The sequence below is a fragment of the Pan paniscus genome, chromosome 1 (genome assembly GCF_029289425.2).
Source record: "Pan paniscus chromosome 1, NHGRI_mPanPan1-v2.0_pri, whole genome shotgun sequence".
NCBI classification, from domain to species: Eukaryota; Metazoa; Chordata; class Mammalia; order Primates; family Hominidae; genus Pan; species Pan paniscus.
Genome location: NC_073249.2, coordinates 86,417,789 through 86,706,146, shown reverse-complemented (window position 1 = coordinate 86,706,146; position 288,358 = coordinate 86,417,789). Strand labels below are relative to the sequence as shown.

Genomic DNA, 288,358 nt, shown 5'->3' with positions numbered 1-288,358 from the left:
TGACGGGCATATAAAGGCTTCTCAGGTTTCTGAGGTAAACTGAAGGGTCAGAATTCCAGTTGTGGATGAAGGAAATGGTGTTATGACTGCCTCAAGGTTTTGTAGCAAGTCATAGGGAACCAAAAGAGGAATCTTGTTTTCCTCAGAGGTCATGCCAACTCCAACTCCCGTTCCCTAAACTGTCTCTGAGCCATAGACTAGTAATGGACTCTTCAAGCTCTACCATTAGGTATCTTTTAAAGAAAGCTGGTTATTACTATTTATTCATTTTTTTCTCTTCTGTGCAGTGCAAAAGATATGAAACATCGGCTAGGTTTCCTGCTGCAAAAATCTGATTCCTGTGAACACAATTCTTCCCACAACAAGAAGGACAAAGTGGTTATTTGCCAGAGGTAAGAGAAAAGGCCTTGGTGAAGATCTACTGAGTATTAACTATCTGATGATGGGGATGTTCTGTGAGAAGGAGCTTGTGCTCCTAGTTAAGCCAGATTTGGATCAAGATAGCCTCCATTTTCATGGAGATCATAACTACATTTGAAATTTCTATACATTTAGTGAAAAACTGCCCTCATCAATAACATATTTTGTAATAACGATGGAAAATAAAATCTTTGCCTTTATTCAGGATCTTAGATTTCTTGCCCCAATTTTTTTACCATGGCATTCCAATTATTCTGTTTCTCTCTATTTTTTCTAGGGTGAGCCAAGAGGAAGTCAAGAAATGGGCTGAATCACTGGAAAACCTGATTAGTCATGAATGTAAGTCTGACAGCAACCTGGGATGAGGTAGTCTGGATAAGACAAGTTATATTATGCTGGTCTAATAGAAACTGCAGCAAGGCCTGGCTTCTTTCTGATGTTCAGACTCAGGAGACTCTTTAGGTCTTAAATTCAGTCTGTTTAAAATTTTAATATGCCCTAGAGCTTTGTGATATACAATGAAAAGTTTATGCAGGAACCATGTGGAAAACCATCTCTCTCATCACAAAGAAAAACGGAAGAGAGAAAAAAAATGATAAATATCAATACCTTCTTGCAAAATCAATCTCAGTTTCTCTCCCAAATTGACCTTGGTAATTGATAGCTGCATAGGCATTTCAGAAGCAAAATACTTCCTTGAAAGAGGCTTCCAACTTGAGTAAGAATCATTAGGTAGAACTGGGAACCACTGGATATCAAACACAGATTAGGGTTACCTGACTCCAGGTGACTTGAAAAAAGCAGGGGAAAAAGGGATTGCTTGAATCCATGCTTTATCCCCCAAGTACCTCAGCTTTATGTGAAATAGCATATCCAAGAGGCCAACCAGTATGATGACAACTGTGGTCCTTTCTCCTGTATCATAGGTGGGCTGGCAGCTTTCAAAGCTTTCTTGAAGTCTGAATATAGTGAGGAGAATATTGACTTCTGGATCAGCTGTGAAGAGTACAAGAAAATCAAATCACCATCTAAACTAAGTCCCAAGGCCAAAAAGATCTATAATGAATTCATCTCAGTCCAAGCAACCAAAGAGGTAGGTTTTTTATGGATACATAAAAATTGTACATATTTACAGAGTATGTGTGATATTTTGATACATGCATACAATGTGTTAACAATCAAATCAGGGCAATTGCTATATACAGATCTCAAACATTTATTATTTCTATGTGTTGAGAACATTCCAAATCTCCTCTTCTAGCTATCTTAAAATATACAATAAACTATTGATAACTATATCACCCTAATGTGCTATCAAACACTAGAACCTATTCCCTCTACCCAACTTTCTATCTATTCCTTCTACCCATTAGCCAACCTGACCAAAAAGGTAAGCTTTTATGGCAGAGAACTCTCTGGATCTTAGTGAAGGTTCCTAGAATAGTGGAGCTGACTATCATAATCTTGACAACCCCAAATAAATCAGTTTTTTAAAAAATCTCTTTTATCCATGTGGCTTACCATAACCTCCCTGCATGAATTTTTCTGATGAATCTCCCCAATTTGTTAGACAGAACAGAAGATCTTGCCCTGCTCTCTCTAAGCAGAAAGGTTCATTCTGAACCTTTCATACTCTCTCACATGTGCCAAGGAGGAGCCTAATGTCACTTTTGTTTTTTGCTTCTGAAATACAGAGGGTGCACTGCCACTTACAAGTCACTACAAAGCATACAGGCTTGCATCCTCAACAGGGATATAGGTCTAATGAAGCCTTGGCCTTTGCCCCTCAGGTGAACCTGGATTCTTGCACCAGGGAAGAGACAAGCCGGAACATGCTAGAGCCTACAATAACCTGCTTTGATGAGGCCCAGAAGAAGATTTTCAACCTGATGGAGAAGGATTCCTACCGCCGCTTCCTCAAGTCTCGATTCTATCTTGATTTGGTCAACCCTTCCAGCTGTGGGGCAGAAAAGCAGAAAGGAGCCAAGAGTTCAGCAGACTGTGCTTCCCTGGTCCCTCAGTGTGCCTAATTCTCACCTGAAGGCAGAGGGATGAAATGCCAAGACTCTATGCTCTGGAAAACCTGAGGCCAAATATTGATCTGTATTAAGCTCCAGTGCTTTATCCACATTGTAGCCTAATATTCATGCTGCCTGCCATGTGTGAGTCACTTCTACGCATAAACTAGATATAGCTTTTGGTGTTTGAGTGTTCATCAGGGTGGGACCCCATTCCAGTCCAATTTTCCTAAGTTTCTTTGAGGGTTCCATGGGAGCAAATATCTAAATAATGGCCTGGTAGGTCTGGATTTTCAAAGATTGTTGGCAGTTTCCTCCTCCCAACAGTTTTACCTCGGGATGGTTGGTTAGTGCATGTCACATGACATCCACATGCACATGTATTCTGTTGGCCAGCACGTTCTCCAGACTCTAGATGTTTAGATGAGGTTGAGCTATGATATGTGCTTGTGTGTATGTCTATGTGTATATATTATATATACATTAGACACACATATACATTATTTCTGTATATAGATGTCTGTGTATACATATGTATGTGTGAGTGTATGTATACACACACACACACACACTTTTGCAAGAGTGATGGGAAAGACCCTAGGTGCTCATAACTAGAGTATGTGTATGTACTTACATGGGTGTTTTGATCTCTGTTCTTTCATACTACATTTGAACAGGGCAAAATGAACTAACTGCCATGTAGGCTAAGAAAGAAATGCTAACCTGTGGAAAGTTGGTTTTGTAAAATTCCATGGATCTTGCTGGAGAAGCATCCAAGGAACTTCACGCTTGATTTGACCACTGAGAGCCTCCACCTTGAGCACTATTCTAAGGAGCAAATACCTTAGCTCCCTTGAGCTGGTTTTCACTGATGGCACTTTTGAGCTCCTAAGCTGCCAGCCTTCCCTTCTTTTCCTGGGTGCTCAGGGCATGCTTATTAGCAACTGGGTTGGTATGGAGTTGGCAGACAGGATGTTCAACTGAATGAAGAAATACAGCTAAGGCCTTGCCAGCAACACCTGCCGTAAGTTACTGGCTGAGTGAGGGCACAGAAGTTAAAGGTTACTGTTTTTATCCTCTATCCTTTTTTCCTCTCCTGATCAAGGTGCTCTTCTCATTTTTCCTGAGAACCTTAGCCATCAGATGAGGCTCCTTAGTTTATTGTGGTTGGTTGTTTTTTCTTTATAATGGCTCTGGCTATATGCCTATATTTATAAACCAGCAGCAGGGGAAAGATTATATTTTATAAGAGGGAACAAATTTTCACAATTTGAAAAGCCCACATAAGTTTTCTCTTTTAAGGTAGAATCTTGTTAATTTCATTCCAAACATCGGGGCTAACAGAGAATGGAGGCACTTCTTTTTAGTCTCTGAGACTAAATGAGAGGAAAAGAAAAGAAAAAAAAAATGATTGTCTAACCAATTGTGAGAATTACTGTTTGAAACTTTTCAAGGCACATTGAAATACTTGAAAACTTCTCATTTATGTTATTTATGATGTTATTTTGTACGTGTTATTATTATTATATTGTTTTATAAATGGAGGTACAGGATATCACCTGAATTATTAATGAATGCCCAGGAAGTAATTTTCTTCTCATTCTTCTAAAACTACTGCCTTTCAAAGTGCACACACATGCGTCCACATACACTGCATTCGTTGCTCCAGTATAAATTACATGCATGAGCACCTTTCTGGCTTTTAAGCCAATATAATGGGCTGCAAAATGAAGACACCAGAGTGTATGCATACAAATCTCACTGTATTAAAGATATAGGTTTTCTAATTGTACCCTTCTTGTCTCTCCGGCAATCTTGCCCTTAATATCCCTGGAGTTCCTCATCAGTGTCATTTTCTGTTATACACAGTTCCACAATTTTGTCTCTAGTTGACTTCAAATGTGTAACTTTATTGGTCTTGCCCTATTATAATTGTCATGACTTTCAGATTGTATCTGAACTCACAGACTGCTGTCTTACTAATAGGTCTGGAAGGTCATTCTGAATGAGAAGTAAATTATTTTATGTAATACATTTTTGAGTGTGTTTTTCAGTTGTATTTCCCTGTTATTTCATCACCATTTCCAATGGTGAGCTTGCCTGCTCATGCTCCCTGGACAGAATACTCCTTCCTTTTGCATGCCTGTTTCTATCATGTGCTTGATAGGCCTCAAAGCTGATGCTTCCAGTGAAACACACGCATCTTAATAATAAGGGTAAATAAACGCTCCATATGAAACTATTTGCTTGGAAACACATTAATGATCCAGAGACATGCTATGAGAAACATCAAGGTGTAGGGTGACTTTAGAAAAATACTCATACTGAGTCTTTAATCCCTCCTGTGCCAGTGAACTCTGGGAAAGAAAGCACAAACTGAATATTGTTTATTCTTTAGTTCATGCCACTGCTCTGCTTGGCTCTACTCATAGAACCAAGGCAATCTTAGCTTCAGAGACTGCAAAACAGATTAAGTGATTTGCTTGCAGATTCTCAATCAATTTTCAAGGCATAGAGTTCACCTTCCAGAGCCATTCTTTTATTTCCAGTTACCTGCCTGTTTGAGAGATGATAGAGCAGTGGGAAATTGAGAGAGTTGAAAGGAGCTATAGATTCTTACCCAAACTTCAAAATCCTTCCTCCCCTTTTGTTAATTCTCTTTCCTGGAAAAGAGGTCATAGAATGTTCACATCCTCAGTAATAGGCCCTGTGCTCTGTCTATTATGTCATGAGACTCCCATTTCCTGACCCTTCTTTCCCATTGTAAGAGTAGTAGTTACAAGGTGTTAAGGATAGATGACCTTCAACACTTTTGAGAAATAGATCCATTTAAGGATCTGGTAAAAACTATGGACCGAACCATCTCTTAAGAAAAAAATTCAGAGAGGAATCTAAATTTTGTGTGTTTTGAGGGGAAACTCTCAGAATCTCCCCTCAAAACTATCATTCTTCTCTTATACTATAGATGTGTCAGACTCTCACTGGGACTGTATAGTTGCTGCTCCCTGTATTTGATAATATCTATCAAGAACTGCAGGGTAATTCAAAGTCACTGCTATTAGCAGCAAGTGTGAGCAGTGTTGGTTTCCCCAGTCTCTACGTCCCTCATTCTTTCTTTCTTCTTTATGGTTGTCTATTAAAGAAATAAAAAAAAATATTGGCAGACCCTTTTTCTGAATATAACGTATATCAAGGACCACCTTTTGAAAAACACTCATTATTCGAGAACAAAGACACAACATACCAGAATCTCTGGGACACATTCAAAGCAGTGTGTAGAGGGAAATTTATAGCACTAAATGCCCACAAGAGAAAGCAGGAAAGATCTAAAACTGATACCCTAACGTCACAATTAAAAGAACTAGAAAAGCAAGAGCAAACACATTCAAAAGCTAGCAGAAGACAAGAAATAACTAAGATCAGAGCAGAACTGAAGGAAATAGAGACACAAAAAACCCTTCAAAAAATTAATGAATCCAGGAGCTGGTTTTTTGAAAAGATCAACAAAATTGATAGACTGCTAGCAAGACTAATAAAGAAGAAAAGAGAGAAGAATCAAATAGACACAATAAAAAATGATAAAGGGGATATCACCACTGATCCCACAGAAATACAAACTACCATCAGAGAATACTATAAACACCTCTATGCAAATAAACTAGAAAATCTAGAAGAAATGGATAAATTCCTCGACACATACATCCTCCCAAGACCAAACCGGGAAGAAGTTGAATCTCTGAATAGACCAATAACAGGCTCTGAAATTGAGGCAATAATCAATAGTTTACCAACCAAAAAAAGTCCAGGACCAGATGGATTCACAGCCGAATTCTACCAGAGGTACAAAGAGGAGCTGGTACCATTCCTTCTGAAACTATTCCAATCAATAGAAAAAGAGGGAATCCTCCCTAACTCATTTTATGAGGCCAGCATCATCCTGATACCAAAGCCTGGCAGAGACACAACCATAAAAGAGAATTTTAGACCAATATCCTTGATGAACATTGATGCAAAAATCCTCAATAAAATACTGGCAACCCGAATCCAGCAGCACATCAAAAAGCTTATCCACCATGATCAAGTGGGTTTCATCCCTGGGATGCAAGGCTAGTTCAACATACGCAAATCAATAAATGTAATCCAGCATATAAACAGAAACAAAGACAAAAACCACATGATTATCTCAAAAGATGCAGAAAAGGCCTTTGACAAAATTCAACAACTCTTCATGCTAAAAACTCTCAATAAATTAGGTATTGATGGGATGTATCTCAAAATAATAAGAGCTATCTATGACAAACTCACAGCCAATATCATACTGAATGGGCAAAAACTGGAAGCATTCCCTTTGAAAACGGGCACAAGACAGGGATGCCCTCTCTCACCACTCCTATTCAACATAGTGTTGGAAGTTCTGGCCAGGGCAATTAGGCAGGAGAAGGAAATAAAGGGTATTCAATTAGGAAAAGAGGAAGTCAAATTGTCCGTGTTTGCAGATGACGTGATTGTATATCTAGAAAACCCCATCATCTCAGCCCAAAATCTCCTTAAGCTGACAAGCAACTTCAGCAAAGTCTCAGGATACAAAATCAATGTACAAAAATCACAGGCACTCTTATACATCAATAACAGACAAACAGAGAGCCAAATCATGAGTGAACTCCCATTCACAATTGCTTCAAAGAGAATAAAATATCTCGGAATCCAACTTATAAGGGATGTGAAGGACCTCTTCAAGGAGAACTACAAACCACAGCTCAATGAAATGAAAGAGGATACAAAGAAATGGAAGAACATTCCATGCTCCTGGGTAGGAAGAATCAATATCATGAAAATGGCTATACTGCCCAAGGTAATTTATAGATTCAATGCCATCCCCATCAAGCTACCAATGACTTTCTTCACAGAATTGGAAAAAACTACTTTCAAGTTCATATAGAACCAAAAAAGGGCCCGCATTGCCAAGACAATCCTAAGCCAAAAGAACAAAGCTGGAGGCATCACACTACGTGACTTCAAACTATACTACAAAGCTACAGTAACCAAAACAGCATGGTATTCGTACCAAAACAGAGATATAGACCAATGGAACAGAACAGAGCCCTCAGAAATAATGCCACATATCTACAACTATCTGATCTTTGACAAACCTGACAAAAACAAGAAATGGGGAAAGGATTCCCTATTTAATAAATGGTTTTAGGAAAACTGGCTAGCCATACGTAGAAAGTTGAAACTGGATCCCTTCCTTACATCTTATACAAAAATTAATCCAAGATGGATTAAAGACTTAAATGTTAGACCTAAAACCATAAAAACCCTAGAAGAAAACCTAGGCAATACCATTCAGGACATAGGCATGGACAAGGACTTCATGTCTAAAACACCAAAAGCAATGGCAACAAAAGCCAAAATTGACAAATGGGATCTAATTAAACTAAAGAGCTTCTGCACAGCAAAAGAAACTACCATCAGAGTGAACAGGCAACCTACAGAATGGGAGAAAATTTTTGCAACCTACTCAACTGACAAAGGGCTAATATCCAGAATCTACAATGAACTCAAACAAATTTACAAGAAAAAAACAAACAACCCCATCAAAAAGTGGGCAAAGGATATGAACAGACACTTCTCAAAAAAGACATTTATGCTGGCAAAAGACATGAAAAAATGCTCATCATCACTGGCCATCAGAGAAATGCAAATCAAAACCACAATGAGATACCATCTCACACCAGTTAGAATGGCGATCATCAAAAAGTCAGGAAACAACAGGTGCTGGAGAGGATGTGGAGAAATAGGAACACTTTTACACTGTTGGTGGGACTGTAAACTAGTTCAACCATTGTGGAAGTCAGTGTGGCAATTCCTCAGGGATCTAGAACTAGAAATACCATTTGACCCAGCCATCCCATTACTGGGTATATACCCAAAGGATTATAAATCATGCTGCTATAAAGACACATGCACATGTATGTTTATTGCGGCACTATTCACAATAGCAAAGACTTGGAACCAACCTAAATGTCCAACAATGATAGACTGGATTAAGAAAATGTGGCCCATACACACCATGGAATACTATGCAGCCATAAAAAATGATGAGTTCATGTCCTTTGTAGGGACATAGATGAAACTGGAAACCATCATTCTTAGCAAACCATCGCAAGGACAAAAAACTAAACACCGCATGTTCTCACTCATAGGTGGGAATTGAACAATGAGAACACATGGACACAGGAAGGGGAACATCACACACCGGGGACTGTTGTGGGGTGGGGGGAGGGGGGAAGGATAGCATTAGGAGATATACCTAATGCTAAATGACGAGTTAATGGGTGCAGCACACCAACATGGCACATGTATACATATGTAACAAACCTGCACGTTGTGCACATGTACCCTAAAACTTAAAGTATAATAATAATAAAATAAAAAAAGAAATACACTCGTTATTGCTTGTTCTCAACAACACACTTAATTCTCACAACAACCTTAAGATATAGATGCCAACCATGAGCATTTCCCCTGAAAATTTTTATAGATGGGGAAACTGAGGCACAGAGAAATAACTTGCCAAGGTGCCTCGGGCTGTGTTCTGGCACTTCATGTTAATAATGCTTAGATTTTTAAAGTTGGAAATATGACTGTAGAAGGATGAAAGAGGAAAGGGGAAGGAAAAGAAGTTTTAAAAAAAGTACCTTGATGGTAAAATCAACTACTTATCAGCCCATACCAAACATGTGGACAAAAAGAAAAGCATCAGAGCAAAGCCAGTCAGACAAAGTGGCTCATCTAATGAGCCAGACTCAAAAACACATCATAAAAACTAAACTGTGCCATTTATTTAATTCAGAGGCTGAGTTCAAAACATGAATCTGCTTAGGCCATTAAACCACAAGATGACCAATTAAATTATCTGATGTTTTAATATGCATTGCTTTGCTTATCTAGATGTTACATGGAAATATGACACAAGGAAGGAAAATACTGGATTTTCTTCTGTTTGTGATATAAATTGAAAAAAAATTCGTGAGATGACTTAGAATCCATTCAGAATTAGAATATAGCTTTTTAAAATTTTGCTGCCCAGCTAGCTCAGTCGGTAGAGCATGAGACTCTTAAAATTTTGCATGCAAATCGATTATTGGGAGATTTGAGATCAGGAATTATTCCATTTCTAAGGCACCCAAATGGAGGCAAACAATGCCTAGAGAGAGAACTAGGTTTCCAAAGGAGACTTAAAATTGAACAGTAGGGCTGGGTGCAGTGGCTCACACCTGTGATCCCACCACTGGGCACAGTAGCTCACACTTGTAATCCCATCCTACTTGGGAGGCCTAGGCAGGCAGATCACTTGAGGTCAGGAGTTTGAGATCAGCCTGGCCAACATGGTGAAACCCTGTCTCTACTAAAAATACAAAAATTAGCTGGGTGGTAGGGGGGCACGCCTGTAATCCCAACAACACGGGTGGCTGAGGCAGGAGAATTGCTTGAGCCTGGGAGGCAGAGGTTGCAGTGAGCCGAGATCATGCCACTGCACTCCAGCATAGGGGAGAGAGTGAGACTCCCTCTCAAATGTGTGTGTGTATATACATATATATGTGACACATATATATGTATATACACACACACTTACATACATACATATACATATATATATATAAAAAACAGTAGTATCTTACATTATGTCCTGCCTATGCTGAGTGCATTACAGCTTTACATTATCTTATTAAATCCTTATAACAAAACTCTAAAGCATATGGTATTAATATAATTTCATTGTAGATGGGGAAACTTTGATATAGGAGAATTTAAAAATTTACCCAAGATCATATACAAAAGAAGTGGTAGAGCCTAGGTCAAACCCAGAAGTTCGCCTCCAGAGCTCACACATTTGAGTACCTTAGTCAAAGATCGCAGAAAAAGGGGACAAATAGAAAGAAGGAACAAAAGCAAGCAAGGAAAGAATAACAGGAAGAAATGGAAACGGAGAGAAGAGGTAAACAGATGAAAAGACTGGAGAAAAGAAGCGAAGGAAAGAAGGAAAAGACAGGAAAGAAAATGGGGAAGAAAGGGACATGAAAGAGAAGAAGAAAAGAAAATGAAGATACATGTGATAGGGAAGGACAAATGCCAAATATGCCCAGGTCTTCATGTCATAAGTCAGTTGTGCCTCTCCTAGAGCACCATGCTACTACTGGCTGATCTGCATGTAGTCAGCTGTACCTATCCTAGAGCACCATGCTACTCCTGGCTGGTCTCCATGTCCCATCTGAGATGGGGCAGGTAAGAAGTTTCCCAAGGACTAGTAAAAAGTAAGTTTTGGAGGCAAGAAATAGATACCAAGGCCAGATTCCTCTCTAAGAATCACTTTTCTGTATCCTTTTCTTTCTCTAAGTTTGCTAGATATTGAACCATCCACAGAGTGACTCTTTGGTTATTGCTGTTGTTTAACACCTGAAGCAAAAAAGAAAAAAAGATAAAGGAATAACCCAACTGTCCTTGATTTTATTTTACCACTGTTTGGGGAGGCATTTTACAGGGAATCTGAGTTAGCCACTCCAGGAATCACACTCGGACAGCATGCCGGCAGGAAATAGGCACTTGGCACACGGTCCTGGTCACGTTGTTCCTGTTCCCCTTCTTGGAGGAGAGCCAGTGGTGACCAGAAGGTTTGGGTCAAAGGGAATTGCCTCCAAACACACGTGCACACACACACACACACACACACACACACGAGTCCAGTAAAGGTAGCATGCGCAAATCAGTGGTAAGTTAGACCGTGAGAATTAGTGAGTAGTGACCTCTTGAGAGTGACTTTGCAGGGTTAACTTTGAAGCCGTTGCTTCTGAAAAAAGTAAAATTTTTGTTGATTTTTTTCAAGTATTATTTGTAAAATTCCTAGATTATTCCACGAATCTATTTGGTCTTTGTGTAGCTATCTTCTTCCAGGACAGTATATCCCTGAGACATCTCCTCAATAAAAACAAATTATGGGAAACACATTCTAGTGAAGTCACATTCAAGACAAGATTTGCTTATCTTTTTCTCTCTCCACCATACCTTTGAGATCTGCCTGCCTTCTCTTCTTCTTGTTTCTCCTCTGTCAGGCCATGGTATTTTTACTACCCATTGCCTTCTAGGAAAGGGTATAACAAATAGGAAATATTAATATTTTTAATGCCTTTGAGGGTGTTAAAAAGCACAACTCTAAGGACTGTTTGTAAATTCCAGGTCAAATGTTGTTTCTCCTTCTCTATTTCCTACCTTGGTGATGGCCTGATCCTATATGGAGTCACTCCAACTAGAAACCACAGAATCATCCCTAGTTCCTACTTCTGACTCACTCCATACACTCAAAAGTCACCTGACTCTGCAGAATTTCTCTAGAAAAACTCTATGAAAACCTATTCCTGCCTCTCCACCTGCATAGATGTAGCTTCATCCAGGCTCTTATGGTGCATGGCCTCGGTTACTGCCTTATCCTTTCTACTGGCCTCTCAATCTCCCATCTGATACCCATTAATGTACTCCAAATAACTACTAGTCTGCTCTGAGATGCACATTTGGTCTATTACCTGCTTAAAATTTGCAAAACTCTCAACTTTAGCCTAATATTCAATGCTCTTTATGATTTTGAATCTCCCTTTTTGGCCTCATCTTCTACAACTCCTCCTTTGATTTAGCCATAAAGATTTGCTGCTCCTGAAATAGCACATTCTTAATTGCCACTGTCATTGTCCAACTCGGTCTTCTGATCTTTTCCTTTATCTAGCTAACCCCTACTCTTGATTTTAAACTCAGCTCAAGACTACTCACATTGAGAAGCCTTCCCCCACTTTCTGGCATGATTTAAATGTTCCTTTGTGGGATTCCCTTAATACTCTGGCATGCTTTTATTATTACTAGCACATTGTTCTGTGACCATTAATTTATAATTGTATCTCAAGTGACACTGCCAGTTCCTCAAGGTTATGAAACATGTCTCATTTGATTTGCATCAAGACATGAGCCTAGCACATAGAAAATGACCATTTGCTGACAGAGTGACTGACATCAGTTTACGTACTCCTAGATGCAAACAGGAAGTTTGCATCCTCCCACTCCCTGAGTACTTACTGTGTACTGAAGTTTATGTGACATAATCCTGTTAGAGTCTACTATATTCCTGCCATTTCCCTCTTGAAGAATAATACAAGGGTGTTTTTCCTAGCCTTGTGCTGGGGGCTAGGGTAAAATAATCAGAATAAGGAAGATCTGGTTGAAGCCACTTTACAGAGAAAAGATTTTAAAGACATTACCGGAGTACAAAGTGTCTTCATATAGCTATTTTATACATATTACAAAAGTGTACATATATTTTATATAATTATATGTAATTCAAAATAGTATGATCCTTTATATGTACAACCTTCTCATTTATACCCACAGCATAAAATCACTACAATTTATTATTTAGTCTCTACTAATACCACTTGATTTATTTTAACTGATTTAATACATGGAACAACTCTTTGATGACAAGACACAAAAATTTATTATCTTCTTTTTACAAATGAGAAACTGAGGCACAGAGGGGCAAGTTTACTCCAAGACCTCATGGCTCATAAGCAAAAGAGCCAGGACTTTGCCCCAAGGCCATGTGGCCCCAGAACTCACACTCTTTGCTAGACTGCATCTCACACAAGCCTGGAATTTTGTCCACATGGTGATTACTCAAAGAGTGTGGATTAATTGACCACTCTTTCCTAAAAAAACATTTCTCTGAAAGTTTCTTCTGTTAATCTTGTACCACACTCATTTCTGGGTATACTCCTATTTCTGTTTTTATTCTCTATTTCTTGTAAATTTTTAAATAGCTTGCTTAAGATTATCATCGAATACTCCACTCCATGCTGCCTTCAAACCCTCCTCTTGTGACCTACACAGTATATTCTTATCACTGGAGTGATAGTTAGGACTTCTAAAACCAAACTAAATCTAGAGCGGTGATATACTGGCATCCCCATGACGCCGGCTCACTAAGCTGTCTCCTTAATTTCTACATCCCATTGACATCTGGATTCGGCCCATGGAATAATTATAGATGTCAGGTGGGGCAGGCTCCACACCGGCCTCCAATTCTGTTCACTGATTTATGACTCTTTAGCACATGGATAATTGAGAAAATAAGTTGGGTATTCTGTGACCTCAGCACTAAAAATGAGTGCTGAAAATAGGCTCCTGGCACTGTTTACTTTTCAGGATGAAATATTTTGGGAAGTTTGAGTCAGATGAATAACTTAATGTATAAATAGAAAGCTCCATGCAAAGCAAAAGGAAATGAGGGAATAATTAAAGGTAAATGTTTAAGTCTATATTTTAAGGTAATAATAGTAGTTTTTGTTTATTGGGGGCTGCCATTAAGTTTATCTCTGGAATTGTGCTTTACATATGTTATTCCACTCAATTCCTCCAATATTTTTACTTTGCATATTAATAAAGCTATTCAGAGTTGAGTGAGGTTGGGTCATTACCTCAAGATCTCATAATCAATGAGCAACAGATTCCAGATTAAAGGTCAGTTTGAATCCAGAGCTTGTTGGATAAATTATACTTCTTTCAATAATCAACACCAAATGGCTCTCTCAAAGAAGAGTTACCAGCATTTGAGGGTAACTCATCTAGTTACCCATCTAGTTCTAGAAAACTAATCTGGGGCCAGAAAAAATGTTTGTCTGAAGTAGAAACTGGGGAAGCTTTATATAAATGATAGATTCCCAGGCCCCAACTCCAGAGATTTGGAATTTTAGGGACAGGTACCTAAAACAAAACAAAACAATGTAACAATATCTCTGTTGAGTTTGGAAACCATTGATCTAGAGGACAAAGCCAAGAACCAGGAGACAGAGGTTCTATTTTCATTCATATTAGGTAAGTTTCTATCACTCTTTGTATGTTAGTTTCCCCACTGGCAAAATAAACTTAAAAATTTCCCACCACATGACCTACAGGAGCTCTGCAGAGGAGAGCAGTTTGCATGAAGCACTTGAGGGATCATGGTAAAGGGCATCTGTCCAGTAATTTACATTCATAATTACTCTCAAGCATAACATATTAGAATTCACAAAGCACATTGGCTCATTCAACATTCACAACAACCTCTGTAGTAAATATTATTTTATGATGTCCATTTTTCAGACGAAAAACAAATTTACTTAGCTAATAAGTGGTAAAGTCTTCAGTCACCTAATTGTGTGTTCTTCCTATGACACCACACTGCTTTCTAAATTATAATTGTTTTTTCCTGGGTAAAGTAATAATAATGATAATAACATAAAGGAAAACTTGACATGGCAAATATGTGACAGTAAATTGAGATGATAAGGTTGTTGAAGAACTTCAAAAGTCATTAATCTTTAGGAGTAAACAAATCCAAAAATTGCTGGCTTATATCATGTACCTTCAAGAGACAAGTTTTGAAAATCAAGGATGTAATGTGGACAAGATACTCAGAATGCCTATTCCTTCCAATAAGGTCACTCTAGAACCACTAATGAATAATAATAAAGTCTCTTACTGAATGTTGAACAAAAGTGAAAGGAAGTTAGTTGAAGACAGTATTTCCCTGAGTTGGCTAACCATTCTCATAGAAATATATCTGCCTGGAGGTCATTACGAGACTTTAGGATAACACCTGTTACATATAATAATTGTTTAATAAATGTTGTCTATTATTATTATTATTATTATTATTATTTTACCTGGAGACCACTTCCTTTGTGAAGTGTAAACTTTAGAGAGCAAACGACAAATTATTACCCTTCAGTTCTTTTTGCTATTCCATAATGGCCATTCTTTATGTCTCCTAATTAATGCATTTTCTCTCACCTATTTCCACAGCATAATCCACCCTGTCATTAAAGTTGCTTTCGTGTGTGTTTTCCAAAATTTGGAATAAAAATTATTAGTGATGACAATGTGTGGCCAGGATCCACCTGTTCTATAGAAGTGCTAGAAAAATGGCCCAGAGGATGGCAACAAGCATGTTCTAAGAGGCTGGAGTTTGTCTCTGAGTTGTATTCCCAACAGCAGTGTGCAAGAGTCTCCTTTGATTCACATTTTTGCCATCATTTAATATGATTAGACATTTCAATGTTTGCCAGTCTGCAAAATAGAGATTGATGGCTCATGATTTTAAGTTGCACCTCCCTGATAACAAACGTTGCACATCTTTTTGTTTCCTTGCTTTGTGATTTTTCTTCTGCAAAGTAGCTGTTTCAGTTTTTGTCCATTTTTTTTCTATTTGGTTTTATTAAATAATGATTTTTTAAAATTTCTATATATCGTAGATGCTAATTCATTGTCAGTTGTACATATTACACACATTTTCTTCCAGTTTTTGTTTCTTGTTTTTTCCAAATATTTATGATATCTTTTAATGAACAGAAATTTTCATTTTAAGGTAGCTGAATACATCAGTTTTCCCTTTATGGTTTATCTATAATGCTGAGATCATATATATTTTTTCCTATATGTTTTCAAAATTATATACCTATGCCTTTCATATATAATAACATCTTTAATCCACAGGAAATTGATTTTTTTTCATGAAGTAGTTGATTAATATTTTCTTTTGCATGTATCCAGGTAACATTTACTGAAAAATCCATTCACTCGACACTAGGTGTGAGTGCTAGGTGTGTCATAAATTAAATTGCCATAAGAATAAGGATTTATATCTGGAATATTCTATTCCATTGGATTGTTTATTTATCCACCTTTCCTAACCTCATTCCCTCAAGCTTTTTTTTGTTTGTTTTAAGGAGTGTCTTGGTTATTTTTGAGTCCTTATTCTTCCATCACCCCTGGAATTAGCTTGGCAGATTCTCCAAGAAATTTTGATGAACAATTCTTAATACCTTGGCTAAAATTTTAACTGGAATTGAATTATACTTACGAATTCATTTGAAGCTAATTGACATATTTAATATCAATATTCCTGTTTATGAACATGGTATTCCTTCTCTTTGCATCTTCTTAAAATCTTTCTAAAGGTTTATAACTTGTCTGTAAAACAAATCCATACTTTCTAAAGATGTATTTCTTGATGTTTCATATCTTTACTGCTAGTTTGAAAGCACTTTTAAACTACAGTTTGTTTGTTGTCGATGAGAAGTGTATTTGAATTGTAAATATTAATTTTATATTCAGTGTTCTTTCTAAATTGCCTTATTAATTCTAATAATTTATTTGGAAATTAATTTGGATTTTCTCCAAAGATAATCACATAATTTGCAAATACTTGTAATTAAATGTTGTCTTTAACCATTTTGATGTACTGTATTTTTCTCATTTTACTCCAGGTTGAATGAAAGTAGTAATCGTGGTCATCCTCACCATGTTCCTAATCTTTTTTTTAAATTTTTTTTATTATACTTTAAGTTCTAGGGTACATATGCACAACCTGCAGGTTTATTACATATGTATACATGTGCCATGTCGGTGTGATGCTCCCATTAACTCGTCATTTACATTAGGTATATCTCCTAATGCTATCTCTCCCCAGTCCCCACACCCCATGGCAGGCCCCGCTGTGTGATGTTCCCCACCCTGTGTCCAAGTGTTCTCATTGTTCAATTCCCACCTATGAGTGAGAACACGCGGTGTTTGGTTTTCTCTCCTTGTGATAGTTTGCTCAGAATGATGGTTTCCAGCTTCATCCATGTCCCTACAAAGGACATGAACTCATCCTTTTTTATGGCTGCATAGTATTCCATGATGTATATGTGCCACATTTTCTTAATCCAGTCTATCACTGTTGGACATTTGGGTTGGTTCCAAGTCTTTGCTATTGTGAATAGTGCCACAATAAACATACGTGTACATGTGTCTTTATAGCAGCATGATTTATAATCTTTTGGGTATATACCCAGTAATGGGATGGCTGGGGTGATCTTTGACAAACCTGACAAAAACAAGAAATGAGGAAAGGATTCCCTATTTAATAAATGGTGCTGGGAAAACTGGCTAGCCATATGAAGAAAGCTAAAACTGAATCCCTTCCTTATACCTTATACAAAAATTAATTCAAGATGGATTAAAGACTTAAATGTTAGACCTAAAACCACGCTCCTAATCTTAAAGGGAATGCAACTTAATGCCAGCTTTAGGCTTTTTGGAGGTACTCTTTATCAAGTTGATGCAGTTCCCTTCTATTTCAAGATTTCCAATAGAACCACAAATGAATGTTGAATTTCAGTGGATAATTTTCTGAATTTATTGAAATGATTTAGTTCCACCTATTTTTGCTTTATATACTTGAGCCTATATTATTTGGTACTAACAACTTTAGAATAATTTATATCTTCTTGAGATCTAAATATGTTATCTATTAATAACTCATGGATATTTGTTTTTTTCCTGTAAAGCCTATTTATCTGATATTAATATAGTTACATGAGCTCTGTATTGGTTATTACTTGCCTAGTATATATATATATATATATATATATATAAAATTTTAATTTTATCTATTTTATATCCATATATTGCCAATGTGCTTTTAAATATAATGTAAATAGGGTATTACATCTAGTTTGATAATATTTTCTCCTTTCAAGTATTTTAGTAGAATATACATTAACTCTTATTGCTGATATATTTCGATTCATTTTTACCACTTTTTTGGGGGTGGGGTGGGGTCTGTTTTTCCCTTGCTTGTTGTTTCTCATTTTAATTGTTTCCCTCATTATTATCTTGCAACTTAAAATTTCTATTCCAATTATTTTCAAATTTACTCTGTATACTTTAACACATACATTTAACCAAGCAATGTATTAACTAGTATTTACCCTTTAACTGGATACAGTCATGTGTCATTTAACAGGAATACATTCTGAAAAATGCATCGTTAGGTGATTTCATTGTTGTGTGAACACCGGAGTGTATTTACACAAACCTAGATAGTATAAGCCTGCAATACACCTAGGCTATACTCTATAGCCTGTTGTGGCTAGGATACAAACCTGTGCAGTATGTTACTGTACCACACTGTAGGCTGTTGTAACATAATGGAAATCATTTGTGTATCTAAAAATAGAAAAGGTACAGTAAAAATGCAGTATAAAACATAAAACATAGTACAGCTTTATAGGGCACTTACTGTGAATGGAGCTTGGAGGACTGGAAGTTGCTCTGGATGAGTCAGTCAGTGAGTAGTGAGTGAATGTGAAAGCCTAGGACATTACCGTACATTACTCTAGAGTTTGGAAACACTGTACACTTAAGTTACACTACATTTATGAAGAAAACATTTTTGTTTGATTATAAATTAGCCATAGCTTACTAACATTTTTATTTTATATGCTTTTTAATTTTTTTAACTCTTTGACTTGTTGTAACACTCAGCTTAAAACACACACATTGTACAGCTGTACAAAAATATTTTCTTTATATCCTTATTCTATAAGCTTTTTTCTATTTTTAATTTTTTATTTTACTTTTCAACCTTTTTTTTTGTTAAGAAACTAAGACACAAACACACACGTTAGCCTAGGCCTCTACAGGATCAGAATCATCAACATCACTGTCTTCTACCTCCACATCTTGTCCCACTGGATGGTCCTCAGTGGCAATAACATGCATGAAGCTGTCATCCCCTGTGATAAAAATGCCTTCTTCTGAAATACCTCCTGAAGAACCTGCCTGAGGCTTCTTTATGTTTGCCTTTTTTTTCCCTCTAGATCACAGTTTCACAGTAGTGCTGAGGGGGCTACATTTTTCATATATGTAAGTAGACGGAGTACACTCTAAAATAAAGATGAAAAGTATAATATAGTAGATACACGAGCCAGCAACACAGTTTATTATCCTTATCCAGTATTATGTACTGCACATAATTGCTTGTGATATACTTTTATATGATTAGCAGCACAGTAGGTTTGTTTATACCAGTATCACCACAAACACATGAATAATGGTGTTGCACTGTGACATTATGACAGCTACAATGTCACTAAGCAACAGAAATGTTTCAGCTCCATTATAATATTATGGAGCCACTATCATATATGTAGTCTTGTTGACCAAAATGTTGTTATGCAGCAAATAACTGTATTTCAAAGACCTTAGACTATTTTAAAGTCTGATTATCTTTACCCCAACTTACATGGCATTGCTGTTCATTACTTTAATTTTATTTTTTTCAAATACTCCAACCTGAATATTGTTGTATACTTATACAATCAATACTGTGTGCTGAGTTTTTTTTTTCACCATTCCTTCCTGCTGAAATAATTTTCCTTCTGCTAGATATAAAGCCCTTAGATTTTGTTTAGGGGAAATCTGTGAGTGGTAAAGTCTCAAAAAACAAAATTTGTGATCTAAAAGTCTTTTTAATTTATTTTCATTCTTTAAGGAGAAATTCACTGGATATAAAAATTTTAGTTGGAATTTTATTTCTCCTTAACACATGAAATATAGTCTTCCATGATCTTCTGATGTCCATTGTTGCTAATGGAAAGTCAGCTATAAGTGTAATAGTTTTCCTTTGTTTGATAATCTGCCTTTTTGCTATCTGCTTTTACAATTCTCTTGTCTCCAATTTTTTTTACTTGTAGATTTATTCATTCTGTAAGAAGTTAGTAGGACTCATTAAACTGTAGATTGTCTTTAATTAATTCTGGAAAATAATCATTATGTGCTTGATAATTAATTCTCCTCCCACTATCTCCCTTATTTTCTTCTGGAACTCCTTACACATGTTGATCTTTACATCCAATATTTTATGCCTAAACTCTCTGGCATTCTGAATAATTTCTTCAGGTCTGCCTTCCAGTGTACTAGTTTTTTCCTTCCACAAGTGTCTAGTGATTTGTTTAAGCTAATCTGTTCAGAGTTTTTCTTATAAAATTATTTTATTATTTTATTACTTTTGCATTTACATTTAACATACATAATTTGTTTTTATATATGGTGTACTGAGAAAAATATCAGAAAATAAGATTAAAAAATCTTTTTATGTAATGATCAACCTGGATACCCAGAATCCCAAAGTTGCAGTAAAATCTATTAGAACTAATAAGATTTGGTCAAGTATCTTGATTAATATATCCAATATGAATAACTTTTCCTTTCTGTACCAAAATGTGTCTGTAGGTGAAAATGAAAGTATTTTATTTAGTATATTACCTTTAAGAACAAATTTAATAATAAGTTATCTAATAAAAATGTTATCAGGAACATATAAAGAAAACTGTAAAATATTATCAAACATATAAAGTAAGAACTAACTAGAAAGATTCATAGTAGTGGATAAGAACTCTTAACAACATCCAAAAATCAATTTTCCCCAAATTAATAAATGTAATGCAACTGCAATTACATTCTCAATAAGATACTTTTGAAACTGCATAAAATGTTCCTGTCAAATGGGAGAAATGCTCAAAAAATAGCAAAGAAAAAAGTATGAAAAACGAGAACAGTGAAGACAGAACTTGTCCTACCAATATCAAATATGAGGTGCTATATTCATATCAGTAACAAATAATATGATGTATATTTTGTTTCAATAGGAAAATATTACATTCTCTTTCATCTTCCTTTTTCACATTTCTATCCGTATTTTCTAATCCAAGTGATGATTCACTCTTCTAGGAAAATATTAATGACCCTATTGGTTTTAATGACTCTCTTCTGTATTTCCAAAATACGTATCTTTAATCAAACTCAGTTCCACCTACTTTATGTCATTCTGATACGGAAGGGAAGTGCTGGGAAAGGAAGGGCATGGTCCCTTTAAGTGATATGGACGTGGGAACGGAAGTGCTGGGTAGAGGAGGGCGTGGTCCCTGGCTAGGGTTCCACCCCAGGGCCTGTGCCCATGGACCTAGGTGAAGACAGCATTTTTGCTTTCCTGCCCAAATGTTGGATTTCCCAAGGCCACCCTGGTCTGCCATGCCCCCATCCTGTGCCTATAAAACCCCTCCCAGACCCTAGCAGGCAGACACACAGGCAGCTGGACATCAAGAAGAGCACATCAGTGAAGGAACACACAAACGTCTGGACGTTGAAAGGAGCTCACCGACATGCCTTCACACCAGCAGGCCACTGACCAGCAGCCGCAGAACCATGTGGAGTTTGGCTGGGGCAGTTGGAGGAGAGCCCGGGCCACTGAGCGGCCCAACTCCAAGAGAAAATCATCTCCCTTCTGGCTCCCCCATCTGCTGAGAGCTACTTCCGCTCAATAAAACCTTGCGCTCATTCTCCAAGCCCACATGTGATCTGAGTCTTCCGGTACACCAGGGCAAGAACCCCGGGTTGCAGACAGCCTTCTGTTCTTGTGATAAGGCAGGGGTCTAATTGAGCAGATGGCTAAACTAAAAGAGCATCCTGTAATGCACGCCCACTGGGGCTTCATCTGTAAACATTCACCCCTAGACACTGTCGTGGGGTCAGAGCCCCACAACCTGCCCATCTGCATGCTCCCCTAGAGGTTTGAGCAGTGGACACTGAAGAAGTGAGCCATTCGCCCTGTCGCATGCCCTGTGGGGGGCACAAGGGAACTTTTCCCTTTTCAATTCTGTGATATTTTCCTAAATTCCTGTTTATTTTATTTTTTAAGTTAGGTCTTTGAAGGCAAACCACATGTGGAAGATTTCTTCTGTATATGCTATAGCTCTAGAACGTTGGTAGGCAGAGAAACTAGTGTTCAGCAAGTATTTACAGATGTAGTGACATTGATTTGCAAACAGTTAAACTTAAGATGTGATGTTATTTAAGGTGTTTCCCATGCAAGCACCAGAACTCATCGGAGACATATCTCCCTCTTCACATCACTGCAGGACTCTAAGCTCTTGGAAGTGAGTCATATTATTTTCTGGAAAACCGAAAGGGGGATAGGAGTAGGTATTCAACAAATGTTTGCTTACTGAATAGAAGAAAACTGAATACAAAAAAATTTTTTTAATGAGACAGAGAAAGATAAATATAGGAAGGAAGAAAGGAAGGACGGATGGGAGGAAGGGAGAGAGGAAGGGAGAGAGAGAGAAGGGAAAGAAAAGTTGATTAATTTAATCCCTGATAGATTTGTAACAATAGAGTTTCAGGGGGAAAGAAAGGCAAAATTTTTAAAAGCCAATACAGGAAAACTAAAATACATTAGAAAGCATATTTAAGTCAGAAACATGTTGTGCTTGGCAACCATTTGGTGCACAAATGAAAGCTCTATTGCCCAGTCAGCTAAATGCACATTAGACACAGTTCAATTAAGAGGTGTTGTCAGATAGCCTGTTTTACTGGAAAAGGTGTTTTGGTCAGCTGAATTTTCCCTTCACAGATCACTGGGAGAAAAGAAGTTCCAATGGTTCCAGTCAAGCAGATGTACTTGGATTAGCTTCTTCCAGGAACTGGACTATTCCAGATATTTTTTAGGCACATTGGGCAGTTACATTGTTTCTTGCAAGTGACAGGTTGTCCTTTAATTAGTTCTTTCTCTCAAAAAGAGACTGCTGACTCCAAACTGGGAAGAAACCCACTCACCAGCAAAATGCTGCTGAATTCACTCTGATAGTTTTCTAATCTCTCATCAGTAGATGACAATAATGAAGCCAGTATTGTTACCACAAGACTCAGATATGCCTATCACCCAAGATGATTTCTCTTTAAGACGCAATAAAAGGGAACTTTTCTCCCCATTTATTAGCAACTAAGATGAAATGAGAGCCAGAGAAATAAAGTGAGGAAGGAAAGAGAATTTACTACCTTTACAAGCTGAAATCGGAACTATATTTTAATAAATCTCTTTTATTGCTTATAGTTCATCAGTTTTAATTCAGAATGGGATGAGGCCAGTGATGGAATAAAGATAAGCAGACCTTGTTAATCTTCAATGAGTCATGCTTATAAAAAAAATACCTGCTATCAGGGTCATTTAGCCATGACCAAATGATCATCCTTTCTTGTTAGCAATATTTCTCAATTTTATCTTCAGTTCTTTAGGAGCAGAAACTTCTTGAAATTTATATCTACAGAGTAATAATTAAAGTGAAAGCAATGTTGCAAAGGCTGAAGTGTAATGTGTTCATCTGTGCCTGCCCCACCCCCCCCTCAAATATGAAGAAGCCTTTATCTGCAGCCTGAAAAAACAATAAGAAAAAAAAATAGACAATGCAATCTATGTTTTCCAGAGACTGGTAACAATGTATTAAGAAAAATATTCAGAAATGAGCAGGAGACAAGTTTTGAGGATTTAAAAAAAATTTTTTTTTTCTAGAGTAGAATCAAAGAAGACAAGCTGACACTTAATAGGCTATCCTGAGAATTAAATTATCTATTGGCTGTGAAGCCCTTAAAAAGCATTGTGTGATTTACTTATGTAAGGTGCTATAGTTAAGCCTGCGAGGAAACGGAGAGTGTTGGATGGCCCCAAGTAAAGGTACTCTAAAGTCTGATTATGAAATTCAAAAATTTTATTTATAGAGTAGGTGTTCACAACATTCAATAATCAATGAATTAATGTAGTTACAGGTCATCTTTCATTATGGTTTAGAAATAGTTTCTTAAAAAGAAAATCAGGCACCTTCTGATTTGATAAAACTTTGATGCAAGTTGGAACATGATGTAATCTTTTAATATTGGGATCCTTAGGTAACTTGCTAATAGAAAATATTGGGAGTAAGAGGATAAAAAATTATCTAGGCCACTCAAGGGGTGAGAAAACTGGGAACTGTTTTTTTTTTTTCTGTGTGTGTGTGTGTGTGTCTCCTGAGTGGCTGGTACTACAGGTGCGTGCCACCATGCCCAGCTAATTTTTGTATTTTCTTTTGGTAGAGATGGGGTTTCACTATGTTGGCCAGGCTGGTCTCGAACTCTTAACCTTAAGCAATCAGCCCACCTCGGCCTCCCAAAGCGCTGAGATTTCAGGTGTGATCCTGCACCTGGCCCAGAGAATGGTTAATGATCAATTGTCTTTCCTTCACTTCATGTGTTCCTGGTGATGCCATCAGTCATAATAGCCTGCCCCCACCCTTCTCTCCATGAGACTGATCTCATGAAATAAGCAAGGCTATCAGACTCTGGTCACTTGAATGTTAAGAATAAAACTGTCTCTGAGTTTCTGCTGCTAAATCAGTTCGCTGGTTTTGAACTTCTCAGAGTCTGATAACTCAGCTATTCCTTTAATTTTGTCAACTATATAATACAGTATATACTATACAACTACAGTATCAGACTCTGGTTATTTGAATGTTAAGAATAAAACTATCTCTGAGTTTCTGCTGCTAAATCAGTTCCCTAGTTTTGAACTTCTTAGAGTCTGGTAACTCAGTTATTCTTTTAATTTTGCCAACTATATAATACAGTACATACTATACAACTACAGTGCATTCTTTTTGAGTCTCCTTGAGTTTGCCAAAGTTGATTTCTGATATTTAAAATCAGAGGTCACTACTGCTAATAACATTGCCACTTGCAGAAATGTGTTCTGATGGGTAGGTATTCCATAAGAGTCTTAAACTCTCTTTATTTAGATTTCTTGTATGTACTCCAAGCAACCTTCTGATTACTATTTTAGTTTCCTTATTTCTTGACCATTGGAGGCAGCTCTTCAGAACACCATCATTTTTTATTCATTTTTATATCAATTAGTTCTTGCTGCACAACAAACTGCTCCAAAACTTGAAACTTAATGGCTTAAAACAATTACTCTCACTTGCATGCTTAGGGAACTGCTGAGGGTCCTCTGATCCAAGCCAGGCAAAGTTGGACTTATCCTCAGGCTACAGTGTTGTGCCTAGTTCTTCTCCATACACCTTCTATCCTTGGCCAGCAGGCTATCCATGCTATGTTCTTCTCAGGGAGAAGGGCAAGATAGCAACACCCACTGTGCAAACATACTTCAAGTCTTTCCTATAATAATACCCTTCTACTGACATCACATTAGCCAAAAGGTCACATGATCAAAGCCATGCCGGGAAGCTATCTTAGGAAGTTCTTTTTACCTATGGTAGAAGGAAGAAGAGAGTGAATATTTGCTGTAAGGTATTCTAAATTATCACATTCCACCTTTCATGCATATTTTACTATCTTTTCCACACATAAATGTGGGTCCCCCACGAGCATCCCCAAGAGTCTCATTCAATCCCAGCCTCAAGATCAAAGTCCAGAATCACGTTCTGGTCTACATCACGTTCAGATGAGGCTCATATTCTATAGACCTAAAAACTTTCAAGACAATCTGCCCTCCACACACTGATTATACAATGGGATGGGGGCAGAATAACTGCGATATATACTCCTATTTTGAAAGGGAAAGCGTGGAAGGCCCCTCATAGTCACTGGTCCAGAGCAATTCTGAAATCATGCATTCCTACTTAAATTATACAAACAGAAAAGTTCTAGGTCAAATGGACAAAAGACAAATTTGATTTATAAAAACAGAGAATCATGGTCCCCCAATCAACTTCTAGACTTAAGCCAGTTTAAAGACCCAGAATCCCTTGAATGAAGGGGGGGCTGGGTCCCACTGAGGAAGGACTCCACTTCATTACCGACAATTTATGCAGTGAATCTCTCTCGCACCCTTCCCCAAGGAGACCTCCAGGTTTTTAACAGGGTAACTGTGCAGTGGGGAAAGGGAAATGATCAGACATTTCAGGGAATACTGGACACTGATTCTGAGCTGATGTTGATTCCAGGGGACCTAAAATGTCATTGTGGTTCTCCAGTTAAAGTAGGGACTTATGGAGGTCAGGTAATTAATGGAGTTTTAGCTCAGATCTGACTCACAGTGGATCCAGTGGGTCCCTGGACTCATCCTGTCATCATTTTCTCAGTGCCAGAATGCATAATTGGCATAGACACACTTAGCAGCTGGTAGAACCCCCACATTGGCTCCCTGACTGGTAGGGTGAGGGCTTTTATGGTGGGAAAGGACAAATGGAAGCCATTAGAGCTGCCTCTACCCCAATTTACTATTTCTAGAAAATTTTCCAGAAAAATGTTCTACTGTTTTCTAGAAAAAGAGTAAATCAGAAACAATATTGCATCCCTGCAGAGATTGTGGATATTAGTGCCACCAACAAGGACTTGAAAGATGCAGGGATGGTGAAACCCACCACATCCCCATTCAACTCTCCCATTTGGCCTGTACAGAATATGGATCTTGGAGAATGACAGTGGATTATCATGAGCTTAACCAAGTGGAGACTCCAATTGCAGCTGCTATACAAGATGTGGTTTCATTGTTTGAGCAAATTAACACAACTCCTGGTACCTGGTATGCAGCCATTGACTTGGCAAATGCCTTTTTCTCCATTCCTGTCCATAAGGCCCACCAGAAGAAATTTGCCTTCAGCTGGCAAGGCCAGCAATATGCCTTTGCTCTCCTACCTCAGGGTGTATCAACTCTGGCTTTGTGTCATCTTATTCGGAGAGACCTTGATCACTTTTTGCTTCCACAAGATATCACACTGGTCCACTACATTGATGATATTATGCTAATTGGATCCAGTGAGCAAGAAGTAGCAAATACACTGGATTTATCAGTGGGACATTTGCATGCCAGAGGATGGGAAATTCAGGGACCTTCTACCTCAGTAAAATTTCTTGGGGTCCAGTGGTGTAGGGCTTGTCCTTCTAAGGTGAAGGAAAAGTTGCTGCATTTGGCCACTCCTACAACCAAGAAGGTGGTACAATGCCTAGTGGGCCTATTTGGATTTTGGAGACAACACAGTCCTCACTTGGGTGTGTTACTCTGGCCCATTTATCAAGTGACCCAAAAGGCTGCCAGTTTTGAGTGGGGTCCAGAACAAGAGAAGGCTCTGCAACAGGTCCAGGCTGCTGTGCAAGCTGCTCTGATACCTGGGCCATATGACTCAGCAGATCCAGTGATCTTTGAGGTGTCAGTGGCAGATAGGGATGCTGTTTGGAGCCTTTGGCAGGCCTCCATAGGTGAATCACAGCAGAGGGCTCTAGAATTTTGGAGCAAGGCCCTCCCATCTTCTGCAAATAACTACTCTCCTTTTGAGAGACATCTCTTGGCCTGTTACTGGGCTTTGGTGGAAACCGAACATTTGACTATGGGTCATCAAGTCACCATGTGACCTGAACTGCCTATCATGAACTGGGTGCTTTCTGGCCCATCTAGCCATAAAGTGGGTTGTGCATATCAGTATTCCATCATCAAATGGAAGTGGTATATGTGATCAGGCTCGAGCAGGTCCTGAAGGAACAAGTAACTTACGTGAGGAAGTGGCTCAAATGCCCATGGTCTCCACTCCTTCCTTCTCTCTCCCAGCCTGCACCGATGGCCTCATGGAGAGTTCCCCATGATCAGTTGACAGAGGAAGAGAAGACTAGGGCCTGGCTCACAGATGGTTCTGCATGATATGCAGGCACCACCCAAAAGTAGACAGCTGTAGTGCTACAGCCCCTTTCTAGGACATCCCTGAAGGACAGTAGTGAAGAGAAATCTCCCCAGTGGGCAGAACTTTGAGTAATGCACCTGGTTGTGTTCTTTGCATGGAAGGAGAAATGGCCAGGTATGCGATTATATATGGATTCATGGGCTCTGGCCAATGGTTTGGCTGGATGGTCAGGGACTTGGAAGAAGCATGATTGGAAAATTGGTGACAAAGAAATATGGGGAAAAGGTGTGTGGATGGACCTCTCTGAGTGGTCAAAAACTGTAAAAATATTTGTATCCCATGTGAGTGCTCACCAATGGGTGACCTCAGCAGAGCAGGATTTTAATAATCAAGTGTATACGATGACCTGTTCTGTGGACACCACTCAGCCACCTTCCCCAGCCACCCCTGTCATCTCCCAGTAGGCCCATGAACAAAGTGGCCATGGTGGCAGGAATAGAGGTTATGCAGGGGCTCAGCACATGGACTTCTACTCACAAAGGCTGACCTGGCTACAGTCACTGCTGAGCGCCCAATTTGCCAGCAGCAAAGACCAACACTGAGCCCTTGATATGGCACCATTCCTCGGGGTGATCAGCCAGCTACCTGGTGGCAGGTTGATTATATTGGACCTCTTCCATCATGGAAAGGGCAGAAAGTTGTCCTCACTGGAATAGACACTTACTCCAGATATGGGTTTGCCCATCCTGCATGCAACGCTTCTGTCAAGACTACCATCTGCAGACTCATAGAATGCTTTATCCACCACCATGGTATTCCACACAGCATTGCCTCTGACCAAGGCACTCACTTTATGGCTAAAGGAGTGGAAAAGTCAGCTCAGGCTCATTGAATTCACTGGTCTTACCATGTTCCCCATTATCCTGAAGCAGCTGAATTGATGGAATGATCTTTTGAAGTCATAATTACAATGCCAACTAGGTGACAGTACTTTGCAGGGCTGGAGCAAAGTTCTCCACAAGGCTGTGTATTCTCTGAATCAGCATCCAATACATGGTATTGTTTCTCCCATAGCCAGGATTCACGGGTCCGGGAATCAAGGGGCGGAATTGGAAGTGGCACCACTCACCATCACCCCTCGTGATCCACTAGCAAAATTTTTGCTTCCTGTTCCTGCGACATTGTGTTCTGCTGGCCTAGAGGTCTTAGTTCCAGAGCAAGGAACACTGCTATCAGGAGACACAAGAATGATTCCATTAAACTGGAAGTTAAGATTGCCACCTGGACACTTTGGGCTCCTCCTACCTTTAAATCAGCAGGCTAAGAAGGGAGTTAGAGTGTTAGCTGGGGTGACTGACCTGGGCTATCAAAATGAAATCAGTCTACTACTCCACAATGGAGGTAAGGAAGAGTATGCATGGAATACAGGAGATCCATTAGGACATCTCTTAATATTACCATGCCCTGTGATTAAGATCAATAATGGGAAACTCCAACAGCCCAATCCAGGCAGGATTACAAATGGTCCAGACCCTTCAGGAACTAAGGTTTGAGCCAGGACAAAAATCACGACCTGCTGAGGTGCTTGCTGAAGACAAAGGGAATACAGAATGGGTAGTAGAAGAAGGTAGTCATCAATACTAGCTACGACCACATGACCAGCTGCAGAAATGAGGACCGTAACTGTCACGCATATTTCCTCCTTCTTTTGTTAAAAGCATGTTTGTGCATGTATGCACTTGTACTAAGAAAATATCTTCATTTTATTTCCTTTCCCTTTAGCATGTGACATAAGATCTATTGACTTCATATCAGCATTTAAGTATTGTTAACTTTATGTAGTAGGATCTGGGTTGGGGATCGGTGCATTTCCAGTTGTACGAAGGATAGTTGTATTATGTTAGGCATAATTATGATCTCATTGTTGTCTTTATTTGAAGATTATGTATGATCTCAGAAGATGTGTATGGGTTCAGGTTCACACGGGGTTAACTCGTGATGGTTAACACTGAGTGTCAACCTGATTGGATTGAAGGATATGAAGTATTAATTCTGTGTTGCCAAAGGAGATTAACATTTGAGTTAGTGGGCTGGGGAAGGCAGATCTACCCTTAATTTGGTGGGCACAATCGAATCAGCTTACAGGTACAAAGCAGGCAGAAAAAATGTGAAAAGGAGAGACTGACCTAGGCTCCCAGCCTACATCTTTCTCCCGTGCTGGATGCTTCCTGCCCTCAAACACCGGACTGTAAGTTTTTCAGTTTTGGGACTTGGACTGGCTCTCCTTGCTCCTCAGCTTGCAGACAGCCTATTGTGGGACCTTTGTGATCATGGAAGCTAATACTTAATAAACTCCCATGTATATATTATATATATATAAAATAGGACGTATATATAATATATATCCTATTAGTTCTGTCCCTCTAAGAGAACCCTAATACAGAGCCTCCATCTCTTCTTCAATTCAGTAAGCAAAATGGTACATACTTTACAGTGTTTCTGTGAAGATTGAATAAAATTATGCACTAACAAGTGCCTAACATAGGACAGTGGATTTGCTCTGCCAACAAGGTTCTGAGCCCCTTATAAGATGCCTTCCAGTCCTGCTAGCCTGGGAAACCAAAGAATTATATTCTTCATAACCCACTGCAGTAAACTTTCTGAATGTGAGTTGAACTTCACCAATTAGATATGATTGTATGAATCTTTAATATAGAAGGGAGATAAATAGAAAGAGAGCCAGGATATGACATAGTTATTTTGCTGGTGAGGATCATGGCAATTGTGGTAAAATTCTGGATCTGGCACCTGTAGTGGTGACTTCTCTGATTCAGCAGGTTTGTGTTCATGACCGAGGTGTTGACAGGATCCATGGCAACTACTTTCTTGATTCTGCTATTCCTTGAAAGTGGAAGGAGCAGCAGCTCCTTGGCAGGCCAGTTCTTTGGTGGGCTGTTAAAGTCATTTCTGGAAGCTCAATACAAGTCTGTTTCTTCAGCCTTGCCAATAATTCTGTGAATGGTCTGTAACTGTTAATAGATCAATTTTTGCTTAAACTAGCTATAGAAGATTTGGTTTTTACAATTAGGAACCATGATGAATATTGTAAGCAATAAGCTTATGAGTTATGTCTGAAGATATATCTCATGGAAGGCATCCTTTTAGGGAATAAATTTTGGTATAGTGGGAAAATCATGGCTTTGGGGGACATCATATGTTCAGATCCAGATGCCTTATGAGTCATGGAACCCCAGGCAAATTATTACACTTGTCTGAAATTCGGGCTCCTCGTCTGTAAAATGTTGTTAATAATATAAATATAAATGATTTATTATTAAAATATCTATTAACTGTTTACTAAATATCAACTCTTTTTTAACTTTTAGGTTCAGGGGTACATATGCAGGTTTGTTATATAGGTAAATTGCATATCCTGGGGTTTGGTGTATGGATTATTTCATTACCCAGGTAATAAGCATAGTATGTGATAGGTAGTTTTGCAATCCTCACCCTTCTCCCACCCTCCACCCTCAAGTAGGTCCTCATGTCTGTTGTTCCCTTCTTTGTTTCCTTATGTACTCAATGTTCAGCTTCTACTTATAAGTGAGAATATGCAGTTTTTGGTTTTCTGTTTCTATGTTAGTTTGCTTAGGATAATGGCCTCCAGCTCCGTCCAGGTCACTGCAAAGGATGTGATCTCACTATCTTTTATAGCTGCAAAATATTCCATGGTATATATGCACCACATTTTTTTTAATCCAGTTTACCGTTGATGGGAACTAAATGTCAACTCTTTAAAAAACTTTATTTGAACCAAATAGACTAATGCCTGACCTCATAGAGCTCAAACTCCAGTGGGAAGATAAAGACAATTAAATATAGAAATAAGGATCCATACTATGTCAATGAGTACTTTGAGAAGAAAAATAAACTAGAGGAAGAGATTGGAGTACAATGTGGGGCAGGTGGATCCTGTTTTATGCAGTGTGGGAAGACTACTTTGAGTTGAGACCTGAAGGATGTCAGAGCAAAAGAGACGTGGATATCTGAAGTAAAAGAGTACTAGGCAGATGGCAAGCATGCTTTGCACATTTAAGGACCAGCTGGAAGGCCAGTAAGTGATGGAAAGAATGGTTGGCAATGAGGCCAGAGTGTTAGCAGGTTAGAATCATGAACCAGATCATAGTTCTCAAAACACTGAAAGGCCTTTGTATTTCATGGGGATTGAGAATAAGATATAGGGTTGGGCACAATGGCTCATGCCTGTAATCTCAGCTTTTTGGGAGGCCAAGGTGAGAGGATCACTTGAGGCCAGGAGTTCAAAAGTAAGATATAAAATGTCCACCTCCTAGCCTAGCACAGCAGAGTTCCTTTTCTCTCCTCCACAAAGTTAGTTTAATACGATGATATAAATGGGACTCCTAGGCACCATTGCAGTCTTTTTTTTTTTCTATGCATTCTTCTCCTCTCTCCAGAAAATTTTAAAAATCTTACTCATCTTCAGAGGCTACCAATTTATTTTTCTTAGAACAGACCAGTTTTTAATAACCCAGTGAATATGAGGTATGTAAAGGGAAAGAAAAGTAGATAAGGTAAAAAATGTAAGAAATTAAAGAAAAATATTGATGTCATCCTCTGGACCGAAATCCTGACACTTCACAAGAGAACAGCTTTGACAAATATCTGTAGCATGTGAGAAAAGTAATTTATCAGCTGTTCTGCTAAAGTCAACAGACTTCTCTGCATTGCATCTTTGACACAGAGCAGAACCAGCGGTCTCCTGGTCTTGCCTCTCCTGTCAGACCTTTACGTGAAGCCCTTCTTTTGTCTGTGATGTTTCTTCTCTCTGGATTGACCTTGTTTCTTTTTGCCTGACAAAATCTTTTTGATTTTTTTTTAACAATAATTAAGACCTACCTTCAGTGCCTCCTTCTCTGTAAAGCCTTCTTTGATTCCCCAGGGTAGAGTTGGTCAACTCTGCTCTCTGTTCTCAGAGCATTTTCTTATCTTTATTGTTATACTTAGTCTTTCCTGTCTCTCCCACTAGACTGTCAGCTCCTCAAGACATGATTATGTCTCATTTATATTGTTTCTTCATCATCTTTTCATTATTATCATTCATATTTATTTTAAGTGCTGGCAAAAATGTTTGTTGACAGATGATGGAAAAGAAGAAAAGGAAGGGAGGAAGGAAGAAATGAAGGAAGGAAGGGAGGGAGGAAGGAAAGAAGGAAGGAAGGAAGGGAGGAAGGAAGGAAGGTTGGTTATTTATATTCTTTGTTGCATGACTTTCAAACACTTTTTGAAAGATACAGAATATTTTAAACATTCAAGGAAACATAAGACCCTTAGAAAACTATAAACATATGTGGGCATTTGGTGATGATGACAACCAAGGATTTTTGCTGGAGATAGACAATTTTAGAGAGAACACATTTTCTATAAGAAATACTTGTTTTGAAAAACTTTAACATTCCTAATTCACTCTGCCTGAAGTTATGCTAAATTTCTTCCTGTTCCCTAAAAAGAAAAAAAAGATTTGCATATTTTCTTTAAGATGAACAAAAATTTCTTAATTATCTTTATTCAAACAGAACATTGATCTGAGGAATCTGACTTGCCTAATAAAACATTGAGTCCTGATTTATGTCATCACTTGGTATTCTGGCAGACGTAATAAAGACAATTTCCACTGAAGGACAGTTTTCTTTTTTCAAGTTGTTTTGTCTGTTCTGAGCTTTATTTCAACAAAACTGAACCAAAGATCTGAAAAGAGCCAGAACATTGTTGATAATAATAAAGCTCATATTTATATAAGTCTTATTATCCAACTATTTTTTAAAAAAAGGAAACAGAGATTCAGAAATTACATTATTAGTCTGACTTGTATAATTCTATACTGGAACAGTGAATTTAAGCATTTATGAAGTGTTACTTTGCGCCTAACATTTTCACTTACTTTTAATTGTTAGTTTTGTAGTTACACTCTCTTTATTTTAAAACTACATTATTCTTAACAACACATTTTATTGATTTATGGATATTAGGCAGGGTTTAAGCTGGCAAGAGGAGAGTCCTGGTAATAATCAGATTTGCGGTCTATACTTAAGAGAAAAGATGGTATAAGAGTGAAAAAAAAAGGTAGGTATGGTCAGATCGCTCAAATTTTTGAAAATGTAAATGATTAAAAAAAGATGAGAAGTTCTAAAATACGAGTGCCAACAAGGTGAAAGTTCAGTAGTATAAGACACATGACAAAGTTTTCTAGGAAATAATAACTAAGTTCTAAAAGAGTGCATACAGTGGCATTTATTTTAGGGAATGCAACATAATTTTAGCAAGCTTAACCGCTGCCTAACACCTAGAAATCAATAAGATACTGTTACAAAAACAATGGCTATATTTTCTATCTCCACATGTGGCTTGCTGCCATTCATAGCCTAGTGTGAATGTTGATCAACCATTTTTCATAGCTTCAGCCTCTACAAAGTGAGAAACAGAGAGGATTAAATTTTTCTCTCCAAAATAGTTATAATCCCCACTAACGTAATTAATGGATTATGAAATTTTTGTGGAGAACCAACCTGCCATTTGAGCCAAGAATTACAAAAGCAGAGATGAAATCGGCAGAGAAGTGTCATTTAGCCAGAAGCAACAGAGTTAGTAATTTCTCACTTTGGCTTGATAGCAATCCCACTGCAGAGAAAAAAATGCTACCCTTGAGTTAAGAAAGAACTTGGTGATTAAAGTCATCAGAATCTTTAAATAATAAGATGAACTGGAGTTAATTTAAGCCCTTATTATGTAGCTAGAAAAGAAATAAGCACTTTGGCAAGTATGTATCTTGTTTAATTATTGCTGCTTTAATGATGTCATTATTATCTCCACTTTAGAAAAGTTAAAATTGAGGCTCAGAAAGACTGAATAACTTGACTGAGGTCACAGGCAAGAGTGCAAGCATGGACATAGTCAGATTTATGACCTACACTTGAGCAGAGAAGATTATATGGACTCCAAAAGAAAATTTGGTGTGATTTTCTGTCCCACATTTTTTTTAAATAGAAAAATGACTCAAAAGAGAAGGGATACGGCTGGGTGCAGTGGCTTATGTCTGTAATCCAAGCACTTTGGGAGGCCAAGGAGAGTAGATCAGCTGAGGTCCCGAGTTTGAGACCGGCCTGGCCAACATGGTGAAACCCCCTTTCTACTAAAAATACAAAAATTAGCCAGGCATGATGATGGGCGCCTGTAATCCCAGCTACTCAGGAGGCTGAGGCAGGAGAATCATTTGAACCCGGGAGGCGGAGGTTGCAGTGAGCAGAGATTGTGCAATTGCACTCCAGCCTGGGTGACAAGAGTGAAACTCCATAACAATGACAACAACAACAACAATAGCAACAACAAACAGAGAAGGGAAGCAAATGAAAGCTATCAGTATAGGAGTTGAATAACATAAGCATGTTACAGGGTTCTCTAGGAAAGAATAGCTGAATGCTAAAAGGTCCCATGGTAAATTTAACATGAATTAGGAGATGAACCTCAGCTTCACAGGTTCAAAGAAGGCTGGTCAATAATCTGAGTCAGTTCTTTTTCTTAAAAAATTTCAACTTTTATTTAGACTTGGAGATCCATGTGCAGGTTTGTTATATGGGTATACTGTGTGACCCTCGTTCCTTTCTCCCACAACTAGTAGTCCTCAGCGTCTATTGTTCTCAACTTTATGCCCACGTATACTCAACGTTTAGCTCCCACTTACGAGTGAGAACATGCGATATTTGGTTTTCTGTTTCTATGTTAGTTCGCTTAGGGTAATAGCCTCCACCTGTGTGTTGCTACAAAGAACATAATTTTATACTTTTTATGGTTGTATAGTATTCCATGGTGTATATGTACCACATTTTTTTCATTCAATTCACCATTGACAGGCACCTAGGTTGATTCCATCTGAGTCAGTTCAATTCAGAAAAGGTGACTCATAATGATAGAATTCACCTGAAGCTTACACTCTTCATAAATAGAATGCCAACTAATATAGGAAAATGCTCATTGGAACAAGGTATTTATGTTCACTGGATTGGAGCATTATCCTCCCATAGACAAGGAAAAAATCAAAATATCATGAAACTCAGCAGCTCAAATCATCTGTTATCTCCATCTCCACCTTTTTATGTGTGCTAATGGGCTTACAGTTTACAGTCAGTTCTGCCTCATGGTTCATTCTTTCACTGGTTACCTACTTAAAATTCCTGTAGCTCTTTCTTTTTCCATGATCAAGCTAGGCAGAATAGGACACAATCTCTTGTTCTTGGATTCCCCTCTACCATCATACACACACATAACAAGGCTAAAAGGCAAAGATATGTGTATAAGACTTTACAGAAGGCATTGGGAGGCAGATAGGGTTTTCAGTACAAGAAAACATAAAACTTGTAATTCTAAATTAGCTATCCCTGTTCTTAAAAGTACTTTGGCCACTCTGCTAAGATACCCGATAACATTTTGTCCTCTACTCCCCTCTCTTCCCTGATTTACCCAGTATTCAGATTTTAGTTCTTTATTTGTTTTGTTGATGCTACTTTTTTATGAATTTTAAATTATACACAAGTGACACTTGGTATTAGTCTGTATTCATGCTGCTGACAAAGGCATAGCTGAGACTAGAAAGAAAAAGAGGTTTAATTGGACTTACAGTTCCACATGGCTGGGGAGGTCTCAGAATCATAGTGGGAGGTGAAAGGCACTTCTTACATGGTGGCAGCAAGAGAAAATGAGGAAGAAGGAAAAGTGGAAACTCCTGATAAACCCATAGGATCTCATGAGACTTATTCATCATGAGAATAGTATGGGAAAGAACAGCCCCCATGATTCAATTACCTCCCCCCAGGTCCCTCTCACAACACGTGGGAATTCTGGGAGATATAATTCAAGTTGAGATTTGGGTGGGGACAGAGCCAAACCATATAATTCCACCCCTGGCCCCTCCAAATCTCATGTCCTCACATTTTAAAACCAATCATGCCTTCCCAACAGTCTCCCAAAGCCTTAACTCATTTCAGCATTAATCTAAAAGCCCACACTCCAAAGTCTCATCTGAGACAAGGCCAGTCCCTTCCACCTATGAGCTTGTAATATCAAAAGCAAGCTAGCTACTTCCTAGATACAATGGAATACAGGTATTGGGTAACTACAGCCATTCCAAATGGGAGAAATTGGCCAAAACAAAGGGGATATAGGGCCCATGCAAGTCCAAAATCCAGCAGGGCAGTCAAATTTTAAAGCTACAAAAGGATCTCCTTTGAGTCCAGGTCTCACATCCAGGTCACACTGATGCAAGAGGTGGATGCCCATGGTCTTGGGCAGCACTGCCGCTGTGTCTTTGCAGGATACAGCCCCCCTCCTGGCTGCTTTCACAGGCTGGTGTTGAGTGTCTGTGCCTTTTTCAGGTGCATAGTGCAAGCTGTCAGTGGATCTATTATCCTGGGGTCTGGAGGACGGTGGCCTCTTCTCACAGCTCCACTAGGCAGTGCCCCAGTAGGCACTCCATGTGGGGGTTCTGACTCCACATTTCCCTTCCACACTGGGCTAGCAGAGGTTCTCCATGAGGGCCCTGCCCCTGCAGCAAACTTCTGCCTAGGTATCCAGGCGTTTCTATACATCTTCTGAAATCTAGGTGGAGGTTCCCAAACCTCAATTCTTGACTCAATAACACATGGAAGATGCCAAGGCTTGGGGCTTCCACCCTCTGAGGCCACAGCTTGAGCTCTATGTTGGCCCCTTTCAGCCATGGCTGGAGCAGCTGGGACACAGGACACCAAGTCCCTAGGTTGCACACAGCATGGGCACCCTGGGCCTGGTCCATGAAACCACTTTTTCCTCCTGGGCCTCCAGGCCTATAGTGGGCGGGGCTGCTGTGAAGGTCACTGACATGGCCTGGAGACATTTTCCCCTTGGTCTTGGGGATTAACATTAGGCTCCTTCCTACTTACGCAAATTTCTGCAGCCAGCTTGAATTTCTCATCAAAAAATGGGTTTTTCTTTTCTACTACATCATCAGGATGCAAATTTTCTGAACTTTTATGCTCTGTTTCTCTTTCAAAATGGAATGCTTTTAACAGCATCCAAGTCACTTTTGAATACTTTGCTCCTTAGAAATTTCTTCTGGCAGAAGAATCATCTCTGAAGTTCAAAGTTCCACAAATCTCAAGGGCAGGAGCAAAATGCCACCAGTCTTTTCTAAAACATAACAAGAGTCACCTTTGCTTCACTTCCCAAAAGTTCCTCATCTCCATCTGAGACCACCTCAGCCTGGACCTTATTGTCCATATTGCTATCAGGCTTTCGGTCAAAGCCATTCAACAAGTCTCTAGGAAGTTTCAAACTTTCCCACATTTTCCTGTCCTCTTCTGAGCCCTCCAAACTGTTCCAACCTTTGACCGTTCCAAAATTGCTTCAACATTTTTGAGTATCTTTTCAGCAATGCCCCACTCTCCTATTACCAATTTACTATATTAGTCCATTTTCATGATGCAGACAAAGGCATACACAAGACTGTGTAGAAAAAGAGCCTTCGCATGGCTGGGGAGGCCTCAGAATCATGGCAGGAAGCAAAAGGCACTTCTTACATGGCAGCAGCAAGAGAAAATGAGGAAGAAGCAAAAGCGGAAACTCCAATAATCCCACCAGATCTTGTGAGACTTACTCACTATCATGAGAATAGCATGGGAAAGACCAGCCCCCATGATTCATTTACCTCCCCTGGGTCCCTCCCACAACACGTGGGAATTCTGGGAGATATGATTCAAGGTGAGATTTGAATAGGGAAACAGCCAAACTATATCACACATTAATACATCCACCTTCAAGAACAACACAGAACATTGACAATAAAGACACCTCCCAACCTCAAATAATTTGCTCTTTATTTCTGGAGCAGAGAAATTTATCTTGATTTCTTTGGTTTTCTTGTTTGTTTTTTTTTGTTTTGTTTTTTGTTTTTTGTTTTTTTGACAACCGATACTCATAAGATCTCACCTACCAATTCAACTTTATCAACTTATTTTCCAAACAATAATAGTTTCTTCCTGAAGAAATGCTCTAGTTCCAGCTCTAGGGATAGTTTTTAAAGCTGTGTGATAATCAGATTTCATAGTAAGCATGGAATCAAAACATGAAAAGGTTATTTATATTTTCAAGGGTTTATTGGATTTTGTCTCTGATACACACAAATAGACACTGACATGACAGAGCTCTTCTCACTTGGCCATTGATTAGGGTGCTGCTTACATCTGCCTCTGTGATTCTTCTTATTCTATGCTTCTGTTGCATGAATTTTATGCTTCCAAATGAGTTCAAGTCTTCATGTTCAAGGGAATTCTGTTTCAGAGTACTAAAAACACCAGAACCATAGTCAATAATTTTGGAAAATTTGATGGAATGAAAATGGTACTCAAGTGGAATATTCTTAAAGGATCTAATGAAGAAAAAAGAGTTTTTATCTGTACTAGAGACTAATCTGCTCAATACAACTCCTAAAAAATTTTAAGAAGTTGATTATGCAGATGCAGATGGCTTGGTAAAATATTGTAGTGAAAGAAGTAGTTATTACTGGAAAAAAGCATTGATTCATAGGAAACAAGTAATTGCAAATGGGCCTCATTATTCTTTTTTGAGTAGATTTACTGGCATATCAGAGAATGTCAAAACAATATATTTAGATTCCAGCAGAATTTTTAATATATATTTTAAAATACCATTGGATACCAGATGGAAAAATATGGAAAAAGCCAACAATTTAGTTAAGTGAATGTGTAGTTAATCAAATAGGAAATATACATACATATGTGTGTGTGTATGTGTGCACATGTGTGTATATAATATTGTGTAAAGAAACATAAAACAGAGTAAGAAAATAGAAAGTGGCAATGTAATATTTTAGACAGGTATTGGTAAAAGGTCAGAGAAAAGAACATTTGAATGAAAGCTTAAATTGACCTAAGAATGTGAGCCATGTGAATATCTGGCAGAAAAAAATCCAAATACTTTATTATTTTATTATTATTATTATTATTATTATTATATTTTTTAGATGTAGTCCTGCTCTGTCACCCAGACTGGAATGCAGTGGCACGGGCTTGGCTCACTGCAGCCTCTGCCTTTTGGGTTCAAGTGATTCTCTCGCCTCAGCCTCCTGAGTAGCTGGGATTACAGGCGCCCACCACCACTCCCGGCTAATTTTTTTGTATTTTTAGTAGAGACAGGGGTTCACCATGTTGGCCAGGCTGGTCTTGAACTCCTGACCTCAAATGATCCACCTGCCTCGGCCCCCCCAAAGTGATGGTATTACAGGTGTGAGCCACTAAGCCTAATCCAAAAAATCCAAACACTTTAAATAAAATAATAGCAAGCACAAAGTCCTAGAGAAAAGAATGTGTTGAATGTTTGAAGAACATTGAGATGGATAATAAAGAATGACTAGGGGAAGAGTGGTAAAGAAGGAGTTTGGAAGGTGAGCATTAGATCATATAAGATCATGGTAAACATTTTAGATTTTATCCTAAGTCTTATGGGAAACCATCATATGGCTCTTAACTGATTTAGGTTTTTAAAAAAATCACTTTGGCTGCAGTGTGAAGAATCGAATATAGTGAATTAAGAAAGCGAAGGCAAGAATGGAAGCAAAGAGACAGTTAAGAGGCTATTTCAGGAGCCCAGAAGAACATATTGATAGCTTGGACACAAGATGGTAACTGTGGAGGTGGTGAAAAGTGGTCAGATCCTGTATATATTTTTGAAGGTGACACAATAAAATTTGTAGAAGGAATGGGCAATGGGTTTAAAGAAAAGAGGAGTAAAGGATGAGTTTAAGGTTTTGGTCTAACAACTGGGTGACTAGTGGTATCATTCATTGAAATAGGAAACACTGGAGAAGGGACAGAGGAGGGTGAGTTTGAGAGCAAAATGTCTGACTCTAATTTTGGTTATATTTATTTTAAGACGCCAATTTTCTCTGTGATGAAGATAACATCTCAAATCAGAATATAAAGGTTGATTATTAAATAAGTGGTTCAAAGACAAATGGATAGCCATATGGCAAAAAATAAAGTCTATCTTGGACTTTATGCTGGAATAAGTTCCAAATGAATCAGTTTTAATGGCAAACGAAGCTATAAGATTGTGAGGGAAAAAAATTGGAAAATTAGATAATCTTAATTTAGACAAAGTCTTCCTATGACGCAATGTTATTTTTAAACCCTCAACACTGTCAAAATCTCTGCTTTAGCAAATGCAAGATGCATTCTGCTTGGTTTCATAGCCTCCATACCATGCATGTGCAGCATAGGAATCTATCACTGACATAGGGGGAACTGAATTCAGAATTTTGGCTAATTTCTCTACCATTTCTTCCCTCTCAATGATATTGGCTCCTCAGTCCTGGCTGCTCCCAATGTTTGTCCCTCAGCCCACCGATGACACTGAAAACTGTAGGGTTCTACTACTCTCTTTTCAGAATTTACACTCCATGCCAAGAGTCAACAAATTCTCTGGGAGAAAAAAGCAATGGATAAATGTAGGATTTATCTCAATATATTTTTCTTCACTCTAGCATCTTACCATTCAATTACTGACTGTTTTGGGTGCATTTTGATGACCTCATATGGCTATTTTTTATTTCTCCCACATATTGTAGTTGTTCTCAGTAGGAGGGTTTGCATGATACAAGTTACTCCTCTGTCATGGATGAATGTTCCTTCTCTTAGTAATTAACTGATCACACAAACAAGAAATCAGTAAGAATTTCGAAGATTTAAAAAGTGCAATCTATAAATTTGAGCATTTATAAACTTAACATGAAAACCAACAACTAGAGAATGCACATTGTTTTGAAGTTTTCTTGGAAAATTCTTCAAAAATTTACCATGTGCTGAGATATAAAGTGAACCCCAACAAATTTCAATGAATTATTTTTGTAAAGACTATCTATAATTAAACAATATAGTCAGGTTATGAATCAAAACCAAGAATGACTGGAAAAAATACATTTGAAGATTTAGAAACATACTTGTAAATAATTAAAGGTAAAATTATAATAGAAAACAAAATTTTCTTAGAATTAAATAATTATGAAAACACTATGTATCAAAACTTGTATAACGGAGTTAAAGCAGTACTTCGGAGATTTATTCTATAGCATGCAGTAAAAACCAAGAAAGTCTAAAAAATAATGAGCTAAACATCCAACTTCAGACATTAAAATAAGGACAGCCAGATAGACCACAAAAACAAAGAAGGGAATCATAAAGACATGAGCAGAAACTAACCAAATAAAGCAAAATTATATAATAAAAATGATTTGTAAAGCCAAAAGTTTTTTTTAAAAAGAGGCCAATGAAATGAACCAAACTTTCAGATAATTATCAGAAGAATTCACAATCAAATAATATTTAGAAAAAGTTGTGTGTATGTGTGTGTGATAACTATGGATCCCAGAGATTAAAAACAATGAAGGATATTTTAAATTAGCATGTAATATGTAACAACATATACGAATAAGTTTTTTTAAAAATGTTGAACACAGAGAGACTAATTTGTGAAAAATTAAGAACCCAAGGAATCCAATAACCAATAACAAAACTGAATCAGTCTCAAATGACTTTTACTGATAAATTCTACCAAATAGTCAAGGAACAGATAACCCCTACTACATATAATTTCTTCTGGCAAACAGAAAAAGAAAGAATGTTTCTCAACATATTTAACAAGGCTATCATAATTTTGATACCAATATCAAAATTAAAGGCAGATCTCACTCATGCAAATGGAAACAAAAATTTAAAAAATATATATTTACACAACACACCGCAAGAAAATAGAGGAATACATTATGACTTAAATTTATTCTAGAAATTTGAAGTGATTTAACACTAAAATCAGCATGTTTTTACCACATTAAGCAATTAAAGGGGGAAAACTATATAAGTGTCTGTTATACATAGAAATATATTTGATTAATAATTCTCTTCCATAAAAAGGAAAAAGATCATGTCCTTTGCAGGGACATTGGGTGGAGCTGGAAGCCATTATCCTCAGCAAACTAACGCGGGGACAGAAAACCAAACACTGCATGTTCTCACATATAAGTGGGAGCTGAACAATGAGAACACATGGACACAGGGAGGGGAACAACACGCACTGGGGCCTGTTGGAGGGTGGGGTTGAGGGAGGGAGAGCATTAGGGAAAACAGTTAATGCATGTTGGTCTCAATACCTACCTGATGGGTTGATAGGGGCAACAAAGCACCATGGCACACGTTTACCTATGTAACAAACCTGCACATGCTGCATATGTACCCCAGAAGTTAAAATTAAAATTAAAATTAAACCAGCATCTTAATCACACTAAAAAAGAATAATTCTCTTCATTTATAGTGAAATCTGGCAAATTAAAAACTGAAAAGCATTTTCTTTATCTGATAAGTGACATTTACATAAAAACTACGGTGAATGTCGTATCTAAATATGGGCTGTTAAAAATTATTGTCTTATGTCAGAAAAGGGCAAGGATACCTTCTATCATTTCTTAAATTCAACATTGTACTAAAAATCCTAACCATCACAATAAAATTAGAAAAATAAGATATTTCCTAATTTTGGAATTGGAAAGAACAAAAGCTACAATGTTTTTTTGTTGGTATATTTATCTATACCGAGGAATTCAAAAGAATCTACAAATTGTTAAACTAATGAAAATATATCAATACCAAAACTCAATGGATTTTCTGTGTGCTATACACAAATAGTTAAAATACAACAAAATATTAGTTTTCTAGAACTGCCATAGCAAATTATCACAAACTGTGTGGCTTAAAACAATAGAAATTCATTTTCTCACAGTTCTGGAAGCTAGATGTCTGAAACCAAGGTGTTGGCAGAGCCATGCTTCTTCCTAAACTTTAGGAAAGGATCCCTCTTGATTTTTTTAGCTTCTGGTAGCCCTATGCATTTCTTGTCTTGTGGCAGCTTAACTCTAATTTCTGTGCTTCACATGGCTGTTTTCTCTTTGTATGTCTCTCTCCCCTCCTTATAAGGACACCATTTACATTGGATTAGGTTGTACTCTAATTGAGTATAACTTCATTTTAATGTGATTATATGTGCAAATAATCTACTTCCTAGTAAGATCACATTCACTGATACTGAGGTTTAAGACTTTAACACATGTTTTAGAGGGATGCAATTCAACCCATAACAAACGTGCATGGACTTTATGAAGACAATTATAATGATCTGTTGAAATATAATAAGGAAGATATTCCAAAGTGGAGAGATATGTCATATTCATGGATAAAAACTTGCATTATCAGAATAATGGAATTCAATCTCAATTAAATCATTGATTCAATACAATTTCAATCAATCAATGGTTTTGTTTGCTGTTTTCTTAGTGAAACTTGATAAACTGTTCCCAAAGTCTGTATGAAAAAATGAAACAAAAAAATAATCTATGCACTTCTTAGGAGAAAACTGAGAATCAGAACTTGCTCTGCTAGTATTGATTTTAATTATCTTACTTCCTCAAATCTAAGGTGGCATAATTTGTAATATGCATTACTATTTATGTACTGTTAAGAAAGAAAAAACACTATCACTCTATCTATGCGATGAAGCATGATAGACTTAATGATAAGCTGCATAATGCATGAATGAGTCACACTAGCCTTTCAATGCTTTGAAATTTCTTTTATGTATTTGACCATTTTTATCTATTAGACCATTTCTCCTGTCTCTTGATTAATTACTTTGATTGTGATAGAAAATTTTTTGCATGTATCTTAATAAACAAATGTAAAATAGTGTCATCTACTTATGATTATCTTAATTTATTAGGTTCTATTAAGCATGTGATGTTGTCTTTAAAAATATAAAATTATGGTTATTTCTCCAACAATAATTTGTTTTGCAACTTTATGCCCAACTGCTATGTTTTGGGGATGTTATGAATATACAATGAATCTTCCTTTCAATGAGAAACCATAGTGCATATTTTTTAAAGCAATTCAAGTAGTAATTGCACACATCACATGTATAAATCATAATGCATATAACAATGTAAGTGACTACAATATGACCATCTATAATTAAATTTGCAGTTGCTTAGGAAAAAAATCTGCATTATGACTGCCCTCTGGCCAAGTGATATTCCATCATCAGATGGGCTAAACATAAAATAAACATGCATCTTATAATTTATTAAATATAGTATAAAACTCAAACAATTAAGATAGTATGGTACTAGCATAAGAGAGAAAGATAGACAAAAGGAGTACAGAAACAGACCTACTCACATACCAAAAGCATGATAAATAACAGATTAGGTAATTAATATCAGTGGAAAAAAGACTAATCAACAAATTGTGCTGGGGTAATCAAGTGTCAAAATGAGGATGGGAGTAGGAACCAGTCATAACATTTACAAAATCAATTCTCGACATATCTCAACGATTTAAATGTGAAAGCAATACTTAAACATAATTAGGAGAAAACAATAGAACATATGAGTTTAAGATAGGGAAGATATTAAAAACAAAAAGTACAGGGCTATTAAGGAATAGATGGGCATATTAAATAATATCAATTAAAAAAAAAACTCTATTCATCAAAAGGCAAACTCTACACCAGGCATGGTAGCTCATGCCTGTAATCCCAGCCCTTTGAAGGCTGAGGCAGGCAGATTGCTTGAGCTCAGGAGTTTGAGACCCACCTAGGCAAAATGGCAAAACCTTGTCTCTTCAAAAAATAAAAAAATTAGCTGAGTGTGGTGGCATGTACTTATGGTCCCAGCTACTGGAGAGGCTGAGGTAGGATTGCTTGAGCTTGGGATGTTGCAGTGAGCCAAGACTGCACCAATGCACACCAGCACGGGTGACAGAGTGAGACACTCTCTCAAAAAAAAGAGGCAAACTCCAAACTGGAAGAATTTTGTAACACAAAATTATATGTATGTATATTTCAAAATTATATGTATGTATGTATATATGTATGTATATGTATGTATATCACACTTGTATGTGTGTATATATATATATACACACACACACATATATACACATAATGCATACAAAATTTGTAACTCCTATAAATCTACGTAACTAAATATGTATTAAAAGTAACGGCAAAACTCGCAATTACTTTTGCAGCAATCTAATATTTATATGTATATACATGTATATACAGTATTTGCAACTTCTATGAGTCTACTTGAATAGACATCTCTTCAAAGATAACACACAAATTGCCAACAAACATATGAAAAGATGTTCAACATCACTATTCATTAGGGAAATGCAAATCAAAACCATAATAATGTATCATCTTGTGGGGAAACTGGAACTCTTGTGCACTGTTGATGGAAAGGTAAAGTGGTTCTGCCACTATAGAAACCACTATGGTAGTTCTTCAAAAAATTAAAAATAGAATAACCATATGATCCAGCAAGTCTACTTCTAGATATACATACAAAAGGATTCAAAGCAGGGTCTTGAAAAGATATTTGTATACCATGCTCATAGTAGCATTATTAACAAGTGCCAAAAGGTAGAAGCAACCCAAATGTCTACTAATGGATGAAGGGATAATCAAAGTGTGGTATATATAAATACAATGTAATATTATTTAACCTTAAAGGAAAGAAATTCTGAAAAATGAAACAACGTGAATGAACCTTGAGGACATTATGGTAAGTGGAATAAGCCAATCACAAAAAGGCAAATATTGTATAATTTCATACATACAAGGCATCTAGAGTATGCAAACTCATTGAAATAACTCATAGAAATATAAAAGTAGAATGGTGTCTGCCAGGGCCTGGGGTAGGGGGAAATGGGAGCTGTTGTTTTATTGGTATAGAGTTTTGATTTTGCAAGATTACAAAATTCTGGAGATTAGTTACATAACAATGTAAATATACTTAACACTGCTGAACTGTACATTTAAAAATAATTAAAACTATCACAATAATGAAAACATAGGAACAATCAAAGTGCCCATCAGTAGATAAATGGATTTCTTTAAAAAGCAATATATATACACAATGGAATACTATTCAGCCCCAGAAAAGAAGGAAATTCTTTTATTTATGACAACATGAATGAATCTAGAGGACATGCTCAGTGAAAGAAGCCAGGCACAAAAAGAAAAATAGTACATGATCTCACTTGTATGTAGCATGTAAAGAAGTCAAACTTATAGAATTAGAGAGTAGAAGGGTGGCTACCAGAGGCTGAAGAGGGTGGGGGCGAATAAGGTGGTTGGAGAAAGGGAAGATGTTGGTCAAAGCGTAAAAAGTGTCAGTTAGACGGAGGAATAAATTCTGGTGATTTATTACACAGCATGTTGATTGTAGTTAATAATAATGTATTATATATATCAAATTGCTAAATGAGTAGATTTTAAATGTTCTCACCACAAAGAAATGATAAGTATGTAAGGTGATGGATACATTAATTAGCCTGATTCGATCATTCCACAATACATACATGTATCAAAACATCATATTGTAGCCACACATAAAAAATAAAATGCCCAGAAATACATGTAACTGAAGAGATGAAAGATCTCTACAAGCAGAACTGCAAAATATTGCTAAAATAAATTACAGATGACACAAACAAATGGGAAAACATTCCACACTCATGGACTGGAAGAATCAATATCATTAAAATGGTTATATTACCCAAAGCAATTTAGAGGTTGAACACTATTCCTATCAAACTGCCAATGCCATTTTTTTTCACACAACTAGGAAAGCTATTTTAAAATTCATATGGAAATAAAAGAGACCTTGAATTGCCAAGGCAATTCTAAGCAAAAAGAACAAACCCAGAAACATCATATTATCTGTCTTCAATCTATACTAAAAGGCTACTGTAACCAAATCAGCATGGTACTGGTACAAAAACAGACACATAGACTAATGGAACAGAATAGAGAACCCAGAAATAAAGCTGCACACCTACAGCTATCTGATCTTGGACAAAGTTGACAAAAATAAGAATGGGGAAAGGACTCCCTATTCAATAAATGGTGCTGGGATAGTTGGCTAGCCATATGCAAAAGAATGAAACTGAACTCCTACTTTTCACCATAGGCAAAAACTAACTCAAAATGGAATTAAAGATTTAAATGTTAACACCTCGAGGTATAAGAATCCTAGAAGATATTTAGAAACCACCACTGTGGACATTAGCCTTGGGAAATAATTTATAATTAAGTCCTCAAAAGCAATTGCAACAAAAACAAAAATTCACAAGTGGGAATTAATTAACCTAAAGAGCTTCTGCATAGCAAAAGAAATGATCAGTGGAGTACATAGACAGCCTACAGAATGGGAGAAAATATTTGCAAACTACACAAATACTAGACACAATTCTAATATCCAGAATCTAAGAAACTTACCCAACTGAACAAGGGAAAAACAATTAACCCCATTAAAAATGGGCAAAAGACATGAACAGATACTTCTCAAAAGAAGCCACACAAGCAGCCAACAAACATATGGAAAAATACTCTACATCACTAATCGTCAGAGAAATGCAAATCAAAACCACAGTGAGATACCATCTCACACCAGTCAGAATGGCTCTCATTAAAAGTCAAAAAACAACAGATGCTGGCAAGGCTGTGGAAGAAAGGGAAGGCTGTTGATGGAAATATAAATTATTTTAGCCACTGTGGAAAGCAGTTTGGAGGTTTCTTAAAGAACTTGAAACTACTGTTTGACCCAGGAATCCCATTATTGGGTACATATCCAAAGGAAAACAAATCAGTCTACCAAAAAAGCACATGCAGTCACATGTCATTGAAGCACTATTCACAATAGCAAAGACATGGAATCAACTTAAGTGCTAATCACCATGGACCGGATAAAGAAAATGTTGTACATATACACCACAGAATACTATGCAATAGTAAAAAGGAACATGTTCTTTGCAGCAACAGGATGCAGCTAAAGGCCATTATCCTAAGCAAATTAACACAGGAACAGAAAACCAAATACCACATGCTCTAATGTATAAGTTGGAGCTAAACATCAGGTATTCATGGACATAAAGATGGCAACAATAGAAACTACTAAAAGGGACTACTAGCAGTGGGAGGGACTACTGGGGTAGGAGGGAAGAAGGAGGGAAAGGGTTGAAAAACTACCTTTCAGGTACTCTGCTCAGTACCTGAGTGACAGGTTCAATCATACCCCAGACCTCAGCATCACACAATATGCCCGGGTAACACACTCTGAATCTAAAATGAAAGATGAACAAAAAATAAAAAAAATTTAAAAAACATATTTCAAAAATTTAAAAATATATTTCAAAATGACAAAAAAGAAAATTTATTCTCTACCCTGAAGACATAATCTTTTCTATTATATTCTAAAAGTTGCATTGCTTTGCCAATTACTGAATGTTTTTGAATGCCAGAAATGATATCCATCTATGGATGGATTAAATTGTAAAAAAGAAATATTCCCATTTATTTGTCTTCAACATAAGGCATTTGGTATTTATGAAAAAGATCTACTGTTTTGTTTAGTGTTTGAAAACAAATTTTATTTATTTATTTATCTATTTGAGATGGAGTCTTGCTCTGTCACCCAGGCTGGAGTGCAGTGGCATGATCTCAGCTCACTGCAACCTCCGCCTCCCAGGTTCAAGCGATTCTTCTGCCTCAGCCTCTCGAGTAGCTGGGATTACAGGCACGTGCCACAACGCCAGCTAATTTTTGTTTTTTGTCTTTTAGTAGAGACAAAGTTTCACCATATTGGCCAGGCTGATCTCAAACTCCTGACCTCGTGATCCGCCCACCTCAGCCTCCCGAAGTGTTGGGATTACAGGCGTGAGCCACCATGCCTGGCCTTTCTCTGTATATTTTAACTGCTTAGAAACAAAACATTTGAATCTCTTAAAAAATAAACATTATATTGTACCCCATAAATTGTTTGTCAATTAAAATTGAAGTTGAAAAAAGTTTACAATAATAAACACTATTTCATGTATATTTTATGACAAAGTTTTTAAAAAATAAAAAAGCATTATATAAATTATAAGAAAGTGACAAAAAAGAAAGGCGTAAAAGACATGACTAGGCATCCCACAGGAGAAACAAGAATAGTGTATAGATAAATGAAAGCGTATTTTTAAAATGCTCATACTCAATAATAATCAGGGAATGTAAATTAAAACCATAATAAAATAGCATTTTTCACCATAAAGGTTGGCAAGAATTAATAACTCACCTACATGCCCAACCAGGCTGTAGGCAGCTCACCCATGCACTGTCTCCCACTCTATGCACTGTCTTCACGTGCCTCAGGTCTGAAGGCTGGCACCAAGCTGTGGAGGAGGCCTTAGTCTGATAGAGAGTGGTCCCTCTCTCCCTGAACAGCTCCTTGAACCCTATTTCCACTCTCAGACACTAATTGGCCTCACTGGGACATGGGTAGTTAAAAAGTGGCCCTCTTCAACCCTGCTGTTCAGACTTGCTAAGCACTCAGAAATGACAGGAAAGAAGTCTCCTTTTAATAAAAACACCCATGATAGTAAAAAATAAATTAATAAAAGAATAAGTCACCTAATACCAAGCACTGGGAAAGACATAGAGAAAAAGGACACAAGTATTGCTTGTAGGAGTATAACTGGGAAAAACACTTTGAAACACATTTTGGTATAACCTATTCAATTTTAATATTAACGAAATCTAAAACTCAGTTATTCTGTTTCTAGGTACAATCTTAGGCAAATGATTGCACATGTGCATCAAGAGATGTAAAAGATGCTCACTGAAGCATTATTCATAATAGCAAAATGAATAAATGTACAGATAGATTAGAAAAGCAAGTCAAATATCTGTCAATATCCATATTAATAAATTATGATATTTTCTATGTAATGTAATACTATACAGCAATAAAAATTAATAAACTAAAGGGACATACATCAGCATGACCTCAAAAACATCATATGAGCAACAGAAACCATGAATGCAAAATATATATAATTCCATTTATGTAAATTTCAGCAACAGACAAAATTAAACAATATTTTATTTAAGGATATATGAACATAAGCTTAAAAAGAAAACCAAAATGTAATTAATAAAATTTAGGATAATAGTTGGAGAGGGTAATACATCATTTAAGATTAGCATATAGGGGACTATGCAGAGATACATTATTTGTGTATTATTCTTTAAATGGTGCCTATAGTTTGTATATTCTATTTCTAAATATGTTTCTAAAAGCCACAAGCAAATTCAAAGACAAAAGACACATGAAATAAATGTTTGGATCATATTACAATGGATGAATTTTCCTTATCTATAAAGAGTTTATATGAATCAATAAGAAAATTACCAACAATCTAATGAAATGAATATGAAAAGTTCACAGAAAAGAATATACTGTACATATGTTAATTAAACATAGGAAAAGATGTCCAGTTTCACTTAAAATAAGAGAAGTGCTAATTACAATTTCTGAGAGATATAATATTTTTACTTATCAGATTGACAAAATAAAACAGTTTAATACAACATTATAGGCAATGTTAGCAAGGGTGTGGGAAAACAAGATATTTCATACACTGATAATGGGAATGTAAATTTTTGAAATCCATATGAAGAACAGTTTGTCAGAAATTGATCACAATTAGAGTTGCTTCTCTCCTTTGACTTAAAAATTCCACTTTTGGAATCTATCCTAGAGATACACCTGCATAGGTGAGAAATAGCATGTGCATAAAGTTTTTCATTGCAGTATTGTTTGTAATAGCAAAAGATGGAGACAATCTACTACTGATTAGCAGTAAAGAACTGATTAAGCAAATTAAGATACAGCTATATAATAAAATATGCAGTAAAAAAGAGATAGATGAGAAAGATCTATGTTCACATGTTGTGATGTCCAAGATGATATATAGTTATGGATACAAATGTACAAACTAGCAAGCTAACATTTGTATAATGAGGAGGGGAAGATGTATACATTTGCTTATACATGTATATCTATCTCTGAAAGACTATTTTTAAATGATAGCATTTATTAACCCCAGAGAGGGGGATTGAGAGGCTGGTGGATAGAAAGAAGACAAAATTTTTCAATTTAAAGCAATGTAAACTAGTTATCTGTTCAATAAGTGCATGATACAAGGTAAAATGTTCAGGTCCATAGATAATTACGTTTTTAAAGTATTTTAAAGTTTGAGATCCCTATTCTATTACATAAACAGAGGCTGGAGATAACATATTTTGGTGTTATCTGTGTATGGGTTATATTTAAAGCTATATGACTGTATGTCATTCAGTAAGGAAGAAGAGGAAGAAGTCCAAAAACTGAGCCCTCGAGGGCTTCTTCATTTGAAAGTCAGAAAGATCAAACTAAGGACACTAAGAAGTGGCAGTAGAAAACAAAGAAGGTAATACAGCTTAAATCAAGTTAACAAAGTGATTGACTCTGTCAGATGCTGCTGACTTTGAATAAGGCAATATCTATGAGTTCACTGTTAGATTTGGCAATGTGGGAGTTAGGGGGTGATGTTGACAAGAATGATTTCAGTGGAATTATTAAGATAAAAGCTTGACCAGAACAGTTTCAAGAGAGAATAAAAATAAGTTTGTGGAGACTGAAAACCCTTTCAATATAGTAGGTCATACCTAAAGGATGATAATTGTTTTAATTTTTTGAGTTGCTGTTTTGAAAAAAGGGAGATATGGCATCATGTTTGAATGCTGGTGGAAATGATCCAGACAGAAGGTAAAAATTGATAGTGCAGGAGAGTTGGGGTACAATTTGTAGAAGCAAAGTGACATTTGACTGCCCCCCACTCCCCAGCCTAATGTTTTTCTTAAGGCAAACTAGGCAAAATTAAGAGAAATAGGATTCAAATTGGGGAACTATCAATACTTCCACACTTAGCCCTATAATTTCCATCTGGAGGATTAGGCCATGGATATCACCTATTCCTATTCTCTGTGGATGACAAGAGCACAAAAACGTGTGGCCAAAAAATGAGGTTTAAAGCTGGATGGAAAATGATCTAAAAATAAAATTGTATGGAGAACAGTTGAGCCTGGAGGAATGAGAACTTGGGAGAAAACGAAAAAGTAACCTTCAAATAGACGTCATGTAAAAGAAGGAGTGCATTGATTTTCTAAACATGTTTTTAAAAGGAAAAGTAGGATTAAAAAAATCACAGAATCACAGTAGGTAGATTTTGGCTAGTTATGTTTAAAAAGTGTATCCATGTGTTTTGTACATGTATGAATGTTTAACAATTAAAGCTTTCAGCATTTACAGAATTATAAATATGCTATAACTAGATATGTAAAAATAAAGTTTAAATATTTTTCCCATTTGTATTTGGTCATTTGTTCTCTTACTGCTGTTTTTTGGTGTTCTTTATGTATTCTGGATGCACTCCTCTGTCAGATATATAATTTGCAAATATTTTCTCCCAGTCTGTGAATTGTCATTTTATTCTCTTTTGTACTTTTTTATGATCTTGTTCATTCCTGTTTATCTCTTTCCAATTTTGGTTTTCTCTCCGTTTGTCTTGTTCAGTTTCATTAGCCTTTATGAATAACAAAATATTATTATTTTATATTTTAATAAATATATAATATTTATTATGTAATAGAATAGGGATCTCAAACTTCAAAATACTTTAAAAATGTAATTATCTATGGACCTGAACATTTTACCTTGTATCATGCACTTATTGAACAGATAACTAGATTTACATTGCTTTAAATTAAATTATCATTAGCCTTTATGAATAACAATAGCATCCTTGATTCATTTGATTTCACTTTTAAATTTTATTTAGTTATTTTTTATTCTAATTTTCACCTTACTTACTCCAACCTACTATCATTAGGTTTATATTTTTCTATTGTTTTCCTTTTCAGATATCTGTTTAGACCATTGTTATATTTAGATACTATTTTGCTCTAGTATAAGCATCTTAAGCTGCAAATTATTCTCTAAACATAGACTTGGCTACATCTCACAAATTTTATGTTATAGTTTTGTAATTATTCAGCTAAAATATTCTCTGATCTTCTCTAGTCTTATTTGACTCATGGAGTATTTAGAGGTATATTGCTCAGTTTCCTAAAATCTAAGAATTTTTTAGTTATCATTACTTAATTCTGATAACTGCATGATTTTAATATCTTGAAAAGTTTTGAGGCTTGATGCATCTGCCAGTTTATGGTCACTTGTGCTAAATGATCCATGCCCACTTGAAAACAAATACACTTCATTGTCGTGGCATATTGTCTATATAGGTTATCTAAGTCGACTTTATTCAATACATATTCATGGCAAATAAGCATATGTAAAGATGTGGAAACTGCAAATAAAGACAACAACGAAGTACTATTACATTCTTATTAGAATGGCTTAAATTAAAAGGTAAGAAACCAAAATTACAATATCATATGCTCCTAAGGATGTGGAGAACAGGAACTCATATTTATTGCTGGTGAGAAATACAAAATGGCACAGTAATTTTGGAAAACAGTTTGTTTCTTGTAAAGTTAAACATCCACTTACATATGACCCAACAATCCATTAACTGTGTATTTACCCAAGTGAATTGAAAACTTATATTCATACAAAAATCTATACATGAGTATTATAGCAATTTTATTCATAATTGTCAAAAATTGGAAACAATTAAGATGATTTTAATAGGTAAATAGATAAAGAATCTGTAGCAATTCATACAGTGAGATACTATAAGCTATAAAAAGAAATGAACTATAGATTCATGTAACATGGATAAATTGTAAATTCATTTTGCAGAGAGAAAGGAGCAAGATCCAAAAGACTACATATTGGATGATTCTATGTACTTGATATTCAGGAAAAGGCAAAATTATACAGATGGAAAACACATCAATGGTCGTCAGATGCTGGAAGAGGGTGGACAGAGTTTATTACAAAGAAGTCCCATAAAAGAAATATTAGGGTGATAGAACTGTTCTGTATAGTACTGTGATGATAGTCACACAAGTCTATGCATTTGTCAAAGACTCATGGAATAATGCAACTCAAAAAATGAACTTTATTGCATGCAAGTTTAAGAAAAATTCAACCAGAATTTTTAAAATAATAATAATAACATGGGGCTTCCCATTTACACCATTCTGGAATAGCAGGTGTCAGATTTACCTCCCTGTCTTAAACAAGTATTAAATTGGAGAAAATGTATAAAGCAACTAGTTTCAGACATTGGACATAGACAGTGGTCCTGTGATCCTGGAGAGAATGGAAACACACAAACTGAGCTCTACTTTCACCCCAGCTTTCTGCTTAAGAACATTTTCTAAACTGCAGTTGAGGAAAGTGAAATCAAAATAGAATGCAATGATTTTTCCAAGTGGAAGAAAAAAATAGAGTTTGAGACTTCTACACAGGCTGGAAATTACAGGTCATAGTACTCAAGAGATAAGAACTGCACAAAAAAGGAGCTCCAGAAATCTGAAAATTAGTCTCACTGAGTCTCTAGTCAAATTTAAAATTGAGCATGCACAAAGGGATACTGCACAAGACTGAGAGGAAAGCCACTGGGGGGCTGTGAGCCAAACAGATATTGTGGAGTTCACACAGTTCTAGGGTTATTAGAGTTTTGAACACTTAAACAATCCTGGTATAACATGTGGGATATATAGCTGAAACCGCAGAAGGGCCACAATGCTGAATACAGCTCAGAAGTAAGGGGTATTATTTGTCTGATCCTAGCAAAGCCTAAAACAAGCCTACACACACACATAAAAGAAGCCAATTGGCGAACAAAAAAAGCTGATTTGCCAACAAATTATCTGCTTACCAGTAAAATCTCAACACTGTCTAAAAGAAGACAACATCACTCAGAGTCTCAAAAATGGGGCACTCATAATGCCAGGCAAATATTATAGGAAAATAGCTATAAATTAATGACAAAAAAGAAAAAAAAGACAATTGATGCACAAAGTTAAGATTGACTACTGGCTTCTTATAAGAAGTAATTCAAATTAGAAGACAATCCAAAACAACAACAACAAACAATAAGTAAAAACAAAACAAAACAAAAAAAGCATTTTTTAATGTATAATTCTCTTTCCAGAGAAATATACATCAAAAAAGAAGACAAAACATTTTAAGACGAAGGTGGCAGACGTATTACTAGTAAATATGCACTACAAGAAATGCTAATGTCAGTTCTTTAGGCAACTCGTACCTAAATAAAGGAATAAAGAATACTGAAAACGATAAATATGTGAGCAACTATAAAAGTGAAAGCAGGAAAAAGTATAAAATGCAAATCTTATTAAACAGTAGAGAAATCAATGAAACCAAGAGCTGGTTTTCAAGATGTTTTATTAAGTAATAAACATCTCACTAGACAAATCAAGAAAAAGAGAAAGAAAACACAAATTATTAATCAGAAATAAAAGAGGAAATATCTTATACATTCTATAATACCTATGCCAGCAAAATCAATAGCTTAGATGAAGGAGGAAAAGCCCTTAAAAATTGAAACTTAATAAAACTGGCATAAGATAAAATACAAAATTCAAATAGCCCATATCTGTCAAGAAATCTTCAGGCCCAGGTGACTTCAATATTATGTTCTATCAAACATTGAAGGAAGAAATAATACTAATTTTGTAAAAACATTTTCAGAAAATAAAAAACAAGTGTATCAGCAAGATGGAAGAATAGGAGGCCCCCTTGCTCAAACTCCACCACAGCAATAATTTAGCAGGCCATGAACAAAGTGCCAATGTTGGAACATTGAGATCAGGTAGAAAGTTGCAAAACCCTGGTGGACCCCAAGACCAAAGACAGTAATTTTGAGAAAGCAGATCTACTCCCAAGTAACAGATTGTGATCTCAGGTACAGACCCAGAAATAGCACTGTCCCTCTGTGGACTCAGCTATAATTCTGTTTGGTTTTGCTCCTGTCACCAGCAGCATCTGACTAGGTACCCAGGGGAAGTCATGCCCACCTATACCATGGATAGCAGGCCTGCCAACCTCAGTCTTAGTGACAGACCCTGAAGCAGCCTGTGACTAGGCTCTGGCCCCTCTCAGCTGCAGTTTTGGGGCATTTCTACCTTCCCAGGAACTTGACAGAAGGCACACCCATTCGTACCCCCAGAGGCTGACCTGTAGACCTTTGTTCCAGCTGTGGACTCTGAGGAAGCCCTGTGACTTGGTTCAAGCTCCTTTTAGCCACAATCCTACTTCCCAAGAACCTGCACAGTGACCTGCAAGGAGGCACCAAGGATAGACAATAAAGAAAGGGTAGTATTTTCAATAAATGATGTCAGAAAAACTGGATATCCATACGTAATAGAATAAAATTGGCCCTCGACCTTATACCATAAACAAAACTTTACTTGAAGTGAATTAAAGACTTAAATATAAGACACTAACTTGTAAAACTCCTAAAAGAAAACTAAGAACAAAGCTCCTGGACGTTGGTCTGGACAGTGACTTCTTAGACATGACACCAAAAGCACAGGCAACAAAAAGCAAAAATAAACAAATGGGACCACATCAAACTAAAAAGTTTCTACACAGCAAAGGAAGCAATCAACAAAATTAAAAGGCAACCATTGAAATGGTAAAAATATATGTCATTATTTTAGAGATAATGTACTAGGCAAAAGGAGTCAATCTTAATTTGGAAGGGTATTGTCAGAATATCTCCATTAATTAGTGACCCTTCAGTTGAGCCTTTAAAGAATGGCTCACCTGGGAGAAGATGGAGAAAGTTCATGCAAGTAAGGAGAATGCATTGCATGAGCAGTGAGGCGAGTAAGAGTGATTGTGTGCAGTGCAGCACCTGTTTAACTCATTCAAGTAGGAGGTAAATGGTAGTGACAATGTAGTATGGATATACCATGAAATTCATCTACTGTGCTGCACTATACAGGGAGGGCCATTTGGGGCCCCCTCCTTGAGGATTTCACAGTCATGAGCTCTAGCATGTCACTTATCACATTATGTTGGAACTGTTTATACATATATCTTTCCAAATAAATGCCAAGCTCCTTGGAAATCAGGGATTGGATTTACTTCATATCTGTATTCCTAACTTGCATAGGACTTGGCACATGGTTGGCATTCAATAAAGGCATGTATATTAAACAACTGTGATGAATGCTACACTTGAGTTCAGAATAAAGTGTTAAAGTGCAGAAAAGCATAAAGCCACTGGCTTTGCTGAGTGTTGGCAAAGGTTTCCTAAGCAGTAATATCCATAATGATCAGATCAAAATCTTTTTGTTTATCCTACTAGACTGCAACTTTCTAAAATAAAATTTTTTAGGCATAATGTGACTTATTCCATTGATGCCTCAGGATCTAGAAAATTCAGCTGCTTGTCTCTTGAAGCTTAGGAATGCATGTTTCTACAGCTGCTGACTTGTTAACATTACTAGGGTTATATGAGCTTGGCCTGTCTGGGTTGAGTTACAGCTGGGCTGGAAGAAATATATTTTCTAAACTCAAAATCAGAACACATAGTCTGACAAGTGTATTTCTGGAAAAAACAGAGTAAGATATTTAAAATGGCAACTGTCTTGGAAAATCTCTGTAACCTCCAGTTGCTATTAGCATAGCCTATTACTTACTTGTGCCTAAGAATGTGTGAATCCCTTCGGTTCCTGTGGGATATAGTCTGTGGTTGATAAGAGTGAAATTGGAGCTGGATGGGATTCCGTGGAATGGTGGATAAATGAGGAATATCAACAAAAAGTGGATAGGAAGGGAAAAAAGAACAGGCACTCTGCACATAAAAATTACACGTTTTCTAAAATAAGTAAAAGAGAAAATATAGGGCTTCTTCAGTGTAAAATAACCTTGTTTGAAGATCAAAAAAAAAAAGGAGTAATAAAATTAAGAGAGGAAAGAATGGAAAACAATAAACTCAGTGTTGATAGCTCCCAAGGATCCAACTTGGCTCCTTTCTAGCTGCATGAACATGGAATTATCACTGACTCTCTCTGAGGTTTAGTTCCTGATATGGGTCTTGATGTTTGTCTCCTCCAACTCTCATGTTGAAATTTAACCCTTGATATTGGGGATAGGACTTGGTAGGAGGTGTTTGGGTCAGGGGGAAGACATCTCATGAATGGCATGTTGCCCTCCTTATGGTAGTAAGTGAGTTCTCATTCTATTAGTTCATGTGAGAGCAGGTTGTTTAAAGAGCCTGGCATCTCCTCCCTTCTCTCTCTCTTTCTCCTGATTTTGCCATGTTATGTGCCTGCTCCTGCTTCATCTTCTGCCATGATTGAAAGCTTCCTGAGGCTCTCACCAGAAGCTGAGCAGATGTTGGTGCCATGCTTGTGTAGCCTGCAGAACTGTGAGCCAATTAAACCTCTTTTCTTTATAAATTACTCAATCTCAGGTATTTACAGTAATGCAAAAAGCAGACTAATACAGAAAATTGGTACTGAGAAGTGGGGCATTACTATAAAGATACCTAAAAATGTGGAAGCAGCTGTGGAACTGGGTAACAGGCAGAAATTGGAAGAGTTTGGAGGGCTCAGAAGAAGATGGGAAAACCAGGTAAAGTTTGGGATTTCTTAGAGACTTTTTCAATGATTGTGACCCAAATGCTGATAGAAGTATGGACAGTGAAGGTCAGGCTGAGGAGGTCTCAGATAGAAATGAAGAAGTTATTGGGAACCGGAGCAAAGGTCTCCCTTGTTATGCCCTAGCAAAGAGCTTAACTGAATTCTGTCCACATCTTAGGGATTTGTGGAAGCTTAAACTTAAGATTGATGACCCAGGGTATCTGGCAAAAGAAATTTATAAGTAGTAAATCATTCAAGAAGTGACCTGGCCGCTTCTAACAGCCTATAGTCATATATGGGAGTGAAGAAGTTACTTAAAGATTTATATTTAAAGGGGAAGCAGACCATAAAACTTTGGAAAATTTGAAGCCTGATCACATGGAAGAGAAAGAAAAAGCATTTTCAGGAGGAAAATACAAGTAGGCTTCAGAGCACTCACTTGCTAGAGAGATTAGCATGACTAAAAGAGAGCCATTTCTAATATCCAAGACAATGGGAAAAAGGCCTTGAAGCCAATTTAGAAGTCTTCAGGAAAGCCCCTCCCATCACAGGCCTAGAAGCCTTGGAGAAAAGAATGGTTTTGGCTGCCAGGCCTAGGGGGCCACTTCACTGCTCAGCTGCAGGACACTTCCCTCATCCTGGCTGCTCTAGCTCCTGCTGTGGGTCAAAGGGGCCTAGATACAGCTTGGGCTGCAGCTTTGGAGATTGAAAGCCACCATAAGCCTCGGCATCTTTTACATGGTGTTACATCTGATGGCTTGCAGAATGCAACAGTGAAGGAGGCTTGGCAGCTTCCATCTAAATTTCAGAGTATGTATCAGAAACCCTGCCACAGAAGCAGAGTCCCCATGGAGAGACTCTACTAGGACAGCACCAAGAGGATCTGTGGGGTAGCCCCTAAATAGAGTCCCCACTAGAACACTCCCTATTTGAGCTGTGGGAAGGGGGCAACCACCCTCCAAATGGTAGAGCCATTGGCGGCTTGCATTTGGAACCTACAAAAGCCTTAGGCATTCAATTCCAACCTGAGACAGCAGCCATGGGGCCTGCACCCTGCAAAACTGAAGGAGCAGAGCTACCCAAGGTTTTGGGTGCCCACCTCTTGCACCAATGTGCCCTGGATGTGGACATTGAGTCAAAGGAGATGATTTTGGAGCTTAAAGATTTAATGACTACCCTGCAGAGTTCCAGATTTGTGTGGGGCCTATTGCACCTTCTTTTGTGAATTTCTGTCTTTTGGAATGAGAATGTATATCCAATGCCTGTACCACCATTTTATCTTGGAAGTAAATAACTTGATTTTGATTTTACAGGTTCATAGGCGGAAGGAGCTTGCCTTGAGTTTCAAATGAGACTTTGGACTTGATGTTGGCATGAATTAAGACTTTAGGGGACTGTTGGGAAGATATTACTGTATTTTGCAATGGGAGGAGGATGTGAGATTTGGAGGGCCAAGGGCAGGATGATATGGTTTGGATGTTTGTCTTCTCCAAACCTCATGTTGAAATGTAATCCCTAGTGTGGAAGGTGAGATCTGGTGAGTGGTGTTTGGGTCAGGGGAATACCTCATGAATGGTGTGCTGCCCTCCTCATGGTAATGAGTGAGTTCTGATTCCATTAGTTCACACGAGAGCTGGTTGTTTAAAGAGCCTAGCACTTCCTCCCTTCTCTCCCTCTTGCTTCTGATCTTGCCATGTTATGTGTCTGCTCATACATCATCTTCAGCCATGATTGGAAGCTTCCTGAGGCTCTCACTGGAAACTGAGCAGATGTTGGTGCCATGCTTGTACAGCCTGCAGAACCATGAGCCAATTAAAGCTCTTTTCTTTATAAATTACTCAGTATCAGGTATTAATTTATAGTAATGCAAAAATGGACTAATACAGTTTCTCATAAGAAAAATGGAGTAAAAATTCTTGTCTCATAAAATCACATGTGCAAGATATCTGGCATAGTATCCAACAAGAATATAAGCAAATTAAATTTGAAGTAAGAGGAATTTCTACCATAGAAATTAGAAAGAAGTAGTAGAAAGGACTCAAGTAGTAAAAAGAGGAAGTTCAGAAAAAGATAGCAAAGATTAAGCCCAAGAATAAATGATATAAACATATCAAAAAAATAAAATTATGGAACATCAGAGACAGAGTAGCTACAAAGACTCTGAAGGAAGAGAAACTGGACTTTGAAAGCTAATGTAATTACAAATGTAGAAATGATTTGGAAATGTAAAGGAAACATCCAGATGTATGAAGTCATTAAATACTAAAGTGAGACAACCATGAACAAAATGAGCCAATATTAGGCTTCCATAAGTGGACATTAAAGCATAACCTCAAATGTTAGTAAAGAGTTCCAGACTTTGAGGAAACAAGAGTGGCAGATGGTCCAGCTGGCTGTAATCTGAGATCAAACACCTTTTTTAAACAAAGAAAGCTAGGCAAAGTCTTTGTATGCAAGCCTGAATGGCAGACTAAAGAACAGTCCTTCACATATGTGCTACTCTTTCTCTTTTTTCTTAACCACTTAGATAAACTTTGAACCTGTTAGTGTTAATCTCTAATGAGAAGGATTTATTATTATTATTACTATTATCATTATTTTTAGAGCTGGGGCTTTGCTCTGTCACCCACACTGGAATGCAGTGGTACAATCATAGGTTACCACAGCCTTGAACATCTGGGCTCAAGCAGTCCTCCTGCCTCAGCCTCCTGAACAGCTAGGACTACAGGCACCCACCACCACACCCAGCTAATTTTTATTTTTTATAGAGATAGGGTCTTGCTATGTTTCCCAGGCTGGTTTCAAACTCCTGGCCTCAAGCATTCCTCCCACCTCAGCCTCCCAAAATGCTGGGATTACAGGAATGAGAAACTGTGCCCAGCAAGAATAACTCTAAAAGATTTTATATATATACATATATATGTGTGTGTATATATTTATTTCATATATAAAATATATATTATCTAATATATATGTATTAGAGAAATGCAAATCAAAACCACAATGAGATACCATATGTATAGTATACATACACATTTATACCACAGATCTCCAATACAGAGCACACAGATGTCACCCAAGATTTTTTTCTGTCTCTATTACCAGCCCTGAAAAGGTTCTATAATGCTGAGTTTGTTAGCAGTACGCTGCAGAATCTGGTATAAGGAAGGAACTCCAGAGCTGGAGGTGGAGACCCATGCTCTAGGCTCAGCTCTGCCAGTACTATCCACGTGACTTTGCCAAGTCCCTTAAATTTTCTGAGTTTCAGACTTCTTATGTATAAAATGAGCACTTGAATCCTATCTACTTTAACCAAGTCACAGAGTTGTGAAGATGATCAAGTGAAATACCATAGGGAAAAGTTACACAAACAGTAGTTATTATTAGGTCATCGAGAAGACTGTGGTACTGAGGAGGCCAAAGCATCTGCAGTAGATGTCCAGTAGACCAGCTAACTGGCGATAATTCTGTGTCAACTGGCTAAGTTATGTTCTAGGCTTTCAGAGCACAAGAACACCAGGAATAAGGCATGGTTCTATGTCTTTTTCTAGCTCACACTTAGGAAATGGCAGAAGGAAGGAGGTAGTGGGACAGAAATAAGGACATATTACTGCTGTCTCTCCTGGTGATACCTATTGCTTACTCTCTCTGATCATGTCCTAATGATTTACACCAGGAATATAAAAAAAGGAAGCAAATTGGCCTGGATGAGGATTTGAGAAAATAGCCTTATTTTATAGGTTAGAAAACCTTTTTCTCTATTTCATTTACTCCTCATCACCTCACTGTGTTATAGAAATCTAGGTAGTTCCATTTTTGCAGATGAACAAAAAGAGGTTCAGGGAGTTAAGTTACTTGTGCTGCCCAAGATCACATAGAGAAAGAATCTACCCTACAACTAAAATTTTGTGACTCTGAGCCACATAATACTAATCCAACTAGAGGGAGACGATGGTGGTAATTAGAAAAGCCATTCTTCCAGCCCTAAAGCCTCATATTACCTATACGCCATTTTTTTTTTTTTTAGTTTTATTTTAAGTTCTGGGGTACATGTGCAGGATGTGCAGGTTTGTTACATAGGTAAATGTGTGCCATGATGGTTTGCTGAACCTATTAACCCATCACCTAGGTATTAAGCTCAGCATGCGTTAGTTATTTTTCCTAATGCCCTCCCTTCCTCCAACCCCACCCCCTGACAGGCCCCCAGTGTGTTGTTCCCCTCCCTGTGTCCATGTGTTCTCACTGTTCAGCTCCCAATTATAAGTGAGAACATCCAGCGTCTGGTTTTCTGTTCCTCCCTTAGTTTGCTGAGGATAATGGCTTCCAGCTCTATCCATGTCCCTGCAAAGGATATGATCTCATTCCTTTTTATGGCTCCATAGTATTCCATGGTGTATATGTACCTCATTTTCTTTATCCAGTCTATTATTGGTGGGCATTTGGGTTGATTCCATGTCTTTGCTATTGTAAATAGTGCTGCAATGAACATATATGTGCATGTATCTTTGTAATAGAATGATTTATATTCCTTTGGGTGTATACCCAGTAATGGGATTGCTGGGTCAAAAGGTATTTCTGGTTCTAGATCTTTAAGGAATCGCCACACCATCTTCCACAATGGTTGAACTAATTTACATTCCCACCAACAGTGTAAAAGCCTTCCTATTTCTCCACAACCTCACCAGCATCTGGTTTTTTTTCTTGATTTTTTAATAATCGTCATTCTGACTAGCCTGAGATGGTATTTCACTGTGGTTTTGATTTGCATTTCTCTAATGATCGGTGATGTTGAGCTTTTTTTCATATGTTTTCATATGCTGCACAAATGTCTTCTTTTGAGAAGTATCTGTTCATTTCCTTTGCCTACTTTTAATGGGGTTAATTGTTTTTTTCTCGTAAATTTGTTTAAGTTCCTTATAGAATCTGGATATCAGACCTCTGTCAGATGGATAGATTGCAAAGTTCTTCTTCCACTCTGTAGGTTGCCTGTTGGCTCTGATGAGAGTTTATTTTGCTGTGCAGAAGCTCTTTAGTTTAATTAGATCCCATTTGTCAATTTTTGCTTTTGTTACAATTGCTTTTGGTGATTTTGTTATGCAATCTTTGCCCATGCCTATGTCTTAAATGATATTGCCTAGATTTTCTTCTAGGGTTTTTACAGTTTGGGGTTTTACAATTAAGACTTTAATTCATCTTGAATTAATTTTTGTAAATGGCATAAGGAAGGGGTCCAGTTTCAATTTTCTGCATATGGCTAGCCAGTTCTCTCAGCACCATTTATTAAATAGGGAATCCTTTCTCCATTCTTGTTCTTGTCAGGGTTGAAGATCAGATGGCTGTAAATGTGCAGTCTTATTTCTGAGTTCTCTATTCTGTTCCATTGGTCTGTGTATCTGTTTTTGTACCAGTACCATGCTGTTTTGGTTACTGTAGCCTTGTAGTATAATTTGAGGTTGCATGGCATATACACCATTTTCTGATGTCTGTACTTACAGTTCAAAGAGCCACTGATTAAGTTTTTACTAAAATATGCCATCTATACCTTTGGGATCTCTTTTAAGTCTGTTGCCTATCTTGAGGAATTAGGTTCTGAGTAAATTCATTCATTTAGATTTCAATTGCCTTTATCTTCACAAGCAAACACTTTATAGGCTGTTAATTAATAAAACACAAGGCCCTTCACACAAGCTAAAAATATGTTATTTTGTTTCCTCTACCTATACTTAGTCATTCTACAAAGACTGGACTGAGAAAATTTGGCAAAATGAGAGACATAATTCTTAAATGTCATTAAACCTTTTTAGAGAAATAAGGTGCAGTTTCAAAGGAGTAAGATAATCCCCCATAACTGCTCACTGCCTTAAGTGAAACAGAATGATATTAAAATGGAAAGTCACAATAGCCACCTGCCATAAAGTAATAAAAAATAACTCATTTATTTTCTCTATTTTTTTTAATGGTTAGCAAATTGGCTGGGGATGGATAAAGAACCCGATAGGTATCTAGTCTACTTATCCAGGAAAGGAGCAAAGCCACAGAGTCAAGGAAATTTGATACGCAGCAACTTTGAAGGAGACAGAGTAGGTAAGTATCTGCCTGGAGTGGTTTGGGGTTATCAGTGGTCCCAACAGCTTCCTGTCTGTCTTGGTACCAGCCTTCCCGCCTCTCTGACTTGGTATTCATCACATTGGATAACACTGGGACATGGGAGGGATATTGTTTCCTGAGGGCATAGTTAAAAGACATAGTAATTTTAATTTCCTTTCTTGGCCTATCTTCCTAGGAACTTGGGAGGAGATGGGTATCTGGAAGTTTACATGTCCAGATTTTTTTTTTAGAAGTTAAAATACCAGACATTGGCTCTTTCAACACACTTCAAAGAGAATTCTCTAACCATCCCAAACATTTATCTTATCTAACTGGTAGAGACATATCTTTAGTGAAAGTATGCCAAACTGGAGGAATATCACCCATTTTGGCCAGTTGGGGTCTGATGGGTTTGAAGGAAGTCTTCTTGGTGAAAATGACATCTGTGTGCTAAGTCTTAAAAAATGTGTAGGTGTTGACTAGGTGAAATAGAGGGAATATAGTGAATAGTACTGGCCTGTGTATAGCCTACAGCATGAGAAAGCTTGGTGCATTTGGAGAGCTGCAAGAAGCTGCTGATGACTGGCTGGTTTAGAGAACTTTATCTATGAGGCTAAGGATTCAAGACACTATTCTCCACAGCAATGGTAATCAAACTCTTAGAATTAAAACAACATTTTAAGACTAAGAGTGGTTTTTGAGGGCATCCACATATGATTGGCTATAATATCATTATCTGTTCACTTAAAATATTCAAAATGCAAGCTAACAGAAATTCAGAAATTTCTAAAAGTGAATTTGTATTTTACTGTTAACAACTGCACCTGAGTGAGTTTAAAATAATACATGGGCTGGGCATGGTGGCTCACGCCTGTAATCCCAGCACTTTGGGAGGCCAAGGTGGGAGGATCAGCTGAGATCAGGAGTTCAAGACCAGCCTAGCCAACATGGTGAAACCCATCTCTACTAAAAATACAAAAATTAGCCAGGTGTGGTGGTGCATGCCTATAGTTCCAGCTACTCAGGAGACTTTGGCAGGAGAATCGCTTGAACCTGGGAGGCGGAGGTTGCAGTGAGCCGAGATTACACCACTGCACTACAGCCTGGGTGACACAGTGAGACCCTATCTTAATAATAATAATAATATATGGATATGTGAGGTGTTATTCAATCAATGGATAGTGAAGAGTACCCACAGGGATTTATAGACTAGACAAGTCTTTCTCTGTCCTCTGTGTCTGAAGACTACAGGAGGCTGCAAAGCATGGAAAACTATTGAAAGGTTTGAAACAGAAGAATAACATAATCAGATAAATGCTCTAAATTATTTCCTCCCTTGTCACAAAAAGCAGTTAAAGATTGTATGTGTTACTTTTTTTATGAGAATTTTTATTTAAGGGAGAATTCTTAAGTGATGGACAATGCTTAACAAAATGGAATAAATTGCAAATGTCAGTTTGCAATGGGTAGTTGGGAAATTTAGTATGAGAACTCTACCAGTTCTTCGAAACTCAGTAAAGAATAAAGCAAATACATGATCGTTGCTAGAGTAATATTTAGGATAAAAGACTTATGTGTGCATAAATCTTTATTTATTACCTGGTGTTGTCAGAGAATGTATGTAATGGGGATGTATATAATGCATATGAATTACCAATTTTCAAAAAGTACACTACAATAGACAGACCTCTCTCTTCCTCAATCAAACCAGTCTTCTCAATCAGAACACCCTTTGTCTCTGGGCTGTCTTCAGAAAGATTTAAAGAAACAAGCAATGTGTATCATCCCATTGGAGTTATATATATTAAAGAATCAATGGCTGCTAACTTCCTAATAGGACATTTTACACTTAAAGGAGTAGTTTGCTAAGCCAAAAGGATAGTTAGTTGGGAAAATTGTTACAGAGATACAGGAGAGGAGTCTATTTTGAGAAGCAGGTTGTTTTGGGGTCAACTCTATCCTATCATTTCTCTAGTGTCTTATAGTTCTCTGATATCAACTTTAAGAATATCCATTATTATGTTATTATAGATATGTAAATGTGACATAAAATGAATTTTATTCCAGAAGAAAAAAGAAAAAACACCCACACTAGGAATCAGATCATATTGTAAAGATTATGGCATTATACAGATGTGTAACTCTGGACAAGCGTTTCACTTCTATGGGCCTCAATTTCCTCATATATAAAATGGAGATTGGGCTGGGTGTGGTGCCATTGTAGGAGGGCAGAGTGGTTTTTTGTGTGTGATGACCATTACCCGACTAATCGCTATTAGTTATTTGGCTGATATGACTGGCCAGGCGAGTAGGTTCCTCCTTTGTTCTCTGGACTCTCAGTGTCTGTGTCCCCCAAGCTGCTGGCATCTAAGCTGAAAAGAATCTGCACAGAGAGGAGGAGTGAACTTTCATCCTGGGCATATGAGAGCATTTGTAATGTCTATTCCAACTCTGACATTTTCTGTATCTGGACTTTTTCTTTTATTTATTTATTTATTTATTTTGAGATGGAGTCTCGCTCTGTTGCCCAGGCTGGAGTGCAGTGGCACGATGTCGGCTCACTGCAACCTCTGACTCCCTGGTTCAAGCAATTCTCCTGCCTCAGCCTCCCAAGTAGCTGGGATTACAGGCATGCATCACCACGCCCAGCTAATTTCTGTATTATTAGTAGAGACGGGGTTTCACTATGTTGGCCAGGAACCGTCTCAATCTCCTGATCTCGTGATCAGCCCCCGTCAGCCTCAAGTGCTGGGATTACAGGCGTGAACCACCGCTCCCGGCCTAGACTTTTTCTTTATCGCCTTCCTTGCTCATTGTTAGTTGAATTGCTTGAGAAACTCAAATAGTATAGAAGTTAAGGCTTTCGTTTAATGAAATTAAAATAGTCAAAATAAATGTTCAGTTAAAAGAAATAAGGGAACATCAATCTTCATTCACGTTTATTCATGAAAGTGTCTAGGCTCCAATTTTTGCTTAAGTGTCTCTTCTGTTTTCCAAGAATTCTGCTTGGAAGCAAAGAGGCTTAGGGCATTTAGCAGCAAAATCTGAGGCAGGCATCTATTTCTCAGTTGTCACAGACAGTTCCTTCTAGTGGCAGTCACAAGGCATCACTTTTTCAAAGCATAACTGACCTTCAAAATTGTCTATGGGCATACCCACCCCTGTAACCCCGTCATCAACAGCATTTTTCTACGGTGAAAGTGACTTGAAAATGTGACCTCATTAACAGAGACCAGGCTAACCTGGCCAAGAAGACTGGCTGCCAAAGATCGAGCAAAAAGGTTTACTTTTAAATAAAATTTTCATTGATATCTTTTATTGCTTTAACAAGTTAAGCTGTTAAAAGAGGGCAAGATTTGACCAAAAAGTGGAAAGGTGTGGAAAGTGGACTAGGAACTTGCTGGATGAGACTAATTCAAATGCAGAATGCAGTGGAGGCATTGGGAAGCCATCTGGAAAGTTAATGAACTTGGAAAGTGGTTTATGGGCAAAATAATTTTCAAGGTACTGCTGATTTAGAAAGTGTAAAACTGGTACAATGTGCTTTAGAAAGCTGATAACTTGGAGAGCTTGGCCTACCTGACTTTTACAGATGGTACAATGGGTTCCCACTTGGACAGTGGTTAATTTAGTCTCTTTTGCTCAAGTTAGCGCCAATAACCCTAATGTCGTGAGGGATTATATGGGGTTACTTTTGTTTATCGGACCAAACGGGCATCTGAGAGACAGTCAAACTGATCTCTAGTCTCTGTTCTGCTACCGATTTGCAGAGTGACCTCGAGAATATCACTTCTTTGTAGGGGAAACAAAGAGGTGTTGATGATCTTTGCTCTAATAATAGTTCTTGGTGAAAACTCTTGGAAACTCATTCAAGATAATTAAAATAAAGAGGAGAGTAGGTGATACTGAAATGATTCAGGGGCATTATATCTATATTAAATATAGCTAGGCCTCATGGGGCCTGGGAATGAAAATTAAGAAACTTATCAGAGACCAAGACAGACACCCGCTTTAATCTCTCTTTATGTCTCTCTGTCTGTCTGTCTCTCTCTCTCTTTCCATTGTTTCTCCTTGTAAATCTTCTCCTAATGCTTCTATCTGAATATAAATTTTCCCCTTTTACCCAGTCCCAATCCCACTAGTTGTATGATCCCCTTTTACCCATTCTCAATCCCACATTATCTTAACTATGTGAGCACCAAATGTATGGTCACAGAATTAAGCTGCTTACAGTGGCATCTGGATTTCAAATCTTTCAGATCTTTCACCAGGGGAGGAAGAGAAAGGATTTACTATACTCACTGAATATTGCAGGATCCAAATGATATATGTTCAGTCAGTTTCTAACAGTGATGGCAGCTGAGTCAATAAATTATTGTCACCTGAATCCAAGGGAAAGTAGTCAACAGAGTTTATGAAAATGGGGCACTTTGTATTTCCCTGAGTTTTGCATGTCAGGCTGTATTAGAGTTGTCCTTTATTAGTAAGCATCCTCCCAATTGATCAAGAGCGCACCTGGTGTAAGAAGCACGGTGGAAGAACAAGCCTATCTTAAGGAGGAATATTTCATATAGAAAATACTTGGGAGTCAAGGAGGACTCATATGAAGCTGTTATATAGATATATATTTAATATAATATGTGTGATTGTGGTTACAGATACATATTTGGTGCTTTATTTATCCAGAAGCATGAGTCACATAGTACATAAAGTATTGAATACAAAATTCTAAAGATAAACACAATTTTTCTTGAATTTAAAATATATGGGATAAATGCTTACAAATGGATTTATAAACCTTTCACTTCTACTTCATTCTCCTGGCTGTGTCTTCTGAAGATGAGTTGCTAGTTGCAACATCAAGAAAAATAGCTCATTCAAATCCTGACACTATATGACATAAAAAGAACTTTTGGCAAATATTTATTCAGATTGCTTGTCTCCAGTGGCAAATTTCTCAGCATTTCTCTTTGTTTTGTCTATGCCTTAGCCTGTGCGTTTTTCTAGAAGGGAAGTTAAATGCTTTTAATGTATTAATTATTACATTATTGAAGTTGGACCCAAATATGTTAAATATTTCCTCTTGCAAAAGGAGAAGAGGAAGGGAGGAACAGGGGCAAGGTGGGGAGGAAAAAATACCTCAGGTGAGAGAACAAGTTACTTGCAAGAGGCTTATTAAACTGTATATAAATGTTGAAGAGGCTGATTTGTAGTTTCTCTACTAAAAAAATAATAAGATGCATTATTAAAACGTGAGTTGAGAATAATATTCCAAATGTTTGTTGTTGTCGTTGTTGTTGTTGCCGTGGCCTGTGACTCTCTGCTGTAAGTTTCCATTCAAAGCCAGGAGTCTTTTCTCAGTTGGAAGAGTTGATCTTTTTAGTTTTGGGATGTGTAAGTGATGCTGGGAAAGCCTTTCTTTAAATATTCATTGCTCTCGTTTGCCTCAGAACCTATTTGGTGAAAAGTGTGTTTAACACAAACAGTAGCTGCTAAATTGTTAACTAAAGAGCCTTGTGCGAAGCAAGTGTTCAATACATGCTTGTCTAATAGAATGAAGAGACTATAAGCCAGAGAGGTTTAATAGCAGTTGAGCCAGCATAAACCAAGATGCACTAAACTTTATGTCCAAAACCTACATAGAATTGCCTACCCCTTGGGTTTCGATGCTTGGATGTTGGAGATTGCATTTTCTATTCTCTGCTTTCTGGCACATGCAAGCCAGATATGGACAGGAAACCCTCAATATTTATTCATTTTTCTAGTCAAGGCTTTCTAGGATGATAAAATAAAATTTTACATCTAGCTGCATTGCAAGTCAGAAAATACCTTCCTGCAAATATGGAAGATGACAAAACTCAGTTTCAACCAAGCTGAGCTGCTCTTAAATATTTCTAGCAAAGGGATTACGTTCATAGGTCTGAGCACTTACTTTTTAACCACTTCCCTTCTCCCCTTTCTTCCCTTTCTTTTCATGACTATTCTCTCCTAAACTTGCTAAACTCCCAGGAAAAAGGGAAAATGGCCTGCTAGGGAGAACAGTTTCAATAATGAAAATCATTTCTCTGAAATATATCTAGCTTTTTCAATGATTCTCAAATTTGTTATTGGATAGGCAGTTTGGCAAAAACATAGAAGGGAATGCTTATTAGTTTATTAATTTATTTGTTAATGGCCCAGTTTTTATTGAAACTTTTCATGTCTATTACTCTTTGGAAAATAATTAACAGCTCCATCCTATTGAAATGGCTTGTGTACAGAGCACACATCAACCAAATAAAATACATGGCTTTGTAAAGGATAAAAAAAAATTAAAATAATTTATTTCACCAAGTTATCCTTGGCACTGAATTCTACTTAAAGCATAATTCATACAGTAGAGAATTTGAGTACATGGGGTATGGAGAGTAGGGCACAAAATGTTTCCATACATTTGACTTTATTGATTTGAAAGCAAAGTTACTGAAATGCCTCAGTTAGTTCTGCATTTTGAAAGGTGTCTACCTGAAAGAAACAAAAAGTGTGTGTGTGTGTGTGTGTATGTGTGGCGGGGAAGATGGAAGATTATTCACATGCTTGAAGGCTATTCACACTGCTTTAACAAATAAACATGGAACATACGTCCTTAATTAACTGTGGAGTTAATAGTCTGTCTCTTTGTCCTGATGTAATTTAGATCTTAATCTAACCCCAACCCTAAACTATATCAAACCCAGGCAGAAAAACTGAAGTTACAGGCAACTACCTGGGCTAATCTTAGGTTTTTTTCTCAAGAGTGAGAACCATATTCTCCTATTTCCATTGACCACAATTTGGTTCCACCACCTTTCTACATCCTCAATTCACTCCCAACAGTAGTTACGTTTTCACAGGGGAGGAAAACTCCAGTACAACAGGGTTCTTGCATCAAGCTTCATGCTTTCCCAGACATTTACTCAAAGGAACGTGAAGAGGAGGAGGAGGAGGGAGCTGGAGTGATAAGCAGATGTTACACATGTTTTTCCTGGAAAGATCACCCCACTTTTTCTAATTTCCCAGAATTAAAAGAATGTATTTTATCTGTATTACCATGGAAATTACTAGTAACACTGGATTTTTTCCCTCTTTTCTAAGTTTCCAAAAACTTTCAAAAGTGTTCAAAGAAATTTTCTAGAACAATTTTAATATGTTTGATTTCTCATTTGGGGCTGGAATATTTGTATTTTTTTTAATTTTTTTACTTCATATATTAGAGAGTTTCTAATATGTGTAGGAATACAATTTTAAATGTAAGATTATATAGATGTAGATATAGATAGATAGATATATGTAGATATATAGATATAATGTCACAATATCACTATAAGGCATTCCTTCTTCCATTCTTTTTATATCTCCACAGAACTGCTCTCATGGGACCCTGTCCTGCCCTGTAGGTAAAAGCCCTTCTTATTTTCTGCTGAGAAGTCTACCCACTTTCATAGGGTGTCCAGTCAACTTGTGAGTACAGTCCACTGGAGTCTTCATAACATCAACCCTCTAGGTGAGATCTGTAATAGCTAGTTAATTATCTGGGAATTTTTAAACATTTGGATATTGCAAATAATGTGAATAAAATACTTGAATTTTAAATAATTAAATTGTTTCTTCAAATGTTTTAGCGTTTATGAAAAAATAATGCACCAAGATTTTGGATTTCTAACATTTCTGGCTGTATGAGAGAGTAAAGGGTTGGCACTTTATTAACTTGGGGGCAATGTAGACATATGTTGAAGCTGGTTCTGGAAGTGCACCGTGGAAATTTGTATCTGAGTTCCTTGTCAATCCTACACAATTGCATGCGATGAGAACTTCATGATTGTAGCGTTGATTTGGCCTAGCTCTGGACTGCTTGATGAAGAAGTTTCTTTGAAGTGAGCAATACTGGCAAATATGAATGAATTCACACCACTAGCAATTGTTGGCAGAACACCCAGCCACTCTACCCAGTTTCAGAATGTGAAATGGCATGTATTCAGCAGGGCATATTATTCTTGAAGTCACAAAAATAGGGAAAATCCAACAAGCACAGTCAGTGTTTACCTGAAGAATACAGTCACATAGTTGCTTCACTTTCAATATTCTTAGGAAATAACCAAATAAATGAGCTACAAATATGGGAAACTGAGAGTGTGTGAATGAAAGAGAGCAACAGAAGGAGGAAATACAAGACTAGACAATGTAATCTTCTACTTAACATTTCAGAATTTTATTAATCCTTTAAAAATCACCCTCTTTCTTTTGAGTTAATATCCTCATCTCGATTAACCTCATACATGGCTTAGTTTGATTCTGTTACTAAATTCTGTGAATCACTATTTAATCAAATCTACTAAAGATTAGAAAAAATTCTAGCAAGACTTATAATCATGAAATACAGAATTAAAAGTTTAAACCTACCAAAAGTCCTATGGCCTATTATTTAGCTGTGAATGAGGCACGTCAGGAGTATAAATCTGCACTTCTGACTGTAAGTAAAATTTGCTAATGCAGGAAGCGAAATAGTGAAGGAATACTGGGGTTGCTAAATTTTTTTTTTTTTTTTTTTTTTGCAAAATGCAGTGTACCTTAAAAGTATCTCACCTAGAAGGCCTCTACCTGTAGTCACATTAATTTTTCTAAAGACAATTTGGTGTTTTGAAGATAAATGTCATTAGTCTATGACAATAGCATCATAGGACAATTAGCCATTTTAGACTTGACCATATTTTCTCTTTTTAGCATATAGCCATCTTGGTATTTAGGTGGGAGACTACTCCAATGGAGTAACAGTTTCATTTTACATGACTGGATTTAGAAATTTACGAATTTTAAACTCACAAGAATTTTAAATAATTTGAAAATGGAAACATTTGGCCCACAGTCTAGCAGCATAAATACATTTATAAAATACTTCATTGTTGATCTTAGGTCATTGATTTAAAACAGAATTTGGTAACTATGGGCAGGTGGAGGGGGCCAGTGAGGAAGGTATAAAAGAGAAATCTTTATGAATTGTGTTCAGATTGATTTTGTATAAACATAATATATTCATGGTTGTATCTCTTATTTATAATACCCAACTAACATGAAGGTGGTCCAAGGGAAGGATCAATATTTTAAATAACATATTTGCTTAAAATATCATACAGTGGCTGCTTCATAAAAATCTTATAAACTTTTATTAACCAAGTTCAGAAATAATTAGAGGGGTGATCTCCCTGGATCAGAACTGAAACAAGTGAGATCAATTAAGCTCCTTTGAAATAGGTCTGTCCACACTTAATATTCTTTTTTAGACCAATTTAGTTGGAAATCTATTACTTAACCCACATTCATTGATATCATAGTCTTGTCTTATATTTCTTTGCCTTAGGCAGGATTTTTCTGTGATTCTGATTGGGTCTGACTACAAACTGAAGATATCTTAATTAATAACAGGGCAGGAAGAATTGAGTGGGGAAAGAAGGCCTTCGGACAGTAGATAAGTATCCAAAGCAGTGTGGGCAAAAAGAGTAAGCAACATCCCCTGGGATTTTTCCCATGTGGGTATCACTGAGCAAAGCTGCTATGGGAAGATATGTAGATTAATGGGAAATGCAGGGTTATTATGGAGGAAATAACTCACAGGATGATTTCATAGCCTGGCTAAATTACTACTTGATTAACTCCTGATAAAATTCAGAGCGCACAAAGCGAGGCAGAGAATCCTTTTCCATCAGGGCATGGATTCTTTTCTGGGCCATGTCAAAGCTGCTCAGGGAAGGTTCCACCAGGTTCTTCATTGTGATGTCCTTAGTGAAGTGGTCAATATTCACCTGTGGGCCAGGAAACAGGGTCACTACATAAGCCTAAGTTATAGAATTTGATGAGGGGTGAAGAGGGAGGTGGAATTTCTCATCAATAAAACATAAGAGGGGAGGAAAGTCATTAAAAACTGAGACATGTCACTTCTCACTTTATAGGCGATGGGATAAGGCAGCTGATGTTCCAACAGATGCATCCAACCGGTATTAGACACCCACCAGGTGTCAGACCTCTCACAGAAGCTAACACACACATTACTTATTTAATCCTTGACAACAATCCTAAGAATGATTCTTTCCTTTTATAGAAAAAAATATGTATATGCAGAAGGTTAAGTGGCTTCCCCAAGATCACAGAACTGATAAGTGTATTTGAATCTAGAGAATCAGAATTTGAATCCAGGTGTCCTGGTGCTTTTTTCTTTTTCTTTTTTTTCTTTTCTTTTTTTTTTTTTTTTTGTTGGATAGAGTCTAGTTCTGTCGCTCAGGCAGGCTGGAGTGCAGTGGCGCCATTTGGCTCACTGCAACCTCTGCCTTCCGGGTTCAAGTGATTCTTCTGCCCGAGCCTCCCAACTAGCTGGGTTACAGGCATGTGCCACCACGCCGGGCTAATTTTTGTATTTTTGATAGAGACGGGGTTTTGCCACATTGGTGAGGCTGGTCTCGAACTCCTGACCTCAGGTGATCTGCCTGCCTCGGCCTCCCAAAGTGCTGGGATTACAGATGTGAGCCACCGCGTCCAGCCCTGGTGCCTAATTTTAAAATTCTAACACAACATTTGGTTTCACGTCTATTGGAGGAATTGAACAGAGAGAAGTAAATTCTGTCTGGGGATCCAGGACCTTTTGCATGGCTCCAGAAGAACAAGAAAACTTGTTCTTTCCAAAAACAAACCAGGAAACAGTCATTCTGACAGAATAATAATGAAAACAGCTAACAGCAATTAACATTTATTGAGTGCTCGGTCGGTGCCAGGCACTTTGCAAGGATGAACTCATTTAATCTTATAACTCTATGAGGTATAATAGATGCTGTTGTCTACATTTTACAGTTGAGGAAACAGATGCACAGAAATGTTACATGATTTACTCAAGGTTCATTAATGGTAGAGAGAAGATTCAGAAATCCAGCGATGTGGCTCCAGAGCCCAGCCTTTTAATCAGTAGACTCCAGCACTGGGATGCACTGTGGCTTACATGTCCTGAGTGCAGGGCCACTACATTGCAACCATACTAGGGTCTACGTGAATGGTTCCTCTGGAGTTGTACAAGGTACAGCCTGTTTGAACTTGGCTGACTATGAGTTTAAAGGAATCTTTATACTCCATGTTGTACGATTTAATGGTTTTTAAGGATTTTGAGTGTAAACAAGACAGAAATAGAATCCAAATCAGCCTATGGTTGTGAATTGAAACACTGATAAAGGTTTTGGATCTCTCCTGGGCTGTTAGAGGTTTTTGGTACTGAATAGAGTTCTTTGGGCTCAGAGAATTATGAAGCAGCTATTAGTTAGAGTTGGAGACAAAATGCATGATTCCCTGGGGAGCCAGGTCAGAACAGACAGCAGGACTGAGCTGTGCTTCAAAGTCTAGGATGAAGGGCGTTGAGCTACATTAAGATTTTCCAGAGGTGAAAGGGGTCAATGTACTTTATGCAGGCCTGTTGGAAGACCAGATTGTCAGAATTGGGAACAGCGTCAGAGTTGATGAAGTCCAATGTCTGCCTTTAAATGTGAAGACCTCAAAGAGGTCAGGTTACATGCCCACAAACAGCTAGTGTGGATTAGAGGTGAGACTATAACATAGATTTCTCCATTCTCAGTCTATTCTTCTTCCCGCCACACTGAAAGCAATGCTTCTTCCTTCTCTTATATTAAATATATATCTGTACTGAGCTTGGTAGACAGGCTTATTCCAAATGATTGAGTTTCTAAAAATTATAAAAGTAGCTCCTAATCTTATTTTTTAAAGGAGTGATGTATTTAAAACCCTCTAGGACATAGTATCCACCAGCAAATAGCAGCTATTTCTCTTAGTATTTTTATGTGCTTAAGCCTTCTTTAATGAGTCATTCTGATACATATTTATCTGTTTAGTTATCCAGAAACAATATCATTTCATTAATTTCAAATATGGTCAAATGATAATTTGCAATGTATAAATTATCTACTTATTGACCTCCACATGGCCATTTCTCTTGTTTAAATTTAGTTCCAATTTTTACCATTGTATCTCTCAGTCAGTTTCTTGTATTAAAGAGTTGAGGTGAGTATTCAGAGCAACAAAATTCAGATTACTATTTGCCTGGGTAATCTAGGTCTTATATAGGTCAATTTCATCAAAATTAAATAGTAAATATTTACATCAAAATACAAAAGTTGGAGAATTTTTTAAGTAATAAAAGCTATGACTTAACATACTTCAGGTGCACATCCATATATACAAGACGGTTACAGTTAAAAGAACTGAGGATTAGAGAGCTTTAGCTAGAGACTTGCCCAAAGTCCCACATCTAAGAATGTCTGAAGTTGGATATTTTCATGCTTTCATCTCAAAAATATTTCTTGAAAGCTTTTTATGTGCTAGGAGTAGGATTCACATTCTCTCTAATACCCAGCTCAGGATCATTATTCTACATAATCCTGGGATGCCTGTATTTGGGCCTAATGTATACTATTGTACTCTTGCATAAGCATAGATCATTTAGAATGAAGGGCAAGGCTATTTTAATTACAGTCTTTCAACTAGTGACCACAATTTATTTGTCCCTATAACTCAGCTAGCCATGGTATTGTTTATTTTAAAATTATATTTTAGGTTAATGTCTCATATTTTCATAATAACCAATATGCTTTCCCAGAGCTCAGAGTAACTAACAATTATCTGAGTGGGTTTCTACTATTTGTAGGTATTTCAGCAAATCTTAGAATTCTGTGGAGAGGAAGTCAAGTTGATAGGAAGGTAAGTCGGAGAATCCTTTGAAATGGGGAAATACATGTCCAATTTAATGTTAAATTAACCTTCTTGTCAATATATACAGAGAAATAACATGCTGACAGAAGAAAGGATGGCCCAGCACAAATGGTAACAGAAGTAGGGTAGAGCTAACATATGTGCTTAGGGTGGAGGTTGAGGAGAAGAAGGGGTGATCTGGAGAGAATTTCAAGATTAATATTCACATCAAACTTAAATCTAGTTTCTTTCTAGCACCTTTTCATTTTCGTGGCTTTGACCCACAGTACTGTACATTCTCATACTCCTAACCTCCAACCCTGTGTCATGGAGGAAGCACATCTACTAGTATCAAGGTACATAATTTGTCCATCCACTCAAACACATTTAGGGTAACTCATAACTAAAGAAATACATATCTAATGGTGGAACTCCAGGAGTCTAGAGCATCTGTGGTAGAGAAGGGATATTTGGGAGTTTTTCTCTCTCAAACATCTTAAGTAGATTGCTGCCTACTCAACAAGGCTTGCCCAGATCACCTCCGTGCTTGACTCCAAACCTTGATGAAACATTTACTTTCCAGACTGGATTAAAAGAAATAAGTGAAATTAGAGTAACCTGACCAAACCATGATGAACAGGGCTTGCTGTGGCCATCCTGAATTCCACAATAGGCTTTCAATGTGGTTTTATAAATAACAAAGAAAAAAGCAGATCAACTTCCCCAAAGTTTCTTTGAAATCAACAAAAACCTGGGCTTTAGTAGTCAATCAGTGGTATATTGGCTTTCAACATCTCTAGCACCGTTTTCTTGTAATATTTTGATTTTCATGAGTAAATATACCATTGTCCCAAGTACAGTGTAAATGGAAAAGTCCAAGTGGGGAAATAAAGGATAAAGAAGAGTAGAAAGGACAAAAAAAGAGAGGTGTTTAAAGGAAAGACTAGAAATGGGAATGGAAAGAAAAACAAAGAAAAGTTGTAGAAATACTCATTAGGCATTAATCAGTTCGGACACTGAGATACTGGTTGATATAGTTTGGCTCTGTGTCCCCACCCAAATCTCACCTTAAATCATAATAATTCCCACATGTCAAGGGCAGGACCAGGTGGCAATAATTGAATCATGGGGGCAGTTTCCCTTATACTGTTCTTGTGATAGTGAGTGAGTTCTCACGAGATCTGATGGTTTTATAAGGGGCTTCCCCCTTCACTCCACTTTTATTCTCTCTCCTGCCACCCTGTGAAGAGGTGCCTTCTGTCTGGATTGTAAGTTTCCTGAGGCCTCCCCATCCATGCGGAACTGTGAGTCAATTAAACCTCTTTCCTTTATAAATTACCAAGTCTTTGGTATTTCTTCATAGCAGTGAGAGAAAGGAATAATACACTGGTTGAACATCACTTATCTGGAATGCTTGGGACCAGAAATGTTTCAGATCTTGAATTTTTTGAGATTTTGAAATATTTACATATACATAATGAGATAAGATATCTTAATATGAGACCCAAGTCTAAACACAAAGTTCATTTATGTGTCATATATACCTATACATATAACATGAAGGTAATTTTATGTAATATTTTTAATAATTTTGGGCATGAAAAAAGTTTTGGCTGTATTTTGACTGAGACCTATCACAAGAGGTCAGTGGAATTTTCCACTTGTGGCATCATGGTGCTGAAAAAGTTTCAGACTTTGAGGCATTCTGAATTTTGAATTTTCAGATCAGAGATGTTCAACCTGTATAAGTTTTTACACCCACTATTTAATTTAATCCTCACAACATCTCCATAAAGTATGCTCCATTATTCTTATTTTCACAAAGGAAGAAATGAGGTTCACAGAGACTCAACAATTCATGCAAGATTTCACATTGGTATGATCTCCACTGGAGGTTAGTGGAGGTGAGACCCATAAAACTAGAAAGCGGTCTGAACAGGATTGTTCATATATACTTGACCATGTTGCTCTGCCTTTTTACTCAGTAGGTGCTTAATAAGGTGGTCGACTCACAAATAGGAATAGCCTTTGGCTCCCAACGGGAGGTCTGTGTCTCAGATGTAAATCCTTCCTGAGAGCTAATGAGCTGCCCTTAACTGACCCACCTACCCAGAGACCAACCTCTTTAGGAGCCTCCGTTTGAATGAATTCTTCATAAATTTGCTTTGCCTTCTCAGCCATCTTGGCAGGGGACTTGATCTTCTTGTAATCCTCACAGGCAATCCAGAACTCAAGGTTTTCCTCACTGAATTCAGACTTCAGGAAACTTTTGAAACTGGCAAGTCCATCTGGAAAGAAAAAAACAGTCAGCTGGAGAAATTTATTAATTTACTTAACAAATATTGTATCCATGAGAGAAAGGGAAAGGGCTTAGCAATACTCTTCTATGCACAAAGTTTTAGCTCATTCATGTCTAGCTTCCTTTACTCCTTCATTCAAATGCAGAAGGAATGAGACAGAGATGGAAGATAGACAGCAGAGAACACAGAGCTCAAGCCCTGCTCATCATGCAGAGCCGTATGGAACTCTAGAACTAGACAGAGAGATTTACCACATTGTCTTTCCAAACAATCAAATGCAATGTCTATTTAAGTGACAAACGTTTACCTATTTACGTATCAAGGAACACTATTAACACTAATGCCATTCTGGACACTTAAACTACCAAGGAGAAAATAATACATTTAAAACTTGGCTTGTCTATACAAGTAATGTTAATGTTAAGTATCACTATGAACTACTCACAATTCTTTATTTTCTCTTTGTACAGATGATTTTTGTTTAACTATTATGTCCCAAGCACTATGATTTAAGTCACCACGATAAGTAAAATAGACATGGTTCCTGTCCTAATGGAGCTTATAGATTCTGGAAAAAGTAGAAAGAAAATGAAGAAACAGAAGAAACATTTACACGATGAAAGGAAAACTGTATGAAAGGTAGTAATAGAGTCATAGGAGAGTCCTGACTTCATTTTAGGCTAAGGGAAGGCAAGGAAGTAACATTCAATTTGAAACCCAAAGGATGAGTGGGAAAGGGCCAGATGAAGTTACCCCATGTAGCGTACTTACCATGTCCATCAATTATACATCAGGTTTCTTTAACATGTTAAATGCAATATGATTATAGCTATTATGATTCTGTTTCCAGTGTACAATTGCTCACGTAGGATAAACTTTAGTTTATAATTTAAAAATTATATCTATATATAACATATAGATATTTTAGTCTATGTAGATATAGATATAGCCTATTATATATAGATATAGTTTTTAATTGTAAACGAAAACTATAAGACTAAAATTATAAAACTATGTATATGTAAGGATTCTTGGGCCTGATCCAATATTTTCCTTCTCCTTAATGCTGAATATATATATGTATTATTCAACATATATTACACATATATATATATATATATATATATATATAAACCAAAATTCTAAACAATGTATGGCTATAGGGAGAGAATTCATGTTCATTTATTATCTAAGAAAAATAAAGATTTCAAACAGGAGGAGAGAGAAAAACTCTAATTTTCCAGAAGCTGTGTCAAAATCACAGACCTACCCTCAGTAACATGTTTCGAATGTCACTTTGCCCCCCAGGGCAGAAGGAAGGATTATTGTCACCAGTACTTTAGGGTCCAGTTTTCTCTAATTTGCCCCCACCTGGAAACACTTCTGCAATACATTAGTTCTGCTTAGGGATCATATTTACGTTCTGAATTCATTTCGTTTGGCCTAATTTTCATTTATTCTTTTTACCTATTCTTTTTATAGGCTCTAAAGTTTTATTTATTAGTCATTGCCAATACGTTGATTTCACACAAGCATAAAACGTATGCAATGATAAAAACAAAGACGCTATATATAGTTATCCATTTTCAATTTACCTCCTGTATATTTTTACTCTTCTCATACCCTTCACAGTACCCTGAAACTATACCCAATTTTAAAGAAAAAGAATGGCTAGGATGATCGTTAACTTGTATTAGGGTCACCATCAATTTCAGGATCCAAGAAAGACACTTTGTAATTTGATCCCTTCTTCCTGTACTTACCCTAAATACATTTTTAATTGATTAACAATAAAAATATATCTAGGAGCAATGGTAGGTATAATAAACAATTTTCAACACTTGTGAAAAGAAGGGAAAAGGAAAACAAGGAAAAAAAACCCAATTTTTTCTAGAAACTTGGCCAGAAGAATTACTTTAAAACCATTTGATAACCTGTAACTGGATAAAATCAGGTGTATTTTCTCTCTCTTCTAATATTTCCTACTATATTTCCAGCACTATTTGTCTTAACTTAGTGACACGAGAGTTAGCATAAGTGCTAAAAGAAAAATATAAAACTTATTTCTCTCTCTGTCATGGTTAAAACGTCCATTTTAACCAATTTAGTTTATAATTTAAAAATTATATCTATATATAATATATAGATATTTTAGTCTATATAGATATAGATATAGCCTATTATATATAGATATAGTTTTTAATTGTAAGCTAAAACTATAAGACTAAAATTATAAAACTATGTATATGTATATATGTATATGTATATAAAACTATGTATATGTCCATTGTTTCTTAAACAAAAGGTGTCAGATAGTCTCTGTCAAAATGAAAACATTCTCAGGCATGTTTTAGCTTCCAGGAAATGAAGTCTTATGAGCTCCCACACAATAAAGTCTAAGACTGCTGGAGGCAAAAATAATTCCACAGAATAAGTCTGTGACAAATTTATTCTAATTAGCCCCATATCCCCACAACCTATCTCTGAATCACCCATTCTGCATCTTTGGAAAGCATAGGGACAAAATCTCAGTCCTCCCAAACATTCTTATTTATGACACGGGGATGTATGCCGGGATTCCACAGAAATATTCACATTTACTGACTTTCCAGGGAATAAGCTTGCAAAATAACTTTTCTGTGCAGCAAGTCTATTTCCTGGATACTAATTTTGTAATTTTCATTGAATTCCACAATATTCTTTTAACCTTTTTGTTCATGTATAACTCATAAAATAGCTTTATATTGTATTCGTCTGCGAGATGTGTAAAGCTATTCCTTCTCTAAATCTGTGCACCTGGCTTCTGGGCACTCTCTAGAGGGTCCCTCTAAAGCGACCCCTGAGACCGCTTCTCCTCTTTAGCCTCTGGTTGTCTGTCAGTTCCTTCCTCAGCCACTATCTCTGTTTAGTTCCTATCACCCCTGCGGACAACCTATTGGGTCAGAGTCAAACACAATCCAGGCCAAATGTCTCTATTCTGCAAAGAACACACATTTCTTCTTTGCCCTACAACCATTCCTGTACCCACTCCAGTAGAGCCTCAGCACACCTCCCTGACAAATCACCACATTCTTCCCTGCTGAGCCTGCACAGAGCGTCAGAGTACCTCTCAACCCACCTCGCCAGGCATCCACTCTCTAGAAAGCCAATGAAACCCACCTGATTATCTGGTCTTATGGAAACACTCCAGGTTGTAATCTACATTACAATTCCAGAGTTCGCCCTAATGAATGGTGTCACTTTTGACATCCATGTAAACTAGCAGCCAGCCCTACCTAAGAACAAGATGAAAACACCTATAAAATCACTTTGAAAATTAAAGGAGCATTAGACAAATCCAAGTCAGTTTGCTACAAAGGAAAAAATTATTAAAAACTACATTAGTGCAAATCTCTTCAACCAGGGGGGATAAAAATGAAGTCATTGATAGTTGATAAGCACCATTTCTAGCTTACTGGTTAAAAATTATATTACTGCAATAACTTGAGCAAGTCATCAAATCTCTCTGAGACTGTTGCGTCATCTGTTCAATGGAGATACTAATGGAACCTATCTGATGGGGTTGTGCTAAGAAATAAATAATTCATATAAAATTCTTACATGGTACCTGACATAATTATCATTATGTAGCTCAATACATGTTGGTGTTCATTATTGTTATTCATTACAAATTTAAAATTAATCTTTTAATTAATTCAAAGACCAACTCCAATGTTGCCTCATCTGTGAGGTAGCCTTTACTTACTACCATCGACTTGCTCTTGAAGATTTTTATCATTATGAGAGAAGCAGTCACTTTCTGTTCTTTTGTTGGGATTGTTTGCTTCTATATCTTTTCCATTAGGCTGTTAATTCTTTGAGTATGTTTCACCTGTTTGCCTCTCTTTTGCATCCCACCTCCCAGTCTAAATCTGTGCACCTAACATTTAATAGAGGTTCCCACAGAAATAAGACACATTCAGGGAAGCATTTCCTTCCAAGTGACAGAATCAAAGAACATTAACTTTAAAAAAATTAATTATGGATTTTGCTGCTGTTATAGCATTTTATTTCATGGGCAAGTTACCTAATTCCCCTTAATCTCAATTTCATTTTCTGAAAACTAGGGATTGTGATGGCACTCAAGTCCTAAAATTATTGCAATCATTAAATTAACATATGCAAAGTGCTTAGAACAGTGCTTGGCACATGATGAATAATAAGTGTTAGCTATTGCTTTTATGATTATAATAATTATTTTCAAGGAAATTATGGTTGCCTGTGAGGAAGATGATGACAAAAATGAGCCAGAAAAGAGAAGGAAGAAAACCAAAGAGAAAGAAGCAAAAGGGGAGTGCAAAGATAGAAACAAAAAGGTGTGTCTGGATTCAGGCTCCTTCATTTCCCATGGACAAATCTAAATCACAAGGGTGTCTCAAGGAGATGCTCTGGCCTTCTGAAACTCCTAGGGAAGGGAGATCCACATAAAAACTTTGCTGCTTCTGGCTTGTTTCATTCTTCTCTGCTCTTAAAAATGGTTGTGGGGAACTATTAAATGTCACTCTTATTTAAACTCCCATGTGAATTCTATTTTTGTGTTTGAAGAACAACACACTGTTTATACGCCCAACGTGCCTATGAAATGAAAACAGATGGTGCCACCTAAAGAATTGAAGGCAAAACATGTAGGAAGTTGATATACTTTCAGAACACAGTCACATATACTGGATGATTAAAAATTACTTTAAAAATGAAGGAAAGTGAGAAGAACCTTGTTAGAAGAGATTGAGTAGCAACTTAACTGTCTTATATTTTTTAGAAGCTTGGTACCAATTAACTTCATTGCCACTCAATAAAAATTAAAGATATGAATGTAAGGAATTCTTGGGGAACTATTTAACATATCAACTGTGAAAGTCAATATCCTACATTAACATAACAATGCCAAATTTCCCTTATAAATTGACAAAGATGCTACTCCTCAAGGTTAAATGGTTTAAATTTATCAAATCAAACATGCAAAAAGAGATTGTGAAGTGGTTTGTTTTGATTTGTTTTTATAGCAACAGAGTCTCTCTCTGTGGCCCAGGCTAGAGAGCAGTGGTACTATGCTGGGCTCAAGCCATCCTCCTGCCTCACACCTGGCTAATTTTCTTTCTTTCTTTTTTCTGTTTTTTAGAGATGGGGTCTTTTTATGTTGCCCAGACTGGTCTTGAACTCCTGGCCTCAAGCGATCCTCCTATTGCAGCCTTCCAAAGTGCTGGGATTACAGATATGAGCCACCGCACTTGGCCCCAGTTGTGAAGTTTTAGATACATATATGTCCCAAATGTATCTTTCTTCATTACCTGTTTTGCATCAGCCACAGCTAATGTTGGGTAATTTCTGATTATAGACTATTAGTTTTTGTGGATTCAAATAAGAACTTCTCATAAGAACTGATTTGTCAGTTTGGCTTACAGTTATTCATGGTATTCTATAGCTGATGTCTGGGAAAATAGGTCAAATATTGTCTCTTCAGGTCAGTGATGTTGGAGTAGAATTATCTGGGCAAGCCTGGCATTCCACTGGTTCTTCTCTAGGAACAGCCAGACAGAGAGAAGCAAAGGGCAAAGACAGAGTGGCAAGAGAGACACAGAGAAAGACAAGTCATGGGGAGAAGCAGAGACAGATAAAGAAGAAGAGAGCAATAGAGTGACTGTAAGAGTAGAGAATTAGAGAGGGGTATCGGGCAAAATTCACCCCCGATATTTCACATAGGTTCTTTTCTATTTTCCCTAAGTGTCAGCCGGTCTGAGAAATAAAGGGACAGAGTACAAAAGAGAGAAATCTTAAAGCTGGGTGTCCAGGGGAGACATCACTTGTCGGCAGGTTCCATAATGCTCCTGAGCCGTAAAACCAGCAAGTTTTTATTAGTGATTTTCAAAAGGGGAAGGAGTGTATGAATAGGGTGTGGGTCACAGAGATCACATGCTTCACAAAGCAATAAAATATCACGAGGCAAATGGAGGCAGGGCAAGATCACAGGACCACAGGACTGGGGTGAAATTAAAATTGCTAATGAAGTTTCAGGCACGCATTGTCATTGATAACATCTTATCAGGAGACAGGGTTTGAGAGCAGACAACTGGTCTGACCAAAATTTATTAGGCAGAAATTTCCTCATCCTAATAAGCCTGGGAGTGCTAAGGGAGACTGGGGCTTATTTCATCCCTCAACTACGCTCATAGAAGACAGCCGTCCCCAAAGCGGCCGTTTCAGAGGCCTCCCCTCAGGGACACATTCTCTTTCTCAGGGATGTTCCTAGCTGAGAAAAAGAATTCAGCGATATTTCTCCCATTTGCTTTTGAAAGAAGAGAAATATGGCTCTGTTCCACCCGGCTCACCGGCAGTCAGAGTTTAAGGTTGTCTCCCTTGTTCCCTGAACATTGCTGTTATTCTGTTCTTTTTTCAAGGTGCCCAGATTTCATAGTGTTCAAACACACATGCTCTACAAACAATTTGTGCAGTTAATGCAATCATCACAGGGTCCCGAGGTGACATACATCCTCCTCAGTTTATGAAGATTACGGGATTAAGAGATTAAAGTAAAGACAGGCATAGGAAGAAAGGGTATTGATTGGGGAAGTGATAAGTGTCCATGAAATCTTCACAATTTATGTTCAAAGATTGCAGTAAAGACAGGCATAAGAAATTATAAAAGTATTAATTTGGGGAACTAATAAATGTCCATGAAATCATCACAATTTATATTCTTCTGCCATGGCTTCAGCCGATCCCTCCATTCGGGGTCCCTGACTTCCCACAACAGAGGGGAGAGACTGTCTCACTTACTGATGGCTTCGCCTCCCAGAGGGCATGGCTTGCCTTTGTTTCTGTGAGGTCTCCATACCATAACCCTTCTTTTTTAGTTGGGCTACTTCGAATGGATTAGTGTCCCTTTCAAGGAAAGCACTGACTAGAATAGTTATAAATGCTTTCTCATTTGTTGCTTTAGGGAAATTAATTGCCCAGGTCTTAAAAATATTAATTACTTAAGAAGATAATTATGTGGAACTTATATATAAACACACAGGCAAACACACACAGGAATACATACACATACATACTACATACACATATATACACATATATAATTTCAAAATGCAAATATAAATTAAATGAAATATTGTGAATATTATATATATACACATACGTACATGTGTATACACACACATACATGAACACACACAAGTGCATGTATATTTTCCCCTCTGAGAAGTAGAAAATATTACTGTGAGGCTCTTGGGCCTCAATCTCAACACGATGGTAATCATCTGTTTGCAAGCTGAAAATCTTCAGTCCTTCAAACACTAACTGCCTCTAGCTTAACTCTCTTTAATTCTATCTAACCCTAGCTTTCTTATTCTAGTAGCTCTCTGTCTCCTAAAAGCCTGAAATATATAGACATGTAGCCCTAAGGATTTAGTGTGACTGAAAAGGATTGTATATGGGCACATAAATATTTATTCTTCTCCTTAAAGGTTTTGAAAACATGAAAATAGTTCTGCTAACTCTCAGGTTTTTTGACAATAGCAATAAATACCTGTGCTCAGAGTACTAGTATTCATAATTTATCAATAGGTCATCTGTCAATCTGCTATTGGCCCAGAAACCACTAAGGCAAGACAATAAGTCCATTAATAAACATAAATATTATTCTACTAGTTGACCTTGTGGAATTTCTAGGTCCAAGAAGGAAAATGAATTTAGTTCATTCACTCATTCACTACATAACTATTCACCAAACATCTTACATGTGTCAGGGCAGGGTACTTTGTTTAGCACAAGAAAAAAAGAGAGAGAATCAGAAACGAATAAGCTAGAGAAAGTTCCAAATTAAAAACTGTGGGGTTCTGTCTCCAAAAATAAAAGATTAATTCTATTGCAGGTAAGCAGAAGCTTATGACACCAAAAGCAAGACATAAGGAATGTTCATATACAATTCAACATATATTCTTTGTCATCTACTCTGTGCCCATTAATCATAATGGTCTTGTGAGAAATATTTTGTAAATCCTTATCTTTGCAAAGCATGTGACAAAGTTTCATATTCCATTCTTGTTATAAAGATGGAGAAATATACGTAGGGTATTTTAAATTGACTCATACTTTTAGAGTGAATTATTCAACAAATATTTGTTTTCCCGATACTATATACTTCCTGTTTTGAAATTATCTACATGAAAAAGCCTAACTCTTGCCCGTTTGTGAGTTTATAACCTATCATAGAAGTGAGCCAACTATGAACAGAACATAAGGCAGCAAGTATTAAGTAGAATAAAAGATGTGCAGACAAATGACTTTGGAAGTTCAGAGGGTGGATAAATTGTTCTGGATGGTCAAGGAACACTAGGCATTTCTTATTTGAATTATCTATTATAGGAGAGGGAGAATTTCAAGAGAGAGAGATATGAGTAAAAGATATTCCAGCCAAGGGGATTATATGTAGAAATCCTATATGGAACAGAGAACTGTTCAATTTGCCTGCAGACCGGCCATATAGTTATGGTGATCTTGAACATCAGAAATTTGAACTTGGTACTGTAAGCCATGGGAAATCAGTAAGGATTTTGGTTTGGGGAAATGCACCTAGTGCTTATTGATGCACTGGTATTAGCTTGGAAAAGAGTGCACTGATCAGCACCTTTGTCATTTCTTGAATGAAGATGTAAAAGGCATGGTGCCAGAAGAGGAAACGGAGGCTGGGGGAGATAACAACCCATGTCAGGTCACAAGAGCAGTTGACAGTATAATAGTTTGAACCAGGATGTACTACTCATGACTTGTTAGCGATCTTTATGCTGCTATATCTGATCTTTATCAATTTATTATGAGGCTAAGTCAGGAAATGTAATTTCTCTATTTTACTGATGAGAATGTTGAGGAGGTCAAGCCACTTGTTCTGGCTCATGCAAGTAAGCAGGACAGATGGGAACACAACTGCAATCATGAGTCTTCAGAACACCTTATGTTCACATTCCCTCATAGTGCCACAGACCCTCCTTTTCTTGTGAACTGGATAATCACATACCTGCAGCCCCCTTCCCTTATTGATATCACCTTCAAAAATTGAAGAAATGTCAACATTGGGGAAGAAGAACACAGGTAATACAAAGATGTTTTTTGTTTCTGTCTCTAACCTGACCTTTATTTAAAAAAACAAACAATGGAAACTTACAGTTGTTCTGCAGGAGTTTGTCCAGGGAATCACGCCACTGCAGGGCCTCGTCCAGCGAGGGTCTACATCAATGATAAGGAGAGAAAAGGGGTATGGCGTAAGTAGGCATTGAACCACATGTACCAGCAATAACTACTTCCTGTTTCTCTTAGATGGAAATGATATGACTGCTGGTCTATCCTCAGGACAAGGAAGTTTAAGTTATTTTCTCTCTAACAATTGGGTTTGATGAGCTGGGTTTGCTTTCATACATCTTTATTGCATATCTTCATCTTTTTTGAACATTTTGGTTAGGTCTTTCCCTTTTTAGAAGTAGAGTTCGTTTGACATTAAGCTGTGTCTTGATAGTCTTATGTATCCCATGAAAGTTGTTCCAACTGTGGTCTTTTTTCCAAATATAACTTCATGAAATCCAGTTGTCCCATTACAGAGATTGAACTCCTGTTCTCTGCCTCACCAATACTGCATGTTAACCACCTAACTGAATCAGCAGAGGGCATTGGGGTTCCACATCCACATCCCAAAGCTGTCTAATTAAGGATAGTGGAAGATGTGAGTGTATAACGCTTTCCTCATGTTGGGATTGTGATCATAGCAAATTTACATGTTAAAAACGTAGGTGCATTTTTCCTACCCACTTATAACAGGATCAGACTTTTTTTTAAAGATTTACTCTTTCTAATTTAAAAGAAAAAAAGAGTGGTTAATATATCCTGAATAGGAATGTTATACACAAATGCTCGAGATGCTGACTCAAAAGGAGAAGGTTATAGCCAACATATAATTTCTCCTTAGGCTGTTTCTATTTTAACATTTATATATGCAGAAACCCTGAAGCTATTTCATCTCAACCACCAATTTTTCTCTCACAGCAGGATGTGTCAAGTGGAGCTGATATTGTCTGGGAAAAATGGCTGACTGCACACTCTTCGGCTCACCCAGCTCGAACTCTTGCATTATGATGTGAGTTCTTCGTTGCCAAATCAAAACAGACTGACAAAGCATTTACTAGAATATTAAGGCCAGTTTTTCCTAAACTGGAATTTCCTTAGCTCTTAATTTGTTTATCAACTGTCCAGGCAATCAAAAAAAATTCCTGCTTCTAGTTTTTATACAATGATATTTCGGGGGGCGGGGGGTGGTTAATTATTCAGATTTGCAGCTTTGGTTGATATGACAGCTGCTTGTTCTACTTTTCATTTTGCTGTCCCAGGCGCAGAATCAGCCTCACTTTATTTATGTAAGGAGTCCAAGACGGCAGTAGGTTTTGGGCTAAAGTACTGTGAATAATCCCTTTACTTCTCTATTCCTCATTGCAGAACATGCATTGGTTGTGAGTCCTGATTATATGATTTTTCATAAACTTTCATGTGTTCACTCTTTGCAAGTTAAACTTGCCAAATTGAGGGTAACAAACCTTGTGAAATAATCTTGGGTGATTTCTGTTTTGCTGGCTAGAAACACAGGCATCATAGATGGAAAACATACTGATGCCTCAGAAATTTATTTCTAACACGTGAGCTACCCATCCCTCTTCCCATTTCCTCTGGCTAGTATAAAGGAGCACATGAAGAAAAAAAAATGCCATGAACGGGGTGATTATAATTATGTCTCTATAGCATTCTTGTTCATTTTATTTCTAACCAGAAAAGGACCTATCTACTAGAGGTCAATAACTCCTCTTGGCTCTTTTATATTACTGCAAGTGGAGAACTGTTTTATGTACATATTATTTCATGCCTACATGTTTAGCACAAGGTCTTACACATCTTACCTTCTTCACTATAGTAGGTTCAATGTTTTGCACACAATAGACACCCACCAAGTCCCTATTCATTGTTGACAGAAGCAGCAGGACATTAAATTATTAGACAAAAGAAAGTAGCTCAGAGCAAGAGGAAGGCTGATTTACTCACAGGATCTCCTGATTTTATAAATATTCTCATTAAATGAAATCACTTTCCTGCCCCACTTTTCCTCTGGTTAGTATAGAGGAGCAAAGGAAGAAGAAATGACATGAGCAGGTATACCAAACTTAAGCATGTTATCCAATCTGATTTGTCCCAAATGGCCTTGTTGGAACCAGGCTAATGGTCAATAACAGCAGCACATCACAGCCAAGATTAAATTCCTGAAAAGGAAATGTGCAGAGCCCGCTTGGGGGTGAAATTGGTCCAAATTGATTTAAGGGCACAGTCAAGTAGGACACATCCCCCACAGCATGAAGCCCAGCATTTTGATTACCAGCCTAGGAGTTAACAGAGGTTCATCCTGTCCTTATTCTCAGAATTTGCCAGTCCTCATTAGGTCTGACTTCATTGGAAACAAGATAGATGCAGATCTAAATGACCAATAAATGTTCTGGTTTGCAAGGTCATAGCTGACCACAGAGGATGGGTATGGAGTTTCTGTGCGTGGGAGTGTGGGGGAGAGAGAGAAAGCTATTTCAAATGAAACTCAAAATAAACATTTATAGAGATGATTAACCACATGTTTTATAATGCCTAGTATAAATGCCACCTGGCCCAGGAAGTGGCCATCTCTGCTGGAAGCGCTGTCTCTCTTTTTACTCTACTCTTACCACTTTTACTCACTGAATCTCTCACATGGCAATGAGGCACTCACTGCCGAAGGGTATAGGTTGTCATGCACAGAGAACTTTTCCCATTTCACCCTATCCTGTGGTGTACCCTTACAGCATCAATCCACCTTGCAATAAATGTGTGTCAGATTAATAAGTAAATGAATGATGGTTTTGCCTTGAGTTAGCCTGGCTGATGAAAGCCACAAACAACCCCAAACTCAGATTTTAATGACCAGTCCCATGAACCATTATTACTGCTATTGGCAATGCTGGCACTTACTAGCTATAACTTCAAGTGCCTGTGGTTGGGTTTTTTGTTTGTTTTTGTTTTTTGTATTGTTTTGGTTTGATTTGGTTTTTAATCTGCGCAGTGCCTGGCACATACTTAAATGTCTTAAAAATGTTCTTACACATTGGTGCTCTTAACAAGGAAAAGAAAATTCAAGTTATTTACTGTCAATTAGATGTGCCTAGTCCCCTCTCCCTTCCTGCCCAACAGTACAGTCTGCTCATGACCAGGCTCAAGTTTATGAGCATTTATTGAGCCCTTACCTGATAACCAGTGGTGACCTGGGCATCACGGTTGGGCATACAGACTTAAGAACAAGCAAAACATGTCATTTTTTGACATCCATATGCGGGCCTGAAATTGTACATAGATCTTTAGTACTCACAACCAGGCTCATCCTAACCAGGTGAGCGTATGCAGGACAACTTTCTGTAACTGTTTTCCACTAGCACAGGCTAGGTACTGTTTATGTGTGGAGGTCATTCTTTAGTATAAAATGATCACTACAACAACAAACCAGAAAAAGGGGTTAAAAATTGCTGATATAGGCAGGGGAAAGGGAGACATTTATAATATAAAATAAGCTATATGAATATCTATATCAGCTCCTAACATTTTACAATTGATGATTTTGTAAGCCATGATAACAGTTATCACAAACTAAACCTATGTGGTTGGCTAATGTTGTCTATTGTTTCTCAGGAGGACCTACAGCAGAGCCTTAAGGAATGCTCACATCCAGAGGGTGAGCAACAGTGGGAGCACTTAGAGAAAGAGAAGGCAGGTGGGGAATGCGGGACTAGAAGTTAAGGAAGAGAGTTTTAAGAGTAGGTCAACTGGGCTGGGCGTGGTGGCTCACGCCTGTAATCCCAGCACTTTGGGAGGCCGAGGTGGGCAGATCACCTGAGGTCAGGTGTTCGAGACCAGCCTGACCAACATGGAGAAACCCTGTCTCTACTAAAAAATACAAAATTAGCTGGGCGTGGTGGCACATGCCTGTAATCCCAGCTATTCAGGAGGCTGAGGCAGGAGAATCGCTTGAACCCGGGAGGTGGAGGTTGCGGTGAGCTGAGATCATGCCATTGCACTCCAGCCTGGGCAAAAGAGCGAAATTCCCTCTCAAAAAAAAAAAAACAAAAAAAACAGTAGGTCAACTGGTGAACCGTCAAACGCTGCAGACAAGTCACAGATGGGGCCTTAGAAACAACAGTTCGGGTGAGGTAGTAAGGTTGAAGCTGGTTAAGAAGGAGATACAGAAAAGACTGAAAGCCATTAGTACAGACTTCTCTTTCTACAGTTAGTCAGTAAAAGTAAGAGAAAGGCATAGAAGCAGAAAGAGAGAAAGGCGGGGAGAGAATTTTTCAGCATGGAACATGGGTACCTGTTTGCTCCTGGGGAAGAGGGTCCACAGGGAAAAAGGGCTACTAAAAGTGCAAAAAGGGGAACAGAGCTGTCTTTAGGGGGTAGGAATATAAGCACTTATTTCTGTTTTTCTCAATGGTCCATTTTTGTTTTTAAAAGTGAGAACTCAAAAATACATGTTAAAAAATAGAAAATGCTTTTAAAAAAACGGATTCTACTGATGTCAGTAACCCAAAGAATATGAGAAGGGTTAAAAATACCTCCAATCAAGAGAAGAATTATTTTCCCCTCTGAAAGAAGAACATGAGTTAAAAATACAGAGAAATTTTAAAGTGAGAGAAGAGAGAGAGAGATGGAGCTTATGCAGAACACAGTATTTCCTGTCAGATAAATGGCATAGAAAGTTGCCAAACATGAGGAGGTGGGATGGGGTCTGTGGATTCAGAAGAGAGTGGGAAACTTTTTTATTGGTCACTGTTGAAAATGCAATAGATACAGAATTATTCTCTAGGGATATGAAGGAATTTTCCAAAACAATTTAGGCTTCTGGAGGAAGAAAGGGGATGGAAGACAAGAGAAGTAAATAATCCAATAAATGGTCAGCCCCAGGGTTTCTTCCAGAACAGCTTCTCTCTGAACCCCTTTTAATCTCAACAGTTTAAGGGTCTATGTGAATGTTAAAGCAGAGATTTAAAGCAGGAAATGTAGAACTCTATTTTTTTAAAGTTAATTCCAACGGATCAATAAATTGTCACATTGTTTACTTCAAAATAGATGTTTTGATCTGTTGCTGCTATGAAATGTGGTTCTTATTCTCCACTACCGCTTGGTGCCTGCTGCTCCACACTGAATTAGCTTCTCCTTTTCAAATGCAGAAAACGCAATTATGCCTCACTTCCTGTTTAGAATCACTTTGAAGTAATAAAAAAAGGAGGAATGGAAATATTCACTTAGGCTAATGGAAAAAGATTAAAAAAAGAAAAAGAATAACTCATCTCTTTATCTCCTAATCAATCCAGCTATGTTAAGTTGAGGTCATTTGGACAAAGGACAGGCTGGCCAATTTACACAAATGTTCCATTTAAAAAGACAAATGGAGGTTAAAGGGACTCCTATATTTTTACCACACTTCTGTGATATCCTCAAAGCTCTAAGATAGCAGAGCGAAGGAATTTGAATGCCTTGGCCTTTTCTTCTTCCCATTTTCCTTTCTTGATTTTCATAGATATCTCTGTTTTAATGGGAAGATGGAGTGTATCTGTCTAGGTAGTGACAGTCTCTGCAGCTAGCAGGGATGATGATGAACGATGGGAATGCTGGGAGTCGTGTTCCTGAGTTAAAGCAGGGCCAATGCACACTGTGAGACCTGGATTCACTGCCATAACATCATGACTCTTTAGAAGTAATAGTTCCCTAGGATGCCTGAATTGACAGGAGGAATGTGTAGGGAGAGGAGAATGGGGATGAGGGAGGATTGCAGAAATCCAATCAAGAATATTAATTTATGAATTGGGAAAAATACATGGTGTACATTAAATAGAAATAGCTAGTCCAGTGTTCGTTCTTCACTTAAGTAACAGACTTTGTTCCTCTGTTGGAACTTGAGGGGCACTATCTTGGAGAAGGAACGATTAGGCTGAAATTGTCTGCCTTGTCCTTAGTATCTTTCTGAGGGAAATGTTCTCACATCACCCTGCTGAGGAAGCAGCTTTAGATAGTTCATCAGCAGGTAAGCATCCAGGGCTCATAATTAACTGGATCAGGAGTGGTTACCAAGGCAGTAAATGAGCAGGTATTTTTACCACACTGCTGTAGTGGCTAGTATCATTTTATAAGTATGGTCTGTCTATTTTATAAGTATGTCTGTCTCTCAAAAATAAGGCAGAGTCTTATCTTTTATTTTTTATGTATTCTGCCTGTATTCAATAAGATGCTCCAGACATGAGATAGTTAAGAAAAAAAAAAAAAGAGCTTCTTTGCAAACCAACTCTCTGAGGGGTCTTATGATCCTTAATGAGTAATTGAAGGGGGTAGTTCTACAGATGAGGAATGGTGCTAAACACTTGAAAAATAGCCATCCTCTGGAGGAAATGAGTGGAATCCATATTCATGACTCACTTCTGGGTCTTGGCTGGTTTCTCTGGCTTCTCATTGTACGGAATGACAAGGTCACCAACTGAGTCTGGCTTCTGGAGGAGAATTCCCAACTTGATCTTAATCTCCTTGGCCCTGAAAGAAGAGACACAGGGGGAAATGAGGACACCACATGTGCATACAGATTTTAAGAAGAGATTTCTTCCTGTGTCAGAGAAACAAAAATGAACAAAATCCCATTTCACTTTTATTTTTCTTGTGGCAGAAAGAATACTAATGCAGAAATTAGGATATGTAAGTTCTAATAAATAGCATTTATCAAGCTCTTAGTATGTCCTTCATTAATTTGCACTACATTTTAATCCTCATTATTGTTTTATATGTGTTCTCTCATTTTATATCTGCAGACACTATAGTACTATTTCCATTTTGCAGATGAGGTCACTGAATGACAGCAGTTTAAATAACTTAAGATAACCCAGCCAGTATTTGGTGGAGACAGATGTGAGCCCAAGCTGTCTGATGCTAGAGTTCCCAGGTAGAACTCTGCATGCATTGCCTACTAGTCTCCTGAGGGCTCTGGTCTTCACTATTGTTAGATATATGACATTTGGAAAAAATGATCACTTTTTAAAATTATTATTATTATACTTTAAATTTTAGGGTACCTGTGCACAACATGCAGGTTCGTTACATATGTATACATGTACCATGTTGGTGTGCTGCACCCATCAACTCGTCATTTAGCATTAGGTATATCTCCCAATGCTATCCCTCCCCCCTCCCCCTACCCCACAACAGTCCCTGGTGTGTGATGTTCCTCTTCCTGTGTCCATGTGTTCTCATTGTTCAATTCCCACCTATGAGTGAGAACATGTGCTGTTTGGTTTTTTGTCCTTGCAATAGTTTGCTGAGAATGATGGTTTCCAGCTTCATCCATGTCCCTACAAAGGACATGAACTCATCATTTTTTATGGCTGCATAGTATTCCATGGTGTATATGTGCCACATTTTCTTAATCCAGTCTATCATTTTTGGACATTTGGGTTGGTTCCAAGTCTTTGCTATTGTGAATAGTGCCACCATAAACATACATGTGCATGTGTCTTTATAGCAGCATGATTTACAATCCTTTGGGTATATACCCAGTAATGGGACGGCTGGGTCAAATGGTATTTCTAGTTCTAGATCCCTGAGGAATCGCCACACTGACTTCCACAATGGTTGAACTAGTTTACAGTCTCACCAACAGTGTAAAAGTGTTCCTATTTCTCCATATCCTCTCCAGCACCTGTTGTTTCTTGACTTTTTGATGATCGCCATTCTAACTGGTGTGAGATGGTATCTCACTGTGGTTTTGATTTGCATTTCTCTGATGGCCAGTGATGATGAGCATTTTTTCATGTGTTTTTTGGCTGCATAAATATCTTCTTTTGAGAAGTAAAATGATCGCTTTTTACTGCCAGACCTCAGTTCCCTCATCTGTAAAATGATGAAGTTATCCATCATTTTAGATGTTTTTTTGAGCTATTTCCAGCTACAAAATTAAATCATTCTACTTGATTATTTATTTCTCTATAAAATTTTTGTTTCCAACTCCTTATCCATTGTTCTCTATGGCTGTCAGACTATCTTATGTGCAGTAAGCCTTGATAAATGAGTACTAATTGCCAAACAACAAACTACAGCAGAATTTACTGCTTCTTTGTATCTTCAGTATTTTAGTGAGTAGATATGGTCAGAATTCTGGGTACTCCTCCATCACAGGATGCAACTATTTTCACGCTCAGTTTTAAAACTAACCTTCTAATCTATCCATCACTTTATCACAATTCTATACTAGAAAAGCACCAGGCAAATCTTAAATATTAATCCATAGGACAAGTTGTTGAATATTGGGAGACCCAAAAAGCTACCTTTTCCCAGTCACCTTAGCACTTTACCCATGCTTTTAAGACAGGGTTCATCATATTGCATTATGGTCATTGACTTATGTTTCTGTTTTTCTACTTGGATATGAGAACTTTTTGATGGTAGGAATTTAGTCTTAAATACCTTTTAACCCCTGTGCCTAGCACAATGCTTGGCAATATAGTAAACATTTAAAAATATTTGCCAAAGTGAACTAAAAATATCTTGATTTTGTTCTTTACAAATCTGCTAACATTTACCTCCCAGTCAATGCTAATCATAACCAAAGTCTTAAAGAGATGTGGTGAAGTTCACATGGCAGCCAAATAGGATTTTACTATTGTACACATACTTTCCTCATTTGTTCACGGGGAGGCTGTGATGAAGCAATTTAAGTAAATGCCTAAGATTTGCAGTTACGGATATTAGGGGAAAAAAATGTAAGGAAACCTGTGGTAACTTATAAAAACTCCATAAATGCCTAATTATAACATATTTTCCTTTAGGCTAGTAAATATGGTTTTGAAAACTATGTTTTAGGAACAGGCATCTCTACAGTGTCATTTCCTTTTCATTTTGTTCTGCTTTCACTCTTTCCCTAAGACCCTCTCATTGACTAAAGCCAACTCAGGTCCCAGAGTACCTCAGATCAAGCTCAGCACGGCATTAGGGTAAAAACTGGGACTGTTCTGCTGAGGGAGCTTATATAACATTGTGAATTAGAATAAGTGTCGCTTTAATTCCAAGTGTTGCAAGTTACTTAAATTATCTAATGTTTAGTTCTTTTGCCTAGAAATTTGGACTGATAAAATAGTATATCCTAAGACTTTTTGAGATGATTAAATATACTAATGCATGTGAGTCACTTAGCACAGCATTTGGCATAGAACACGGCTTCTTTAAAGTTAGTTCTAACTACACAATCATTTTTCCAACCCACCACCCATGTTCCCTAGCTTCGAACATTACATTGAAACATACAAAAAATTCCCCGCAAGTTACTAAGGAATTACTACACCCACAACCTTCTATATTCTACCTCTGGGGACAAGAATTGCCAATTTTATATTTATCTGAAAAATGAAGAAAACATTAAGTGGGGAGGAGAAATGCATGCAATATTTGTGGCTACCCTCTGCTGACTAATGTGCAGTATTACAGTCAGAGATGCAAGGTGCACTAGGACACAGTATCCCACCCAGTCCATGAAAACCTTCATCCATAATCCATATCCTCCTGGCTCCATAGGTCCCTCCCTTCCTGTGCACCCATCTGTGGAATCCATGCTGCAACTGTTTTCAGTTTCAACCTTGACCCAATAGTCCACTCACCAATATTTAGATAACAATGATGTAATGAAAGTCTCTCATGTTTAGGTTTCTGTTTGGTTGGTTGTTTTGGTTTTAACTTTATCCCCCCTCTCAAATTTAGTTCCTTTTTTTTTCTATTTCTTGCTCCATTTGAACCTTTTGCTTTTGTAAAAGGCAGAAAAATATTTGTGTTTGATTTCCTGATGCAAGAATAATAGTTGGAGATTAAGGGATAATTAGAACAAAGAAATCGAATGTATGTAAACGAATTATTAGTGACTTAATTCATTTATTCCTTACTGATTTACTCATTGGTCATGTTTACTGTGTCAGGCAGTATGCAGTAAATATACAAACACCATTAGGTTTGCTCCTTGCTTTCAAGGTGCTTTTAGCCCGGAGAGGTCTTAGATGTGGAAACAATCACAAACAGGTGCTTAAAGACAGACTGTCCAGAAAGCAGCAGAACTCTCGCAGAAGAGCACCAGTGTCCACAACGGTAGATCAGGGGGAACTTCTCAGAGGAGGCAAATGTGGAACTAGAGAATGAGCAGCAGTCAGTCAGTTGGGCTAGAAAAGAATGAGCGTTCCAGAGGGAAGGGTGGGTGCGTGTTATTTTAAGGGATGTAAAAGTAGTTTGTACTGCAAGAGGGTGAAATGTGAGACAGCAGAAAGCCGATTCAAAGAAGTTACTCTGCTTCCCTTCCAGATAGAGGGATGGATGTTGGAGGGACCTCTATACAGTACCTAGCTTGCAGCAAAGTTGGTATGAAAACAAACAAGAGATAAAACTATTGAAAAGCACCTTTCAAAGACTGTCTGTATTTAAAGACGTGGCATCCTATCATATGAACACAATGTATCTCACATTTTCTTTCACTATTTCAGAATGCATTTTCTGTGAAAACACCATTTATAAATGGTAGTTAAATGCTCAAGACATACCACAAAATCCTTTTAAAACCAGGATGAATCAGTACCCTACTACTATTTTATCTATATCACTGCTTAAATAGAGTTTTTTGTGGAATGATCTAGAAATCAACTATCATTTACAACATTGCCAAGAGAAAATCGTATTCCATTTCCTCAGAGCAGACTAACATACCAGAACATCAGGTTACTCTTTTCCTCATATTTGCCCTGGAAATGTAAGGGAGAAAAGATATTCAGTGCTTTGGAAAACACTTCTTTCTATGGCTTCAATTTCTGGCTTGGTATAGGCTCAAGTATAGAGCATTATAAAGTTAAGAGTATTTAAGTTGTGAAGTCTATTAAATTTAATTAGGAGTTCATTATTCAGGGAATGAATAGTATTATTGCATTTCTGCTCATACAACAGTAAAGTTTAAAGGCCGAGGAGCTGACAAATGCTGAAGTTCAAATCACTTTAAACATTGCACTCTTTTTACAAGACTAAATAATGTTAGATTTGTTTTACTCCTCAAGAATCCCTGGAATATTATTTCATCCCCCCTTTCCCTTTCCTCCCTACCATAGCCTCACAGACATATGAAAATAAAACAAACCAAATGAAAAATTCAAACAAAACAATAGCTCCAGCTTACCAAACTATTTTCCCTTTATAGATAAACTTGAATGTATCTGACATTAATTTGGCATCAAAAACAACACCATCCAGAGAAGATAATTTTCTAATTTGTTTACAATTTCCTGCTTGGTCTCGGGCTCTATTTGACTGCACACTAGACATTTTTTCCTGGCCACATTACATTAATGCTCGTTAACAAGAAACTATTTTTATCTCCTGTCATCTCTCTTCCTCCTCTTGTTATTCTTTTGTTTTACAAAGAAAAACTTGTTTTGAAATAAAATCAATTGAAAATGCTTGAGTTAAAGTTTAATTAAAGGCTCAGAGGAAGATAATTCTTTGTCTAGATGACTCACATTAGTGATTCCAAACTGAAAACGGTTTGAATAATTCTGGGGCTTTGCAGTTTTAAATCTGCTCCCTGTGTGGGTATGCTGGCTGGCTGGGAAGTCAAAACTCAAAAGGCCACGGACCACCTCAGTCCTTCCTGCTAGTGCGTGAATTTAATGGGTTATCACCTTAAGATGCATAAGTGTGGAAAACCAGCACAAGCAATCACTAAAAACAGAAACATAGTTAAATTTTGAGAAATACAATTATATTCCACCAGAATGTGTGAAGAACCAATTATATATAAAATCTTATACTAGGTGTTTTAAGGGTTACAGAGTTGTTTCTCGCTTCAGAGACACTTGGAACAATTGAATATAAAACACATATATGTAAACTGTATAGCAGATATTTTTCCAATCACTGATGAATGTAGGTGGAGTATAAAAACAAAAGAACGTAGGCCTGGCACAGTGGCTCATGCCTGTAATCCCAGCACTTTAGGAGGCCGAGGTGGGTGGATCATGAGGTCACGCATTCAAGACCAGCCTGGCCAAGATGGTGAAACCCCATCTCTACTGAAAATACAAAAAAAATTAGCCAAGCGTGGTGGCAGGCACCTGTAATCCCAACTACTCGGGAGGCTGAGGCAGAGAACTGCTTGAACCCAGGAGGTGGAGGTTGCAGTAAGCCAAGATCATGCCGCTGCACTCCAGCCTGGACAACAGAGCAAGACTCCATCTCTAAATAAATAAATAAACAAACAAACAAACATAGACTCTAACCTCAAGGAGCCCTAACTTCCCAATGTGCAATGGGAGATATTATATACCTAAAAACTGCTCCTAATATATCCTCAGAGCCCTCTGAATTTTCCATTCATGGCATTTTTCAATTGGCATTTATATCTCCGTATGTATATGTATATGCGAATATTGTGTATCTCTCCCATTAAAGTGTCAGGTCCCCAAGAGCAGAGTGAACATTTGTTTAGTTCACAATTACAGCTTCAGCACTTAGCACAGGGCCTGGCATTTAATAGCATTCAATAAAGATTTGCCATGTAAATTGATGAATGAGCAAATGAATGAATGAACTGAATTGCTAAGTTATAGTAAAGCTGCATTTTGGGGTGGAGTAGGTGAAATATTGGAGTGCAGCTTAGAATGAGTCACGGAGGACTAAGATGTCTCTAATTTGCTAACTGGACAGAGGTAACACCATTAAATGACTATAAGCACTATAAAGTAAGTGAATTCAATTTCTGTCCTTGAAAGAGATTGAGAATGGTCAAGTGGGGCATTTAGTTCCTCATATTATATAGGACATATGCTGATGAGAAGAGGCAGGGAGGATAATTGCAATCACTAGCAATCTGAAAAGAATCAATTATAAGACCATAATTTTTCAGGATTTAAAAGAAACAGAAGTAGCCCTGGGGCATAGGCTATTCCTGTGGTTGAAAGGCTTTCGGCAATCACAAACAGGTTTCGCTGTAGACGCCAGACATATGTCAGGAACAACGAGAAGGAAGAAGAGAGGGAGGAGAGTTGAGAAGCATAAGGCAAGATTTTTACAACACATTTCCAAAAGAGGTGTCCTAACATCGGATAATCCAATTTAAATTCAATGCAATTTAAATCCGTGTCGCAGATGCCCCCTGCTGGCTGTGGGAAGGCGTGGGCATTAGCAAAGAACTGAGCAAAGAGCAGATTGGTTCCAGGCTGCTTCCTTCTGAAGAAACACTACGAGGCTTCTTTCCACGGACTAAAAAGAACATGTCTGGAATAGATACCCAGGAAAGAGAAACACAAGCTTCTAAAACACTCGCTAGCCGTCAATGTCCACAGCCGAGAGTAAGACATTTGCCAGATTAGAGACCAGAGGAGAGAGGAGCTCCTCTGAGTTCCGTGCAGCTGAGAACTAATCTGAGAGGTAGAACCCAGCAGAGACTGACAGAGGGAAGGGGGCCCAGAGGGTCCCTGCGCAGGCCTATCAAGAGGGAGAATGCATTTTGCTGAAAGCTGGAACAGCCTTCTTCCTGGCTGCTCATTTAAAACTTCATATCAGTGGAGTTTGCTCCTTGTAGGTGGCTCCGAGACAGGGTAATGGATGATCTTGAAAACCCTTAGCGGGAGTATAAGAATATGCTAGTGGAAAGTCGGCTCAGTTCTGGGGCTGAAATCCTCAACTTGCCAGGATCCTCAGCATGGCCCCTAAAATCAAGATGGACTCTTAACTGCAGAGAAAGGCAGTGCCGGGTGATTGTGGTGGAAAGAATCTATCATTTTGGCATCTACCATCTACCCTATTTCTGAATTTACCTACTTCAATTTGACCTACAGAAAATTCACTCATTGCTTGTGCTTTAACAGCATATGAAAGAGAAGTTTAGTAATACAGTGTGATATCATGTTAAAACATGTATTTATTTTCTTACTTGATTTATATAATTAATATATGATACATGATGGAAAATGACTCTATGGTTAGTTAATATGAAATACCCCTTGGGTGCTCCAAATGATAAAAAGGTGAAGAAAATGCTAAGGAATATATAGTAGTAGTAGTATTAATGTGTTATGATATGACTTCAGAAATGAAAGCTCTGTTTCTAAACACAAGTGAATCATTCCCTAGCAGTGTTTTAGGCTTTCACTCATATTAGTGATTAATTACATAATAAGCCCCTTCAAACTATAAGATGGCTGAAAAGATGGAACTGACAATGTCATTTGTGTCAAATATATTCACAGAAAGCACGTTTATCTATTATACCCTTTCAACTCTTGATATGTTCTAACGTTTCCCTTCAGCAGATTGTCTTAATAACAACTCTTTTCATTTTTATGTTCAAGCTGTTACCTCAACTACCCCAGGTTAGCTCATTTTCAGTAAGGGACCATCACAAGTAACCTGCAGTAACAGACTAGGAAGTCTCCCAGGGTTCTTGTTTAAATAAGCTGACTTAATTTCTTAGGACCATGGTGGACAGAGAAAAGCCTGTGCAGGCCGGGTGCAGTGGCCCACGCCTGTAATCCCATCACTTTGGGAGGGCAAGGCGGGCAGATCACCTGAGGTTGGGAGTTCGACACCAGCCTGACCAACATGGTGAAACCCCGTCTCTACTAAAAATACAAAATTAGCCATGAGTGGTGGTGCATGCCTGCAATCCCAGCTACTCCGGAGGCTGAGGCAGGAGAATCCCTTGAACCCAGGAGGTGGAGGTTGTGGTGAGCTCAGATCACGCCATTGCACTCCAGTCTGGGCAACAAGAGTGAAACTCAGTCTCAAAAAAAAAAAAAGAAAAGAAAAAAAGAAAAAGAAAACCCTGTGCAGCCTCTCCTTTTGTTCACTTATTTATTCAACAAATTAAAAGTATGTTTACTGAATGCCTACCACATGATGTACGCTATAATATGTTTTGATATTTTCAACGAAATAAAAAAGATAAGGTCCTCTCATTGAGTTTATGTTTAAATTGGGCAAGACAGATACAAAACAAGAAATGAAAAACAATGAAATAAAAAATTTTAGCTGGTTGTAATCACTACAGTATGACATGATGTATGTCATAGTTAATTCAGCTACTTGACCTAATCAAGCATTCACATCTCAACAGTGGTCAGCAAGCTCTTTAGAAAGACCATGCTCCAAAGGTGGCTGCTGTAGCTGCCTCAGCTATCCCTATCGAGATCGAAATCAGATGCTTTGCCAACTAGCAGGACGCGTGCTGGAAGTGAGTGTTTACACGTAGGCTTGTTCATTAGATAATGGGCTCTCCAGTCACAATAATATTCAAGTTATTTGGACTTGTGACACTATTGTGGAAACCCCCACGCATTCCATAGAAAGGTTTTGAAAATGTAATTCACTCTTAACCCTTAGAGATGGCACCTGTGGCTTGATTCCCACAAAGTCCTCTATCCAGACATTGATGCTAAGATTTCTTGTTGCCTGATATCAACTAAAAGGTATTAGAATCCCAGCTTAGAATATTATTGTATCTGAGCAAACCCTTCATACAAGGTGTAGTCAGGGCAGAAAGAACTAGGACTTTATTGAGATTATAGAATAAGTCATACAAACATTTTACATGAGCTTGTTAATAAGTATTTGTTCAAAAAGTATGGCACAGTTGGATTTCATTATGCATAGGGTGGTCTTGCTTTCATAAACCTGGCCCTACTTGTTGGGCATCCTCTTCTTCAGTCAACTGGGGGAGAAACACACTTTATCTCCCAGATCCCTGATATATCCAAGTGTGGAGGACCACATGAGGTCACCAGACTTTCATTTAATCATACAATTCCTTAATCTAGGTGCAAGGACTTCACCCATGATCACGCAGTCACCCCTCTCCACGGCAAACACGCAGAAAAAAGTGATCTGTAGCAACTCTTAAAGATAATAATAATAGCTTAAATAGATATTAATGTATCGGGTGTTAATGCATATATTCCTCCACATGTAATTTTGCCTCTTTAAAGACTGTTGCCAGGCATTTCGTGCTTTCTTGCCTCTGAGGGAGTTGTGTTGTGACGTCAAAAGCAAATGATAATTGACAAGAGTATCCCATTTTGGTATTTGTTTTCCAAAACCCCAAAATCACTGAGATATGCCAGCTTGTTCCCAGAGAGAAGGAGTGAAAGACTACTGTGTTTGACGAGTGGTAAAGAAAGAAACAGAAAGCCTGAGCATGGTGGCTCATGCCTGTGATCCCAGCACTTTAGGAAGCCGAGGCGGGTGGATCACCTGAGGTCAGGAATTCAAGACCAGCCTAGACAACATGGTGAACACTCCCCTCCATCTCTTCTAAAAATACAAAAAAATTAGCCAGGCGTGGTGGTACGTGCCTGTAGTCCCAGCTACTAGGGAAGCTGAGGCACAAGAATAGCTTGAACTTGGGAGGTGGAGGTTGCAGTGAACTGAGATGGTGCCACTGCACTTGGGCCTAGAAAACAAAAGGGAGACTCTGTCTCAAAAGAATTTTAAAAAAATTAAAAATTTAAAAATAAATAAATAAAAGAAGCAGAAAAATAGGGAAAAGAGAGAATCCCTGAGAAAATGTCAGAGGACAGGGATTTAGGGTTCTATAACTAATCAAATCCTCATCTTCTCTAGCCACATATGCATTTTCAGGATTCCAGGGAGGTGGTAGGAGCACAGAAGGGTACAACAATGTAGTACGCCTAATGAGACTTGATCCTAAAAGCACCAGGGTTCCTACCCTTAACCAAGACGATACCTAAACCCACACAAGGGGCTCTAGCTTCAAGAGATTATGAAGCTTCGAACAAGAAACTGATAAATAATGACGCATTTATAAATTTTCAAAACCCAGCCATCTATAAGCGTGAAAGGCCCCTACCCCAGCACACACACATACACACACACAAAGATTGCTTAAACTTAAACAGGAAGTGTTCAGGAGAACTTACCATAAAATGGTGATGAAACCATGGAAATCGTGAACAATAAATGTGGTGAAGTTTCCATTACAGAAGAAAAGTCATCAAGAAAAGACTAGCAACAAGCTGTTTTGGATAACTAAGTCATATGACCACCTGGATCTGTCCAAGCAATATCATAAGATACTTTCCAGATCCCTATTCTATTACTACAGTCAAAAGTAACATGTTGAATTGTGTTAAATCTTCCCCACACTTGAGAGAGACAATGTCCAACTCCCAACTGTGGCAAAAATCCTGTCTCAGATTATGTAACTGGAAGCTTGTAAAGCAAATACGATACACGTTAAAAAGACTGTTCCTAGAGAGAAAGTCAAGTGGAACATTGAACTCTTAGAAAATCCAATTAATACCAAAACTAAACTCTTGTTTTCTTAAAGCAAGAGACAGAATAACATAGTGGTAAAGGGCATGGATATTGCAGCCAAACTGCCCAGATTCATCTTACTACATGTGTGACTTTTGGCAAGTTTTTAAACCTTACCTTGCCTTAGTTTTCTCATCTGTAAAATGAAGATAATAATGGTATCTATTTCATAAGCCTCTTGTGATTAAGTGAGTTACTATATGTGAAACACCAATATTAGTGCCCAGCACATGTACTATGGTACTCCATAAGTGGCAAGGTTTATTATTATTATTACTTACAGAAAGTCCTGTGCCAATGAAGGAAAATGTCCAGATTATTAACAGAAAAAAATGACAGCTGTCAACATAGAACGTAACATAGAGCATAACAATTGGAAATAGAGTAAAACAGTACAAAACAGTACAACAGCAAAAGATTTTCCCTTGACTAAATCCTATTATCAACTCAGTCAGTACTTTTATGGGTGATCTTGAATATGTTATTTGAGCTCTCTTGTTTCCTGCCAAAAAAGAAAAGGTAGAAAAAGAGAAAGGGAGAAAGGAAATAAGTTTAGTGAGAAAACCTCTAATAGCTCCTCCAAGTATAAAAAATTAAGATTTCAAGAGGATCACATTCAATATATTTGCTATATAAATGAGAACATTCAAGGACCTGAGGTGTTCAATGCCTTGTGAATGGCACCATGTATTCCTTTTTACTCAACCCTTCTTCCCAATATCCCATTTTTATGTAACTATAATATTCTCCTTACTCTCATAATTTATAAATGCTCCAATCTACATTATTTAGACTTTCTTCTTCATTGCCAATAGCTAATCTGTCACAAGTGTTTTTCTGTCTTCCCAGAAAATCCTTTTATTTTTATTTTTTGAGACAGGGTTTCACTCTGTCACCCAGACTGGAGTGCAGTGGCATGATCTTGGCTCACTGCAGCCTCCACCTCCTGGGCTCAACCAATTCTTCTAACTTTTGTATTAATATTTTTTGTAGAGATGGCATTTTGCCATGTTGCCCAGTCTGGTCTCAAATGCCTGAGCTCAGATGATCCACCTGCCTCGGCCTCCTCAAGTGCTGGAATTACAGGTGTGAACCGCTGCGCCCAGCCAAGGAAATCCTGTTAAATGTGTCCTTGCTTCTTCATACCTATATTTACCACCCTTCTCCAGGTCTGAATTACTGTAATATCCCACCTGCCCATTTTCCTCTTCCTACTGCAGTGCCTTCAGCACCCCCTATCAGACCAGCCTTGCAGAGACAATTTCCTCCTCAAATATAATGGTTCTCTATGTTAACCACAGTAGTTCTCAAACTTCAGTGTACACCCAAATCACTTGGAGGCCTGGTTAAAACACAGAGAGCTGGTCTCCACCCCAAAGTTTCTTTATTCCCACGTTTTTTGGGTGTACAATTGTGCGAGTTTTAACACACAGATTATTGCTACAGTTAGGATACAGAACAGTTCTGTCACCCCAGAAATTCCCTCATGCTGCCCCTTTGTAATAAAGCCCTTACCCTGTTCTTTTTTTTTGAGACGGAGTCTCACTCTGTTGCCCAGGCTGGAGTGCAGTGGTGTTATCTCGTCTCACTGCAAGCTGCGCCTCCCGGGTTCACGCCATTCTCCTGCCTCAGCCTCCCGAGTAGCTGGGACTACGGGCGCCCGTCACTACGCCCGGCTAATTTTTTGTATTTTTAGTAGAGACGGGGTTACACCGCATTAGCGAGGATGGTCTCGATATCCCGACCTCGTGATCCGCCCGCCTCGGCCTCCCAAAGTGTTGGGATTACAGGCGTGAGCCACCGCGCCCGGCCCCCTGTTCTTATCCCTAGCAACCGCTGATCTGTTCTCCATCCTTATAGTTTTGTTTTTTCTCATATACATAAGATCATATGGTATGCAACCTTTGCCTCTGGCTTTTCTTCATTCAGGAGGTCTGAGGTGGGGTTTGAAGATTCACATCTCTGGTTCAGGACCACACTTTGAGAACCACTGATCTACCATATCTACTTCAAACATCACTTTCTGCCTTCTAACATCCTCAGCTGCTAACCTTATTTCCCATTATTCTCCACAACCACATGTACACCTACTCCTGTTGGCCTGCTCAGTATCTCCCAAGCACACCATCTTTTTCTCCCTCCACCTCTATGCCAGTTTAATACTCCAGGATCAGAACAAGTCTCACTCTTTTCTTGAAACCTCTGTAACTACTCCATCCCAGACTGCTTTCTCTCTTATCTACTATAAAATTACAAAACAGAGGCATATTTAAGGGGCCTCAGGGAGCTTTTAATTTGCACCCCCCCCATTTTAAAAATGGAAAAACTGAGATTTACAGAAATTAAAAGATGTTTCCAAGTTCTCATGGCCAGTAAGTTACAGAGCAAAGAACAGAACACATTTCTTCTTCTCAAGTTATGGATAGCACGTTTTCACGGAATGACTCTAGCTTTTTGTAAATGTATACCTAAGAGTCCCATATGTATGTACTCCCAGTGAGATAGCAAGCTCCTTGAGGATGGGTGCCTTGTCTTACTTCCTTGGTCTCCCCAAGGAAGACCAAGGAAGGTTATTTTAAATAACCTTAAAAATAACTAAGTACCGTAAAGTTGCTTTAACTCTTAGGATGACATAGATGATAAGACCACAGGTCTGCACTGCTTGGGTTTATATTCCAACTCTTACCAGCAGATTGACATTGGACAAATTAAATTCCAATCCTTAATTTAAATTCTGACCCTTCATTTTTCTATGTAAAAATGGTGATAATAGAATTTATAACTCATAGATATGTTGCGATGCTAAATAAGTTAATGCATTAATAGGTTTAGCATGGAACTTGGTGTATAGTATTGTAAATACTCAATAAATGTTACCTATTATTATTATTGTCACTATCATATTTGTCCTATCCCTATCACCGTATCTTGCAAGTATGTGTTGATTAATAATATGTTAATTGAATGGATAAATGGATAGGATAGGATAGGATAGGCTCAAGAAAGATCTATTTGACTAGCATTCAAGGTAAACTCCTTTCAGAAGATTTCCACCTCATAATAATGCAACCAATTCTGATAGCAAAGAGAAGATACACTGCTGGCCTATTCATTGGGAACTCCTATGGAGTGACAAAGAAAGCAAGTATGGAGACCTCCACTGCTGCCTAGTTCAGCTCAATTACATTGTATTATCACCCCCCTGGTGCTGTAATTTTACTTTAGTTTTTAAAAGAGTATTGTTTTTCCCAAGTACTGGCCACTCCCTACTCAAGGATTCCCGTGGAAATTGAGATATTTCCCATGCTTTTCTGGGCTGTCTCTGACATGCTATCCCTCAGAGTAGGTTACTGGGGGTAAGGAAGGAGACAGTGGAAGGACAAGACCAACAAGACAGAAACAGTTTATTTCTCTTTGACCTTAAATTATCCCATCTTATTCCAAATGTTGTTGGCAGGATGGCTGGACTTTTGGCAATTCATTTTGGAAGCCAGATAATGAATAGTGGGAAAATTATCCTCAGGTCAAGGAAGACAGGCATTTATGGTTTATTTTGAGTTCCAAAGGTGGAGGGGTCAGAAGGGATTCCCACGAGAGCTCCTCTGAACACTGCAGTCATTCAAAGTCTTTGAGTGTCTCCATGTCCTCCTGCTTTGAATTATATTGAGGGACTTTATAGACTGAAAGTTTCTTATTGTACATGGCACTAGTAACTCATTTTATATACCACAAAAATATAAATGAAAGGGGTAGTAAAAGGTATTGGAGAAGGAGGGAGGGAAAGAGGAGAAATGTAAAATTAATTGAGATCTTAATAAACATTAACATGTATTACATCACTTAATAAAACTACAGTTCCCAGAACTTTAATGTGTCCTCTCACAATACATTTACATAAAAGATACAAATTCATTACTACAAACAACAATACTTAGTCAACATTTAACTTTGCCAGCTTTTTAAAAGAGTTTGCTGAGGAAAATAACATAACAATGAGGAATAAGAGGGCTGTTTCTGAAGCATAGAATTAGATCTCAAACCATTTCTTCTTTCTCCCCCCAAAATTTAATAGCCACTTATTATTCTCAAGATTTCTATTTTCAGGAACAATCTACTGATTCATGCATTCAATTCATTTATGTATTCATTTACTTGTCAGATTTTAATAGAGCAACCACCATTTGTCAGGCACTGTACTGGATGCTATGGGGTTGTTTTACAAAATTAATAAGCAATTATTCCTGACCTGAAATTGCTTTCATTTTACAAAGGAGACATGTATAGATGCTTTTATTGAGATGCAGCTGTGATATGGCAGAAAGAGCCCTTGGTTTTGAATTAGCACACCTGAAGGTAAACTCAGGGTTATGGAGTGCATTTTCTGTCCTTGGGCCAGATGTTTAACTTATTCGCTGGTAAAATAATAATGTTGATAATATCTACCTTGGAAGATTATGCTAAGAATTAAATTAGATAATATCAAATACACAGACAAGTTGAGGAAAATTGAGTAAAAGTGATATAAACTACAAGAATAATTGAAAAGTTCTGTGAGAGTTTATAGAACGAAGGGATAGCTTCTCCCTGAGGGAGATCTTGCTGGGACCTTGCATGCCAGAGAAGGAAATGGTATTGGCTTGGATCTCAAAGCAGGCACCCTCTTTCTGTCTTTCTCCCATCTCTCCAGTGATTCCTTCCAATGTTTAATATGGAAGTTCACATTTCCCTAATAAGTTTTCTAAAAATTTCACATAAGTTTTCGAGGTACATGCAAATCACATTCCTGAAAACTTCTCCTCAGCATTCTTAGACGATTCCTTCCTTTTCCTCCCAATGAGCAATGCAGTCTGCCCTGTGGTTCTTGCACGTTGAGGACTAAAGAACAGAAACTCCCTTAAATTCTGTGGTTACTGGAATAGGAGTCTCTAAGTTAGAGATCTGGGCTTAATGGAGCAACAAAGTCTAGGAACCAAGCAAAAGGTCACCCTGTTGCCACAAGACAACAGGGTGTCTTTAGGCTGAGTACACTTTTCTAGACTGTAGACATGAACCATTTTAAACAAATAGAAATGTAATTTTATGTACTTCAAATGCAAGTCACAGGTGACAGGAGACCATCAGTTATAAAACACACCACCAAGGGAAACAAAAAAACCTGACAACTTGGAGAAGCCACAGAGAGTGTTAGGAAGCTTTCCTGACCACCCCATCCCTCCAAAAAAAAAAAAAAAAAGGGAAGAACAATGTCTGTTAAATGAAAAAGTATCTAGGTGACAGAAGAAGAGTTAGCAAGGCATAGACACAGAAATAAAAGGAGAAAGGGGAACAAGTCAGATGGCCAAAGTTATATCCCCAAATCGCCCTCCATGGTGGCAGAAGGGACTTTGCAGAAGTGATAAGTTAAGGATCTTGAAGTGGGAATTTATCCTGGATTATCTAAGTTGGCCCAATATAATTACAAGAATCCTTGTAAGAAGAAGGCAGGAGGGTCAAGTCTGAAGGCAATATGACAATGAAATCAGAAAGAAAGATTAAAAAATGCTATACTGCTGGCTGCAACATGAGTCAAGGAATGCAGGTGGCCTCTAGATGTTAGAAAAGGCAAATAAATCAATTTCCCCCAGAACCTCCAGGAGGAATGCAGCCCTAGGGATCCATTTTTGATTTCTGACTTCCAGAACTGTATGAGAATGGATTCATGTTGCTTTAAGTGACTAAGCTTGTGGCAACTGTTATAGCAGCAAATATGAAACTAACACACTTCACTTAGCTTTTGTTTTTTAAACTTAGTTAACTATAGAAAATAGACTTAAAACCAGTCAGACTGTTCTGTGATCCTCATTCTACCATTCTATTTTCAGTTAATAGATAATCCTAATTCTTTTAACCTCTTTTGAATTATCTGTTTCTCAGCCTTATCTAATCTTCCTCTCCTGAACCAGCTATTTGTTCCAATATTGCTCCTTCTCTCCTAAACCCAAAAGCTCAAACCAGGCAAGACAGTGTTCTATAGTCTTTATTTACACACACACACACACACACACACACACACACACACACACACACACACACACACAGAGGGGTATGAGTGGGCTTCATTTTTATGGCTATGTTACCTATGAATTATTCCCTGGAGTCTTGCATATGGGAGTCATGGCTGTTTTTTTAAATCAAATTAATAACTAACAACTATAAAATTGTCCAGGAAGATCAGGGCTTTTGACTTGAAATCATCTAAAAATTCCTAAAAGACAAGGTGAGAGTTCAGAAGAATGAACTCATCACCTGCTACAAATAGCTTCCCTTTCACGTAATCATATTCCATCAAGAGTCCAATTATCCTCTCAACCCCCCAGGCTCAACTTGGTTATCTGTGATCCTCCCTTCTCTCTTTCCTCCTGTCATCCAGCTGTCTCATTTACTTTCTAATGTTCCTTGCAAGGGGCCCTTTCATGGAAGTCCCATTCTTACACCTCTGTAGGGAGATGAAGATAATTCCTGATGCTTTCCAGTTCCCTGTTCTAGATCCTTTCTGAGGTTTGGCTGCAAGGTTGTTGCAACCTGAAGATAACTAAGAAAAAGCAAACATTAAGAGAAACCACACATTTCTCAGTTAACTGCATGGTTCACTCAACACATGCAATGCATAAACTTATTGAGTGCTCACAATAATCCTATGAGACAGGTATTACTGTGACCCCGTGACCTCATAGAGAACTTAGATAATTTGCTCAAATTCACCAAGTAATAAAGCAAACATTGATGGGGTTAAAACAAGGTAATGATAAAGGTATAATTCAACCTGGTCTCATGTCAGCATATGGGCTTTTAATTATTATCATGCAATATCACCTCTCTCAGTTGCTCAGTTATTCTAACTGGCAGTTATATGCATCTGGCAAATAGAAATAGAGAAAAAAAAGGTCTTTTTTTTTTTGATATAGAGTCTTGCTCTGTCACCCAGGCTGGAGTGCAGCGGTGCAATCTTGGCTCATTGCAACCTCTACCTCCAGGTTCAAGCAATTCCCCTGCCTCAGCCTCCTGAGTAGCTGGGATTACAGGTGCCCACCACCACGCCTGGCTAATTTTTGTATTTTTAGTAGAGACGGGGTTTCACCATGTTGGTCAGGCTGGTCTCGAACTCCTTACCTCGTGATCTGCCCACCTCGGCCTCCCAAAGTGCTGGTATTACAGGCATGAGCCACTGCGCCCAGCCCCATTTCTTTTTAAAGATTGCAGTGTAGTAACCAAAACTGTGTGAAAGATGTGCTAATGGAAGAATAAATATCTTAAAAGCAAAGACAGGTCCTAGCTACGCGGGAGGCTGAGGCAGGAGAATGGCGTGAACCTGGGAGGCAGAGCTTGCAGTGAGCCGAGATCACACCACTGCACTCCAGCCTGGGCGACAGAGCGAGACTCTGTCTCAAAAAAAAAAAAAAAAGAAAAGAAAAAAAGCAAAGACAGACAAAATTATGAATATATGACCAAAATTCTTAAGTAAAAGTTCATCCGATAAAATAAAATGAAGATGAAATGTAAATCCAGAGGCCTTGCATAAGCTCAAACTCACAACTATGTGACCTTAGACAAGTCCCCAAAACAATTTGGACCTCTTTTCTCATCTATACAAGAAGGAATTGGTCCGTTACCCTGAATCAATTCTCAGTCTGTGATTCTAAGCTGGTCATATTAGAGAAAGGGGAAAAAAATCACATCCCATATGTGGAGCAGAATCTATCAATTGAATTCAATAGACTTTTATTACATGCCTCTGAGTGATCAAAATTGTGCTAGGCACTCATTCCTAGTCTGTCATAATTGTCAACTGGCTTTGTTATTCTTTTCTTTTTCATGTTCTCGAGCCAGTATCCATTTAATAAAATGTTTTCCATAAGTAGCTAATGGCAGTTACGTATCCCTTTCCCTCAGCTGCACTCCAGCCATCTGCACTCACATTTCAGCATAATTACAAACATCAGGGCCCAATCTGGACCAGGAAGGGAGATAAAAGCTGAGCTATACTTAGTGGATCCAGAAGATAACAGATTAGAGGGAAATTTTAAAAAATAAAATAAAAGTTATTTTAACCCTCAGATTAGAATTTGAGAAAACCTTATTTGCATTTTTCTCAATCTTGCCAGCTAAATGAGAATGGCTATGGCCCCCTAGTCACCTATAGTATGTGTGGTGTTATGATATACATTGGTTTTCGTCCACAGTTCCTGGTTCATAACTCCCTTAGCCTTTGTTACAGTCTTTTGTGATAATGGGTGTGTTAGGCCTCAGGAAACAGAATCTCTTTCCAGCCTTCCTTTCACCTATCACAGGCAGGACTCTAATCTTCTCCCACCTTTGTGATTGTGGGTCTTAAGACACTCCCCTGACAGGTCCCGCCTCATACCCTGGCAGAAGAAACGCTTCCATAAAAACCCAAGAGAAGTGGGTTCAGGGAGCTTCCGGATAGCCGGACACCTGGAGGTTCCCAGAGGATGGTGTACCAGGTAGGGCATAGGAACTCCGCACCCCCTCCCCCGTGCCTCACCCTAGTGTCTCTTCCTCTGTATCCTTTCCAATATCCTTTATAATAAACCAGTAAATGTTAAGTGTTTCCCTGAGTTCTGTGAGCCACTCCCGCAAATTAACTGAACCCAAAGAGGGGTCCTGGGAACCTTAACTTGAAGCCAGTTTGTCAGAAGTTCCGGAGGTGCAAACTTACCACTGGTAGGGGGGGTGGTCTTGTGGGACTGAGCCCTCAACCTGTGGGATTTAATGCTATCTCTGCATAGATAGTGCCGGAATTGAACTGGAGGACTCTCAGCTGGTGTCCACTGCTTGGTGTGTGGGAGTTTTTCCAGAAGTTGCAGAAGTCTTCTTGATGATTGTTGTGGTGGTGTGAGAGCAGACGGAAAATACGGCTTGAGGAGAGTTTTTCCGACATAGTATGAAACTGCAGCTGCACTGCACTCAGTTACTAAAAGCCAGAGTTATCAATGGAGTTTAGAAATGATGGTAGATCTGACTCCTGAGGAGCTAGTTCATTGGATATGTAAGGAAATACAAACTAAGATGAGGCACTTACAAACTAAGATGAGGCATGCTAAGCATACAATCCCATGGTCATTGTTATCTTTAATAGCTAAATTCAAAGTGCTGGGTTAGACCTCAGTGTTGGACCAAGTTCAGGCATAAGTTTGTCTGAGCTTTAGCCACTATCCTGAAAGGCACCCACAAAAGGAAAAATTACGCAGAACAACAGAACTACCTGTGAGTCCTCTGGTCACCCAAAAGATAGTCAACAGGGAGAGGGCACAACCCAGGAACTACTGAAACCAGGGCATATAGTGTGAAGGAGTTCCTTCATTTTATAGATTGGTATCATCAGCTTCCTGAAGAACCTTTACTAAAATGGATTTGGGGTGGATTCTGGACCCACAGCTCAAAATGAGATAATCACAGATGGTAAAACAGGATCCAGAGACACAGGAGGTTATTCCTGAGAGAAGAGGCAACCTGGCGAACTAGAAAAAAGTTACTGTGGCTGGGCGTAGTGGCTCACGCCTGTAATCCCAGCACTTTGGGAGGCCGAGCCAGGCAGATCATGAGGTCAAGAGATCAAGACCATCCTGGCCAACATGGTGAAACCCCGTCTCTACTAAAAATACAAAAATTAGCTGGGCATGGTGACACAAGCCTGTAGTCCCAGTTAGTTGGGAGGCTGTGGCAGGAGAATCGCTTAAACCCAGGAGACAGAGGTTGCAGTGAGCCAAGATTGCACTACTGCATACCAGCCTGGCAACAGAGCGAGACTCCATCTCAAAAAAAAAAAAAAAAAAAAAAAAAAAAGCTACTGTAAGGTTGTAAGGTCTGTCTATCCCAAGAAATGAACTGTTCCTTTCCCCATATAAATGCCATGTAGAACAGCCCAGATGAAGCAGCTGTTCTGCTTAGAGTGCAGGCCACGTGGGACTGTCTTGTGATAATCAGGTTATTCACTCACTGAATATGCCTGTGTTCCCAGGACATGGTAAATGCTGTGGGTAAGAAAGCACCATTCGCATGGGCACTCCATATAATCTTACCGTGGCAAAATTAAATGACAATCTGGGAAGTTTTATTGAATTTGCTATCTTGGCTTCCCCTCATGGGTTGTACATATGCTAATAAAAACGATAAGAGTAGTTAACAAGAGGATGGCAAAGGGCAGAAGGAAGAGTCAAGGAACTCTTCCCAACAAGGTAAAAATGTTCAAAAACTTATTAAGGCATTAGGTGATTCAATGGAGCAAAACAAACAGAAGAATAAAGAGACGTAAAATGGTACTCATGCAAGCACGATAAAATCTTTAGAGGGTTATTAAGAAGAAGTGCGATGAATAAAGCAAACATTGATGGGGTTAAAACAAGGGTCTTAATACAACACTGTCAAAGTTGGTGTGGGTCAAAGTGATCTCTGGTGATTAAAGGGCCCTAACCAAGTCCTTCCATCTACCCCAGTTTGGAGAAGGTTAAAAAGCCAGAAGACTAAGATTACAAGGAGAAATATGACCTGCAATTGCTTGGAGCAAAAGTTAGACCACTCAATTGAGATAAAGATTAATAAAGGGGTCAGGGTCTCTGGGCTTGACCCCCTTGTGGGAACCCAAAGCCTTTTGCTATGAGTGGGTAAATGGTCAGAGAGTAGAGAAGAAAAGTTTCCAGAGCTCCTAGAAACAGGAGTCTCATGCACCATGGTACCAAAACCCACTGGTAAAGTCCTCACTTAGGCTACAATGAAATTGAGAGAACAGAAAAATTTGAGATTTGATAGAATTTGAAATTTGATAGAATTATGAAAATATTTGAATTTGATAGAATTATGAAAGTTGGAATGTTTAAGCAGGCTCTGTGTGAAGTGGTTATATTATGGGGATCAACATTGTATCTGACTGGGGAGTATTTCCCCTACCTAGTATTGTAACACAGAAGACATGTAAATCTGCTCTCCAAATAATGCTAATTGAACACACTAAATTAGAACCAATAAGATTGCTCAAGCCCAAGCAATATAGAGTAGAGGCTGAATGCACATATTCTTTGTTTGAAAGCCCTATACAGAGCTTAGACTGAGGCTTATAGCAAAAGTCTGTGAGTGCCTCCCTGTGACAACTATGAGGATTTTGGACTAGAGAATTTCCATTTGAGGGTCAATTATTAGCTTGCTATTGGACATTAATTTAAATACCTCTATAACTGAAGAACATAAAATAATCTTGAAACCTGAAATACCCATGGTGTCTTGGTGATATCAGAGAAACACTCTAATGGGGATGGCAGTGCCTGGAAAAGTTCCACAGTAAAATGAACAGGATCTTACACAGGATCATACTACCTGGAGAATGCAAGGAGAAGATACCAGCAGGGAGCCCCTTTTCCCTTAGGACTGACTGTGGAACTGTGTGAGGAGCTGCCAAACTAATAATTTAGACAATACCCTATAAACAGTGCTCGACTGACTAACAGAGTTACTTGGTTTGTGGACAGTAGTTCCAAGGTGTATGGACAGCACCCTGTTGGAAGGCTGTCACTCCTATCAAAGAAGATAAAAACAGGTGAGCCCAGTGGGCTGAATTGCATGTTGTTTTCCTAGCAATGATGAAGAATTTAACCGTGATGAAAGCCCCTGTGTTTCAGTTTTTACTGACTCATGGGCAGTGGCCAATTGCCTGGCTATATGGTCAGTGGAAGCCTAGCCCATTAAAGGGATACCCACATGGGGCACAGCTCTATGGAAATGACTATGGGAATTCAAGGGGTTCGTTAAAGTAGGACATGCTGATGGCCATCAGAAGTCCCTTCCAGGTTTGAAAGGTGATTGGATCAATACATATATATATATCCCTGTGTGCTCTCCTGTGGCGGCCACCTGGGTCCATGAAATGAGTGGATATGGGAGTACTACAGCAAGGCAGAGATGGACTAAATCTGGACATACTCTTCTTGCACACTCTGAAAAACAAAATGCCAGTAAGAACTGTCCTGTTTGTCAGCAAAAGAGACAGAGACTGCCGATGGCTATGTGGCAGATTCTTGGGTGGGAAGGGCAGGAGCATAGCTGGCAAGTAAGACTGACGCCAGTAGCCTTGGAGGGCTACAAATGGGTCTTGACAGGAATAGCCACTGACCCTAGAGTGCGTTTTGCTTATGAAGTGTCAGATGCAAATGCTCAAAATGCTATAAAAAAAAGATAGTGCAGCAATTTGGGTAGCCAACCATCATTTATTCAGACCAAGGAACACACAGTATAGCCTGTAATGTCCAACAATGAGCAGATAGATATCCTCTTCAGAGTAACAGTTTAATGGAGAAGTGAAACAAGTAACTGAAACATTGGTTGTCTAAAATGGGAGCAGTGAAGGTGTGAAGGGCTGGCTTACTGCCTTCATGAGTGCATTTCTTATTATGCCATAGTCTAACCCCCTGTCTCTGGCCATAAACTCTTGGCACAAAGTTGCTAAAACTCTTCTAATTTCCTGAGTGATAACAGTGCTAGGAGCACCTTTTGTTCTAATACTTGGTTTCTGACCCTGGTTCTTTACACAGAGCTCCTAAATCCCTTGGAAATTCCTGGGTAAGAGGACCATGTTTTGCTCTAATGGGGCAACTCTTGGTGGCTTCCTGGATAAGGGTTGGTCACTAGAAAAACCAAACTATGATTAGAAGCTTGGAGCTTTCAACAAAGCTTCCTCTGGGGAGAAAAGAGGGGCTGAAGATTGAGTTAATAATCAAATATACTAAGTAATGAAGCCCCCATAAAAATCTCTAAAATGCAGGGTTCAGAGAGCTTCTGGGTTGGTGAACAAGAATGCATCAAGGGGCTAGGAGGGTGGTGTGCCCGAAGAAGTCACAGAGGCTCTGTGCCCCTTCCCATATACCTTGCTCTATGTACTTCCTCATTTGGTTGTTCAACTGTATCCTTTGCAACTGTATCTTTTGCAATAGCCTTTACGATAAATCAGTAAAAGTAAAAATGTTTTCCCGTGTCTTATGAGACATTATATAAATTATTGAAGCTAAAGAAGGGATTACAGGAAACCCAATTTATAGCTGAACTTACAACTGGCATCTGAAGTGGGGGGCAGTCTTGTGGGGCTGAGCCCTTAACCTGTGGGATATGACGTTAACTCCAAGTAGATAGTGTCAGAGTTGAATTGAATTGTAGAACACACCCTTGGTGCCTACAAAATGTTGGAGAATTTCTTGGTGGGGAAATCCCACACATTGGGTGTCAGAAGTGAAGTGTTGTGTGAGGAGAGAGAAAAAGTTTGTTTTTCCCACTTAGTATAAAATCCAAACTATGGAGATAGAAAATACCTATTTGCCTAAGGTGGAAAAAATTCCCATCAATCTACATTCATCTTTGTGAAAGAAAAATGTTTCTTCCTACCAGGCCCAGCTACACTTTCAGTTTGTGTGCACAAATCTCTGATTTCAACAAACAATCCATCTTTTATCCAAGTCATAAACAATATTGAGGGTACATGTGTGTAAGTGTGTGTGCCTGCACATGCATGTGTGTGTTCAAATGACATCTTGTTTTGCACTTTGGTGATTCAGAAGCAAGATTTAAAACTCTGAAACTTTGTCATCCAGAAAGCATCAGACCACCAGATCCTCTGGGAAAGTCTTCAGTGTGACCTGCACTGTTGACCTTGTCCCAAATACACAGGTTATGTGGTCTCACACTCCCATTCACTGGATATCTCCCATAGACTATCACTTAAAATAACTTGCCAAAATACAGGAAGCTATTTTTTAATGGAACATCTTGATTCTTTCTAAACTTCCTGAATCCCATAGACAAGTGCCTCATCAAGAAACAGATGTTCGGCACAAGAAAATATCAAAAAGTGGAAGCTTGACCAAAACAGCTCCACATACTTCTCTAATAATAACAAACACTTGCAAAGGAGAGCACTTCACATTTTTACAAGTACTTTGTTTCGTGTTGCTTTTCTTCTTCTGACTCTAATATGATAGTTCCAATGTCTTTCTAGAATGTAGAGTTTTAAGTCTCTAAATGATCTGTCCAGATGGGCTAGGTGCTGTTTTGAGCAGTGCCTGGGGAAACAGTTAGGAAGGAAAACATGGAGAATATAGAATAAAGGTCTTAGCCTCATTTACTATTCATGAAACCAACATGGTCATCAAGTATCTACTGTCCAAAGTATTCAAAAACTGCTTGGCCAATTCCTTTAAACACTGAAATATTTTCTTTTTGAAGGAGAAAAAAAAATCAGGTTAAGTTATTCTACCTAGGCATGGCAACTGAATGGAATACCTTGCAAATAAATACTCTGTTTGGACTTTTCAGGAGCTCTATGGTCAGGGTAAATAAGCCTAAAAACGCACATGGATTAGCTGTGTTGATAATGCATGCATCCTATAATTAGGTTGATCACACCTACAGATTTTCCAGGAAAGACCCAATTTATAATGCCTAGTCTGGAGGCAAACTATATGTTCCTAATCTGGTTGGAATTTGCAGTTGCTGAGCATATACACGCCTGACATGGATTTATGCAGTCAGCAGTCTTCATAGCACTTCCAAGAATTGTCAGTACTCCATGATCTACCCAGATGGCAGATGAAAATTGGTTAATTATGTAAAGACCTGGAAACCCTGACATACCCTTCTCATCCCATCCTCAAGGATGAAAACTTTTCCACTGTTAAGGCAAACGACAAGTTTACCTCTAAGCAGCATTCAGAAGGGCAGGAGTGGGCCACCCTTTCCCACTGGAGAAAATGTAGTGTAGTATAAATGTAGTCAGTGGTGCCACACCCCCAAAGTCACATGCGTCTGTGTTTACTTTTTTATCTTGCCCTCAGTGACATTATACACTTGAAGAGGAAAAAATGAAGTTAACTGTAAATAAAGTGTAAGCATCATACACTGTTAGATTCAGATTCTAATTCATCCTCAAATTGTACAAGAAACCGAGACCACCTGTTTTCTTCATAGAATTCACCAAAATAAAACAGAATCACTTTCCACTGCATATTAATATATACTTTTCACAAATTGGGAGTATATTCTGAACTTATCACAAGTCTTTTAAAGAAATATGGGGTTCTTAATTGAGTCCACTGAGATTTTTAAACATTATGGGAAGAAAATTGCACATATGTAATTGATTGCTTCTTTTAAGCTACATTCAGAAGTTTGTTTCCCAGGCCTTCCTATATGACTTAGATGAGAAAAGAAATTATAATAAAAATGGAATATTTTCTCAAAATACATGGTGTCCCAATTCAGAATGAGAAGGTGTTGGAGCCAGAAGGAGTACAACAGACCATATAATTGATCACGTCCTATTACAAATGTAATAGTGATACTTGGAGAGGGGAACTGGCACATGACTTATCCTCCACTAGGTAGTAGAAGCCAGTGTTACAGCTCAGGTGCCTGTATTCCCTATCTAGTACCTTTCCCACATGTTACATAGCCTCTTATACTTGTGTCTAAAAAGACTGTGTTTTACAAATAAATTGCAAAGAAAGAATAAACAGGAAGCCTATTGACTGAGAGAGATATAAGATTAAGAAATCTCAGTGTGTGAACATTTTTGGATCCTAATACAAACAATCCAATTGAGAAAAGAGCATTGAAAATATTTCGATTCTTACCGGATATTCAATGAATTATAGAATTATTGTTAATTTTTAAGTATGATCATGGTTTTTAATGAGCTTTATCATTTTGTAAAGACTTGATATGTTTTGTAAGAAGAAATATATGTTGATAATTAAAAAGTCAAAAAACAATAGCTGTTGGCATGGATGTGGTAAAAAGGGAACACTTTTATACTGCTGGTGGGAATATAAATTAGTACAACCTCTATGGAAAACAGTATAGGGATTCCTTAAAGAACTAAAAGTAGAACTACCATTTGATCCAGCAATCCCAATCCAGTATCTACCCAAAGGAAAAGAAGTCATTATATGAAGACATATGCACACTCATGTTTATAGCAGCACAATTTGCAGTTGCAAAGATATAGAACTAATCTACGTGCCCATCGACCAGTGAGTGAGTGGATAAAGACAATGTGGTATACATATACCATGTTGTATATAAGAATGGAATAATGTCTTTTGCAGCAACTTGGATGGAGCTGGAGGCTATCATTCTAAGTGAAGTAACTCAGGAATGGAAAACCACATATTGCATGTTCTCACTTATAAGTGGGAGCTAAGCTATGAGGATGCAAAGGAATAAGAGTGATATAATGGACTGTGGGGAATCAGGGGGCAAGGGTGAAAGGGGGATGAGGTATAAAAGACTGCCTATAGGCTACAGTGTGCAGTGCTTGGGTGAAGGGTGCCCTGAAATTTCAGAAATCACCACTAAAGAACTTATTCATGTAACCAAACATCAACTGTACCCCAAAAACTACTGAAACAAAAATAACAATAATAATTAAAAATATATACATGTTGAAAAAATTATGGATAAAGTATTTTTTAAACACTGTACCATTTTAAAAATGTATCTTTATTATTTTTTTAAAAGATGAGGTTATGATGAGGAAGGATAAAAAGGAGTAAGTTTTACCAAAGGCCTTAGCACATAATTGACTGACTTAAATTATGTTTCCTTCACTGCCTACAAAGGGGAAAAGAGAGATAAAAGGAAAATAATTGTTTAATAGGGGTGCTTCTACTAAAAACTAGTCACCTTAAATATAATATTTCATTTATTTCTTTTAGCACTTCTGAGAAAATGAAGTTCAGAGAGGTTTGGTGACTTCCCAAAGTTCACACAGTAAGGAAGAAATAGAGGAAGTTATGAACACTGTTCTTTCTACCCCGCCACACTGCAGTTCAAGCGCTGGTCTTGAGGCAGGGGAGAGACTGTGAGCTCACATCCTTCCTTACTGTGAACATTTTCTTTCCTATTCCTGAATCCTGTAATCTTAAGAGTAACTTCCTCCGATCGTTAGAAACAATCAGGCTTTCACTGTCTTTATCCTCTGGGTGACTCAGCCTTCAAAGTAGTGCAGATGCAATGTTATCTGAGAACTGATTAGAACTTTAAGGGAGGAAAGAGATAGGAAACTGTTATCTTCTGGCCTCCAGACATATTCTGGTTCCTGTTACTAATGACTGATCCTGACTGAATTAATTAAAATTTAGCCCCTTTGCTCTCTGGCCAGCAGTACAGACAAAAACCATTAACAATGGCTCCAGAGACATAAATAAACTCTCTCCCTAGATATCATCTATCCCATAATATTGTGTAGTCCTTGCTAGAGAAGGAGAAACAAATTAGACAACCTTTCAGGGATGTTTCAAAATGTAAGATTCTGGGATCTAAAAGTGTTATGAATTGATATCTGGTGATTGAGCATAACCCAGAATAAATGAAAGAAAGAATAGAAAGGGGCAACTAGCTGGAATACAGAATGCAATTCACTAAAGAAGCTTCAACAGTAACTGCATGAGGAACAGCCCAGGCAGTACAACTTCCTAGAGCTCACCTAAGGGATACCATCATTGCAGCCAAAAGAAGACTCACCTCTTTAACAAGGCTTTCCTCATTATAGAAATGCAGACAGTCTCCTTCACTTTTCTTTTTCTCCTAATCCCCACTCCCCTTCTCCCATAGCAGGCACCTCTCTTTATTTAGCAACACACACTCTTTTTCCGATTGTGGCCTAAAATGTCAACACTGATACTGTTCTTGGTCTCCCCAATACCCAAGGAAAGCAGAGAAAACACCAAGCTGTCCTAGAAGTGCTCTTGTCTCTATTTGCTGTAAATTCATTCATGTATTCCTTCAACAAAATGTTTATTTGGTGTCTACTATACCAAATACAGTCTATCCTTTTAGTAATAAAATCATTTAGGTGAAGGGGAGGACTATCTTTCCCCTGAATAAATCTCTTCCATCCTCAGAGTTGGGAACAGATGAGCACTGGAGAAGTTCCCAGAGAACCATATGCAGGACTTGCTGCCCAGGAGGTTAACTGTGGTTAGAAACTCAGTGGTTTCCCTCCTTGCTGGCCTCTGAGAGATAATACAGGTTGTACATAGATGTCACAACATCAGCCAAATTGGCTGTGCTCTCCCATCTCTGGGTCTCTGCACACACAGGCCTGTCCCCTTCACCTAGATGGCCTTCCTTCTCTCTCCTCTTCCTGTCTAGACCTGGCTAACTCCTCTGTCCTCTTAGACTTTGTTCAAGCATCATCCGTATAACCTTGTAAATTCTTCCCTGCCCACTAAAAGCTCTAGGGGCCCCGCCTACCACCCCAACTTCTGTGCTTCTTGGCACTTTATGGATATATTCCTTCGTAGTGGATTGCAACACTGAGCATTAATTTTTTCTTATTTATCTCCCTAACTGGGCTTAAATTTCCATGGGAGCAGGGCATGGGTCTTTCATCCATATGCCTAAGGCAAGTACACAGGTTTGAAAGGCAATCTAGAGAAATCACTGATATTGTTTCATCAGTAGGAATCAAAATAAATGTTTTTCTTAGTGATCCCCCTCCAAATTTTATTAAATAGTTCATTCACTTTCTTAACATTCTAAAGTTTCACTACAATGCTTTCAATGACATCTCTAGAATATCAGGTATAGTAAGCTTGAAATTCATACTTATTCTCAGCAAGCATGATCCTAAACCCAACCAGAAGCTCTGCTAGGACCTCTCTCAGGTTTCTTTGATGGTCCTCAATTCATTCCAATTGAGCTATCAGTTGTTCAAGCTAATTGCCAGTCTTTAATTCACTTGGTGCTTGCCTTTTCTCTACAATTAGCCCAAGGATGTGCTTATGCCTTTGAATTTATTAATCCTGAAAACCCAGGAACCTTGACTCACTCTAGTGCTTTTAAAGGTTTAACAACCTCAGAAGATTAGTTCATTAGTATTCCTGCTTATTAGCTGCCTTTCTATTCTAAATTGTCCACACTTGACCCACATAAATCAGAGAACATGGGAAAAAAAATGATTGTTTTGTAAAATAATAATACATTTTAAAAACAAAATTTTTAAAAACAAAAATTTAAAATAAATTTAAAAATAATAAATGTTTGAAAATTACCTTTCCCATTTACTTCCTATGGCTTCTGAAATTCCTAGCATTGACACACCCTTGAGATGGCCAAAAGCCCCTGTGTGAACTGTGGATTAAACACATTATACCCTTAGCCCTTTTCAGTCTGAAACAGAAATCAGATCTATGCCAGTCACCCAGAGTAGCAAATGGCTTGTAGCTCTTTAAAATACTAATAGCTGCACTGGTTCCTTTATATTATGATGATATTTAGATTTTTGAGACTATTGCTCATTAAAATTTTAAGGAGGCCTCATATACTTTTATATATTTAAAGAGACAAATAATCCAAACTTTTGGGCAATGAATAACCATAAGCACACAGTTTTAAGCCTAAAAATCAAAGTTGTCATCATAACATAAAGCAACCAGTCCAATTATTAGTATTATCAGTTTTTTAAAATAATCCTCTTTTTTCAGAGCTGGGGTCTCACTCTGTCACCCAGGCTGGAGTGCAATAGTAGCAATCATAGCTCACTATAGCCTCAGACTTCCGGGCTCAAGCAGTCCTCTCACCTCAGCTCCTGAATAGCTGGCACTACAGGTGCTATCCACTGTGCCTGGCTAATATTTGTGGTGTTTTTATTTATTTATTTTTGTTGTTGTTGTTTGTTTGTTTGTTTTTAGAGACAGGGTCTCCCTGTGTTGCCCGGGCTGCCCTTAAACTCCTGGCCTCAAGTGATCCTCCCACCTTGGCCTCCCAAAGTGCTGGGATTACAGGCAGCAGTAATGTGCCTGGCCAATAGTAACACTTTTTGTTTCATAATACATTCATCTTTTCCCAAAGAGCAATATTTACTTTAAAATTTAAACTTGTTTAGAGAAATTCAACAGACTCTGAAAATAAAATAAATTTTCAAAAGAAGCCTAAAATTCAAACTTGAAAATCATGGGTAAAAATAAGGTATTAAATTGACACGACTCTTTTCTTTTTCATTGACAGTATAAGATTCTCACCCATATAGTACAGGTTTCAATATGCCAGAGGGTAGAAACTGTGTGCATATGGTTATTCATTGCCCAAATGTTTGAATTATTTGCCTCTTTAAACATATAAAAGTATGCGAGGCCTACTTAAAATTTCAATAAGCAATAGTCTTAAAAATCTAAATAAATAAAGAATAGTTTATACAAATATATCAAAGTTGACTTTGGCTGAAAGCTTCCCTGGACATTCAGAAAGGAATATTTTCTAGGATTAGATTTCTCCTTACATGTCATGGAAAAGTTAATCTTTGTTAATTGTTGAAATTTTCTTACTTTATGCGGCAGGTTTTTGGATATCCTTACCCATTATATATATTCCACCCTTTAATCTTATGGAAAAAAACTTCTCTTTTTGTTGTTAAAAAAAAGTTTATTTTATATTCTTTGCTAATAAAGAGTTGCTGTCAAAAACAATTCCCCTTACAGGAAGCAAATTATTCTTATAATTGCTTTCTTATAAATCAGCATTAGAATCACTGAGCAGGTTGCTTCTGCCATGGCCCAGTGGTTTTAGCACAGGGCTGGGTCCTTGATTATTTTTCATTATTTGATTCTTCATTCCTCCCAAACTTTATTTTTATTTTAAATTAATTAATTAATTGATTTTTAGAGACAGGCTCTTGCTCTGTTACCCAGGTTGGGGTACAGTGGTGCAATATGACTCACTGCAGCCTCAAACTCCTGTCCTCAAGGGATCTTCCTGCCTTAGCCTCCCAAAGTGTAAGGATTATAGGCATGAACGACCATGCCCCACCTGCTGTCAAACTTTTATAGAAAAATAGGAAAATTTTCCTTTAATCACATCTCTTAGTAGTCATTGAGACTAAGTGTACCTCACTTTGTTTACATTAGGTTAGAACTCGAAAACATGTTAGAGAACAATGAATCCAACTTTTACCTATTAAATTAGCAAATAGAGTCCTGGGGAAGTGAAATAATTTGCTCAGGGACACAAATTCAGATAATGACAAAATTGAGTCTGCACCTTACTCCTTAACTAGTACTCTTTCCACTCTGATAAATAATGATATGCTATTCAGATTTTTGTAAAGTGAATTATATTTCTAATGCCATATGGAAGTCAGAACTGAACTCTTCAGCAGAGCTTTTCATTTAAAGCAGATTTTTCATAATGTGTATTTGTTGCCCTAATTTATTTTATATGAATTTTTAAATATTTTTATCTAAGCATTGAAGCATATCCATGTTCCTTTTGTGGTTTGGAGAGAAGAAATGCAAAGACAGGAGCCTGTGTGGGGGAGGAAGGTGGGAGTCAGATAATAGAGCCATGGAAGGCAGGTTTGGAAGCATTTATTCAAGTGTCATTTTCCCCTTAGAATAGACAGTGTTAGACCCTTTCCATGGGTAAGTACTAACAGCTTCACAGCTCCACAATTCCATTTCTCCAAAACATTCTTCTCAGGCAGCATGGTAATTAGAAATTACAATGACCCTATTTACGATGAGAACAGATTATGAAACAATATGTAATAGCTCACAATAATTGCATATTCTACCACATCCCAATAAATAAAAGACTCAGTCAACCTATGGGGAAAATAAGCTCACTCTTTTACCACTCACCACTCTTCAATATTCTACATGAACATTAGTTATATCCTGGTGCATAAGAATTTACTGTGCATCAAAAAATAAAGTGATCCAATATTAATGTTGCTAGTGAATCAGATATAATACAGTAATAGGAATCATTGAAAGAAATGTTCCATCCATATATCTCAGTGAATATTATGCATACTTATGAGAAAACATAGAGCAAAATAATTAACATGGCAAATTTTCAACAGAAATTTTATTGATTTCTCACCAAATGCCAAGCAATGTGTCATAGAATCACAAAATGCTTGGCAAACTGATGTTACAATCATTCTAAAGTCAATTGTTTGCCAATTAATAAGATAAGATTTATTCACTACATAAGAGTACACAATTTCAAACAATAAGTAGGCTAAAAGCATCCATTAAAGTCAAGTTGCAATTCTCATAGTTGCAAAAATGGCAAAGGAAATAATTATACATTGTCCCATATTCAAGGAGTTTTCTGTGCGTTTCTGGAAAGGCACAGAAAACTCTCCCTATTTCTTAGGCTTTCTATATACTAGGTAAGAGGAAAGAACAGGCTAATAGCAATAAATAGTATCCACCTTTAAAACCTATCCTCTTCCCCAGGGTTGGTACAATAGACAATATTGATCCCTTATTTACAATCTAACTTCTACAACTTAACAGCTACAAGTTTCTTTTATGTAAATTTAAAAAACAATAATAATATTCTATGCTTTTATTTAATTATCAATATGTAAGTATGCACAAGGTCATTAGGTAAACTATATTTCTTACTATGGATCATAATAAAAAAAAGTTTGAAAGCCATAATTCAGAGAGTAAGTCTCCCTGGAGGTTTCATATTCAGTTACTAGATAGTATTGTTGGGAGAAAAAATTATATGCTACAATGTTATGTCCTTAAAAATTATTTTTAGGTTATTTCTAGAGTGGAAGGCATCAAAAAGAAGACCTGAACTTGTAAGAGACAGAAGTCATAGATGGCCCTTTAAACAATAAAATCTTCCGAGACAAACACTGCTAATGCTTTTAGGGCTGAACATCTGTGCAAGGATCTTCTTTATTTACTTTAAATAACGAGGGATCAAACCCAATTTAATCAAATCCAATCTCAATAAAAGGAGAAACATCCCTACTTCTCTCCATCAGAGAGGATGGTTGGGTTAAGTTTTCTAACAAGTAAGATATTTGTTCTTCTATTTGCTTAGCCTAGATACCTAGGATTCTCTCCAGAATATTGTCCAGCCTACGGACAACCAGGGAGCCTCAAAGATTTTGATGCATTTATCTGAAAAAGAATGCTAGCTAATAAATAACCCCTGTGTCCCAAGGGCTTTTTCTCTGTCTAGCCATCCAGTTACTTCTATCTAATGAGGTCAGAGAACAAAGAACAATGGGAAATTTCCTCTTCCTCACTGCAAACTTGCCTCCCTCTCCCAGTCCCTGTACATTAATAAAAATTAACATTTATACAGTCTACTAGGTGCCAGACATGGTTCTGAGTGCTTCATATATATTAATTCATTCAGTCCTCATAACCAGCCTGTGAGGTAGAGAACTCTCGGTATCTCCATTTTACAGATAAGGAAACTGAGCTACATAGAGGTTAAATAAATTGCCCAAATAGTACTTACACAAATAGTAAGTAGTAGAGCCAGGGTTCTAATCTAGACAGTTTAATGTTGGAATCTATGTCCTTAACCATACAGTTTTAACTCTAAATAAGGACTTATAGAATAGGCATCTCCTTGAAGGAAATGATGTTCTGGATATTAAATGATGTATGAAATACTCTATATTGTATTAATCTCCTAGCTTGGATCTTTCAAAATCTCTATATTGTTTACAGAGAAGAGATAATACCCAATCTACAGTCAAGCACCTGTTTCACCTCAGCTTAGCCATAAACTACAATACCTCTGTTACCCCTGGGCAGCCTCCCTTGAGTAAAGATTCTCCATATCTGCATCTCTTAAACAAAAATAACTTGGTTCTCACCTTTCCAGGCATGAGTGGGGCAAAGCTGCAAGTCCTTTGCACATTTTGGCAGGTGGCTTAGCTCCTCCACTTTAAGTACAACTTCTTAACAGCAGAGCCAGTCTTTGAAAACTTCAAAACTGTCTGGGATGCCTTTCCTCCTGAGGTATATATAGAAGCTCTTTCCCAGCCCTCTGTTGCTCTTCCAGCCAATCCAGAGCCTTAGAGGAAACTGCAGGCTGGAGAGCAGCAGCAGTGGGCCCTGAGGTGGAGGAGGGAATCCTTTCTCTGCTACAGGCACTACTGTGGCATAAGGCTTTCATCTGCTCTTATCACAACACTCTCTTGCTAACCGGCCAGGGCAGGGTTAGGCCCTAAACTGTGCACAGGTTATTGGTTGTTTGAACTCCTAATCTCAGGCCAATCACAAGGAAGATGTGAGCTTCCTGTGAAGCAAAGTGTCTTGGACCACTTCAGATCGGTCAAAGTCATAGATTCTTAGGACTGTAAGGGCTCCTGGAGATTGTTTAGCCCACTTTGTTTCACAGTGAAGGAAACTGAAATCTAGGGAATTCAAGGAATGTGTTATGTGAATACTTACCAAGTGCCAGGCACTCAGCTGGATGCTAGGAATTCAGAGAAGAAAGAGAAAGCTCCCTGCCCTCAAGACCCCAAAACACATTATAAGTAAGTGATGGAGGCCGGGCTGGGATGTTGTGAGCCTTCAGGAAGCACCAGGCAAGGTTTTCTGGAGCTGAGAGACAAGATTACTGTTTACATAAATCAAAACAAATATGAACAATTACTATATATTCTTTATGAATCCATATGTCTGTGAAGGTACTAAAAAAGTGATCTAGGAGACCAAACACCAAAATCTTAGTAGGGATTGAGTATAATGATATTATCTCTGAACTCTGTTAATTCTGTCAGTGGTCTTCTGATTATTCTTTGCTTGGATGACTAATGCTTTGTAATTCTTTGTACCTCCCCACCATAGCCATCCTTGCCTAGGCTTGTCTTTCCTTCTCCTTCAAACTTTTCCTGCTTCCTATCACTCAAGGAATATTTACCAAAATTTACCTGAATTGTGTCTTATCTTGTCGGGGCCCAAGGTGCTGATAAGTTAATCTGTAAATGTAAATGCCTAAAAGGTAGGCATGAGTCCAAGCTTTAAAAAAAGTGGCACTGAATAATCCGTAAGAAAAGCTCTGAATTTGGAATTGAACAGTACTCTCATGATTTTCTCTGTTATCTGAAATTAGTTGTTTTAAATGACTCCCTCTTTATATACCCTTTTTAGGCAATGGTTGACCAACCCCTGTTACTGGCTTATAAAGTCAATGCAATGCGGGCTCTCTTTTGGTTCCATATGAACTTTGAAGTAGTTTTTTCCAATTCTGTGAAGAAAGTCATTGGTAGCTTGATGGGGATGGCATTGAATCTGTAAATTACCTTGGGCAGTATGGCCATTTTCACGATATTGATTCTTCCTACCCATGAGCAAGGAATGTTCTTCCATTTGTTTGTATCCTCTTTTATTTCCTCGAGCAGTGGTTTGTAGTTCTCCTTGAAGAGGTGCTTCACATCCCTTGTAAGTTGGATTCCTAGGTATTTTATTCTCTTTGAAGCAATTGTGAATGGGAGTTCACTCATGATTTGGCTCTCTGTTTGTCTGTTGTTGGTGTATAAGAATGCTTGTGATTTTTGTACATTGATTTTGTATCCTGAGACTTTGCTGAAGTTGCTTATCAGCTTAAGGAGATTTTGGGCTGAGACGATGGGGTTTTCTAGATAAACAATCATGTCGTCTGCAAACAGGGACAATTTGACTTCCTCTTTTCCTAATTGAATACCCTTTATTTCCTTCTCCTGCCTGATTGCCCTGGCCAGAACTTCCAACACTATGTTGAATAGGAGCGGTGAGAGAGGGCATCCCTGTCTTGTGCCAGTTTTCAAAGGGAATGCTTCCAGTTTTTGCCCATTCAGTATGATATTGGCTGTGGGTTTGTCATAGATAGCTCTTATTATTTTGAAATATGTCCCATCAATACCTAATTTATTGAGAGTTTTTAGCATGAAGGGTTGTTGAATTTTGTCAAAGGCTTTTTCTGCATCTATTGAGATAATCATGTGGTTTTTGTCTTTGGCTCTGTTTATATAGTCAATCCTAAGCCAAAAGAACAAAGCTGGAGGCATCACACTACCTGACTTCAAACTATACTACAAGGCTACAGTAACCAAAACAGCATGGTACTGGTACCAAAACAGAAATATAGATCAATGGAACAGAACAGAGCCCTCAGAAATAACGCCGCTTACCTACAACTATCTGATCTTTGACAAACCTGAGAAAAACAAGCAATGGGGAAAGGATTCCCTATTTAATAAATGGTGCTGGCAAAACTGGCTAGCCATATGTAGAAAGCTGAAACTGGATCCCTTCCTTACACCTTATACAAAAATCAATTCAAGATGGATTAAAGATTTAAACGTTAGACCTAAAACCATAAAAACCCTAGAAGAAAACCTAGGCATTACCATTCAGGACATAGGCGTGGGCAAGGACTTCATGTCCAAAACACCAAAAGCAATGGCAACAAAAGCCAAAATTGACAAATGGGATCTAATTAAACTAAAGAGCTTCTGCACAGCAAAAGAAACTACCATCAGAGTGAATAGGCAACCTACAACATGGGAGAAAATTTTCGCAACCTACTCATCTGACAAAGGGCTAATATCCAGAATCTACAGTGAACTCAAACAAATTTACAAGAAAAAAACGAACAACCCCATCAAAAAGTGGGCGAAGGACATGAACAGGCACTTCTCAAAAGAAGACATTTATGCAGCCAAAAAACACATGAAAAAATGCTCATCATCACTGGCCATCAGAGAAATGCAAATCAAAACCACTATGAGATATCATCTCACACCAGTTAGAATGGCAATCATTCAAAAGTCAGGAAACAACAGGTGCTGGAGAGGATGTGGAGAAATAGGAACACTTTTACACTGTTGGTGGGACTGTAAACTAGTTCAACCATTGAGGAAGTCAGTGTGGCGATTCCTCAGGGATCTAGAACTAGAAATACCATTTGACCCAGCCATCCCATTACTGGGTATATACCCAAAGGACTATAAATCATGCTGCTATAAAGACACATGCACACGTATGTTTATTGCGGCATTATTCACAATAGCAAAGACTTGGAACCAACCCAAATGTCCAACAATGATAGACTGGATTAAGAAAATGTGGCACATATACACCATGGAATACTATGCAGCCATAAAAAATGATGAGTTCATATCCTTTGTAGGGACATGGATGAAATTGGAAACCATCATTCTCAGTAAACTATCGCAAGAACAAAAAACCAAACACCGCATATTCTCACTCATAGGTGGAAATTGAACAATGAGATCACATGGACACAGGAAGGGGAATATCATACTCTGGGGACTGTGGTGGGGAGGGGGGAGGGGGGAGGGATAGCATTGGGAGATATACCTAATGCTAGATGACGAGTTAGTGGGTGCAGCGCACCAGCATGGCACATGTATACATATGTAACTAACCTGCACAATGTGCACATGTACCCTAAAACTTAAAGTATAATAAAAAATAAAAAAAAGAAAAAAAAAAAAGAAAGTCAATGCAGTGCATTATGACCTGATGTTTTTAATGAAATAAATAGAATAGACAAATATCCAAGTGCATTGGATGTAAAAAGTATTGTTTTCTGAAATTTTGACTTTAATTATCAATATGTAAGTGTGCACAGGGTCATCAGGTAAACTATATTTCTTACTATGGATCATAATCAAAAAAGTTTGAAAGCTGTGGCTCTAAACCACACACACACACACATACACACACACACACACACACACACATGTTTTTGAGACAGAGTCTAGCTCTGTTACCCAGACCAGAGACTGGAGTGAAGTGGCATGATTATAGCTCACTGCATCATCAAACTCCTGGGCACAAGCGAACCTCCCACCTTAGCCTCCTAAGTAACTGGGACTAAAGACTCTTGCTACCATGCCTAGCTAGTTTTTAAATTTTTTGAATAGACAGGGTCTAGTTTTGTTGTCCAGGCTGGTCTTGAACTCTTTGCTTCAAGCAATCCTCCTGCCTCAGCCTTCCAAACACTAAGCACAATGTCAGGCACATAGACATCTGTAAATACTGAATGAGTTAAACAAACTGTCCAAGTTCCGCCATCTACTGACTGAGTAAACATCAGCAAATCAATTAATTATCATTTTTGAGACATGTGGACACTGTTGTTGACTATTAAATCTAATAAAGGGAATATAAAACAAGTAGAAGAGACTCCTTGGGACAAGAGTCTAAATCATTATTTGATACCAAGAGGCCTTGAGGAGATAATAATATGAAAAGAAAAACCCCAAGTTTAACATAGAGCAATGGAGGGTGATGTCTTGGCGAGGGCTAAAAATCAAAGCATGTTTCTGACTGTCCCAAAGGAGTTCATGTGATGGACTATTCAAGAATAAAAATTATCTCAATTTACTAAAAGATGGACTAGAACCCAAAATGTAAAATTCAATAGAAATAATGTTAAATCCAACACTTATTTGTTTTTAAAACTTTGTAAGGATGGGATAGCCAGAAAGTATGTAAAAGAGTGTGCTCTAGAGGCAGAAAGTAAAATAGTGATTGCTAGAGGTTAGAAATGGGAGAAATGGAGGAGTTCCTATTCAATAAAGTTTCAATAGGTATAAAGTTTCAGTTATGCAAAATGAAAAATTTCTAGGGATCTGCTGTACAACATTGTGCCCATAGTTAGCTATACTGTACTGTACACTTAAAAATCTGTGAAGAGAATAGTTTGTGTTATGTGTTTTTTAACCACAGTAAAAAAAAAAAAAAAAAGGAGAGAGCCTACTATGTAAAATAAATTTGAAGTCTGAAAAATAAATTGAACTATTTTAAAATCTCCTTTCCCTCCTGAGAATCCCTCAGAAATGACAGTAAATATATGAAAAAGGTATAAATCTGTAATAGCAAAGAAAAAGAGAAACAAGCCATCATATTCTGAGTGATTTCAACCACATCTTCATGGAATGTGAAGAGAGGTGAGTAGGAGTGGTACCTAATGAAACAGGGGAGGGAATTCAGAGGGGTGCTTCAAAGAGATATCCATCTGCCCTGGAGGATGCCACAGCGGTTTGGGCTCCAAAGCACTAGATATTACAGTTCTACAGAAGGAAGGAGTTAGCTGTGCAAGTGGAAGCAGTGAGAGACATTGAACATTTTCATCAGATGAAAAGGATCTCCTGCCCACACAACTGCTCTGATTCATCTCTAATTCATTTCCTTAAATCATGTGTAAGTGTCTTTATTTTAACTATTATTAGCAATATATTTATTGAGATGCATTTTATCACTTCCAATTTGGGGGCCTCTTGGACTATGTGATCCACGGTGAACAGACGTCTATTCACTAATCTCCCTACTCACAGGAAGAGTCTCACCCTAAAGCCAGCTAGGAGCACATGGAGTAAACAGAGGCAAGGTCTTCACCTTCATGTTGCTTGATTTCTGTCTTTCTGCTAAATGTTTTAAACCATAAGCAAGCTCAATTTATAATTCTACCACTCAGAAATATATACTGTCAATAGGTTGTGATATTGCTCCCATGCCTTTTTTTATTTAAAGAAATAAAGAGGCAATGGATAAAACTAAAGTCCCTGGACTTTATATTAAATATAGTCCTGCTGAACCTGCTGGCACCTTGATCTTGAACTTCCCAGCTTCCAGGGCTGTGAGAAATCAATTTCCATTGCTTATAAAGTACCCAGTCTCAGGTGTTTTGTTATAACAGCACAAACTAAGACAATATGGATTCATTAAAAGTATATAGTTTATGTTGCTTTTTGATTCTTTTAATGAAAAAAAGAGGACTCTCATGTCCATTATTTTTCCCCTTTCATCACACTTAGTACCTGTTAAGATTTTCGTGTATGGTCTTCCAGGTCATTTTTTTAATGTCCTCATATACATATCTACTATGATCTGAACGTTTCCCTCAAAATTCATGTGTTAAAACTTAATAATCACCAATGTGTTAATATTAAGAGGTGGGGCCTTTAGGAGGTGATTAAGCCATGAGGTCAAAGCTCTCATGGATGAGATTAGAGCCCTTATAAAAGGGCTTGAGGGAGGGGGTTCATTTTCTTCTGCTTTTCTGCCATGTTAGGAGACAGCAACAAGGCACCATCTTGGAGAAGCAGAGAGCAGCTCTCATCAGACACCGAACCTGCTGGCACCTTGATCTTGAACTTCCCAGCTTGCAAAACTGCAAGAAATAAATTTCTTTTGTTTATAAAGCACCCAGTCTCAGGTATTTTGTTATAGCAGCACAAACTAAGACAATATGAATTCATAAAAAGTATATAGTAATTATTGGTATGTGTTTTGATTTATATAAATATAATCTGCATCTTTTGTTATTTAAGATTATGATTTTTTGTTTTTGTTTTTAGATTATAATGATAACTAACACTACTGAATAATTTCTATGTATTAATCACTTTTTAAAACACGTCATATATTTACACATTTAATTCTCACAACAAAAGCATGAGATAAGTGGTATAATTTTTGCTATTTCAAAGAGAAAACCCTCTGATCATATAAATGGAAATGAAATTGTTCAGGATTAAAAAGCATCGGTACTAACATAGGAAGTGTAAAGTCTATACCTCCAGTTTATGCTTTTTAATTGCTGGAAAGAATTATATCATATGCAAATATAATTGAATTTCTTTATAGACCCATTGTTAAATATTTAGGTCATTTCTAATTGTTTGCTTCTGGCAAAAGTACTTAAATTAATATTCCTATATATGCCCCCGGAGCAGTTTATCTATAATGTAGTTCATAAAGTGGGACAGCTGAGAGGTGTAACAGTACAAAATTATCACACAGTCAGACCAATTTAGACTCCTAACAGAAATAAATGAGAGCCTCATTTTCCCAAATATGAAACACTTGCCAGGCTTTAATTTTTTCCAGTGACAGGCAAAAAATACCAAGTCATTTTCATTTGTGCCTTTCTAATTACTAGGGAATTTGAGCTTCTATTCATATACACATTGGCCACTGTAATTTTTCTTCCATTAGTTGTATATTCCCATTTTTTAAACAACTTTACTATCTGGCTTTTTAATATTGGTGTGCAAGAATTCTTTATAAAAATAATGAAACTAAAAATGGGAGAAAGAAGAAAAGTAGAATTAGATCATTGATTGTTGCAGAAGCAGTTAAAGGATACCAATAAAATTGGATAAACCAGATAACAGGTTAAATAAGAAAACAGGAGATGAAAGACACTAAGAAAACTATATGTACAAAGGTAACAATTAGAACAGAAATATAAATCTTCCTACATACCAAAAAAAAAGAAAGATTAAAAAACAAAGAAAAAACAGTTCATAGAGAGTGACATATAGAAAAATCATAAAAGACACATAATTATTCAATATTGTGTGACAGAATTTTGAGACCAAACATATAAGTTATATCAATAAATGTAAATGTGCATAAATTTTCCATTAAAAGAGAAGTTTTAGTTAGGCTTACAAATAAAACCCAGCCTGGTTAACAAAGTGAGACCCCATCTCTACAAAAACAGTTTTTAAGAAAGATAGCCAGGCAACACGGTGAAACCCCGTCTCTACTAAAAATACAAAAAATTAGCCGGGCATGGTGGCGGGCGCCTGTAGTTCCAGCTACTCCGGAGGCTGAGGAAGGAGAATGACGTGGACCCCGGGGAGGCGGAGCTTGCAGTGAGCCGGAGCTTGCAGTGAGCCGGAGCTTGCAGTGAGCCGGAGCTTGCAGTGAGCCGAGATCGCGCCACTGCACTCCAGCCTGAGCGACAGAGCGAGACTCCGTCTCAAAAAAAAAAAAAAAAAAAAAAAAGGAAAAGAAAAAAAAAAGAAAAGAAAGTTAGCCAGGCATGCAGTAGGCTGAGGCAGGAGGATTACTTGAGCCCAGGAGTTCAAGGCTGTAGTGAGCTATGATAGTGTGCACTCCAACCCTGGGCAACAGAACAAGACTCCATCTCCATTAAAAAAAAAAAAAAAAAAAAAAAAAAAAGTCAGAAGTAAGACCTAACTATATTCTGTATACAAAGGACATACCTAAAACAAAGTTATTTAGAAAGATTAAAAATAAATAAATGGACAAGGGTATAATTGACATAAACAACAAGAAAGCAAGAGAAGTAAACCTGACAGACAATAAATCCAAGTCAAAATGTATTGAATATAACAAAGGTAAATACTTTTTAAGGCTTAAAAGCCACAACTTAAAATGGAAATATTAAATATAAATATTTTTGCACAAAGTAACACAGCAACTACCTTTCTAGTACATAGAAACATGCTAATAATCAGAGACTGGCATGCCTCATTCTTAGTACAAGAAAGAAGACAAAAAATAAGTATTATGGTCAAACACACACACATACACACACACTCACACGTACTTCTTATGGATATATATCAAACTCTACACCCTGCTAATAGAGAATCTAACTTCTTCTCAAATACCTATGAAATATTCACAGAAAATTAGGATATAACAATTCAAAAAGAAAATTAGTTAAGTCCAATTAAGTAGAAATATTACAAAAAATGTTCTATGATTGCAGTGAATTAAAACTAGATGTGATTAACAAAACCAAAAAGGCCCTTCCTCCTGGAAATTCAAAAACTTTCTATTAAATAACTGAGCGAAAAGAAGAAATACAAATTGAAATTACAGAGTATCTTACACTGAATTTCCACGTGTACTTAAGTCTATTTCTGAACTATTCTTTTCCACCAGTATATTTGTCCTTTCGATTACCAGTAGAATACTGTTTTAATTATGCGAGATTGGTAGTGTTTAATGTCTAGATATTCATGTATGTCCATTCTTTTCAAGTTGAACCTTAGTATCAAGTCTTTTATTCCCTACAAAAGCTTGTTGAAATTTTTATTAGGATTGTGTTAAATTTATAAATGAATTTAGGGAGAACTGACATCTTTATAGCATGAAGTCATCCTATCCCAAGACAGGAATATCTTACCATTTGTTTGAGTCTACTTGTGTATCTGCCAAGAGTGTTTTATGATTTTCCTTTTGTTGGTTTTATACGTTTTTTGCTAAGTTTATCCCTAAGTATTTAATCTTCTTTGCTTCTATTATAAATGGGATTTTCTCTACCATTATGTCCTCTAATTAATTTCTTATTAAGTGTATATTTTGATACCTCACTGAATTATATTATTGTTCAAGTTAGTTTTATTGTCAATTTTCTAGGGTATTTGAGGCTTGCTGTCATAGCTTCTGCAAAAAAGAGATAGTTTTCTTTTTCTTTACCAAATTTTATGCCTCTAAGTGATTTTCTTTATGTTACCTAATATCTATAGTACAATATTGAGAAGGGCATATTTTTGCATTATTCCTGATATTAGTGGACATTTTCTAGAGTTTCCTTAATAAGTATGATATTGGTTTTAAGATTACAACTGTAATTTTCTTTTTCTGTATGTCTTTATTCTTTTTTTTTTTCTGGGACAGGGTCTGGCTCTATCAGCCAGGCTGGAGTGTAGTGGTGCAATCTCAGCTCACTGTAACCTCTGCTTGTTAGGCTCAAGTCATCCTCTCACCTCAACTTCCCAAGTTCCTAGGACTACAGATATGCACCACCACGCCCAACTAATTTTCTTTTTTTTTCGTATTTTTTGGGGTACAGACAGGGTTTCTCCATGTTGCCCATGCTGGTCTCGAGCTCCTGGGCTCAAGCAATCTGCTTGCCTTGTCCTCCCAAAATGCTGGGCTTACAGGCACAAGCCACCCACCATGCCAGGCTGTATGTCTTTATTCTTATTAAAGAATTATCAATTATTTCTGAATTAAACATTTTAATGACTATACATTTTACTTCTAAGATTTCTATTTGATTCTTTTCAATAACTGTTCTTGTTCTAGTTTTATGGATATAATGGCCTGGCTTAATTGCCCTGAAATTTTTTTAAACACTTTTAAAGGATTCCAGTGACTTTTTAGGAGGCAGTAGAATATAGGGGTTAAGAGTACAGACTGAAGAAAGAGAGAAAGTATCTCAATTCAAACTATAGTTCTATCACTTTCTAACTGTGACACTGGGCAAATTACTTAAAATTTGAGCACCTCTGTATTTTCTATAAAGTGAAATTAAAGGAGACAATGCCTAAAAGTGTTTATAACAGTGCCTTACACACAATGAGCACTCAACAAAGATTTGCTATTGAAATTACCTTTTTTTAAAAAATTTTTTTCCATGACACTGAATTTACTCATGGCTTTTAATTTCTGTCTAGGATTTCATCTTCTGTGGAATTACCTCCTGTAAGAGTTTTCTCCCAAGGCAAACTGCATGAAAGTCAGGTCTCTACGTTGGCTATGCCTGGCTCTACTGTATACACTGGCTTTTGAACCTGGTCATATGTTGGTGTCTTGGTTGGAATCTGGAGAATGGAGTGGGGGAATGAATAGTTTAAATCTGGATTATGCATATGGAAGACTCAAGCTAAGAGCATTTAGGAATCCGGAATTAAGCCAAGAGTAAAGAGGAGTGAAATGGGTAAGGTTTGATTCAGGTTTATCTAAGTTAATTGACTGAAAAAATACCTTGACGATCATGATGTCAGAGAAGTTGTGGGTGCAGAACTCCATTTGTAAGAAATTTGCTAGTGAATGGGAGTTGAGGTAGTTAAAGCAATGAGCAAAGATTTCTTTTTTCAGGAGGTTAAGGGTGATTGGAAGGAGAGAAATGGTACGTTAACTTAAGGAGCCATAAGGTTAATTATTTTTAATAGGAGAATGAAATGTGAGCAGAGTGAATGGAGTGGGAAGGCTGAGGTTTGGAAATGTGTAGGTCCATTGTGAGACAAAGTGAAAAGAAAATGAATAAAATGATGATTCTAAGAAAACGTATTAAGGGAACAAAATGTGAGGAGTCTGGGGGCTTTTTTGGTAAGTCCTTCTTAGTTGAGGAGGTGGTGAAGGCATAGAAGTTTAGAAAGATTCTCACTAGCTCTTTTTGCTTGGTTCATGAAAGAATCATGACTGGAAAACTATATTCTGTTACATTATTAAATGTTTTGATAGAATTTTCTCTGGGGGATGGCCTCACTGTATCTAAACTCCACTCAACTATAGAATAAGATGATTCTAATGGAAATTCCAGGAATTTCTCACCACATGCAATATATGAGAAGTAGGATGGAGCTGGGTTCAGGCTCCATGCTTTTTGCCTCTGGATAATATTTATAAACAAGGAGTCCTACTCTGTCTCTAAAAACAACAGTCAACATAGTTTTATGAGAGCTGCTTTTCTGGTATAATTACTCTAATGCTGTATTTATCCTCAAGGTCAGTAGTGGCCATTAAAAAAAGCTGTCCCTTTCCCTGGAGAACAGCATCCTCCCCCGACAAATAATTTCTGTTGGAAGAACATTCTGTAAGTCCATGTTCTCACTACAAATATTATCCAATGTAGTACTGAAGGACATTTTAAAAACAAAGTCCTTTTTGATCTTTCTGAGCCAAAATGTCTTCGACTTAATTCCTTTTCCACAAAATAAGAAACATCTTTTGGATTGAGGATTAGTCTTGCAATTCCTACTCTCCTTCTTCACAAATGTTTTTATTTAGTTTTGGTTCCCATGTCTGAATGAGTGATTTGAATAGATGGCCTCTAAGTTCCCTTCCATTTCTAACATGCTGGGGCTCTTTGAGTCTGGGTGATTACAGCTATTGTGTCTTATTTCCTTGGTATACACTAAGCTTCTTGAGGATAAATAGGGAACATGTTTTATTTGTCTTTGGGTCCCCCAAAACATGTAGGCTGGAGAACCTGTATAAGTAAATCTCTGTTACTGAAAAAAATACGTAAGTTAATTAAATAAATAGGAATACCCACAAATATCATAGCATTGCCTGGAAATATTGTCTTAATGAGAACTAGAAAAGAAAGGCTCTTCAAGGTGGACAAAACACCTAAGTACATGGCTTGATTCTCAAAGCACCAAGGCACAGGCACTGGCTCATCAGATAACCAACCTCTTTTGGCTGTGTGCTATTGTGCAGAACACAACCTCCATAACTGTGCTGGGCATGCCTGCCACTGACACACAGCATCTTAGCTCCAGTGAAGCCTGAGGAGCAGGCTTCCTTATAGCTCCCTCACTGTTCTGCATGTAAGTCAAGGGGATAGCTGTCCTGGGAGCCAATACACCACTAACCTAAGTATCTAGACCACAGCCACAAAATGATATACACTCTCCTCCAATATACTATTAGGGATCAACACCATCCTATATTATGTCTCTTTTTACCTCAGGCACCTGCAGAGGTAAAGCCTCACTATTCATCAACTATTAATCTCACACTATTTTGTTCCAATTCCTTTTTCTCTTATATCCATATCACTGGCCCTCCTATATCTGTGTCTTTATGAATTAGCTTACTCTCCCTATCTTTTTCTTCTTCTCTTTTCACTTCTACCACTTCCTGGACTTCAATGAAATTGAACTGTAGCTCACACAAGAAAAAATAAACATAATTTTAATTTTCTTTACTTGTATCCTGTGGATCGCAGGATCAAAAGGTAATTTAGTCTTCCCTTTTGCTGTACATAGTTATTTTCAGATTAACAAGCCTCCTCGGTTTCACAAAATTAATTTATCCATTAAAACTCATGTCCTGGATATAACACATGGCAGATGCTATTAGTTGCATCGCATTACTTGCTTTTTTCCAAAAAAAAAGAAAACTGATTTTGAATGGAGCAAAAATATGCCCAGGTTTAAAGGAAAAATTAAAACTTAAGTTTCCCTTGAAGCTAAGATTAGCCACGTCACATGGTTTTAGTTAATGCGGTGTAAACATAAAATACTGGACAGAATTCGCAAGAAGTCACTTGAAATGGGGGAAGAGTCAGCTGGCTCTCTCATTTTGTCCCCCTCCTCTCCATTCTTGCTGAGTGTAATGCTAACTTGATGATGGATCTTCATAACCATGAGGCAGCAAGCATGGAGGCAAAAGCCACAAGCTAAAGATGGTTTAGAGGAAGGATAAAAGGAGGCTATTGGCATTATGTGGCTACTGTTTACAGCCTGGAGAGCCTACATCCAGGCTTGTGGATATGCAAGGAAAACAAAACTCTTTGTTTATTTAATCCATGTTTGAAGCTAAATAAAACAAAACTAACTTCTCCCTCCTGGTTTTTCCTCCTACGCTCCAAGAACTTCAACTGCAGGATCACAATCTTCCACTCACTGTGTCATCTGTATTCAGGGGAAAGCCCCCCTGAATCTCCCTTCAGTTGACATTTCCACCATGGATTTAAAAACACTCATTTCTAATTATCTTTGCATCACTCCACCAATGATTCACCCAGAATTTCATCATTACCAGAAACTTCTCCACCTGCAAGATCTCAAATCCAAACCTTCCGTTTTCTGACACCATCTCCTATTCTTTGAGATTAACTGATCAAGTAACCCCATTAAAATAATCTTTTGACCTCATCAGATAATTAATCGATTGAACTCTACTTTCTCACCAGTCTTCAAATCCCTCTTCTATTTATTTCCCTACTTTAGTCCCATGGTTGGGCTCCATGGGACTAAAGTATGATTACTGTTGCAAACACTCCCTTGACTCCTGATTTCTCCAATGTATTCTTATAGCAAAACCTAAGTCTAATTTCACCAAGAAACTAAATGTTCTTGAAGAGAATCACATAGGTTCTCACACAGGAGAGACAGATTTCATGTTAAATCTGTGATCAGTAACTTCAAATGGGTACTTGGCTCTCCCCAGAAATTCTACTAGGTTGCTCTACTAAGTTCAGTTTCCCACTTGCTGAAATGACTATCTCATACCTTCTCCTCAAGGCCTTGCACCACATCCATACTTCACTTCAGGGTGAATCCTTCAGAAACGAACACCTTCACATTTCTATTACTAAATATATATACCCTTGCTCACAGATACAGGGCCTTGCTCCTTTCTATATAATCTCCCTCTATCTCCTTCATCATCAGTTTCTCCCTTCCTTCGGGCTCATTCTCCATGATCACACAACCATGCTCCAGTCTCTCTTCAAGAACCTAGCCTTAATCTCACCCCTACCACCAACCACAGCTCCTCTATCTCTCTCCTCCCCATTATGGCCAAAGTTCTTTAAAGAATTTTTTCCATATCTAATCTCCATGCCTTCACCTTCTATTTACTATTCACATTTCTTTTTCTTTAATTTTTGTGTTATTGTTGCTATTTGCTTTTTGGAATTGAGCTTTAAAAAGTGTTTGCTTTAGTGCAATGGGTAATATAGCAAACATTCATGTACTCATGACCTAGAATCAAAAATTGCCAAATTTTGTTTTTTCCAAGATTCTTCATTACTTTGTGGTTTTAAACAAAGAAATCATTACAGGTGAAGTTGAAATCTCCTTTGTTCTCTTCCCTAGACACACTTTCTTCCATTATCAAGAAAACCATTATGATGCATTTAGTTTGCTTTCAAATAACCTTTTATCATTTACTACAAACACACACACATATATATCCATAAACAATCTAAAGCTAGTTATGTGTATTTATTTTAAAATATACATAAAATGGAATGATTCTGAAGCTTTCTTTTTGCCTCAACCTTAGATTCTTGAGATCTACCCATGTTGGTTTATATTTATCTATGTCATTCATTGTAAATGCTGCATGTATTTCATCATATATAGTCAAAATCATTTATTTGAGAGGCTGCATAGTATAATGGTAGAAAGCAAGTGTTCTGGAGCCATGCTGCTTGGGTTTACTACAAACTCATGTTGCTAACTAGCTATGTGACCTTAGGCAAGTTATCCAAACTCTCTGATGTCAGTCACTTCATCTATAAGATATAGTTAATAGATGTAGCTACATTTGGGATTAAATGATTTAACTTATCTAAAGTACCTAGAATCTTTCTGTCTCATAGTAAACATGCAATACTAGTGTGTCAGTGGGAAAACAGATGGCACACTCAAATTAGGATAATTGGAAGAAAGTTTACTTATAAAGGAGCAAATTACAAAAGTGTAGTTAGACAATAGGAGGACCACAAAGAATAGTACCTTTACCCAAGATGGCAGCTGCGAGAGGGAGCTGTTAACTCTTCTACACCAGAATGAAAGCAAACATTAGAAAACAAATTAATCTTATAAATAAATTGAAATCTCTTCTCCAGTCTTCTTTCCCCCAGTTTCCTAAGGGAATTATTAGGCATTTGGGTTATATCCAAACTACATTGAAAAGTTTTTAGGCTAGGCACAGTGGCTCACACCCGTAATCCCAGCACCGTGGAAGGTCAAGGTGGGAGGATCACTAGAGGCCAGAAGTTTGAGAACAGCCTGGGAAACATAGTGAAACACCGCCTCTATTCATTTAAATAATAATAATAAAAATAAAATAAAATAAAAATTTTATACACATTCCTATATGCAGACACCTAAACCTTTTTAGAGAAAAAGTTTGCCAGAGTCAGGCAGAAGTCATGTAATGAAGGCCTCCCAAAGGCATGTTCAGTGGAGCACTGATTCTGTAGGATGTTAGTGGGTTTCTTGCCAAATAAGCTTAGAAACAGTGTTTAAAACAAAATTAAACAGTTTTTTTCACCAGGATTTCTTAGAGCTTTACCTGTGCTAATGTGGGAGTCAGGAAGAAACCCATGAAGAGCACTTCTTACCCCATCTCATCCCCTTATCGAAGGCTGCCAAGTGCACAGGGGCCAGGGAGGATTTGCTATCCTGAAGACTTGCAAAGGCAAGAGAGGGGGACATGAGGCACCATTTGAGCTTCAATTCCCTTGCAGCCTAGTGGGCCTAGTGAAACCTCTTGGCCTGGGAAATTTTAACCATATGAAAAGTGACAGTGCAAAGACTCACAAACCAGATGGGCTCCAGCCTTCACAGATTTCCCCCACTGTCTTGTGGAGGAAATAAATCAATAAGATCCATAAATAAACACTTTTTATTTTGTCTCATCAGAGATCAACTCTATGGTGTATAATAACTAGGCAGATTGACTTCAGCTATAGATAGCACGGTGGAGATTTATAACCTGTCAGCAAACTACTTTTAGGAGATTTTTCGTAGGTCGTCATTTGCAATCACAAAAACTGTGCTGAGTATAAGAACAGTTACTCTAATACTGGATTCACTGAAGATATTATCATGTAAGACTCAAATAAGTGTCAAGTATTTTGCAGATAACTTTGTAGAACCATTGTGAGCATGCTATGGGCTTCAGGGTTCTCAGCTTGTGATGGCCCTGAGAAAGGGTGGATAAAGTTACTTTAAAGTCATTCTAAATGAAACCCAATTTGAAATAAATTTTGATTCACAGCGACCTCGCCAACTAAACTTCACAATCCCCAAGTACTCACATTACAGTTGGCTTCATAAACTTCACTGGGTTTTTAATGTCAGCTCAAAGTGTGGTCCTTAGCTAACTAATGCAGAAACAGAAAACCAAATACCGCGTGGTCTCACATATGAGTGGAGGATAAATGATGAGAATGCATGAACACAAAGAGGGGAACAACAGACACAGGGGCCTACTTGAAGGAGGAGGGTGGAAGAAGAGAGAGAATAAAAAAAATAACTATTGAGTACTAGGTTTAGTAGCTGGGTGGTGAAATTATTTGTACAACAAACCTCCATGACACAAGTTTACCTGTATCACAAACCTGCACATGTATCCTTGAATCTAAAATAACAGTTAAAAAAATAAAAAGACTCAGCTGTTCAGTTCACCTTCCCTTTGAAATAGAACCAAAACAATCTGGCCTTTACTCTGGGTTTTTTGCATGAAGGAACACTGATTGTTGAAGAATGGTCCCTGAAAGACATCAGCATTGGCACTTTTCCTCCCATCAAAGAGAAGAAATTTGGGCCCGAAAATAGAGCACTATTGGCATCCTTCCACAAAATAACTATGCACATTCTTTCCTATAAATTATAACATTAAAGAAAACCATTATTTGAGACTAATATTTGTACATACATTGATATGCCAATGAGCACTGTGCATCTGTAAGATGAGAATATCCTGTGAAATGTTTCCTGAGCACATTTTTCACTGAGGTTTTGTTTCTTTGTTTTGTCAGACACTTCTTTCCTGGGCTAGTGTTCCTTAGAATTTGTTTTGGGAAACAATGCTGAGAGAAGAGCACAGAATTTGGAACCTTGATGACATTGTTTAGCTACTGACTAAAAGTATCCTGAACCTGAATTCTACCATTGTGCGAAACTTCTGATATGTGGTTTATTAAATCTTCTTATTGGTTAACACTGTTTGAATTGGGATTTATATTATTTGGAATGTGAACTAACAGAGAGAAAATTGGTACGCAGATTACGGTACTGTGAGTAACAGATTTTAAATTGCAGAACTGATTGGACGCAAGAGGTAGGACATGGAGCCATGAGGAACCCACTATTTATAATGTGGATTTGTGTTGACCATTTATCATGCCTGGAATAGAGACAAGCTTGGGCTAAAAGTGACCTGTCTGAAAAAAAAAAAAAAGTGTAATATGGCTTTGCCACATATCCTGTCCACATATCCTGCAGCCCAAGTGAACTAAGCGTCTGGTAATTTGGAGCTATGCAGGTTTGAAAAGCTGAGTATGACCCATGAGTTCTTCATCAGGGCTCCATGTGTCTCAGGTGATTTGAGAGACGGTTGATAAAATTGAAAGCATATGTGAACTTGAATGAGGGAAAAATGATATCTTTCTTTTCATTAACCTCTAACTGAAATTTAGCATTTCCTATAATTATAAATATAGAACCAACAAACCCACAGATGGATATTTGTAATTTGTCACCAATAGAATTCACAGATATTTTTGTATCACATTATAGTTGTTACAAATATCTTAAAATATCATTTACATTCAAAACTAATTTTTAAATTTTAGTAGATCCACTGCTAGATATTAATTTTGTATATCTTAAATATTAATTTACATGAATTACAGACACCTATATTACATCATGTGTTTTTAATAGTTTCACAACTATATTTCAATTTATTTTTTTCTGTGCATTACGCATTTTATTTTATGCAAAATAAAATACGTAAAAATAAAAATAAAAAATATAGAAAATAGTAAAAAAAAATTTATATAAAAATATTCTGAGAAAGAGTCTACAGGCTTCACCTACGTTCCCCAGGTGTCTGTGGCATAAAAAAGGTTAGGAAACTTTACCCAAGGTAAAATTAGTGAGAGAAACTATGAGAAAATAGGAGATTAAGGAATGGGATTATGGTAAAAGACAAACAGATTGCCTCAGGATATTCTCCAGCATTTCCTAAGAAGTGTTCTCTACCTGACAAAAGGAAGAAATGTATGTATTTTGAAGATATAACTGGGAAACAGCTGGGGATCAAGAAGCAGATTATGGTAGTGCTTCTACACCCAAACTATTGTCTATAATTGCGTGAGGGCCAGAGGGATGGGCTGGAGTCAAAGCTTGTTGCTGGGAGACTGGAATTCTCAAACTCAATGACTCTTACCTGGATAGAATTTACGGCTCTCAGTAAAGTAAATAGATCAGCATCTCACTACATTTTTATTATATTTTATTTATTTGTGTTACTCTTTATCGAGGTGTAATATGCGTACAAAAAAGTATTACAAGTGGAGAGCTCTACGGATTTTCACAAATTTAACACACTCGTACAACCAGCACCCAGATTAAGAAACAGCACTAAGAGCACCCCAGAAGCCATGCCTGTTCTCCCTCTTTGTCCTATTCCCGTAGTATGTTGACTGTAAAAAAGCATAGTTTAGTTTTGCTGGTCCTGGTTATTTTCATATAAATGGTATCATATAGGATGTACTCTTTTGTGTCAGGCCTCTTCATGAAGCTTGGGAAACTAATCCATACTTTTGCATCTTGTAGTTCTTTCACTTTCATTGTTGTATAAGCAGAGATTATAAAAAATGTGATCTGGGGACTCCTGAGGTTCCTGCAACCTTTTCCAGTGTGTTCACAAGATCTAAACCATTTTTATAAAATGGTAATATATAATATGTCTCTTAATTCTAATTCTCTCATGAGTGTACAGTGGAGTTGTCCAGAGGCTACATGATATGTAGATGATGTTCATGCATTCCTGTTTTCAAAATTTTCTCAGTTTTAATTTCCAATATAATACATGCTATAGATATAACAAAATATAAAATATAAAAACAAAAGTTCCTTGGATTCTGCAATAATTTTTTAAAAAGTAAAGACGTCCTGAGGCCAAAAAGCTTGAAAATCATTACTGTAATTTTGTAACTATACCACAATTTATTTTTCATTACATTGTTGATAAGCATTGAGTTTTTCTAATTTTTGGCTATCATGAATACTGCTTCTATGAATGTGTCTTTTGGTGAACATATGGACTCATTTCTGTTGGCTACATATACCTAGGATTGGTATTGCTGGGACATGGAGTATATATTTGGTTTCTAGTAGATACCGCCAGTTTTTCAGAATGCCTGAACCAATTTACATTCCCATCAGCAATCTATAAAACTTTCACTTGTTCTACATTCTAATCAACACTAGATACTGTTTATAATTTTAGCTATTCTTTTGCTTGTTTAGTGGTATTATATCAGAGTTTTAATTTGCATTTCTCTGAAACAAGTGAAGTTGAGCTCCTTTATATGTACATATTGACCATTTAAATATTCTTTTGTAAATTGTTCAATTATTCTCTATGTTTTTCTACTGGGTTGTGTACCTTTTTCTTATTGAGTTGTAGGAGTTCTTTTCCTTTTTAAATTTTTCTGCATCCATTAAAATAATCATATGTTTTTCTCTCAATATCGATATAACACTCATCCAATCCACAGACTCCATTCAAATTTTACTAAGTATGCAAACTTTCTATTTCAGAATCACGTGTGTGTTGCACTTAGTCACCATATTTTATGAATCTCCTTCAATCTGCAATAGCTCCTCTTTTCCTCTCTTTTACATCTTTGACAGTTTCAAAAAGTCTAGCTCTTTGATTCTTTACAGTGACTTTCAAACTTAGTCCATCCGATATTTCCACAGGACCAATTCTATAACAAGCCACAGAATTGATGCTGTGCTCTTGTGGTAGTCTGAATAATGCCCCCCTCCCTCAAAGATGTCCATGTCCTAGTTCAAAGAACCTGTAAACATGTCACCTTTTATGGTAAAAGGGATTTTGCAAAGGTGATTAAGTTAAGAATAAGAATCTTGAGATGGGGAAATTAACCTGGATTATCTCAGTGGGCCCAATGTCATCACAAGGTCCTTACAAGAGGAAGGCAGGAGGATCAGAATTAGGAGAAGGAGATCTGATGATGGAAGTAAAAGTTTGGAGTGGTGCAAGGAAGGGGTCACGGAAAGCAAGGAGCCTTTAGAAGCTGAAAAAGTCCAGTAATCACTCTTCTCAATGCCTCTGAAAGGAACACAGCCCTGTTGTGACATTCACTTTAGACTTCTGAGAATAAATCTGTGTTGTTTCAGGCACTAAGTTTGTGGTAATTTGTTATAGCAATAGTAGGACGCTAATAGGTTCTTTTTGGTGAATTATATCAGGAGACACTCTGGTCAGCCCTTCCCACCATTTGTACATATGTATGCAAAATGATTCCTTTTATGGCTATCAGCCAACTTCTTTCCTCAGTGTAATGTTGTATGGAACAAGAAGACAATTAAGATCTCTGTAGAGACCGGGCGCGGTGGCTCATGCCTGTAATCCCAACAGTTTGAGAGGCCAAGGTGAGCAGATCACTTGATATCAGGAGTTCGCGACCAGCTTGGCCAACGTGGTGAAACTCCATCTCTACTACAATATAAAAATTAGCTGGGCTTGGTGGTGTGTACCTGTAGTCCTAGCTACTTGGGAGGCCAAGGTAGAAGAATTGCTTGAACCAGTAGGCAGAGGCTGCAGTGAGCCAAGATCACACCAGCCTGGGCAACAGAGCAAGACTACATCTCAAAAATCAATCAATCAATCAATCAATCAATCAATCAATAAAATCTCCATAGAGTGTATTATGGCAGAAGGCAGTCAAATTGATGTAGTCTTAAGGCAAGATTATGAAGCTTTAGTCATACCAGACAAAAAGAATTTGCTTCTGATGTTTGTTGCAAATTAGTATAAAGAAAAAAATATTTGCCAGCTCAATAGCTGCATGCCACTTATCGGGGAGTTGTGCTGATTTATTTTAGTAAAGTTACTATATCTAGAACAGCAGCTGCAGTTGGAGTTGCTTCCTGATGAAGTTTATAATCTACAGTCATTCTCTAAGATCATTTTGCATAGGCCAACCATGTGACTTAAATTAGAATAAAAGAGCTGTCAACATCTCTACATCTTTTAAGACTTTTATGATGAGGCTAACCTCTACAGTTCTCCCAGAAATCCAGTATTTTTATGATTTACTAACATAGTAGAAAATAGAGATTCCATAGGTTTTCACTTGGCCCTTCCTATAATAATGATCTTTACTCAATTGGTCAGATATCCAATGTCAGTATCTGCCAGTTGCCAATACAGCTTTTTTCAATTTTTTATTCAGGAACCAGAGAAATAATGACGGACTTACTTGGCCAAAATTCAATATATTACCTCAGGGGTCCCCAACCCCCAGACCGCCTGATCAGTACCAGTTCGTGACCTGTCAGGAACCGGGCCACAGACCAGCAGGTGAGTGGCAGGTGAGTGAGTATTATTGCCTAAATTCCGCCTCCTGTTGGATCAACAGCAGCATTAGATTCTCATAGGAGCATGAACTCTATTGTGAACTGTGCATGCGAGGAATCTAGGTTGCACACTCCTTATGATAATCTAATGCCTGATGATCTGAGGAGGAACAGTTTCATCCCCAAACCACCAACCCCCCACCCCATTTACATGGAAAAATTGTTTTCCATGAAACCGGTCCCTAGTGCCAAAAAGTTGGGGACCATCATATCACCTGACCTCCATAAGCCACCACTGTGACTGGTGGACCAAAGTGGTGATTGGATTTTCAACAGTCAGTATTTAGTAATTCCTAAAAGGATCTGGGTTCTCCTTTTCTCTATGTATAGATATCTTATTAAATAGCGACAGGTCCCTTTATGGAAAGCTTAGAAGAATCTTTACAGTGTATACTTGTGACAGAGCAACAGAGAAGATTCTCAAGGAGACCTGACCTCTCAGCACTCAAAGGACTTGGACTGTGAACTGGCTTAGGTGTGGAAACTAGGTTAAAGACAGGGGTTCTTTGTTGAGATGACCGAAGTCAGGTTTCCGACCAACAGAACTGTAGTTTTTCCTGTTATGTAAAGCAAAATTTTAGTGAGCTGCTTTTCTATTTATTTTTTTATTTTTATTTATTTATATATTTTTTAAGACGGCCTCACTGTGTCACCCAGGCTGGAGTGCAGTGGCATGATCTTGACTCACTGCAACCTCCACCTCCCAGGTGCCTCAGCCTCCCAAGTAGCTGTGATTGCAGACATGCACCACCACATTTGGCTAATTTTTGTATTTTTAATAGAGACAGGGTTTTACCATGTTGGTCAGGCTGGTCTCAAACTCCTGACCTCAGGTGATCCTCCCACCTCGGTCTCTCAAAGTGCTGGGAATACAGACATGAGCCACTGCGCCCAGCCTCTATTGATTGCTTCAAGATTAACTAGCCACTACAAAGTCTTCTGAGTCAGAAGAATTCTGATTACCACTGTGTCCCTGTTGCCCATTACAATAAAAGCACCCACCTTGTCATACGTGATAAAGCATTGCCAACTGACCACTTCTATCCTAGGATTCTAACAATCTCAATGAAATCAGAGAGCCCCTCTTAATGGTGGCATCTCCCACTGCAATCACAGGATGATAGGGTACAGATATAGTTCAAGCTGTTAAGGATGCTGCTGCTCCTCCCACTAATGTATTTCTTAATGCCTTGGGGAAGAAGTAATTGCTGTCTGGACCCCATTAAGGGATGAAGTGTAGGGCTTGGTAGGTGTGTAGGGCACAAATGATAAATATTTTTCAGCATTCCTATATCTCCAAACCTTTGGCTTCCTTTCTCTTTAAGCTAGGAAAGATCTAACATCTCACCCTCATTAGACATAGCCCAAGTTTTAATCAATCCACCAAATACCTTTTTAGCACTACTTCCAGCTATACTCTAGAGTATCTGGCAGAAGAACTCATCAATAAATTAGACACAAGCCAAGTTATATTCCATACTCCTTGATGTACACATTCCACCAATTTGAATTACCTAAATTAGCAAAACCTTGCAATTATCTTAGCGTATAAACTATTTCCTCCCAGGTCAGACTTCATACTTGCCCCCATCCAAATTTGCTGAGATTGAAGTCTATTTATAGGTCTGGGAGCAACATAAGGTCACGGTGGTAAGGCTTTTTGAGTTTTATTTTGTTTTTAATGAATACATAATAATCATACATATTTATATGGTATAGTGTAATGTTTTGGTACATGTGTATGTTGTGTAATGATCAAATCATGGTAATTAGCATGTCCATCACTTCAAACATTTGTCATTTCCTTGTGGTGAGAACATTCAAAATCCTTTCTTCTAGCTATTTTGAAATATGCAATATATTATTGTTAACTATAGTCACCCTACTGTGCAATAGAACACCAGAACTTGTCCCTCCTATCTAACTGTTAACCATCCTCTTTCCATGACCTCCTCCTCCCTCCCCTCCCCTCCCCAGCCTCCAGTAACCACTGTTCTACTATCTACTTCTATGAGATCAACTTTTTAGATTCCACATGTGTGAGATCATGTGGTATTTGTTTTTCTGTGTTTGGCTTATTTCACTTAACATAATGTCCTCTATGTTCATCCATGTTGTTGCAAATGAAAGGAGTTTCTCTTTTTAATTGCTGAATAGTATTCCATTGTGCATATATGCCACATTTTTTGTATCCATTCATCTGTTGATGGACACTTACATAGGTTCCATATCTTGGCTGTTACAAATAGTGCTGTAATAAAGATGGGAGTGCAGATATCTCTTCGACATGCTGATTTCATTTCCTTTGGATATATACCCAATAGTGGGATTGCTGAGTCACATGGTAGTTCTACAAAAAGGAACCTCCATACTGTTGTTTGTAATGGCTGTACTAATTTACATTTCACCAACAGTGTATAAGAGTTCTCCTTTCTCCGTACCCTCACCAGCATTTGTTATTTTTAATTTTTGACAACAGTCATTCTAACTGAAGTGAGGCGTTATCTCATTCTGCTTTGATTTGCATTTCCCTGATGATTAGTGATGTAGGACACTTTTTCATATATTCTTTAGCCATTTATATGTCTTCTTTTGAGAAATGTATATTCAGATATTTTGGCCATCAGACTTTTTTTTTGTTATTGAGTTTTTTGAGTTTCTTATATATTCTGGATACTAACCCCTTATCAGATACATAGTTTGTAAATATTTTCTCCCATTCTATAGGTTGTCTCTTCACTCTGTTGATTGCTTTCTTTGCTGTGCAGAAGCTTTTTAGTTTGATGAAATCCTATTTGTCTATTCTTACTTTTGTTGCCTATGCTTTTGAGGTCTTGTTCAAAAAATCCTTGCTTTGATCAAATAATGAAGTGTTTCCCCTATGTTTTTTTCCTCTATGTTTCATAGTTTCCATTGGGGTGGGTTTTGAGTATAATGAGCATCTAATTAAGGTTATTAAAAGTTCTTCAAGCAAGAGAAGACTAGCTTCCTCAGATACAAAAGGGAAGACTGTTCCCACTGTCAAGGAAGAGTCACAGTGAGTCAGGTTTCAATATGCTGAGATAGCTGAGTCCATCCAGATTTACCCATCCTCATGAATCCGTTACTTCCCAATGGATCTATGGGGGCTCAAAGTTTCACATGAGAAACTTGGGGAGGCTATGACACTTCTGCAACATATAGAATTAAGTCTTGTGTTTGGTTTTGAAAATATTGACCTTCTGGCTGCAAAATTAGAGGCTTTTTTAGGGCTCTCTAACCATGATTCAAGCTTAGTGTTTCAACATCTGAGTTTGTCATTCTCTTGAAGTGCCAGAATACACCCACCCACACCCCCTACCCACCCCACACACACTCACATATCACAGTCCTTGCAGGACTTATTATTATGTAACTGCCATAGAGTTAAGTGTATGAGACACTTGATACCCTGAGGCACTTGCTGCACTAGACACACCAGTCCAATCAATCACAAATAATAATTTGACTATGAAACCACTGCATTTCATAAATTACCAGCATCTCATTTCCCAAGGCCAGAATCTCAGCACTGAATTCAAGACCAAGGAATTACCAAACCAATGCCAAAATTCCATCTTCAAAGGACTATTTCCTGAGACAATATTGATTCCAATTTCTGATTCAATTCAGTTAGGAGGTCAAAATCACAAGTAATTTTTTTTTTTTTTTTTTTGAGACAGAGTTTGGCTCTTGTTGCCCAGGGTGGAGTGCAATGGCGCAATCTCGGCTCACTGCAACCTCCACCTCCCGGGTTCAAAGTATTCTCCTGCCTCAGCCTCCCGAGTAGCTGGAATTACAGGCGTGAGCCACTATGCCCGGCTAATTTTGTGTTTTTAGTAGAGATGGGGTTTCTCCATGTTGGTCAGGCTGGTCTCAAACTCCCAACCTCAGGTGATCCGCCCACCTTGGCCTCCCAAAGTGCTGGGATTATAGGCATGAGCCACCGCACCCAGCCAGAGGTCAAAATCACAAGTAATTTTAAGAGAAAGGATTTAATATGAAAAACTGTTAATTAGGTATAAAAATTGTTCACTGGGTACATTTAAATGCTTAAAAGTAAACATAAAATTATCACTAGGGTAGAAACTGCAGGAAGCAGCTACCACCTCTACAGTTGGGGGAATGAAGGGATCCAGTTGGAGTTAAACTTAAAAGTTTGAATGACTGGCCCCATGGACCTGTAGCCCATACCTTTGAGGAGGAAGCACTGCTCAACTGATGCTAGAGTCTCCGGTCTCCAAAAGAGGGCACGTTGGGACTGGGACCAAGACCTCTGAAAAACAAACCTGTTCCATAAATCTATTGTGGTTTTTGAGATGCACCGCCACCCTAATAAGTATGCTTAATATATTAGACAAAGAATATGCCAGAACTTGACTTTGTTCAAAAAGCAAACTATGGGTACAAAGAATTAACTAGAGAATTATCTTTTCTAATCAAAAATAGAAGCATGATTACAAATAGGGCTAAGTTTTATGTGATGTGTGAGTCTTTGGAGATGATTGCAATTATATCCAGTGGGAAAAAAGGGTTTCAAGTAATTAGCATTTTATTTTTACCTGTGCTTAACTTCTTTACTCCATAAGTATGCTTAAAGACCAAAAGTTGTTTTGCATTTCTCATCCACTTCAGTTTTTAAGGATTATCATTCTAAACATTGGACATTTTTAAAAATGATATAACAAAATAAGAGGAGTGATAGTCCTAAGTGACAATTAGAAAAAAATACTCTCACAACTTCCAATGCTTGATAGCATGGCCCAAGATATCACCATTTTTCACTTGAGTTAATGATTTAGCCTCTTAAATGTTTGCCATTCCTACACACTTGTCTTTATTAGTCTATTCTTAATACACTCATCAGAGTGATCATGTTAAGGGAAGAGCTAAGTCACAGCATGGTTACATCTTTGCTCAAAACATACTGATGGCTTTCCATCTTGCTGAATATAAGCTGTATTTGCTGTTCTCATGCTTCTGTGAAGAAATACACAAGAGTGAGTAATTTATTAAGAAAACAGGTTTAATTGACTCACAGTTCCACAAGGTTGGGAAGGCATCAGGAAACTTATAATCATGGCATAAGGCACCTCTTCACAGGGTGGCAGGAGAGAGAATGAGTGCAAGGCAGGGATTGCCAGATGCTTATACAACCATCAGATCTTGTGAGACTTACTCATTATCGCGAGAACAGCATGGGGGAAACCACCCCCATGATTCAATTACCTCTACCTGGTCCCATCCTTAAAACATGGGGATTATTACAATTCAAGGTGAAAATTGGGTGGGGACACACAGCCAAACCATATCATTCCACCCCCACCCCTCCCAAATCTCATGTCCTCACATTTCAAAACACAATCATGCCCTTCCAACAGTCCCCCAAAGTCTTAACTCATTCTAGCATTCACTCAAAAGTCCAAGTCCAAAGTCTCATCTGAGACAAGGCAAGTCCCTTCCACTTATGAGCCTGTAAGATCAAAAGCAAGTTATTTAATTCTAAGATACAGTGGGGGTACAGGCATTGGGTAAATGTTCCCACTCCAAATGGGAGAAATAGGCCAAAACAAAGAGGCTACAGTCCCCATGTAAGTCCGAAATCCAATAGGGCAGTCATTAAAACTTAAAGTTCTAAAATGATCTCCTTTAACTGTATGTCTCACATCCAGGTCACACTTATGCAAGAGGTGAGCTCCCACAACCTTGGGCAGCTCCGTCCCTGTGGCCATGCAAGGTACAGCCCTGCCCCAGGATGCTTTCACAGGGGGACACTGAATGCCTGCAGCTTTTCTAGGTGCACAGTGCAAGCTGTTGGTGGATCTACCATTCTAGGGTCTGGGATCTGGAGGATGGTGGCCCTCTTCTCACAGCTCTACTAGGCAGTCCCCCTGTGGGACTCTGTGTGGGGTCTGCAACCCCGCATTTCCCATCCTCACTGCCATAGCAGAGGTTCTCCATGATGGCTCTGCCCCTGCAGCAGACTTCTGCCTGTACATCCAGGCATTTCCACACATGCTCTGAAATCTAGGTGGAGGTTCCCAAACCTCAATTCTTGACTTCTATGCATCCACAGGCCCAACGCCACATGGAAGCTGCCAAGGCTTGGGGCTTTCACCCTCTGAAGCAATGGACTGAGCTGTACTCTGACCCCTTTTAGTTATGGTTGGAGTGGCTGGGATACAGGGCACCAAGTCCCAAGGCTGCACACAGCAAGGGGGCCCTGGACCCGGCCCAGGACACCATTTTTCCCTCCTAGGCCTCCGGGCCTGTGATGGAAGGGGCTGCTGTGAAAGTCTCTGACACACCCTGGACACCTTTTCCCCATTGTCTTGGTGATTAACATTTGGCTCCTGATTACTTATGTAAATTTCTGCAGCAGGCTTGAATTTCTCCCCAGAAAATGGGTTTTTCTTTTCTATTGCATCATCAGGCTGCAAATTTTCCAAACTTTCATCATCTACTTCCCCTTCAATGCTTTGCCACTTAGAAATTTCTTCCACCAGATCTAAATCATCTGTTTCAAGTTCAAAGTTCCACAGATCTCTAAGGCAAGGACAAAATGCCACCAGTCTCTTTGCTAAAGCATATCAAGAGCCACCTTTGCCCCCGTTCCCAAGAAGTTCCTCATTTCCATGTGAGTCCACCTCAGCCTGGACCTTATTGTCCACATCACTATCAGCATTTTGGCCAAAACCATTCAACAAGTTTCTAGGAAGTTCCAAATTTTCCCATATCTTCCTGTCTTCTTCTGAGTCCTCCAAACTGTTCCAACCTCTTCCTGTTACCCGTTCCAAAGTCATTTCCAAATTTTTTAGTATCTTTACAGCAGTGCCCCATTCTACGGGTACCAATTTACTGTATTAGTCCATTCTCATGCCACTATAAAAAACTGCCCAAGACTGCGTAATATATAAAGGAAACAGGTTTAATTGACACACAGTTCCATATCGCTGGGGAGGCCTCAGGAAACTTACAATCATGGTGGAAGGCATCTCTTCACAGGGCGGCAGGGGAGAGAATGAGTGCAAGCAGGGGAAATGCCAAACTCTTATTGAACCATCAGATCTCTTGAGACTTACCCATTATCATGAGAACAGCATGGGGGAAGCCTCCCCTGTGATCCAATTACCTCCACCTGGTCCTGCCCTTGACATGTGGGGATTATTACAATTCAAGATGATATGTGGGTGGGGACACAGAGCCAAACCATATCATCAGGCAAAGTTGGAGTAGTAACATTCAAAGTCTCAAGACTGACATATGTTCCCTCCATCCCTAGGTCCAATGACTGCTACCTCTCTGACTCTGTCTTCTACTCCCCTTCCTCTCACTCTGTCCTCACCACATTGGTTTCTTTGCTGTAACTCAGGGCATTTGCCCTTGCAGTTCCATTTCCCTGGAATGCTCTCCTCAGATAGCTACATGGCTGTCTCTCTCACCTCCTTCAGACTTTTACTCAAATATTGGCTTTTCAGTGAGACTTTTCCTATGGTTCTAATTAAAATTTCAACACATACACAATACTCTCCTTACGTTCTTCCTGCTTTATTGTCTGATTACTCCCACTAACATTTGGGTTCCCTAAGGGCAGAGATTTCCATTCCTTTTATTCATTTCTAGATTCCCAGCATCCTCCAGATACCTGGCTCATAGTAGGTCATTAACAAATATTCACCAAATTAATAACTACATGAGTGAATGATATAAATAAAATAAACCCGGGCTTTACATCTAATTGTTGGCTGATTAGAAACAAGCCTCTCTTCATCTCTTTTTACTTGAATTTATTCCTCTGTAAATTAAGGTCATAATACTCCATCAAACTCATGGCTTTCACCATTGATTGTGAATTCGTGACATTTCTTAATCAAAAGCATTGAGAGAGGAGATGTTTATAATTAGAGACAAAATTCAAAATTTTGATCTGGGAGTCAAAAGACCTGGGTTGAAGACATGGAAAAGAGATCTTTGTACTTCATATTAACATAACCATAATTTCCCTCTCTACCTCATAAGATTTTTGTGAACATTGAAAGGAGAGCAGGGAACATAGTAGGTATACAGTCAATATTTTTTTCAATCCTATTTTCTCCCCTATTAGCCAGGCCAAAAAAAGAAAAAAATGTTATAGTGATAATGCTAACAACATCAATAGGAGCTATTATTACTTTGTCTCTGGGTGGTTACCTTAGTTGTAAGATACTAAGCTTTTGGTGGATTTAGTCCACATAGGCTGATTTGTTTAACTCAGTTTCATCTTTATTGACTCTACCCACACCTTGGCCATACCTGACTATTAATGAAGGCTGTGTCAACTCATTCCTTTCTTGTAGTACTTTTAAAAGCAGTCTAAAGTTCAGTATCTGATGACAATTCATTCAGTGATACTATTCTGCCACTAAATTACTTTTGCCATTAATTAACTCTGTAAAGGATAAAAGATTTATAACACCTGATGATTAACCTTCAGGAACTCAGAGCATATTGGATTTATATAAAAAGAAGTGCATACTACATTGACTAGTTAGAATAGGGTCCTCTTAAGACAGTTGTCTGGTTATTTGTAACAAGTTTCTATATGCCACATAAGAGGCGTAACAGGATATGTTAATCAGATGTCCTTTTAAAAAAATCCACAAAGACACATTACAAAAAATTCAATCCCATTTGTAGTCACTTTTCCAATTATTGATTATAAGATGGCAACACTAGACTTTAAATGGACTTTGCACAAGTGATTGACATTTGTCTGACTGGCAAAGTCAAGTCAGGCACCATTCTCTGGCCAATACAGCAGAATGGAGGTGGAGTGAGAGAAACTGCATGCATGTCAGAAGCTGTGGGAGACCAGAGGGACAGGCTAAAAGTACAAAGATAACATTCAGAGAAACTTTTCCCACATTTTTCTCTTTTTTAAATATTAAATTACAATAAAAAAATGAAAAACATTACCTCTTGGCGGACTCTGACAACTGTAATAATCCTGTGCATTTGCACACATTTATGTACTTAGAGCTGCACAAAACCCATGGAATAACCAGAACAGTTATTATTCCCATTTTACAGGCAAGAAAACAGAGGCATGGAAATGACAGCTGGCTTGTTAAATTTGCGTATTGGAAAAAGACAAGAGTTTGTGATCATGTTAGGGACTAGGAGAGCAGTATGTTTTGCAGGAGTAACCCAGGAGAACCTTAGCTTTTGCGATCCCCAGAAGTAATCTCCTAGGAAAAACACTTTGCCTGGAGAATTTAACAATAGTAAACTAAACAATGTTCCAGGAATAAACATTGGGTCTATTTTTAGTCCAGTGGTATGCACAAGGCTAGAGTAAGCCTGAAGGAATGTTTTGTGTGATGGAGAATAAACTGAACTTATTTGGTACTGTTGCCTTTTGTCCAAGCCCTTGTCCTAGAGTCCCCAGGACCATTTATGCTTATTAGTCCTTCTTTATCTGGTGTCCTGGGAAGAAACAAGTGGTAAAATTAAAAAAAAAAAAAAAAAAGGCTAAATAGAACATTTTCTTATCTTCAGGGTTAAAATTGTTACTTCATTCAAAGCAATTGGGAAACAGCAGGCCTTCCACCTTTCCTTGTTATCATTATATGTGCAGAAGTAAAGTACTCCTACTACTACAGTAGTTGCTATAACCCAAATAATGTAGTTTCTGTATTTAAGAGTAAAATCAGAGAGGCTGATATGCAAAGAAAATAAAAAAAAAAACCCAGAAGTTATGAGACCTGGACTCTAGAGCCATTTTTTCCCTGTAATTGTATACCCTTGGGTGATTAATTTACTTTTATTAGGACTCCATTGCTTCGTTTTGTTTTCTTGTGAAATGCAAAGATGGCGGGGGTGGGGAAGGATGGGCACTGAACTAAGTGGTTGCTTATACTTAAGATATAGCACTCTAATTCTTTGATAGTTTTTGCTAGAAGGCTATGGGATGAAGATTTGTCAATTGTCCATTTAAAGTAGAAGCAATTTTCTGAATTGCTTATTTGTGATGAGCAGAGACACATAACCTTATTGTCTCTTCATTCACTGTTCATACTCAATGAAAGTTTCCTGTGCCTTCTGAAGCAAATAATGTATATCTGATATATTTCTGGTATACTGTTCACCACACTCTTAAAGGTAAGTATACACTTTTTGTAGGAGATGTAGTTATATACACAATAAGTCTGGGTGAAATATTTGCTGTGGTTTGAAGTTTGCATATATATTACTGTAGATTGCTTCTTCAGAGATTAGGAAATCTCTCAAGGAGGAAAGGGAGTCAAGTAACAGGTAGAAATGAATGTCATTAAATAGAAGACATGCCCAGGTACAGAACCCTGTCTCTTCAATCTGTTAATATGCTGTGCCTTCTATTTCATTAACTTACCAGTCAATGTAATAGTGTGTTACATACATTAAATACTATAGGAATCCTGTGGAGGCAGACATGCCTGTCGGCTAGGGTCATCAGAACAGGTTTCAGAAAAGAGAGAATTCTACAAGGAATTTGAAGATCAGCAGAAAATGCATAGATGGAGAAAATAAGAATAATTTTCCAGTATGAAGTATAGCATAGACCCAAATGAAAAAAACAGAGTGTCTCTTTTAAAACCACTGTATATTGATCACATTTAGAAAATGTAACATCAATAAAATAATACTATTTATTATTCAGCCTATGTTCACATTTTATGTCTTCTACGTCATTTTTTCCCTCTTATTCAAGATCCAATCCAAGATCAATTTCATTATTGTCATGACTCTAATTCTTCAACCTTTATGATGTTGACATTTTTGGAGAATAAAGGTCAATTTTTAGAATTTCCTTTAATTTGGATTTTTAAAAAATATTTCTCCATGGTTAGATTTAATTATGAATCATGAACAGGAGCAGTACTTGAGTGATATTTTTTCTTCTCTGTGCATCATATCAGGAGGTACATGATTAATGACATTAACTTTGTGTCACTGTGTGTCTGGTCATTGATGACATTACTTTGACCACCTGATTAAAATGAGATCTATGGGGTTTTCCCATTTTTCTCTTTGTAATTAATGTGATCTGTAATAAAAGATGTTTTAAAATGATGTAAGCATCCTGTTCCTCATTAAACTTTCCCCAAATAGCTTTCCCATTCATTGAGGAGGCTATTCCTTTGCTTTAAAAATTTCCAGTGGGAGTTTGGAAATTTCAATGTAAACAGCCACATTATTTTAAAATAAATACTTAAATCAATAATCAGTGTCATGCGTGTCCATGTGAAGAGACCATCAAACAGGCTTTGTGTGAGCAATAAAGCTTTTTAATCACCTGGGTGCAGATGGTCTGAGTCCAAAAAGAGAGTCAGCAAAGGGTAGTGGGATTATCATTAGTTCTTATAGGTTTGGGATAGGTGGTGGAGTTAGGAGCAATTTTTGCAGGCAGGGGGTGGATCTTAAAAAGTGCATTCTCAAGGGAGGGAAGAATATTACAAAGTACCTTCTTAAGGGTGGGGAGGGTGTATCGTACAAAGTACATTCACAAGGGCAGGGGACTATCACAAAGTACATTATCGCAAGGGCAGGGAGGGTGTATTTTCACAAAGTCAATTGATCAGTTAGGTGGGGCAGGAACAGATCACAATGGTGGAATCACAGTTAAGGCAGGAACTGGCTATTTTCACTTCTTTTGTGGATCTTCAGATGCTTCAGGCCATCTGGATGTATACGTGCAGGTCACAGGGGATATGATGGCTTAGCTTGGGCTCAGGGGCCTGACAATCAGTACTTACTCATTTCCACTCCCTGATCCTTTGTTTCTGATTCTTGACCTACTGCTGGCTAGGACTTCAAACACAATGCTGAATAGAAGGGATAAGATCACATATGCTTGCCTTGTTTTTGATTTTAGAGAGAATGCATTCTATTAGCTGTAGAATTTTTATAGATGTTCTTTACCAGATAAAATTCCTATTTCTATTTTTCTTAGTACTTCTTAATCATCAGTGGGCATTGGATTTTCAAATTTTTACACATCTATTGAGATGATAATATTTTTCCCCTAGAACAACTGTGCATTCTTATAATGCACAGTACCACTTGGTACTGAAATATTTTCCATTTTATATATTGCCTGATTCAATTTTTCAGTATTTTCTTAGGAATATTTGTACCTATAATTATGAGGAATAGTAAACTAATGCTTTTTTTCTTATAAGAAATGTACTTGTTCATTATTTACATCACAGTTTTGCTGATATCATAAAACTAGACTTTAAGTGTTCCTTCCTCTTTTATTTTAGGGAGTGTTCATATGGAATGGTTTTATTCCTCCATAAAGATCATAGAATGTGTTTGTAAAGCCATCTGAGCCAGTTTTCTCTGATGAAAGATTTTTTATAACAAAATCAATCTCTGCTTTTGTTATCTATTATTGTGTAATAAAACACACAAAAACTTAGTGGCCTAAAACAATAACAATCTATTATCTTTTCTCACTTCTATGAATTGGCTGGTTTTGTCTGGGCTGCATTCACCTGGAGGGTTGGCTGAGCTGTGAACCCCAAGATGGTTCCACTCCCAAGTCTGTCAGTTGGCTCTGGCTAATGGCTCAGCCTTTTTCTCCATGTTTTCTTTCATCCTAGGCAGCCTCAGGAAACTGTTTCAAAAGATTGGAGGTAGAAACTACAAGATATCACTGTGCCAGGCTTCAGAGATTGTACACCATCACTTCTGCCACATTTTGTTGATCAAAGCAATTCACAGGGACATCCCAGCTTCAGGACAGGGGATAAAAATTCTTTCTCCAAATAGGAGGAGGGGCATGCAGAATATGCGGAGTTGTTGCAGCCATCTTTGAAAACAATCTACCACAGCCAATTCAGGCCAGAGTAATTCATATCCCTTCTACATTCTCATTCAATCAGAGCATCAGGCTTAAAATTCTTGATCTCATCATATAAATCCGGTCCAGATACTGATGAGGCACTTTGGATGTAGTTTCTCAAGCACATCTTCTCTGATACCACTCCTCTTAAGCCAGACACCTCTGAACAAAAATGACATCATCTCCTCCAATACATACAATATATAATGTTGAAAAAGTAGTAGGATATTGGCTACAAACACTCCTATTCAAAAGGGGAAGGACAAGAAAATCATGGAATAACTGGTCTATAGAAATTCTTACCTCCAGCCACGGACATGTTGCTAATTTCACCTTCCACAGTAGAGACTATTTCTTGATTAGGGCCCAGTTCTAATCCCTGAAAGTATTAATAGTTCCCTAACCCATGGTTCTTCTCATCTCTTATTTTTCCCCATCTGGGTCTTTCTCGCTCTGGGTCTTGGTTCTATCCTCTGGAACATCTTTTTTCATAAGCAATGGCTGTGTTGGCAGCTGAGTAGCTCTCTCAGCAAACTTTCAGCCTGTAGAAAGTTAGAAGCCAAGAAGTCTCTTTCATTTTGTAGTATCTCTGATGTTTTTAGTCTAATATAATACAACTCTCTTACTTCTTAAAACTTTGTGAGCTTTCTATTATCTATCAGTTTATAGTTCATTTTACAAGACAAAATCCATTCCAACAATTCATTTTTTGGGCAGGTTTCTCTCTACTTTAGACATCATGTCAGGACAATGCCTTTAAAATTCTCAGGAGCTTTTTTGCCAAGCTAAGAGAGTCTAGCAAGCATAGCCATGAATCTTTTCAAGGATTTTAACAAAAGGTTTATAGTCTTGCCCTTGATTTGATCTAGATTCTGAGGCTATCTCTTACTTTGAGAATATTACATCAGTTAGAGAGACAGGAGATGTGAAAAAGTTTCATCTTCCAATCTAGCATAATTGGGGCCCTTCATATTTCTTCTAAATTTTGTTTAGAAACTGAATAGCTACTAATTTAAATTGCCTCTTTCTTCTCATATGTTATACAGCTAAAAGCAAAAAGTACAACAAAATTTCCCAAAACACCTCATTGACACTCTCAACCTTCTGCTTGGATGACCTCTTCTCCTTGCCTCCTCATAGTTAATTATCCACACAAAAGACAAAATAATCCTTATAAAGATCTATGGCAGTGGTCCACCATTATCTCAAGTGGTGTTTCTGAGTGAATTAGAAAAAAAAATTGTTTCTTCCTTAATATATACTGTTATATCAAGGAAAATTGTAACAAATATACATACCTATGATGACTATAAATGTGAATGGCAGCCCCTAAAATTGCACAGTGCAAATTCTGCATAACTAAACTACTGGCTTTGCCTTGTTCCAAACCTTCTGATGGCTTTCCCTCACAGTTAGAAAATTGTATAACCTATATGAATCTATATAGAATATATAAATACCTCCTACAAACCAGCAATATAATAGGAAAAACCCTTGAACAGACTCTCTACAAAGAATGATATAAAAATGGCCAATGGGCCAGGTGCAGTGGCTCATGCCTGTAATCCCAGCACTTTGGGAGGTCAAGAGGGTGGCTCACGAGGTCAAGAGATCGAGACCATCCTGGCCAACATGGTGAAACCCCGTCTCTACTAAAAATACAAAAATTAGCTGGGCATGGTGGCACATGCCTGTAATCCCAGCTACTTGGGAGGCTGAGGCAGGGGAATCACTTGAACCCGGGAGGTGGAGGTGGCAGTGAGCTGAGATGGCACCACTGCACTTCAGCCTGGGCAGCAGAGTGAGACTGTGTCTCAAAAAAAAAAAAAAAAGATGGCCAATGAACATATGAAAAAGGTTTCAACATCATTAGGTGTCAAAAAAAGGCACATTGAAACCACAATGAGATGGTTCTATGCACTTACAAAAAAAGGTTAAAATTTAAAACAACTGATGACACTAAATGTTGGAGAGGATGTGGAAGAACCAGAACTCTGGAACATTGTTGAAGGGAATGAAACATGGATGCAGCATCGGCGGGGTCCCTGTGAGGCTGCTGACGTACTCTCCAGATGCTGAGACCCATGTATCCTGGGCACAGGCCAGCATTGAGCTGTAGTTGGAGTAGGCTGCCTTCCGAAGCAACATCTATTTACAATGAAGTGGCAGTCTCCAGAATTCCAGTCACTTTTCTCAGAAGGATTGACCAGTTTGACAATTTACTTGTGAAAGAGAATCATGAATTAAAAATAGCAGAGGGGGCAGGTGTGGCGGCTCACCCTGTAATCCTGGCACTTTGGGAGGCTGACAAGATGGACAAATTGCTTGAGCTAAGGAGTTCAAGACCAGTCTGGGCAACATGGTGAGACTCTGTCTCTACAAAAAATCCAATAATTAACCAGGCACGGTGGCGTGCACCTGTAGTCCCAGCTACTTGGGAGGCTGAGGCAAGAGAATCACTTGAGCCCAGGAGGCGGAGGTTGCAATGAGCTGAGACAGCACCACTGCCCTCCAGCCTGGGTGACAGAGACCCTGTCTCAAAGAAGAAGAAAAAAAACAGAAAAAAGCAGGAAGGTAGGAACAGTGGGGGGTTTATTCAATGGAGTGAAGCCTGGAAATGTAGATTTTGCCAACACTGCCACTCCTACTCAGATGAAGACGATGTCTCAGTCAACCAGGATTTGGATGAGAAACAACAAAGGAGAAGAGCACAGAACAATTACTGGCAGGCTTCACAAAGAAAATGTTAAGATTACTACACTACAGATTGATGTTGCCACTGACGGATGATATGCTGAAGTCGAATTCACAACTGACCGGCAGAAAGATGCTGAACACAGGGCTGTCCCTGTAAATTCTGTGTTTTTAGATTTTAATGATACCTTATTTGATGACTTTAATGGTTATGGTTTAAAAAATAAGAAAGTTAGATTTGTTGGACATGCCAAACAGAAATAAAAGAGGATTATCTTATAATTTTAAGATATTTCAGGTTTTATAGGAGTACTGGCTTTTTAAAAATACTTGTTACAGATCACGACTGGCTGATAAAATATTCTTACTAATTAAATCTTATAATTATTTACATATATCCTTGCAAATAATAACAGGAACTGCAAATAACATTATTTGGAAAGGTCCAAACACCTTAGAGAATTCAGTGTCAAAATCATATTAATTGCCACAATCTGAACAGGATAAATTAGAACAAAATCCAAATGTTTTCTTTTAACTAAAAATGAAAATTGCTGCAATATTCAAGTTCAAATTTCCAAAATGCTCCAGGAGTTGCAGAAACTCTCAGAGTGTTGATTGCTAAATTAAAATAAGAAACTCATGAGCTTCCACTTAGCACAGTTTGAACTTTCCTCTTAATATTCTTCCCAACTTAGCTAGACCTTCCTACACTTTTATGGGACAACTGTAGAGCAACCTGGTGACCATGGTCCTGAAACTTTGTAAAAACTGCAGAAAATGCAAAACGCTTGGGTGGAATATCAGGAATGAGGATTTGGGTGGAACTGAAAAAATTTTTGTTGGTAACCATGTAAATCATTTGATTCCCCTTATCTTGATGTGGCTCCTTACATAGGTTTATCTGCTAATTAAAGTTTAGAAGAGTTTAATAAGGTTAGTAAAAATGTTGAAGTTTTTCACCAAAGTCAATGACTCTTTTTGCCTCATTATTCAGTGATAGGATGATGTTGCAAAAGTGGATTTGAGGTCGAAGACTGCACAAAAAAGAAAAGTCTTGGATTATTTATGTTTAAAAATAGGAAAGATTTAATTAAAGCAACAGATAGTTCAGAACCATTGAAACTCTATCAAGACTTCATTATAGGTTCCAGGGAACATGATGCAACTACTCATGTATGTGAGCTACTGAGGTACCAAGGAGAGCACTGTCTCTGAAAGGAAATGCAGCAACGGTGAATCCCATTTCCTGTAACTGTCATGACATCAGGAAAGTGGGGATCTCTTCAGGGAAAGAAATTGGGGCTGTATTACAACAGCTGGGAGAACAGTGGGAAAAAAGTGGTTTCCGGCTGGGTGCGGTGGCTCACGCCTGTAATCCTAGCACTTTGGGAGCCCAAGGTGGGTGGATCGCCTGAGCTCAGGAGTTCGAGACCAGCCTGGGCAACACAGTGAAACCCTATCCCTACTAAAATCCAAAAAAAAAAAAAAAACATTAGCCAGGCGTGGTGGCCTGTGCCTGTGCCTGTAGTCCTAGCTGCTCAGGAGGCTGAGGCAGGAGAATTTCTAGAATCTGGGAGGCGGAGGTTGCAGTGAGCCAAGATTGCACCACTGCACTCCAGCCTGGGTGACAGAGCAAGAATCCGTCTCTTAAAAAAAAAAAAAAAGCGTTACCAAATGGAAAAAGATTCACTTCTAAATGGCATAAAGAAGACCTAAAACTGGTGGCCATTAAAAGGCAGAACATTTTAAATAAGGCTAGTTTTTTCTTCTCCCTGTTAGTGAGATTTTGGAAATCACAGCAGAATAAAAGCCAGCTTAAAGGACCTCTTAAAGATAAAGGTCTTATTTTGTGAATTATATTTCAGGAAGTAAACTGAAATTCACCTCCTCTTGATCTGATTTATATTACTGAAACAGTTATTTTGAAATAGTTCCAACTGAGAAAAGCATAATTGGCTTCTACAATCTTAATCTATTTAGACGTTTTTTAAAATTTAGTTTTTGCATAACATGGCACTAAGATTGATCTGAAAAAAGTGTTAACTATCTGGAAACAAAAACATTTATTAATTTCAATTGAGATAACTGGATTACTTTGTACAATGACTGTCTATGATGTGTTCATTCTTATCTGAATTCCAAAATAAATAAATGAGTGCCTCAAAAGAACTTGAAAAAAGGTACAACTACTTTAGAAAACTGTTTAGCAGGGTTTTTTTTTCATTAAAAGGAAAAAATACACCTGCCCTATGCCTCAGCAATTCCACTCTAAGTATTTACCAAAAGAAATGAAAAGATATATCAACACAGTGAGTTATATAAAATAATATCTTTATTCATTATAGTCAGAAATTAGAATCCATTCAAATGAATTCCAACAGAAAAATAGATAAATAATTACGGAATGGTCATACATTGGAATATTAACTAATCAGCAGTTAAAAAAGAATAATAGTGTATGCAAAAACATAAATAAGTCTCAAAAACATAGTAAACAAACAAAGCCTTACCAAAAGAATGTATACTCTACGGTTTCATTTATATGAAGTTCTAGAATGGGTGGAACTAATTCATGGTGGGGAAAAAAAAAAACTAGACCATATGCATCAGGAGGCAGGGTGGAGATTGACTGGAAGTGGAAACGAAGGAACTCTTAGGGATAATTGGAAAAAAAATTTTTTAAGAGAGAGATGGAGGGTTTCACTCTCTCACCCAGGCTGCAGTGTTGTGATCACAGCTCACTGCAGCCTCAAACTCTAGGGCTCAAGTGATCCTCCCACCTTAGTCTCTCAAGTAGCTGGGACCACAGGTGCATGCCACTGCACCTGGCTAATTTTTAAACGTTTTGTTGAGACAGAGTCTTGCTATGCTGCCCAGGATGATCTTGAACTTCTGGACTCAAGTGATCCTCCAGCCTCTGCCTTTCAAAGTGCTGAGGTTACAGGTGTGAGCCACTGCACCAGGCCAAAATAGAAATACTCTGTATCTTGTTTGAGGTCATGGTTACCTGGGTGAATATACTTGTCAAAATGTATCTAAGGCGTGTGATGGCACACGCCTATAGCCCCAGGCACCATGACTTTGTTGGTTGTTCCTCAAACCCGCCAACTACTCTCACCCAGTCTTTGTACTTGTTCTCTTTGCCTGAAACACTCTTGCCAAGATCTCTTCATGGCTTGCTTCCTTGCCTCCTTTGGGTTTCTGCTAACTTGTCCTCAGGTAAGAGACCCCTGACCACTCTATCTGAAATTCTGTTATCTGACTTATCCCCAAAGGCTAGATGTATTTACCCTACTTTACTTTTCTTCTATAATAACTGATATTGTATTATGTGTTCATTTGATTATTTATTTTCTTCTTGGATTAGAATGTAAGTTTAATAATGGCAGATTTTTGTTGTTGTTGTTCTTAACTGTATCCCCAGTTCTTAAAATGGTGCTTGGCACAGAGCAGGTCTTATTAAATGAATGAATGAAGACCTCTGTGGCTTATTTGAAATATATTATCTTCTGGTCTGAACATAGCTGGGAGATTCTCTTCCATTGCTCTAAACTCTTGTTATGTATAGTTGCATTTTGTCTCTCTCTAGAAGGGCCTCCCCTACCTGAAGAAACTTGGAGTAAAATATTTTCTTGTGATAAAATTGTTTTTCCACCCCATGTTTCAGACTATGGTTATTCTGGTTTACGGTTTCCTTCCAGATAGGTATGGATCACACTTATGCAACCCACGGTCGTTTATTCTCACATTATATGATTTCCAAACCAGCTTAATTCAGATCATTAAGTTGCTGATCCAATTCATTCTTTAAATTAAAATGACTGAAATGATCAGGCTGACCAGACTTTGGTATGGCCATTCCATTCTTAAATGTTTAGTTTAAGATAGAGAACAGTGACATACACAGATATTCGTGTATAAAAATAAGATAAAAATATTTAAAATAGAAAAAGACACAATATTTTCACTGGAGACGAAGTGTTGGCCAGTGGCTGTAAGTGATGGAGAGCTGTGGTTGACTTCCTGGGGATATAATCAGTCTTTGTTAGGAAAATGAATGGCTACATAAGTATAGTACTTGTATTAAGTATTCTATGCTCAAGATTGAACTAGATTAATTGTCCGTAGAGTATTAATCTCAAGCACCTCAGGCTACTTCTTCACATTTCACAGCTAGCACTGGAATAAAGGAAGTGAGACCTTGAATTAAACCTCTTCATTTTATAGAAAGATCTTTCTTGAAAATAATAACTTGTTTTTAAAATTTTTCATTCATGTCTTATAGATGAGATCTATAAAAGTTTTGACGTAAACATCTGAGTTAGTGGCTCCTTGAGGATACAGAGATAATGGATCAAACATGGCATATTTTTAAAATATGTCAGAAAAATATTTACATTTTGGCCATTTCATAGCATAGGTACATTCTTTGCACTGGTGGAATGAAGTAGTTATAAAAATAAATAACATTGGCGAATATTTGCTTCAAGTTAACCAACATTTTCTGAGCATCTGTTAAGCATTATGCAAGAAACTGTAAATACCAAATAAACCAGGTGTTCTCATGCTTGAAAGGAGCACAGGTGGAAGAGAGTTGTGAGATAAGATAGAAGCATACACAAATGAGTATTATGCTCTAAGGCAAACTTTGAAACACACCATAATCAAATGTAATATTCAATGAGAAAATGAGGCAGATTCTGTTCTTAAGTGTTTTCATCTGGGGCTTAAAAGATATTTAAGACTTAGGACAAGTATTGAATGTCAGGCAGAAGGGACAGCATAAAAAAGGTGCACAGTCAGGAAATTGTGTGTATATTGGTGGGAATGATGGTAGCCTACTATGAGAAGAGCTTAGAATTGGAGGGAAGATGTGATGAAATATAGGATTGGAAAGTTCAGCAGGGGAAATGTTGACAGAGGGCTGAGGAATTTAGGCTTCATTACATTTTCTATAGGGAACCTCTAACGTTTTCTGAGGGCAGTAGTGACGTGATCAGATCTGTTTAAAATAAAGTTACTTCTGCAAAGCAGTATTCGTTAGACTGTGGGGAAGAGAGAATAAAAGGAGTTTCTATAACTGCAACTCACCGTGAGTGGTAATAGTTTTACTATGTGTTTGCAAACATTCTACACTCAGAAGTGCAAAGATACATTTGTATAGGTGTCTTTATACATAGAAGGAGGCATTTACTGCCCATCAATGATAGACTGGATAAAGAAAATGTGGTGCATATACACTATGGAATACTATGCAGCCATAAAAATGAATGAGTTCATGTCCTTTGCAGGGACATGGATGAAGCTGGAAATCATCATCCTCAGCAAACTAACACAGGAACAGAAAACCAAACACCACATGTTCTCACTCATAAGTGGGAGATGAACAGTGAGAACACACGGACACAGGGAGGGGAACATCACACACTGGGACCTGTCAGGGGTTGGGAGTAAAGGGGAGGGAGAGCATTAGAACAAATACTTACTGCATGCAGGGCTTAAAACCTAGATGACAGGCCGGGCGCGGTGGCTCACATCTGTAATCCCAGCACTTTGGGAGGCCGAGGGGGGCGGAACACGAGATCAGGAGATCGAGACCATCCTGGCTAACACAGTGAAACCCTGTCTCTACTAAAAATACAAAAAATTAGCCGGGCTTGGTGGCGGGTGCCTGTAGTCCCAGCTACTCGGGAGGCTGAGGCAGGAGAATGGCGTGAACCCGGGAAGTGGAGCTTGCAGCCCGAGATCGCGCCACTGCACCCCAGCCTGGGCGACAGAACAAGACTCCGTCTCAAAAAAAAAAAACAAAAAAAACAAAACCTAGATGACAGGTTGATAGGTGCAGCAAACCACCATGGCACAGGTATACCTTTGTAACAAACCTGCACATTCAGCATATGTATCCCAGAAATTAACATTAAAAAAAAAAGAAGGAGGAGGCATTTACACGCATTCACACAACACACACACACACACACACACATACACACATTTGTTTGGCAAAGACTCAGTGAATCTGAGAGATAGAATATTGTATTGGTTAAGGACACGAGTCTTAGAATCAAACAAAAGACTGGCTCCTTCACTGTGTAACTTTGCTTAAGATACTTAAACTCTAATATAAAATGGAATTAAAATGTTTACTTTTAAGTTTTGTTAAACATTAAATGTAATAACCTATGAGAAGGATTTAGTATAGTTCTCACCTATTGTATGCACACAATAGCTGAGAGCTAACATTTCTACTATTGCCTTTTTCACTATTGTTGTCAATTTGAGATGTACTTCAAGTCAATGAGTAATTTGGTAATAGCATTAACTGGAAACAGCTTGAGGTCTACAGAGAGAAGAAGATAAAGCCTATCATCTCCAAAGCTATAATTTTGCCATTTTAACAAAGGAAGACCCAGAAACAGAACACAGAATCCTCTAAAGTCTGTTCCAAGTTGCTTTCCCAGAAATTACTTCAATGAGTAAACACTTTCCATCTCTCCTGAAGTTTCACTATATACTTATTAATGCATTATGCTACTCCTGCTCAGGAATGATCTCCAAAGCATTTAACCCAGCAAAGTTTATCAAACATATTGTTCCCAACTGCTTGAAGTTTATCTTACAATAGCTTCTATGACTCGTGAAGAAAACAAGCTACAAGGATTACAAGTGATTTTTTTATTTTTTATCTTGGCAGATGTTAAAAAACAACATTAGCAGAAACAATGACATTTGCAACAAATGAAAAATAAAGTAAATTAAGGGACTCGGAAAAGACAATGAGGGTAATTTGTTCGCAACTCTGGTTGTTGATTCACTGGGTGATTGGTGCCAAAAAGAGTAAACAACCAAATATAGTCACTGAAAACAGTAATACTCCATGAAAGAAGGAAGACTTGTTCTGTGATGAATCACAGAAGTCAGTGTTACACAGAATCATTCAGAGGGTTTAATTAACCAGAAAGCCATCATTATAGAAGCTCATCCATAACAAGTCTAATGGTATGGACATTGAAGACAGCATTGTCCTGGGCTCCATTGTTGGGAAAGGCCTGGTTTCATCTAGAGTTCTACTTTTCAGATAACACCCACTTTTCATATGCCATAAGGGCTCATAGATCTTGGGTTCCCATTCTTCTCCCTGGCTTCCATATTATCTAGATAGATAGGAGGTACTGGAAAGAGAAGGTCTGAGAAATAAAACCTTAGGTCACATTATTGAATATAGTCTGCTGAGTAAATTTCATCAAACAACAATGAAAAAGATTTTTTCCCACTAAGAAATCCTGAAATACACCAGAGTATTCACAGCTTTAAAATTCTTTCTTTTGTGTGTGTTGCAGGATGGGTAGTCTATCATCTTGCTCTTTTCACTCACTTCTACTTTTCCAGCTTAATCCTCTCCTATATCCCTCATGTACTGCACCATGAACTCTATTCAGCCACCTACCCATGGACATCTGAGCAAAGCTCACATACTTGTACAAGAACACTTGCCCAGAATTATCTTTTCCCCACGATAACTTGTTGAAAACATTTTCTTTTGAAGTTTCACAGAACTCCAAGAAACCTATCTATATTTTTTCTTTGTAAATATTGCTATAAGATTTTGCTTCTAAAACTTTAGCATTGACATCATTTTGCTTTCATAAATATCTGATTCTCCAAGCATATCATAAGATCTTAAAAATCAGGAACCAAGGTTTTTGTATTGCCTCATCATCTGAAATGCCTGGCATAGTGATTACTGTATCACAGTTGAGAATGCAAAAGCAAATCCTAGTTTTACCACTTAGTACCTGTGTAAATTTAGATGTATTATTTTACCTCTTTAAATTTCTGATTACGCATCTGTAAAATGGGTATAATACCAATTTCAAAGGTTTATGAGGATTACCTATGACAATATACAAAAAGCATCTAAAATGGCACTTGATCCATTGTGTGTGCTCAATAAATAGTAGCTTAAAAATAAACTCGTTTCTGTAACATTGAGGTATAATAATCTTCTTCAGATACATCACTCAGATTATGCCTTCAAGTTGGCCATCAGTTAAAAACAAGCAGCCATTTGTGAGAAGGAATACCAGGCTGGGGGCTGTGGCTCACGCCTGTAATCCCAGCACTTTGGGAGGCCAAGGAGGGCGGATCACGAGGTCAGGGGATCGAGACCATCCTGGCTAACACAGTGAAACCCCGTCTCTACTAAAAAAATACAAAAAATCAGCCAGGCGTGGTGGCGGGCACTTGCAGTCCCAGCTACTCAGGAGGCTGAGGCAGGAAAATGGCGTAAGTAAACCCAGGAGGCGGAGCTTGCAGTGAGCCAAGATCGCGCCAATGCACTCCAGCCTGGGCGACAGAGCGAGACTCCATCTCAAAAAAAAAAAAAAATTAATTAAATAAAAAAAAAATAATAATAATAAAGAATACCCAAGCACAGGGCCAGGCGTGGTGCCTCACGACTGCAATCCCAGCACTTTGGGATGCTGAGGCGGGCGGATCATGAGGTCAGGAGTTTGAGATCGGCCTGGCCAATATGGTGAAACCCCATCTCTACTAAAAAATACAAAAAATTAGCCAGGCACGGTGGCGCGCACCTGTAGTCCCAGCTACTCAGGACTCTGAGGCAGGAGAATTGCTTGAACCCAGGAGGTGGAGGTTGCAGTGAGCCTAGATTGTGCCACTGCACTCCAGCCTGGGCGACAAAGTGAAACTCTGTCTGAAAAACAAAACAAAACAAAACAAAAACAAAACAAAACAAAAAACAAAACAATACCCAAGCACTTTACTACAACTCTAATCATTGGGAAGAACAGTTCTTATAGTGATATATTGTTACAAAACCCACTTGTGTCTGCGAGCAATCTATGATGAGTCTAGATTTACCTGCTGATTCCTCTGGAATTTACTGCAATGATAAACTTTCCAAAAATTAGAAAGTCATTCCAATATCATAAAATAGTCATCTGCATGGAATCAATCTAGATTCTCATCAACAGTGGACCAGATAAAGAAATGTGGTACATATACACTATGGAGTACTATATAGCCATAAAAAGAATGAAATCATGTCGTTTGCAGCAACGTGGATGCAGCTGGGGGCCATTACCCTAAGTCAATTAATGCAGGAACAGAAAGCCAAATACTGCATGTTCTCACTTATAAGTGAGAGCTAAACATTAAGTACACATGGACACAAAGAAGGGAATAATAGACACCAGGGCCTACTAGAGGGTGAAAGGTGGGAGAAGGGTGAGGATTGAAAGCCAACCTATTGGATAGTACTATGCTCACTACCTAGGTGACAAAATAATCTGTATACCAACTCCAGCAACACACAATTTATCCATGTAACAAATCTGCACATGTCTCCCCTAAACCTAAAATAAAAGCTGGAAAGAAAATAATCACCTGAATAATTATAAGAAAATAACTGATAAGAAAATGTGAGTTTTGTTCTAGTCGAATGAATTGTTGAGCTTTCAAGGTTTTCTCAGCACGGAGATATGGTGCCATTCTTAAGCTGTATGTTACTAACCGTATTATCTGTGACAGGGGTAACCCGCTAATTTAGATCAACTTAATATGTAATCAGTAACTATTAAGATTCACTATCAGGCAAACAAATCCAGCTAAATTGCATTTAACTCTACTAAAAACATTTTTAAATCACCTATATGTACCACTTTAGTTATGGAAATTACATTGCAATTGAACTGGATAGAAGTTGATTTTTATATATATATATATACGTATGACATATATAGGATAGGTATAGGTTTTATATATAACCTTTTTGATATATAATTTATATTACATATAACTTTTTGATAGTGATATTCTGAACCTTTTCTTATAGAAAAATGGGCACTTCCCCCTCAGTGATTTTGTTGTATCTTTTACAATGTTCTCTCATAAAGCCACCAATATTTTATTGCTCCTAAGGGATGAGAAAGGACTCATATTTATTCATATTTTTAATCCTACTCTTACAGCCTAGCATAACGTTGGCCCACGGCGGATGATCAATGAATGTTCTTTCAATCAATTAACACATTTTCTTAGTTTTTCCTACTCCAACTTGCTCTGTAACTTTGAGCATATAAACAATCTTTATGGGCCTTGACTCTGTTTCTCCCATGGAAAAGAGACATTAGACACAAAAGGTATCTCATAAATATGTAGTTACAACAGCTGGTGCTCAGCTTTCCAGATCCCACTCTCTTCTCACCCTTAATACCACCCTTAGTACAGAGAGTGACAGTGTTAGTAAGAGCAAAGATAAAACCACTTTCTTTATTAGATCTGGTAAGGCCAGCAGGCCCAGGAAACATGCAGAGTCAGATCTGCCTAGGTTTTAATAGGGTTAGAGAGCATAACTGGATCTCATTCTCTATTTTTTTAATGGACTGATTACCAGGCCCTGGGATCAAAGACTCCTGTTGTTTATCTTTGCTCTTTTACTTTAATAACTGCTGACACTCCATCAGGGTGTCATGGAGGCCCAGAAGGAGTTTTGATTGCCATTCAAGATGAGATGATATAAAACTCACCAGGCTCTGTACATATCCTCTTATAAGCCTAAGGGGTAGAAAATAGCATTACCCTTGTTTAAAATGAACTATCCTTAATCCTTATTTTACAGATCAGAAATCTAAGGCTCAGAGAGACTAACCTGTTTCCTTGTTCTGGGCACTGATCAAACAGAGAAGAAGAGTTTGCTCAAAATATCAAGAATAACCATTTCCCTGGAAAAAAACCACAGCTCAGCGAATGTCAACCTTGTATTTCCATCCCCACTGGTGCTTCTTTTGGGTGCTAATAACTTGTCTTCTCCTTAGCACTCTAACAGGTCTAGAAAGATAGAAGGAAGAAAGAGTCAGCTTTATTGATGGCTGTTCAGTAAAACAAAATACAAAGCTTCTTGGTGAAGCTGGATTTGAGATTGTGATTGGAGTTGACCTGTGACCATCTTTATACCTCACCCTAAATGTGGACATTGGCACCAATGGGTGGGAACATTTGAGCCCAATTTACTCACCCAAATGTCGAGGAGGAAGCTGAAGAATAGCCCACCTCAACCAAGTGGGAGAACAACTGCCCCTCTGCCTGCTTCATAACGGGAAGAAGAGGTGAAAAAGCCCTGTTCCCTCTTATAAAACCCAGGGCAGAAAACACAAAAAGCTACAAGAGAAATGTGCTCATATTGCCATTCAACTGAATAAACACTCTTTAAGTGAAGTTACCCTATAGGGCATGAGGTGCTCAAATTTCAAGTCATCTACCTCTGCTCCCTGAGCTGGAATAAATAAGGTGTAGATGGAGAAACTGGAAGTATTCACTTCAATATTATCTTCTCTATGAGGAGTACAGTACATTTCCTTTATGGAAATGTAAAGAAGAAAGAATAAGTTCTTCCATATAGCAGCTTTTAGTTTAAGTCTCCATCATCTTCCCACCTGCACTATGGCAATAGTCTCTTAATTAGTATGTTGGTTATCATTCTTTTCATTTATGTTTTTCACAACATGAAAGATGACCTGTCTTTTAGAAGATTAAACTGTGACTCCAACCTTTTGCCAAACCCTTAATATTTCTTTGAGAAAATCACCCACTCTTTCCATGCTGCTATTTCCTTCTTAATAAAATGAGGAAGGTCGGGCGCTGTGGCTCACGCCTATAATCCCAGCACTTTGGGAGGCCAAGGCAAGCGGATCACCTGAGGTCAGGAGTTGGAGACCAGCGTGGCCAGCATGGTGAAACCCTGTCTCTACTAAAAATACAAAAATTAGCCGGGCATTGTGGCAGGCGCCTGTAGTCCCAGCTACTTGGGGGGCTGAGGCAGGAGAATCGCTTGAAGCCGGGAGGCAGAGGTTGCAGTGAGCTGAGATCACGCCACCGCACTCCAACCTGAGCAACAGAGCAAGACTCCATCTCAAAATAAATCAATAAAATAAAATAAAGTAAAATAAAATAAGATAAAATGGGGAAGATGGTAATTGCCATGCAAGCTTTTGGTGATAGATGAGTTCACATCATAAAGCACTAAAATTATTGCTAGTTATGATTCTCATCTATTTATCTTTCTCTGCCTTCTCTCAGCTGCCCTAGCTCAGTACGTGGTATTCCTGTTGTTAGGTACATCACTGCCACAGTTCTTAGACTAATATGGGCTTGAGGCTGGAAGTACTCAGCTAATTCATTTAACTTAATACCACCTAATGAATCTGGGCTGACTGAGGACACAAGGCCCCGAAGATGACCATTGGGTTCTCCAGTTGGGCCCTAAGCTTTTCTTAAAACGTGGCCTAGGCTATGTTGGTACAGAGCTACTTACTGATTATCCAGAACTGAGCATTAGAGAGAGAGGAAGACTGGGGATACAAGTAGCAGATTTAATCTTTTGGAAGCAATCACTGCAATTATCATAAATGAGTGCAAAGAAAAAAAGAGCCAAAGACAAATATGTAAAGAACATCTGTATTTAGGGCAGTTGCCTTTAACCATCAATATATCTTGAACCCAATTATGAATATTGTCTCAAATGTTCCCACAGCAAAATTATGAGACGTGAAGGTGATGTGGTGATTATGGCATTATAATTGAGTCATTACAGCTTTGAGATTAAATGATTTGTCTGCAAACAGAACCCACATTCCCTAAACCTCTGCTAAAGAAAAGCTACTAAAGTCAGGTATGGTGGGAATGGAGAAAGTCTTATATTGGCTGATGCAAATCTTGATGTGAACTTTCAAGATTTGGCCTTCAGAGAGGAAATGCCTTTTACTGCTTACCTCACTACTTTTTTAAGCTCTTGGCAGAAAGACCCCGAAAAAATAGAAAATATTATTAGTGTTAGAAAAGTGCCAGTTTCAGCTAAGCTCTGTTGAGTCAGTAATTCAACATAAGAGGATTGGTAGAGAGGGTAAGAATAAATAACTTCTAGGGTTGTCTGAGCAGTTGAATTTATGATCTATAAAACTCCATCCATAAAAGGGAAAAAAATTGAACATATAAAAATTATAAGCGAGTTCTGCACAGAGCTCAGTTATTGGAAAAATAGTTTTTCCTAAATGTAGCATTTGGGTTTTGGGGGATTTTAGCAGACATACATGCTTCAAATTTTATGGAACCTTACTAAATGGAAAGCACTGTGCAAAGAACTGGATAGATACTGTTCCTGACCTTATGAAGCTTAGAATCTGGAAGAGGGAAAATTCAACCCCGAAGGTTATCTAGTAATACATTTTATAATTTTTCTTTTTTCCTCAAGTTACATTTATGTAAGACAATGCAAACCTATACGAGATGAACTCAATCCTCTATCATGCCTACTGAATGCCTTAGCTAATGTATTCCTTAAATTAACAATCTTTTTCTCTGTGAATAATATTGGTTTCTCAGTGGAGCGGAAGTATATAAACAATCCCAAATCAAGACATAGATTTGCTCTGTCTTCAAGGAGTTTACAAACACATCAAAGAAGAGAAGATATATTTAGACCTTTTAAAAATTTTTTAAAGTAATAAAGCCACAGTGAAGAAAATGTAAAGAAAAGAGAAAAATCAACCCCAATCCCACCACTCTAACAGTCTCTGGCCATGTCTTTTAATAACTTATGCTGATCCCTCCTTTTCTTGTGGATTCTTAATGTATCAGAACCCAGGGTTTGGTCCTTGGACTTCTCATCTTTTCTATCATTTCTATCTTCACTTATCCCAAAGTGATCTCATTCAATCTTATGGCTTTAAATGCTATCTGTATGCTGATGATTCCCAGATTTATAACTCCAACCTACATATTGTGCTACTCCTGTGGTTATACGGAGCTGTGTCCTTGGTCTTCAGCAACCACTATCTCTAGCTCTATAATTTTGTCGCTTTGAGAATGTTATATAAATGGAATCATACATACAATCATATATAGTCTTTTGAGATTGACTTACTTTCACTCAGCATAATTCCTTTGAGATCCATCCATGTTGCTACATGTATCGATTGTTGACTCATTTTCTGTGCTATGTATATACCACCATTTATTTAAACATTCATTCATTGAAAGGCATTTGAGTTGTTTCCAATTCTTGGCTATTACAAATGAAGCTTCTATGAATATTCATATACATGTATTTTTGTGGATGTATGTTTTCATTTTTCTGAGATTAACACCCAGGAACATGATTGCTGGGTTGTATCTTAAATATATATTTAGTTTACTAAGTAACTGCCAAATTATTTTCCAGAGTAGCTGTACCATTTTGCAGTCCCATGAGCAACGTATGAAAGATCTAGTTTCTCCACATCCTTCCCAACACTTGGTATTGCATGTCTCTCTGATTATAGCCATTCTAGTGGGCATGTTGAACATCATTAATAATTTTGCATTCATATATTCTTGATGTAATGCCTTTCTTGTCTTTTGCCCATTTTCCAAATTTTACTGTTGAATTTTGAGAGTTCTTTATATATTCTACATAAAAGTCTTTTGTTAGGTATTTGGTTTGCAAAGATTTTCTCCATCTGATCTTGTTCTTTCATCCTCTTTACAGGGTCTTTTGTGGAGCAAAAGTCTTTAAAAAATTAATTTAACTACATTTCGACATTTCTCAGTTGATTTGACCAAGATTATCTCTTTTTTTTGGTCCATAATTCACATGTTATAGACCACAAGTGTTCTGAAAAACACATACTTGAAAATGTTCTAGAAAGTTCTTGACTTTTACTCCCAACATCCAAGTGTTCTCAATTCTCTCAGAGTTCTACTTTCTACTAAGGATCAGAAACTACTCTAAGAACAAAATTTATGGCAATGAATGCTATAAGAATGCACCATTCTCCTGACTTGCATATTGGTACTTTGCTTGGGGATTTCTGGGGACAAATGTAAAACAAATAAGAAGTGATTTTAAGGGTGGGAATTTTCGTCTTTATGGGAGTTGTTTGGAAAATGCCATTATATTGCTAACAGATGGCCACTAGACATGGATTCTAGCCTTGGATTTACCATTAATTGTTTGTGTAACTTTGGATAGGCCACTCTATTCTGAGCCCGAATTTCATCATCTGTAAAAATGAAGAATCTGGAGCACATTTAACATCCTGTAATTCTAACTCATATCAGTATTCTATCCAGTTGCAGATGGGAATCTCATCTGTGATGAAAGTGTTGCAGGATACTGATTGGGAACACTAAACAATAGGTATGATTTGAGCACTGGGTGTGTTTAAGTGATCCCTAAAATTTCACTAGGATGAACAAATTTTTTGCAACATCTTCCTAATAAAAACACAAGGTGTTTTCTGCTTTTTCTAGAATCAAAGTGTTGAAGCAGTCCTCCACTGCTCCACGTTTCCTGTGTCAGAGTACTCTGAAATCTACATACCAGTTCTCTCATCATTTTCTTTCTGATCTCAATCAAAACTGAAAATCAGTGATCATGATCCAAAATAAACTAAGACAGATAAGGCCATTTTTCTTGAGACAGAGTCTCACTCTGTTGCCCAGGCTGAAGAGAAGTGGCACGATCTCAGCTCACTGCACCCTCCGCCTCCCAGCTTCAACCAATTTTCCTGCCTCAGCCTCCCATGTAGTTGGGATTACAGGTACATGCCACCATGCCCAACTTTTTTTTTTTTTTTTTTTTTTTTTTTAGTAGAGATAAGTTTTTGCCATGTTGGGCAGCCTGGTCTTGAACCCCTGACCTCTGGCAATCCACCCACCTCGGCCTGCCAAAGTTCTGGGATTACAGGCGTGAGCCACCGCACCTGGCCAAGACCATTTTTCTTTTTATTTATTTATTTTTTAATTTTATTATTATTATACTTTAAGTTTTAGGGTACATGTGCACAATGTGCAGGTTAGTTACATATGTATACATGTGCCATGCTGGTGTGCTGCACCCATTAACTCGTCATTTAGCATTAGGTATATCTCCTAAAGCTATCCCTCCCCCCTCCCCCCACCCCACAACTGTCCCCAGAGTGTGATGTTCCCCTTCCTGCGTCCATGTGTTCTCATTGTTCAGTTCCTACCTATGAGTGAGAATATGCAGTGTTTAGTTTTTTGTTCTTGTGATAGTTTACTGAGAATGATGATTTCCAATTTCATCCATGTCCCTTCAAAGCACATGAACTCATCATTTTTTATGGCTGCATAGTATTCCATGGTGTATATGTGCCACATTTTCTTAATCCAGTCTATCACTGTTGGACATTTGGGTTGGTTCCAAGTCTTTGCTATTGTGAATAGTGCCGCAATAAACATATGTGTGCATGTGTCTTTATAGCAGCATGATTTATAGTCCTTTGGGTATATACCCAGTAATGGGATGGCTGGGTCAAATGGTATTTCTAGTTCTAGATCCCTGAGGAATCGCCACACTGACTTCCACAATGGTTGAACTAGTTTACAGTCCCACCAACAGTGTAAAAGTGTTCCTATTTCTCCACATCCTCTCCAGCACCTGTTGTTTCCTGACTTTTTAATGATTGCCATTCTAACTGGTGTGAGATGGTATCTCATTGTGGTTTTGATTTTCATTTCTCTGATGGCCAGAGATGGTGAGCATTTTTTCATGTGTTTTTTGGCTGCATAAATGTCTTCTTTTGAGAAGTGTCTGTTTATGTCCTTCGCCCACTTTTTGATGGGGTTGTTTGTTTTTTTCTTGTAAATTTGTTTGAGTTCATTGTAGATTCTGGATATTAGCCGTTTGTCAGTTGAGTAGGTTGTGAAAATTTTCTCCCATTTTGTAGGTTGCCTGTTCACTCTGATGCTAGTTTCTTTTGCTGTGCAGAAGCTCTTTAATTAGATCCCATTTGTCAATTTTGGCTTTTGTTACCATTGCTTTTGGTGTTTTAGACATGAAGTCCTTGCCCATGCCTATGTCCTGAATGGTAATGCCTAGGTTTTCTTCTAGGGTTTTTATGGTTTTAGGTCTAACGTTTAAGTCTTTAATCCATCTTGAATTAATTTTTGTATAAGGTGTAAGGAAGGGATCCAGTTTCAGCTTTCTACATATGACTAGCCAGTTTTCCCAGCACCATATATTAAATAGGGAATCCTTTCCCCATTGCTTGTTTTTCTCAGGTTTGTCAAAGATCAGATAGTTGTAGATATGCGGCGTTATTTCTGTGGGCTCTGTTCTGTTCCATTGATCTATATCTCTGTTTTGGTACCAGTACCATGCTGTTTTGGTTACTGTAGCTTTGTAGTATAGTTTGAAGTCAGGTAGCATGATGCCTCCAGCTTTGTTCTTTTAGCTTAGGATTGACTTGGCGATGCGGGCTCTTTTTTGGTTCCATATGAACTTTAAAGTAGTTTTTTCCAATTCTGTGAAGAAAGTCATTGGTAGCTTGATGGGGATGGCATTGAATCTATAAATTACCTTGGGCAGTATGGCCATTTTCATGATATTGATTCTTCCTACTCATGAGCATGGAATGTTCTTCCATTTGTTTGTATCCTCTTTTATTTCGTTGATCAGTGGTTTGTAGTCCTCCTTGAGAAAATCTAGAAGAAATGGGTAAACTCCTCGACACATACATCCTCCCAAGACTAAACCAGGAAGAAGTTGACTCTCTGAATAGACCAATAACAGGCTCTGAAATAGTGGCAATAATCAATAGCTTACCAACCAAAAACAGTCCAGGACCAGATGGATTCACAGCTGAATTCTACCAGAGGTACAAGGAGGAACTGGTACCATTCCTTCTGAAACTATTCCAATCAATAGAAAAAGAGGGAATCCTCCCTAACTCATTTTATGAGGCCAGCATCATCCTGATACCAAAGCCGGGCAGAGACACAACCAAAAAAGAGAATTTTAGACCAATATCCTTGATGAACATTGATGCAAAAATCCTCAATAAAATACTGGCAAACCGAATCCAGCAGCACATCAAAAAGCTTATCCACCATGATCAAGTGGGCTTCATCCCTGGGATGCAAGGCTGGTTCAATATATGCAAATCAATAAATGTAATCCAGCATATAAACAGAACCAAAGACAAAAACCACATGATTATCTCAATAGATGCAGAAAAGGCCTTTGACAAAATTCAACAACACTTCATGCTAAAAACTCTCAATAAATTAGGTATTGATGGGATGTATCTCAAAATAATAAGAGCTATCTATGACAAACCCACAGTCAATATCATACTCAATGGGCAAAAACTGGAAGCATTCCCTTGGAAAACGGGCACAAGACAGGGATGCCCTCTCTCACCACTCCTATTCAACATAGTGTTGGAAGTTCTGGTCAGGGCAATTAGGCAGGAGAAGGAAATAAAGGGTATTCAATTAGGAAAAGAGGAAGTCAAATTGTCCCTGTTTGCAGATGACATGATTGTATTTCTAGAAAACCCCATCGTCTCAGCCCAAAATCTCCTTAAGCTGATAAGCAACTTCAGCAAAGTCTCAGGATACAAAATCAATGTATAAAAATCACAAGCATTCTTATACACCAATAACAGACAAACAGAGAGCCAAATCATGAGTGAACTCCCATTCACAGTTGCTTCAAAGAGAATAAAATACCTAGGAATCCAACTTACAAGGGACCATTTTTCTTAAAGTTCAGTGGTGTTTGGAGGTAGAGGGGAGCAGGAATGAGAAAGAAGGAGGAAGAAGCTAATGAATACGCCTGTGATGATTTATTAATCATTTGGCAGATACGCATTCATCCAGTAAGAAGAGTATCATTAAAACTGGGTTATAATTAATTGCAACAGCACCGTTGCTTAAAAGGAACTTCACAAAGTACATCTCCTAGGCAATTTGGAAATCAGTTTAAAAGATGCTTTTCTCCTAACCTGTCATCCTAAGACTAGGGAACAAGGAATAATCTATAGATACAGCGAGAAGAGAAGGATAAATGTAGTAGTCAGCCAAAGAATGCTGATATCCTGGTGTTGGAGGAGAGAGAGGCAGAAAGGTAAGTGCAAGAAAGAGGTAAGTGTGTCTAAGAACACAGTGATGAGGGTGGGTAAGGAAGAGCATAGTCACAAAATCACACCGATATTTAGAAAACAACTTGTTTAAGTGAATCAACAAAAGTTTAACAATATCAAGTTTGGAAAGGATTTGAAAGGTAATCTATTGCCAACCACCTTTCCCTTTTATCTGTGCTCAAATTTCTTTTTCATCATAATAATTCACTTTCCCATTTACTCAGCACATATATTTTTTGAGGTTTTATTATGGGCCTAGTACTTTCATGGGTCTGGAGAACACCAAGATGATTCAGACAGCATCCTTTTCATCAAGGAGCTGACATTCTTGTCTAGGCTAGTCTAATTAGGACAACTAAAGAAGTAGTTATTAAAGAATAAGATGTGGTTTTTTGGAGATATGTACTAGGGGTGATTTAAAGCAAAAAGGAGGAATGCTTATTTCTATCTGGGCAAGTGAAAAACCCACAGGAGGGGGACCTGGGGTTGGGGAGGGCGAGATCAGAAAAGACATCACAGCCAAAGAGGATTCTTTAGGGTCCTCTTTGGGTTCTTCATAGTCAAAGACGATTTTTAAGGGTCTCATTTGGGGATCTAACATAACCAGTTTTGTTCTTTCTGAGATACAAAGCTCAGATGTAGGGTGGGAAGTAAGGTGGATAGAGATCCCCAGACTCCCAGCCTGCCATCAAACGCCCAAATTTTTCCCTCTATTTCCATATTACTACTTTTTTCACACATTTAAAATTAATCTTGTTTTATGTTCTCTTTTGTATCTATTTTGCTTTTAATCCAGGGGACTTTAGTTGAAAACAGCACCACAGAATTTCAACACTAGAAAGTATCTCACAGAATGTAACTAGAAGTGACATTTCCTGGAAGGAAACTGAGGCCTAGACAAAGATACCAACATACACTGGAATATTGTAACACAGCTGGGTCTAAACTTCTAATCCAGTTCTTTTTTCTTTTTTCCATTCTGTCTCCCGCCTACTTCTTTTTCAGGCTATACTTACAATCTCCCTAGGGTGCTAGATAATACTTGTATATTCCAGCTATTTTAATTTTTGCATAATTTTCCCATGAAGATTTTGTCGTTTCCTCTTTCAGACATGACCCAAGAACCTCAGTCTGGCCTAATTAGCTGATCCCTATGGCACCTTAAAAGACTGTGCTCCCTCAGGAGATGAAGGGCTCAGGATTGCTGGGCCCCAGCTGCTGTGTTCCCACCAGCACGGCTAGGATGCAAGCAAGTTTGATCCTACATTGAAAAAAATATGAATGTCTGTAGCTGGTCTGGTTTCTTCCAATGCCATTTACAACCTTTGTGGTTTGAATCTGTTCATAGAAGAATTAGTTGATGGTTTTGAATGTTATTAGTGAAGAACCCCAACTAGTTTCTCAGGGCATTCTTCTGGGAAAACCACAGCTTAATGAAGATAGTATTCCAGATCATCTCAAGGAAACAACTTGTCAAAACAATGCCCTTTTCAGAATTTACTTGTGGGTGGATGGAATATGGATATAAATCTGGAGTAAATAGAAATGCTTAAATGTGGCAAAGCCCTTTCCCCTTCTGTGTCTTTGTACAATGACTCATTCAGGATCCCAAAGCCAAAACTGGTATTGTACACAGAGGCGGAAACATTTATATGTGATTTGGGAAAGCTAAAAGCTAAAAAAAAATCTGCTAAAAAGTTTCTCTCCACTGAAGCTTCCTGTGGTTTGGCCTGATAAGTTTTTCTATTAGCTGTTCACCTTAAGTTATTTAACCAAAACATCCACACCCTTATCTTCAAGAGGAAAATGCTAAAGTAAGTGTGTCTGTGTGTGTGTGTGTGTGTGTGTGTGCACAATTTTTTTTTGAGCCAGTGTCTCTCTGTTGCCTAGGGTGGAGTGCAGTGGTGCAATGATAGCTCACTGCAGCCTTGATCTACCAAATTCAAGCAATCCTCAATCCTCTTGCTTCAGCCTCCCTAGTAGCTGTGACAACAGGTGTGCCACCATGCTTGGCTAGTTTTTTTTTTAACTTTTAGTAAAGACAAGGTCTCATTATGTTGCGCAGGCTGGTCTTGAATTCCTAAGCTCTTGTGATCCTCCCATGTCGGCTTCCCAAAGTGCTGGGATTACAGGCATGAGCCACCATGCCCTGCCAAAATGAATATTTTAATACATGTAAAATTACTAACATAATGCTAGGCAAAGAGCCAAGGTGTTCCATGTATATAACATGACGATGATGCTAGTTTATTTCTTCATTTTGTCAAACAAGTTACCTGGCCTCCCAGTTTACATCAAGCTTGTAGTTAAAAGATAAAATAAGACACAGTCTTAGTATTTTTTTTTTGAAGACGGAGTCTCACTCTGTTGGCCAGGCTGAAGTGCAGTGGCGTGATCTCGGCTCACTGCAAGCTCCAACTTCCGGGTTCATGCCATTCTCCTGCCTCAGCCTCCCAAGTAGCTGGGACTACAGGCATCTGCCACCATGCCCGGCTAATTTTTTTTTTTTTTATCTTTTTTTTTTTTAGTAGAGACGGGGTTTCACCGTGTTAGCCGGGATGGTCTCGATCTCCTGACCTCGTGATCCGCCCGCCTCTGCTTCCCAAAGTGTTGGGATTACAGGCGTGAGCCACCGCGCCCAGCTACACAGTGTTAGTCTCTAAAGATCTCACAGTCCCTGAGGAAAGACAGATCCATAAACAACTCACAATACAGTATGGTACACAATTTTAATGGAAGGAACCACAGGTATGTTGAAAGAACATCAGTACAGCTGGAGACAGGGAGGGACCATATGATATATAACTCCTAAAAGCCGGAAGGAGTTATTATCACATAATTTCTGGGTGCTACAGAAGTTTTTCATCACTCACTAGTATTACATAATTTGCTAGGAATCTATTAAGAAACTTCGAGTAGCCTGATTAGAAGAAAAGACATTAGGAAAAGCAAGTCTCAAGAGTTGGAAAGAGGAAAGAACATGGCATCAGCAAATCCGGAGTGGCTGGCAGCGGGGGCAGAGGGTTGCTAGAGAGGACTGCAGGTGGAGAAGGAGGTACTGAGGTACTGAGGTACCGAGATAACATACTGACTGTATCCTCTTCCAGGAAGGCAAGGTTCAGAAGTAAGAGCTGGAGAAAGAGGGCCACATGCAAATTCCAAAATAGAACCCTGAGGGCACCCTCTAGATATTCAAAATATCCCCATGCTCCCCTATGATCATAAGCAATGATAATCCATATAAATCATTTCCATTTCCAGTGTTGTATGTAATACAGGGATATAGAATTCAGATTCAAAGCCTATGCTTTTTTCTCATGATGCCATAACACTGCATGAGCCTTGAGTTTGAAATTAATTTGGATTTGAAGTAATAAAAATAAATTTAGGTCCTGAGTGATTTTTCTTTTTGCTTCTCTTGCTTTACAGTCAATTGATGAGATCTTTGGATGGTTTGCATCATTTTTTAATCCTATATAAATATTTGTTTCTTTCATTTGCCTATTTTGGCTTTCTTTAGAAAATGGTCTTAGTTTATTGAAATTATCGCCAGTGTTTAAAGAGTATGACTTCCAGTCAATTCAGTTCCACAGTTTTATTGAGCAAATATCATGGATTCAAAATTAGTGCACACTCTAACCCAAGGTCATATAGAGTGGTATAAAGGACTTTACAGACTCAGCAGGGGGAGGGTGCGAGGTAGCATAGAGATAAAAAATTGCATACTAGGTATAATGTACTCATTACCATAATGTAATGGGTGCACTAAAATCTCAGAATTCACCACTATATAATGTATTCATGTAACAAAAAAAACACTTGTACCTCAAAAGCTATTGAAATAAAAATGAAAAAAAAAACAATATTAGTGAACACTCTAGATATTCCACTTGCTTTGATTCATATTTTTTACTGCACTTAACCACTACCTAACATGTCATGTATTTGTTCTTTTGATTATTGCCTGTTTCCTGTACTAGACTGTGAGCTCCATGAGATCAAGAACAGTCTCGGTTTTGTTCAAAGATGTGTCCTCAAAAACTAAGTAGTCCTGGAAACTTGTAGGTGCTCTATAAGTATCTGTTTAAATGACTGTGTGACCATGAAGTGCTGACAGGAATGAAAGAATGCATAAGACATTTGGTCTCAATGTGTGCATCTAATTGGAAACTCAAGATACAAATGAATGAAGTTGACAATACAGTGGCAGTTAAGCTTGTATAAATCTGAGGCCTCAAATTCAGATGTGATTGAAATTTAACTTTTGTATTTTGACTTAAACTGGATTTCAAGCTCAGATTGTGCTGGGATGGTACAAACTTTGTGTGCTTCCTCTTCTTTCTCCAGTTTGAATCTAAGATTAGTTGGGGAGCTTATATAGGCCAAGACTGGTAGGGATGCTGTCTGGACCTCATGCATCCATCCACACCAGTCATCACTGTGATGCCCATGGTCCTCTCTCAGTGGCTCTTCTAGGTATGGCAGTTTTCTCTACCCCTTCCTTCTCATACATAAAGACACAAGAATTCTTGTGCTACTTTTCAGCCATCTCCTAAAGATTGCCTTTTGTCCTCCCTGCATACATAGTCTAAGCATCTCCATTTAGAAAACTATGTCCATCCTCTGCTCTTGAGACCACCACAGACCTCAAACCACCTTCCTGGGCTTACATCAGAGAAAAAAAGGAAGACAGTCTTTCTCTTTCTTGGGTCCACAGAACTCTCTGTTCTCAACAACTCCCTTCTAGTACCCTTTCCCTTCCCAAACCTGGAGGAATATTTTTCTAGTGTGCAATGGGAAACGCCTCACTCCTCAATCTGTATGTTTCCCAAACATTTTGGATCCCCTCCATTCTTTCCTGAAAGGCCTTTGAAAAACAAACCAGGATCAAGAGGCTCACAAGCTTTTTGTCCTTTCCTAGAATGACAAACACAGATAACTGCTGGCTTATATAGAACTATTAGCTTGTAAAGAAAATGGGAACACATGGTGGAGGGGAAGGATAATATTTCAAAATGTTATTTTATTATATTCTTCTCTTAGTAAATCTTTGCATTCCTATTTTTTTTAAAGTATTTCTCATTCAGTTTTTCAACCTCTCCTCCCTCCTAAAGGTGGGATGATCTAGGTCTGTGTAACAAATTGGCATCTAGGACAATGATATTCTTGAGCAAAGCAATCCACACAGTATCAGATAATCTACTCCATAATGAAGTTAACAATCTAGAGGTGAGGAGGCAGTAGTCAAATGGGCTGACATGGTTAGTACTGGAATTGAGAAGCCAGTCTATGTTCTGGGAGAAGAGCTGATCACACTGAGTCTTGAAACTTTTTACACTACTGTTATTCACATCAAAGTTCTTTCTGACCCTAGGGATCTCCATGGGCTGGCGATTCCTGCATCTATTTGAGTAGTGGTAAATTCTCTACTGGGCATGGAGGTGCAATTAATTTCATAAACTGGTCGGGCAGCATCTGACTGAAGCTCACCTCTCAGCTAAGTCTGCTTCCTACCCACACCCAAACCCACATCTTATGAAATAAAGAACCTCAGGGACTTCATTGCTTGGGCTTTATAGCTTAAACCCTTTTCATGCAGTCTGGGCAGCTGTAACTTGCTTAACATTTTTGCATCTTACAAAAGATCTTCTGTAATTTCTGCAATTTCAATTTTCTCCTGGCTTGCCATCTATGGGCCCACTCTATCTAAACTCATGGTAATACGCCCACTAGGCATTTCCCTAAGAGAGGACCCTTTCCTGAGTCTTCCAAATATTCAGCCCTGTCCATATTCAAGAAGGAGTGTTGCTTCTTCAGATTCTTGAACTAGGTTCTTTTCCCCTTCAAAGCTCTCTGAAAATGTTTTTTTGAGTATTTGAATCTCCCATTGTTGGAATGTTTTCTCTCCTAATGGGCAGTGCCCTCAGTTAATTATTAGGCTAAGTATAACTTAGTTACCATTTGTTAACACCTGCCATATTCTAACCACTATTACTGGGTAGGAAAGGAGCCCCAACAACTCCCAAAGACCAATCCCATTCCTTCACTGTTTTTGTCATGGATGAACTCCAGTGGCAAAAATTATAGGAAAGTGGGAAAGAGGATTAAATCTTTTTTCCTGCCTTAATAGTTATGTTAAATCAAACAGAAGAAAGAAATTACCATAATGTTGTCTAAAGCAGGGACTCTCAGATTCTTGTTCCCAGAAAGATTTGGTGTTTTCGGAATATTTTGTTTAAATTATTATCAGTACTTTTGTCTTTGAGAGGAAATGAGAATCATGAAAGAGATATGAACAATAAGACCTGAACCATCCATTTTTTATGTTGTTTTTAAGTAGGATACTAGATGCTCCATGCCTTATTTCCTGATCCTGTCACCTGACATTTTTGTCCAGGTGTAATTGAGTTAAATTGAATATTAAGAAGCACCTATGGTGTATGGCTGAGGGTTGGTTCTGCTCTTTACCTCGGAGCAGCTGAGGGGGGTTTTGACTGATGTATGTATGTAAGCCTTTCATTTTCTTTGGCACAAACTGGGGGAAATTCCTTTCTTTAATCATTGCCTCAGGGAAAGCACCCCTTACCTAATAAGAGGTCTTAAATTTCACATTTATATTATTGTTTTGTTTGGTTTAAGGCATTATATCTTTAGAGTACCCTCTGCTAAATGTGTGCCCCAAGGGGTACGATTTCATCTCAGCTAAGATAGCATGTTATCCTGGAAAGAACATGAGATCTGAAGTCAGAAAATATGGGCTTGAATTCCAGCTCTGTCACTTACTAACTTGAGTGATGTTTGTTTGGCAAGTCCCAAATTCTATCTCAGTTTCCTTATCTATAAAATTAGACTAACAGTCATATCTACTTGATAGATTGCGAAAATTAAGTGAAATCATATCTGTGAATACCACACTGTAAACTCTAAGTTGAATAAAAGCTCTTTTGTTCATTATTTCCCCTGTATCCTACACCCCACACATTTCATCCTTGAGCATTCTAGTGTGACTCAATTTTTATTTCTGTCCCAACTCCTGCCAAGATCATTCATGATTGTATCATACACATGCATGACTATCCAACAAACTTATCTTAAACTTTTTGACCTCAAAGTCCTTCTTCCACTTTAATAATTTAAACACATTGCTGAATCTGGACCTTGGAGTATCCTCATCTCTGAAATGGTAAATTCCAATATTTCAATATCTGATTATGATCTCCTATCCTTAGAGTCATTATATTTCCCTATGTCAACCTGCTCTTTAACCTCATTGAGACTTAGTTCTTTAAATCCTCCTAACTTCTCCCAGTTCATCACTCTCCTCATGACTTCTTTTTCTAACCAATCTTGATCCATGGTGAATCTCCTACTCTCACTAGCACTTCAAAATCCATAGACCCTTACCCCTCTGAATCCACCTTGTGAATTTACCTCCATAGTAGACCCAGCCACATGCCTTCTCCACTTGTGCACTTGGAATGCTGAGCATTGCAAAAGCATATTACATACTTGTGTATATTACTGCCCCTAGAAATTTGTGGACTCCAACTCAGTAGTATGTCCTGTACTGTTTGACAATCCTTTCACCATCACTGCTTCAGTGTCTTTTCTGTGTCTCACAAAGGTTAGTCCATAGTTTCCTTACACTTCGTAAACTCTTCAGTGTAAAGATGGATACCTACTCCATCTCTGCTGCAACTTCAATGACGATCATATCCCTTAAGTTCATAGGGGGAAAAAAGGCCAGTAGACAAGAACTTCCTTACCATCTTAACTTTGAGCCTACAATCCTAACATTTACTTAAATATATATTCATCCCCACTATTTTCATTTCTATATCAAAGGAAGAGGTTTCTCTTTTTACTTCAATGCTAATTTATTTCCATATTTCCTATATCTGCTCTCCTAGTCTTGTAAGGCAACTTGTACCTTTATCATCCTCTTCTAACCTGCATTTACTATTCTTTTCTTTTTAAACTCCTTTCAAGTAGGCTATAAATAATAATAGTAGTAACAATACTAATAAATCTTCTTTTTGAACTTTGCATCCTTCTCTAACTAAACCCCTATATCTCTCCTTCCTTTAACTCAACTGTTCAAAAGATTATGTATTCTTTTGTCAATGCATCTCAACCTCTCAATCACTCTTCAGGATTCTGTTCCCATTATCCTTTGGAAACTGTGACTCATTTCAAATTGAAAGGATCTTTTCAGGTTTCAGTTCACTTATCCTCACTCTTTCTCTAAAACTTTTCCACATAATCATCTTTTTGTTCCTGTTATGGTTGATTTTTCCCTACCTCAATAACCACTTCCTTTTCTGGCTTCTCATCTTCTTGCCTACTTGTTAAAAGTTAGCCATTCCAAGGTTCTCCATCCCTGGCACTCACTTATTTTTATTCTTTATGTTTTCTTGGCCTTCAATCAACCCCCAAATAAATATACCTGTGCAGATTACACTTTCAGCCTATACTTGTCCCTGTGCCCTAGAGTTATCAGCCCAACTGCCTACTGGACTCCAGGTGGAGGCTGCAACAGTCTCAACATCCAGGCCAGCAACAGTTCAGTGTTGAACTAATCTCCTACAGCACTGCCACCCCATCAACCTCAGAGGGATCTGCTCCTCTGTTTTTATTACAACCCCAATTTATGGCAAGACCCAGACCCCGGCATCTAAGTTAGAAAAGTAAGGGTCACTCTAATCTCCTCCCTACCACTTATCTCCTCTCACATTCACTCATTCATCAAATCCTATATATGTTCTCTGTTTAATATGTCTCATATTCACTCCCACATTCATTCCACTACTACCTACTTAGTTCGGGCCTCATCGTCTCTTTTTTGATTCTTGCAATTGTCACCTAATTTGTCTGTATTACTCTGGATTTGCATCTCTCAAATCACTATAAGAATGATGTTTCTAAAACACCATGTTTTTCTTCAATAGCTCCCTACTTTTTATAGATAAAGTTCTAACCCTTTAGGTCATAAAGGGCTTTTAAAATCTATCTCCATGCTTTGCCTCAATGTTTTAATGCCCATACCCCTCAACTCTGCCTATTTAATGCTTATTCATTCTTCAAGATTCAGCTCAAAATTCACTTTTCTCTGTGAATTCGTATGTCACTCCATCTACCACACAGCCTCTCTCAGCTTCCTCAGGTAGAATGAGTCATTTTATTTTTTGTACTAATAGTTTTCCTTGTCTGGACTTATTTCACTACATCTTTGATACTTCACTGCATTTAGCATTTATCTCCCCCTCTTGATTGCATGGAAAGAGAAAGCAGAGGCATATCTTATATGCTTAATACCCACTATAGTGCCTGGAAAATACTTAGTTCTCAATAAGCATTTTTAAAGAAATGATAAAGGAGTTGGAAACTTGAAAAGTGGGCCTTGAAAGGTGAGTGAAATAATATCATATTATAAAAAATAGGGTTGAAGGTGCTCCAGAGAGAAAGAGGGAAAGAACAGTTGTAAAAATTGTGCACTCCATAATTCTAGGAAGTGCCATTTATATGGTGTTATGGAGTGAATGTTTGTGTCCCACCCAAATTCATATGTTGAAGCCCTAACCCTCAATGTAACAGTGTTTGGAGGCAGGGTCTTTGGAAGGTATTGGGATTAGATGAAGTCATGGGGATAGGGCCCTCACAGTGGAATTAGTGTTCTTCTAAATGGAGATGTCAGAGAACTTGAGGGTGTACATGCTCTCACCCTCTCTCTCTTTTTTCCTCTCCATGTGAGAAAACAGAAAACAGCCATATGAAAGCCAAGAAGAGAGTCCTCACCAGGCACCTTGAACTTGCACTTCCCAGACTCCAGAAATGTAAGAAGTAAATGTATGTTGGTTAAGCCACTCAGTCTATAGTGTTTTGTTATGGCAGCACAAGCAGATAAAGACATGTGAGGGTTGTGATTTGAACATTGAGCTTCTTTGGTAATTTTAACTCATAAGTTATTTTTCCATCCTATGCAACCCTCTCATGCCTTTCCCCTCATGTCTATATGTCATCCAAATTGAAAGCATCTGGATGCCCAGGATTGAGTCTGATTATAAATTGTGCCCCCTACAGTTGAGCAGCTCACAATCTATATACCACACATGGCACTCCTATTGTGAGTCTGCTCCAAAGTTGCAATATATACAGCCAGGTTAGTGTCATTGGGAGATCATTTGAGTTTTATAAGGGTTAGAGAGTGGGAATACAAATTCAAGGGCATAGGTCATAAATAGAAATCAGAAGTGAAAATGACATTTTCTGAACTTTTTTTTTCTGTGTTGTGGATGGTAGTCTGAAAAGAATACTTCTTGAGTTACCTAAGTGATGCCTACCCTTCATAAATTTCATTCATTCACAGATGTGCTTGTAACCATATTTGGCAAATTATTCAAGGAGCTGAATAATAAATTTTCTCCAATTAAAATAATAGCTTGCTCCCAGGTGATTTATAAATAACTATACCTTATCTGACCCAACTGGTTTGCATTCTTTTAGCAAATATGAATGAGATTTGGCTGACATTTTCCCCACCTCCTAAGGTTTCTGTGGCTTTACTAGATAACTCAAACATTTTATCTGCTCAGCTCCTAATAAGGAAAAAAATGTGTAAATGAGACACTAAACATTTTGCTGGTAGGGTTATTAGCCCATCTCCTTTTTAAAATACACAGTTGTTCCAGACACAAACAATACCCTCCTTATTGGGACAGAGCAGTGTTTTAACTGTAGCAATTACTCACTGGCATAAGAAGAAGCATGAAGCACAGAACCCAGAGCCATGGGATTCTTCCCTATAGCCAGAGACATACATTAGAGGTGACTTCATTCAATATTTTCATTTTGCAGACTAGAAAACAGGTGTGAGAGTTAAAGTGACTTGACTAAAATCTCTGTTGACTATGTCTTATTTTCTGTATTCTTGATGCTCTTGCATTTAAGGCCTTGATCCTGGAGAGACTGTTCCACCGAGGGCTAGCTAATTCCTAGAGAAAGCAAACTCCCCAGCATATGTGCCTTGGATATTTAAACCTACCAATCCAGAACCCACATCCCCAACTCTATGTTTTATCAAACTCTCACATGCCAAACCAATATTCCCCCTGTCCTAAATCACCTCAGGACCACCTACCTGACAGCTAGGCACCACTACTACAGCCCACAACTTACCAAAATTACTCAAACTATTCAATCTTAAAGTGTTTCCTTGCCCATTCATTCCTGAGAAAACACCAGTGCTCTCCCCTCTCTTCCTTCTGCCTTCTGACTGGTCTAGGTGTTCTTTCCTGTGGCCCTGCATGGCATGGTGTATCTCTTATTTTTAGGAATTTGTTAGTATACTTCTTTCTCATGACAATCATTTCCATGTCTGCTGTCTTACCATAATCTGAGGTACATTTTGAATAAGGTCAAATGGGTTAGTTGTAAAAGTTAAATGGGTAGGACCAGAGAGTAGAAGTTAAATGGGTAGGACCAGAGACTTCAGATCGCTAGACCTCTATGCTGTCGACTACTCCCATGTAGCATCATCTCCTGCAGTCCTGAAAGGAATAAAGACCAGGGATTGTATCTCTGGAGAGAACCAAATTTGCTTACAAAGATAAATTGCTCTTAGAAAATAATTTTTTAAGTTCTATGCAAATATAGTATATTACAACTGTTTGTGGGGCTATCTAAAGAAATCTAGGAAATATTTACGAGTGTACACATATATGAAAAGGGGTTAATAAAAAATTGGGCTGGTACTAGAGAAGGGCACCTCAGTTTGCCCATCTGTATTTATTTCTTAGCTAATGGGTGTCTGTGTAAGGCATGGTGCTAAGCATAGCTGCAAACAGAAGGTCAATGGATCCAGTTACTTTCTATGGGGGCTTTCAGCTTAGATAACACATATGCATCTCTCCAACATAGCAGGGCCAGAGGGGTTTAAGAGAAAAGACACTACAGGATTCAGTGGGGAAAAAAATTCTGGTTGGGACAATCAAAGAAAGTTCTATGTTCATTTTTATGCACTCTAGGGTTGGTTATGGGGCCTGGAGACATGTTATTTGAGATTGGCTACATATTAATTTTCTTATCTTATCATGAAAGTAGGACCATGCAACTATTATGTTATTACTAAATCCATTTAATATATGAAGAGAAAAAGGGAATTAAAGATTTTAAATGCCTAGAATTTAAAAATCACAGTTATTACTAACAAAACAAGCTTCAGTTTTCCGACTTCTGATCTACTATTCATCTCATTTGGTTTTGTTTTTAAACTATTATTTGGAAGACAAAAGAATAATCACTAATCTGCATGCATATAAAATTGAATTGACTGTCTTTTCTAGAATGATCTCTTTCCCTCAATAAATTGAATGAATAAACCATTTATTTTGACATTATACAGAATCTGTCAAATCTAACTGGAAAGGCAGACATAAACTTAAACATAGCAATTAAATAGAAGATCTCTATTATTAAACTCTAAAGAATTCACAGCTCCTGTTAACTCATTTTTTTTCCTAAGACTAAGTCTCACTGTCACTCAGGCTAAAGTGCAGTGGCATGATCACAGCTCACTGCAGCCTTGACTTCCTTACATAAGTAGTATATAACTATTTACAACTTCATGAATATAGAGTCGGCATATATGCACTTGGGGTCACTTCCTCTAATCGCTCAGAGATGTTTGAATTCTTGACACAGTTCTTTTTCTTTGCCTGAAGAGTTCATAAGGGGCTGGGCATGGTGGCTCACACCTGTAATCCCAGCACTTTGGGAGACTGAAGCAGGAGGCTCGCTTGAGCCCAAGAGTTAGAGACTAACCTGAGCAACATAGGCAGAACTCATCTCTATCGAGAAAAAAAAAAAAAAAAAGCCAGGCCTGTTGGTGCACATCTATAATCCCAGTTACTTGGGAGGCTGAGGTGGGAGTATTGCTTGAACCCAGAAGGTCAAGGCTGCAATGAGCCACAATTGCACCACTGCACTCCAGCCTGGGCAAGAGAGAGACCCTCTCTTTAAAAATGAAAAAATAAAAATAAAAAAGAGTACACACGGACCTTATAACTCTGTAGTTAATTCAATTTGTGGAAGCCAGAAAATGAATTTACCTGTTGAGAAGACAGATTACTGAGAAAATAAATAAAACTACTGACAATCCGTCCTACAAAAGTATTTTTTTAATTCTAAAGTTTTCATTATTAATGAAATTCATACATCTGTTATTTGGATGTTTCTCCTCCAACGATAACAGAAAATTCAAAATCCTCTAGGGAGTTAGGCATCTAAATTTCCCATGAACTTTTCCTTCTGAAAGTAGAATTAATCAAGTCAGACAATGAGGAAGAAAAATAATCACTCTACAGCTCAGTCTAAATATGCAGAGCCAGACCTGACCAGAGGCCTTGGTCTTTCCCATTCCTTGGGGTTTTTTAAAGCTTTTTAAAATAGATACAGCTTTGTTGAGGTATAATTTAAATATTTTATCCACTGTAAGTATAGAATGCAATGATTTTTAGTAGAGTTATAGTTTTGCATTATCATTACCATCCAGTTTTAGGACATTTGTTATTGCCTCCAAATTTTCCTAAAGCCCATTTGCAGTGCACCATACCCTCTGTCTCCAATCAAGCACTTCTTTCTGCCTCTATAAATTTGCCTTTTCTGGCCATTTTATAAAAACGGAACCATAGAATACATAGTCTTTTGTATCTGGCACCCTTGACATAATATTTTTAAGGTTAATTAATTGTTTTGGACTGCATGTTTGTGTTTCCTGCAAACTAACCCCCAATGGAATGGTACTAAAAGGTGGGGCCTTTGGCAGCTACTTAGATATAGATGATGTCATGAAGGTAGAGCCCCCATGATGGAATCAGTGTTCTTAATAACGAAAAAGAGAAAGAGACTCGGGCTCGCTGTCTCTGCCATGTAAGGATACTAGTTGATGGCCATCTGCAAACCAGTAAGAAGGCCCTCACCAGATAGAGAATCTGCTGGCATCCTGATCTTGAACTTTGCAGCCTACGGAACCATGAGAAATAAATTTCTGTGGTTTAGGCCACCCAGCCTATGGTATCTTATTAAATCAGCCCCAGTTGACATCAATGTTGTAGCACGTGTCACTCTTTTACTTTTCATTCCTGAGTAGTATTTTGTTGTTTGGACACACCACATGTTAATCACTCACCAGTTGATGGACATTTGGATTGTTTCTAGTTTTAGCCTATTATGAATACTGCTGCTATGAACATTTGCATTTAAGTCCCTTTGTAGGCATATGTTTTCATTTCTCTTGCTTAGATTCCTGGGAGTAGAATTGCTGGGTCATATAGTAAATTTATGTTTAATGTTTTTAAGACACTGCCCAACTGTTTTCCAAAGTGACTGCAGCATTTTATATTTTCATCAGCAATGAATGAGAGTTCCATCTGCTCCATTTCCTCAACAATGCTTTGTATTGTCGTTTTTATTTTTTTATTTTCCTACCTTCCTTCCCTTTGTTCCTTCCTTCCTCTCTCTCTGTCTCCCTCTCTCTTTTTCTTTTTTTCTTAGGTGAAGTCTCACTCTGTCACCCAGGCTGAGGTGTCTGTGTTTTTTATTATAGACATTCTTGTGGGTGTATGGTGGTATCTTGGTGTGGTTTTAATTTTATTTTCCCTAATGACTAATAATGAGGATTACATTTTCTTTCATATATCTTTTTTGGTAAAATGTCTATGCCTACCTTTTGCCTATGTTTTAGATTGTTTACCTTCTTTATATTGAGTTATAAAGATATGTATGCTGGATACAAGTCCTTTTCAGTTTTGTACTTTGCACATATCTTCTGCTAGTGTGAAGTTTATCTTTTCCTTTTCTTCATGGTATCCTTTGAGGCACAAAAGTTCTCAATTTTAATGAAATAAAATTCACTAATTTTTTTCTTGTATGGCTTCTGCTTTGGTCATCTTATGTAAGAACTTTTTGGCTAACCCAAAGTCACAAAGATGTCCTCCTATGATTTACTCTTGAATTTTATAGATTTAACTTTTATATTTAGCTCTATGACTCATTTTAGTTAATTTTTGAATAGAACATAAGGTAGGGGCCTAAGTTTTTTTTGTTGTGGTTTATATTTAATTATTCCTTCATCATTTGTTAAAAAAGAAGTTATCCTTTCCCCTTTGAATTGTCTTGGCACTGTTGCTGAAAATTAACTAACCATAGATATATGGGTTTATTTCTGGGCTCTCACTTCTGTTCCACTGATCTCAACTCTTTTTCATTGATCTATATACCTATCTTTATGCCAGTACCACACTATTTTTATTACTACAGCTTTATGATAAGTTTTGGAATTTGGTAGTATAAATCACCAATTATTTTTCTTTATAAAAATTGACAGGTCAGGCACAGTGGCTCACACTCGTGGTTTTGTTTCCATTCATTCACAATATTTTAAAATATTCCATTGTGATTTCTTTTTTGAATCATGAGGGGTTTTTTTCATAAGTATGTCATTTGATTTCCATATACTTGACATTTTCCCAGATTTGTTTCTATTATGATCTCCAATTTAATTTTGTTGTGGTCAGAGAACATACTTCATATGATTAATTTTCTTCAAAAAAATGCATTGAGACGTATTTAGTGGCCCAGTACATCATCTATCTGCAGAATTTTCCAAATAAACTTGAAAAGAATGTGTATTCTGAACTCTTTGGGTGGAGCGTTCTATAAATGTCAGTTATATTAAGTTGGTTGATAGCATTGCTCAAATTTTCTTTACCCTAGCCAATTTACAGTCTAGGCATTCTATCAATTATTAAGAGTGGGTATTGAAATCTCCAGCTATTATTGTTGTCTATACTTTCAATTCTTAGTTTTTTTTGCTTCACATATTCTGGGACACTGTTTTTAGGTGAAATACACTTAAAATTATTATATCTTCCTGATTATTTGATCTTTTATTTTTATGAAATATTCTAGTATATTTTAACTTCAGAACTTCCAGTTGGTTCTTTTATATGATTTTTATCTCTGCTGAAATTTTCTATTCATTCGATCATTGGGGTCATTGCTATCATACTTTCCTTTAATTATTTAAACATCATTTTCATTAGTTCTTTGAATAGTTTCTTTGAAGACTTTTTCTTCTAAATCTAACATATAGGACCACTCAGAGACAGTTTATATGAACTGTCATTTTTCCCAGAGTATGTATCACACTTTCTTGTTTCTTTCTATCTGTCTTATTTATTGAATATAAGACATTTCAGATAATATATTGTATATCAGTATCTTGGGATCTTTATTTTCTCCTCTGAGATTTGTAGTTAATGTTTTGCTTGTTTAGTAACTTGCCTGGACTAAATTTGGGAAATCTGATTCTCTGGAATGTATGGTTGATAATGTCTTTGGGTTTTTTCTTGTTTTTATAGTTAAGCCTGGCTTACTAAGGTCACCATTGTGCCTGCATAGCTTAATGTTTAGCCAAAGATTGGTCACAGCCAGTAAGATGTCTAGTCTCTGCTGATGGATTTGTGTGTGAATTGGCATGGAAATAAAAATACATTTGGTCTTGGCCCCTGGTTCCTGACATAGAGCTCCTAAACCCTTAAAATTTCCTGAGTGATAGGAGTGCCTTTGTAATCATAATGAGCCCATTTTGATAATGACACCTGAGTGTATGCTAATCAGGTGACAGAGTGGGACTATCAGATAGCCTCAGAATAGGGCTGATTACCAGAGAGACAAGAAATTAGAGGGTTGGAACTTTCAGCCCCACCCACTGACCTCCTGGGAAAAGAGAAGGGAGCTGGAGATTGAATCTATAAAACTCTTGAGCAATAAGATACAGAGAGCTTCTACGTTGGTGAATGCATTCATACGCCAAAAGGGTAGCAGACCCCAAGTTTAGGGAAAAGAAGCTCCTGTGCTAGGATCCCTTTCAGACCTTGTCCTATGTACCTTTTCATCTGCATATCCATTTGTATCATTTACAATAAACTGGCAGGCAAATATAAGTAGAGTGTTTTCCTGAGCTCTGTGAGCTGTTCTAGCAAATTATTGAACCTGGGGATGGATGTGGGAACTCTCAATTTATAACTTGTTTGTCAGGATACCTGGCCTGAAACTTGCAACTGGCATTTGAGTTGGGGGCACTCTGTGGGACTGAGCCCTTTAAGTGAGGGAACTGAAGCTAGCTCCAGGTAGATAGTGTCCAAATTGAATTGAATTGTTGGACATCAAGTTGTTGTGAGAATAAGATAATTGAATTGGTTAGTGTTAAAAAACACCTCAGAGCTAGAGATGCATTCAAAGTTCAAGGTGGCCTGGTATCACTTACAAGGTGGCTCACACTTGTAATCCCAACACTTTTGGAGGCCAAGGTGGAAGGATCGCTTGAGCCAATGAGTTCAAGACCAGCCTGGGCAACATAAGGAAACTCCATCTCTACAAAAAATGAAGAGTTAGCGGGGCATGGTAGTGCACACCTGCAGTCCCAGCTACTCAAGAGGCTGAATTGGGAAGATCCCTTGAGCCTGGGAGGTTGAGGCTGCAGTGAGCTGTGATCATGCCAGTGCACTCCAGCCTGTGAGACAGAGCAAAACCCTGTCTCAAATACAAAAACAAAAAAGTTTAGGCTGTTCTCAAGTCTTCTCTGGTTTTTATTAACCCCTAACTTTTCACACATCTCCTCTGTCTTTGTGTATGGCTCTGTATTCTAGGGATGTATGGTAGGCTTGAGCCCATTCCAGTCCCTGCTACCGATGGTCTCTGATCAACCTAGGACATTCAGTAAATCTTCTTAGTGCCCCCAGGTTTAGCTCATGTCCAAGATTTCACTGTTAAATGTCTGGCAAATCTGCTAGTCCATTGTATGGTCCCCAAACAGGGCTGTAACATCAGCCTAGTGAAGATGCTGACTCATCCTGTTCACTCTTAAGCATACGAAATCAACACTTTAAATGACTAAAGTCCAGATTAAGGGGGACACCTTCTAGCAGTGGCAGCTAAGTTGTTGATTTTCACAGCCTGTCCTACTCTGGTTGAATTACTATGCCAACAAAGCTGATATAGTAATTTTCAAGAATAAATGTCAAGACTAAATGTTATTCAGTTTATTGGAAACTTGGGTTATTTCCAGAGAACTGAAATGGTTATTTTTTTACATCTCTTTTCAGCTTTATAATTGCTTTTTCAGGAGAGGATATGTTAATCTCCCTACATCATGGCAGAAATAGGGCTAATTTGAATAAAGATTACTTTAAAGAAAATAGATGCTTAGGATATATAATAAGTAAGGGAGGGAGGAAGAAAGGAAGTAAGGAAAGAAATAACTAAATTTTCAAACCATGTATGTGGAAATTGTAAGGGCTGGTTTTGAGGGATAGAATTAGATCAGGCCCTCAGAGCCTCCAAATCCTCCAAATCAAGAATGGGTACACAGATGCTTAAATAGCTCGTAAAAAAAGAGTCTACCTCCTGCATTATTCTGTGGCACATTCTTTTGTTTTTCAGAGTTTCACTCTTGTTGCCTAAGCTGGAGTACAATGGCGCGATCTTGGCTCACTGCAACCTTCACCTTCTGGGTTCAAGCAATTCTCCTACCTCAGCCTCTGGAGTAGCTGGGATTACAGGCATGAACCACTATGCCCAGCTAATTTTGTATTTTTAGTAAAGACGGGGTTTCTCCATGTTGGTCAGGCTGGTCTCGAACTCCCGACCTCAGGTGATCTGCCTGCCTTGGCCTCCCAAAGTGCTGGGATTACAGGCGTGAGCCACCGCACCCAGCTATGTGGCACATTTTAATCCATCCCAACCATAAAGAATTTCCTGCTTCCTGTAGAATTAAAAAAAATAATTACTGAGAGGATAAAGATACTCATGACAACACTTACTGGGTATAATACTCTCATGAGTTGTGCAGATATATATTTAAATTTTTTTCATAACGATGCTTATGTTTGTATATCTAATTGCTATAAGTCTGTAACTAAAACCAAGATTATAGTAGATCAACAAATAGAAGTTAAAGATAAGTCAATTTTGTAGATTTGCCTTGACTTTTGTTTGTTGGTTTTTATATTACTTAAACATTTTTAAAGGTTAATGAATGGCTGTCTATGTCCATTACTGTCTGACCTAGAACATTTAAATTGGCTGTCTTTTGACTCTAAGTATCTTGGCCGTAAGCATCCCAACAAGGGACAAGATGAATCTGAGGCCAGCAGCTATGCCACCCTGGCAATGCTACAGGACAAAATAAAAATTTGGTGGCCATTAATGTTGACTCTGACAAATCTTGGCCAGAAGGGGAAGACTGTAAACCAAAAATAAAATTCCAGCCTTTTGAACCTACCCCTCCTCTCGGCCAAGGGCATTCCAAAATTAACCTGAGAAACTAGTACAGGTCATGACAGGAATTGGGAGTCAGACATGCTTCATTAGTCAAAAGTCCCTTTTGGACTTCAGAAAAAGCTGACCAGGATTAACATCAACAAAGACCTTTAGTCTGATAAGAAACATTTACAGTCTGTTCTCTCTGAAGCCTGCTACCAGTAGGCTTCATCTGCATGATAAATTTTGGTCTCCACAACTCCTTACCTTAACACAGACATTCCTATTGATTCCAGGTCTTTAGATAATAACTTAACTCTTTCAACCAATTGCCAATCAGAAAATCTTTAAATCTACCTATGACCTGGAACCTCCTGCTTTGAGTTGTCCCACCTTTCCAGAGAAAACCAATGTACATTTTACATGTTTTGATTGATGCATTATGTCTCTCTAAAATGCATAAAAGCAAGCAGTGCCCCACCCATCTTGGGCACATGTCAGGACCTCCTGAAGGCTGTGTCACAAGTGCATCCTTAACCTTGCCAAAATAAACTTTCTAAATTGATTGATACTTGTATCAGATACTTTTTGGTTCACACTATTAATGACAACTAAACCCCTGGCTCATCCTTTAAAATGTAGGACATACAGGGGATTAAGGCCTTTTGTTTTGGGTTAAATGGGTGTTGCTAGGTGAAGAAAGCTAAGTGAAAATGTTATATAAACTGGATGATTTTTATAAATGGTAGTGGTTCTTCTGTCCAGCCCATAACCACTGTACCCTTAATAAAGTCCAACCTAGTAAGTCCTGTGTCTCATTCATTGTCTCTGGGTCTCTTCTTTGGCCTCTGAGACATGGTGCCATCCCTCTTTGAATCAACAGGGGTCCAACATGAGAGGAACACAAATAGATAATTCAAAGAAATCAAGGAAACAATTCATGATCCAAATGAGAAATTCAATGAAAAGATAGATATCACTAAAACACCAATCAGAAATCCTGGAACTGAATAATTCAATGAATGAAATTAAAAATATAATTGATAGCTTCAACAATAGACTAGATCAAGCAATAGAAAGAATTCCTAAAGTTGAAGAGAGATCTTTTGAAATAACCCAGACAAAAAGAAAAAATAAATAAAAATAATAGAGAAAGCCTACATTCTGAAATTTTAAACATTTGCAAAAAAATGCAAATGTTTAAAATTTCAGAAAAAGAAGAGATGGAAAAGGACATAGAAAACCTATTTAATAAAATAACAGCAGAAAACTTTCTGAGTCTTGCAAAAAATATAGACATCCAGATACAGGAAGCTTAAAAAGTCCCAAATAGATTAAATCCAAAAAGGTCCTGTCTGAGGCACATTATGGTCAAAAGTCAAAGACAAAGATAAAATTCTAAAAACAGCAAGAGAAAAGCATTAAGTTACATATAAGGGGATCTCCATCAGACTAACAGATTTCTCACCTTACAGGCTGTGAAAAGTGCTGAAAGAAACAACTGCTGGAAAAAAGTACTATACCCAACAAATCTATCCTTCAGAAATGGAGAAATAAAATTTTTCTCAGACAAGTAAAAACTGAGAACATTCATCATTAGACTGGCCACTAAAAATGCTTAAGGGAGATCATTTTCAGGACCTGAAAATAAAAGAATGATCTCTATTATCATGTAAACACAGAAGTATTAACTCACTGGTAGAGCAGATACACAAATGAAAGAAGGGTAAAATATCAAATGTTATCACTACCAAATCACAAAGACAAAAAATTAGAGTAAGAAAGGAATAAGAAATATATCAAACAATTAGAAACAAGTTAACAAAGTGACAGGAGTAAGTCCTCACCTATCAATAACAACCTGGAATGTAAGTGGTTTAAATTCTCCAATTAAAAGATATAGACTGGCTGAGTGAATTAAAACACAAAACTCAAATATATGCTGCCTACAAGAAACTCACTTCTCTTGTAAATATACACATAGACTGAAAGTGAAGGAATAGAAAAAAACATGTCATGCAAATGGAAACCAAAAGCACCCAGGAGTGGCCATACTTATACCAGATAAAATAAACTTCAGGTTAAAAGGGACAAAGAAGGTCACTATATAATGATAAAGGGGGTAATTCAGCAAGACGCTATAACATTTTAAATACATGCATCCAGAGATATAAAGCAAATATTATTCGAGCTAAAGACAGAGCTAGACCCTAATACAACAATAACTGGGGACTTCAACAGCCCACTTTCAGCATTTGACAGATAATCTAGACAGAAGATCAACAAAGAAACATTAGACTTAAAGTCTACTATAGACCAAATAAATTTAGTAGACATTTACAGAACTCTTCCTCCAACAGCTGCAGAATACACATCCTTCTCATCAGCACATGGAACATTATACAGGATAGACCATGTTAGGCCACCAAACAAATATTAACAAATACAAGAAACTGAAATAATATCAAGTATCTTCTTGGATCACAATGGAATAAAACTAGAAATCAATAAGAAGAGGAACTCTGGAAACTGTACAAATAATAGAAACAGAAAAAAATATGCTCCTGAATAACAACTGAGTCAATTAAGAGATTAAAAAGAAAATTTTAAAAATGTATTGAAACAAATGAAAATAAAAGCACAACGTATCAAAACCTATGGGGCATAGCAAAAGCAGTCCTAAGAGGAAAGTTTATAGCACTAAACAACTACATCAAAAAAACTGAAAGATTTCAAATAAACAAGGCACCTCAAGGGATCAGAAAAGCAAGAAGCAGCCAACCCCAAAATTTGTAGAAGAAAAGAAATAGTAAGCTCAGAGCAGAGCTAAACAAAACAGGGACTTTAAAACACAACACAAAAGATAAATAAAATGAAAAATTGGATTTTTGATAAGATAAAGAAAATTGACAAGCCATTAGCTTGACTGAGAAAGAAAAGAGAAGACAGAAATAAAATCAGAAATGAAAAAGGAGGGATTACAACTTGATACCAGAGAAATACAAATGATCATTAGAGAGTATTATGAAAAACCACACCAACAAATAAGAAAACCTAGAAAAAATAAATAAATTCCTGGATACATATAACCTACCAAGATTGAACCAGGTAGAAATAGAAATTCTGAACAGAACAATAATGAATAACAAAGTTGAATCAGTAATAAAAAATTTCCCTTCTCCCTGCAAAAGTCCAAGACTGGATGGCTTTACTGATGAATTCTACCAAATGTTTAAAGAAGAACTAATACCAATTCTTCTCAAATTATTCCCAAAAATTGAAAAGGAGAGAATACTTCCTAAATCATTTTAGGAGGCCAGCATTATCCTAATACCAAAACCAGACAGGCACAAATTAAAAAAAACAAGCCTACAAGCCAATATTCTTGAGGAACACAGTTGTAAAAATCCTCAACAAGTTGCTAGCAAATGAAACTCAATAACATCAAAAAGATAATACATCAGGGCCAAGTGGAATTTATCCCATGGATGCAAGGATGTTTCAACATATGCAATTCAATGAATGTGATAAATCACATCAACAGGATGAAGGCCAAAACCAATATAATCATCTTAATAGATATGAAAAAAAATTTCATAAAATTCAATAACTTTTCATGTTAAAAACTCTCAAAAATTAGCTATAGAAATCAAAAAAGGAATCTCATTTGTAATAGCTTTAAAAAAATACCAAGAAATAGATTTAACTGAAGAAGTGAAAGATCTCTACAAGGAAAACTGTGAAACACTGAGGAAATAAATTAAGAGCACAAAAAAAGTAAAAAAAATTTCCCATGATCATGGACTAGATGAATCAACATTGTTAAAATGATCATACTAGCAAAGCAATCTATAGATTCAATGCAATTCCTACCCAAAGTAATCTATAGATTCAATGCATTCTTCACAAAAATAAAAAAAATCCTAAAATTTGTATAGAACTGAAAAAGAGCCTGAATAGCCAAAGCAATATTGAACAAAAAGAACAAAACTGGAAGGATCACACTATCTGACTTCAAAATATACTACAAAACTGTGTTAGTACATTTGCATTAGTATAAAGAAATACCTGAGACTAGGTAATATGGTTTGGTTCTGCATCCCCACCCAAATCTAATCCTGTAGCTCTCATTCTGATGAGTTGTGGGAGGCAGCAGGTAGGAAATGATTGAATCATGGGGATGGGTCTTTCCTGTGCTGTCCTTGGAATAGTGAACGGGTCTCATGAGATCTGATGGTTTTAAAAATGGGAGTTTCTCTGCACAAGCCCTCTCTTTGCCTGCTGTCATCCATGTAAGATGTGACTTGCTCCTTCTTGCCTTCCAACATGATTGTGAGGCCTCCCCAGCCATATGGAACTGTAAGTCCAATAAACCTCTTTCTTTTGTAAATTGCCCAGTCTCAGGTATGTTTTTATCAGCAGCATGAAAATGGACTAATACATTGGGTAATTTATAAAGAAAAAAAGGTTTATTTTGGCTCATGGTTCTGCAGGCTGTACAGGAAGCATGATGCTAGCATCTGCTTCTGGTGAGAGCCTCAGGAAGCTTACAAGCATGGTACAAGGCAAACAAGGAGCTGCATATCACATAGCAAGAGCAGGAGCAAGAGAAAAGAGGACCAGCCAGGCTCCTTTAAACAACCTGCTCTCATGTAAACTAACGCAAGAACTCACCCATCACAAAAGGGATGGCACTAAGCCATTCATGAGGGATCCATCCCCATGAGTCAACACCTCCCACTAGATCCCACCTCCAACATTGGGGATCATGTTTCAACATGAGATTTGCAGGGGGCACACATCCAAACCATATCAAGAACTATAGTAACCAAAAGATCATGGCATTAGTAGAAAAACGGATACATTGACTAATGGAACAGCATGGAGAACCCCCAAATAAATCCATGTTTGTACAGTCAACTTATTTTGGACAAAGGTATCATTAACACACATTGGGAAAAGGACAGTGTCTTCAATAAATCATGCTGGGAAAGCTGGATATCCACATGCATAAGAATGAAACTAGACCCCTATTTCTAACCATATACAAAAATCAACTCTCAGAGTGAATTAAAGAATTAAAGACCTGAAACTATAAAACTACTAGAAGAAAACAAAAGGAAAATGCTTTAGAATATTGTTGTAGGCAAAGATATTATGGGTGAGACTTCAGAAGTGCACGCGCGCACACACACACACACACACAAACAAAAATAGACATATAGGACTATATCACACTAAAAAGCTCTGTACAGCAAAGAAAGCCATCTATGGCATGAAGAGACAACTTGTAGAATGGGAGAAAATATTTGCAAACTATTCATTTGACAAGCGACTATCAATATCCAGAATATACGAACAACTCAACTCAACAGCAAACAAACAAATAAAAATCTGATTTTAAAATAGAAAAAGATTTGAATAAACATTTCTCAAAGGAAGACATATAAATGATCAACAAGTATATTTTAAAATGTTCAACCTTACTAATCATCAGGAAATTAAAACCACAATGAGATATCATCTCCCCCCAGTTAGGATAACTATCATCAAAAAACAAAAATATGCCAGATGTGGTGGTTCATGCCTGTAATCCCAGTACTTTGGGAGGCTGAGGCAGGAGGATTGCTTGAAGCCAGAAGTTCAAAACAAGCATAGGCTAAGTGAGATCCTGTCTCTACGAAAACATTTTTAAAAAATTAGCCAGGCATGTTTGCACTTGCCTGCAGTCTCAGCTACTTAGGAGTCCGAGGTGGGAAAATCACTTGAGCCCAGGAGTTCAAAGCTGCAGTGAGTTATGATGGTGCTACTGCACTCTAGCCTGGGGGACAGAATGTGACCCTCCTGTCTCTAAATAAACAGATAAATAAATAAAAATTGAAATATTATATTTTCCAAGAATCCTACTACTAGATGACTGGGTACATATCCAAAGGAAAGGAAATTAGTATATCAAAGAGATACCTGCACCCCCATGTTTATTGCAGCACTATTCACAATAGACAAGATATGGAACCAACCTAAATGACCATCTACAGATGAACTGAATAAGAAAAAGCAGTAAATATACATAATGGAATACTATCCAGCCATAAAAAAATGACCTCCTGTCATTCATGGCAACATGGATGAGACTGGAGTACATTATGTTAAGTGAAATAAGCCAGGCACAGAAAGACAAATGCCACATATTTTCACTCATATGTGGCAATTTAAAAAATGAGCTCATAGAACTAGAGAATAGAAATGTGGTATTAGATCCTGAGAAGGAAAATGGGGAGAAAGGAAAGGGGGAGGTTGGTTAATGGCTAACAAGTTATAGCTAAATGGGAGGAATAAGTTTTAGTGTTCTGTAACACAGCAGGGAGAATATGATTAATTATACTTTAGTGTATGTGTTCAAAATCCTAGAAGACAGGATTTGAATGTTTGAATGTTCACAACACAAAGAAATGATAAATGTTCAAGGCGATAAATATACTAATTATCCTGATTTGATCACTACACATTGTAAACGTGTATCAAAATATCACTCTGCAGCCCATGACTATGTACAATTATGTGTCACCTAAAATGGAATAATAATTATCTCTTTACTTATGATTATGATAATAGTACAGATTCTGTGATGGGCAGCCTCTAAGGCATCTCTCCTATCATTCCTGTATCCTGATTTCATACCTCCATGATATTTCCACTCCGTGAGTGTATGTAGAATCCAGTGGCTTGCTTCTAAACAATAAGATACGGCAATGGTGATGGGATGTCACTCTCATAATTACATTACATTATTTAAGACTTGATCTTCCAGCAGGCTCACTCTAGAGACTCTCCTAATTCATCTAGAGGCTTGATGAATTAAGCTGCCATGTTGTGAAAGCTCAACATTGCAAGGAACTGAAGACAGCCTTTAGGAGCTGAGGGCAGCCTCCAGCTAAGAGCTAATAAGAAGCCAAAGCCCTATTTTCCACAACTGCAAGGAGATGAAACTCTGTCAATAATGAGTGTATTTGGAGGTATTCTTTTTCCAGGCAAGCTTTCAGATGAGAAAGCAGCCTGGCCAACATCTTGAGTGCAGTCTTTGAGACCCTAAACAGAAAATTCAGCTAAGCCATATCCAGACTCCTGACCAACACAAACTATGAGATCATAAACGTGTTATTTAAGTTGCTGTTTATGGTCACTTGTTATGTAGCAATAAAAAATTAACAGCATTCCGCAATGGGCTTAAAAAATGTCACGATGTATTTTGGATCTTTTTCTTTATGATTAAATAGTAGCTTGAATTCCTGTTTTAAGAGAATCTGACCTATAACTCTTTTGTTGTTACATAATAAGTGAAATCCTTGGCCCAACATTTCACTTACCGGTTTATTCACCAACTGTGCCCATTAGATTTGTTAGCCCATCTCTTGTTATCATTCAGCAACTATATGCCTCATTCATAAAGTCCCTATTTGATTCTTTTTCATAGCTATCTATTAATGCTCATGGCTACAGAGTCACCTACTCTAAGTCTTAAGATACTGCTCACTTATTTAGATGTGCATTTTAAATGTTTGTTGTTTCAGTTTCACAGTGCAGACACTATTTAAATATCTTTTTCTTCTTACTGTGAGCATATCTTTTCCACTGAGATTACCAGCATATAAAATTCATGAATGCATATCAAATTCTTAAGTCTTGGTTTCTTTCTCTCAGACCCTTTATGGACTGCTACTATGTTCTCATAATGAATAGAGCTTTAGAGAATCCTGGGGCCAACCCTATGCTTTTTGCTTTGTAGGTAACTTTTGTTTCTGCTGTGCAGGTAATCTATGTCTTCTGGATGGGCAAGACATCAAGTATCTCCAATAGGATCTGTCCTCCCTCTTTCCTTTCCTCTTACCCTCTCCAGCTCCCTCTCTTTGTCCCTCCCTCTCTCCTCCCCTCCCTCCCCCTCTTCCCCTCTCTGTTTCATTATTTCTTTCAAGTTCAAGTTATTTCACTAGGATATGTCCCATGGTAAATGTATTAGTCCATTTTTATGCTGCTGATAAAGACATACCCAAGACTGGGTAATTTATAAAGAAAAAGAGGTTTAATGGACTCACAGTTCCACGTGCCTGGGGAGGCCTCACAATCATGGTAGCAGGCAAGAAAGAATGAGAGCCAAGTGAAAGGGGAAACCCCTTATAAAACCACCAGATCTCATGAGACTTACTCACTACCATGAGAACAGTATGGGGGAAACTGCCCTCATAATTCAATCATCTCCCACTGGGTCCCTCCCACAACACATGGGAATTATGAGAATTACAATTCAAGATGAGATTTGGCTGGGGTCACTGCCAAACCATATCAGTAAATTATTCTGTATTAACTTTTCCTTTGACAAGTTCCCAAGGACAATCCCCTTTAAAGTATTGATATGGGCTGGGCACAGTGGCTCATGCCTGTAATCCCAGCACTTTGGGAGGCCAAGACAGGTGGATCACTTGAGGTCAGGAGTTCGAAACCAGCCTGGCCAACATGGTGAAACCCTGTCTCTACTAATATTACAAAAATTAGCTGGGCATGGTGGCAGGCACTTGTAATCCCAGCTACTCGGGAGGCTGAGGCATTATTTGAACCCTGGAGGTGGAGACTGCACCATTGCACTCCAGTCTGGGTGACAGAGCAAGGCTCTGTCTCAAAACAAAAACAAAAACAAAACAAAACAAACAACAACAACAAATATATATATATAAATATATAAAAACATGGTTCAGCTCTGTGTCCCCACACAAATCTCATGTGGAATGTCAATTCCCAGTGTTGGAGGAGGGGCCTGGTGGGAGGTGATTGAATCAGGGGAGCGAACTTAACCCTTGCTGTTCTCTTGATAGAGTTCTCAAGGAATCTGGTTGTTTGAAAGTTTGTAGCACCTTCCCCTTCTCTCTCTCTCTCTCTCCTGCTCAGGCCATATGAAGACCGTGCCTGCTTCCCCTTTGCCTTTGCCATGGGTAAGTTTCCCAGCGCCTCCCCAGAAGCAGAATCCTGTACAGCCCACAGAACCATGAGCCGATTATATCTCTTTTCTTAATAAATTACCCAGTCTCAGGTATGTCTTTATAGCAGTGTGAGAACAGACTCATACAAGTATTTAATTTATGCACACACACACACACACATGCACACACACACACATCCATATATATATATATACAGTCAGTCCTCCGTATCCATGTGTTCCGCATCTGGGGATTCAACCAACCATGAATCAAAAATATTTGGAAAAAAAAACCCAATAAAACAATGACAAAATAATGCAAACAAAAAACCAGTACAACAATTATTTAGATAGCATTTACATTGTATTAGGTGTTATAAGTAATCTAGAGGTGATTTAAAATATATAAGAAGATGTGCATAGGTTATGTGTAAATACTGCCATTTTACATAAGGAACTTGAGCATTAGTAGATTTTAGTATCCTTGGGGAGTAGGGAGTAGGGAGAGTCCTGGAACCAATCTCCCACAGAAACTGAGGATGACCATACACATATATGTATATATCATGTAATTACATATGTAAATTAATTTATGCACATATAATATACAGTATACATGTACATGTAAAGTCTCTCATTATTTTTTCCTATTTCATCTTTTTCTTATTATTTATATTTGATGTCATTCGTCTATTTTATAAAATGATTATCTCCCTAATCTCATTTTCCTTTTATTGTTTCTTGTTTTATTTTATGGATTTTATCACGCATACTCTTTTTATCAATGATCATATTTTCAAAAACAATTTGGATACTTTCTGATGCTTCTTCCCTGACTTTCTTTTTGGTAATGTTTTATTTTTATCTTCCATTTTTTCTGTAATCTCTGCCAGCTCAATACTCATTGTCTTTAACTTCTTATTTTTAGCTCATATTTGCAGTACCATATGCAAATTCTTTGGAACGTTTAGAAAAAAAAATTTTAAGTTTTTGTTCCTTTGAGAGGGGATAATGTTATTCTATCCTTTACTTTCATTCCTTTCTTCAGAGTAATTATACATATTCCCTGTGCTGTTTATAGCTTATCTTTGAACAGGAAATATATTTTGTGAAAGCAAAGTGTGTGAAGTGGGGTCAGTCTGAGAAAGATAAAAGCTTAAATGTAGGTACTATTTCAGAACACTTTTTCACAAGATCTTCATTGTTCCTCTGCTCTCGGAACATATCTCTCAGTTTTCATTTATTTCCTGTGCAATAAGTAAAAAATTAGTAATATTGTTCATACTGAAACTATGTATGCCAAAGTTTTCCTATGGAGAAATTTTCTGATTTTTGGTCAACAACTGCAAAATTGTTTGTGTTTCCCTTCTTACCTTTACTTTGCCTTAACACTAGACAGTTTCTCTATGTAGAATGCTACGACAAAGAAAACAGCAGAACAGTTCCCCCTTTGAGCCTTACTCTCCTTATAGCCTTTATCTGGAAACTGGGCTTTGTAGAGATACTCCCAGGCCTTCACCTATTCCCCCACCCCTGCTACTCATGCTCCTTCATGCACTCACACTCCTGGCTCTCACTGGTTCATTAAAGAATCACCATGAGCTTTTAGGACCATGCCATTCATTTCCTAAGTAAATTTATACACTGGAAGATGTCTAAAATAATGGTTATCCACTCTCAGCCTGTGGAATGGACTTGTTTGGCCCATGCCATTGGATTGTATGTTACAACTGGTGGCTAAAAGCATGAAGTTTCTGAGATAAACTTATTAGTCCTTTTGGGCCAAAGGTCCACCTGCCAAATTTCTTCTATATGCTTTCTGGATGGGTAAGACATTATGTTTCTCTTTAATATGACTCCTCCAATACTACCTAAATTAACAGAATATTCATTCAACCTATTTACATCTTTGGGTAATTCTGCTGGTGGTGTCATATTTGGGCAGCCACTTTGCATGAACTTTATTACATTTCACCACAGCTTTCTCATTAATTTGTCCTAATGTTCCAGCATTGAGTGGATTGCCTTTATATTTTAAGGTTTCCTTACAGACTTTTCTTCAGTTATGCTACAATTTAGTTGTAATTTGCACTGCATTCCCTGAAGGGAGACCTTTAGTCTGTCATTGTAACTTGGAAGTCCCAAAACTGATTTTTAATATTTCTAATAATCTTGATAGTTGAGCATATTGTAAAACATATAGCCAGAAAACATATTAATTTTTTTCTAGAAATTAGATAAATTTAAAAGCACACAACAGTTTTTATAAGGCCTTTCTTGACCCTGGTACTTTTCACTTTTTTTTTTTTTCAGGTAATGGATACTGTAGAACCTACAAATTTAGATCCAAAAAAGTACTGAACATAAAGCTCTGAAGTTACATTCAATAATTCTCTATTGTATTTAAACAAAAAGATATAATAATCTGCAAATGGACTTCAGGTAGTTGGGAGAGAGTAGAGAGGGAAGAGTTTAAGACAAAGTTTTGACAATGTGGTATACTGGAAAGAGCTCTGGATTGGGAGTCACTGTCAGTCATCTATTGTTCCACTGTGCAACGTGTTGTGCAGCACATGGTTCTGCAAGATTACCAAACATGCCCCTATGATCAAATCCAACTATGATTTTCAAAAATCTTTTTGGACCTCTTCGAAGCATTTGATGTTAACTACTCACTTCTTGAAATTCAATTCTCTCCTTCAGCATAAATACAAATGCTCTATTGATTCTTTTTTTCCTCTCTGATCATTTCTCAATAAGTATGTGTTTGTGTATGTTTTACAGGCTTTTAGCAGGGCTAATAGTCTTCATTATTTATATAACCTTTTAGTGATCTCATTCACTCTCATCATTTCAACTAAGTTGCTGACTCCCAAATGTATCACCCTAGTCTTACTCTATCAGGAACTTTAGCCTCACGTGTCCTTCCGCACATATCAACTTGGATGCCACACAGGTACCTCAAACTCACTGTGTTCAAATGGAATTTATTGTTTTATTACAAATGCAATCTATTTTGCTCCAATACTTAGGCAACACCATCTGTACTCAATTAGAAACCTAAAAGTAATAATAGACTCCTCTGACAATTCTCATCTTTCTCGAATCTTCCCCTTCTTGGCATATGTTGGTATATTCCAGTATGACCACTGTTCTAGACCATGGCCTCATCACCTCTTTCCTGGGCTACCCTAGTTACTTCCTAAGCAGTCACCTTTTCTCCATATTGCAACCAGAATATCAAATAAATTCACATTTATATTCTCAGTTTTGAAATCCTTTGAATGTCATATATTACTTTTCTACAGAATAAAACCCAAATGCCTGTCAATGTTGCCCTGTAAGACTTAGTTCCTACCTAGCAAAGCTCTTGCCACTTCCTGCCTCCACCCTTTTCTGCTTGTTTGTTCATATATACACAATACCCCTACACATTTGCTCCTGCCACTTCCTGCCTCCACCCTTTTCTGCTTGTTTGTTCATATATACACAATACCCCTACACCTTTGCTCCTGCAGTTATCTTTCTCTGAAATGCCCTTCCTACCTTTCTTGGTGTGTCCAACTCATGTGCCATCTCCTCCAGAAAGGATTTTCAGAAATAGCAAATCAGATACTTTGTATACTCTATCATTGTACTATAATACCATACTAAGTTTTCGAATCTAGACAGCGCATGAAATGAATGGCTGTCTAATGAGACAGTAAGATCAAAGGTAGGATTCACCTTTTTAAATATCTTTGTTCCCTGAATTTCTAAGAACCTGTCACATAGTAGGTGCTCAATATATTTCTATTCCATTAAACTGAATTGTGATATTGACTATGACCCAAACTAATCTGACTTTGAAAAAGTCAATCTTTCTGAATCTTATATTTTATAGTTTAAAATGCTATGTTTGGGTTAATTTATCTTTTAGGTCCCTTCCTGATATAAAATTCTGATTATATAATTTCATTATCTTCTAGCTCAGTGCAACTATACGCCATCTCATATTGATACAGGAGCTAGAAATTATTTAGGCAGATAGTGAGGGTAAGAGAGCCCTCGGTAAGGCTTCCATTTTATAAAAAGCAGCCCCCAAATAATTTCTTTTCTAACAAAAAGCAGCCTGAAAAATCAAGCTGCAAGCATAGGTAAGCAAGCTAAAAGCCTGCATAGGTAAATGCTGGCAGCTATGCCAATAGAAAAGGGATACTTGGAAGCCAGGTATATTCAACACGGAGGTTCCCTCTTTGCTTTTCTTTGTTGCCACATGTACAGTAAAAAAGAAGGCAACATGAGACCCCTATCTTTATAATAAAAGATTAGGGTGGGATAGCCAGCTTCTTTGTACGCTATGCAAACAGCACATCTGGTCTGACCAATCTCTCATGCCCTGTGTAAATCAGACACCACCTCCTCAGGCTCCTCTATAAAACCCCACGCATTTCACCACAAAGCAGAAGACACACCTGGGAGCACTTCTCTCACTGCAGGAGAGAGAGCTTTTCTCTTTTCTTCCGCCTACTAAACCTCTGCTCTTAAAGTCACTCCTTGTTTATGTCCACGTCCTCGATTTCCTTGGTGTGAGGCAACAAACCTTGGGTATTACCCCACACAAATGACGCCTCTTCAATATTTAATCTTACAAACAATATCTGACCATTGTTGCTTTCTGTATAATTCTTGCCAAAACTATTGCATAACATTTCTTCATTGTTTACTAAGCCATCTCAGTGTGTTTATAGAGAAGTTTCTTTAGAATAATCTAATTATGCCTTTATTTGTTGCCAGCAGGGGTTTATTTATTCTCTTATAATAAACCCCACATTAATATCACATTTTCTCTCTCATGGCAACCAGCCCATATTTAGGGATCTTGTCCAGAAGACACGTGCAGCTCATACCAAAAAAAATATATATATATATGAATATTTCAAAGATCTCACACTTTAGGGCTTCCATAGTTAGAAGAAAAAAGATCAGATTTCAAATATCAGAAAACGTGCTTCTCTTGATTCCTCTTTCATATCTTCACTAAATAGAGGATACATTTGATATTATATGAGATCAACCAGTCTAAAGTATTTTATTTATAACACAATCCTAAACTTGGTGGTTATAATAAGAAATATTATTTGAAGTAAATTCTTTGGATTCAGCATGAGAGAGAAAAAGGCCAACATTATTTGTAAATGCCAACCACAGGAGTTTAATAATTTAAAATAACAGAACAGTTTAGTCAAACTGTTCTCCTACTACATAGACTTTACTGGTTTAATTAACTGAATCAAAAGATTTTGTTTATATCATGTGAATCCCCAGTACTGCAGATAGTTTCATCATTTCAGGGCATCCATTCTAAGAAAGATACATAAGCCCACTTATTAAAAAAAAAAAAAAGGTTCTCTGTAGAATCATAAAAACTCTATGCTACTTCATGTCAAATCTCTAATGAAGCGTCCTTATTTTATTTAATGTGTTGTGAATTTTTGCATTTGCAAAAATTATAACAGTGAGAAAATTATGGCGGCGGGCAGGGGGGTATCTATCTAGCCAACCCCATCATGCCTTTACCCTTCAAGCTGCCCTTAAGTATTCCTGGGTTTATGGCAAGCTAACTTTGGGAGCCATTTAGTTTATAGTTTAAGTGTTACTAGTACTTACCCCAAACTCAACCACCTTTGTGAAGTTAATGACAGACTACCAGGCTAGGAGGGGAGAGGAGCCAGAATTCTGCTAATGTGTAGATATAAATGACAGCCGGCCATGATTCTAGAGGTCACAAGATATGCAACTTCCCCAATTACTTCAGCAGGTAACATCACTATTATAGAATCTAAGACTGGCCTTTTGAGATAGCATTTCAGTTTTTTTGCATGTCTGACAACCGATAGCTCTATCTGGATGCACCAACCACTCCTGTGGCCCCACCCAGAAGTGGCTCAGTGAAAGAGGCCAGCTTAGACTCCCTATGATTTCATCTCTGACCCAATCAATCAGCACTCCCCATAGCCTAGCCACTTGCTCACCAAGCTGTCTTTGAAAAACTCTCCAAGTCTTTGAGGAGATTGATTTGATTAATAACTCCATTTCCTGAGTGGTGTGGCCAGCCTTGTGTTAATTAAATTTTTCTTCACTGCAATGACATGATCTCTGTGGCAATTGATTCTGTTTGTGCAGTGGGCAGGAAGAACTCGTTGGGATAAAAGGCATAGATGTGCCAATATAATTACTTTTCAAGCCCAAATAGAAATGATTTTTTTTTTTAATTTTCAACTTCTAAGTTCAGGGGTACATATGAAGGATGTGCAGCCTTGTTACACAGGTAAACATGTGCCATGGTGGTTTGCTGCACAGATCATCCCATCACCCAGGTATTAAGCCGAGCATCCATTAGCTACTCTACCTTATCTTCTCTCTCTTCTACCCCCCACCCTCTGACAGGCCCCAGTGTGTATTGTTCTCCAACATATATCCATGTGTTCTCATCATTTAGCTCCCACTTATAAGTGAGAACATGCGGTATTTGGTTTTCTGTTCTTGCATTAGTTTACTAAGAATAATGGCCTCCAACTCCATCCATGTCCCTGCAAAAGACATGATCTCATTCCTTTTCATGGCTGCATAGTATTCTGTGGTGTATATGTACCACATTTTCTTTATCCAGTCTATCATTGATGGGCATTTAGGTTGATTCCATGTTTTTGCTATTGTGAATAGTGATGCAATGAACACACACATGCATGCATCTTTATAATAGAATGATTTATATTCCTTTGGGTATATACCAGTAATGGGATTGCTGGGTCAAATGGTATTTATGCCTCTAGGTCTTTAAGAAGTCACCACACTGTTTTCTACCATGGTTGAACTAATTTACACTCCCAAGAACAATGTAAAAGCATTTGTTTTTCTCCACAACCTCACCAGCATCTGTTGTTTTTTGGCTTTTTAGTAATAGCCATCCTGACTGGTGTGAGATGGTATCTCAATGTGCTTTTGATTGGCATTTCTCTAATGATCAGTGGTGTTGAGCTTTTCTTCATATGTTTGTCGGCTGCATGTATGTCTTCTTTTGAGATGTTTTTGTTCATATCCTTTGCCCACTTTTTAATGGGGTTTTTTGGTTTTCTGGTAAATTTGTTTAAGTTCCTTATGGATGCTGGATATTAGACCTTTGTCAAATGGATAGATTGCAAAAATTTTCTCCTATTCTGTAGGTTGTCTGTTTACTCTGTTGATAGTTTCCTTTGCTGTGCAGAAGCTCTTTAGTTTAATTAGATCCCATTTGTCAATTTTTGCTTTGTTGTAATTGCTTTTGGTGTCTTCATCAAGAAATCTTTGCCACTGTCTATGCCTGAATGGTATTGCCTGGGTTGTCTTCTATGGTTTTTATAGTTTGGAGTTTTACATTTAAGTCTTTAATCCATCTCAAGTTGAGTTTTGTATGTGGTGTAAGCAAGGTGTATTTGTTCATTTTCACACTGCTATAAAGAACTACCTAAGACTGGGTATTTATAAATAAAAGAGGCTTAATTGACTCACAGTTCCACATGACTGGGAAGTCCTCAGGAAACTTACAATCATTCCAGAAGGTGAAGGAGAAGCAAGGCACATCAGACATGGTGGCAGGAGAAAGAGCGAGGGGAGGAAGTGCCACACTTTTAAACTATCAGATCTTGTGAGAACTCACTATCATGATAACAGCAAAGGGGAAACTGTCCCCATGATCTAGTAACCTCCCACCAGGTCCCTTCCTTGACACTTAGGGATTAAAATTTGAATTACAATTCGAGATGAGATTTGGGTGGGGACACAGAGACAAACCATATCATTCTGCCCCTGGCCCCTCCCAAATCTCATGTCCTTTTCACATTTCAAAACACAATTATGCCTTCCCAACAGTCTGCCAAAGTCTTAACTCATTCCAGCATTAACCCAAAAGTCTAAGTCCAAAGTCTCATCAGAGATAAGGGAAGTCCCTTCCAACTACGAGCCTGTAAAATCAAAAACAAATTAGTGACTTCCAAGATACAATGGAGGTACAGACATTGGGTAAATGTTTCTGTTCCAAATAGGTAAAACTGGCCAAAACAAAGGGGCCACAGGCACTTTGTTTTCAAGTCTGAAACCTGGCAGGTTTGGCAAGCTCCAAAATAATCTCCTTTGGCTCCATGTCTCACATCCAGGGCACAGTGATACAAGGAGTGGTCTCCCAAGGCCTTGGGCAGCTCTGCCTCTGTGGCTTTGTAGGGTATAGCCCCCACAGCTGCTTTCATGGGCTGGCATTGAGTGCCTGTGGCTTTTTCAGGTGTACGGGGCAAGATGTCAGTGGATCTACCATTCTGGGGGCTGGAGGATGGTGGCCTTCTTTTCACAGATCCACTAGGCAGTGCCCCAGTGGGGACTCTGTGTGGGGACTCCAACCCCCCATTTCCTTTCTGCATTGCCCTAGTAGAGGTTCTCCATGAGGGCTGCCCCTGCAGCAGACTTCTGTCAGGACATCCAGGTGTTTCCATACATCCTTTGAAATCTAGGCAGAGGCTCCCAAAGCTCAGCTCTTGTCTTCTGTGTACCCACAGGCCCAACACCACATGGGAGCTGCCAAAGTTTGGTGCTTATGCCGTCTGAAACATGGCCCAAGCTGTACCTTGGTCCATTTTAGTCATGACTGGAGCTGGAGCAGCCGGGATGCAGGGCACCAAGTCCTGAGACTGCACAGAGCAGCAGGGCTCTGGGCCTGGCCCACGAAACCATTTTTCTCTCTTAGACTTCTGGGTCTGTGATGGGAGGGGCTTCCATGAAGATCTCTGACATGCCCCGGAGACATTTTCCCATTTGTCTTGGCTATTAACATTTGGCTCCTGATTACTTATGCAAATTTCTGTAATAGGCTTGAATTTCTCCCCAGAAAATGGGGTTTTCTTTTCTATTGCATAGTCAGGCTGCAAATTTTCCAAACCTTTATGCTCTCTGTTTCCTTTTTAAACATAAGTTCTAATTTCAAACCATCTCTTTGTGAGCACATGTAACTGCACACTTTCAGAAAAAAACGGGTCACCTCTTGAATGCTTTGCTGCTTAGAAATTTCTTCCTCCAGATACCCTAAATCATCTCTTTCAAGTTCAAAGTTCCACAGATCTCTAGGGCAGGGGCAAAACACTGCCAGACTCTTTGCTAAAGCATAGCAAGAGTCACCTTTGCTCCAGCTCCCAATAAGTTCCTAATCTTTATCTGAGACCACCTCAGCCTGGACTTTACTGTCCACATCACTATTAGCATTTTGGTCAAAGTGATTCAACAAGTCTTTAGGAAGTTCCAAACTTTGCCACATTGTCCTATTTTCTTCTGAGCCCTCCAAACTCCGCCAATCTCTGCATTTTATCTAGTTCCAAAGTCACTTCCACATTCTCGGGTATCTTTATAGGAGCACCCCAGTCTACCAGTACCAATTAACTGTATTAGTCTGTTCTCACACTGCTAATAAAATAAATCTTTATTAGCAGTGGAGGTATTCAAACTGAAAAAGATGCTTTAAGGCAAACATTTAGAAACCTTCTTGACTGGCTGCCCTCCAAACTAAAAAACTAGGTTATAATTTATTCTAACTATTAACCTTTTCCTTTTGTTTTCATAAAAATGGCCTAGGTCATGGGATAATCCACCAACTCAGTTTCTTGATTGTGAAACTTCTTGGGAAAGTTTATACCCTTAAAATAATTATTTGATGTTATGACTATTATATTCCTCATTTAACAAGGTGGCTGATTTTAACCTTGGCCATCTGATTCCAGAGAAGCTGACATTAACCACTACACAATATTGGTTCCCAGATGAGCACATGCAAATTGTTCTCTCTCCCTACGGTCTTCCTCTCCCTTTCCAAGATTCTTTATACTTTTTCTACCATCTGTTTATCCCCACACCCAATGCCAAGTACTTGAATCCATCCTGAAGTGGAATCTTCAAAGGCATCAAGGTTTTGAGCAAATATCCTGGCTTCAGTTTGTTGGGTGACATCAGATTGATATTGTGAATCTTCAAGTGAGGCTTTGAAGCCTTAATTTCTTCAAAACATGGTATTTATAAGACCAAAATCCCTTACTCTTGCTAATACTGACTGCCTGTTATTATGCTAAGTATCAATCTTTTTTTTTCAATCAACTCTCTGTTTTCACAGAAATGGGCAGAGTACAAAGGAGTGAGAGGAAAAAAAAATTTATCCTGCTACAATATCTGATGACAAGTTCTTAGGTTGGCATCTTAGCCTTATGATGCTTTAAAAAGTCCAATCTGATATTTCTTATTAAAGTTCCAGTGAAGACAACTTAAAAAGAGCCTTTATGGTTAATCACTACTCTTGCTACACTTATGTAAATAATCAGGACATGATGACAGTAGACTTATTTTGTAAACTATTCTTACTGCAACTATCTTTGGCAGAAGTAGGGGTGGCTGTAGAGAGAAAAATTATGTTCCAATAGAAAACTACAGTACACCTGTTATTAGACTCTACTCCTGTTTATTGTCTTTGAGGTTTTGCTATCTACCTGTAAAGTTTAACTGACCCTGAATTCTTCTAATATTTGGCTAAGACATTGCAAACCTCTTAAAACTAACATTTCAAATTTTCTTCCACCTTTCTGACATGGAATCACTAAAAATAAAGACTGCCCCTTTACTAAAGCCCTGTGAGCTAAAACTGGACTACTTGATATAAACTGCAGATAAATCATAACAGCTCATGTATGGACAACCTTCATGCTTGTTGCTGTGGGCCACTCAGCCATCACTGGAGGTATTCAAACTACAAAAGATGCTTTAAGGCAAACATTTAGAAACCTTCTTGACTGCATTCCAAACTAAAAAACTAGGTTATAGTTTATTCTAACTATTAACCTTTTCCTTTTGTTTTCATTAAAAAGCCCTAGGTCATGGGATAATCTACCCACACAGTTTCTGGATTGTGAAACTTCTTGGGAAAGTTTTAAACAGGAATATGGCAGTGCTCAAGGTACACTACCCCAAAATATGACTGTAGAAGAACAGAATATGCCACCCTAAATCTTTGACATATTATTTTGAATGAGTTATTTTGAGAAACACCAGACACAGGATTGGCCCTAAAAAGTTACTTTTTTAGAGAGAGAAATTTACATCTGTAAAAGGAATCTTTATTTGCAAGAGTCTTTCTCCCTGCATCAGGAAGAAAAGGACACTAAATCACTAATGACTCTTAAACAAAATGGAAAAGGTATTGACTTAAATTTGCATAATCATCCTTATCTGTTGCAGATGGTGACTATCTGGGGCCGGTGTCAGATGGGTGGTTAAAATAATTTACCAAGACAGTTGGAGGTAAAGAAAGGCAGATTTATTAGAGAAGGTAGGAAAATGCATCCTAAGAAAGCCACGGGCAAATCAGCAAGAGAAGAGCTGACTACAAAGAGACAAAGACTTGTTAGTGATTTTATAGCATGGTGCTTGTGCTGTGTGCTGAAGAGGGCTTTGTGCAATACAGATAATGCGTCAAGGTTTCAGTGAGCTAACTTGCATTTTTTGATCAGTAAAGAGTCCGGTGATTGCTGGACACACGAAGATTGTGAGTTATTTGTGTAGGAGAGCTATGTTTTCTGGACCATGAAGAAAGGTAGACTTATACCTTATCTGCTTTTTCTTTTTGCTTTCCCTTGGTCCCACCAGCCTGACTCCCTTTCCCTAATTAGGATTCCCCATTACCTTTGTTTAAGATACTTTTCCTAGCCATCTCCTCTTAGCTGGGTCTTTCCCTACATCCTTCTTTCTTGTTTCAAAAAACAATGGCATTTATCCTAAAGTTTAAACTTTCTTTGAGATTTGCTCCACAGTTGTACTCATTTCTCTGTATCTTCTCCCATGTAACATGTAACATGAAGTATACATTTTAATAAACTTCTGCTTGTTAACCTGTCTTTTGTTACAAGGAATTTCAGTTAAGAACTACAGAATAGAGAGAAAATTAGTTTTTCTTCTCTACAAGAACAAGAAACAAAATGAAATATATTCCCAATAGTTTCACAAAACAATTAAATCATAACTAAATTTATAATAAACAAATTATTTTTGAAGACATTCGTAACAATAAAGGTAATGTATTGTTTTATCTTTTTAAATTTTTTGAGCTGGGAATTGTTGACTGCCAAGTCATTAGGGAATATCTCCAAGACTGCTTTTGTTTGAAAACTGTTGACTTGTTTCTCTGAAAGAAAAGTACAGCCACTATTGTTTACTATTGATAGGTTTGTAGGACTTTTCATTCTTTAATTTCCTTGTTTGATATAACAAATATTTATTTGAACACTAACAATACACAAGGCAAAATGCAAGGGATGGAGGGAAAACAGGACATATAAATATGAAATATGTATTTTATATATATATGTGCATATCACTTCATTTGGAGTGATAGAGAAGACATATGCATGTATACAAATAAAGATAACTAATCATATAAAACAACAAGTAAAATTCCAAATTACCCTTGTAATTGTGTAGGGGAGAGAAAATTTTCTATCCTCTGAAGGTTCAATAATTAATCTATGAAATAAACTGACAGTAGACAGTTTAGTAGGAGAAAAGCTATTTTAATTACACAGAGGAGTCCCACAAAGTAGAGGACTTGAAGAGGGGCCAGATGATAGAAGTTTTTATAGCATCCTGAGCTAAAGAAAGGAGTAGGGGTTGGTGGTTTATAGGGGGTGGTGTCTATACAAGTTGCAGGGGAGTAAGAGGAGGGAATGCATGGAGAACAAAGGTTGTCTTGTTATACAGATAACATCTCTCAGGTAATAAAAGTTGTCTCCAAGGATCTCATCAGAAGAAGAGGTAATGGATAGTTTGTGACAAAGTCTTTCTGGAGTGTGGTGTCTCCTGTGAGTTAATCTTCCTTCACTGATGAGATTCCCAGGGAGGATACCTATGACAATTGTGTTTCTTTTTGGAGGCTCTATCTTCAGCCACTTAAGGGAGTTCAGAGAGAGCCCTTTCTTGTATTTGCTGTTTCCCAAGTGCCCTCATGTTTGAAATAATTAGCATACCAAAATGCTACATTTTGAGGTTTACTGAGTCTCAACAACTGCTACTATGCAGGTTAAGCAGATAATTACCTTGAAGATGCTGGAAATAAAATAAAATCCATGCTTGCCTTTAGAGAACAATCAAATTTCTGTGATAGAAGCACATACATGAGAGGATGGCCATTTGTGTTTCTCACAGCCCTGCCTCTTAAATTCAAACACTGTTTCATGGGAATTGTTAAGCCAGTAGTATGTTGGGGGTAGGCACTGCAGAGATGAGAAAAGGAGCTGAATAGTATAGACATGTGAAACATGCAATTTAAGTATGCAGTGCAGTTTTACAACCTTATAAGAACAAATTATACTATTATACAGGAGGAGTAAATTTGAGCAACAGTTCAGTGTTTAAAATGTTAGTCTTCTGTCCTTTATTGGTGTATTTTATATATTGGGAGGAAAAGGCTGTAGAGAAGCCAGTTGAGGAATGACAATCTAAGTGCCTATCTTGTACTTGCTTGTCTTTTCCAAATTTGGAGGGCTTCAGCCATACCACAAAAGAGCAACAATGAAAAACTCAGGGAGTCCATTGAAGACAAATGGAGGTAGTCTTTGGCAAGGACTTTTGGTTTTGCCTTCGTTCTGCCACCATAAGCTAAGTATATTGTGAAGGTCCCTTAATGTCTGAATCTGAGCTGCCTCATTTGTGAAATGAAGATAATAATGTCAACACAGGGTTATTATTGTAATAAACAATTGAGAAACAAGTGAAAATGCTTTGAAAAGCTGGAAACACATTATATGTGAACGTGCTGCTGCTTTGTGTTGATGACAACTCGAAAACAAACACTGGGATATTTTCTCATGGAGGGAAACTATCTTTGGGTCATGGAGATAAAACATTCTGAGAAATAATAGTTTAAATTCTCTGTTTTCTAGTAGCCAGTACCACAGTTTCTGAGGAAAAAAATCATTTCGATCAAGTAGATATTATTCTTTCCTGACTGAAAGACAAGAATATACAGTTTTCTTTCACCAATGGTGCCCCCAGTGTTTTGTCACAATTTTTCTCTCCAATTATTCTGAGAATATTTTGGAAAGGTAGCAGAAATTAACCTTTCTAAAATGACTCGTGTGTTTTCTTTTAAAAAGGAGTACACATTACTACAGGGTATTAGGTCCTACGTTCAACTTTATAGCTTTCAATGCTTGCTTCATCTATCATTTACATTTATCATTAACTTTCATGTTTCCCAAGGTAAACAGTGAAATTATCTCTTTTCTAGAGAGGCAGAAAGATGAGCAGAAAAGAGGGGCTCACTCTGATATATCACTCCTGAAGTGTGAATGATGTTAGTGAATCCCATGATGGTCTAAGGCTTAGAGAAAAGATGAGATAGAGGGCAGTGGTCTTGTGATTCTCACCTCAGTCTCACTGGGACAGAAGAGTGTCCTCTTGCAGGTGGAGGTCACCAAAACAAATGAGAGCTAAGTTCTAAAGCAGCCTAATCTTCTCATTGTTCCCAGACATTGAGCCCAAGATGTTTCTGTTCTGAATATGATTGATCGTATTTCTATCCTCTGTGATTTAGCTTCCATCACTTTCTCCATCTTACTTTAAATTCAAAATATCTTTCAGTGCTCAAGTACTAACCAGGTTATCAAGTCCTAAACCAAATCATTTGATAAAAACGTGTGATATGCCTGACCATTTTGTTCTTCTTTCATGTTGCAGCCTTAATTTTCTAGCGGCTCTTTTAAGACTGAAGGTACTCCAATAGTTAACAAGTGATAGCTGTAATTGGCCTCAAGAGGATTCATGAGTCTCATGGGAGATTCTGCTTGGCAAAGGGGAAGGTCACCTTCATCTAATCTGAAATAAATTTGAGAGTCTCACAAACATGAATCCAGAATATTAATAAAAACAAAGAAAGAAGCACTGCCAAAAATGTTACCCAAGCAAATCTCTCAAGGGCTAGTCTTCTGGGACTGATAAAATCACGTACATTTGCGTAAAGCCTGTAGGAATCCTAGTGTGTTACAGCTGTGCACTTACCAAGTGTATTGACTCTGAATACAAAGTGAGAATAAATCTAAGATACAGCTCACGTTGTGTTGTGCATAGGAATAAGTTTGAAAGCAGGCTACAGGCTTGGTATGGGAAGACAAGGGAATGAGTAGTTCTTCAGCTGCAAATCTATTTTAGATACTCAGCAATGAGGTTGAGGAGAAAATATATGAATAAAGGCGGGTACTGGTGATAATTCATTTTTGAAAGAAAAATGCCAAAATAGGGAGGCATTATCTATAAACACATAATTTCAGCAATGGTGGTTATTTCAGCCTTTGACAGGGCACAGGACACTTTGGATAACTGTTCCTCTAGGTGCTATCTCAGAGAACAAATTTATCATCAATCATTGTGGCCTATTTTAATGGACAAAGACACAACCTGAGATAGAGGAAAAAATCAGAATTCTAGAGGAAAAAAATCAGAAACGGGCAATTATCCAGAATGAGTCTTTTTTTTTTTTTTGAGACAGGGTCTCACTCAGTCACTGAGGCTAGAGTGCAGTGGCACCATCTTAGCTCACTGCAGCCCAGGCCTCTTGGGTTCAAGTGGTCATCCCACTTCAGCTTCCTGAGTATCTGGAACTACGGGTGTGTGCCACCACACCCAGTTAAGTTTTGTATTTTTTGCAGTGATAGGATTTTACCATGTTGTCCAGGCTGGTCTCAAATTCCTGAGCTCAACCGATCCTCCCGCCTTGGCCTCCAAAAGTGCTGGGATTAAAGGCGTGAGACACCACACCAGGCCCAGAATGAGTCTTTATAAAGAAAAAAAATGAGCCTATTACTGCTCAATTCTCCCCTTCACTCTGGCTTTCACAGGCCATAAGACCCCGTGCTTTGTTATTCCTTTAAGTACACAGGATCCGTGAGACTCCCTGGTTCACCTGCTGAGCTAAATTCTATACTATTTGGTCAGGGTGTAAATAATTAAATAGAAATTCTTGCTTTCACTTCATAATTATCAAAAGATACCCCAGCTTTTCCCAGGGTTCCTGGTTTAACCATGTGATATTTCAATTAGGAAGAAAATCTAACTTTCTCTAGTATTGAAGAAATCAATTTAAAGTGAGTATTTGGACCAAATTTTCCAAATATTGGCTCTTAATTTTTCCTGTTTTTTTTTTTCAGTTCAGATAGATATGCTGTTTTTTATTTTAAGAAAAAGATTTTTTTCATAAAAAGAAAAATATTTTGAAAAACATTTTTTTAAATCTCTTGGGAGCATCTTCACCTGCTACAATAAAATAAGATACTCTGAAGACTAGAGAAGAATAAGTAATAAGTAAACAATAACTCATGTGGCAATTAGTCTTTAGTGAGCTCCCAATATGTGCCAGGTATACAGTGGTACTTATAACTTCCAAGCATAATGAGAGCATTTGTAGTCTTTTGTATATGCAAGGAAACTGAGTTTCAGATAGGAAATAACTTAAGATCATACAGAAGGAGAATGTGGATTTGAACCCAGAATCTTTTCATACCTAAGCTTGTGATTTTCCCACTTACCTATATTTCCTTTTCACCTAATATGTTTCTTAAGCTATGTGTTAAAAACAACACTAATAGCCCAAGTTTTTCTTGGAAGTGATTTGTTTGGGATGATTCTTTACACTCTCCCTTGTCGCTACTGGTATGCATTGTCACCCTGGATCAGAAACCTTCAAGCATCAAATCAAATTCTTTTGCTTATTCAGATTTCTAGCCTTCTTCCCTCCTACCTCTGGCTCCCTTGGTATGGTCCTGCCTTCCCTTTCTAATATTTTCTGCTTTAATTTCCCTTTACCCAATCAAACCACAGTCAAACCAAATGACTAGCTGTCCTCTCTTCCTCTGTGCTTTCCCATCTCCATGCTTTTACTCAAGCCATTCACTCTACCAGAAATGACCTTACCCCTTCCTCACACCAAATTCAGAAGCCTTGATCCTGCCATCTTTCTCAGCCCAGCTTAAGTTCTTCTCTTGCTTTTGTGGCTGGAAGTAATTTCTCCCTCCTGCAAACCTTTATAGCACTCTCTTAGTATATTTCTCATGAACTCATCACTTTTTACTTTGTAATATCATTATTAATATTTGACTCTCATTTGCCCCTCTAGACTGAGTGAAGGATCTATGACTGATTCACCATTTTGTCTTCCACAGAGCCTAGCTTCTATATTGAAGCTAACATAGATGTAAGAATGCTAGATTTTGAAAGAACACATAGTTAAATTTTAATTTCAAATGGAGAACAAATAATTTTTAAGTATATTTGGATATTTTTACATATTCAAATATTATATGAAACATACTTACATTAAAAAATCTTCATTCTTTATGTAAAATTCAAATTTAACTAAGTGTCCCATATTTTATCTAGCAATCCTCCCAACAAACCCTTATCAAGTAGTTTTTAAATAAGTGAATTGCATCTCAGTGGTTCAAATCTGCAACTACGGTGTCATTAGCACTGGCTGAAGTAACTTCAAATAGTAGTAAATTAAGATAGCTTTGAAAAGAATCATAGTGGTAATTTAGTCCAATCTTCTAGCTTGTGGATTATTTTTTTAAAAAGAGATCTCTCAGAGACTTGCTCCAAATCACACAACTAACACTCAATTACACACCTCTTTAAAATTGGAACTTAAAAATACAAAGTAGAATCATCAAAACATCAGAGAGCTATAAGGATGAAGAGAGCTTCTGTATACTTAAACTGTACTTCTGTATTTGCTCACTCACTCATTTGAGACTGGCATTAGCAGCTCTATCAGTCCTTGTTTTTCTGGTATACAATCAGGGGTTCCCAAACCCCCAGCTGCAGACAGGTACCGGTCTGTGGCCTGTTAGGAACCAGGCCACACAGCACGAAGTGAGTGGTGGTGAGTGAGCATTACCACCTGCCTGAGCTCCATCTCCCATGAGATCAGCCGCACATTTGATTCTCAAAGGAGTGCGAACCCTATTGCAAACTGCTCATGCGAGGGATCTAGGTTGCACACTACTTATGAGAATCTAATTAATGCCTGATGATCTGAGGTGGAACAGTTTCATCCCAAAACCAATCCCCCCACATATCCAACGCCCTTGACATCCAACTCCTGTTCCCCTAACCCATCCCATGGAAAAACTGTCTTCCAAAAATGAGTCCCTGGTGCCAAAAAGGTTGGAAACCCTCTGGTCTACATGTCTCTCTATACATTTGTACACATTGTTTCAAATTGTAAAGTCTTAAGAGTCAGTGACTGTCCTATCTGGTCAGGGATTAATCTTGCCTGGTTAATGAAATGTGATTATAAAAGGACCCCCAAGATATATTCATAGAACCAGGGAAGACATAAGTAAAATGATCTAGGTCAGAATTTTTATTTCCTGCACTTCTGGCAGCAATTTTCTTCCCTAAATCGCTGGTACTTCTCCTTAGGATACTCAGGGGCTCCTGCCTGTCAGGCTTCTTTCCTTGCAAGGCCTTCTCTCTCTGGCACTTCTTCCTTTCATCAGAACTTTCCTGTCCTGCTCTTATCTGCTCACCAGGTGGGAAAACAGCTCGAGAAACTAATCTGAGCAAAGATGTTAAAGGCTGACATGGATTTAATAGGTTTAATATGCATGTCCTCCAAGAAGCAGGTCAAATGTCATACTTTCTGTGAAGATTACTCATTTCCAAGGAGGCTAAGTGCTTCCTCCTGCGAGCTACCACCATACTTCTATCAACCTTCTGGTAAAGTACTTCTCTGGCTGAAGTTTAATTCGCTGTATATTAATATGCACATACAATGTCTCTCTTCATATTTATACTGCCAGCACCTACTATAGCATCTACTTCATAATAGGCAATCAATATATATTTGTTAAATAAGTGTTTTGTTAACTTGATTTAAACAGGTGATCCCTAGATGTTTAATAGTCAATACAATGATTCTTCAATGATTACCAGGGCCACACATTGGGAATAATCAGTAAAGAAGTTTTTAAGGTCTTGGTCTAACAAGTAGTCTTCAATTGTGTGCAGCATTTCAGTAATAGCATTATTATTGGTTCAAGAGTGTTTATAAGACAGAGCGTTATAAAACTTGAACTACTTGGTTTCTTCTACTTATTGTCTCCAACCATGCTATCTTAAACTTTTCTCTCTCATTTTCTTTAATGCCATCCTGGCCAGAACATGTAACTTTCTGGTTACTTATAATAATTAAAATAGAGATTTGTCTAGTTTAAAACAGAAGGGGAGAAGGTAAAGTATGGCACGCTTTTTCACTCCTTCCTTCCCTCTTTCTAGGTCTGTTTCTCTGAAGTTAGGGGCAGGAAGGAGGAACAGAAAAATCATAGGTCATCTTACAAAACCATCCATATACTGGATTGAGATGTAAGGCTTTTCTGGAATGATCCTGGTCTGGAATTTTGGAATGGCTGTGTGCTGTCCTGGTGGCTTCTGTTGGTTTGGTGGTCTCTGTAAGGACAGAGTGCTCACTTTCAGAAGTGTCTAGTCATCCTAAAGCTACTAGCTCTCCATCCTTGCTGCAATCTTTTTTTCCATGTGGGGGTTCCCTCTCTTTGCCCTGTGGCTGTACGAGCTGCTCTAGAGATTCCGCACCCCACCCCAACCACTGTATCTTTTCACACAGAGCTTCAGAAACTATTGGTTCTCTTTCAAGTAGTCATTACTTTGGTGGCTTGCAGCCCTACACACTACACTAGTAAGCTTTCTGCCTGCAGAACATCTAAATGATTAATAAGTACTTTCCCCCATGTTTGCAAACACACTCCTCCCCCAAATTCCTTGACAAGCTCTCCTAAGGATTCTCTCTTCATGCTCCACTGTACTCCAATGGGAGCTCTACAGTGGGCCTGCAGGTTCTACAGATCAGAAAGGAACAAGAAGAAAGACTCTCCCTTTTGTTGGCATCTCTATCTACTATGATTCTCTTGTAGCACATTCCCCTCACTTGACTATCCTCTTAGCCAACTGTTCTTAAGTAGGGTCACTAGTCCTCAGCTGGTCAGCTTGGAGAACTGCTACAAAACTGTGCTCCAGGGTGCACCTTCTGCTGCTGGTATATAGCTACCTTCAGATCTGCTATGGAGTCTATAACACAGATTTTTAAAAGTTGGCTATACATCTGTTTCTTATTTTTTTTAATCTTTTTTATGACTATACATCTTAAACAGTTTCACCATTAGAAAACTATCATGTTATCTGAAAACTTGGGGCTTGGGCACATTTTAATCATTTCTACACTGCTATTCCGTTATTCTCATTTCAATTTTATCTTGTATATTCACTACATGCACAGCTTTAGAACTCACAAACACTGTCAGTCCTGGGTAAATGAGGATAATCCTCTATGTGCTGTTGACTGAAACCTTACCTTCCTCTGTGAGAGACCCGAAGTGTCACCAATTCAGTTAACTTTCTCCTTTTTCCCTCTGAAGATATCCAGACAGTGCTTTTTAAGCGCTCTGTTTCTAAGAAAAATAAAATGAATCACATGTACTCAGCATGTTGCACTCAAAGAGCATTGGTAATATAAAAATAAGTAATTAGTACTCAGTTTTCAAAGGAGGTAAAAATCCAGGAATTGCATTTTGTTCTGAGGCAAGCTGGTATATTTGTCCTGGTTTGAGCCATCAGGCTATTTATATAGATCCTGCCCAGGAAGGCCTCTGGCTCATGATGCTGTGAGCCATGGTTTATGGGTTGAATTGTGTCCTCCAAAAGAGATATGTTGAAATCCCAATCCCGAATAATTCAGAATGTGACCTTATTTGTAAATAGGGTCTATTTGTAAAGGAAATCAAGTTAAACTGAGGTCATTAGGTTGGGTCTTACTCTAATATAATATGACCAATGTCCTTATTAAAAAAAGGAAATTTGGACACAAAAATACACACAAGAATGCCATGTGAAGATAAAGGATATTGGGGTGATAAATCTACAAGCCAAGGAATGCCAAAGATTGCCAACAAACCACCAGAAGCCAGGGAGAGGCATGAAACCGATTCATCCTCACAGCCCTCAGAAGGCATCAACCTTGCTGATATCTTGATGTAGTACTTCTAGGCTCCAGGACTGTGAGACAATGAATTTCTGTTGTTTAAGCTACCTAGTTGGTGATACTTGTTATGGCAGCCCTAGCAAACTGATGCATTATACCTTAATTCTAATCTCCTAATTTCTGAATTATATATATTCTGAATATATAAAAAGGGCTCCCCTCCCACTTGGGAACAACTCCTATAAGAGGTGAGGGCTGAAACAGAGGGAAGACCTACTGAGATTCTGATATGGGATAAGGTTCCTCAAAGCATGGTTTTCCTGCCCTTAGATCTCTAGCTGCTATCTCTCTCTACCACATCCCTCTTCTAAGTCAAAGAGATGACAATGTCAAGTAAAAATTGATTCTAGTAGATCCTCTATTTATTTTCTTCTCTGAAATGAAATAATTTTCTTCCACATAAATCTAGGGGTCTACATTGCCAAGTGGTAAAATAGTTGGAGAACTTAACAATGTCTTCTCAATTTTATGTGTGACATGAAATTGAGAATTTTTTTTTAACAGAAAGGAAATATCAAATCATGTAGAAAAAGTCCCTCATTTTACTAAGCAGGAATCAATACCCAAAAGATTTCTAGTCCATTAATCCTTCCACTGGGTCCCATGCCGGTTAAGGATGGGAGACAGAGAAGCGTGCGGATTAGGAAAGTACTGTACTTCTGCAACTTAATGGCAAGTGAGATAACTTTGGCTTTAAGAGTAATTAAAAAAAGGAGCTTTAGTAACACATGATTGGTTCAGTGATGAGATCTGTGGCCAAAAGCAATGTCTAGTACATGAATCAGAAATTCTTGATACTACTCATCACCGAAGTACAACGGAATTTCAAAGGAAAGAAAAGAAGTAAATTAATATTTATTGACCACCTTCATTGTAACACTACTTTATATCCATTATCTCATTTAAACTTCACCACAGCAGCCTTACTAGTAACCATATTTTATAGAAGAATAAACTGAGACTTAAAGATGTTTAGAAACCTTATCCAGAAAACAATGAGCAGTAACTGGCAGAAATGAGATAGAAACTTACATCTGTATCAGCCTGCTAGGATAGCAGTTGTTCTTAACTCCATGAACAATCTGCATCCTAATCACTTGCAGAACTACTTTAAAGTGTGAGTTTAAAGTTCCTAAACCCAGAGATCCTGATTCAGTTGGTCTGTGGGTGGGGTCCAAAAATTTGAGTTTCAAACAAGTTCAGCATCACATTTAATTTTTACACAAGTCAGCAGTGTGCTACATTTAAAAAAGTTATTCTTTGAAAATGATTCTCAAGTGAATCTTAATCTTTTACATATTAGTTCAGATTAGTCACTATACCATAGAAACTGTGCCATTCTAAAATGAAATGAAAATAACCCCTCCCCATTTCAGTGTTTACCAGCATATTGTGTGACACAATAAGTAATAAGTTCCAACTATGAGATCATTTGAATAAGTACAAGGAAAAGTTAGACATTGACACAGGATGGACAATGTTGTACTTTGACAAATAGAAACATTTAAAAATTATCATCTATTATAATCATCTAGAAAAAGAGATAACTTGACACAAAAAATATAGGAAAGGCATAATATTAAACTGTTTTATAAGCCAAATAAATTTAGTTTTATAAAAAACTTACTTCACTGTCCTTATTTTTCTCATTTAAATTAACAAAACTTCATCAGGAACCAAAACAGGTCAATGGATTGAGCCATGCCAATAGTTCACTGTCATGAGAATAAAAAGTCCAAAGAAGACTCAGTCTTTGACTTTAAAGGTATTGCAATTTAATTGAGATAATCAAATTTACCTGCATGAAATGACTCAAAACCAATATAAAATAGTATATAATTATGTACAGGCATACCTCAGAGATATTGCAGGTTCAGTTCCACACCACTGCAATAAAGTGAGTTTCACAATAAAGGGAATGACACAAATTTTTTGGTTTCTCAGTGCATATAAAGAGTTATGTTTACACTATAGTCTGTTAAATGTGCAATAATATTATGTCTAAAAATACACAAATCCTAAGTTAAAAATACTTTATTGCTAAAAAATGCTAATGCTCATATGAGTCTTTAGTGAGTCATCATCTTTTTGCTTATAGAGGGTCTTGCCTTGGTATTGATGACTACTGACTGATCAGGGTGGTGACTGATAGGCCGGGTACAGTGGCTCATGCCTGTAATCCCAGCACTTTGGGAGGCTGAGGCAGGAGGATCACTTGAGCTGGGGAGATAGAGGTTACAGTGAGCTATGGTAGTGCCACTGCACTCCCACTTGGGTGACAGAAAAAAAAGCGGGGGTGGTGGTTGCTGAAGGTTTAGGTGGCTGCAGCAATTTCTTAAAATAAGACAACAAATGAAGTTGGCCACATCAGTTGACTTTTCCTTTCATGAAAGATTTCTCTGTAGAATGTGATGGTGTTTGATAGCATTGTACCCAGAGAACTTCTTACAAAATTGGAGTCAGTACTCTCAAACCCTGCCATTGCTTTATCAACAAAGTTTTGTAATATTCTAAATCCTTTGCTGTCATTTCAACAATGTTTAGAGAATCTTTACCAGCAATAGATTCCATCTAAGGAAACCTTTTTTTTCTTATCCAAAAGAAACAACTCCTCATCCATTCAAGTTTTATTATAATATTGCAGCAATTTAGTCACATCTTCAGGTGCCACTTCTAATTCTAATTCTCTTGCTATTTCCATCACATCTTCAGGTGCTTCCTCCACTAAAGTCATGAAGTCATTCATAAGGCCTAGAATTAACTTCTTCCAAATTCCTATTATAATAAATTGACATTTTGACCTCCTCCCATGAATCACAAATGATCTTAATGGCATCTAGAATGGTGAATCCTTTCCAGAAGGTTTTCAGTTTACTTTGTCATATCTATAAGAGGAATCACTGAAGCAGGTCTAGCCTTATGAAATATATTTCTCAAATAATAAGACTTGAAGTTTGAAATTATTCCTTGATCCATGGGCTGCAGAACAGATGTTGTATTAGCAGGCAAGAAGCAATATTAATCTCCTTGTAAATCTCAATCAGGGCTCTTGGGTGACTAGGAACATTATTAATGAGCAGTAATTTGAAATTAATCTCTTTTTTCCAGTCTCGACAGAGTCTCAATAGGGAGCTTAAAATATTCAGTAAACCATGCTTTAAATAGATGTGCTGTCATCCAGGATCTGTTGTTCCATTGACAGAGTAGAGGCCAAGTAGATTCAGCATAATTCTTAAGGGCTGTAGAATTTTCAGAATGGTCAGTGAGCATTGGCTTCAACTTAAAGTCACCAGTTGCATTATCCCCTAACAAGAGTCATTCTGTCCTTTGAAGCTTTGCAGCCAGGCATTGACTTCTCTTCTCTAGCTATGAAAGTCCTTAGATGGGCCGGGTGCAGTGGCTCACGCCTGTAATCCCAGCACTTTGGGAGGCCGAAGCGGGCGGATCACAAGGTCAGGAGATCAAGACCACGGTGAAACCCCATCTCTACTAAAAAATACAAAAAATTAGCCGGGCGCAGTGGTGGGTGCCTGTAGTCCCAGCTATTCGGGAGGCTGAGGCAGGAGAATGGCATGAACCCGGGAGGTGGAGCTTGCAGTGAGCAGAGATTGCGCGACTGCACTCCAGCCTGGGCGACAGAGCAAGACTCCGTCTCAAAAAAAAAAAAAAAAAAGGCCTTAGATGACAACTTCTTTCAAAAGAAGGTGTTTTGTCTACATTGAAAATCTGTTGTTTAGCATAGTCACTTTCATCATCTTAGCAAGATTTTCTGCATAATCTGTTGCAGCTTCTGCCTTAGCACTTGCTGCTTCACTCTACACTTTGTATTAGTCCATTTTCATACTCCTATAAAGAACTGCCTGAGACTGGGTAATTTATAAAGAAAGAGGTTTAATTGACTTACAGTTCAGCTTGGCTGAGGAGGCCTCAGGAAACTTACAATCATGGTGGAAGGCAAAGGGGAAGCAAGGCACCTTCTTCACAAGGCAGCAGGAAAGAGAAATGCCGAGCAAAGGGGGAAGAGCCCCTTATAAAACCGTCAGATCTCATGACAACTCAATATCACAAGAACAGAAGGGGGGAAATCACCCCATAATCCAATTACCTTCACCTGATCTCTCCCTTGATACGTGGGGATTATGAGGATTATAATTCAAGATGAGATTTGTGTGGAGACACAAAGCCTAACCATAACACACTTGTATGTAATAAAGATGGCTTCTTTCCTTAAGCCTCATAAACCAACCTCTGCTAGCTTCAAACTTTTCTTCTTCCTCCTGTCTGTCAGCCTTCATATAACTAAAGAGCGTGAGTGCCTTGCTCTGGATTAGGCTTTGGTTTAAGAAAATGTTGTGGCTGATTTGATCTATCCAGACCACTCAAACTTTCTCCATATCAGCAATATGGCTGTTCTGCTTTCTTATCATTTGTGTGTTCACTGGACAAGCACTTTTAATCTCCCCCAAGAACTTTTCCTTTGCATTCACAAATTGGCTGTCTGGCACAAGAGGCCTAGCTTTTGGCCTATCTTAGCTTTTGATATGCTTTTCTCACTAAGTTTAATCATTTCTAGTTTTTATTTTAAGTGAGACATTTGACTCTTTCTTTCACTTGAAGGCTTGGAGAACATTATATGGTTATTAACTGGCCTAATTCAAATATTGCTGTGTCTCAGGAAATAGGGAGGCCCAAGGAGAGGGAGAGAGATGGGAAAATGGCTGGTCAATGAAGCAGTTAGAACACACTCAATATTTACTTATTAAGTTTGTTCTCTTATATGGGTGTGGTTCTTGGTGCCCCAAAACAATTACAATAGTAACATCAAAGATTACTGATTGCAGATCACCATAATAGATATATAATTTAAAAGTTTAAAATATTGAGAGAATTACCAAAATGTGACAAAAACACAAATTGAGCACATGCCACTGTTAACAATGGCACTGACAGACTTGCTCAATGTGGGGTTGCCACATACCTTTAATTTGTCAAAAATGCAGTATCTGCAAATCATAATAAAGTGAAGTGCAATAAAACAAGATATGCTTATATATAATTGATATGGTTTGGCTTTGTGTCTCCACTCAAATCTCATCTTGAACTGTAATCCCTGGGTGTTGAGGGAGGGACCTGGTGGGAGGTGGCTGGATCATGGGGGTGGTTTCCCCCATGCTGTTCTCATGATAGTGAGTGAGTTCTCATGAGATCTGATGGTTTTATAAGGGGCTCTTCCCCCTTGGCTTCCTTCACTTGCTCTCTCACCTGCTGCCATATAAGACAGGCCTGCTTCCTCTTCTACCATGATTGTAAGTTTCCGGAGGCCTCCCCAGCCATGCTGAACTGCGAGTCAACTAAACCGCTTTTCTTTATAAATTACTCAGTCTTGGGCAGTTGTTTATAGCACTGTGAGAACGGACTAATACAATAATTATGTGGGACAGATAGTAGTTATATGTAATGGGAGACTAAATAAAAGAAAGATCTGTATGAAGTGAAGTGGAAACTAAAGGATTGGTGAAAGAAGTGGTAGCTGAACTAAATTTGGCTAGGTTGAAAAGAGGGCAAAGGGAATCCTAAATGGAAAAGGAGCAAGGCGCACAGGGTAGAAGTAAGCTACTGAAAACGACAGTGATATGAACCAGGATTGTTTAAGGAAACTAGCCTGATTAAAGCAGAGAATACATTTTAAACAGTACTGGATGATTAGGTTACATTAAAAAGGTAGGTTGTGATGATGTGAAAAATGGATTAGTAGACAGGAATCTGGACTCCAGCAGATATAAGAGCATTATAGTTTCGCACACAGGGAAGAATTCAAAGTGAAAACATTATTTTGTACTGGTAAGTAATCTGTCCTAACTTTTGGTTGTGAAAACACAGGGTCTGACAAGTGCATGTATTCAATGAATTCTGGTTGATGGCGTGATGGCTATTGTATTTGTAATCCACACAAAATCTCTGAAATACCTGCCAAGTCTGATTTATCTTGAGATTAGAATCTTAGTTTAAACTTCTACTTTCTACTTAGCTAACCACCTGCATGGTTTACCATTCTACTTTCTGTCTTTCAACCTAAAATAAAAATATAACAGGGTGAAATAAAATGTACTAATTCCCCATATAACGTTACACCTGAGCTGTGGTAAGGGGATAAACAGTGACTTCAGATAAATAGTTCAATATCAATTGGGGTAGAAATGTCTCTTAACACAATATAGTCTGGTTTACTCTAAAGAAATAATGTCAAAATTATGTTACTATAAATTCCTCATGCAGAAAAATAGTTATTTTCTTTAAAAAATTAATCCTCAGGGTAGAATATGTGGTTAAATGTGTTTTGTTTTAGTTAATACTAACTCTAGGAGAAAATATTCAGAAAAGCCCTAGCCAATGAACAGAACTAGAGGCAACTAGCAATCAACAAATCACTAAGCTGTGAAATATTTAACACAAAGGAAGAAAACTGAGAGAGAACTTTATTCTCTCTTTGGAGTGATAGGTGATTCTAGGAAAGAAAGGGATGGGAGAGACCCTAGAGGCTTCCAGAGGAATAAAATAGAGTCAGGAATGAGACAATACATATGTAGGACATCTCTGAAGGCCTAGAAGGTCTGTGTGAGACTGCCAACCCACCCAAAGGCTTATGGAGGGAGAGAGACACATAATCCCTTGAACAACAAAGCATAGCAAAGAAATTCAAAGTATCCAACCAACTAAATCCTTCCCCACAGAACTGAGGAACCCTTCATAGGTCTATATATTTTGTGTTGTACTGTAGGGAAGTGGTAGAATAGTAGGTATCTAAGGATACAATCCTTTCTAGAAGGATTCAGGGATAAAATCTGTAGAACATAAAAAGGGTCTGCTGCACAGGTTACAAAAATTAACACTGCCTCCACCAGTGTAAGGGTTTGAGATTAGGAAGCACAGTAGAGGAGCTAGGGACAGAGCTTCTAACATTAATTACTTGGGTTCAACTTTTGTCTTCCTGGTTTCCTACATATGTGACCTTGAGCTAGTTGTTCCAGTTTTCTTAAAGTAAATAAGATATATGTGTGTCTGTGTGTGTGTGTGTTTATAAATGGAAGAGGAAGAGAAACTACTTCATGCAGTTGTTGTGATAATTAAATGAGGTAATACATGGAGAAGACCTGGCATCTGGTACATCTTCTGCAAATATGCACTATCATTATTATAAAATATTGTATAAAGGTGTATAAATGGAAATTATCTTAATGGATTGTCCTAGGAACAATATTCAGGTATTAATTTTGAATATATATGGTCAAACTGTGTTTACCAGGTTGAATTTGCTTAATAAAGAGTAAAGAAAAACTGGCAGTTGATTTTTCCAAAGACTAAAGATGAAATGAGATAATATTACTTGGTACTTACATAGAAATGCACAGACTTAGACCCCTTTTTGAGAAAACAGGATTAGAAAAAGATATAGAGAACTTAGAAGTGATTTTCTCCTAAGGGTCCATATTAGAAAATGTACTCTAGACAATATAAATCACTATCATAAAGAATTCATGAGAATAACATGGCACCAGAACTGTGACAAAACACCAACGAAACAAAACAACAACAACAACAAAAAACCTACTTATCCCCAAATTTTTCTGATTTATGATAGTTATGAGTTTCATTTTTTAAAAATTCCCCTTCTGCTATGGCATGAATATTTGTGTCTCCCCAAAATTCATATTTTGAAATTCCAACTCCCAAGGTGATATTAGGAGGTGGGACCTCTGAGAAATGATTAATTCATGACAGGGGAGCCTTCATGAATGGGACTAGTGCCCTTAAAAAAGAGGTCCAACAAAGCTCATTCATGCCTTCCATTATGCGAGGGCACAGCTAGAAGATGCCATGTATGAACCAGAAAGCAAGCCCTCACCAGACATCAAAGCTGCCAGAGCCTTGATCTTTCCAGCCTCCAGAACTGTGAGAAATACATTTCTGTTGCTTATAAGGTACCCAGTTTGTGGTAGCTTGTTACAGCAGACTGAACGAACTAAGACACCCTTCTAAAATGTGTTATAACTGACTAATTAAAAATTAGAGTACAATCACTGCTCGGGTGACAGATGTACTAATATCTCAGAAATCACTAATAAAGTATTCAATCATGTAACCAAAAACGACCTGTGCCCCAAAAACTATTCAAATAAAATTAGACTACATTAAGATCAGTATTTTTCCTGAGAATCTCATTAACTCATTTGAAATAACTGAAAAATAGCACTGGATATTGTAATACTAATATTGAAAATATACAGAATATAAAAATTGAAGTTAGGCCGGGTATGTTGGCTCATTCCTGTAATTCCAGCACTTTGGGAGGCCAAGACAGTAGGACTGCCTGAGGCCAGGAGTTCGAGATCAGCCTGGCCAACATAGTGAGACCCCATCTCTACAAAAGAAAATTGAATTTTAAAAAGTCACATTGACCAAAAAAATTTAAGAATATCTAATTTGTTTCAGCTGATAATTCCTAAGGTTCTCTATACTAACTATATTAAAATAATAGAGCTTGCTGTGAAAGTTGGGGAAATGATACTAGAGAGGTTAGAGTTTAATATAGCAACTTTTTGCTTCCTTGGATCTTTAGAGCTCATCACAAATTAGCAAAGAATAGGTACTTTATAGTTCCAAACTAAGAATTCCATGCGAGTCCTTAACAAAGACACTGTATTGCAAATGTACAGCTCAGTTCTGAAATCCACTAATAAAGATGAACACAGCTGAGAAGTCAAGTGGATTAACAGGCTTGTAATGATGAAAGGGTAATAAAAAGCAGATAGCTATTTTGAATTCAATGCTATTTTTCTTCTTAACCCTGGGCTCTAAACATGTATTCTAATGCCAATAAATTTAGAATCTAATTTTTTTCATCCAGAACATTGTGTTCAATGTTTATCACTCTAATTTACTTTTATGAATGAAAATGAAATAAAACTTTCAAAATATGTAAGGTTAACACTAATGCAACAGCGCCACCCAGTGAATATGCTGTATATTCAAAAGTGTTACTAGAATTTACCATTTTCTTTAAATACTAGCGTACTTTCAAAATATCTATGGCCTCAACCATTTATATAAAACTATACACTACGATACTAACTCAAAAATATATAAAAGAATTATGCATTTTTACTTACCCATTTATAACTACAGTTAAGATGTGCTTTCTGATATTTGTGATTAAAGGGTTTTGCATATTAAATGCTACCTATGTCAGCAAGCTAGAAATGTTGGCTGATAGGAGAGACGTATCATTATTTCCTCTCATATGAAACATTAGGCAGGTATAAAACAATGACACTTGTTTGCTTTTGCAGATTTTGTATATATCACATAATACAGTACATAGTTTCAAAGATTTTCTGTCTCATGCCCTTAATATAAAATGTGTGTTCATAATTTCACTTCATCTTGCTATTACTATTCATAATTCATATAAGTGAATTGAATGATGGCATCAATAATACAACCATAGAATTTGTAAACCAATCAATAACGTAATGTGGTGCTTGAGCACAGGAGTTTGAGGCTGCAGTAAGCTATGATGACACCAGCCTGGGCAACACAGTGAGACCCTATCTCAAAAAAAAAAAAAAGCTAATATGATATAATATCAGATACCATTTTAATATTCCACTCTATAGTGACTAGAACATAGTTGGAATATTGCTTTTGGTATTAAGTCCACAAAAATCTAATAGAACACTTTTTATGTCATCTTTTTATTTCTCAGGAAATAGAAATACATTGGAGGAAAAGGCAAAAAGAACTAAAATATATTCAACAAAAAGAAAATTTCTTTTTCACTCTGACCTGCTAGTTTCCCTCCTCAGAGGCTACTACTATTACTTTGTTAGACGCATCATGTCTCAAAAGGAGTTCAGTTCAACAACAAATACTAATTGAGCGTGCAGTTTGTACCAGGCATGGTGTTAGGTGTTAGAACATCAAAGGTCATTAAGAACCAGCCCTGTGTAATAGTGGAGACAGGCACAAAACAGATCATTTCAATATAATATAAACTTTTTTTTTGTAAGTATGCAAAGAATCCATCTCAGACCTCTCTTTTTGAGTTTCAGAATCATTCATCCAATTGCCATGTATCTGGACATTGTCATGTGTATGTTTCACAGGCATGTTGAGCTTGACATGTTTAAAACTGAATCACCAGTTACCTCCCAAGTGAGTCTGCCTCTCTGTTACCTAAATCAGAGACTGGCATCCCATTTATCTGGGTACTCAGGCCAGAAAATTTCACTCGTACTTATCAAGCATCTCCAGCGTATAAAGATTTGTGCTAAGCTGTGAATACATGACAGCAAATAGGGTAGTCCCTGTCTTCACTAAAGCTTGTTTAAGAAACTCTATCCTTGATTTCTCCCACTTCTGCCCTCACAATTCAGTCACCAAGTTTTGCCACTTCTACTTCCTAAAATTCTTCTGAGATCTATTTCTATCCACACTGGCAATGCCCCAGTATAAACTGCCATCTTTCTTTCCCTGGATTACTACAATTATCTCCTAACTGGTTTCCTTCTTGCTGGTATTGCTGCCCTTTGAGTTCTTTTTCTCAGAGTAGTGATTCATCATCTAAATACTAACCTAATCATGTTGAAACCATTCAAAGTTACTATTAGCCTTAAGAAGGAGTCCAAACTTTGTGACATCATCACTAATGTTCTTCATGATCTGGTCCCTGTTTACCTCTCCACCCCTGTCTAGAATCTCTCAGTTCCTAGACTGTGTTCTTCTTCATAAACACTGTTAGCCTCTATCTAGAATACTTGTTTTTTACCCTTTCAATTCCTAGCTATTATCAAGCATGGAGCCAATAAGACTGAACTGCCTTTTTTTTTTCTTTTTTCCCTATGAGAATGTAAACTCTGTCAGGAAATTATTAGATTGGTTATTGCCATATTTGCTTGTTCATTATTATATTTCTAGTATCTAGCTCAGTGTCTGGCACAAAATAAGGGTTCAATGAATATTTTCTGAATGAACCCACAAATGTCAAGAAAGCAGAGAGAAAAGTCAACTAACTCAGACTATGGAACAAGGAAAGGCTTCTTGCAAGAGCCCTAAAAAATTAGTAAGGATAAGGAAGAGTCAGCCAAAGAAAATAAAGACAGTCCAGACAAAGTCAACAAGAATGCAAAAGGTCTCAGGTGTAAAGCAGCCTCATGAATGCGAAGTGGGTAGGATGGGAGATGGTACTGGAAAGGGAAACAAGACTGGGAAGGAAAACAGTGGCAAGATAATGAAGACCCTAGCACACCAGGCCATGGAGTTGGACTATCTTGAAGGTGACTGCAGAGGAAGATTAGAAATTTAAAGAGGCAAGTGAAATAGATTTACATTTGAGACTGGTCATTCTGGCTGCTACTTACAAGATGGATTTGGCGGTGTAGGTGGGGGTGGTAGTAGTTACGGCTGAAAGCAGTGAGATGAGATAGAATTGGGAGTACAAATGAAAGCAAAGGACAAATTAGAGTTTGAAGGGCTCGTGAGCCTCCCGAAAGTCGGAACTTCAAGGAACAGGTCAGGAATAGCAGTAGTTTTGGAATCCATGAGCAAATAGGTTAAAACAATGAGTGGACAGTGCTCACAGGGAAGATACAGACAGAAAACAACTCAAGGCTGGAACTTTGGGAAATACTATTTAATGGGTAGGCAGAGAAAAAAAGACCCCCAAGAAGCATGAGACAGGTAGAAAAAGATGGGAGAAATGCAAAACGAGTTTCAAGGAGGGTTTGATCAATGATACCAAATGCAGAAGAGAGGTCTAGAACAAGAAACAGTGGTCATACATTGGTGGAGGAAGCACATTTCATTTTCTGAGACAGACAAATAAGACAGGTGGATATATGTGGCATTGACAGAAGTGGAGAGGGAGGAAGTTATATATTGTATGATGGCTTTAATTTTCTCAATTAACTGGGAAAAAAGTACTGGGATTGTGTGTGGCCCCTGTGGAATCTCTATTCATAAGAATGGGTGCCTGATGGGAAGTAGAGTGTAGGATCCAGTCTTAGTATTTCACCTATTCCTACCACATTAGACCAAGTGAATCAACTTTTTGTCCCTATTGATCTGTTAAAGTAGAAATAACAATTTGGAAACCCTGTCACTTAAAAAAAGAGATTTGTTTAAAGCACTAGATATCACAGCATCACCACTTGCATTAAAGTCCTAGCTGCAGGCTGCTATGGTCTCTTTGGAACACTCCCATCTTGTCACTCAAAGGTCCACTCAGTCCTGATAGGTCTGTCATCCAGAATTTAAAGTGCAGTCTAGAAAAGGAACATGAAATTAAAATTAGAAAGGCAATAGACACAACAAATTGCAGATGCATACGAATGTGTTATGTGCTTGAAACACACCTTTAAGACCACTCTGGTCACTTTCTATTAAAGAGAGGAATTTAGGTTGGGAAGAGGAATGAAGAAAGGGTAAAGTTTGTGAGAAATCACTGAAAGTTACAGGACAGGGAAATTACTGATGATAAATTAAAGGATTGTCAGGAATCAGGGAAAGAGCTGAAGATGGAGACTGACAATCTGTCATATGTCACTTTGTGTCATTTTCTCCAGTGTTTCCAGCTAAGGATTTACAGACAAGATTCAGGGATAAGATTTTGACAGGCACCTGGGTCAGAGGCATCAGACACAGGAAGTTTGGATGCTGATAAACCATGCAGTCTAGGCTGTGAAGGGAGGTATTAGCAGGAGTGCTGTCAGGGAAAATGAAATAGTAGGGCAAATGTAGCACAGGTGAGGGTATAAAATTATGATGCTACAATCAGAAAGAATACTAAAGTTTTCTGCCATAGTCTGTGTTTTTATGGGTGATAACAAAACTCTTAGACTAATGTCTAGGGTGAGAATTCTGATGTTCCACCTTCTACCTTACACTGACCAGTATCAGGCAACTAAAAGTTTTAAAAAGTCAGATTTAACCTTCTAATTAAGGTAATTTGAATAAACACTCATTTTTTAAATAAATAATTTACTTCTAATATAACTCAATTTATCACATCAATAGTAATATTAACCCCCAAATAAACAATATTTATTGTTGATACAACAAAGTGGTTGTCTTGCTCTTTTCTTCCTTTGCCTCATTTTTCTCCATGGTCCATTCTAATCTTGGCTTTCACATAAATCGCTTGGTTTTTTTTTCTAGATTCTCAACAACAATTTAGACATTTGTTGAGCACTTGCCACTTGCAAGGTATTTTCCTAGGGACCATGTATAAATAATAATAGTCAAAATAACAGCTAATACTTTTCAAGTACTCACAATTTTGCCAGGCACTTAATTAAGCACTCTACAGGAACTAATTCACTTAATCTTCATGATACCCTATAAAGCAGAGAGAACTGTCACCCTATTTTAAAGATGCAGAAACGAGCTCAGTTAGGTTAAATAGCTCGCCTAAGTCCACCTAGGTAGTAAATGGTGTGATCAGGGATTTCAATCCAACTCCCTTTGACCGTAGAGATGTGCTCTCAGTCACTACGCTATGGTTCCCTTCCCTGCCTCTAAGGACATATAATTTGGTGGAAATTATGCACGTATCAGTAATCAATTTGATTTGGCAAGTGTCAATGAAACAGGTCTCTTTTTTCTGCTTTCCTCACTGACTCTAAAATTTTTTAAAATCTATTTTCTTAATCTCCTTTTGGGTCTTACTAGATTCCGACTTTGAGACTTACATCAGTAAATAGACATTGAAAGGAAAGACAAAAGCCCTGAACTAATGATATGAAATGTATTTTTATTTAGAATTGGTATAGACTTCACTATCAATAGGTTTAGTTCTTCAGGACAGGACAAAGCAAAGGAATTTGTGTCTACATTCAATACAACCTTTCTAGCACTTTTTTCACATAATTCAGTTCAGGTTCCCCATCCAACACACGACTGTCACCAGATGATGCTCTACTCTGTGACCAGATACAAGTCCTATTACGTCTTCTCGTGTCCCAAACCTCAATAAAACTTAATGGCTTTCTCCCCTGACAACTAGGCCTGCCATGGCTTCCTAACTTGTGTTAAATGCAGTGTTTCCACTCTTGCCAAAACAAACAAACAAAATACCATGTAAAAAAATACAGATTTCAGGGCCCCTTATCTGAAGAATGCAACTCACTCAGGAATGTGCAAATTTGGGGAACAGTTCAGAGGTGAAAAGCACTGATCGAAGAGGGAGAAGCTAAAATCAGGAGACCTGGTTTCTACTTTACAGTCCCACTTACTGTATAACTTCTAACAAATCACTTCTCTCTGAGTCCAGTTTTCATATCTGTAAAAGCGAGAGGATTTGACCAGATGAACTGTTATGTTCCTTCCACCTCTTGAAGTCGTGCTCATGAGCACAGAGTCAGAGGATGTGTGTTCATCTCCAAGCTATGCTACTTGTGAACTACTGTGCGCAGAGAACTGCATTCTCTGATTCAGAGCCCTCACCTGAGGGGATGATAGTATCTCTCCACTATCCCTTTTCTCCCCTTTAATGAAGTCTAAATGAGATGATGCTTATAAGCATCTAACAAAACCCGGCACATAATCAATGTTCAACAAGTCATTATTACTCTAGAATTCTATAAATTACCTCTGTACTTCCTCCCTTGTCACCCTGAACTTAGTGAAGTTTCCTTCACTTGGTTTTGCTCTTCAACTCGGACCCCGAAAACGTTCTAAACGCTGGCGGAAGTCACGCTGAGCTGGGCTAGACGCTCAACCCCGGTCTCTTCCCCGAAACCGCGGTGCTCCCACTTCCTGCAGTCCGAGGTTCCGACTCGACGCCAGCTCCGCGAGCAATGGTTCCGCCCTGCGCCCTGCCCCTTCCATGACAACTCCAGTCTCACCTGCCTGGCGTCTCTTGAGCCCAACCGGCATCCGTCGGGGTTGGACGTGGGCTTGGCGGAATGGGGCGGGACTTCCAGTAGGAGGCGGCAAGTTTGAAAAGTGACGACGGTTGACGTTTGCTGATTTTTGACTTTGCTTGTAGCTGCTCGCCGAACTCGCCGTCTTCCTGTCAGCGGCCGGCACTGTAGGTGAGCGCGAGAGGACGGAGGAAGGAAGCCTGCAGACAGACGCCTTCTCCATCCCAAGGCGCGGGCAGGTGCCGGGACGCTGGGCCTGGCGGTGTTTTCGTCGTGCTCAGCGGTGGGAGGAGGCGGAAGAAACCAGAGCCTGGGAGGTGAGGGGCGGGCCCATCGTTATTTTTTATTTGATTTTAGTCCCAGAAACAACCAGAGCTCAGTTCCTACTAAACTAACGGGTGTTTTCTGGTGCAGCATAGACCGAAGAAGACGAGCTTGAGCTGAAATTGTTCAATTTAGGCATACATTTATGTGTGATTTTTGGAAAGGCGGTGGTAATGTGGTTTATTTGGCTGCAGATGCTTGTCAGCTTTTTACACATCTCCGTTGCCAAACGTTTCTTAACCAAATCCAAAACCATGAATGAAAAGGCAAAAATATCACACCTAATCCAAAATTCAAAGGAAAAGAGCAGCGCATATATAGCAGTACGCATGCGTAACGCGATCATTGTTCCCTTTAAAAGTTCAAGGAACGTTTTACTTAATTCATTGAAGTTGGGAGCCATTTCTGTTTATTTTTGTTTAATCTCTGCCTTGTGGAACTGTGATGTCCACAAATAGTTTATTTTAACAAAACGAAGTGTGTAAAATTTAACAGAGTACTTTTAGTACCTACTCACTCTGCTCAGCATCGTGGTGCTGCAAATAAATGAGAAACCAGATGAGTAATTAGCGGTTAATCTTTGCTACTGGTTAGAGTATTACTGCATATATATTAAGTCATTTATATACTTTATCCCACCTAGGAGCTCAAACTATGTAGTTGGAAAGTGTCTCTTCATCTCTCGTTAATGAATAAATTGTAACTGAAATTGTACTTGGAAAGAATGATAGAATTTGGATATTGGAGGAGGTTCCAAAAGGAAATACTGGAAGTTTGGAAAGTTAGGAGACTAACTTGGAGCAGAAATTTCATTCAATTATTAAAGGGTTTAGAAGCCTAGCAGAAAAATTTGAATTTGATATGGTGGGTAAGGTGAGTAATTGAAGTATTTTCATACAAATATTATATGATGCGTTAAGTGTTTTTATAAGGATTAATCTGATAGCAGAGTGCCAAACATTAGAGAAGAGAGGAACGAGTGATAATAATTATGAAGATACTTTACACCTACACTTTCTATTGCAATACTCTCTAATTCAGATGCAGTTTTTTGGAAAAGTGACTTTTTCTGAAGTCTTTTTTTGGTCCAGTCCTTTTATGAACAGTTTTTAAGGCTGTGACTTAGATGAAAATGTAGAATGCATATTTATGCTGAAGGGAACATCTAATATGTGATGCATCAGAATCTGGATTCCAAAAGATCCCAGCTCTGTGGCCTGGCAAGGTGGCTCATGCTTGTATCCCAGCACTTTGGGAGGTTGAGGTGGGAGGATCACTTGAGCCCAGAAGTTCAAGACCAGACTGGGCAACATAGTGAGACCCCATCTCCACACACACACAAATTAACAGGGTGTGGTGGTGTATGCCTGCTGTAGTCCTGGCTACTTGGGAGGCTGAGGCAGGAGGATAGCTTGAGCCTGGGAGGTCGAGGCTGCAGTGAGCTGTGATTGTGCCACACTGCACTCCAGCCTGGATGACAAACTGAGACCCTGCCTCAAAGAAAAAAAAATAGACAAAAGGTCTTAGCTCTAAAAGGAAAGCTTGCAATCATGAAATTTAATGGTAGAAAGTACAAATCCTTGCTTAAGGTTCAAATAATCAATTTATACAACAAGAACACAAGTGACACAGCAGACGTGACCAAAAAAAAAGAGAGGAAAAGGGAGGAAAAAAGAACAGGGAGAAGCCGCCTTGATACAAAACGGTCATGATGAAGTTCTTGGAGTTTCAGTTGATCAGTAAGTGCTACAGCAGAGGCCATTAATACTGTGCCCTAGACCGACCACATCTGGAGTGTCGTGTTCAGTTTGGGCACTACATTTTAAGAAGACATTTACAAAATAGTGTGTGTTAGAGGAAGATGAATAAGATGGTAGTTTCTAAAACAATGTCATATAAGGAGTATTTTGAAGTTACATATAGCCATACATAAAGAAATTATACTTACTTTAAAGAAGGGAGGGCTTAGCAGAGGTGTAATAGCTTTCTTCATGTTTTTGAAAATGGTGTCATGTAAACAGAGATTAATATATTCTATTTAGTTGCAGTGACTGTACATAGGACCAGGAGGTAAAATTACAACAAAACATATTTCCACACACTATGAGGAAGAGTTATTTAATTTGGAACCATAATAAAGTGGGAAAAAGTTGCATTGAGAGTGAATTCTGTGATGTTGTCACATGTTCAAGTTGAATTGGGAAGTTATTTGTTAATGGTTGCTTAGAATGGCTTCCATTTATTAGAGGTTAGGCAAATTGCCAAAGCTCCCCTTTTTAACCCTAAAATTCTAAAAAAATATTAGGAGCCTAAAGAAATAGATTATCAGAATTGTGGCCCATTTCAATTTGTTTGCAAAATTGAATATATTCACTTTGGGTCTCTGAGATCATTTTGCTTCACTGGAGAGTAGGGGATCTGAAGGTAACACAATAGGTATTTAAGGGAGTGGCTGAGAGCAATAGCAGTGACTGCTATTGCTGCTCATTTCTCTCTTGCTGTTACTAGTGCTATTTTTGTGGTTACAGGGAGAGATATGAAGAAAATGAAAAGATCCTTACTTACTGGTATCTCACAATGTGGTGTCAGAGTTCTTTAAACATAATTCCAGTACATTGCAACAAGTATTATAACGGGTAAATGCAAGGCTCTAGGACAAGGTTTCTTTTCTTTTCTTTCTTTTTTTTTTTTTTTTTTTTGACACAGGGTCTCTGTCACCCAGGCTGGAGTGCAGTGGTGCGATCTCAGTTCACTGCAACCTCTGCTTCCCAGGCTCAAGTGATCCTCCCACCTCAGCCTCCCAAGTGGCTGGGACTACAGGCATAGGCCACCATGCCTGGCTAATTTTTATGTGTTTTGTAGAGATGGGGTTTCATCATGTTGCCCAGGCTGGTCTTAAACTCCTGGGCTCAAGCGATCCACATGCTTTGGCCTCCCAAAGTGCTGAGATTACAGGTACAAGGTTTTTTAACATCAGCATTTATTGACCTTTTGAACTGGATAATTCTTTGCTATGGGGGGCCACCCTATACATCGTAAGATGTTTGGCAGCATCCCTGGTCTTTATCCACTAGATTCTAGTTGCACCCACACTCCTGTGCTGACAACCAAAAATGTCTTCAGCCATTGCCAGATGTGCCCTTGGTGATAAAGTTAGAGAACTACTACGCTAGGGGGACACAGGTAGGAATAACTCACTACGTGAAGACATTAGGAGAAATGGTTTTTTGTTTTCTTAAAATTCTCACTCTGGTGATAGGATTTCCTATCAATTGTATCATCTATTCTTACTCAGTTTTTTTTCTCTCTTCTATTTGCATCTACAACCTTGTTAGCCATCTCACTATATATGTATTGAATAGGATGTCAAAATTGAATACAATTTTTTATGCCCTATATTACTGTTGTTTATATATAGCTTCTGCTGATGATGTTGCCTATATGCCTTGCTTTGAGAATTAATTATTAGGATTGGTCTTGTTAAGCTCCGTGGCCCTCAAATGTAAAAGAGAAGCACGTGGTTTCTCATCTATCTATTCAACCAAAGTCCTCCTTCCCAAATGTGTTGTTCTCTTCCTACAAAAGAGAACGACACTAGGAAAATTAGCAGAAAATAACTGTGTCACCTTAGAATAAAAGTAATTTTAGGATACATATATAAATACTTGTCTGTATCTTACTAAGATATTTGATGATAGTTAACACTACTATGAATAGTTCAGCTTTGGCTCGTTCATTTTGTCATTATGTTTATTAGTTTCCAGATAATGAGAACTACTGATCATGTGGCATTTCTCATTTTTTTTTCTTCCTTCAGATTAACAGGAAACTTCCAAGATGGAAACATTGTCTTTCCCCAGATATAATGTAGCTGAGATTGTGATTCATATTCGCAATAAGATCTTAACAGGAGCTGATGGTAAAAACCTCACCAAGAATGATCTTTATCCAAATCCAAAGGTAAAAGGTGGTTATGTTTGCATGTGGATAATGGTATTTAGGGAAAAAGTAAGCTACTAGGTCTATTGTGTGGCAAGAAAGGGATATGGCCTCCTATTTGATGGAGACCAGTCATTTTCATTGAGAGAGAATCTCTCACCTAGCATAATTTAAAAATAACACTAAGTTTATATGTGTGGTGACTTCTACATTCCCATTAGGATTCAATTCTTTAATATAGTCGTTTTCTTAAAAAAAAAAAGCTTCTAAACCATATTAAAGTATATTAAATTTTTTATTATTATTATTGGAATGGTGGTCTGAGAGTATCATTTATTGATAGGGCTTGAAGGAACTTATTCCAAGTGGTTTTCAACCACAAAAAATGCTTAGAAATAATCCTCTTTGGAAGCCTACAGATTAATTTTCATGCATTATGCCCCAGGGGGAATTGACTTGTTTTGACAGGTATTGTTTTTTATATCTTTAGTTATTAAATACAAAATGAACTATTTATATGTCACAGAAAATCCCAAAGTCTCCTTCCAGTTTCTTGTGTTGGACTTGAAGTGATAACATAGTAAAACCTGGTGTAATGGTGTAGAACTCAGACTTTCTGATGTTACTACCCTCTTTGATTCTTGAAAATGGAAGAAATACCTTAGAATAACTGATGTCTTCAAACTGAGTAAATTCAGCTTTCTTAAAAGATTACCACGTTTTCCCTATATTTCCCGTCTTAATGCTCACCCAATAAACTTGTATTAATATATGGATCAGAACAGATTCACAGGTCAGCATTTAGGAACTGCTGTTTTAGAAGATCCGGTTTTTAAAATTCTATATAACCCTATTACATTTATACCTCCTGATCAAGTGTTCCCTTAAACTTCAAATCTAAGGAAACCTTAATATCTATGGCAGCAAACAAGGTTTCCTGTGTTCTTTAAAACACACACACACACACACACACACACACACATTTTCCATGTGCCATTATTTCTGCCACATGCCTGACAGCCTGTTCTGAAAGATTAACTCTTCTTCTTCCATTTCCTAAGGTGGATGGGTTGCTTGGATTGGATTTGGATATACTCGCTCTCATTCTTAAACAGCTGATCCCATTGACCACTTATATATGAGCAAACTAAGCATCATAAGGTGTTTTAAAATTTGGAAAAATTAAGGAATATTTCAAGGGAAATGGAATAATTTTGTTGCCTTTTTCTTCTTTGCTTTCATCGATTATAATATTGTATGGTAATGATGATAGTGACATAGCTTTAGAGTTATGCATCGGAGTATTCAAAGTTGTTTTTTGCTGTAGCCTGAAGTCTTGCACATGATCTACATGAGAGCATTACAGATAGTATATGGAATTCGACTGGAACATTTTTACATGGTGAGTTTAAGATGAGGCAAAATTATGGGTTTTGTTTGTTTGTTTGTTTGTTTGGTTTTGCTGCAGTTCTGCTTACAATGCATACTGGCTTTTAGGATAGGAAGTTCTTGACTTTATTTTTAACAAATTCAAAGACATATAAAATTAGTGTCACTTACAATGGGATCTTATGCATAATAATGGTTTATATCCATAGCTTTAGTAAGATGAAAACCATAGTAAAAGACTTAAATGACACAGATCATTGATGTTATGCAATTGTTATAGATTTATAGGTTTGTTTTCAGAGACTACAATAAACAATAGCTAAGTCTTCATATTGTTCTCTTTTCAGGAAGAACTCCCAAATTAGAGTAGAAGATATGCAGTAAGATTGAAACAATTGAAATGAGGCAACTGAGCTTTTAGCAAATTATTTGCATAGTACCTGATATTTAGTAAATGCTAACCTTATTCCATTTTTAAAATTCATTTAAAAATCTTTATTAAGCACCTACTGTGAACCTAGCATTAATAATGATGAAAACTCTGTATTTATACTAGGATAGGTATTAAGGTTTTTAATTTAGTGATAGTGAGTTAATATATTTTGATCTTGGTTGAAGATTTTTCTCATTTTGTCTAATCAATGTGTAATGTTGATTTTGTGGTTTATTGCATTTAGATGCCAGTGAACTCTGAAGTCATGTACCCACATTTAATGGAAGGCTTCTTACCATTCAGCAATTTAGTTACTCATCTGTGAGTAAAGAGTGATTTTATTGTCTTTGTCTACATTCGTATTTATATTACATTAAGTTTTCTTAATGACATGGTTTTCCTTGGTAAGGAATACCTACTATGTTCCTTTTCATTTCATCCCATATACATTCATTCAAACTTTCAAAATTGTAGACTGTCATCAAACAGAACTGCCTCCAACTGTGCCACTTTCTCAGCATATTTTCAATTGAACTTCTAAGATACTGTAAGTCTAAAATTGTTTACCGTCTTTGTGAAGAGGTTTGAGTTCTTGAAAGAGTCTTAGTGTCACCAAGTTTATGTACTATTTATTAGAATCTGTAACTATACTTTAGTATTACATGACTACGTGATTAATATACAGAAAAAATAGATTTCAGTGCTATAGCGTTATGCATTATAGTAGAATTCTGGCTTCGTCCACTGACCTTAAGAAATATATCCAGAAATCTCTTTCTGAAAATAAGATGTTTATATCCTATAGCTTAGCATTTAATGTGCAAAATACTTTTCAATAGTCTTTTTGTACTTCATCTTCAAGGGACTCATTTTTGCCTATCTGCCGGGTGAATGACTTTGAGACTGCTGATATTCTATGTCCAAGTAAGTGAGAATTTAAAACAGTTTTAATGTCTGGCTTTGATCTACCATTTCACCTTACCATCAGTAAATGTAAAAAAAAAAAAAAAAAGGAAAAAAACAACTTCAAGGAAATTGGCTTTAAAAAGTATATACCCTTTTTAAGTATGAATTTTTAATATCTTGTTGAATTTCTTTTTTTCCTTTTGAGAGCCACAGAAAAGCTGTTTTTCTGATGTTTTTTTAAAACTCCTTCCATTTAAAAAGTGTTCTATAAATTTGGGAATATGAGTACAAATAATATGTAAGTATGATTTTGCATAGTGGATTCATCATACCAATTTTATCAAATGTAACAATTACTATTTACCATATAGAAATTATCTCTTATCATTAAAAGAATAGTCATAATGTTATATTAGAATGTAAAATTCTAGCTTTAATTGTCCTTTAATTCGACTTTGATATTTATCCATCAAGTTACTGTAAGTTAAGAGATTTGGTGTGTATATTAGGCTATTCTTGTATTGCTATAAAGAAATACCTGAGACTGGGTAATTTATAAAGAAAAGGGATTTAATTGGCTCACAGTTGTGCAGGCTATACAGGAAGCATGATGCTGGCATTTGCTTGCTTTTGGGGAGGCCTCTGGAAGCTTAGTCATGACAGAAGGCAAATGGGGAGCAGACATGTCACATAGCCAGAGCGAGCAAAAGCACAAGGGGGAAGGTGCCACACACTTTTAAGTGACCAGATCTTGTGAGAACTCACTCACTATAGACAGGACAGCATCAACCATACTCTTAACTTTACAATCCAGCAAACATGCTTCTTGGTATTTACCCAAATGAATCGAAAGCTTATATTCACACAAAAACTTACACACAGATGTTTAGAGCAACTTTATTCATAATTACCAGAACTTGAAAGTAGCCTTGGTGAATGAATAAACTGTAGTACATCTAGAGAATAGAAGTTATTCAACACTACAAGGAAATTAGCTAGCAAGCTATGAGAAGACATAGAGGAACATTAAATGCATATTATTAAGTGAAAGAAGCCAGTCTGCAAAGCCTACACAGCTATATATCATTCTGGAAAGGGCAATATTGTGGAGACAGTGAAAAGATCAGTGGAAACCACTGGTTAGGGGTGAGGGAGGGATGAATAGGATCCCTTTAGCATTAAGGATTTTTAGGGCAGTAACAATACTCTGTATGCTACTCTAATGGTAGATACTTGTCATTATGCATGTGTCGAAACTCAGAATGTACAGTACCAGGAGTGAACTCTAATGTAAACTGAATTTGGGATGATAATGATGTGTCAGTGCAAGTTCATCAGTTGTAACAAATATACCACTCAGGTGAAGGAAGTTGGTGGAGAAGAGTTTGTACATGTGTGGGGACCCAAGGTATATGGGAACTATCTACTTCCTGTTTAGATTTACTTTGAACTTAAAACTCCTTTCAAAAAGGAAGTCTATTAAAAATTAATTGACTGTATATTTGTCTATTTTCGAGCTCCCTATTCTACTCCATTGATCTGTATGTCTATCTTTATGTCAAGCAGTACTTTGATTATTTAGCTTTACAGTAAGTTTTGAAATCAGTGTTACTCCTCTTTCTTCAACTTTTTCAAGATTATTTTGGCTATTCTGGTCCTTTGCATCTCTATATGTATTTTAGTATTTCCAGCTTGTCATTTTCTACCCTTCTTCCCCTGAAAAAGCCATTTTGATTGAGATTACTTTTAATGTATTGTTCATTTGGGGGATATTTGACAATTTAATAATATTGGGTCTTCTGATCCATATGTATGCTATATCTCTGCATTTATTAAGGCTGTTAAATTTCTCATAATGATGTTCTATAAATTTCAGAGTGCAGGCCTTGTATAATAAATTTTGTTAAATTTATGCCTAAATCAAATTTTTAGTGGTTCTGTAAATTTAATTTAAATTTTCTGATTAGTCATTGTTAGTGTAGACAAGTACAATTGATTTTTATATATTGACTTTGCTAAAATCACTTATTATTTGAGTAGATTTTTTTTTGTAGGTTCCTTAGGATTTTCCTTATTGACAATTCTCAATTTTTGTTTGAGGACAAAATTTTTTTCTAATCGAGATGCCTTTTATTCTTTTTTTTTTTTTTTTTTACGTTTCTGCACTGGCTAGGACTTTTAGTATAATGTCGAATTGAAATGATGAGAGCAGTCATCATTACCTTGTTTCTGATCTTGGGGGAAACCATTTAGTCTTTCATTATTAAGTATTCATTGTAGGATTTTTCTTAGATGTTTTTTATCAGAATGTACAGCTTTTACTTTATTTCACTGAGAGTTTTTATCATGAAGGGTATTAAATGCCTTTTCGGCCTCTAGTGAGATAATCATGGGTTTTCTCTTTTTTAGTCTACCAAATTACATTACTTGATTTTTGAATATCAAGCCAACCTTGCATTCACGATGTGTCCTGATTGGTTATGATATATTTTTAATGTATTGCTAGATTTGATTTGCTAATATTTTATTAAGTTTTTTTGTCTGTGTTCATGATGGATATTGTTCTGTAGTTTTTTTGCAATGTCACTGCAGTGACTGATCTGAGTATCAGGATATACCAGTCTCATACAATACATTTGGAAAGATTCCCGCTTCCATTTTTGGGAATTGTTTTATAAAATTTGTATTATTTATTTCTTTTTTGAATATTTGGTAGAATTTACCAGTGGATCTATCTTGGATTGCAGTTTTCTCTCTGGGATAAATTAAGAATTCAAAGTCTTTAATAGGTTAAGGGCTATTCTGGTTGTTTATTGTCAAAACTCCTGAGTGAGCTTTGGTGATTTATTTTTTTAAAGGAATTTTTGGGTTGGCAAATTTGTTAACATAAAATTGTTCATTATATTCCCATATTATTTTAATGTCATTGGGGTAGGTAATAACATCTTCTCTGTCATTTCTGTCATTAATAATTTGTTTATTCTTTTTTTTTCCTAACCAGTCTGGTTATCAGCTTATCACTTTTCAAAGAACTAGCTTTTGACTTAATTGACTTTTCTATATTTCTGGTTTTTGATTATTATTGAATTTTGAGCTTACTGTTATTCTTTCTTCATGGTTATTTTGGGTTTCATTTACTCTTTTTTTCTAGTTTTTTTTTTTTTAAGGCAGTAAGCCAAGTCCATTAATTAGATACCTTTCTTCTTTCCTAATATAGGTATTTATTGCTGTAAATTTCCCTCTAGCACTGCTTTAGCTGCATCTCCCAAACCTTGATATGTTGTATTTTCATTTTTATTGGGTTCAAGATATTTTCTAATTTCCCTTTTGATTTCTTTTTTCATGTATGGGTTATTTATAAGTGTGTTGTCTGCTTTCCAAATATTTGGGGATTTTCCCACAATTTTTTCTGTTACTGATTTGTAAGTTATTTCTTTTGTGATCAGAGAATATACTTTGTATCATTTGAATCCATTTAAATGTATTCACACTTATTTTATGGCCCAGAATATGGTCTATATTTGTTCATTATGGTGGCTGTAATAAATCACCACAAACTTGGTGACTTAAAATAACATACATTTATTCTCCTATAGTTCTAGCGGTCAGAAGTTCAAAATTGGTTTCACTGAGCCAAAACCAAGGTGTTACTAAGGTTGCACTCCTTCAGATGGCTCTAGGAGAGAGTCAGTTTCTTTGCCTTTTCTAGCTTCTAGGGTTGCATTTCTCAGCTCATGACCTTTCTGTCTTTGAAGCCAGCAATATAGCATATTTAAATCTGTTTCTACTTTCATGATCACATTGCTTTCTATTTTCTGTGTATAGTCCAATCTTTCTCTACTTTCCTCTTATAAGGACACTTGTGATTGTATTTAGGGCCCACCTAGATATTCTAGAATAATTTTCTGATTTCAAGATCTTCAATTATACTTATAAAGCCACTTTGCAAATAAGATAACATGCACAAATTCCAAGGAGTAGGACCTGAACATCTTTGGGTGCTATTATTCAGCCCACCACATGGTCTACCCTTGTAAAAGTTCCATGAGGACTGTTGTTGATGAGTGGAGTGTTTTAAACATGTTAATTGGATCCAGTTGGTTAATAGCGTTGTTCAAGCCTACTGGGTCCTTACAGACTTTTTTCCTGGTTGTTCTTTGAACTGTTGATAGATGTTAAAATCTTCAGCTATGATTGTGAGTTTTTCTGTTTTGTCTGTTCTTTTAATTTTTGTTTTATGTACCTTGAAGCTCTAGTTTTAGAAGCGTACACATTTAGAATTGCTATATCCTCTTGATGACATGGTCTTTGTTCTGAAATATACTTGATTTTATATTAACATAGCTACTTCAGGTTTCTTTTCATTAGTATTACCATGCCATATGATCCTTGTAACTTGTGCCTTTGGATTCAAAACGGGTTTCTTGTAGACAGCATATGGTTGGGTCTTGCTTTTTAAATTCAACATCACTATCTCTGTCTTTTAATCAGAGTCTTAGACCATTTACATTTAATGTTATTATTGATATGATTGGGCTTAAGTCCACCTTTATACTATTTGTTTTCTCTTTGTCCTGTTCTTTAGTCCTGTTTTCTCCATTTCTTGCCTTATTTTGGTCTATTAAAATAAATTTTATTTTATATAATACTATATATGAAAAAGATATTCTACCTTGTCTGTTATTGGCTTATCAGCTATATGTCTTTTTAAAATGGTATTTGCTCCAAGTTTCAGTATACATGTATATATCTTTAACATACCATTGTCTATCTTCAAATATATTATACCTTACAATAATATACTTTTATTTTCTCCACTACTGGTCTTTGTGCTATTGTGTCATAAATTTTACTTTTACAGATATCATAAACACCTTAATCGATATTAGATTTGTGTGAAACAGTTATCTTTTAAAGGATTTTCTATTTTGACATTTAAAAAATACATGTAGTGGGTACAAGTCCACATTTCTTACATACATATATTGTGTAGTGGTGAAATCTTGGCTTTTAGTGCACCCATCACTCAAGTAGTGAACATTGTACCAAATCAGTAATTTTCCAACCCTTGTCCCTCTCCTACCCTCTCACATTTTGTAGTCTCCAGTGTCTGTTCTACTTTGTATGTCCATGTGTACCCATTGTTTATTTCCCACTTATAAGTGACAATGTGCAGTATTTGACTTTCTGTTTCTGAGTTATTTCACTTAGGATAATGGCCTCAAGTTCCAACCATATTGCTGCAGAAGACATTATTTCTTCTTTTTAGTGGTTGAGTAGTGTTCTCTGGTATACGCATACCACATTTTTAAAATCCAATCCTCGACTGATTGACGCAGGTTCATTTTATATGTTTGCTATTGTGAATAGTGCTACAATAAACATACAAGTGCATTAATCTTTTTGATGTAATGATTTCTTTCTTAAAGGGACTTTTTATATGAGGAAAAATGTCTTCTATATTAACTCACATTCTTGTAAGTACACCAAATTTCCATCTGGTATGATTTTTCTTAGACATGAAGGATTTTATTTAACACTTATTGTAGTGCTGTTAAAAAGCCTTTATTTCACTTTAATTTTTGAAAGGTATTTTTCTTGAGGCCAGGTGCAGTGACTCTCACCTGTAATCTTATCCCTTTGAGAGGCCAAGGTGAGAGAATTGCTTGAGTCCAGGAGTTTGAGACCAGCCTGGGCAATATAGCAAGATCCTTTTTCTACAAAAAAATGTTAAAAATGAGCCAGATGTAGTGATGCATACCTGTAATCCTAGCTATTCCAGCAGCTTAGATGGGAGAATCACTGGAGAACAGGAGTTCAAGGCTGCAGGGAGCTATGATCGTGCCACTGCATCCCAGCCTGAGCAACAGAGTGAGACCTGCTTCTTTTTGAGAAGGAAAGAAAGAAAAATGGATAAATAAAAGGTATTTTTCTTGAGCACTCGGTGGATATGAAAAGTCAACTTTTCAATCCACAGTTGGTTAAATCTGCAGATGCAGAATGCACAGATATGGAGGGCTGACTGTACTGTGCCATTTTTTGTGTGTTTGTCTTGTTTTGTTTTTTGTGTTTTTTTTGTTTTTGTTTTTGAGATGGAGTCTCGCTCTGTCACCAGGCTGGAGTGCAGTGGCACAGTCTCGGCTCACTGCAACCTCCGCCTCCCAGGTTCAAGTGATTCTCCTGCCTCAGCCTCCTGAGTAGCTGGGACTACAGGTGCGTGTAACCACACCCAGCTAATTTTTGTATTTTTAGTAGAGAAGGGGTTTCATCATGTTGGCCAGGATGGTCTCAATCTCTTGACCTTGTGATCCGCCCATCTCGGCCTCCCAAAGTGCTAGGATTACAGGTGTGAGCCACCACACCCAGCCAATATGCCGGGTGTAAGGGACTGGTGCATCCACAGACTTGGGTTCTTTAGGCATCTTGGAACCAATATCTAGCAGATACTGAGGGACTACAGTATAGAATTCTTAGTTGACAGTTTTTTCAGTGCTTTAAATATATTGCTCCATTGTCTTCTGGCTTACGTTGTTTCTGATGAGAAGTCTATTGCTTTTCTTATTTTTGTTTCTCTCTATATAATGTGTTTTGTTTTCCTCTGGCTGCTTCTAAGATTTTTTTGCCTTCTAAGCTAGTTGTTAGCAGTTTGAATATAATGTGACTTTTAGGTGTTTGTTTTTGTTTTTTTTTTGTTTGTTTTTCTGTTCTTTCTTCCCTCCCCCTACACCCCTGCCCGCCATTTATGTTTGTTCACTTCCTTGGATATGGTTATTGTTTTTATACAATTTGAAAATATTCAACTATTCTGTCAAAGTCTTTTTGTCCCTTTTTGTAGGATTCCAATTACACATTAGTCATGCTGTTTGATATTGTCTCTCAGCTCACAGATATTGTATTCATTTTTTTCTCTCTGGACTTTATTTTAGATAACTTCTATTATGTCTTCAATTTCATGAATCCTTTTTATTTTGGGTCTGAACTACTGTTATTCCCATCAGTGTAATTTTTATTTCAGGTATTTTTCAACTCTAAAAGCTTAATTCAGATCTTTTTTAAAATATCTTTGCTTTTATTTCTTCATATTGCTGATTCTTTTCTCTGTCCCCTTTATTTATTTATAAAGCCTGTTTTCACATTCTTATCTACTAAATCTACCATGTATGTTATTTGTGTTATGTTTTAATATGTTTCTGTTGATTGATCGTATTTTCTTATTATGGATCATGTCCTTTTTCTTGGCATGTCTGGTTATTTTTAGCAGATGCCAGACATTGTGAATTTTACCTTGTTGGTTGCTGGATTTTTTTTTTTTTTCCTTCAAATATTTTTGATTGTTTTCCTGGCCTTTGTAGTTTCTTCATATTCATGAACTAATTAGTACTTAACTGAGAACCTGAGGGGATTCCTCTACAGATTTCCAGAACTCTTTCTCTTTACAGCTTCCTCATCTTAATACTCAGTTCCATAAATCCTAGTTGCTTTGGCTTCTGCAAACTCTAAACTCTGTCTTCTTGACCCAGCAAGATGTACAAGTTTTATTTGTGTTCTCTTTCTCTGGAGTACAGCCTGTAAACTCTTCAGTCATGGGCTGGTGCAGTAATGGAATTCACCTCATTTGTTTCTCTTGGAGATTGCTGTCCTATATTGCCTGTTATCCAGCATCTAAAATTTGTTGCTTCATGTATTTTTGTTTTTCTAGTTTTTTAATATGGGAGGGTAATTCTGGTTTCTGTTATTCCTTCATGACCAAAAGTGGTTTGCCTTTTTTTTTAGTTATTAATACAAAGATAATTTTTACCTTTAAGTTAGAGCAGATTTCCTACACTTTGTTATATCCTATACAGTTTTATTTTATATATTATGAGCAGAATATATAGTGGAAGAGGATGAATTTTCATTTTCATATTATGTTAGTTCAAAGGTTTATTTAAAGAGTCTTGCTTTCTATTTTAGAAGCAAAACGGACAAGTCGGTTTTTAAGTGGCATTATCAACTTTATTCACTTCAGAGAAGCATGCCGTGAGACGTATATGGAATTTCTTTGGCAATATGTAAGATTTAAATATGTTTTGGGGTTACATGCCAGATCAGTAACATTATTTATGAACTTATAGTCTGTTTTGAAATGATTGTCATAGACAGCAAATTGCTGTATTGCCTTTAGAATTGAACTCATTTTTATATTTATATTAACTTGCAGATTTTAGTTACTGGATAGCATATCTCAGAATCAGATTTTCTTTGAAATGTGGTAACACTATGGAGAGGCTGAGTTCTGTTTGTTTTAAAATCTTGTAGCTGAGGCTTGTTTTCCTATATTAGGAAATGTTAGAGAATATTGATATGTTTACATTTTTTTCTTTGAAGTTTGCGTAGATAGTGTAGCTTTTATTAAATAACGGACATATTTGAGGTTTATATTTGCCTTTTAAATAATGGCATAATTGGACTGTTTGTGGTGGTGTTTATCATGCTTCCCCAGATTCAGTCCAAGGCAATCTCTTTAACAGACAGAAACTCATTTTCCTTTCATCAACAATTTAGAGAATTGGGGGAGATTATGGGTCATCTGTGTGATTTTTCCCATTTGTCTTCAGTAATGGGGTACCATACTCTTAGAAAAACACCAGAGTAACTCCAAACACTTAGACCCTAGGCTTCAGCTTTACTGAGCTATATAGATCCGTACTTCTTTGCACAAATCATGCTAACCTTATAACTCCTAAACATCATATAATCTTCAAAGCTTACCACATTCATGTGCCAACATACACACACTCTCATAATTTTGCTTGGTTAATTACTATCTTTAAGACACACCTCAGACATCTATCACCTCTACGATGTCCTATCACCCTTCTTCCCAGCCATTACCCAAGTTGGGTTAGATGTCACTCTTGTTGGTTCCCATTATATTAAAAATAACAAGCTATTTTGTGGGTTTTTATTCTTGTATCTGTCTCCTCAAGGAGGCTTAGCTACTTAAGGTCAAGACCTATAAGTTAGTCTTCTTGAGAATTCTCAGTACCGAGCTCAGTGCCTATGATGAGAATCCAGCATTTGTGTTGAGTAAAGAAATTCCTAATTCATTTGTCATGAAGGCCTAACTCTATCTTAAATTTTTTATTTCTGATGGTTCAAACTATAGTATGAGTAAGCATTTTGGACACACTGATTGTGTTGAAATGCACTAATATGAGATGATTAAAATTGCTTTAATAGAAATCCTCTGCGGACAAAATGCAACAGTTAAACGCCGCACACCAGGAGGCATTAATGAAACTGGAGAGACTTGAGTAAGTGGGAGATTTACAAGTAAAATAAATGCAATTTCAAAATGCAAAATGAATTGTAAGTAGTATTTTACAACACTATATTCCACCTTAAGTCTCTTTTATCTCCCTTAGTAGATAGCAGAGTATTTGAGTTTGCCTTTTCTTGAAAAAAAAAGAAAAAAGAAAAACTAGTTTGTCTTCTAACTCTTAATTATGTAATACATCCTTTGGCTTTTTTTTTTGTTGTTGTTAGTGTGTTAGCCTGATTTGTTTAAAGCCATTCGCTTACTGTCCTGATTTATGTCTGGAATATTGTCTTATGTAGGTGAGCAGTAACTGCCTGGACTATCTTCCTTCAGATCAGTTGATTCCATCAAATGTTTACTCCTACAACAGAGTTTTCATTTATTTGTTTTGTTTTTGACTTATAGGTAGTGTAGGGAAAAGAATCACTCAACAGTTCTGATTTCTTCGCCTTCCTTATATATATATATTGATTTTGAGCAGGATTTTTAAAATCTCTTCTAATTTATAGATGTCTTTGAGGTTATCTGTTTTAGATGAGAGATTTTCTAACCTGCCCCTGGTTAAAATTGCCTTTACAGGCAGACATTAGAATATAACAGGGTAAAAGATGCCACCAACTAAATCAAAACAAGAATGACAAAGTGGAGAGAATATTTGCAGCACATGCCACAAAGCCTTACCAATTCTAATAACAAAACCCATGTAATATTCGTAATATACAAATATAATATACAGAACTACAAAGCAGCCCTGTAAACTGACAGGAAAAATGATAACTTTAAAAAAATAGACAAAGGCTTTAAACAGGGAGTTTATATAAAAATAGCTAATATATCAGATAGGCAAAAACTAAATTTGAAAACGTTCTTATAGAAGAGACTTGAACACGTGTAAGTGTTGTAAGGAAGGACTAGTAGCGGAAGAATGGATGGTATGGGAGTAAGAGTTGTGAGGCAATGATAGCCAGTGCAGAGGTAGAGAAATCAGCATTACCAGAAGGCATACAATATTCATGTTATTAGGAGTGAAGTTAGAAAGGATAGGTATGTGTGTGGATGGATCCATAGATTTGATAGTAGAAAACTGAAGGAGCTCATTTGATTTTTATTTTCTGCCTGTAGTAGAGTCCAGATCATTCATTTTAAATGATTGCCACATGAAAGGGTGTAATTCAGAAACATAAAAGTAGTCAATTTCTTCATCTCAGTTATTTGAGGACAGGTATTTCATTTTAGCCTTTCAAAAGTGAAGAGCAGTATTTTAATCTATTTTGCTGTGTTAAGTTCTGTTCCAGTTGAAGAGCAAGAAGAGTTCAAGCAGCTTTCAGATGGTATTCAGGAGCTACAACAATCACTAAATCAGGATTTTCATCAAAAAACGGTATCTGTTGTGAGGCACCTTAAACTTTAAAAAATAAAATTTGTTTGTAGATGTGGTGGGACATATAGTGGAGGTAACAGCACATTGCTTTCTCTATTACCAAAGAAACAGAATATATTTCTGTGCCCATTTGTGCCCCTTATAATGGATACATACTTCTCTCAACCATCTAGAACCGTGATGGTTTTTGTTGGCAAAGTTTTTTGTTGTCTTATTGAATAGAATTTTTTAGGGTTTTCCTAGGTTTAATTTCACTGCTTCCAAACCATGCACTGTGGCACCCTGGATACTGCAGTAAACCCTCAAGAATGCCTCAAAATATCTTAAATTTTCAAAAGAACCACTGTAGTACTCAGCATCTGTCATATCCTTTTTGAATTCAAGGTAGTTCACAGTTTCAGTTTTTGGTCACATTCCTTTCATATCCTTGTGCAGCTGGGATTTTGGCATTTGCTGTGATAAAAGCAAGTACAATGTAAAAATCACTGTGACACAGGAAATGAGAATGTCTGTATCCAATCTGAAATATACGCTCCAAGGTACGTGAATTTATGCAGTGCCCGATAGGTACATACATCTAATTAGGAAGTACTCAAGGTTATTTAAGAACAAAATAAAAATTTTTTCTTTCAACTTATATGTATTATTTTTCAAAGGGCTACAATGTTAGGACATAAATACTAGGCCATTATTTGGAGTTAACTACTTAGTAAAGGAACTCTTAGATATTTCTTTTGGCTTAGGAGCATCATGAACAGAGAAAGTTTGAAGAATATCTGATCTAACACATTTAACTCCTTTCTTACCTTAATTTTATGAGACAGCAGTGAGTGGCTAAATCTAAATGTTTTGAATCATTATAAAACGTGTTTGCTTTTTCCCTTAGATAGTGCTGCAAGAGGGAAATTCCCAAAAGAAGTCAAATATTTCAGAGAAAACCAAGCGTTTGGTAAACATCTTTTCTTTTCACTAGCATTTAAAGTTTGAATATATTGTGTGGAGGAGTATTTTAGCTGTGTGTTATTATGGTCAAATGTTTCTCCCTTTTTCCCTTCAAAATGAAACAATCTTTTTCAACTTAAATATAATAGATGACTATTGTTTTAAAAAATATTGAAACACAGAAATGTATGAAGAAAGTAAACATCACCTGAAAGCTCACTATACAATCTGATTTATATCAAAGATTGTATTTGCTATGCAAATGTAAATATGCATGTGTAATTTTACATAAATGATATTAGGCTCAATACATCTTACCTGCTTTTTTCTCCACTTAGCAATATAATACAGTTATGAATTTTAAATAGATCCTCATTATATTAATGCTTGCATCTAGTTGAGCATTATATGTATGTGCTGTCTTGTAGATCCTTTTAATCCCCTTCTGATAGACTTTTACATAGATTCTAATTTTTTGCTATTAAACAGAAATGTATGTATGTGTGTATCATATGCATACATATGTACATACATACATTTCTGCAACAGGCTGCTTTTATTTAAAATAAATTTTTTTGTTTAGGATTTCTGGGTCATAGGAAATACACATGTAAAATTGACCAACGCAGCCAAGCTGATTTCTAGAAAGATACCAATTTATATTCCTACCAGTAGAACAAGAGACTGTCCCTTTCCCTATACCCTTGCCAAATGGGATGTTTTCAGGCTTTTAAAATCTTTGTTACTGTTACATTGAAAAAAAAATCTCATTTTAATTGTATTTATTTTATTTTTTAGTTTTTTTGAGACAGAGTCTCACTCTGTCACCCAGGCTGGAGCGCAGTGGCGTGATCTTGGCTCACCGCAACCTCCACCTCCTGGGTTCAAGCAATTCTTCTGCCTCAGCCTCCTGACCAGCTGGGACTACAGGCGTGTGCCGCCACACCCAGCTAATTTTTGTGTTTTTAGTAGAGGCGGGGTTTTACCACATTATGCAAGCTGGTCTCAAACTCTTCACCTCGTGATCCACCCGCCTTGGCCTCTCAAAGTGCTGGGATTACAGGCATGAGCGACCACATCAGGCCAAAAAAATCTCATTTTAATTTAATTGCTTTAATTCTAGTGATTTTGTCCATCTTGCTTAGTGATTTCTTATTTCTTATTTTGTATATTGTTTGTGTACCTTGTTTATTTATTTTATTTATTTATTTATTTATTTATTTATTTATTTATTTTTTGAGATGGAGTCTCACTCTTTTGCCCAGGTTGGAGTGCAGTGGCATGATGTCAGCTCACTGCAACCTCTGCCTCCCGGGTTCAAGGGATTCTCTTGCCTCAGCCTCCCAAGTAGCTGGGATTACAGGCATCCACCACCACTCCTGGCTAATTTTTTTGTATTTTTAGTAGAGATGGGGTTTTACCATGTTGGCCAGGCTGGTTTTGAACTCCTAACCTCAGGGGACCTGCCCACCTTGGCCTCTGAAAGTGCCAGGATTACAGGTGTGAGCCACCGCACCCGGCCACTTATTTATTTTTCAAGAAACTCCATGAATTAGGGATTTTAGCTCTCCATTTATTTGTCTGTCAAATTTATATATATTTTTCCCATTAAAAGGTTTATGTTTTTATAAACATAAAATAGTAAAATTTATAGATACGGCCTTTATGGTTTTTGGCTTTAATTGTGTACATAGAAAGGACTGTCCTATTCGTCAGATTATTTTTTAATACTATATTTTCTCATTGTACTTTTATAGTTTCCTTATTGTTTTAACATGTATACTTTAGATCCTTGAGAAACTTACTCTGGTGTTATATTTCCCTTATTTTTCTATCTTTTTTTTACTGGGAAATGCTTTCATCTGAGTAGTACTTACTATGGCTCAATTTTATTATTTATTTATTTCTGTCTCATTTAAATCCAAGTTAAAACAAGCACTTTGTAGTTATTAAGTTTAGACCTTTTATAAAGAGGAGAAAAGTGATGAAAGTTAACACTATTGTAAGGAAAATAACCTCTAATCTTGTAGAGCATTAAAAGAGTAGATAATGTGGTGGTTTGCAGAACTCTAAGAATGAAATAACAAAATATACAGAAATTACAGGAATGCATTATATCTAACATTCAGTTTTGGCCTCTGAGTTAGCTGATCAAAAAGTAAGAATCTTTTCTTTTAAGTTAAAAATATTTAGACAAATTACACAACACAGTAATACATTCCTGTTATGAAATATTCTCTCTTTACATACACACACCCACACATACATATATATATATATGTATGTATATAGAGAGAGGGGAGTATACACACATATAGAGAGAGACAGAGAAGGGTACGAAATGTGAAAGGCCTTCTCTCAGCCCATTTTACCTTGAGGTAATACTATTTCCTTCCTTTTTCCAACACCATATGCATACACATATAGAGGCACATAATCATGTGTCACTGTTTTGTTGTTCTGTTTTTATAGAAATGTATTTATGTGTTATATGTTGATCTGTGAATTGGTTCTTTCACTTAATATATCTGGAAAGTCTTTCCTGTCAGTACATAGAGTCATAGAGGGTCCCCAAACAATGTAAATACAACTTATCAACAAATATCTGAGAAGAAAATTCATAGGAATTTTTTTTGACATAATTTCAGACTTACAACAAACTTTCAAGAGAATTTCCAGCTACCCTTCACTTTGATTCTTCAAATAATTACATTCATTTTTGAAATTCAGGAGAAGGGAATTTGTTTTCATTCAGCAAGCATGTAGTGAGCACCTTCTCAGTGCTATAGCTTTGTTTGGGTACTGGGAAAACCAGGATACATTTTCACAACTCCAATTTGCTCAGTCTTATGAAACACATATTAAGTACATAATTATAGTATAGAGTTGCATGTACAAAAATTGTACTATTTAAAGAAGAAATGTAGAGAAAATGGGAGCAGGATTTTCAGGGATCAGTACAAATTTAGCAGGCAGACAGGAGTGGGATAATGATATTCTAGGAGGACCCTACTGGTCAAAGAAAGATCACTTATACTTGTCTAAACATAAGATCAGAATTACCAGATTGTAGGGTGCGGTAGGGAACTGGTGGGAGATGAGACTAGACAGGAAGAGAGTTAAGAGCCATGTAATGAAAGGCTTTGAATGTCCTGCTAAGGAGCTTGATCTTTGGCCTATAGACAAATGTGAGCAATTAAGTAGGTAAGTGATGTGTTCAGAATTTAATTTTACCCCCATTAGAGAGAACATGGACCTAATTTCTTTGTTCTTTCCCATTATTAGAATGGTAAATCACCAAGTTTATTATATCTAATATATAAAAATGTTTTCTCAACAGAATGAACTAAAATTGTCGGTGGTCTCTTTGAAAGAAATACAAGAGAGTTTGAAAACAAAAATTGTGGATTCTCCAGAGAAGTTAAAGAATTATAAAGAAAAAATGAAAGATACGGTCCAGAAGCTTAAAAATGCCAGAGTGAGTTTTCTTTTTATTTTAATGCTTTTGTATCTAAAAAAAAAAAAAAAATTAGCAAATTCTTGTTTAATTATGTGTTAATTTTTGGATTTCTGAATTATCTATACTTCTCTTCCTCTTAAACTTTTTTGACCTTATTTCTAATCTGTAGCTTTTCTCTAGAGTGAATATGGGGAAAATAAATATAATTTCAAGACATTTGTTCAATTATGCAACAATTTTTCGAGGCTTTTTTCTGGGAGATCAAAACAGAAATGCTGGGTCGTGAGATTTAATTACTTTATTACAAGGGAGGAAAGTATTAAGTAATTTTACAAACAATTGTAATTATAAATTACAATATATACTATAATAAAGTATAAGGTATGCATGTGTGTAGATAGGGGTATATGAGAAATCTCTGTACCTTCTGATTAATTTTGCTGTGAATGTCTAACTGCTTGAAAAATTAAAATCTATTAATGGTATCAGAAAGAGGAAAGAAAGTATAGAGTGCTTTGAAATAATGTAATAAGGGGAGCCCAGTTTAGTATTGGGCTGGAAGTACAGGTGGAAGATGGAAGGAAGAATGCTACCATTCTTCAGATGGTAGCATAAAAAAAAAAGAATGCTTTTCATTTTAAACATAGCAGTACCAAGGCCCAATTCATTGTGTATGGAAGAACATTAAAGGCAGAGGGAATAGCGTATGTGAATTCTGTGGGGTAGTGGGGAGTAAGGTGTGTTCAAGATTATGGGTTACTGTGGGAGATGGATTGACGTGGTGCAATACAAACTTAGAAGTGGGTAGACAATTTACCATCTTTTGTGAAGCAATGTTTTTAAACTATTAATTTAAAAAACATATGTGGTTTGTCTTTGAATTTGTTATCCAGTTCATTCTTGACAATTAAGATTATCACACTAGACTAGACAAAGATCACCAGAACAGAAATGAGAACCCAGAAATAGATTTGAGTATTAATGAGAAAAGGATGATTTATTTAAGAAACAGTTCTGGCTCAATTAGCTCTTCATCTGGAAGAAAAGGGTGTTGGGCCTACACTTTGCTCTTTTACAAAAATAAATTTTGTATGTATTGAAAATTTACCTTAAAAAATTTAAGTTTTACAGATTTTAGGAGAACACTTATATAATCTTGGACTGGGATAGATTTTTGAAATTAAGATTGGAAACAGAAAATCTGTAGAGAAAAGTAGACACATTAGAACATAATTACAGTGCATATGACAGGTAGAGGGATTATATCCATGATTTGCAAAGAGTATTTACAAATTAGTAAGAAAAAGAAAAAAAATAAGGTAGAACAAGGGGTAGGCTAGTGAGGACAAGGGAAGGAATCTTTGTATTGTTACCATGGTTGTAGTAAATATATGTTCATTTTGTAATTTTAGAAGATGAGTTAATCTTTTTAAAAGAATTAGCTGCAGTAGTCGTTATTATACAAATGAATGGGAAGATTATAAATGAGTAATATGATTGATTGCCCAGGAGTAATCAGAAATAGTTTGAGTATTAGCAAAATAAACTATTTTAATATCATCATTATTAACTTTTGGAAGGTATTTCATTGAGTAGTAAAATTATGGCACTTTTCCTTTGTTTGAAGATACTTGGCAATTAAAAAACAATTATTTGTGCTTAAACACATGTCAGTAATAGTGCTGTATTACTGACCTAGAAATTTAATTGTTCCCTGCTCTTAAGGTTTCAGTATTAAATGCGGAAATTATTTAAGAGCAAACAAATTGATATTACTGCAGCTTCATAAAGAAGAATATCAAACTGTGGTCTTTGTTTTTTGTCTTTCAAAGCAAGAAGTGGTGGAGAAATATGAAATCTATGGAGACTCAGTTGACTGCCTGCCTTCATGTCAGTTGGAAGTGCAGTTATATCAAAAGAAAATACAGGACCTTTCAGATAATAGGGAAAAATTAGCCAGTATCTTAAAGGAGGTTTGTATTGTATGGAATTTTGATGTCTTTATTATATAACAGCTTACTATAGTTCCTTGTATTTTGCTTTCACTTTTTGTTATGTTTTCCTAAAGAAAAACAGGGTCATTCTACAGTATAATAGATGTGGCAGTGTATGCTATGAAAAAGACACTTTTCTTTTTAAACATAGCAGTAGCAAGACCCAATTTTTAACCTTCCGATGAAATTAATAATAACTAACCCAGCACATTGCTGTGTATATTTTGGAAAATAATGCAGTAGCTCCCCCTTATCCTTAGGGGATTCATTTCAGGACCCCCAGGGGATGCCTGAAACTGTGGATAGTAACAAACCTTATATATATATATATGTTTTTTCCTTTATGTACATACCTATGATAAAGTTTAATTTAAAACTTAGGCACAGTAAGAGATTAACAATAATTACTAATAAAAGAACATTTATAGCAATATACTGTAATAAAAGTTATGTGAATGTGGTCTCTCAAAATATCTTATTGTACTAAAGTCAATAAGTTTAGTACAATGATGTGAGATGATAAAATGCCTACATAAAAAATTGAAGTGAGATATTGCTAGGCTACTGTTAATCTTCTGACCATACATCAGAGTAAGGATCATCTGCTTCAGGTGATCCTAGATCCTCAAGGCACTATGATGTCGACAGTTGGATGTTGATGACTAAAGAGCAAGTGGTGTATACAGCATGAATCTGCTGGGCAAAGGGATGATTAACTTCCAGGGTCAGGGCTGGGCATGGTGGCTCAAGCCTGTAATACCAGCACTTTGGAAGGCTGAGGCGGGAGGACCATTGAGACCAAGAGTTGGAGACCAGCTTGAACAACATAGCAAGATGCTATCTCTACAGAAAATTTAAAAAATTAGCCAGCTATAATGGTGTATGTCTGTAGTCCCAGCCACTTGGGAGTCTGAGGTGGGAGGATCACTTGAGTCAAGACTGCAGTGAGCTATGATCATGCCGCCGCACTTCCAGTCTGAGTGATAGAGTGAAGCCCCATCTGAAAAGCACACACACACACAGACATCCAGGGTGGAATGGAGTAGGATGGCGCAAGATTTAATCACACTACTTAGAACAGCACACAATTTAAAACTGATGAATTGTTTATTTCTGATACTTTCCATTTAATATTTTTAGACCACAGTTGATCAGGGGTAACTGTAACCATGGAAAGTGAAGCCATGGATAAGGGGAACTACTGTCATGGGATTTTAAATTTGTTCTACCAGTTGGAAATGATCTTAGCATCAGAAAGTTCCAACTTAGTGCCCAACACTGTATGTATCTAGGACCTATAGAGAGATTTAAAGTTTATTACATAGTCTGCCCTGAAGAAATGAGAGCTAATGGTGGTTTCTCCGGCTACAAGCTTGAAAATCCTTTTTTGCTTCTTAACTTGATCATCTTCATCCAGGCTGCGCCTCCAGGATAACTAACATTACATTTGATAAACAATTTCTTTTCTGAGATAAGTAGAGATTAGAAGGTGAGATTGCCCCAGGTATTCTTTCCCGACTACATAGTCCCCTCATCTGCCATCGTGTTACCCAAAAAAGATGTGTATCTACTGCTTTGAATTGTTTCTAGCACCTACCCTTTTCCCTTTATTTTTACTACTTTAGTTCAGATCCTAACCCCCTCAACTCTAGTCTCTTAGCTAATCTTCTTAACATGTCTCCCTTTCAGTCTGTGCTGATAGAAAACACCTCTCTAGTTGTCATGTCCTTTCTCAGTATCTCTGATGCCTCCTTGTTGTCTCTTCTGGTTCATCTGCATTTTTCTGCTGGACTTTCAGGCTTTAAAGAGTTTTGTCTCTTTTTAAATTTGTGTTTAATTATAGTTCATCCTAGAAAATATTCTTTCATTTTATTTGTAAATCCTAATTGGTTATGTTGACTTTAAATACTTCTTATAAAATACAGAGCCTGAACTTGGAGGACCAAATTGAGAGTGATGAGTCAGAATTGAAGAAATTGAAGACTGAAGAAAATTCGTTTAAAAGACTGATGATTGTGAAGAAGGAAAAACTTGCCACAGCACAATTCAAAATAAATAAGAAGCATGAAGATGTTAAGCAATACAAACGCACAGTAATTGAGTATGGAGTAGTTTTCAATTTTAGTGTATTAGAAAGCAATTATGAAAAACAAATACATTTTTCCCCCAGGATTTCAAAACCTCGGTATTTTCCAAAAGAGTTTAAACAGTTTTATCTTTATTTCACCTTTAGTTGACTAAAACAGATGAGTTAATTATAAAACTTATACTGCTAGTTCTAGATTTAGAGATGTCTTAGCTACTCTTTTCCTGGGTATACAGTTCCAATTCCTTTGCATCATTCTTCAGAAGGGTTCTGATGCTACTGATTATTTCATTGCACTTTAGAGATAGTGGTCTAGCTTGCATCAGAATTAACTAAATGGCCTATCTTATAGTCCAGCTTGTCTGTAGAGTTACAGCATTTGTGTTTTGAGAAAAAGTCATATATTCAGGTAAGAAGTAATACTTTCCTAAGTATGTAAGTATGTTTTTAGCCGGTACGTTAGGGTACTTTATTGGTAAAATACCCATCAGTTCTAAGAATGTGTTTTTAAAATACCTGCCCCAGATATATCTATAATCTCATTCCTTCAGTTCCTAAAAGGTGCGTCAGAGATCATCTGAGTATTTCCTTCATACTTCCTCTTGCAGATGAAAAAGGGCAGAACATAAGGATTTTATATTTGTTGCCAAACTGCCTTGTAGAAAAGTTAAACTGATTCACATTCCCACCAACAGTACCTAAGTGTGTACAACTGGGGAAATGTAACTTTAAAAATCTTCATTTTAAAAATTTATTGATTGATTGATTTACTCATTCACTAACCCACCAATGAGGGAAAAAAAATCTCATTAGTATATTGAGAGAAAGAGTTCACACTATGTTATGATGTGATTATAGTACCACACTTTGGGGTTTTCATTCCTTTGCTTTTATATCTTGAGAAGAGTTTTAGGTTTGTCAAATACTGACACATGGTCACTTTGGAATCAAAACTAGAATTGTGTTTGCCTTTTTAGTTGCTGAAGAGGATTAAATATTAGCTGTCTCGATTTTCTTTCAGGGATTGCAATAAAGTTCAAGAAAAAAGAGGTGCTGTCTATGAACGAGTAACCACAATTAATCAAGAAATCCAAAAAATTAAACTTGGAATTCAACAACTAAAAGATGCTGCTGAAAGGGAGAAACTGAAGTCCCAGGTGAATATGTGTTCATAAGAAGTTAATTTCAGATAATCTCTCATGTATTTGAGTTGTTAACTGAAACAAAACAGCTTACTTGGTCTCTGTGTGTAATGAGACTTTTAATGATACCTAAAATTGTTTACTCTTTATTCTTGTTTTGAATATATTTACTGTAAAGCTTCATAAACAGTCCTAAGTTTAATGAGAACAGGCGTCTTGTCTCCTACATTTTTATCTTTAAAAATGCTAGTACAGTGCTAAACATAAAATGTTTACCTGTTTCTATTCTTTTAACTGCCAATGTCTCTAACAAGTAGTCTATTCCTAATATATTTATTAAATATTTATTGTCTCCTTATCTTTTGAAGTTTGATTTATATCTTCAAGAGTGTTCTACCAGAACAATAGTTCAAACTGCTCTGCCAGAAATCACAAAAAATTGCTATTTATTATGCAAAATCCCTTAGCCTCTTTTTTTTTCATTCTTCACCTTGTCTACATTGACAACTTAGATCGAGGTTTCTAAAACCGCTGATACCTGATAAATATTTAAACATTTGCTGCCATTACTTTCCGTCATCCACACCCAATTTGTAAAAATTCTTAATACTAACAGAGCCACAGTAGACAATTCCCTTATCTGTTCTCAGTACCTTATCCCCCAGAAAGATTATGTTGTTAGCACTTGCACATGTGAGCATTATCTTAGGGCTACTTTAAAAGGAAGGAAAGGAAAGGTAGTGGAGTGAGGAAAGGAAGAGGGAAACTGGAAGGAAAAGAAATAAAATGGTTGGGATTTCACGTCGATGGTCTTCCCAATACCTGGCCTGCTCTTTTCTGTTTTGTTTTGTTTTTTTTCTATACCTCAACTACTTTTATTTTTCCTGCCTCTTAACTTGATATTCACCAAGAGTCAGTCTCTCTAGTATGGCAATTAGAAAGACTTAGCAGATATTGGCTGGGCGCGGTGGCTCATGCCTGTAATCCCAGCACTTTGGGAGGCCGAGGCGGGCGGATCACGAGGTCAGGAGATCGAGACCATCCTGGCTAACACCGTGAAACCCCATCTCTACTAAAAATACAGAAAAATTAGCCGGGCGTGGTGGCGGGTGCCTGTAGTCCCAGCTACTCGGGAGGCTGAGGCAGGAGAATGGCGTGAACCTGGGAGGCAGAGCTTGCAGTGATCTGAGATCGCGCCACTGCACTCCAGCCTGGGCAACAGAGCAAGACTCCGTCTCAAAAAAAAAAAAGAAAGACTTAGCAGATATTTAATCCTGCTTCTTAACCGAATCAAATCAATAAATATTTATGTGTTACTACATGGTCTAGGAACAGTTAGTGAACCAGTTACTAACAATTTAGTAACTAGTTACTAACTCAAATTCGAGGCACCTTTGTCTATCAGTCATAAGAGATACCCATGCCTACCTTATATTACTTTGAGTTTTATGCATATATGTCTTGCCAGTTACATTTTCCATTTCTTAACAGTAGCAATTGTCTGTTGTTAACCTTAGCATATCATGTCAAACCATGCCTAGAATGGTGCCTTATGTGTAGTATGCTTTCCATAAATATTTATAAAATTAAAAGGTCATCTAGCATGGTGCTTCTTAAAACTAGCTGTGTATTCGAATTCAGTGAGGAATTTTAAGATGAACAAATCCTCACCCAAACACATTGATTAGCATCTCCAGCAATGGGGCCCATGAAATTGTGTTTTTTAATGTGGCATTTGAGAACCACTAATAGGCTTGGCTTAATTGTGTTCAGTGGTATAGAGTTTTCAATAGGTATGACCACCCAAGCTGTTCTACTAGGGCAGCTTTAATTGTTAAAATTCTGTCTCTTATTTTGAGTTTAAAATATTTATTTCTGTACTCTATAGTCAGCCCAGATCTTCTCTGTGGAGCAAATGTGTACCCTTTTCTGCTTAATAACCCTTCAGACATTTGAGGATAATGATCACGGTTTCTTTCAGCCTTCTCATATTCAGGATAATTAGTCCTAGTTTTCCACCATTCTTTATATAGCTTCATTTTCAGATTTATTACTATCCTATTTACTGTCATCTCTATTTCCTATTTGTCATTATTCTGCTTAAGATTTAGAACCCAGTGCTAAACACAGTCTTCCAAAATAATGATGTGACCAGCCAGACCCAAAACACATTTTTAATGAAGCATAATATTGGGGTAGATTTTTAGCAGCAGCATCTTGCCCTTGACTTATATTGACCTTGTGATCAGTTAAAGGACTCCTGTCTTTTCCACATACAGTTCTGCCTTGTTAAGAGTTTTTCACCATACTTTAGCGCAACTGTTACTTTTAATTCAGAATTTTACTATTTTAGGTTTTATTTATTTCAACCTAGATTTCAAAATGTCAAGGTTAGTTTAAATCTATCATTCTGTCTTCCACCTTAACTATTTCTCATTGCTTAGTGTCACCTGCAGATTTGATCAGCATGCCTTTTTCTTCAAAATAAAAATGTTTACTAGAACAAGGTCCTTTGCTGCATTATAATTTTTTCATCCTAGAGGCGTAGAACTATTGATCAAAACTTTGGGTACAATTGTTCAACTTGCTAAGTTGTTCTTACCTACCTTGATTCAGGCTACGTTGTGATATCTATTTGTTACACAAATGGGAAGGTCTCTAAATACTTTGGTAAAATCAAATACTTTTTGTCAAAGAACTCTTCTTAGCTTACTTTATAATCATCCTTCATGAAAAGAAAAAAGGGTATGTTATGATTGCCAAATTGTTCTTTGTGCAGTTCTGTTGTATTTTGTGATCATCGTAGTCTTTTTTCATTAAATGTTCTTTCCCATAGATAATTTATCTCTTCTAGTTTCAATTATTATCTTCATTTGGATAGCTTTCAAAAATCTGTGTTTCTTGTTCTGTCCACTCACAACAAAAATAATATTTTAAAATTACATTCAACATTTTCCCACATCTGACCTTTTCTTCACTTTCTTTCCCTTTTCTTTTTCTCTCTTTTGCTCAACTTCTTCATAAATTTCTTTGTATTTCTCAATTGCATCATCATTTTCTATCACAAAGCATTGAAATTTTGGACTTGCTTTAGATAATCCTGACATCCAGATAATCTCCAAGTTAATTTCATGATTGCTTTTACTTGGTGGTACTCTTCATACATGTACATAGCCTTTCATACATACAGCGCTCTTACTATTATACGTCTATCACATAATTTTGTAGTAGTCATGGATTGCAGCAACATTTGCTAAGTTTCTTTGATTTTAGATTCTTCTGCATCAAATATGCCTTGAATACTAAGTACTACCACATTTATCCTGCTAAAACATTATTCTCAATACTACACTTTCTTGTTTAAAACAAGGGCCATTTTCCTTCAGTTCATTCATTCACCCAGTCAGTATTTCAACAAATGGCCAATGTATCTGCTAGGTGTCAGGCTTCACACTTGATTCAGAGAGTAAGTTGTGAACAAGGCAGGAATGATTTCCACCTCTAGGACTTTCAATATTTTCTATCTGGCTAGGCGCGGTGGCTCACGCCTGTAATCCCAGCACTTTGGGAGGCCGAGGCGGGCGGATCACGAGGTCAGGAGATCGAGACCGTCCTGGCTAACACAGTGAAACCCCATCTCTACTAAAAATACAAAAAATTAGCCGGGCATGGTGGCGGGCGCCTATAGTCCCAGCTACTCAGGAATCTGAGGCAGGAGAATGTCGTGAACCCGGGAGGCAGAGCTTGCAGCGAGCTGAGATTGCACCACTGCACTCCAGCCTGGGTGACAGAGCGAGACTCCGTCTCAAAAAAAAAAAAAAAAGTTATATCTAAGCTAATCATTTCCATTATTTAAGGTCCAGTAGAAACTATGTCTTCCACATAACTTTCTTTTACTTCTTTGAAGTATCTTTCTGTCCTCTCTCAAATACTATAGCACTCTCAGTCTATTCCAAATAATCTGGATGTGTGCCATCCAGTGGGGAGCTATTAGTAATATGTGGCTATTTACATTTAAATTAATTACAGTGAAATAAAATAAAAAATTTTGTTCTTTATTTGCACTAGCTATATTTCAGGTGCTCAATATCCAATCTGGTCTGGTTATATGTTCATTTAGGAAAGAAAGCATAATTGGTGTCTTTCATTGTACTATTGTACTATTTACAGTGCTACTTATACAAAGTACCCAATAATATATTGGGTTGACTAATTTATACGTATGTGATAAATGGCTACACTGGCTGTAAGACTCCATGGATAGTGTATAGTCTTAAATATTTCTGATTTGAAAAGTGAGATAGTTATCTAGACTGACACTGTCCAACAGAACTTTCTGCTGTAATGAGAATGTTCTTCTGTATTGCTCAATACTGTAGCCAGTAGGCACATGTGGCTATTGAGTCCTTGATGTGTGGCTGGTGCAACTGAGGAACTGAATTTTTAATTTCATTTGATTAAATTAAATTTTATTAAATTTAAATAGTAGCCACATGTGTCTAGTGGTTGCTATATTCGACAGTACAGAACTAGCCTTTGACTTTAAAAATATTTAACTTCAACGAGGCCATCACAGTAAAACTTATTATATGTGAATTAGGGTGGATTAATATAGTAAAATTCCACTTGGATGTAGAATTTAATCGAAAATGCTAAAATACATAGTATTTGTCAGGGATAGATCTGTCACCATTAAACATCTTGTGAGGGTTGGCTTAGAACTTCAAATGTTTTTGTCTCTGTGCCTATGCCACTGGAATTGGGCCTTAATGTTTCATTCACTTGTGGCTCTACTAGCAGGATTTTGCTCCTCCTATTTGTTCTCGGAAGGAAAGTATTCCTTTGGGTATTTTGAAATGGTTGGTTCAGACGCATACAGATTGTATATCTTAATTTAGTCACACTTAGTTCTGATAGTTTCTCATAAGGAATATCTTTCTGCCAAATTTATTCAGCTTTCTTTTTTGGAATGAATAAACATATACCCCTATAGAGCTAGAAAGTTTAATTGATTTATAGCTGCTGAATGTGCTGTTTTTTTATAATGGCGTTCACACAAGCTAGCAACTAATTCACCTTATTTTTCCTACAAGATTTAAGAAATAAAGCCTTCAAAAATTTTGATTTATTTTCCTGTTGGTTCATATTCTATCATAGTTGTAGTACTTTGATACCTGCTTAGATCTCAGAAATCTAAACACACTCTTCTATTTTTATGTTAGGATTTAATAACTATGTTTGGATTTTTGGAGAATGTTTAGTCTTAAGCATATATTTACATTCACTTAATCTGTAGTAATAGTTCTCAAACTTGCATAGGTGGCAGAGTTGCTGGAAATAGGGTTCTTTTTCGGAATACTGTGAATTTATACTATATCAAATTATAATCTATGTAATTTATTCAAAATCAGATCGTATCTCTGCTAGAATGTAAACTAAGGTAAGTAGTAGCCAAAATTTTAGGCTTAAGAAAAATTTAGTGGGAGAGACACTTAAAATTGAGAACATTGTATTCATTTACTGCTTTTCTTCCCCCATTGGAAAAAGATGACTGTTTTATTTCAGTGGCAAAACACATCCTGTAACCTTGTAAAATACCAATTTCTTGTGGTATTGTGTATATTATAGTTTAAGAATTGTTTTGTCTAAGAGAAGTAAATAATGGAAGGAGGATCAATATTATATTTGACAAGTATGAAATAGAAGAAAATGTGTACAGGCTAATTTTTTTCTTATTTAATCTATAAAAACTGTTCTTTTATTTTTTAAAATTCTTAGCACATCCATATAGGCTTGAACTATCTGATCAGTTTATTCAAACAACTCTAAAAGGTATTAATATATTTTTCAGTCCTATAGATTACTTATTAAATCTGTTTGCATACCTTTTAAATGATAATCAGGGTCAAATGCAGAGAGTATAGTTATCCACAGTAATGTAGTTATTTTCCATGTTTAACATGGAAAGCTCTAAAGTAAAATTTTTCCTTGATAATTATAAATATGTTTGTTCGTATTGTATTAGAATCCTAACCATTGTCTCATGTCGCTCCTTTGTTCCTTAAGTAGCAAACTTTTTTGATGTGTTTGTACAACTTACAGAATGAATTTTTAATTAAAGCAGACATAGACATGCACATTTGTGTGTGTGCATAAGAATTTAGGCTTTAAAATATTAATAAATATGAATAAACTTGGAATTCTTATAACTCATTTGTAGTTTAGGTTGTTGCATGGAATAATTATTATTCTGTTTCATTTTCTACTTAGGAAATATTTCTAAACTTGAAAACTGCTTTGGAGAAATACCACGACGGTATTGAAAAGGCAGCAGAGGACTCCTATGCTAAGATAGATGAGAAGACAGCTGAACTGAAGAGGAAGATGTTCAAAATGTCAACCTGATTAACAAAATTACATGTCTTTTTGTAAATGGCTTGCCATCTTTTAATTTTCTATTTAGAAAGAAAAGTTGAAGCGAATGGAAGTATCAGAAGTACCAAATAACGTTGGCTTCATCAGTTTTTATACACTCTCATAAGTAGTTAATAAGATGAATTTAATGTAGGCTTTTATTAATTTATAATTAAAATAACTTGTGCAGCTATTCATGTCTCTACTCTGCCCCTTGTTGTAAATAGTTTGAGTAAAACAAAACTAGTTACCTTTGAAATATATATATTTTTTTCTGTTACTATCATGGCTGTTGTTTTGTTTATTGACATAGAGTTGTGGCATTATTGAGTCCGGACTGTGCCCTCAGCATTGTGGTTGAGATCTCATTTGATCCTTACTTAAGCAATTCTAGGTAGATATTTTTATTACTACATAGATAAAGTAATTATAAAGGTCCTAAAAGATCAGATAGCTGAAGCAAAATTTGAACTGTACTGTCTATGATACTGAAGTCTAGAATGTTTCAATGTACCACAGTTTTCAATGTAGTTAATTGAAAGAGAAAGTTTGAGTTTAGTAGTCGATTTCTTCATTGATGCAACTGGCATTTTTTTTTCAAGAAAAATGAGTTAATATGTGTAAAGTGACTAAAACAGTGCCTGGCACATGGTAAACACTCGATAACTCTTACCTATTAGTATTTAAGGTCATGGAAGCTCCAGGTACTTTCCTCTTTGTCAGAGATAATAAAATGTTATTTTAGTGAGTGACCAGGCTTTCAATGAAAGGCAAAGCCCTGGAATGGAAGGAGCAGCAAAAGCTGGATGTGCAGGGAAGAACAGATGAGGATACACAAATTGCGCTATTGCCTTGTCCCTTCCTAGCTTCTCTTTAAATATTCGTGAGTTTTCATTCAGAGAAAAGGCTGCCTCTAAGGCAAGGTAACAGGTATAAACATCACCAAATCTCTCTCATATTTTAAAAAGTTTGACCCCTTGGACCTATCTCCACCTTTACTGCACTTTTTTTCACAACCAGATTTCTAGAAAACCTAATCTATACTTGTGAATTAGTTTCATTCCTTGTTCATCACAGAATTGTTATTTCTATCCATACTAATCTTCTGAACTTTCTAAGGTCACCAAAAAATTCCTAGTTACCAAAATTTCATGCATACTTTTTAATCTTTCCTCAAATTCTACCTATCCAGTGCTTTTTTCATTTTGTCTCAGTAACACCACTCTGTTGGTTCTCCTAATTCCCTGTTTTCTTGTTAATTTTTCCACCCTAGAGCCTCATTCTGTTTTCACCTCTTGTGTTTTTGTTCTCTGTGCTTCCACCCTTGCCTCTCCTTATTGTAACCTCTATATTTCTCCTTGAAAACTTTTATCTATACCCACAGCTTCCAGCACAAGTTAAACACCTGTAAAACTTAACTACATTTATGTTTTTTTAATTAGATTTATCATATCCCCTGATTTTCAGACTTGCATATCCATTGGCCAGTAGGTATATTTAACTTATTGGCATTCTGATGAAGCCTAATAATGGACCCTTTCAGAATAATGGGTTTAATACATGATATAAAATACAGGATAAAAAGGGAAACCAATTAGATTCAAATATGATTATCAAATATTTTAAAACATTATGGTTACTAGTATCACTAACTACACTTGTGCTGTGTTGGAAAAAGGACTCAACCACTTTCTCTCTTACGCCTCACTCCCTTATATCCATTTAGTTAGCAAGAACTACAGATTAATGTACCCAAATCTCCCTCTCACATCTCCTTTGCTTATGTTGCAATTTGCATCCTCATCATTACTGTACTTGCAATAATCTTACTAGGCTCCCAGTCTCTAACCCACTTCTATAAAGGCATTCGAGTATTCCATCAAGCAAATTAGATAGTGTCTGTGATCTGTGCAGTTTTTTAGCTTTTCAAACTGTCCTGCCAGGGTGTATTAGTGAACTCACAGGGGAATCCTGGAATGTTTTAAATCTCCAAAGGAAACAATAATATTTGATATTTGTGGGACACCGTCACAAACTACTAGTTCAAGGTCATTCAGAATTCCAATGTTAAAGCATACTACATTCCTTTCAATGACATCATATCTTTGTGGAGCTGGGTTTGGCATTTGCTGAGATAAGAAGCAAGTATCACATGAAAATCGTAGAATAGGAAATGAAGATGACAATGTTCAATCTGATTCCAAGGTTTGAGTAGTTGTACAGTGCCCAATAGGCACAGATACCCAATTAGTAACTGGTTAAGAGTAAAATAAAGTAATAAAAATATTCTTTCAGTTTGTGTTTTATTTTAAAACATTCATTGTTAGGACATAAATGCTTATTATGTTTTCTGGACCTAACTACTTAATAAACAGAACATTAAATATTTTTCTTGGGACCATTCCCTTATAGGATAAAGTAAACCTGCAGGAATTTCAAAACCCTTGATAATCTAGACTTTCTCACCTTTTCTCTTGCCACTTCTCACTTGAACTTTGTCCTTGAGCAATACTGAGCTATTTGGCATTCATAGCACTTCACACTTAATGTGTTTACACGTGTATTTTTTTCCCCCATAGTTTATAATGTCTTTCCTTTGTTCAACTGGAAGATACTCATTTTTCAAGTCTAAGACTTGTGTGTGTGTGTGTGAGACAGGGTCTTGCTCTGTCGCCCAGGCTGGAGTGCAGTGGGACAATCTCGGCTCACTGCAACCTCTGCCTCCCAGGTTCAAATGATTCTCGTGCCTCAGCCTTCCGAGTAGCTGGGACTACAGGTGTGTGCCACCACACCCAGCTTATTTTTGTATTTTTTTTTTTTTGTAGAGACAGGGTTTTGCCATGTTGGCTAGGCTGGGCTCGAACTCCTAACCTCAAGTGATTCGCCCGCCTCGGCCTCCCAAGTTTCTGGGATTGCAGGCATGAGCCACCGCTCCTAGCGAAATCTAATGCTTTTTTAACTGTCAGCTTTTCCTTTTTTCTTTTATTTTTACTGTAATTTGTATCATTATATTGTATTTTTTTTTACACGTTACACCTTGCTGGACTTAAGGTTTTTCAAGGCCAGTAACTAATCTGTTTTAGTATTTCTACTCTAGCATGGAACCAAGCACCTGGTAGTCGCTTAAATGTTTACTTAAGGAATAGCCATCACTCTCCTATGACCAAAGCATATAACCTTGAGGCCAGGTTTATCCCAGCAAGAAACGTTATCTTTTATGCATTTTTTATGCCAAA

The 288,358-nt window shown here is 37.4% G+C and overlaps 3 protein-coding genes, 2 long non-coding RNA genes and 1 pseudogene across 9 annotated transcripts in view; 4 read left to right on the top strand and 2 right to left on the bottom strand.

The window, feature by feature from the left end:
- RGS4 (regulator of G protein signaling 4) overlaps nt 1–4,472 on the top strand; it is a 7,743-nt gene extending 3,271 nt beyond the window's left edge. Inside the window, exons 3-6 of the mRNA XM_003824574.4 lie at nt 288–392; nt 698–759; nt 1,347–1,513; nt 2,211–4,472. Of these exons, the coding sequence (XP_003824622.1) occupies nt 288–392; nt 698–759; nt 1,347–1,513; nt 2,211–2,450 (574 nt within the window). The 3' untranslated portion in view covers nt 2,451–4,472. The remainder of the gene's footprint in view (nt 1–287; nt 393–697; nt 760–1,346; nt 1,514–2,210) is intronic.
- A 65,635-nt stretch (nt 4,473–70,107) lies between these two features.
- On the bottom strand, nt 70,108–251,714 carry RGS5 (regulator of G protein signaling 5). 2 transcript variants are annotated; one of them, XM_063598699.1, is made up of 6 exons: nt 251,394–251,714; nt 235,807–235,903; nt 96,103–96,213; nt 89,750–89,811; nt 80,372–80,538; nt 70,108–75,312 (listed from the first exon to the last, which is right to left on the bottom strand). In XM_063598699.1, the coding sequence occupies exons 1-6, from the start codon at nt 251,632–251,634 to the stop codon at nt 75,151–75,153; spliced, it is 840 nt and encodes a 279-aa protein (XP_063454769.1). In that variant the 5' UTR covers nt 251,635–251,714; the 3' UTR covers nt 70,108–75,150. The 2 variants fall into 2 exon arrangements, with proteins under 2 accessions (XP_063454769.1, XP_003824625.1); XM_003824577.5 differs by lacking the exons at nt 235,807–235,903; nt 251,394–251,714 and adding an exon at nt 130,691–131,007.
- LOC130541499 (uncharacterized) lies at nt 89,510–143,370 on the top strand. Its single transcript, XR_008955553.2, has 4 exons — nt 89,510–89,676; nt 90,622–90,712; nt 136,906–137,049; nt 141,059–143,370. It is a non-coding gene; the product is annotated as an uncharacterized LOC130541499 (long non-coding RNA).
- On the top strand, nt 166,833–170,257 carry LOC100989881 (CCA tRNA nucleotidyltransferase 1, mitochondrial-like; annotated as a pseudogene).
- Nucleotides 246,230–251,367, bottom strand: LOC134729448 (uncharacterized). The gene is made up of 3 exons (XR_010110546.1): nt 251,138–251,367; nt 249,823–249,885; nt 246,230–248,813 (listed from the first exon to the last, which is right to left on the bottom strand). It is a non-coding gene; the product is annotated as an uncharacterized LOC134729448 (long non-coding RNA).
- NUF2 (NUF2 component of NDC80 kinetochore complex) lies at nt 251,423–285,403 on the top strand. Of its 4 annotated transcripts, none has more exons than XM_055112167.2 (15): nt 251,423–251,728; nt 252,379–252,608; nt 255,553–255,695; nt 257,002–257,076; nt 257,741–257,817; nt 258,359–258,420; nt 266,356–266,453; nt 267,625–267,698; nt 268,988–269,084; nt 269,971–270,033; nt 273,367–273,504; nt 275,319–275,459; nt 277,406–277,581; nt 278,588–278,723; nt 284,979–285,403. In XM_055112167.2, the coding sequence occupies exons 3-15, from the start codon at nt 255,573–255,575 to the stop codon at nt 285,111–285,113; spliced, it is 1,395 nt and encodes a 464-aa protein (XP_054968142.1). In that variant the 5' UTR covers nt 251,423–251,728; nt 252,379–252,608; nt 255,553–255,572; the 3' UTR covers nt 285,114–285,403. The 4 variants fall into 4 exon arrangements, with proteins under 4 accessions (XP_054968142.1, XP_054968141.1, XP_003824624.1 ...); XM_055112166.1 differs by having other exon boundaries at nt 251,427–251,582; XM_003824576.4 differs by lacking the exon at nt 252,379–252,608 and having other exon boundaries at nt 251,451–251,582.
- Nucleotides 285,404–288,358: the final 2,955 nt, after the last annotated feature.

Bases quoted from the DNA above. Each gene is read 5' to 3' on its own strand.
- NUF2 (XM_055112167.2), top strand. From the start codon at position 255,573: ATGGAAACATTGTCTTTCCCCAGATATAATGTAGCTGAGATTGTGATT. The intron at 269,085-269,970 runs GTATCTGTTGTG...TTTTTCCCTTAG, and splicing joins AGGATTTTCATCAAAAAACG to ATAGTGCTGCAAGAGGGAAA. The intron at 273,505-275,318 runs GTGAGTTTTCTT...TGTCTTTCAAAG, and splicing joins AGAAGCTTAAAAATGCCAGA to CAAGAAGTGGTGGAGAAATA.
- RGS5 (XM_063598699.1), bottom strand. From the start codon at position 251,634: ATGGAGAAGGCGTCTGTCTGCAGGCTTCCTTCCTCCGTCCTCTCGCGC. The intron at 235,904-251,393 runs GTGAGACTGGAG...TATTTTTCTTAG, and splicing joins GCTCAAGAGACGCCAGGCAG to AAACAGAGCGCTTAAAAAGC. The intron at 80,539-89,749 runs GTAAGTTTCCAT...TTTTCTTTCCAG, and splicing joins CAAACTCCTGCAGAACAACT to ATGGACTTGCCAGTTTCAAA.